The sequence below is a fragment of the Bubalus bubalis genome, chromosome 19 (assembly GCF_019923935.1).
Source record: "Bubalus bubalis isolate 160015118507 breed Murrah chromosome 19, NDDB_SH_1, whole genome shotgun sequence".
Classification (NCBI taxonomy): Eukaryota; Metazoa; Chordata; class Mammalia; order Artiodactyla; family Bovidae; genus Bubalus; species Bubalus bubalis.
The window spans coordinates 31,238,770-31,527,127 of record NC_059175.1 but is presented as its reverse complement, the minus strand read 5'-3'; the positions used below and the strand labels follow the sequence as shown (position 1 = coordinate 31,527,127).

General features: G+C 43.1%; 4 protein-coding genes, 1 long non-coding RNA gene and 2 pseudogenes across 17 annotated transcripts; 4 read left to right on the top strand and 3 right to left on the bottom strand.

Annotated features, from left to right (window-relative positions):
* The first annotated feature begins 6,367 nt into the window (after positions 1-6,367).
* Positions 6,368-7,248, top strand: LOC102416010 (60S ribosomal protein L18a-like). The gene has a single exon (XM_044932476.2). The coding sequence runs from the start codon at positions 6,368-6,370 to the stop codon at positions 6,890-6,892; it is 525 nt and encodes a 174-aa protein (XP_044788411.2). The 3' UTR covers positions 6,893-7,248.
* A 1,691-nt stretch (positions 7,249-8,939) lies between these two features.
* Positions 8,940-12,645, bottom strand: LOC123330575. The gene is made up of 2 exons (XR_006546593.1): positions 11,000-12,645; positions 8,940-9,378 (listed from the first exon to the last, which is right to left on the bottom strand). It is a non-coding gene; the product is annotated as an uncharacterized LOC123330575 (long non-coding RNA).
* A 50,681-nt stretch (positions 12,646-63,326) lies between these two features.
* LOC112580621 lies at positions 63,327-64,993 on the top strand (annotated as a pseudogene).
* A 20,729-nt stretch (positions 64,994-85,722) lies between these two features.
* On the bottom strand, positions 85,723-90,590 carry LOC102402903 (annotated as a pseudogene).
* A 25,904-nt stretch (positions 90,591-116,494) lies between these two features.
* Positions 116,495-144,403, top strand: ZNF131 (zinc finger protein 131). Of its 9 annotated transcripts, none has more exons than XM_025270557.2 (7): positions 116,495-116,775; positions 117,784-117,922; positions 118,892-118,993; positions 125,986-126,130; positions 136,652-137,337; positions 141,761-141,891; positions 142,543-144,403. In XM_025270557.2, exons 2-7 carry the CDS (start codon positions 117,799-117,801, stop codon positions 143,227-143,229), a joined length of 1,875 nt encoding a protein of 624 aa, XP_025126342.1. In that variant the 5' UTR covers positions 116,495-116,775; positions 117,784-117,798; the 3' UTR covers positions 143,230-144,403. The 9 variants fall into 9 exon arrangements, with proteins under 9 accessions (XP_025126342.1, XP_025126338.1, XP_025126344.1 ...); XM_025270553.2 differs by having other exon boundaries at positions 116,496-116,872; XM_025270559.2 differs by lacking the exon at positions 116,495-116,775 and adding an exon at positions 117,000-117,021.
* A 9,738-nt stretch (positions 144,404-154,141) lies between these two features.
* On the top strand, positions 154,142-244,312 carry NIM1K (NIM1 serine/threonine protein kinase). Its single transcript, XM_006079325.4, has 4 exons — positions 154,142-154,347; positions 217,430-218,427; positions 240,109-240,377; positions 243,446-244,312. The coding sequence occupies exons 2-4, from the start codon at positions 218,136-218,138 to the stop codon at positions 244,193-244,195; spliced, it is 1,311 nt and encodes a 436-aa protein (XP_006079387.1). The 5' UTR covers positions 154,142-154,347; positions 217,430-218,135; the 3' UTR covers positions 244,196-244,312.
* On the bottom strand, positions 228,486-279,763 carry HMGCS1 (3-hydroxy-3-methylglutaryl-CoA synthase 1). Of its 5 annotated transcripts, none has more exons than XM_025270551.3 (11): positions 273,249-273,309; positions 264,655-265,112; positions 264,212-264,337; positions 263,533-263,697; positions 261,711-261,876; positions 260,742-260,912; positions 260,158-260,264; positions 258,300-258,425; positions 258,024-258,187; positions 256,947-257,049; positions 228,486-228,729 (listed from the first exon to the last, which is right to left on the bottom strand). In XM_025270551.3, exons 2-10 carry the CDS (start codon positions 265,100-265,102, stop codon positions 256,960-256,962), a joined length of 1,563 nt encoding a protein of 520 aa, XP_025126336.1. In that variant the 5' UTR covers positions 265,103-265,112; positions 273,249-273,309; the 3' UTR covers positions 228,486-228,729; positions 256,947-256,959. The 5 variants fall into 5 exon arrangements, with proteins under 5 accessions (XP_025126336.1, XP_025126335.1, XP_006079384.1 ...); XM_025270550.3 differs by lacking the exon at positions 228,486-228,729 and adding an exon at positions 252,691-254,355; XM_006079322.4 differs by lacking the exon at positions 228,486-228,729 and adding an exon at positions 279,617-279,759 and having other exon boundaries at positions 255,245-257,049.
* Between the last annotated feature and the right edge of the window lie 8,595 nt (positions 279,764-288,358).

Here is a 288,358-nt window from a genome sequence, read left to right as displayed (position 1 = left end):
GAGGACTGGGGGAGAGGCAATAGTCAATAAGAATTTTCCAGAATTAATGAAAGACTTAAATGTTCAGATTTAAGAATCACAATAAATACTAAGCTAAACTAGTAAAAATCCACACTTAGATTCATCCAAGTAAAACTACATAACACCAGTGATAAGAAAATTTTAGTATTCAGAACAATAAAAATAGATGGCTTACAAAGTCAACAATTAGACTAAAGCAGACTTCTCAACAGGAAAAAAACAAAGACCACAAAATAACAGAAAGTGCTGAGGAAAAATATCTGCTAATATCATTGAAGAGGATGGATAAAACAAAGTGTGTGTTTTCCAACAGCCCCTGAAAGAAGTACTAAAGAATGTGCTTTAGAAAATTTAATAGAAAAGAAATGTGTGGAGATCAAAAACCAGTATGGATCAAAGAACTTGGTAAATACTCATTCACTATCTGAAATAAAAGTAATAATAATGACTACTGAAGAGAGGAATGCAAATGAAGTAAAACTAAGATACTTAAAAAATAGGAGAGAGAGAAGGTGATTTAAATTACAGAATTCTAAAGTCATTATTTTGCTCAGAAATAGAGTAGACATACCAATTTTGACTTTTTAGAGTATTTTTTTAAGTGTAAGAGTAATTGCTATAAAATTACAATCTCTAATTTCAAAGGGAGAGGACTTCAAAATCATGATTTGAGAGTACACACAGGAATGGTTGTGACTAAATGTAGGTGTAAGCAATTTCTATAGATAAAAGAAAGGATCTAAAGGAAATATGACAAAATGTTAGGATTTGTTAGTACCTATTATTTTCTATATTTTTTAAATCTTTTGCAATTAATTTTTTAAAAAAGAAGCTTCTGGTGCCGAACACATATCAAGCCACAATCACTGAACCTTCACTAAATGAAGAAGCTGAAGCAGCAAAGCTCATACTTGTCTAGGTAAGACCTCGCCTCCTGCAGAAGCAGAAGTAGACAGAATGTTCCTTTCTGTTTCTATAAGTAGTGTTCCTGTAAGGCATCTGAACTTGGAGCACATGAGTCAGTCTCATAACTGCAGTCATAGCCTATCTCCCCATGTCACAGTGAGCTCCATGTCCTGCTTTGTGATGCTTCTGGAGGAGTGATCTTAGTAGTCGTTCAAAGTCCTTTCCAAGTCTCTGTCTGTCTATGTTCATCACTTTCAGTCTTCATAAACTTATACAGAGTGTGCTCTGCATGATCACAGTCAAGTTTTACGGCTATAGTAAAGATATTATCTGGACTTCCCTGCTGGCTCAGTTGATAAAGAATCCACCTACCAATGCAGGTGACTCGGTTTCAATCCCTGGGTCAGGAAGGTCCCCTGGAGAAGGGAATGGCACCCCACTCCAGTATTCTTGCCTGGAAAATTCCAGGAAGAGAGGAGCCTGGTGGGCTACAGTCCATGGGGTCACAAAGAGTCAGACACGACTGAGTGACTAACACTTTCACTAGCAATCTAATCCCTTCAATTTACAAAAAAGTGAGGTCTAGAGAAATCAGTTTTCTTGCCCTGTAAATTAGAAAACTGAAAATCAGATTTCAGACCTGGCACTATCACCATTCTATAAGATAATGCCTACATTCCTAAGCTAGTACAGAATGAAGTATATTATCTGTGAAGGTCCTGAAAGTATCATGATTTATAGCCACCTGATAACCCCAGGGGAACAGCATAAGTACAGTGCTTCTGACATTCAAGGCCATGCCCCTTGGATATTCATGTCTAGTTTGTGCATATCCAGTGCAGCTGTGTACCTGGGATCTTCAGAGATCAGCTCTCCTGTGTGGCTCCAGGTTGTGAAGAGTTTGAAGAAGACATGTTTGCTGACAATACAACCTTAACCAGAGTCACGACATTGATAAGACGGTTAGACATACCTCACTGGAATGATCAAAACTGCACATGTCATCTGCTGTTGAGTTAAAGAACCACTACCTGGAGAGGACGCTGAGAAGTCACAGAAGGACATCTAGATCTAACTATAGCGCTTCTCAAACTTTAATGTGTACATGAAGCATGCAGGGGTCATATTAAACTACAGATTCTGATTGAGTAGGCTGGGAGGGGGAGGCCTGAAATTCTGTATTTCTAACAAACCTCCAGGTGGTACCCATAGTGCTGGTCTCATGAGTACCCTTCAAGCAGCAAGGCTTCTCTCTGTGCACAAAACTGTCTCAGGGTCTGTGATGAGGAAACTGTGCTTCTCTAAGGCAGGACTTTGGTGGCCAGGGAGGGTATGAGGCAGGTGAATTGTTTGAGCAGAACCACAGAGCTAGTCATGTGCTGCAAGAATTATGGCTTTGCAGTCAACACATAACCATTCATGATTAGTGAACCTGAAAGACACATTTCCTGAAGGCTTCTGGAAGAAAGAATGGTTCCTATTTTTTGAGAGAGAAATTTTAAAGTTACTCTTGATGGTTTAATTCACCTTTCAACCAAGATGGAGTAGCCAAGACCTGTACCTTCCTGCTGGAATTACTGGGGGAGAAAAAGAAAGAAAAAGGGTGAAAACATATAAAACAATTATTTTCAGACACTGGGCATCAAGCTGTGCAGGAGAGTAGTCGCTGAGAAATGGGAAAAACTGAAAAACATAAAACAGTATCAGTGAGCTATGGAACAACTTCAAGCAACTTAATTATATGTTATTGCATTAACTGGGGTGTGATGATAAAAGAAAAGATTGGAAGAGATAATGGTTGAAACTCTCCAAATCTGATTTTTTAAAAAATCAGAAACTCAAGATTTAAAAATCTCCATGGAGACCCAGGTTCGATCCCTGAGTCAGGAAAATCCCCTGGAAAAGGAAATGGCAAGCCACTCCAGTATTCTTGCCTGGAGAATCTCATGGACAGAGGAGACTGGAGGACTACAGTAAGTAGTACATGGGGTGGCAAGAGTCAGACACGACTTAGCGAATAAACTACCACCACTTGTCCCCAAGCACAAGAAAAAAGGAGAAAAGAAAGACCATATCATTATGGTAGAGATGATAATTTAAGTCAGTGGTGGAAATCTGTAAAATTTCCCTTAAAAGAAGTCTGTATGTTAACTAGTTTTGAAGAACCTGTTTTAAATGAATTGCTGTTCTCCTTTAAGTCAGTACTGCAACCATGATAATTTGGTTTCTGTTTCTCAAAACTAGCTTGGATAAATGAATAGATCTCATTGTTCTTATTCATCTTGTTCACATGTTCAGGCCAGACCAAGCTCAAAGGGCAGCTACAAATTCTGTGCCCATTATCTGTTTCACCATAGCTACACACCCTATATTCCTTTAATGCATGTATTTAGGGGCTAGATTGCAATCCCATTCTTAATTTAGACATACTGAAGGCTGGCATGGTCTACATGACCCCTGCAAACTATTGTGAGTGAAAATATGATGATGATTTTTTTTTTTTTACTTAATTGTTCCAAGTTTTGTATACCCTTTCTGTCCTCTCAAGCACTGCCTCCTCCCCCCTCACAGTTTCACAATACACACCCCTTATTGTCCAAGAGCACAAGGAGCATCCAGAAATCAAATGGTGAAAGAGGGAGAGAAAGAACTGGACGCTGTCATCAGCCCATTGGCACCACTGTCCCTCTTGGCCCTGCTCCAGCTAATGATTACTTGCCCCTGCTCTGGGTTATAGTTCCAAGGTTTCATCTCTTCCATTTTGCAGGCACAAGTCCACCCTCTGATGCTCAGCCATTTTTTCCTGTAAAGGCTTGAAATCATGCCAGGGTGAACATGTCATCTAGGAAGTGTTCCTACCTTCAACTGCCTTCCAGTTCAGCCTAAGAGGAGTCTGCATTCAGCAGATCTGGAATATTCCCATTTCTTTCTCATAGGAAGGCCTGATCTCTTCATGCAATTGGTCTCTCCTTCTCTGGAACTCCACATATTAAGTGAAGGGCTCTCTTCATCAAATACAAAACGTTCTGTCCCCTTTCCCAGGATATCAGCTTGTTTGAGTCTCATCCTTGATAATTAAGAGTAGGCAGGGACTTCCCTGGTGGTCCAGTGGTTAAGATTTCACCTTCCAATGCAAGGGGTGCAGGTTCAATCCCTGGCCGGAGAGCTAAGATCCCACCACCAAGAAACCAAAACATAAACAGGAACAATATTGTAACAAATTCAATAAAGACTTTAAAAATGGTCCACATCAAAAAAAAAAAAATGGGTAGGTCGTTCATCCTTCTCTTAAGGAAGACTTTATGCATAAAAGTGAAACAACTATCAACGGTTAGATAATTCTTTTATCTCTTTCTATACATATGGAATTTGCTCGTATTATATTTTAAAATTCTGCTTCAGTTCCTCACCCCATTATTCAGAATGTCCCTCACACTAAGAAGGCTAAAAAAATTCCAAAGGACATATAAATACAGGTGGGAAAAAAACTGCACTGCTTTTTTTGCTTATTTTAATACCAATGATCATTTTTAGACATCGAGACCTTCTAACAGATTCTAATTCCAAGGAACCCCGAGCTCCCCAGAAGTTCTCCAGGCTCCAATCTTGACTGCTTTAACTAACATAAATGAGTAAACAGACCTCTCCTACCCACCAGCTTGGATACATAAGGATTTCCTTTCCTCCCTGCTCTCAGCCCAGGGCCTCTCTGCCAAGGAGTTGTCTCCACTTGCACCACAAAGAGTGGGCCCAGATGCTCATAGTTTAGAACTTTTCCCTTGCCCTTGCTGGGTGTAACTGAGAAACAAAAACTAGGGGGGAAACACCCCAGCAAGTGGATGTTTCTCATTTAGACCTAAAAAAATTCTCCATCCCAATGAACAAACTCTTCACAAACTCCCAATCAGAAAAACTCTCAGTACCTCTAGCATCCAGCCATTGTCTAGCACATAGTAGGTGCCTGTTCAATACTGAATAAATGAATGAACGAATCTACAGTGTTCTATGTGTCTCTGACCACAGCAAATACCATGAACTTCGGTTGCTTGATATATTAATACTTCTATATTCTCACTTTAACAGGAACATCCCCAAATTTTAAGGCAAAAGAGATTTATTATTGCTCTGAAACACCATGGTTACTCTAATAATAGGATTTCAATATTGTTTATTTTTGCTGAGGCAGTACCATCCAGGGTTGTTAACACTGGCTTCTACAACAAATAACCCTAAAATTTCATCAAGCCACAGCTGCTTTTATTTCTAGTCCACTCACATTCTGATATTGACTGGGCAGGATCTAGTCTCCTTCCATCTGCCTCCTGGAAAGGAAAAAGAAGAGAAGATCTAGGAAATATTAGTGGCTGTATCACTTCTACTAATATTCAACTGGCCAGAACTAGCCTCACGGTTCCAACTAGATGCAAGAGCACTGGGAATGTAATTTTCTTGTTTGCCCAGGAACTGAATGTCATAAAGCTTGGTGAATGTATTGCACTGTCTTTGCCATAGAGGCTAAAGGAGCATTTCATATTTCATGTTTCAGTGAGGGGGCAGGGGAAAGGGAGTGCAACATTTTTAATATTTTTAATTATTAATATTGTAACCTTTACCCTATTTCTCCTATGCATTTCTCTTCAGTACAGATTTATCATGCAAACCCCCTCAATCAGTCACTTAGAATATAAAAGTTTTCCCTATGTTCTGAAAAATTACAGTAAACACACTATACAAGTAGGATTGTTCCATGTAAACAGTCTGGTTTCGAAGTCCATGGGTGTTGTTTATGAGATAAAAGTGTCCAGAGTTTCAGCAAACATTTGCTATTGATGGTGAAAATGACAGCAGTGATTACTTCTGCCTGATCTCTGACCTTAACCCTTTCCATCTCAAAACTCTCCCTACAAAGGCCTGCTGCTCTTCCCTGTTCCACTGTGCTTAGTTCCCGGTTCTACTGGGGAAATAACGTCATTTCTACAGCCTCAAGTGCTCAGTCACTCCATCGTGTCTGACTCTTTGCAGTCCCACGGACTAGCCTGCCAACCTCCTTGGTCCGTGGAATTTCCCAGGCAAGAACACTGGAAAGGGTTGCCCTTTCCTACACGAGGGGATTTCCCCCACCCAGGGCCCGAACCCACATCTCCTGCATTGGCAAGCAGGCTCTTTACCCCTAGTGTCACCTGGGAAGCCTCTATGGCCTCAGGTTAAGCCCAAATGAGTCTTCTCAAGTCTTGAGTTTTGGAGCTACTCCTAACCTATAGGTAGTCCCTCACTTTCTACTACTGTTCATTACACGTACTTCTCTCTGCATCAAGGCAGTTTCTTTCTTACATATCATCACCCTCTACAGATCTGTGCGCCTCAGCACTCCCTCTGTATGGCACAATCAACAGCACACACTGGCCTTTTCAAGGGTGACGGCGATCGTGGATAGAGCGCCATGAAGGCCTCAGGGATGCTTCAAGAATATAAGGTGGCGGGGTGCTGCCTGCCGACCCCCAAATGCTGCACACCGCCCCTCTATCACATGAGAATTTTTGCACCTAATCATGTTGTTGCCAAGTCCCACTTCTGGTACTTTGTGTCTCAGTTGAAGAAGATGAAGAAATCCTCAGGGGAAATCGTCTACTGTGGACAGGTGTTCAAGAAATCTTCCCTGCGAGTGAAGAACTTCAGCATCTGGCTACATCAGGACTCCCACAGCGGCACCCACATGTACCAGGGGTACCAGGACCTGACCACCGCTGGTGCCATCACCCAGTGCTACCAAGACATGGGTGCCTGGCACCGAGCCCGGGTCCACTCCATCCAGATCCTGAAGGTGGAGGAGATCGCAGCCAGCAAGTGCCGCCGACCAGCGGTCAAGCAGTTCCACGACCCCAAGATCGAGTTCCCGCTGCCCCACCAGGTCCTCCGTGGCCAGCACAAGCCATGCTTCACCAAGAGGCCCAACACCTTCTTTTAGGTGCAGGCCCTCTGTCCACAGGTCTGCCCAAATAAAACATAGTGGGAAAACCTAAAAAAAAAAAGAAGCGAGGGCCCCTTATCACTGAATCCTCAATGCTTACTACGGTCTCCGGGTCAGCTGTTGTCACTGACCTTCTCACCAACTTCCAGAAGTGAGGAGGACTCTATGGACAAATGCTTCTTCTCCACTTCCCCAGTTAACTGCTTATACCCAGGGCCCACCCTCAGCCTCAAGTCAGGGGTCAAAGGGCCTCAGGGAGATCAGAAGGACTCAGAAGCAGGAGGAGGAGCCCTGATGTCTATCAGCATTTGCCAAGAAACTACTGTTTTCTCCACAATTCTAAGAGCTTCTGATGGACTGTCTCCAGGAATCCTCAGAATGCCTAAAGACTATTATGATTTCCCTTTAACAGAAAGTTACGTAACCTGCCTAAGGCACACACGAGTAGTTGGTGGAGGGGCACTCAATGCAGGATCAAGGAAAGAAACAGGGAGACGAGGAGGGGATTCCTTCTTTGGTATGAAGAAAACTGAGAGCAGGAAGATGCTAGTGCCCCGCTTCTCCCCCTCCTCATCCTGCCGCCTACTCCCACCCCCTTCCTACCTGTCCCACCCAGAGCCAGGGGCTCCCTGCCTCCCTCTCTGACAGGCCCAGCTGCAGTTTCCCTGGCTTATTTTTCAACACTCAGTGGCGAAATGGGTTAACTCCATTCAAAGGGGGAAAAGAGAAGGAAGCTGTGCTTTGGCACTTAACCCCAAAAGCATTCTTCCAGCCAATTTTCCATGAATAAAGTCTCAGACTCAGTCGAGTCTGACTCTTTGCAACCCCATGGACTATAACCCACCAGTCTCCTCTGTCCATAGGATTCTTGAGGCAAGAATACCAGAGTGGGTTGCCATTTCCTTCTCCAGGGGACCTTCCCAACCCACGGACTGAACCCGGGTGTCCTGCATTTCAGGAGGATTCTTTACCATCTGAGCCACCAAGGAAACCTTCCATGAATAAAACTGGCCCTTTAAACCTCCAGTTTTCAAAGAAAAACAAAGTACCATTTACACAGTCACGGAAGAGACAATCAACAAGCCTGACGCTCTCGGCATGCTAACTCGCGTTACTTGCTAAGGAACCTCAGGTTCATGACCTCTTTCCTCGGGAACGTGGAACACCTCGTTCTTGTCAAGTCCCTGGTGACAAGGAGGAGCCACAGCTTTCCTTACAGGGATCAGCCAGGACGGAAGCGACGCAGAGCCCTCATCAGCCCGAGAACCCGGCCGACACCCCTCGTGTCCCCGGTTGTGCTGGTGTGTCTGCTGAACAACGGGTACACTGTTATCACCTCCTGGGGCTCCTCTCCCACCCCTCCCAGCTGGGTCACTTCTCTATTGTCCACATTTAAAAAGCTCAGTCGGGTGGATGGAAATAGCAGCTCCCGAGAACAAAATCAACTAGAACAGCCTGTGTTCCAGACTGAACTTTCTGCTCTTTTGGTCTCAATTGCTGTTCAGAAAGGAACTCACAATTGCCACCTCTGTCAGGTTTAGGCTTTGCAAAAGAGCCCACAAAATTCACTGAAACCTTCCCACCTTCCCAGAGGCTCAGGCGGGCTCAGCCATGGGAGGAATGTTGCCAAAATATGTGTCCCTTTTCCTTTTCCTTAAAGAACTGGTACTCAGCGTCAGCTAACGAAATGACTTAGTTTGAAATTCTTCTAAAAACCACATCAGAATCACGGAATCTCGGAGTCTTTTTTGGATGTTTTGGCCATGTGTTTGCTGGCATTTAGAAACATCAACGAATCTTCTCTGACCAAAACCAATTCTTTTCATCCCTCTGACTGAGAATTTATTTCCATTTTTCCTAACAATCCCAGTGGAACTTCAATTTGAGACTGAGCTATAATATTTAGGATGAAATTTCTTGTCCACTCTTGGTCAGCAGGTGCTCCCTCAGTGTGTTCAGGGAACCAACAAACCCCGGGGCTTTTTGGGATCTGCCTTCAGCCAATCACTGCAGGAGAGGGGTCACCAATGCTTAGGTGACAGGAGTCCTGCCACACCCGTCCCCACTTCTACTCCCTGATGGAGACAAACTGAGATGGGAAAGGAATCATCTAATGCAGGAGCCAGTCCATATAGTTTATCTTCATCTTCAGTGTTCAGAATGATACGCACACAGCAAGTTTGCCAAACCCATAACACTGCAGCTCAGGTTTCACTATTTAAAGAGCAGATGTCATGTTCTATTTTGTTTTGTGGTTTATCATATTTTGCACAATTGCAGCCGTTTTGCCTCCTCTGAGATGACAGAACATCTTGAGCTGGTGTGACACATGGGTGGGGGTGCCGTGGAAGTCTGTCTCTACTCCTTACTACTATGTTATTGACGACACCTCTTAATGCTATTAGTAAAACAGTCTTTACTGACGAGGAGACCAGGTCGCTGAATATCGAAGGACCAAGGGTCTGCATTTCCCTGGCAGGACCCTGTCAGAAAAACAGACAAGAAGGCATCAATTATCAATGTGGGTTTTGGTCCAGAGGCTACTGGTGCATAGAAGTCAAACTATGTGTGAGGATTCCAGCTTCTAGATTGTTTCTGAGCTGTCATTTGATTTTCACCTGGACTCATGACTCTAAGCCAGCACTTGTCTTCGTCACACTCTCCTGGAGTTACCACTGACTTGTGTTCTAGAACAGGGCTGCGGCTCACCCATTTTGTACCTGCAGCACCTTGCAGGGTGCCTGGCACAGCACAGGGCACTGTCAGGGGTGACAGGTCAGCTCCCCACCCATCCCCGCCTTGCTCTGTGCCTGCACCAGGAGGGCTTCCTTGCCTCCGGCTTCTGGATGGATTCCACCCCTGGAGCACACTGGCAGGAAATGGGAGGGAAGAAGGGAAAGGGAGGAGCAGAAATCAGAGTCCCTTCCAGCCCAGCTTTGGTCTGGCAGCAGCTGCGTCCCTCTGCTGAAGCCACGCAAGCAGCTTCTCCTTTGGCTGCAGCTCTCACTAAATCTCAGCAGCTCTCACCAATGACTACTCCCTCCTTTCACTCTGCAGGCCCAGTGTGAAGGCTCCCTCCCCTGCTAGTCTCACCAGCATAAGGTGTCTGGGTGGCCCTGCTGCTGCTGCTGCTGCTGCTGCTAAGTCACTTCAGTCGTGTCCGACTCTGTGCGACCCTATAGATGGCAGCCCACCAGGCTCCCCTGTCCCTGGGATTCTCCAGGCAAGAACACTGGAGTGGGTTGCCATTTCCTTCTTCAATGCATGAAAGTGAAAAGTGAAAATGAAGTCGCTCAGTCGTGTACGACCCTCAACGACCCCATGGACTGCAGCCTACCAGGCTCCTCCGTCCATAGGATTTTCCAGGCAAGAGTACTGGAGTGGGGTGCCTTTGCCTTCTCCGCTGGGTGACCCTCCCCATACACTATTTGCAAAGTCGGGAGTCAGTGAGTTCTCACATGCTGAGTGAATGTGAAGAAATTTCTAGAAGCACTCCAAACAGTACTCCCAAAGTCCACTGGGGAAACTGGGGCTGAAAGAAACAGGCAGAACTTTAATCCCTGATCTTATTTCCTTTCTATGTATTTTACATATTGGATTTCCAGGTAAGATTATAACAAATAACTTAATTTTTAATTTAAAAACAATTGAAAACCATGGATGTATTATGGAATGTAAATGGTTTGACATTAGGGTTCTCGTCTATCTGGTTCACTGAGAACCCCCAAAGTTTGGAGGAGGGTGGGCATGGAGTAGGCTTTTGATAAATATCTGTTGAGAAAAACATAAATGAATAATCTATTAGCCCACTGAATCCTCACAACAGCCGTATATGAAAAACAAGGCGGGTATTTTCTCCCACACTTTCCTAGGAGGAAACCCAGCCTCAGAGACTTGACCAAAGGCAGGTCACCCATGCCCACCAGGAGCTTGGTCTCAGTGGTTTATTAGGAGTAAATGTACCTGCATGTAGGGGCTGCAGTGTGTTCACATCCTTTCTCTTACCCATATTAAAAGGTGCTCAGAAATGAATAGACAGCAAAGATGACTGAGAAAATTCAAGTATTTCATGCAGTGGAAGACTAACAAATCTAAAGTCAGTACCTTGGTATAACATTAAAATCAAAAGTCTTTCAACTGACTTGAAGGCACCATTGTGGGCTGATGTCACCCCCTTCACCAGGTCTGGGACACAGGTCCCCTAACTGCAGTGCTGTGACCTCTTTTTCCAGATCCTATAGCTCTGACGGATGTCTTCTTTTCTTCCACACACTTTCTTCTACCCTCAGATTCCCAAATATTTAAGATCCAGAATCTACCCTCAGAATATCCCCTCCCTACCCCAGTGAGAACTGCAGAGCTTCCAGCTCCTCCAGGGCATCACCCTGCCTTTTCCCATGTCTTCTTTCTCAGTCCACAGAGAAGAAAGAGGAGCCCAGGGGCCAGAGTGAACACAGGAAGTGGAGGGGCACGGATCTCAGTCTGCGACAGAAAGAAACCAGGCGTCCATCCAGGGAAGGCAATCTCAGTGGGCAGACCATCAAGCTGTTACTTTAAGACCCCACCTGCCTCAGGTATAAGCAAAAAGAGAGCTGAGTGGGGGTGGGGAGATGCAAGCATTCCCGGGTCTGTTATCTCCTCCCCACCTGGAGGGCTCTCCTTAAGCCCAGCACTCACTTTACTCAACCTGAAGCAGGAGGAGGCTATCTGATGTGTGATTTCAGAGGAATTGGAAAATCCTCCCAGCCAGAAACCCCACCAACTTGAGGTTTCTTTTGTGTTAATCACCTTCCTTTACAGTCTATTACTAAAGAGGAGAACGAAGTTAACAGGCAATCACACAGTGCTGCACTGGCAAGAGTGCAGACAGAGGTGGGCTTTGAACCTGCTAAAAAACTGGGGCTTTAGGTGCCTTGTTCAAGAGGAAAAGAATGCTTGTCCAATTAGCAATAGCATATGCTAACATTCAGGTTTCCCAGGTGGTGTTAGTGTTAAAGAACCTGCCTGCCAATGCAGGAGACATTAAGAGATGGGGTTCCATCCCTGGGTCAGGAAGATCCCCTGGAGGAGGACACAGCAACCCACTCCTGGAGAATCCCATGGACAGAGGAGCCTGGTGGGGCTACAGTCCATGGGGTTGCAAAGAGTCAGACACGACTGAAGTGACTTAGCTTGCAGGCACATGCTAACATTCCCCTAAAAACAGTGACAGGAAAAACAGGAAATCTCTCAAGCTACTCCTTGATTTGAGGTCCTTCCCTGTTCACCACAGAGTAAAACAACACAACTCGGGCAACACAGCAGCCGGACTGGGATGACTTATTTCATCATGTCCCTTCCTTCCTAGTGGCTGGCTGATACTCATCCTCCAACTTGGGGCTTGTGGGAGATGGAACAAGAGGCAGTTGTGAAATATGGATGCCAACATAGTCCCAGTTCATTTGAGACAATTGTGACCTTAGATGTTCTATTAGAGGAGCCCCACTGCACACTGTATCTGATCAGAAGGCGTGTTTTCAAATGAACCTGTGAAACAGACACACGGAACAGACTGGTGGTTGCCAAGGGAAAGGACACTGGGGAAGGAATGGAGTAGGAGGCTGGGGTCAGCAGATGTAAGGTTTTATATACAGAATGGATAAACAACAAGGTCCTATTGTATAGCACAGGGAACTATATTTAACATCCTATGATAAATCATAATGGAAAAGAATATTAAAAAGAATGTACATATATGTATAATTGAATCACTTTGCTGTACAGCAGAGTCAGACATGACTGAGCGACTTCCCTTTCACTTTTCATTTTCATGCATTGGAGAAGGAAATGGCAATCCACTCCAGCGTTCTTGCCTGGAGAATCCCAGGGATGGGGGAGCCTGGTGGGCTGTCGTCTATGGGGTCGCACAGAGTCGGACACGACTGAAGCGACTTAGCGGCAGTGGCAGCAGCTGTACAACAGAAGTTAACAAAACAGTGTAAATCAAGTATACTTCAATTTTTAAAAAAATATTGATTAAAAAAAGAATGCACACTTTAACTTTTAGTTAAGAAAGCACAGTCATGATAAGTAGCCTTGGGAAAGCAAAGTTTTTCTTTCCATCAGGAAAACGGATAGGACTATGGCCTCTGCCTTTCACTAGCTGGGTAACTGCGCAGCTCAAACTCGCAACAACAATTTTCTCAAAAGCGAATGGGGTAATTCTAACTGACTCACAGGGTGGTGAGGAATAAATCAAGTTGGATAAACTACCTAAGGCTGCTATTAAAATGCCTGGGACATTAACAGACCTTCAACAAATAGTAGCTTTGAAACAGAACGTAATTATCAGCCAGAAATGGATTCTGGTTTAATGGTAAACCTGTAACCTGCCTTCACTGATCAAGCTGGCTTTAATTGCGGCTAGGAAAAACTTGCAAAAAAACAAAACAAAACAAAACTCCTCCAAGTGTCACATAGCCTAATTGTTTGCCAAGTTGTTTTTCAGGAACTTTTTTGAGTCAGTTGTGTCTAGTTTGAGCTTGAGCCAGTCAGGACTGGTTAAGATCACCAACCGTTCAACTGGCTATTTGTGTGTCCATTCCAAAAATGATGACATTTTGACATCAGAGGGTTCAAAATTCACCCTCAGAAGGTACTACCATCAACATTTTCTGAACATGTAGCCCAGGGGAAAGGCTTTGATTAGTATCATCTGTGCAGGACAATGATTGCCTCACCTTTTCTTATTTCCAATCACCTTCCCCCACACTCCCCAGGGCTCAGCTTTATCCCATAGATATCCCGAGCTCCTCGCCTTTGGCAAGGGGTTTTGAGATTTGTTTTCCCATTTTCCCACTTGACTGTCTCGTGAGTAAACCCTTTCTCTGCTGCAAACCTCAGCATCTCAGCGTTTGGCTTGCTGCACATCAGGCAAAGGAATCTGGTTTGGTCACAGCCTTTGCTGTTATTTGGGTGTTCAGAGAGCAGGAAAATGTTCTTCTGGGAGAGTTGTATGGATGGATGCAGGGAACTTAGGTACAGATAGGCCCATGGCACTGCCCTGGAGAAGTTCGGGTGACTTCTGAACTGGGAAGGGTGAGAAGAGGATCTAGTTAGCACAGGAACATGAGGCTCCAGGGACCAGAAGGGTCTGGCTCCCAATGGTGAGGAGAGGAATCCATTTGGGTGGAGCCCAGAGCCCAGCTGTTTGTTTCCTTCCTTCCCCACCTACATCCTGCCCCTGGCATTGCTGACTCCCATGTGAAGGTTACTGAAGTGCGGGGACCTCAGCTCAAGGCCAGGTGGGCCAAAGAGGAGAAGGACATGGTGAGGGAAGACGATGGGGACTCAGAACAGGGCCTCCAGCTTTCACTCCACCAACTAAAGCCCAAAGGACAACTGGAAGGGCAGTCAAACTTGTCCCCAGTCTGCCTCAGGCACATCGTTCATCTACAGGTGCAGTTTATCAGAGTCCAGCCTGCACCCATGCCTCCAAAACTGCAAGAAAACCTGATCAGCTTCCCCCTCCACTACTTAACCTTCCCCTCTCCCGGGAGCTTACAGATGCAATGCCTCCTTCCTCCCTGTGACTAGATTCGGGGGAAACTTGGCACAGCAGGGGGCCGAGATGTGGCTGAAAACTTCACCTTGTAGAGGAGGACACTGGTGTTCTAAAGGTTAGGAGACTTTCCCTGCCACACATCCACGTGATGGCACAGCCTGGATGGAACACAGTTATCTTAGATTCCATATGCCAGGTGTGAGTACTTGTCCTGCAATCCCCGAGGAAGGTGACCATTCTCACAGTGTCCTGCAGGGAACACACTTCAAAGTCTGGAATCAAATCTGGACTCTAATCGATGAATGATCTTAGACAAGCAGCTGAACCTCACAGAACCTCAGCCACTTCACCAGTAAATTAGCATAATAATCTTCATAGGTTTCCCTGAGGAGTAAACAGGAGAGTATCTAATATAGCTTGAGCATGCCCCCAACACTGGAGGTACTTCATGCTACTTACTACCATCATTAATTACTTTGTGGTTCAGTCACCGAACTTCAGATTGCTAGAGAAAGCTGGAGGGTTCAGGAACCGGAGGAAAGAGGACTCTTCTGATGAGAAGGCCAAGGCCGGTTTGCTTCAGGTCTTTGGTAATTCTGAGGCCCACCAAACTTAAGGTCCCATGGGGGAGGTGGATCCAAGCCAGAGGAGAACAGAGAGCTCTGACCTCTAAGTTCCTCTTAGCTGTTTCATCACGTTCTTTCTCAAGCATCTGACCTTGGAACACAGGGGACTCGGGGGCAGTAGGAAGAGCGCCAAAAGTGACAGGCACAGCACAGCAGAGCTGTCCTTGGAATGGAAGCAGAACTCCTGGGACCTCAGCATCCTCACTGGGAATGACAAGGGTCTAATAATGCCCATACAATGACTCAAAACTTTTAAAAAAAAATGAGAGACGAGCAGAAGAAAATTAACCCTGAAAACTATTCAATATCAAATGACAGCAACTGATTCTTTGTCAACAGTCAGAGAGCTAACAAAACTACAGCAGCTGCTGAAAGATGGTCTCTGCCCCACTGACAGGCTTTACACGGGAATTCCAGCTGCTGCCCTATTGGCCAAGATACACTCACACGTTTTTTAAATTAGTGTCCTAAATTTACCCAAAGTGCAAAAGGAACTTTCTTATGGGAATTTTTTAAAGGGAGGATTGGAAGGGGAAAAAAAAAAACCCTCAAATTTTAAGGACCAAAGCCAATTACTTAAAAATCTTGAGTGTTCAATTAGAGAAAGATAATCTGACTTCACTCTAAAAATTGTGAATTCAAAATTTAGCCCTTTCAATAAGAAAAGATTGGAAAGAGAAAGGAGCACGTCTAATATTTAGCTTTTCTCAAGGTATAACCCACACCTGGAAATCATTAAATGTCAAAAATGAGAAAGCATTTCATACATGTGGGCTCAATAAACCATGTCCTTGGGTATATTCCTGCTCCTCTGTACAAAGAGCACAAGTGTGTGTGCGTGCGTGAGTGTGTGTGTGAGAGAGAGAGAGAGAGAGAAGCTGAGGACTGCTTTTGGAGCGCTCCTGATGTCTTACCTCCCTCTACTGGAGGAAGAGCACATACGTGTGTGGTGTGTGCATGGAGTGGCTAAAGGTAGGGGTGGAAGTGTGGGGAGGTGGGGGCGGGCCTGAGGGAAGAAAGAGTGGAAAGCAGAAAGACTAGAATTTCTGTCCCAAGCCTGAAGTAAAGCTTCTGTATGATCTACCCCTAGCTTTTGATCAGGTCCCAGCACAGGCAGGAGCAGCAGACAGGCCAACTCTGACCTCACAAAGGGGAACTTCAATCTAAAAATGCTAATCAAACATTTTCTCTGCAGAATCTGCCAGTAAAGAGTTACCTCTGGTATGGACTTAGCTATGAATTCATCTCCCAGTGGTCAGGGCCCTCTCTCAGGCTACTTTATGATCTTAGGTTACCAGATAGTCAGGCATTGGAAGGGTGATAATTTTGAATTACCAGGGCCCTAGATTCGATTGGCACCAAACAACCCAGAGAGACTTCTAAGCAATAGAAAAGTAATCTAAACCAGTGAGCCTTAATCTGGGGTCTTCAGACACTAAAGGCTCCTTTGAATTCAGTGAAAAAAAAGAAAAGGTCTGAGATATTTAAGACTGTAGTCAAAAAAAAAAAAAAAAAAACCACTGTATCTTCATTTGCCTACTTTAATGCTACAAACACTTACTAGACTCCCAAGGTTTTTTCACTTTTAGCTAAAGTTATATCAATTCATTTTAGTTACATAGGTACTTTGTGACTCACCAGGTAATCCAATATTTTAAAAACACAAACATAAATCAGAGTGGTTCCTTATACAATAGAAGTATTCCTCACTTCACCAAAATATTCAGTGTTTAAAAATTAGCCTTTTCATATGGATCTCACCTTAGCCTTTTAATATACATTGAGTAACAGTACATTTATAGTTGTAGTTGTACCAAATCTCTTGGGAATTGTATATTCAGTTTAGTTCTGACACTAATGTTTTAACCAACGGCTGTTCTGGGAGGCTGGCTAGCATCCTTTCTGAATGTTGAGAATTTTAATGAGGATAAAATCTAAATCTGAAACTATCCTGTCTCTGCATGAGTAAATGTACATCCTCCTCCTCCATTTTTAATAGTGATTTTAAAAAATTGTATACATACAAAAATTTTTGCATAATTAATGTGTACAATTTGAGTTTAGTGATAAGCGTGTGTATGTGTGCTAGGTCGCTTCAGTCATGTCCAACCCTTTGCGACCCCGTGGACTGTAGCCCACCAGGCTCCTCTGTCCATGGGACTGTCCAGGCAAGAATACTGGAGTGGGTTGCTATTTGCTTCCCCAGGAGATCTTCCCCACCCAGGGATCGATTCCACGACTCTTATGTCCCCTGCATTAGCAGGTGGGTTCTTTACCACTAGCGCCACCTGGTGATTTTAAACGGTGATAACATGTTGTTGTCCTCAAATTTTTTTTCACGTAGGTTTCTATTGCATAAAGTCAGGTATAGCCATAGTTTGTAAAAACGTGTACAAAGAGGATGAGGGGCATTGATGGAACCGATGTCATCTATCCCCTCCCCCTATTTCCCTGGGTAGCTGAGATTTGTTTTGAAACCACTTCCCAAGCAATTGGATTCTACATGAAGTGGTAGCAGTTGGTTCATGGTCAGCCCAGAAGACGTCAGATTGTTCTTTGTCCTTTGTTGACACATCAGCAAGCTGAAAATTGTACTGAGTAGTGGCTTTGGCATGTTCTACATCTGGGCCAATGAGGACTGCAGTCAAGGTAAACCCTCCTTGTTTACATAGCAGTGTCTCTTTCGCTAGTGACCCTGCCTGCCAAAGGAGCTATAGGCCTTGATTTCTCAAGAGAAGATGCTACATATGGTAGATCTAAGCTACTTACTTTTCCTTGGAGGAAAAAAAACCCTTGCAAATTTTTTAATATGTAGCTTTAAAAACCTCCTATCTGAAAAGCAAACTTTTCTAATAGCATTTATTAGGCAGCTTGCTGTAATGTGTTTAGTAAAGGAAACAAGGAAGTGATGGTTCTTAATCAAAAAAGCACAGTAAGAGAAAGAATGTACACCGTGTCCCACCTATTTCACAGAATAGCCGAGTTCTTGGCCTTTCCTGGGACTTCACAGTTTAATTCAACAGGATGATTGCTATGTAATTATAAAACCCTGCTGATTTATTTAGTATTCTCTTGAAATCTGGAGAAGGAAATGGCAACCCATTCCAGTATTCTTGCCTGGAGAATCCCAGGGACAGAGGAGCCTGGTGGGCTGCCATCTATGGGGTCGCACAGAGTCAGACACGACTGAAGCGACTTAGCGGCGGCAGCAGCTCTTGAAATCAGACCTTGAGTTAAGCACTGGGCACAAGTAGTCTGTCTCAGAGATTATGCCAGAAGCAGGAGCACGTGATCTGAGAATGAGACAAGGAAAGAGGGAGAGTCTTCCCTGCATTATCTGTCTTTCTCTCCACTTTCCTCTCTCTTTTAGGTCACTCTGTGGCCAATAGCCATGTGACTGAGCTTGGAAAAGGAGCCTCCAGTCAAGTTCTTGAGGGCTGGAGCCGCAGCTCCCAGCTTGCCTGCAGCCTCCCGATAGACCGTGGGCCAGAACTACCCAACTAATCACTCAAGGATTCCTGACATTCAGACACTCCACTGCTGCTGCTGCTTGGTCGCTTCAGTTGTGTCTGACTCTGTGTGACCCCATGGACTGTACCCTGCCAGGCTCCTCTGTCCCTGGGATTCTCCAGGCAAGAATACTGGAGTGGGTTGCCATGCCCTCCTCCAGGGGATCTTCCCAACCCAGGGATCGAACCCAAGTCTCCTGCATTACAGGTAGATTCTTTACCACTGAGCCACCAGGGAAGCCCTCAGACACTTTGTGAGATGACAAGTTTGTTGTTTTAAGCTGCTAAATTCTGGGTTAATTCGTACTGCGGTAATAGATAACTAACACTGCTCATATTAAGTAGAATATTAAGTGGTACTAAGATATCAAATTTTCAAAGAATATTGGATAACATGAAAAAGTGATGAGTACACAATATTAGGTGGAAGCAGCAGGAAGCAGTACCATCTGCGGAGTGTGCTGCATAAGCGTTGCTTTTGTCCTATTAATACATGTCCATCCCTGCTTTCTTCCACTAACAGAATTTCCCTTTCTCGTAGGAAAACAACTCTGTGTGTTTCAAGTGGTGCTGACTCCAACCCATGTAGGCCAAAGAAGTGACTCAGACCGAATTTTAAGTTCCTCATTCACTTGGCGCATCATCAAAGATGGACTAATAAGAACAATTCCTGTACTTTTCCTTCCTTTAGTCATTAAGGGAGAAAAGGGCCTGAACTTTCAAAAAAAGTTAAAGATGGTAAGGGTATCAGATGCCCTGGATTGAGTAGTTCTCCAAGTTAGAACCAACCTTGGAATTTTCGATTATGAAACAATAAACTTGGCTTAATTGGGACTGAGGTTCTGTGGTACAACACAATAGTCTCTCAAATTTTTATAAAAATAAATAAAATTACTTACAAACAGAGAAAATGGTAGAATCTACCAAATGTTAACAGCGGTTCTATCTAGATTTGTGGTTTCAAATTAGTGAACTTGCTGCACCAGAATTTTTAAAACACAGATTCTCAGGCTTCATATTGGGAAACTTTAACCCAGCAGCTCTAGAGACCAGAAATGTGGATTCTTAATACGCTCTCCATAATGATCAATAAACAGCAGTGAAAAGAAGTGAGTCTACAGAAGTAGATTATAAGTGAATTTTTTTTTTCTCTACATGCATTTTCCAATTTTATGATGAACAGGTACTATTTGGGTAATGAGTACATTTCTTCAAAGGACAACTGTTAGTGACTTGATAATGTTTAATATTTATTATTTATTTTTATATATTTGGCCATGCCAGGTCTTAGTTGAGGTGTGTGGGATCTAGTTCCCCAACTAGGGATCAAACCTGGGCTCCTGCATTGTGAGCTCAGAGTCTTAGTCACTTGACCATCAGGGAAGTTCCAGTGTTTAATATTTGACATGAAATTTTTTATTGCGAGGAATCAAAAACCCCATTGGTTAGTAGATCAGCAAAAATAAAATACTTAGACATTATTTACTATGACAGTAAGCATTTTCTTAACTCTGATAAAGAATATGGTCCAGCTATTGGGGCAAAGTATACAGCAGATGGGAGCGAGAACCCAGCTCCCTAGAGCCTTTCTTATCTCTAAAGAATGTGTGAGGGCCACACCACTTCAGAGGAATCTTGAATTTTCTCACCTGCAGGCTTCTATTTCCCACTAATGCAGAAACACATCACTAATATCCTAACTCCAGCCCCTTCCCTATGAGACAAAGAAACTTCCACATGACTATTACACAGACTTATTATCCTTCCTGGTCAGATTTCATCTCTATAACAACCCATAAGAGTTCTGCGGCTACCCAAGGGGTTTCTTGCTAAGGGTTGTCCAACACCATCTCTGCCATGTTTAAAGCTGTGCTTTGTCTACATGTTGATTTTAAAAATTGAAAACAGGGAATTCTCACATGGTCCAGTAGTTAGGACTCCATGCTTTCACTGCCAAGGGCTCAGGTCAGGGAACTAAGATCCCACAAGCTGCACAAAAAAAATATATAAATAAATTAAAAATAAATAAGGAACGTTTATATTGTTAGTCTATATAATACTGATCACTACGGGGCCACACAATGTCCTGAGATTCCATTTCCTTCTCCCATTTCCAAATGATTCCAAAGTTCAGATCTAATGGATCCTCCCTTCTACAGGCTATTCATTCTTCAAGATCATCAGCATTTTTGTCTGTTTATTTGCTTCATATTTGGACCTTGGCTTCAGGGTGTGGCTTTTTTTTTCCCCCAGAGAGTTTCTAAATACTCTTGGTTTTTTCTGAGCTCCATCTCCCAGCTCATAGCCTACATGTTCTGCCTCCATGTATCTCATCTCCATTTCCTTCTAGAACATCTTCAAGCAACTTCTCCAGAAATAGTGCAGGAGAAGAAAAATGTCTGAGCCATTGAACGTCTGAAAAGTCTTCGATTTTGTTGACAATGATTCATATTTTTTTGGCTATAAAAGTACAGCTTCAAAATCATTTTACCACTAGTTTGCTCCTGAACAGAAATTCTGAGTAAAAAGCTCTGTATATATAGCAGAGTTTATCCATTAACAAGATTTTAGAAGGAATGATGCAAAACATAACTGAAAAGCATCAGCACATATGCTAGAGGCCCCCAGTTTTCCTTGCATGTTCAAGTTCTTTAGGGGAAAAATCCTTCCAGCTTTTATTCAGGAGATAAATTCCAGCCACCTGCTCTCAAATGGAGACATAAGAGAGAGAGTAAGAAGACAGTGGGCACAGGCTTTTATAAACAGACTCTTAGTACACACTGTAACTTCAGCACCCCTCTCTACCTGCTAACAAGGGCACAGCCTGGGGGGATTGCCATGGCAGAAGACTCACTGTATCACTGCATTTTCTCACCTTGGGTTGCAAATTCTTCCTCTCTTATTTTCCCAACTTGCAATAGTAATTGACATATCTCATCTGTTGATACCTCCATCCTGTTATCTTCACTTTGATTTGAACTTTTATTATTTGCTATTAGTTTAAGGAAGCAACGAGAAGAGACAAACATGAATCCTCAGTTTGCCATCCTAAATAAGAAGCTGTCTTCTTAGGAAGAGCTTTTAAAGTTGGCAAGAAATGGAGCAGCTACCAAAAAGCTCTTCGCAAGTTCAACACAGTATATTCTCCAAGACAAATCATATATGTTAGGCCACAAAACAAGTATTAAATTTACAACTGAAATCATATCAAGTATCCTTTCTGACCAACATGCTGAGAAACTAGAAAACAATAATAAGAGGAAAAGTGGAAAGTTAACAAATTTGTGAAAATTAAACCACATACTCCTGAACAGCACATGGGTCAAAGAAGACATCAAAAGTCAAAAAATATCTTGAGACAAACAAAACTAGAAGCACAAGACATGAAAACTTATAGGATGCAGCAAAAGCTGTTCTAAAAGACAAGTCTGTAGCAATGAAAAACAGAGTGCAGGTTCCTCAAAAAATTAAAAATAGAACGATTATATGATCCAGCTATTCCACTTCTGGGTATTTATGCAAAAAATAAAAAAATCCAGGTTAGGATCTTGAAGAGACACTTCTGTGTTCTGTGTTCAGTGCATTATTCACAGTAACCAAGATATAGTGAGTGAAAGTCGCTCAGTTGTGTCCAGCTCTTTGTGACTATATAATCTATGGAATTCTCCAGGCCAGAATACTGGACTGGGTAGCCATTCCCTTCTCCAAGTGATCTTCCCAACCAAGATATGGATACAACTTAAATGTCTATCAGCAGATGACTAAAGGAAATGTCATGCATATATACAAGGACTACTATTCAGTTTAAAAAAAAAAAAAAAATGAAATCCTGCCATCTGTGACAACATGAAAGTTAAGTGAAACAAGCCAGACACAGGAAGACAAATACTCTATGATCTCACTTGTGGAATCCAAAAATGGTCAAATCATAGAAGCAGATAGTAGAATGGAGTTTGCCAGGGGGTGGCAGAAGGGGAAATAAGGAGGTGATGGTCAAAGGGTACAAAGTTCTAGTCATGCAAGATAAATAAATTCTCAAGATCTACTACACAGCATAGTAACTAACAACACTACAAGGCATGCTTAAAATTTCCTAAGAATGTACACCTTATAAAATTATTCTCATCCTCCCCAAATAACGATGATGATGATAGTAATAATAAAGAGGGCAAGAGAAAACTTTGGGAAGTGATACATGTTTATGGACTTGATGGTGGGTTTCACAGATTTATACTTAGCCCAAAACCCACCAAGTTGTATATAGTAAATGTGTTTGGATTTTTACATGTCAATCATACCTTAACAAAAAATTTTTAATAAAAAGATCATAAACAAGAATTTTACTGGGGATTCATCTATGATGGCTACTCTAAAACAAAGGGGTAACACTAGCCCTGGGGTAGGAGGGTCTCCCTCCAAGTGCGTTAGGAGCTGCGCAGAGCAGGAGGAGCTGGGGTTGCAGAGAAAACTTGGGAAGAGCCAACGGTCCCGGATCTCCTTTGGCCTTCGGGGCTGCAGATGGAGACTAGCATGGCTCTTTCTATAAAGCAGCAGTCCCCAGCCTTTTTGGCATGAGGGACCAGTTTTGTAGAAGACAACTTTTCCATGGACAGGGGCAGGGGTTTGACAGTTTCAGGATGATTCAAGCATGTTGCACTGATAGTGCAGTTTATTTCTATTATGATTACATCAGCTCCACCTCAGATCAGACAGCAGATTATGGAGGTTGGGGACCCCTGCTGTAAAGGACAGAATGGTTCCTTCTGAGAAAATGGGACACAGGCAAACTGAAACCCAGCTTCAATTTTCCACAAACCCTGATAAGCCCTCATTCCCTCTCCTTAGCGACTAAACAAAAGAGGCTCCCTTCTCCGGTGGGGGCTCTATCTACATTTTTATTCATGCCATTTGGTACACAATTTATATGTAACCAAGCAAGAAAATATCCAGAATTAAGTGGAAAAATCTAAATCCACAGATGACCCAGATATTGATAGAAAAAAGGAAAATGGTAAAATCAATAATATATATGAGATTAAATAAGTCCAGTTTTGGAGAAGGAAATGGCAACCCACTGCAGTGTTCTTGCCTGGAGAATCTCAGGGACGGGGGAGCCTGGTGGGCTGCCGTCTATGGGGTCGCACAGAGTCGGACACGACTGAAGGGATTTAGCAGCGGCAGCAGCCAGAAAGTCCAGTTTGAATGTTTTCATCCCTAGTGTAATCACTAAAAATATATAACGTACATAATAACCAATATACAATTTAATATATAACCAATAATCTGTAATAACCAACATATAATATATTGTAAAAATAACGTATAGCCAATAAGTCATGACTCAATGGACATGAGTTGAGCCAACTCGATCAATGCAAAGAAATAGAGGAAAACAATAGAATGGGAAAGACTAGAGATCGCTTCAAGAAGATTCCCAAGATACCAAGGGAACATTTCATGCAAAGATGGGCTCAATTAAGGACAGAAGTGGTAGGGACCTAACAGAAGCAGAAGATATTAAGAAGAGGTGGCAAGAATACACAGAAGAACTGTACAAAAAAGATCTTCATGACCCAGATAATCACGATGGTGTGATCACTCACCTAGAGCCAGACATTCTGGAATGTGAAGTCAAGTGGGCCTTAGAAAGCATCACTACAAATAAAGCTAGTGGAGGTGATGGAATTCCAGTGGAGCTATTTCAAATCCTGAAAGATGATGATGTGAAAGTGCTACACTCAATATGCCAGCAAATTTGGGAAACTCAGCAGTGGCCACAGGACTGGAAAAGGTCAGTTTTCATTCCAATCCCAAAGAAAGGCAATGCCAAGGAATGCTCAAACTACTGCAAAATTGCACTCATCTCACACGCTAGTTAAGTAATGCTTAAAATTTTCCAAGCCATGCTTCAGCAATACGTCAACTGTGAACTTCCAGATGTTCAAGCTGGTTTTAGAAAAGGCAGAGGAACCAGAGATCAAATTGCCAAAATCCACTGGATCATTGAAAAAGCAAGAGAGTTCCAGAAAAACATCTATTTTCTGCTTTATTGACTATGCCAAAGCCTTTGACTGTGTGGATCACAATAAACTGTGGAAAATTCTTCAAGAGATGGGACTACCAGACCACCTTATCTACCTCTTGAGAAATCTGTACGCAGGTCAGGAAGCAACAGTTAGACCTGGACATGGAGCAACAGACTGGTTCCAAATAGGAAAAGGAGTACGTCAAGGCTGTATATTATCACCCTGCTTATTTAACTTATATGCAGAGTACATCATGAGAAATGCTGGGCTGGATGAAGCACAAGCTGGAATCAAGATTGCCGGGAGAAATATCAATAACCTCAGATATGCAGATGACACCACCCTTATGGCAGAAAGCGAAGAAGAACTAAGAGCCTGTTGATGAAGTGAAAGAGCAGAGTGAAAAGTTTGGCTTAATGCTCAACATTCAGAAAATGAAGATCATGGCATCCAGTCCCATCACTTCATGGCAAATAGATGGGGAAACAGTGAAAACAAGTGGCTGACTTTATTTTTTTGGGCTCCAAAATCACTGCAGATGGTGACAGCGGCCATGAAATTAAAAGACGCTTACTCCTTGGAAGGAAAGTTATGACCAAACATAGTGTATTAAAAAGCAGAGACATTACTTTGTCAACAAAGATTCATCTAGTTAAGGCTATGGTTTTTCCTATAGTCATGTATGGATGTGAGAGTTGGACTGTGAAGAGGGCTGAGCACTGAAGAATTGATGCTTTTGAACTGTGGTGTTGGAGAAGACTCTTGAGAGTCCCTTGGACTGCAAGGAGATCCAACCAGTCCATCCTAAAGGAAATCAGTCCTGGGTGTTCATTGGAAGGACTGATGTTGAAGCTGAAACTCCAATACTTTGGCCACCTGATGCAAAGGGCTGACTCATTTGAAAAGAACCTGATGCTAGGAAAGATTAAGGGCAGGAGAAGAAAGGGACGACAGCAGATGAGATGGTTGGATGACATCACCGACTCAATGGATATGAGTTTAGGTGAACTCCAGGAGGTGGTGATGGACAGGGAGGCCTGGTGTGCTGCGGTTCACGGGGTCGTAAAGAGTCAGACACAACTGAGCAACTGAACTGAACTGCACTGAAAAATATCTCATAGCCAATAAATCACGACTCAATGGACATGAGTTTGAGCAAACTCCAGGAGATGGTAAAGAACAGGGAAGCCTGGCGTGCTGCAGTCCATGAGGTCTTAAAGAGTCAGACAAGACTTAGTGACTGAACAACAAGTCAATAAAGAAAACAATGGAAAATTAAAAGTATCTGAGTATTCCAGAGGAAGATAAGAAATGGAGAGAAATGGAACATAAAACTTACGGGCCAAATAGACAAACAGCAAAATGATAGATATAAACCTGATTATATCAAATTACATCAGTTCATCACCAAGGCCTGAATATTTTATGTGGTATGTACAACTTTGGCTTCTCTCCTCCCCTCACTATTGCCCAAATTCCAATCTGTATAACCAGTCACCTAGACTATTCAATAAGTCTCTAACAACTGTCCATGCTTCTCCTATTGTTTCTTCCAATCCACTCTCCTTAGACATGCCACCGTAATTTTTCTGATGTGAATTTGACCATGTCCCCCTTCTGCTTAAAATATTTCCATGGTTCCCATTAACTTAAAGAAGATATCACATACTGAGGCATCCCTGAATATTCTGCCTTTCTGGAAAACAGTAAAGGGTCCCAAGAACACTTGTGTTACTTCGTGACAACGATTTCCCAAAGCGGTGCGCTTTTAGAGCAGGGGATTTCCACTTTGCTCTTTGCCTCTAGTTCCTGTTTCCTGCCTGGCTCTGGAGCCAAATATCAGTTGCTTTCTCAGCATACAGTATTTCAGGGCCTGTGAATGATGGGAGGAATATTGCTCTGGATTTGTGTCACAAATAAAAGTGGTAAAAGACAGAGAGGGCAGTATGTTTCAAAAACAAATGGGAGAGAGCCTGTTCTTTCAAAGATCCTTCCTACAGATAAGTGTAAAATGTCAGCCTGCTCCGCTCCTTGTAAACATTGTCTGCCTGCCTCTGTGGGCACCGCTGCTTAACACAGCACACAAGGCTCTTAGTGATTGGACTTTTGTCTCAGTCGCCATCTTTGTCCTCCTGCATTCCCAGCCTGTGTCCTTATGCTCCCTAAAATGATGAATTTTTCATAGGAGGTCACCTACCCATCCACATCGCTCTGTTCCTTTGTGCCTTTCCTATGCTGTTCTCCTTAATTATATGATCAATTCAGATGTCATCTGACCTGAGAATCTTCCTGGAGTGTTCTCTCTGAAGCTGGGTCCTTCTCCACCTTCCAGCATCTATTTAAAATCTTTTTCTTTATATTGGGCAGACTATACTGTAATCGCCTTTGCATGTGTTTTCTTCTTGACTGGCTTATGAGTGCTTTGATGTCTTGTTTTTGTAGCTCCAAGGCCTAGCACAGGGAAAGACACATAATCTTCTAAGTGCTATTGACATGATATGAAAAGAAATCATTTAAACTCAATAAAATGTTAATGTATTTTGTTTCTGTCTCATGCCACCACAAACCTAAAAATTCTGAAAGCAGGCACTTTCGTAAAAACACTTTACTAATTAGTATACTTTTAACTGGAAACATTTTACAAAGTTTCCTTATACCAATTATCTCATAACATATTTGGTTATGTATCCACCATCCTTATTCAGGGCGTGAGGAAACCGGCCTGGTCCAATGGCGCCACCTGGTGGCAACATTGAGAAACTGTTTGACAGCCTTGAGATTAGCCATAGAAGTGGGAAATGGTTATCTGTTTTAACTCCTGCCTTCGCAATGGCACCCCACTCCAGTACTCATGCCTGGAAAATCCATGGACAGAGGAGCCTGGTAGGCTGCAGTCCATGGGGTCGCTAAGAGTTGGACACGACTGAGCGACTTCACTTTCACTTTTCTCTTTCATGCATTGGAGAAGGAAATGGCAACCCACTCCAGTATTCTTGCCTGGAGAATCCCAGGGATGGCGGAGCCTGGTGGGCTGCCGTCTATGGGGTCGCACAGAGTCGGACACGACTGAAGGGACTTAGCATTAGTATTCCTCTTCTAGGAGATCATGAAGAATCTATGGCTAATTGAACCTGAACCTCTCCTGAAATAGAAAGAGTGAGGACATTTTTGTTTGTTCCCAAGGAAGAAAAGGAAATCCCCATACTGTGGTTTGAGAGCTGCATATATCAGGAAGGTATGAGTGGAACTACATGGGAAAAGGGATAAACAGTTTTAAGACACAAACTTAAGCATCTTTTTAGATGCCCTCAACTACCTTCCTTTCTCCTTCTTAGTTGCATGCCACTTTGGGTTTTGGGTGAAACACCAGCCCACCAAGTATGGGATCTAACATCCTGAAAAGCCTGAGAGATGGATGAAACAACCCAAGAGCAAAAGTTAGGCTCCTGAAAGGGGAAATTTGACCAGTGAAAAACGGAGACATCAGGGAACCTGGCAAATAAACTTCCTCTTCATTCTTCAGCAGACCTTCCAAGGTGTGGTTTCTCCCCAACTCCAGCTGGAGAACGAGTCGAGTCCCACCGTGCTGGGTCATCTGCTGTGTCTTGCCCACTCATGCGAAGGCGGAGGCAGCACATCCCATCACATTGTGTATCGTCTTCCTTCTCCTGTCTTTTCTTCCCTCCTAATCACCAGAGCTTGCACAACCCACAGGGACTGTTGGCATCTAAACTCCGGCTTTAGCCTTTACTTTCTAGAGAGCCCAGCTTAAGACAGGCAATGTGTTTCTTAACTCTGTCCCCCTCTCTTTACACCTGTAACACCTTTTTTCTTTCTCTGTGACATTTATGGAAGAAATTCCATCATAATTTCCTATGAAACACTCCAACATTCTTGACTTAACTACATACCCAAAATGCCACTTTCTAAATTAGTAGTTAGAAATGAATCTGGATTCAATTCAGGCTTGAGTCTGAGTTTTTTTGGCAAAAATATCTAATAGATAGTGCTGCATATACCTACTATGGATTCTCAGGTGACTCAGGGGTAAAGAATCCTCACCTGCCAATGCAGAAGATGTGAGTTCAATCCCCGGATTGGGAAGATACCCTAGAGAGAAAATGGCAACCCACTCCAGCATTCTTGTCTGGGAAATCCCATGGACAGAGGAGCCTGGCAGGCTACAGTCCATGGGGTCACAAACAATTGGACATGACTGAGCATACATGCACACCTATTGTGTCACTTTAAAAGGTACATTTTGTCCAGTTGTCCCCTTTGGATAAAGTTAAAATTGATTAGCAATTTCAGGCCAACCCATTTATTACAAAATTCTCCATCAGACTTTCACATGATGGCTTTAGGAGCCATTGATTGATATTGTCTAGCTCCATTATTTTATTAAGAATTACAAAATGGCAATATTGTAATTCTAACATTCTACTTTTACTAGTGGGACTTCTTATAAAAGAAGGAACACTTTCTTATCAACTGTTTACCCTGAAAATTGGCTTGAGAAGAGAAATCAGGATAAACATTTATCTACCAGTTTTCTAAGGGGCTTCCCTGGTGGCTCAGACAGTAAAGAATTGGCCTGTAATGTGGGAGACCCAGGTTTGATCCCTGGAGAAGGAAATGGCAACCCACTCCAGTATTCTCACCTGGGAGAGAGGAGCCTGGCGGACTACAGTCTACGGGTTCGCAGAGTCAGACATGACTGAGCAACTAACACTTTCACACTTTCACCAGTTTCCTAATAATTATTTGGTGTGCTAAAAACTTCCAGTTTTTTTAAAATGGGTTCTTTTGTAATATCATTATGATTTTCACATGTTTGATGTATTTCAATCCATTGGCAGTTAGATAATGAGGAATCAGCAGAGGAGATTGAATTCAAGAACCATCAGAAAAGTCAGGGGAAGATGGTACACAAATATTCAGCCAAGTAAAAGTATTTCAAGGAGGAAAAAGTAATCAGCTGAGTCAAATGCTACAGTGAGGCCAAGTAAGATAAGGACTTCAGTTCAGTTCAGTTCCTCAGTAATGTCCGACTCTTTGCAACCCCATGAATTGCACCACGCCAGGCCTCCTTGTCCATCACCAACTCCCAGAGTTCACCCAAACTCATGTCCATCGAGTCAGTGATGCCATCCAGCCATCTCATCTTCTGTCGTCCCCTTCTCCTCCTGCCCCCAATCCCTCCCAGCACCAGAGTCTTTTCCAATGAGTCAACTCTTCGCATGAGATGGCCAAAGTATTGGAGTTTCAGCTTTAGCATCTGTCCTTCCAAAGAACATCCAGGACTGATCTCCTTTAGAATGGGCTGGTTGGATCTCCTTGCAGCCCAAGGGACTCTCAAGAGTCTTCTCCAACACCACAGTTCAAAAGCATCAATTCTTTAGCGCTCAGCTTTCTTCACAGTCCAACTCGCACATCCATACATGACCATTGGAAAAACCATAGCCCTGACTAGATGGACCTTTGTTGGCAAAGTAATGTCTCTGCTTTTTAATATGCTATCTAGGTTGGTCATAACTTTTCTTCCAAGGAGTAAGCGTCTTTTAATTTCATGGCTGCAATCACCATCTGCAGTGATTTTGGAGCCCAGAAAAATAAAGTCTGACACTGATTCCACTGTTTCCCATCTATTTCCCATGAAGTGATGGGACCGGATGCCATGATCTTCGTTTTCTGAATGTTGAGCTTTAAGCCAACTTTTTCACTCTCCTCTTTCACTTTCATCAAGAGGCTTTTTAGTTCCTCTTCACTTTCTGCCATAAGGGTGGTGTCATCTGCATATCTGAGGTTATTGATATGTCTCCCAGCAATCTTGATTCCAGCTTGTGCTTCTTCCAGCCCAGCATTTCTCATGATGTACTCTGCATATAAGTTAAATAAGCAGGGTGACAATATACAGCCTTGACGTACTCCTTTTCCTATTTGGAACCAGTCTGTTGTTCCATGTCCGGTTCTAACTGTTGCTTCCTGACCTGCATATAGGTTTCTCAAGAGGCAGGTCAGGTGGTCTGGTATTCCCATCTCTTGAAGAATTTTCCACAGTTGATTGTCATCCACACAGTCAAATGCTTTGGCATAGTCAATAAAGCAGAAAATAGATGTTTTTCTGGAACTCTCTTGCTTTTTCAATGATCCAGCAGATATTGGCAATTTGATCTCTGGTTCCTCTGCCTTTTCTAAAACCAGCTTGAACATCTGGAAGTTCACATTCATGTATTGCTGAAGCCTGGCTTGGAGAATTTTGAGCATTACTTTACTAGCATCGGAGATGAGTGCGATTGTGCGGTAGTTTGAGCATTCCTTGGCATTGCCTTTCTTTGGGTTTGGAATGAAAACTGACCATTTCCAGTCCTGTGGCCACTGCTGAGTTTTCCAAATTTCCTGGCATATTGAGTGCAGCACTTTCACAGCATCATCTTCCAGGATTTGAAATAGCTCAACTGAAATTCTATCACCTCCACTAGCTTTGTTCGTAGTGATGCTTTCTAAGGCCCACTTGACTTCACATTCCAGGATGTCTGGCTCTAGGTGAGTGATCTCACCATCGTGATTATCTGGGTCATGAAGATCTTTTTTGTACAGTTCTTCTGTGTTTTCTTGTCACCTCTTCTTAATATCTTCTGCTTCTGTTAGGTCCATACCATTTCTGTCCTTTATTGAGCCCATCTTTGCATGAAATGTTCCCTTCGTATCTCTACTTTTCTTGAAGAGATCTCTAGTCTTTCCCATTCTGTTGTTTTCCTCTATTTCTTTGCATTGATCCCTGAGGAAGGCTTTCTTATCTCTTCTTGCTATTCTTTGGAACTCTGCATTCAGATGCTTACATCTTTCCTTTTCTCCTTTGCTTTTTGCTTCTCTTCTTTTTACAGCTATTTGTAAGGCCTCCCCAGACAGCCATTTTGCTTTTTTGCATTTCTTTTCCATGGGGATGGTCTTGATCCCTGTCTCCTGTACAGTGTCATGAACTTCCATCCATAGCTCATCAGGCACTCTATCTATCAGATCTAGTCCCTTAAATCTATTTCTCACTTCCAGTGTATAATCATAAGGAATTTGATTTAGGTCAATGGTCTAGTGGTTTTCCCTACTTTCTTCAATTTAAGTCTGATAAGGACTTAGAGTTGGTAATTATGAATTTAAAAGCAGGTCAGTGAGCATGGTGTTATATTTTTCTTTAGGCTTTTCTGGCTGGCAAGTGCATGCATTAGAGAGATGAACTTAAAGGGGGTTTGGTTTCACCAAGTATAACAAGATGGTAAAGGGGCAAAGATGTGGAAGCCTTATGCAAGAGTGCAGATATGATCATTAAACACAGGACTTCTCTGGTGGCACAATGGATAAGAATGCATCTGTAAATGCAAGGGACATGGGTTCATTCGCTAGTCCAGGAAGATTCCACATGCCTTGGAGCAACTAAGCCTGAGCACACCAACTACAGAGCCTTCGAGCTGCAACCACTGAAACCTGCAAGCCCTAGTGCCTGTGCTCTGCAGCAAGAGAAGCCACCCTGATACACCACAATGAAGAGTACCCCCCACCAAGAAAATCAGGGTTAGGGTTAGGGTTACGGTTAGGGTTGCCTCAACTAGAGAAAGCCCACTTAAAGCCATGAAGACCCAGCACAAAAATAAATTTTTTAAATAATAATTAAACAAGAAATTTAAGTTGGGTAAAGACATGAGACGGAAAAATGAAAAGGTGTAAAATTTAAAAGTTAAGGGCTCTTGTGGGGTCAAAACTGTAGGAATCCAGATATAGTAACTGAGAAAATGAGTTAGAAAAACAGAAGGAGATGGTCAGAGGAGGGGCTGTTAAAAGTGAGAGTATGACAGCGCTGAAGTTACTGACAGATTTAAAAAAGCCAAGGGTATGATTGATACACAACTGTGAGAAAAGAGGACTTCCAGAAGAGACTCGGGCAAATTAGTTTCCAATTGCTTCTATTAACAACATACCACAAACTTCACGGCTTAAAACAACATGAATTTATCATCTTACAGTGCTAGAGGTCAGAAGTCTTAAATCAAGGTGTCAACAGGGCTGCATTTTTCCCGAAGGCTCCAGAGGAGAATCTGTTTATTCCAGTTTCTGAAAGTCACCTGCACTCCTCAGTTCATGGCCAGCAGCAAGCATCAAATTGTGATTACATTGGGCCTACCAGATAATCCAGGGTGATCTTTCATCCTCAAGATCTTTAATATAATCGTATCTATAACATCCCTTTTTGCCATATAAGGTAACATAGTCACAGGCTCTGCAGATCAGGACGTGGGCATCTTTAGAAGCCATTAATCTGTCTACCAAACATGGTGTCACAGCTCCTGACTCACTAATACGGATTAAGGCAGCTACGCTAGTACTTGTGGAGAAAACAGTCCCTACTGCCCTCCTACCGAAAGATACTGCCTGAGTCAAGAATTCTAAATAAGGTTTTTTAATATGGTCTCTGAAACTTCATTTCTGTCAACAGAATTATATTTTAAACTATTGATATAGAAAGAGTTTTTAGACCAGTGAGTGTAACTTTTATGAAACATTTAATTGAGGTATGATTGACATACAGGGCTTCCCTTAGGGTTCCCAGGGTAAAGAATCTGTCTGCAATGCAGGAGATGGGGGTTCAATCCCTGGGTCAGAAAGATTCCCTGGAGAAAAGAATGGCTTCCCACTCCAGTATTCTTGCCTGGAGAATTTCATGGACAGAGAAGCCTGGGGGGACTACAGTCCATGGAGTCGCACTGAGTCGGACCCGACTGAAGTGACTAAGCAGCAACAGCAGCATGCATTGGTAAAACCACAGTCTGTGCCACAAATACATCACCTCCAAGTTTCCCTTCACTCCCTTATTTTTTTGCACAAGACAAAGACACTTTAAGTAAGATCTCACTTAGCAAAATTTCCAGTATGAACATACAGTATTGCTGTATGGCTGAGTCCTTTTGCTGTACACCTGAAACTATCACAACATTGTTAATAAGCTATACTCCAATACACAATAAAAAGTTAAAAAAAAAAAAAAAAACATTGTTAACTGCAAGCACGATAAAGGACCAGAAGCAGGGATGAGAAAGGAAAGCAGGCGACAAACGGGCTTCTGAACTTTGAGTTTTAAGTCTAAAGCCACTCCCTTCCCCGTGAGGGGAAGTTCTAGTTCTCTCCCTTGCCCGTTCTCTTGTTCTCTCTCACTTCTGTTAACAGCAGCATCTTTTGAAATTCTCCTATACACTCTTACCTCCAGTGACTCCAGCCAAAAGGGTATCAAGGTTTTGTGGAACAGGAAGCTTATGCGGGGTGAGGGGCGTCTTTAAGAAAGACGCGGGTGGGGGGGGAGGAATCTTAATTTTGCGAATTTTACTTGAAAGCTCGTCTCACTAGCTTAAAGGTGAACCTTCCCCAGACGCCAACTTATGAATGTTAAATAATCCAAATGTTCTTTTCCCGCGGTATCCTTTTCGACGGAGGATGGAAAACGCCAAGGAGGGCGATCCGAGAAAGGAATACGCTCATTGGAAGAGCATAAAGCAGACGGCGGACAAGGAAGAAGGTGACTATCCCAAGCTCACGCAGAGCTTACTTTCTGCCGAAAACTGCCCCCACGAGGCGCTGCGCGTTTTTATGAAGCCTCTGCACTCCGGCTTCCCCCAGCCACCAGTGCTCCGACGCTCGCTGTCCAGTAGGTGGCCCCTGGTGGCCGCAAATCCCCGGCGACTTTTGGGAAATAGCTCGGACCCCGCCGCACCCAGCACCGTCCCCCCAGCACCCTGAGCCAGCTCAGCGCCCCCAGAGGCCCCAGGCGACGGCAACCCTCCCGCTATTCCTTCGGCGCTGCTGAGGCTTCCGTGGGCCCCTGGACGAGAGATCAGCGGCTCCAGGCATCCGAGTGGGCTGTAAACGGAAACCGAATGGGGGCGTACGAAGAGCTTAAGAAACCCTCGGAAGACGCTGCGCGGGGCCGCTGAGCGCGCGGGGCTCCAGGCGGCTAGGACCAAGACCGCTCCGATGCCCGCGCGCCCGCAGTCCTGAGCGTGGCCCACCCCGCCGCACCCCGCACCCCCGCCCCCACCTCGGGACCCAGCTGCTCTTGGCTAGAGCCCTCTGAGAGGGCGAACTTTTCCTACCCTTATAGACCTCTTAGCGTCGCCCCCCGCCCCCCCCCCCCCCCCCGCTCCCTCACCAACCACCCGGAGGCTTTCTCCTCCGATTCCAGGCTGCCCACCCTGCGCCCCCAACCCCAGCCCTGCGAGCCCCAGCACCCGCGCGCCTTTCCCGCCACCCCGGGAGAGTGAAGGATGCCATCCAGTTCTCAGTTACCAGCTGCGGATCCAGGCCTCCCCGCTGTACCCACCGAGAAGTCGTGGAGCCTGGGGGAGAGACTACAGGTCATCCTTCAGAGGCCGGAGGGGAAAGGCGTCACCCCAACAACAGAGATGCGGAGGCGAAACGAGGCGGAGGTTCAGTCCCGGCAGCTGCAGCCGCCACGAACCCGCCCGGACCCCAGGCCCGCCCTTCTGCAGCGCCCGCGGGAGGCGGGGATTCAACAACACAGCCTTAGATGAAGGGTTGGACTCAGAGCTCGGTTCGCTGGCGAAAGAAACAATCCTTATTGAATGTGCCTGAATTGCATGGAATTAAAAGACGCTTACTCCTTGGAAGGAAAGTTATAACCAACATAGAGAGCGTATTAAAAAGCAGAGACATTACTTTGTCAACAAAGGTCCGTTTAGTCAAGGCTATGGTTTTTCCAGTAGTTGTGTATGGATATGCAAGTTGGACTACAAAGAAAGCTGAGCGCCGAAGAATTGATGCTTTTGAACTGTGGTGTTGGAGAAAACTCTTGAGAGTCCCTTGTACTGCAAGGAGATCCAACCAGTCCATCCTAAAGGAAATCAGTCCTGGGTGTTCATTGGAAGGACTGATGTTGAAGCTGAAACTCCAATACTTTGGCCACCTGATGTGAAGGGCTGACTCATATGAAAAGACCCTGATGCTGGGAAGGATTGAAGGTGGTAGGAGAAGGGAACAACAGAGGATGAGATGGTTGGATGGCATCACTGACTCAATGGACATGAGTTTGGGTGAACTCCAGGAGTTGGTGATGGACAGGGGGGCCTGGTGTGCTGCAGTCCATGGGGTCGCAAAGAGTCGGACATGACAGAGTGACTGACTGAACTGAACCAAACTGAGTTCCTACATGTGGCATCATTCAGTCCTCACAAAGAAGAAATTTACTGTCCACTTGTATGAAGTGAGAAAACCAGCTTGGTTGGAGAGGTTAGATCACTTTAATTTACCCAGTCCTACAGCTGGTGAGGGGCAGAGTTTAAACTTTCAGGTCTATTTCCAAAAGTTACTTGTTATGTTTAATACATATTAATTCCTGTGGTAACCCTTTTCAGTATTACCAAAAAAAAAAAAAATGCACTCACTTTGAAAAAAGTGGAAAATGAAAGTAAATGACCTATAATTTCAACAGGTACTAACACCACTATTCATTGACATTTTCATATATTTGGCTTATATGTATGCTTATTTGTGGAAATGCATGTAATACATACATACTTACAAAATTAAGCTCATTCTCTATATGTTGTATCATTAGCACTCAAAGGGTCAGTTTTGATATTTTTCTAAGAATTTTTTATTTCAAATTTATAGGCAGCAGCAAAAAAAGTTGAGACAGAGAAATCCAACATTCTTTAAAATCTTGATAAGAATAATCAGTGAAAACTGTTCAGTAAACTAGGATTAAAAGAAACATGTAAATATGGTAAATTGGCTTCCAGAAACCTATTTAAAAGATTTATTATCTAGGGATTTGTCTTTCATTAGGCAAATTGATCTAGAAGAAAATAATAACTAAAAGATTGATAATTTTTAAGTGAATATTATCCAGTTATGCACCCCACTCCAGTACTCTTGCCTGGAAAATCCCATGTACGGAGGAGCCTGGTAGGCTGCAGTCCATGGGGTCTCTAAGAGTTAGACACGACTGAAGCGACTTAGCAGCAGCAGCAGCAGCAGCAGCCAGTTATATAAAGATATAATGGGGACAAGGCTTGAACTGTGTAACCAACATTTTGATTTTTAGTTTTCTACTTTTGGTTTTTCCTATGAAAGCAACTCCAGGAATTGCAACTATTGATTGCAATGTTAATAGTAAGAACAATTCCATGATGGAATGGCATAATTTCCCTCCTCAGTTCCATCAATTCTGGCATTTTTAAATCAACGTCACCTAAGATCAATGCCAACACCCCACCAAGCTGCTGCTGCTAAATCGCTTCAGTCATGTCCGACTCTGCGCAACCCCATGGACAACAGCCCACCAGGCTCCTCTGTCCACAGGATTCTCCAGGCAAGAATACTGAAGTTGCCATTTCCTTCTCCAACACCCCACCAAGACAGCCTACAAAAACAGTGGAGTAAGTTCAAGGTGAATTCAGGGCTCTGGCTAAAAGGGATCACCCAACTTGGGGTCCTAAGATAACGCCTACTGCCTAAAGCATTCCTGGAAGAAGGCTGAGGATGCCTGAAGCTCTGCTTCCTCCACCGCAGAATTTCAAGCCTGCTTTCTGTAGGATAAGTGTGGCTGTGACCTAGTTTCATCTCCAGATCTAAAGAAGAAGTGTGTCTGGGCTAAGAGATAAAATGAAGTTTGTTCCAGGCCTCTTAGGGAGGGTGTCAGAAATCCAAAAAGGACAGAAGAGGGGGAAATTGGGCCATCCTACGTATATTTTTCAAAGTTGAGTAGACCATAGTATGGATTGGAACAGAGTTGGGAAAACTTCAGTAGAGGGCCTGGTGAAGAAAGGTCATTTAGGGGAAGTTACTCACAACTTTTACCACCTTGGCAAGTCTGCTCTAGAATGTTTATGGTGTCTACTTCTCTTGGCATCTCTTCCAGGCAGAAATTGTCTGATTTTTTACAGAAAGCTCAGCTCACAGTCTTAGTTAGTTCTGGGGCAGGAATGGAATTCAGGTCTTCCAAGCAGCCTTATGCTGGGAAGAAGGAGCAACCTGGTATTTGGTTCAGGCAGTGAGGAGAGGTAAGACGGGCAGATGGAAAAACACTAATCCCTCTCTCTCTCTCTACTTATCTACCTATTTTAATTTTCTACTCTTGAACATCCCTTTATAAAAGGAAACAGATTTTTTTTAAGTGCAACTGAGCAAAATTACAAGATGCTGAGTTCTGGGAGTCAAACTATCTGGGTGCAAACATGAGTCCCAACACTTACTAAATTGTGTCAATATCATCTCTAAAACCTTAGGGTTTTTTACCTGTAAAGCAAGGGCATTAAGAACACAGATCTTCCTGGACTGATGATGGGGTCACATCCTGATAAACCCATGGTAAGTTGAAAATATTGTAAGTCAAAAATGCATTTAAGGGCCTCCCTGGTGGTCCAGTGGTTAAGAATCCACTTTGCAATGCAGGGGACATGATTTTGATTCCTGGTCCAGGAGGATCCCCCATGCCTCAGAGCAACTAAGCCCCTGTGCCACAATTACTGAAGACTGCATGCCTATAGCCCGTCCTCCTGCAACAAGAGAAAGCACCACCACAAAAAGCCCTGGCACTGCAACTAGAGAGTAGCCCCCCCTCACCTTAAGTAGAGAAAAGCCCACACAGCAATGAAAACCCGGCACAGCTAACAAGAAATTTTTTTAATGCATTTAATATATCTCACCTACCAAATATCATAGCCTAGCCCAGTCTACCTTAAATGTGCTCAAGAACACTGTAGACTTAAAAAATAAATAAATAAATAAGCACAGTGTAAGAGTTGTAAGTGAAGTTTTACCTGGGGCAAAATGAGTACTATGGCTCAGGAGATAGTATTTCAGATAGCTCAGAGAAACTGCTCCAAAGAAGTAGGGGGAAGGTCAGTATATATGTAATTTTGGTGAAGGGGTAGTCCATGCAATCAAGCACATATTTTTTTTTGCAGAAGCTTTCTGTTAGTCACGAGGTGAATTCCTCACCATGAAGAATGTTAGTGCTTTTCTAGATATGAGGAGATACAAGAATTGTGTTTGTATTGGAAATGACTGGGTCATAGGAGGAGGAGAGAACAGGGAGGAAGCTTCTCTCTCTGGTTCAAACTCCTTTCTGTGCTCCCATTTTTCTTTTTGTCTTATTTTTTAAGAAGTACAATATAATGATTTAATATACAATATATGTTGTGAAATGATTCATATAACCAAATTAACACATCCATCACCTCACGTAGTTGTGTGTGTGTGTGTGTGTGTGTGTGTTGAAAACAGTTAAGAGTGTTCCCCATTCTTCTTTAGTGTCAGGCGAGTGTATTCTCCTCGGTTCTGTCTCATCACAACAAAGATTTGGAGTGAAGGACATTAAAGCCCTCGGCGCGTCACAGCTCTAGGGTCTTGGACAAACCATGTTATAGGGCTTAGACAAATCAGTGTTGCAGCTCTGTGTTATAGTTCTATTTTATTCAGAAAATAGCAGGAAAATCCATCCTTGAGGCGTGAGGGTATGTCGACCCTAAGACGCAAAAAGAGTGCCACAGCATGTGGGAGAGAAAGAGAGACAGCCCCGGCCCTTAGGCTCCTCTTTCTATACGTTTTTTCTCCCCCTGGGCCTGCCCTATGTAAATTTGGCTAGCCAGGAGTGTTGTTTGTTCTACCTGAGGTCCTCACTCGGTCCTCGGACCTTCCTTTGTTCTATTTTCATGGGCTTTTTCCTTCCTGTCTTTTAGCCACCACCATTCTGGACTCCTGTTTCCTATTCTTACTACCTAACATTTAGGCTTCAGCTTTTTTGCTTTAATGGCTTCTAACCGCTTGCTCACTTTTAATTTGAATGTCTTCTTAGGGTAGCCTAATCAGATCAGATCAGTCACTCAGTTGTGTCCGACTCTTTGCGAGCCCATGAATCGCAGCATGCCAGGCCTCCCTGTCCATCACCAATTCCCGGAGTTCACTCAGACTCACATCCATCGAGTCAGTGATGCCATCCAGCCATCTCATCCTCTGTCGTCCCCTTCTCCTCCTGCCCCCAATCCCTCCCAGCATCAGAGTCAACTCTTCACATGAGGTGCCCAAAGTACTGGAGTTTCGGCTTTAGCATCATTCCCTCCAAAGAAATCCCAGGGCTGATCTCCTTCAGAATGGACTGGTTGGATCTCCTTGCAGTCCAAGGGACTCTCAAGAGTCTTCTCCAACACCACAGTTCAAAAGCATCAATTCTTCGGTGCTCAGCTTTCTTCACAGTCCAACTCTCACATCCATACATGACCACAGGAAAAACCATAGCCTTGACTAGATGAACCTTTGTTGGCAAAGTAATGTCTCTGCTTTTGAATATGCTATCTAGGTTGGTCATAACTTTCCTTCCAAGGAGTAAGCGTCTTTTAATTTCATGGCTACAGTCACCATCTGTAGTGATTTTGGAGCCCAGAAAAATAAAGTCTGACACTGTTTCCACTGTTTCCCCATCTATTTCCCATGAAGTGGTGGGACCGGATGCCATGATGTTAGTTTTCTGAATGTTGAGCTTTAAGCCAACTTTTGCTGTGCAATTGGGTCACTAGTCTTATTTTAAGCAAACTTAGATTTGAAATGCAAGCTAATACTTTCAAAAACATGTCAGGGCTTAATCTGGAAGGCAAAAGACGAGCACTAAAGACTTGCATTTTCCCAATTAACTGAGTTCTTTGCTCTCCTCCTTAACATCTAAACGAAGAAATCAACGAAATGACTTTAGGGCTGGGAACGTAAATTGTCGTGTAAAACATTTCCTCACAGTCTATAAAACCTGTCAGGACAAATTGTTACGTTATTATTGACCAAATGCGGGTGATACAATTTGGGAAATTTTTTATATGTGTAGAAAATGAAAGGTACGGAAAGGAAACTGCCCCCGCCCGCGCTGAAGCCCTCAATGGCTGTGTATCTCCAGCTCACGACCTCAGTCCACGCTGCGCCCGCCTTCCTGCCTGCTCTGCCCGGTCCCAACGCGCGGAAATCCCACAGCGCCTGCAGAAGCCTGCACCCGCTTCAGGCTGAAGAGAAGTGGGCATTTAGTTGTCTTTCTATTTATAGTGAAGGAGGAAAGAGAACAGGCTCTATCTTGGCCGGACTGTGGACTTTGAGCTATATGCCCAGTATCTATGGAAACGACATACCAACTGGAAAAACCAGGCCCCCTGAAGGGAGAGCCCCAGGGCTCTCCATTGCCTAAAAGAATACCCTAATTATCTGTGTAACAGAATAGAATCATACCTTCTATTATGCTTATTGGGGTATGACCATAGGCCTATTGATAATTGTTCACTATTAACTACCTAGGCTTAAGGCATTTGAATCACCGGTTAACTTTGATTGTCAGGGAATTTGGGGAGGTGGGTTTGTGCACGTACATTTTCCAAAAACTGGTCGGGGTCCTTGGCTAAGAGGAGACTCTACCTTGTGCCTGCCAGTGTAATAAACTGCACCCCACTATCTGCATTGTCCTTCTGAGTGAGTTTGTTTCCCGGAACGCAGGGCTACAATAGTAGCTCTTTTCATAAAACCTGACAAACGCCAGGCTCTCAATAAAGGGTAATTAAATTAATGGCATTATGCAAAGTTTACAACACTGGAGAATAAACTTTGGTCATGAAAGATACTAAACAGAGGATGGCTATTGTTACAGTTTTACTGTGGATCCATATAATGTAAAAATCTACCTAAAGGATATTTTTAAAGGCCATTTGTTCTTCATTGGGAGTATCCTTCTATCATGTTGTTGTTTAGTGACTTAGTTGTCGGACTTTTTGTGACCCCATAGACTGTAGCCCGCCAGGGTCCTCTGTCCATGGGATTTTCCAGGTAAGAAAACTAGAGTGGGTTGCCATTTCCTTCTCCAGGGGATCTTTCCTGCGTCCAACCCGCCTCTCCTAAATTGCAGGTGGATTTTATCTTACCGCTGAACCACCGGAGAAGTCCTCTATCATAATAGTATTGATCAAATAATGATGATTATACCTTTACTAGGGTTATTAAGTATATTATGTCAGAAGTTATCACTATAAATAAATTACTTTTTAAAAAAAAGTACAGAGGAACGAGAGGAGAGGAAGAATATACGCATGAGAAAGTGCGTTTTCTTTCTCTTTAATATTTTGAATTAAAATTTTGATCTGGAGAAAGGCAAAGGGCAGGGGACAAAACTCTGATCTTGAGCTCTCTTGCAGTCTGCTAACAGGTCCTCTCCTGGTCCTGGGCATGGCAGTGGGAGGTGTTCAACCTGGCCAGTGGCAGAGGCATACTGATTGTCAGCCTCACACAAAGCAGGTCTTTAAATCTGGGCAGCTGTGAGAGTGGATATGCAGTGAGGCAGGAATCTGGTTAAGTGGGAGATATTTCCACTTGGAAAATGTTCCTTTCCTGAGAAACATCTTTTAGGTCTTCCATTTCTTGACCCTCTACGCTTGTCACCAGTCCACCACCACCACTCCTAGACCCTAGCCACATTCAGACTCCCGTCTCTGGCCTAGCAGAGCAGCACCCAGCCTGGATCCCATGAGGTCCCAGGAAGCAGCCCTCCTCGCTCCTGTCCTAAGATCCCCATGCTAATGAAAATTATCACATATATACAGGATCAAAATATCTTTTATTTTGATAAGATAATTCATAATATAAGGGCTGATAAGAAAGGGAAAATAAATTTTTAAGATGAAATATTGAGAAAAACTTGGGTTTTTTTCTTTTACATTTCCCTTTTTCTCATCTAAAAGTCATGAATGATATCAAACTAATATTCTCAAAATATCCTGAACACAGAAAAGGAAAAAACCTTGAATACTTGAATGTTTTCTAAAGACAATCTAGTTTAATTTTATCAAGGTTGTTAAAAGACAGAGAAACTGTAATAAACTTTAAGAAGTATAAAGTTGAATGTTTGTCACTGTTGTTTCTTTTTCTGGTGTTTAGCAACAGAAATAGAAGGCACTTAACAGTTGAAGCATAACAGGATTTATTAGGAGATAAAGATCACTTAAAATTCAATTGAAAGATGAATCCAGATTTTAGACTGAACAACAGAGTATCTTTCAGAAGCTCACTGCAAACTAAGCCACAAAGAGAGATTCTGTCAGAAATCAGAAAATACTGCATCTGTGGCTACCACCCCACATCTGCTCTCTGAGAATCATGCAGCCCCTGGCAAATGTTGGGATTTGGGGTCATTGAGAGTGTTTGTGGGAAATGTGTGCATCAAGTGTTAATAAACTTCATGCACTATTGTTAGAGGGTAAAGACTACATTCATTCTGAAGAACCACCTAGCAAAAGTTGGTAGAGTTAGGTTTATACATTTTCTATGACATGATTCTGCTCATGGGTATATATATCCTACAGAAATTTTCTCACAGATCCATAAGGAACTATTATACATGGTGGTGGTGACTAAACAGCCATCTGAGCACCCACTGGGGACAGCAAATATATAAAGTGGCAGACTTATCAGAGGCTAATGTGCCAGATGTGGAAGCAGATCGAAAGTCCATGTAAAGATCTTAGGAATTTACAAATGAGTGAGAAATAATAAATAACATGTTTAGCCTAATATCTTTTACATGAATTGAAAATATAAGCACACAATAAATCACATATTATAAGACTGACACAAGAAGAGACTTTTAAAATAAAATATTCATAGGAAGAAATTGCAGTGGAAGAAGGGAAAGCAAATAATAACTAGTTGTGCCTCCCCCCACATTGGATTTCAGCTGTGACTGGAATTCTGAGTTGGCCTCACTCTCCATCCACAAAGGCAGAGCTCTGCTATCTACTCTGAATATCTTTGTCTGAATCTTCACCTCAGCTGTAAATGTCTTTAAATTACTTCCTAAATTCATCCAGCTGGAGTTTTCAATCATCTGCCATGTTTACTGTCTGTTCTGTTTGATTTTTCAGTTTTGTTACTTTTACCATTTATTATATCTATTGGTCTTCCCCCACTGCAGCTAACAATAAAAAGCTGGCTTTCAAAAACAGAAATATAGATCAATGGAACAGAACAGAAAGCTCAGAAATAAACCCATACACCTATGGTCAATTAATCTATGACAAAGGAGGTAAAAATATACAATAGAGAAAATACAGTCTCTTCAACTGGACAGCTACATTTAAAAGAATTAAATTAGAATATTTTCTCACAGCATACAAAAACATAAACTCAAAATGGACCAAAGACCTAAATGTAAGACCAGATACTATAAAACTCTTAGAGGAAAACATAGGCAGAACACTGACATAAATTGCAGCATTATCTGTTTGGATCCACCTCCTAGAGTAATGAAAATAAAAACAAAAATAAACAGGACCTAATTAAACTTAAAAGCTTTTGCAAAGCAAGGGGAAGCATACACAAAATAAAAAGACAACCCACAGAATGAGAGAAAATATTTGCAAATGAAGTGACCAACAAGAAATTAATCTCCAAGGTATACAAACTCAATATAAGCTCCAAAGTATGCAGCTCAATAACAACAACAAAAAATCCAGTCAAAAAATAGAAGATCCAAACAGACATTTCTTCAAAGATGACATGCTGCTACTGCTGCTGCTAAGTCACTTCAGTCGTGTCCGACTCTGTCCGACCCCATAGACAGCAGCCCACCAGGCTCTCCCGTCCCTGGGATTCTCCAGGCAAGAACACTGGAGTGGGTTGCCATTTCCTTCTCCAATGCATGAAAGTAAAAAGATGACATACAGATGGCCAAAAAGCACATGAAAAGATGCTCATCATCATTAATCAATACAGTAATACAAATCAAAACTACAGCTCACATCATCATGAAGTCTGCAAACAATAAATGCTGGAGAGGGTTTGCAGAAAAGGGAACCTTCCTACACTGTTGGTGGGAATGGAAATTGGCACAGCCACTATGGAAGTTTATTTTAAAAAGTAAAAATAGAGCTACCATGTGACCCAGCAATCCCACTACTTGGCATGTATTTGTATAAAAGCACATTTAGACTAAGATACACCCCGACGTTCATTACAACACTATTTACAATAGCCAAGACATGGAAGCAACCTAAATGTTCATCAACAGACAAATAGATAAAGAAGACAATATAGATAAATAGATACAATGGAATATTGCCTGCGTGCTCAGACTCTGTGACACTATGGACTGTAGCCTACCAGGTTCCTCTGTACATGGGGATTCTCCAGGAGCGGGTCGCCATGCCCTCCTCCAGGGGATCTTCCCAACCCAGGGATTGAACCCGTATGTCTCACATCTCCTTCACTGGCAGGTGGGTTCTTTACCGCTAGCCCACCTGAGAAGCCCTTCTTTACCCCAGTGTTCGCTCAAACATTTTTTCCCCTCCAGTGAACTAGTACATTTACTTTTCAACCCTAATCCAACCTATCTTGAAGAGATTTGATCTGCGTAATTTTATCCGAGATGTATGTTTTTGTACTAATAGTATTAGGTCTTCTGATGCAGTTATCTCCTAGGATTAATGCCGCCACCCAACCTCCTTCTGATAGGGCCGCCAGGAGGCCAGAAAAGCATAAAAACTGCGGACTGAGGACTTCTGAATCTCAGACACTCGGCATCTCCTAGTGTGAGACCCGCGCGTTGGCGCAGCGCTTTCCCAGCTGTGAGCTCAGAGCCTGGGGTCCAGTCGGCGAGGCTCCGGGGCCCTAGAAGCCGCCAGACCAGAGCTCCGCGGACTCCGCGTGGCCGCCGCTCCCCTTCCACACTGCCCTGTGTGAGCTCTCCTGGGACCGTCCGGGTTTCGATGGGGAAATGCTCTCTAGTCCCTGCGGGCTCTGGCGCTGGCACAGTTCACGAAACGGACGCTTTGCTGGAGCCCGGAGCGCCTCGCGGCGGGACGCAAAGCCCCCCTGCCCCGGACAAGACGCCGGAGACCCACCCGGACCCAGAGGCGCCCCGGGGAGAGGCGGCCGCCGCCCCAGCAACCTCCCTCGCCGGGTGGCACCTTTTCCTAGACCAACGAGAGGATCCAGGGAGCGCCGAGAGCGGGGACACTACGGAGCCTCGCGCAGCTCCTGCCTTCAGAAGCCACCACAGGTGCCAAGGCTGGAGGCAGCGGATCCGACGTGCTGGGGCCCGGAAGACCCAAGGATGCCAGGAGTCCGAGGTTTGCGCTGTCTCTCATCTCCGCGGGCAAATGCTACCGTAACAACTCTACCTTTGCTCCACAAGGATGGAAGCCCTTTGCCTTCAGAGTTCTCGGATAATTTTCCTTTAGCTAATCAATAAAGATGACGAAAAACGATGTCACTGTTGTTCCTCCGGTGAGTGAGTCTCTGGTTTGTCTGTTTGGGAAGACGAGGCGCACGGACGGCGGTGGCTGCCTGTTCCCAGCGGAGATCCTTGGTCGCCCGACTTTGCTGGGCGCCGCTGGGACCCCGGGGTCGCCTGTGCATGCAGGGAAGGGTGGGGGACACTGGGGGAAGGGCACGGCCTCCCGTAGACTCCCAGACCCACACTGGGCCTCCAAAGAGAGCAGACAGGCGGTCTGCAGCCCCGAGGACTCCGCTCGCCCGGGAAGGGCCCCGGCTCCGAGGCCGTGGTCCCTTTTGGCTCCGAGTCCAGCTCAGGGCCCTCCAGTACCTGCGCGCGGTTCTGGCTCCGCCTCCACCGCATTCCTCCGCTCCTTCCCTGAACTCACGCAGTTCAAGGTTCCTAAGGCCCAGATGTTTCGGCTTCCTCAGGCGCAATCCAAATCCCAAAAAAGAGTCCCTTAATCCCTCTGACCCTACCCACCGTCCTTGCCCAACGCCCGCCAGCGACCGGCAGAGATGACCTGCTCCGAGACCGCTGGCTTGGAAGCCAAGGGGATAATGACCGTGGACCAGAGGCCGGGAAACCAGCCACCCTGCTGTGCTGGGACGGGCCGATCGCTGCCTTTCCTACTCCAACCGAGTGACTTTGGAAGGTGGGACTCCCATATACAGAGGATTGTACCATTGAACGGAAACGACCAGGAACGAACCACTCTCCAAGAGGACCATCCTCTCCTCCCCTCCCCCTCCTTTAATCCAATCACCATAAACCACTCAGAGCTTCCAGGCCCCTCCCAGAAAGATGTAGTTATCTCCTCAGTCCCCAGGGACCCCGAGGTAATTTGCAAGGCAAATGAGTGTGGATCCCACCTATCAACACCCGCGTTTCCCAAAACCAGGTCAGGCAGGCACTATAAAAGGCACACTCCGCACCCAGCAGAATCATTCGCCCCTGTGCTAGACCCATTGCACTCTCGGCCTGGTGAGGAGGCTGAAGCCATGGAAGCGCAGTGTTGGAGGAGGGCACATCCCGAGCCCGCCTTGCCTCCGGGCCTGAACCGAGAACAGGCCTGGGCCTGGGCTCTGGATAACTTCCCCGCGCTGAGCCGCCCCTCCTGCCTAAGCCCCGAGTTCTGCGGGGACGCGCACTACTGCGCCTGTGGGCTGCCGCGCCACGCTTGCCCCGGACACGCGGATGGTCCCCGCGTCGAGACCGGCCAGAAACGCTGGCGAGACCCGCAAGGCCAGGAGCTGGCTGCTAGTCCGGGATGGAGCGACAGTCCCGTCCAGAAGAGGCCCAAGCCACACAGCGCCGGGCCCAGGAGGGTCTGAACAGCCAGCAGCTGCGGAGGCTGCCAGACCCGCGGCCAGATCGCCTCCAGGAGGCGAGGTTGCCCCCCACCCCACCCCACCCCACACACCTCGAGGCTGTGGAAAACTGAGACTTGAAACCCAGTGGAATCCGGCAAGGGAAAGAATAGTAGCCTCCGGTCTGGCTCATAGCACCCCTTCAACCGCTGCCCTGGACTGGAGCCTGAGTCACTCCAGCGGAGACCTCATTCTGCCGGGTTAGACTTCTCCCCTGGGCCCTGCCTCGCTCAGCTATCTTAAGGAACTTACTTGTAGCTGCACTCAGAATCGTTGTGTTTCTTATGTATTCCAATTATGCACAATGATTAAAGCCGGTTTCCATATTCTCTGCCTGTGGAATCGATTTGGGTGGGTGGAGTCAGGACTGGAAGTGGTATGGGTGAGGGGCAAGGCTATACCTGAAAAGGGAGCTAGGACCCAGGTCAGGGCTCCTTAACATCAATGAACTGAAAAGTGAAACAATGACATAATTTTGACTACCATAGAGGCCTATATTAAACTTTTTCATTTTGTCCACTGTTGGTAACGTAAAAACTCCACAACACAGCTTTTGGGAATTGATTTGAAAGGGTCTTTGGAAAGGCAATATTGTATGGAAAGCACATTAAACATATCAATGTGAACACTATTTTGACCCAGAATTTCACTTCTTACAAGCAAAGAATTATACTTTTTTAAAAAATGTGCTTTCCATTAAAGGCTGGGAAATAAATATGATACATCTCCAGGAGCCCCTCTCCCATTTGAACAACTATTTCCCACTTCCCTATTCATATGTCTGCAGGAGTAGCCAAGTTAATGCTTGTAAGTTGTTTTTTATTTTTATTTTTTTTGGCTACGCTGGGTCTTGGCTGCACCAGGCTTTCTCTAGTTGTGGCGCATGGGGGCTACTCTTCATTGGAGTGTGTGGGCTTTTCACTGCAGTGGCTTCTCCTGTTGAGGAGCAGAGGCTCTAGGCGCTTGGGCTTCAGTAGTTGCCCCACAGGCTCAGCAACTAGCTTGTGGGCTCCAGAATGCTGTCTCAATAGTTGTGGCTCAGGGCCTTAGTTGCTCCACAGCATGAGGAATCTTCCTGGATCAGGGATTGAACCCATGTCCTCTGCATTGGCAGACAGATTCTTAACCACTGAACCACCAAGGAAGCCCTAGAACTTGATCTGAACATGTACTCTAAGTACCAATTTCCTTCCCAATTTCTTGTTATCTATCTCAAGTCTACATGTAAAGGGATGTTCACATGTCTCTTCCTGGATCGTTCACACAACCATTACATCACAGCCCTCACTGTGGCCCACTCTGTTATTCCCAGCTCCTCTATAAGAAAACTTCACATCACTGCTCCTCTCCCACTGGATGAATGGATGCCAGGACATGTGTGCATGCTAAGTCACTAAGTCGCTTCAGTCGTGTCCAACTCTTTGTAATGCTATGGACTGTACCTGCCAGGCTCCTCTGTCCGTGGGATTCTCCAGGCAAGAATATTGGAGTGGGTTGCCATGCCCATCTCCAGAGTTATCTTCCCAACCCAAGAATTGAACCTGGATCACCCACATTGCAGGCAGATTGTTTACTGTATATTCTGCACTATAGTGTCCTGCATTGCAGACAGATTCTTTACTGCTGAGCTACCAGGGAAACCCCCAGATGCCAGGACATGGTCACCCTAACAGCACATAGTTGTCAGTGAGCTGATTCTGAAAAAAGATTACTGTTTCAGGATGCATTTCCTCTTTACTGCCCATTCTTTAATTCCATGAAGTATCATCACACAAGGTTGAACAGCTATATTGATTTTTAGAGAAGGATGGGGTAACTACACATCAAACAGGAGAAAATTAAACTAAATACTTAATTTTTAAAAAGTTATCATTCTTTTTTTTTAATTTTATTTTATTTTTAAACTTTACATAACTGTATTAGATTTGCCAAATATCAAAATGAATCTGCCACAGGTATACATGTGTTCCCCATCCTGAGCCCTCCTCCCTCCTCCCTCCCCATTCCATCCCTCTGGGTCGTCCCAGTGCACCAGCCCCAAGCATCCAGTATCGTGCATCGAACTTGGACTGGCAACTCATTTCATACATGATATTTACATGTTTCAATGCCATTCTCCCAAATCTTCCCACCCTCTCCCTCTCCCACAGAGTCCATAAGACTGTTCTATACATCAGTGTCTCTTTTGCTGTCTCGTACACAGGGTTATTGTTACCATCTTTCTAAATTCCATATATATGCGTTAGTATACTGTATTGGTGTTTTTCTTTCTGGCTTACTTCACTCTAAAAAAAAAAAAAAAAGTTATCATTCTGAGAGTACCCTTGGACCCACTGTAGAAGATGAGCCTCTTTAGAATTAGCCTACTTACATGGCACAATAACGATTCAAAATAGAATCTGAATATGTACCCTGTGCACTAAACAGAGCCAACTGAGTTTCCCAGACTGTCCAGAGTGTACTGCTCCCTTAAATCAAGTGGGCTCACAGCTATCACCTACTTGTGCTAGGAGGGCTGAAAGACAAAGCTGTGGCTCCTCCTTCCGACTGGACCGCAGCCTGAGTCACTCCAGCTTCCTCCTTCTGAATGTTTTGTTCCTCCTTCTGAACATTTTGTTTCAGTTCTTTCTCAAAACATAAAGAACAGCAGCACTAAGAAGGTGGTCAATAAGCAAGGCCTCCTCATCCTCAAACTGGAATCCCAACCCCCAGGAAAAGGAACTCACCTTTCGAAACGTATAGTTAGCATCCCTGAGAATAGAAGGATCCCTGAGGGTCCTGTAGTCCCACACTAAGACTGTCCCTGACTCCCACCAGAAGCCAATCCGTGCTTCACATACCCTTGTTAACTCTTCTCACAGATCTATCTATATTCTATCATGATATTCTTTTTTGTAACAATGGACCAATACTTATTTTTGGTATTGCTAGAAAAAGAAATGGACTTACTTTATTCAGAAGCCTGTCTACATTATTTCACATTCATTTTGAGGATTATTTGTTGAAACTATAAAATACTCATTTTTTCTTCCCTTCTTGAAACTACCTCATTCCTGCCTTGAGACTATAGCTACCTGGAAGATATATTCCTATTTCACATGCCCAGTATTGAAGGATGAGTTTGCTCCATGCTGGCTTACAGGATCAATGGAATTCTCCTATTCTTGATGCTCAGAAAAGTTATTTATGAATGAAATTTAGAAAAAAACAGGTAGGACAGAGTACTTGATTTGCCATTTTCTTTGAAAACTGAAAGAGAAAACGTAGAAGAGAATGGAAACCCTTACAGATTAAAAGAGACTGTTGCTGCTCAGTCACTCAATCGTGGTGTCCAAGTCCTTTGGAACCCCGTGGACCGTAGCTCATAGCTCGCCCAGCTGCTCTGTCCGTGGGCTTTCCCAGGCAAGAATACTGGAGTAGGTTGCGGTTTCTTTCTCCAGGGCATCTTCCCAACCCAGGGACCAAACCCACATCTCCTCATTAGATTCCCCGCCCCCCAACCCTGCCACAAATCAGTTGCAGCCATTCCATGTTATTCTAATGAACCCCTTCAACTTACCGCTATTGGCTTTCTTGACCAGAGCTTCCAACCCTCTACTTCCTCTGTTGTTCATACTTTCATCCACTTACTTTATTTACTTCTCATATTTTTCATTTTGATTGTCTTCCTTCTTTCCTCTGTTTCCTTGCCCCTCATTTTTACACCTACCATTGTCTTTTTTCCTCAGCTCATGCAAAATATTGGCGTTAGTGAGTCTTTCAAACATTAGAGTTTTCTTTCCAGGCAGCAAATCACCTGTCATAGGGAACAAGATTCAGCTGTATCTTCCTGTTCTCTTGTCTGTGTCTTTGCTCTCCCCTTAAAATTCAGCTCTGCCAAAGCAGGACCCAGTTCTATAATTCTGTATGTGCAGCACCATCACGGCACCTTGCTCATGGTAGGTTGTCCAAACATTCTTAGAACTCTTTGAATTAAACTGGCTTTGTTAAGTTGAAGATAAATGACTGATCAAGGAAATTTAGGCTTGGATGCACTGACATGTTTGCCAAGACATTGTCCGAAAGAAATGAGGAAGGATGTAAGGAGATGCAATTTCACTTTAGATCTGACACTAGAAGGGAAAAACAAATCACTCTGATTAAACACACAGAAAAAGACATTTTCAGTTTGCTATTGATTGATGCTATGTTTAATATCCATGATCATATTACTAAGAATGATGATGATAATAACAAGTGTAAGTGAGTAATAGGTTTTTTTAGATAGGAAATATCTAATTATTTGACTTTGTTATTGAATTAGCCATAAAAGCTTCCTGTTAAATTTTTGCTATTATCCAGGTAAAAATATGAAGACAAGAAAGGTTCGGTAACTAGCTGAGTCATATACAAATAATAGACAGAACTTGTACCCAAAACGTCTGCATCTAGAGTCCTAGACCAACTCCCCCTACCAACATGTTGGCTCAAAGTCTGAAGTAGTTTTAGTTTAGAACTGAAGAACTAGAATGAGAGTCTGACCAGCAGTGTGATTTCATACAAAAATGGCCAACTTCTCATTCTAATCAACTGGATAATATTTGATGAAACTTTCCCAGGAGAAGGGCCCTGAGACTCAATGGACATACAGTTACCTAAAAGTGTCAGGCACTTGGGATACTTTTCATAAAAGAGTAACCTTCCAAAGGACTTGTCTTGACAGAGCTCCTGTACCTGTTATTCCTGTAAAAACAAACAACACAAGAACATTAATTCTCTCAAACCACTAAATCAACTCAATTTTGAATAATTCAATCAGATGACTGGATTTTCCTTTAACCTCCTCAGATCCCTCCTAAACCAATTTGCAATAGGAATAAAAAGACAGGTCAGGATCAAAAGCCTTGCTGCTGCAGAGTCACTAAAGTCCCCTCTGACTCTCTTGCTACCCCCAAGAACTGTAGCCCGCCAGGCTCCTCTGTACATGGAATTCTCCAGGCAAGAATATTGGATGGAGTGAGTTCCATTTCATTCTCCAGGATATGGAACCGGGTCTCCTGCATTGCAGGCAGATACCTTACCGCTCCTTACCGCTGAGTCTGAATTTTCCTTTCATCTCCTCAGGTCCTGCCTTCTGAACCAATTTGTAACAGGAGGACAACCACATATCAGGACTATAAGCCCAGAAAAGCATAAATTCGCAAGGAGGGGGTTCCTGGAAACTTCTTCTCCACTGAGGGGAGAAGCGATGGAGCACTTTCCCCGCTGCGTGCACGAGTCCTGGGGTTCCTCAAAGGAGCCCCAGGAAACAGAGGTGCTGCAACTCTTGAGCTTAGCGGACCCTGAGGAATGGCAGCTGCCTTGCTATCCTACTCTGGGCGAACGCTCTTCGAACAAGGAGAACTTCAGTCGGAAACAACTTTCTACCCACTGCGGGCCTCTGCGCCCGTACTGCCCGAAACACGGACCCGGACGCAGAGCAACTGCGGGCCGGGAGCCGGGCCGCCAACTCCGGACACCACGCCCGCACCCGGCTGGGAGCCACCGGCACCCTCAGAAGGGGAAGACGCCGCGCGCCCCCAAAGCTTCCCTGGGCGGATCTTGCCGCAACGGGAGGACCCATCGTTTGAAACCTGAGACCTCTGACCCCGGAGACTGTTTCGGAGCATCGCCCTCCTCCTGACCTGGGGAGACACCACCGCAAGTCCCAAGAATGGTGGCCGCGGACTTATTCTCAGCGGCCGGAAATACCTAGGCTGCCTCTCCCGCAGCCTTTGGCCCCAGGAGCCCTCATCTCCGCTGAGACTCTCCATTGGACGATCCTCTACGACAGACGCTATTACAATAGCCCCTCTCTGTTTAGAAATCGTGGAAGAATTCGTCTTCATAGACATTTGGGAATTTCTCTTTCTCTTAATAAACGGTACCAAATTCCAACGTCTTTCTCTCTCCTGCTTTGACTTTTTGGGGAGGACCGGGCACGGGGGCGTGGTGGCCGGTGCTGTTCTCCCGGGGGACCCTCAGTCCCCTGATTTGCTGAACTGGGGGTGGGGGAATCGGTGGGGTCTCTTGGGCACACCGAGTGGCCAGGGGGCCACACAGCTGTTGTCAAACTGAGTCACACGTGTCAGGATCCAGGAGATCCAGCAAAGCGCAGCCAGCAGCCTTGAGAACTCCGCTTCCCGGAAACGCTCCTGCTCTCTCGCCCGGACTCGTTCCCTTCCAGTCCATTTGCTGGGCGTCCAGTTATTTGCACGTTGCTGTGGCTCAGCTGATAAAGAATCTGCCTGCAATGCAGGAGACCTGGGTTCGATCCCTGGGTTGGGAAGATCCCCTGGAGAAGGGAAAGGCTACCCACTCTAGTATTCTGGCCTAGAGAATTCCACGGACTGTATAGTCCATGGGGTCACAAAGAGTCGGACACGACTGAGTGACTTTCACTTCACCCCGCCCCCCAGCGCCCGTCGCCGCTCCAAACGTTTCCAGAAGCCTGGACTCAGCAGCGCAGAGTTCCTGTCTCCCTCGAACACTTTCCTTGGCGCGTCCCTTCTTCCTCTGAGCAGCCACGAACCAGATTTCCAGCTCGCACGCCCGAGCTGACCTGGAGCCAGATCGCTAGGGCCGCAGACAGAATCCGGGATTGGCTTTGTGGTGAGGGATTTCTCCGGCCAGATTCTGGAGCGGTTAGGCTCGCGTCACATCCTAACTCCCAACTCCACGACTTGCCAAGGCTCCTAACTTCCCATTACCAATCACAGCAGAACTCTATTTCCCCCAAACCTGGGGTTGAAATGGGGCGCTAAGAGAACAATGGCAGGCCAAGTGTAAGAGCTTAATAAATGTTAACACAATCATTCTGAGAATCTCTCAACTGCTGTGATCTGGGGGTAAAATCCTTCACCGGGATTAAGCTCACAAGAGTCTAAACGTGGGGACTCCCTTCCCAGATATGTATTTCTTTTAATTCTTTCACCTCACCTCTCCAGTTTCTGGTATACTGCCCAAACGCACCCTTTCTCTCTTTTCATGCTAGGATTCCATGGACCACCTGTGCAGACTTCATGCTGTGGCTCAACCAGTATGTAACCTTGACCTGTCCCCAGGAAATTGCAAAAAGTATTCTTTTCACCCACCTATTGGGCCCCAGGGTGATATTTTACCTTTTAGACTCAAATAGAATTTTTCCAGTGATACTTCGCATAGGAAATATACAGCACATAATAAGAGGATGTAAAAGCAGCTTCATAAGGGCACACTAGGTTTCTAAATGATGGATCCTGAGAGCAGGAACAGATAACTGGCAAGTGGTTATTGGGAAACTTCAGCAGTGACACCCCAAAAATCTGGCTGCAGCATTGCTGTGCCAAGTAGTAGAAATATGTCTGTCCCAGTATGAACAGTGAATTGACCTTTGCATAGTAGAGACAGAAAATAGATTGAGTGGCTATAGCACACAAGAGGACTGAGGTTTCCCAATGGGGAGCCCCATTAATCAGGCAAAGACCTATTAAGCAGCTTTCCAGCTGACACCCCTCTCCCTCCAAACCATACAAGTCATGTTATTGGTTCCTTACAACCTCCCTATAAAGAAACTGCTGAGAGGGGAGATAGTGTATTAGAGAAACTTCAGTTTACACAATTCAAATTACACTGTTGTTTTAAAATTCTACTGGTCACTAGTGTCTTGGAAAAGCTTCTTGAATCATCACTTACAATATGTGTCTTACACACATTTGTATCTACCATGGAAAAACAGTGTCATAACCTAGAAACTAAATAACTCAGCTGATGTATGGGGTTATATAATCTGACAGAGTAAGGAAAGAAATGTGAGTACATCTTCAAACACCATCAGTTAGATCTCCCTTATCAATCCTTCAGATACATCTATAGTCAATCTCATAATTTATTAGGTCAATATCATACATTTGAGCAGTCTTACAGCCAGTAATTAAATCATCCAATCAAAACTAACTAAAAACTTCAGCCATCATCCGAATGATCTATCAAGTGTACTTTGAGGCTGTCAGGGCCTCTTGAACAGAGAACTTCACAGTTGCTGTGGTCAAGATACATTACACTTAGGACTGGTTCAGAATGGTGGAGTAGAAGGACATGCACTCATTTTCTCCTGCGAAAGCACCACAATCACAACCAGCTGTTGAACAACCATTGACAGGAGGATGCTGGAACCCACCAAAAAAAGATACCGCACACCCAAGGACAAAGGAGAAGCAAGGAGGCAGTAGGAGGGGGGCTATCAGGATAAAATCAAATCCTATACCCATTGGGTGGGCAACCACAAACTGGGAAAACAGTAATACCAAAGAAGTTATCACACTATTGTGAAGGTTCTAGGCCCCACATAAGGCTCCCAAGCCTGGGAATCCAGAAAGGGACAAGGAATCCCCAGCGAATCTGACTTTGAAGGCCAGAAAGATTTGATTACAGGACTTCCACAGCACTGGGGGAAACAGAGACTCCACTCTTGGAGGGCACAACAAAACCTTGTGCACACTAGGACCCAGGGGAAAGGAACAGTGACCCCACTGGAGACTGAGCCAGACCTACCTGTGAGTGTTTGAGGGTCTCCTGCAGAGGCATGTGTTGGCAGTCATGTGCTGTCAGCTGCAAGGATGGGGGCACTGGCAGCAGCAGTCCTGAGAGATGTGTGTTGGCGTAAGTCCTCTTGGAGGTTGCCATTAGCCCTATCATAGAGCCTGTAGACTCCAGGACTGGGTCACATCAAGCCAAACCACTAACAGGGTGGGAGTACTGCCGTACCTGTCAGTAGACAATTGGATCAAAATTTTACTGAGCACAGCCCTGCCCACCAGAGCAAGACCCAGTTTCCCCACAGCCAGTCCCTCCCATCAGAAAGCTTACGCAAGGCCTCTTATCCTCAGCCATCAGAGGGCAGACAGAAGAAACGGGAACTACACTCCCGCAGCCTCCAGAACAAAAACTACAATCACAGAAAGCTAACCAAAATTTAAAAAAAAAAAAAAAGAATTATGACCCAGATGAAGGAATAAGATAAATCTCCAGAAAAACAATTAAATGAAGTGGAGATAGGCAACCTTCCAGAAAAAGAAGTCAGAATAATGATAGCAAAGATGATCCAGGATCTCAGAGAAAGAATGGAGAAGATGCAAGACATGTTTACCAAAGACTTAGAAGCACTAAGGAACAAATGGAGATGAGCAATACACTAAAAAGAATCAATAGCAGAATAACTGAGGCAGAAGAACAGGTAAATGACCTGAAAGACAGAATGGTGAAAATCACTGCAAAACAGACTATAGAAAAAAGAATGAAAAGAAATGAAGGCTCATTATACTTGGGCCATGTGAAGCCAGAATTTGACCTCCTTCTCTCCCTGGCTGCATTAATCTTGTTCTATGGTGAGCCCTTAAATTGATATTCTCTCTTGATGATGACCCCTCCTCTAGATTTTGCATGATTTTCTCACATAACTCAGATCTAAGTTGAAAGGACACTCCCATATCTCTAATAATTCTATCTTGACCCTTGCAAGATAGGAGGAGCACCCTCCCCAAAACATTCTTTCAATTAGTTTATAACCATTCTCGATACACTAAAATAACCTTATAAATTTACTTGTTGACATGTTTACTGTCTGTTCTTCCCATGAAAGTATCTGGCACTTGGTGGCAGATCTCACTGTCTGCTGGGTTTTGTGTTTATACCCAAGACCACGTACATAGGTAGCATAATATTCGTTCTAGTTAAGTCTTGGGAATGAAGAAAGAATGAATACACAGAACATATTCTCCAGCCACAGGCTGAACAGAAGAAGGGCAGATTTCTTTGAAAAGGAGAAAAATACCTTTCTTGGAGGGAATTGTTTGTTTTTCCATGCTATTCTCAGAAGATGCTACTAGACTTACTGTAACTTTCTAATGCTAACACAACCGAACCACTCAAACCTGACCAAACCTTACTCAACTTAGTTTCATTGGGTGGCATTCAAGAAGGGCATATTTAGATATTTCTTCTCACCAGTCCTGGCATCCTGAAGCAATGTGCAATGTAAGCTACCACATCCATGTTTTAGCACCTTGTTTCTGATGCCTTAGAGGCCCTAGGCTTGAGGACTTCTGTTTCCTGCTCTTCTCTCTCTATGTGGGGACATGCTGCTTCATCCTATAGGAGAGTGAAGGTTTGGCACTTCACCTGTCTTGCTGCAAAGGTTGTCTGCAAGCAAGAGGTAGGAACCTGGCTACAGCTCCCTTCACTGAGTAGAAGCCTGTGTCTGGACAACCTCCAGGGGCTGGGCAGAGCCTCAGGGGAGTGCTCTGCTTCTGGGAGCATACTGTGTGGGAGAGAAATAATGAGAGCTCAGATGCTAATTCTGTGCTATGAATAGTTGGGAAGCTTCCAAAAAGGCCTGCCTGGGAGTTGACACTTGGGTTCCTGCCTGGTCCCACTGCAGCCCCAGAGAAGCTGAATACCCAGAAAAGCCACAAAACTCCATTGCAGGAGGTCAGAGGGTGCCCACAGGGTAAGGACCTGGATTTCTGTCTTCTCTGAGCCAGTGACCTCAGTGTTTTTTCCCCTAACTTCGTTAAAACCATCTCCTTGAATTCAAAGTCCTGTTGTTATAGTCACTGCCTGCCCAGTGTTCAGTCCCCTTAGTATACCTTCAGCCTCTGGGACAGCTTTTCAAAATCATACCTTCCATTTATTTCTTCTGTGCTTTCCTGGTGGCTCAGGCGGTAAAGAATCCTCCTGTAATGCGGGAGACCTGGGTTTGAGCCCTGGGTTTGGAAGATCCCCTAGAGGAGGGCATGGCAACCCACTCCAGTGCTTTTGCCTGGAGAATCCCCATGGACAGAAGTCCTCTGGGGAATCTCCAGGCCTGGCAGGCTACAGTCCGTGGCGTCGCAGAGTCGAATACGCGAGACTAAGCACAACCATTTATTTTTAGGGCTGTGTAGTTTTGGATCATGCTGATATAACCACAATTTTTTAAATCATGTAAAAGGATGATCCCGAGGTTGCTCGCTGGCCGGCAGCAGTGTGCAGTCGCTCTTTCTCAGTACTTTTAAGCGTCCCAGGATGTCGTTTTCTGAGTCTGTGATTGGCGCACCAGAAGGGCGGTTTATCCTTGCAACCAAAGTGTTTCCGAACGTGCCCCAAACCTTCTCCACTCTCCCCGCTTTCTCGCCAGCAGCACAGCTACTTGAGCAGCCCGGGGATATTTCCTTTGGTAAAAGCAGTAAGTTGCCCAGAAACCGCCGTGCGACACAGAACTCACCATCCAGTTCGACCGCAGCGCAGGGCGTGGGAAAGCTCTCCACAATCGAACCCCTAATTTCTCCCAGGACACCTTCCCCCACCCCTGTTACCCGTGGCACTTTGTCTGGTTGTACTGAGCCCGAAGCCTTTCTATCACAGAACACGTTTGCATGCAGTCATTTTCTCGGTGGCCTCGGTGCTCCTCCTGCGTCCCTGCGCGGTTCCTTGCTCCCCGGCCGCGTTGCTTGGAGCCAGCGCAAGTTGCGGCGCCGGCGCCAGTATTTTGCGAATCGCGGCTGGAGAAAGAGCTAGTCAGCATCATTTCTTGAGCAAAGCGAGTCGCCATTCAGGACCAGCGCCTGCGATTTCTCAGTCGTAGAAATTCAGGCTTTAACCTTGCCCTCGGGATTTTTTAGTCTGAGCAAGCCGGGCTGGAGGGATTCCTTAGGGTAGCAAGTCGCCTTTCATTGCGGCCTGCGAGTTTTCAGTCGTAAATTCCGGTTTCAGAACAGCAAGTTCTGGCTGGCGGTTCCTGGTTTGCGGTGCCGCCGAAGCTCCAAAGCCAAAGTATGGGCCCGGCGGGCCGATCCCTCCCCTATGTGGTCGCTTTGTGGGACCTCGCAAAGCTAGTGTCTGCCTAATGCCCTTGGACGGTGGTGGAACGATGAGATTAGCCTCGTGCGATTGTAGCCCTTAGTGGCAGTGTGTGTGTGTGTGTGCGCGCGCGCACTCTCAGTCGCTCAGTCCAACAGGACTCTGCGACATCATGGACTGTAGCCTGCCAGGCTTCTCCATCTATGGGATTGTCCAGGCAAGGATACTGGAGTGGGTTGCCATTTCCTACTCCAAGGGATCTTCCCAACCCAAGGATTGAACCTATGTCTCCTCCATTGGCAGGTGGATTCTTTACCACTGAGTCACCTGGGAAACCCTTAGTTTTGTTTAGTGGCCCAAACCCGTTATGTCCCCTAGGGGGATTTTCAAGCCTTATCTATATTTTATTTCCTTTCACCCCACTTCATTCATCTCATTTTATTCCCTGCAACTCTCATCTTTCCTGAGAGTTGCTGCTGCTGCTGCTGCTAAGTCGCTTCACTCGTGTCCAACTCTGTGCCACCCCACAGACGACAGCCCACCAGGCTCCCCCGTCCCTGGGATTCTCCAGGCAAGAATACTGGAGTGGGTTGCCATTGAGTTAGCAGCCCTCATTTCTCAGTGTCCGCTCTTTTTAGTGCCTTGAAAGCTCCCAAATGAATAGTTACCTTTGAACACAATGCCGCTGAACTGTACCGACCTGGCTGGGTCCCTGCACTGGCCCCATTAGAGGCTCTGTGTCAGAGTTTTGGAGGTTGCGGCCCTGGCCAGTACACTGGACCGGAGTTTTCTCAGAACTTGCCATTAGAGCCCAGTCGGCACTTTCTCAGGGTTGCAGCCCCTCGGCCATCCCCATCCTCAGAGCGAGTGGCCAGAAGCAATGTACTTTCTTAGAGCTGGTTTCAATTTGGCAAGTTTCACATTAACCTCTGCTTCCCATTTCACTCTTGTACAAATCACAAGTCTTACAAGTTGTAGTGTGTCCCGCTCAGCGATTTTCAGGGTGGCCAATACTGATTTAGCAAGAGTGACAGTAACCATTTAATGGTAGTGTTACTTATCAGGGTTATTGGCCTTTTTAATCAATAAAAAATGAAGAGAGGCTAGATGAGAAATTCAGGCAAGTCTTTACTGGGGCCCCTGCTGCAGAAAGTGGGAGCTGAGAGCTGGCTTTCTCAAGGAGGTGGGGCAGCTGGTTCCTTATATGGGGTGAGGATAGGGGTGTGCCCAGGGGTTGGTGGATTGGGTGGTTTACCAACCGCTTAGAGGGCGTCGTGGGCAAGGAGCATGCGCAGTACCCTACTCTTGCTCTCCGCTCTGTGTAAGTAGCAGGTGTGATTTTAGGTCTCTTTGTGTCTCCTTGTTCAGAATTTGCCCCAAATGGGCAGGCACGCGGTTCTTTTTAGTCCCTTATAGTTTCTTTGTATCTTGGTGCCTCTGGAGGAGACATTTTTGTCCAGGTGCAAGCATTGCAGGACTGCAGCAAAGGGTCCCAGGTCTCAGGCCATCGCAGTAGACTATACCTATCCACGGTGTCTGCTGTCTGATCTTTGTAGAGTTAGCTTCTCTGAACGGTTGGCTTGCAGACATTCTTTTTCGGTGTGGTTTGCTCTGCAATCAGTGCGATCGTGTTGTTTTGTTTTTACTTGATTCTGCTCCTGAGGACTTATTCTCATTTGTATCGTTATAATGTAAATGTAGTTTTCCACCGACTCGCTGGGTCTGTCTGCGCTCAACGGTAACTCTCTGGGGCACACCCGGATCTTGCGCCGCCAGTGGAGGGTCCGGGAGCCAAGGCTGCAGGCGGTTCCAGCCGCCCAGCCGGGGGTTTCTTAGCCGCACTTCGGACTGCAGCGCCAAGCCGGCGCTTTCTGTTTGGCATCCACCCTCCCGGCACTAAAGGGAACTTCTCTCCCTCGCGTGGGCCCCAGGTCCCCTGTGCTGTCACGTCTCGGCCCTAGCACCGCTCGGTTCGTGCCGCCTGGTCGGCGTCGCGGCGCCGGGATTCGCCCCGACCTGGGGATCTATTAACATTTTTCTCTGGGAGACAGACGGGCTGCCATTTTTCGGACACAAGGAGAGTCTGCTACCCGCTGGGTGTCTTGTTGGCGGCGGCACCGTTCCTTCTTCCAAACCCGATGTTTCTCGGCCGCTGACCGCTAGGATCTCAGAGTTTCTCAGTGACTTTCCCGACGCCAGGCGCCTCACCTCCCTAAAGAAAAGGGGAGTTGACTAGAGTATAGACTCCCTGTCCCGGGCTGGTGTGGGGCGCCGAGTTAGAATCAGGTCCAGCACCGTCTAAACGCTAGGTGAATGTTAACTATAAGTCTTCTTAGAATCGTTCTCCTACTGCAATTTCTCGGGGACCAAAATAGTTCCAGAGGATTGAACTCACTGGTGATTGAAAATCTGTATTCTCTTCCCGGGCGCCGTCTCCTATAATCTCTTGGTCTCCCTTGGCTAGTGTCTGGCATCCCACACTCCTCCTCCCTTCACTGACCGGACTCCGTGTGCGCAGTTGTAGACGTGAGTGCTGTGACTCCGTTGTTACAAAGCTGCGACCCAGAGAAAGGGCCAGCTCGGCTCTGGTGGAAACTACTAAGAAAACACCGGCCCAGTGCACTCGCCCGAGGGCGATCGACAAAACGCTGCCCCAGAGACCTACGGGTGGCGGCACCCAGCAGGCTGGCACAGCGCAGATCACAACGCTGTGTCCAAAGGCACATGTCAGTTTTGGAGCTTTTTGAGGGTACTGTCCACTAGAAACTGAGAACCGAGTTTCAAAAGAGTTTGAAATATTGAAAGATCGGAGGTGCAGGGGATAAATGGCATGAATAAGGTCGGGTAAAAAGAAATAAAGCATAGACCTGCCGTGAAAACTCCCCTGATCGAGAAAACTGAATAAGGCACGTAAGCAAAACTAAATTGAGTTTATTCAAAACACAGGGATAATTTAACTCAGCCTATTTCTTACAAATGTCTTTGAAAGTGATTTTTTTTTAACTGTTGTTATCTTCTTAAAACGAAGTAGGATAATCACTTTAACCAGTCCCCTGCTCCCTGGAAACCCCGAGTGTAATAACCAAGCATTGTAAAGGTCAGTTTCCTCATGTTCACATTAGAAGCTGCCCTGAGACATCAAGCCTCTGAGCTTCATACTAGTTTTGAATTTGAAATCTTCCCTTTTGAGAAGTTTGTTTCTTCTTCAATAAAATATTTATATGCAGTAAAGCTCTCTGAATTTTCTTTTAACAATTCTTGTTGTTAAAATAGGGTAGGAAGTAATCTGAAGCTGGTGAGTAACTGCAAGAGGTACCCATGGAGCCCATTGTGCTCACTGATTTCTGACTGATTTGAGGTCTCAGCTCTTCTCCCTTTGGTTGAGCTCTCCAATTCTGTTGAGGGGCCTTTGTGGAAGCTTCTTGGTAACTCAGTCTACTCTGTTCAAAAAGGGGGTACCTCATGATTCTCTGTTTTTTGAAAAATGGCCTGGCAATGTTGTGGCCTTAGGGAATAAATGCAAAGATGGGTTCCATTGGTACAAAACTAGAAATACAATCTTGTTCCTTTTTGGGAAATGGGTCAACTATTGATGATTTGTGAGGAAATAAAATTTCTATTTCAAGGCAGGACAATAAAATTTAACATAAAACTCTCTTTCCCTTCATGCTCCCCTTTTCAGCCTCCTCTTTGCCTCCTAGTGTGCATCCTGTGATACACACCAGCCAGACCTCCTGAAAGAGGGGCATGCCTGTTCCACAGCAGAGATATTTTCCCCTCTTTTTGTGACCCTAGCAATGCAACTTCTTAAAGATGACCATTCTTTTCCAACTGCATAGTGGGTCATAGTGATATACTGCTTGCTTTGTGTTTACTCGGACAATGTATCTTTGGTGAACTTAATGTAAAGTGTCATTTTGTAAGCTCCTTTGTCTCAAAAATGTATATGACTATGCCTTGGGCTGCTAATAGGAGGAACTGTTCTCACAGCTTCTAAGGGTCTATCTCCTGGGTTACAATCCACAGTTTGACTTGAATCAAATTCTCTTTTGCTTCTTGATTGTTAATTGAATTCCTGTCAATATTTGCTTGGCATAGTTGGCAGGATACAAGAGACACCCAACAGAGGAAATCTGGACTGTACCCTGAACAGGTGCTCGGACACATGCCCTGCCCTTTGAGCTTAACCGGCTTTTCGGTATTCCTTTTCAGTATTTATCTTTTGGGTAAATTCTCCTGATATCCCGGCATCATTGCTTTAAATTTAAAGTTTAAATGACATCCAAAGTTTCACTCAAGCCGTTTTCCTTGGGACTTGGCGTCCCAGGTGAGTACTGACATTCCCTACACTGGGACGGGGAAGGGGGGTTGGAGTGAACAAGCTTAATTGCCTTTTTAATTTTTGACTTATGTTGGAAAGACTGTGTATCTGTGGTCTGAACAAACCGTTGGCTAGTGAGAGACAGCCGGCTCAGCTCCGAAGAAAAGGGACCTTTGTTCCTCCCAGCTACAAGGTGTTCTCCAGCGACTGAGAACCTAGCAGAAGTGTCTGAGGGTTAGTCCTCATGAAGGGAGGCAGGGATCCCGCGATCTAGCCGGCTGGGCTGCCGCGGGCTGTGTCCGCGGCTCAGGGACCCCGGCTGTCCGCGCCTTGCCCGCCCCCCGGGACGACCGCTGACCCCCCGGGCTGGAAGCACCAAGCCGGCCCAGGCCAACTGCGCCTCCCAGCTCTTCCATGTCCAGCCGCCAGGCGGGCTGGCCGCAGCCGCCCTGCTCGCCCTCGCTGCGGACGCAGTCTGCCTGCCTGCCGTGCTGGCGGCCGCGGGTTCGAGGCCGCCTGGATGCTTGAACCAGACCCCAGGATGCAGGGCTTCTCGCTGGAAGGCGGAGCTGGCTCTTCTGCTGCTGGGCCTGCCGGAGCTGCATAGCCATCAAACTGGCCTTGCCCCCTCCTGAGCCCATCTACCACGATGCTGGCAACCTTTCCTGGCCTCGGTCGCCGCCACCGCCCTGGCCCAGCCGCACAGCAGCCGCCAGAGGAGGGCGCGGGGCCTGAAGCATGCAACCTGCGCCAGAGCGAGAGCGCACACTTTGAGGTGCTCCCGGTGCGAGCTGAATGCCGTTCAGGTTTTCTAGCGTACCGCTAGGGACAAGCGGCTAGGCTGCATGTTCCTGTGCTGGGCGCCTTCAGCCGCTGCACGCTGTTCTCTCCCACCGCAATGCCGCGGGCCTGGGCCAGATGCGCAGCTTCTATTGATACATCGGCCTCTGCTCGAGCATCAACTGCAATATCTCCTACCACGACTAGGGCTACGGCATCAGCTTGGGCAAGCCCTCTACACTGATACCGACGCCACCTGGCGGGCGCTGCGCCCAATATGGCGTTAAGTCCTGAGAACATCATCTCGTATGGTCATAGCTTTTGGAAGTTCCTACCCAGTGGTAGACCTGACCTCCAGGTATGAGTGTGCAGCTGTAATTCTCCATTCGCCGCTGATGTGAGGATTGCGTGTGGCTTTTCCCGATACCAGGAAAACATACTGCGTTGATGCTTTCCCTAGCATTGACAGGTATTTAAAGTCACCTCTCCCATACTTCCGCGGTACACAGGACGAAGTCATGGCTATGTACGTACGAGCGCTTTCCCGGGGCCGTGGAGCCCCTCTGGGTCAAAGGGACCGGGATAATGACATACAGTTTTATATATACAATACCTAGGAAGACTACGACAGTTCATATCTCACGAACTTCCTAATTCCTGACTATGACTTGATTTTACTTCATCAACTGTGAACGTGCTTCAACTGGATGGCTGTCATGGGCCTGATAACCACGAGGAAATGTCCAGCGTTTGGGGCGTCCTAATCAAAGAGCTGAGGACATCTTGGTCTTTGGTATATAGAGGTTCTTCTAACTCACACATCAAACCGAACAGTTGTGATTTCCAGCTTTGTTGCCTTGTGGAATGGAAAGGAGAGCTGAGTGGGGGGATGGTTTTCTTGTGCTTTAAGAAGGATGCTCACACCCTTTCTCCACCTTGCCTGTGAGGTGGGAATCCCTTATGTAGGACTTAACCTCTCTCCAAATAGGTGTTGGCGTCTCATTTCCCTGGTGGCTCAGAGGTTAAAGCGTCTTCCCGCAATGCGAGAGACCTGGGTTCTATCCCTGGGTCGGGAAGATCCCCTGGAGAAGGAAATGGCAACCCACTCCAGTAAACTTGCCCATGGACGGAGGAGCCTGGTGGGCTACAGTCCATGGGGTCCCAAAGAGTTGGACACGACTGAGCGAATCCTTAGTTTAGTAGTAGTAACCTCTCTCCACCAGTGTTCTCAGTATTTGACCCTTTCAGCCACTGGATTCATGGCTCTAATCCATTGTGAAGCTGTGGTAGTGTAACTGGAAACCACTGTGATGAAAATTCCTTTGTTAATTTTTGTTAACATGCTGATCTTTACCCCACACAAATCAAATTAAAGGGTAATTTATTGGAACAATTATGAACAGCTTCATCAACTGGAACAATATAAATATAACTGGAGACTTCTTATATAAAAGTAAACAGGATTTTTAAAGCGTGAATTTATTACTAGTCCACAGAGTTTTAATATTTTGATCACCTGATTAGTCTAACAAAGAATCTAGCCCACTGTCCTTGTGTAAAGTCCTCCTTGTAGGCTTCTTTAAAGTGCTGTACATATTTGCAATTACATTGTGCATAGATTGTTAATTTTCTTTTGTCAGGCTTAACAACAAAACAGCAAATTTATTTGTAATGTAAATAACTGAATACATTTTCTTAATATGTTTTACTCCTATATTTTGCTATTAAAAATGTTAGAACATTTCTGAGACAAAAAATTACAAGTTTATGCTTTGAAAAAATTATGTAATTAAAATTTCACTAAATTTTTAGTTTAGGAGTTACTTGGGTTTGACACAGGAGTTGTGCCAATAAGCATCAGAAGTGTAAAAATACTAAAACTGCTACACTACTTGTATTGGTTGGGGTTGGGGTTTGAGGGGGTCTTTGGTTTTATTAAAATTATTTTCTTCCCCCAATTTGAAAGCCTTAAATGTACTGTAAGCCTTAGATTGCTGTCCAGTTGGATTAAGATTGATCACCAGCTTGTATACTGTTGCTTGGATATGGCACAGTAGTTGGTCATCGAATAAAGGATGCATGGATCAGAAAGAAATTTTAAAGGAATTCTGAAAAAAAGAGTTTTATGCATGGTGAACACTCAATAAAAATAGATTGAATTCAATCAGGTGAATGAATTTTAAAAATGAAGTTGTTCAAAACTAGTCTTGTCTTTTCCCTTATTGAGAGGACAAAGTTTTCTTGAAATACTGATCTTTTTTGATAAATAGATTGTAAACTTTCTTTACTAACTCTTATGCAATCTGTTGTAATTTTCTGTATTTGCCTTTGAAATCTTTTATTGTCGCTTTGGTTAAATGGCTAAGTGGTGTTTCACAGTGACTATGATCCTAGTTAGCCAAATGTTAAAAATCCTTCTGATATTTGACAAACTTTTTCAAATCAAATTCTAATAAAGTTCTTTTGATCTATGGTTAATTTTGGAATGCTTGAGTGTGCCCCTGAACATCTCAAAGAGAGATAGTAAGCTAATTAGGCTTATTTGGTATGCTAAATTACCTGGAAAATATTGACAAATAGTGATAAGCCTTCTTAGGTTATAAATATTCTAGAAATTATATGATCTTTCCTAAAATTTGAAATGTTGTGGTATGTTCTCAATCATTTCCAGTTATTATCTCAAAATGTTGTGTGTCACAGAAATAGCCAAATTTCCTTGACAACTGTATTATAACCAGATCTTTAGCTATGTTTTTTGTCTTTTGTCATTTATAGTTATTATCTCACTCTGATGCTTTTACAAAAATCTATGTAGATGACTTGCTTTTATGCTTGTAAACTAAATTTGAGGAACTTGGTGGGGTACAGTCCTTGCAATCACGAAGAGTCCAACAAGACAGCACATTTCTCATTCATAATCTCAGACCTGCCTATAGTCTGATTTTAGATTTTTAATTTTTTTCCTTGAATTTCCTTTTCTTTGTGCTAGCTTGTCCTTGTCCCTAGGATTCCAAAATTTAGCAGTCTTCTGGTTTCTTTATTTGCTATTTCCATCCTTTCCACACCCTATTCTGATGAGCTTTCCCATCCCGTGTGAGCAAAACCAGAGGAATAGTTTCAGCGGAAATCTCAGGGGTCCTAAGATGCTTAGGCTCTGCTTCCAGCATCATTGGAACTGGCAATGGTGGTCCCTGGGGCAGGAGCTGAGCTGTAATGCTTGGAGGTGTCCAGGACACTAGAGTGTCCATGCTCAGTTCGCAGAGTCGGGAAACTCCAGCTGATGATGAGATCCCTCATCAACAGATCTCCTCCACAGCGTCCACCTCTTCTGGGGACTCCTTTTATGGATCCTTATGACTCTCGGGAGTGGGCTCTAGGCTGCTTCTGTACACTGCCACTGGATGCACTGCGTTCTGGGTCTGTGTCACTGACAGTTGCAATGCACAAACTCACAGAGACCAGAAAACAAATCTCACTCGAAGTCCTGGAGGTCCCAAGAGAGTGGACTCACCCTGGGATAGGATCAAAAGGTAACACTTCCTGGCTCCCTCATCCTAGATCATCCTTTAAGTGTCCCCTCCACCCACTAGCTTCCCAGGTGGCGCTGCTCCAGCACAGTGCTCTGTGTCAGCTGGTCTGAGAACTATGCACTGGAACAGAACTTCCAGGCTGTGAGCTGCAGGCCTGGGATTGCACAAAAGAGTGGCAAGCGTAAAGATCAGCAGATTCCAGACCCTGCCCGAGTCACCTCTCTTGGGATCATGCTTGCATGCATGCGTGCTCAGGTTGCTTCAATCATGTCCCACTCTTTGTGACCCCATGGACTATAGCTCACCCCTCCATCCTGGGGTTCTCCAGGCAAGATAATGGAGTGAGTTGCCAGGGGATCTTCCCTGTGTTTCCCCCATTGTAGGGGGATTCTTTACAGCTGAGCCACCAAGGAAGCCCCTATTTGGGGATTACCTGGACTTAAATGGCAAACTCCTTTCCAGTCTTTACGAGTTTCTGAGTTAAGGCTCAGAAACCAGAGTACCTCCAGGTGGGGCACCGAGCCACCAGCTCCAGACCAGATGCCCACAACCTGCCAGAGGTGCCCACAGGAGAGGTGGCCACCAGTGATGAGGAGCCCCATTGCCACCTCCATGGCAGACTCCCTCAACAGGTGACACTGTTTCTTAGGATGAACAAGTGGAACACTGAAACACAGATGGCTTTGCCCTGCTCCTGCTCTGGGAGCCACCACTGCGTGTCCCAGTGCTGCTGGCAGCAGATGCCAAGAGTTGAGGCCTGTAAGAATATGGGATGTCTCCATCTTCTGTGTCCAGAAGTCTGAGATTTCCACCGAGACCTTTCACTGGGTGATCCTTTGCTCTGGATATTATAGCAACATCCCTCTGCTCGCATGATGGGCAATGTTGTGTCTAGAAAAAAATGTGTGCCCATTTTTCCCCACTCTTTTAATAAAGTTGCCCGTAAATGTGAGATTCTTCTTTCTCATGTTGATTTCTACTTTGGCTGTTGGAGATGGAGGAGGTACAGGGGTGGAGGAGTGAGTGTGGGTTGTGGGGCTGGTATTCTCAGGATGCAGGGAGGGTGGTTCTGCCCCTGGGCATACAGAGATGGTCAGAGCTTTTCAAAGTCGCAGACATGCACTGGTCATCTAGAAGATCCCATATACAGGATCTCTGAGAATTTCATTGAGTCCACTGTTATCGTTCAGTCATGCCTGACTCTTTGGGACCGCATGGACTGCAGACTGCCAGGCTTCTCTGTCCAAGGAAGTCTCCAGGCAAGAATACTGGAGTGGTTTGCTATTTCCTTCTTTAGGGATCTTCCTGACCCAGGGATCAAACCTGGCTCTCCTGCACTACAGGCAAATTCTTTATCAACTAAGCTGCCCGGGAAGCTCATTGAGTCCAGGGCCCCAGCTGTCTTCCTGCACCTCCTGGAGTCCCAGCCTTCCTGTGGAGGGGGCTTTTTGAGTTATTCCAGCTGCTCTGGCATCTCTATCTCACTTCTCTGTCTTCTTAATCATTCAGGATCAAATTAGTAGGCTATAAATGAACAGGGGTATGGGCCAGATCTCTGATTCTAACTTTTGTGAGGATAATACTTGCATGGACTTCTAAAAACTCTTTTCTTCTTTTGGTGAGTGGGCTGGTGCCCTTTCTACCTCTGGGCTTGGTGTGTGTGAGAGGAGGGCATCCGAAGTGGCCAGTGGCAAAGGAGATCCAGCTGTTGGTCTCAGAGTCGGCCTACAAATTTGGGACCAGGATAATTTTGGCCTCTTGGATAATTTTCTTTCTGGGTCTAGCTAGGGAGCTGCTCTTCCAGCCAATAGGGACAGAATAAAGGGATAATGCGAGTAATTAAAGAACTAATTCCACTAGAGAATTGCAAGTAAAGAAGTAAGTATGGAAGACCCTTGTAAGTTAATGGTCACTCAAGAAAGCAGGTCTGCTTAACTGCAAAACCAACAGGCTTGCTTAGCAACAAAACCATGTAGCAGAAGTGTAAGATATGCACCCAAACAATAAAATAATGGTAGCTTGAGACCCATATCCTGTGAATTCAGTAGGTTAATGACCCCTAGGACATGCTCTCTGCACACATAAAAAGCAAGAAGTTATGAAAAGGTGACATTTCAAAGTGGAAGACCCTCATTGTACTGAGACCTGAAATAATTTTTCCACAGTGCCATGACAGTATTGGCTTGACCATGTAAGGACAAGAAAATTCCCCTGCCCAACCTGGAGGAGGAGAGAGGATGGAAACATGACATCCACTTAAAGTGAGGAAGAAAGTGGTTTTTTCCCCTTCCCCACTTTTCCTTTGATTATAAAAAATGTAGCTCACTAAGTTTTCAGGGCATGGCTCCTTCTTGCCCACTCACCTATAAGCCTCACAAGCCTCCTATTGTCATAAATACTTTCTTCTCTATCACTTTATCTCTTGCTGAATGCTTTCTGAGTGGAGACATAAAGGACTGAAGGTCCTTGGAGCCCCTAAAACACCGCCTAGTGGTTTCAGTTTCAAGGCCTCTACACCCCCTGTGCCGCCCACCTACCACCAATCCTGGTCCATTACCATATACAGACTCCTGATGCTCTAATCACTGAGCTACTTTACTGACCAGCAAGAATCAGAGGAGCTCCTGGCTTTGTCCTGGGATTCTGTTATTTAAAGTAACACATAGGGATTTCCATGGTGGTCCAATGGCTAAGGCTCTGTGCGCCCAATGCAGGGGCCTGGGTTCTATCCCTGGTCAGGGAACCAGATCCCACGTGTCACAGAGATGAGTTCACATGCTGCAACTAAAGACCCCCCATTCCGCAACTAAGACCTGGTACAGCCAAATAAATAATTTTTAAAAATTAAAAAAATAAAGTAACACATACAAAAGAAATAAAGCATCATTATTTAACTGTTTTATTTATATCTTGATGGAAATACGTGTACAAAGGGAAACTGTAAAAGTTCCAAATGAAAGATTGCAGGGAATTTTTCTTCTTTTCATTTTTTTTCCTCATTGAAAAATCATGATCAGTGGAAAACAAACATCCTGAAAATACCCTGAATGCAGAAAGTAAACTTTAAAAATATTTATACATTTCATTCAGGGCATCTAGATTCATTTTATAAGGTTGGTTAAATAAATAGGATTGAAATAAGTCAGTAAGAATGAAGATAAGTGTCTTTTCACTGCCTTACTTATTTTATACCTTCTAAGAAACAAACACAACACTCAAATAACTTACACAGGAGATTTATTAGAGGAAGGAGATAACTGGAATTTGATGGAAAAGGAAGACAACAGACATCAGACTGAATATCCCTCAGGAAAAGAGTCTGAGAACCACACTGCAAACTGGCCCCTCAAGAGAGACACCGTCAGAGATCCAAAAAGAAAAACAATGAATCAGAAGACTCACTAGCTGCTCTCTTTGGGACCATGCAACTGATGGCACGTGGTAGAATACTAGGTCATTCCAAGTATTAATATGTGGGGTACATATGCATAGAGTAATCTGTAATCCTCATGCACTACTTCCTGATCATTAATGCTGCATTGTTCCCAGAGAATCATCTGGCAGTACTCCCTTAAATTTGGCTGATGCATTTTCCATGACATGCCAGTTCTGCTCCTGGGTACCTATCCTAGAGAAATTGTCTCACTGACCAATAGAGATGATTCCATATGCTAATGGCAATAATTCCGTATGGTAATGACTTAGCAATCTGAGTGTCCCTGGGGTACAGTGCAGGGTTGAAGTATTGCAGAAGCTCACTAGAGGGGAACAGGCAAGAGAAGGCAGCAGCAGATGAAATGTTCATACAGAGATTTTGCAAATTGGCAAACAAGTGAAATGTAATAAATAAAATTAGAATAGAACACATTTCCTTTTACATGAATATAGAGGCATGCAGAAAATTATTATATAATGCAACACTGAAAAATATTAAAAATACACACTAAAAATACAAAAATACACACTAAAAATACAATGCAAAAATACAAGTTATTAATAGAAAAAAATATGCCTAAAGGGGAGCAGACAAATGAGAATCACTTATGATAGAATGGCAATAATTACAAATAAGCAGGATAGGGGCCACACAAACGACACGATTAAAAACACGGTGTTCACTCAATTCAATGTGCTCTGGGAAGTATGAAAATCAGGGCAAACCAGGTTGGTTAAGAACCCACCTACCAGTGCAGCAGATGTGGGTTTGATTTCTGGTGGAGGAACTAAGATCCCACAAGTGGCAGGGCAAATAGAGAGACTTCGCGCTCCAAACCTACACAGCCCTTTCATTCTGGAGCCGACAGAGCCACAAGGAAGACCTGAAAAAGAGTGAAAGTGTTAAGAGCCACGTTCTGTCTCTCTGCAACTTCATTGTCCTGTAAGGAAGACCTGGTGCAGCCATAAATATTTTTTCTTAAAAAAAAAAAATAGAAATATCAGAATTCTAAGTAGGCACCGCGCTCTCCTTTTCCCCACCCCTACATGATCACTCCGTTCCTCTTTTGCCTTTCTGATGTGAAAGCAAGAGGACCTGGAATCTCAGCCCAGCTCCAGCATGAACCAGCTGTGGGTTTTGCAAAGGGGGAACCTGGCTGAGCCTCGTCTCTAACACCAGGCCATCCTCTCTCATCTGCTCAAAGAAGAGAACCTGAAGTGTGATTTGACCAGTTGTGCCTCCCAAGCAAAGAGGCTTCTTCCAGTGAATGGAAACTGCCAGGGACCCACCATCTTCTCCCCTTCCCCTCCTTTAATCCAATCACCATAAACCACTCAGAGCTTCCAGGCCCCTCCCAGAAAGATGTAGTTATCTCCTCAGTCCCCAGGGACCCCGAGGTAATTTGCAAGGCAAATGAGTGTGGATCCCACCTATCAACACCCGCGTTTCCCAAAACCAGGTCAGGCAGGCACTATAAAAGGCACACTCCGCACCCAGCAGAATCATTCGCCCCTGTGCTAGACCCATTGCACTCTCGGCCTGGTGAGGAGGCTGAAGCCATGGAAGCGCAGTCTTGGAGGAGGGCACATCCCGAGCCCGCCTTGCCTCCGGGCCTGAACCGAGAAGAGGCCTGGGCCTGGGCTCTGGATAACTTCCCCGCGCTGAGCCGCCCCTCCTGCCTAAGCCCCGAGTTCTGCGGGGACGCGCACTACTGCGCCTGTGGGCTGCCGCGCCACGCTTGTCCCGGACACGCGGACGGTCCCCGCGTCGAGACCGGCCAGAAACGCTGGCGAGACCCGCAAGGCCAGGAGCCGGCTGCTAGTCCGGGATTGAGCGACAGTCCCGTCCAGAAGAGGCCCAAGCTACACAGCGCCGGGCCCAGGAGGGTCTGAACAGCCAGCAGATGCCAGCAGCTGCGGAGGCTGCCAGACCCGCGGCTAGATCGCCTCCAGGAGGCCAGGAGGCCTCCACCCCACCCCACCCCACACACTTCGAGGCTGCGGAAAACTGAGACTTGAAATCCGGTGGAACCCGGCAAGGGAGGGAATAGCAGCCTCCTGTCTGGCCCACAGCACCCCTTCAATCACCACCCTGGACTGGAGCCTGAGTCACCCCAGCGGAGGCCCAATCTACCGGGCTGGACTTCTCCCCTGGGCTCCGCCTCTCTCTGGGACTAGCCTGGAGTTATCTGTGGGGCAGAACATTCCTTCTTTGTTCTTCTTTTCTTGGATAATTGACAGGCTTTTCAATTAGAAATATCTTCAGCCATAAAAAGGAACGCATTTGAGTCTAGTCAAATGAGGTGGATGAACCTAGAGCTTAGTATTCAGAGTGAAGTCAGTCTGAATGAGAAAGAGAAATCTCCTATACTAACACGCATATATACGGAATCTAGAAAGATGGTACTGATGAATTTATTTGCAGGGCAGCAATGGAGAAACAGACATAGAGAATAGATTTATTGACAGGGCAGGGAAGGAAGGAGAGGGTGAGCTGTATGGAAAAAGTCACAGGGAAACTTACATTAGCATATGTAAAATAGATAGCCAATGGGAATTTACTGTATAACTCCTGGAACTCAAACTGGGGCTCTGTAAGAATCTAGAGGGGTGGGATGGGGAGAGAGATGGGAGGGGGGTTCAGACCAAGGGGAGACATATGTATACCAATGGCTGATTCATGTTGATAGTTGGCAGAAAACAACAAAATTCTGTAAAACAATTACCCTTCAATTAAAAAATAAATTAGAAAAAAAGAAATCTCTCTTCAGGAATCTATGCTATCAAGGAAGTTTCCTGCAATGTACTCAGAATTGTCACACTTCTTATATTAATTCCAATTTGCACAATGATTAATCGGTGGGTGGAATCAGGATTGATTTGGGTGGGTGGAGTCAGGATTGGAAGTGGTATTGGGATGGGGGAGTCTTTGGCTGAAAGAACTGAGACCCAGGTCAGGGCTCCAAAAGATTAAGGAAATACAAAATGAAACCATGACATATAACCTTGAGTACCATGGTGGCCTATATTAATCTTTTTCATTTGTTCAAATATTGGTAAAGTAGCACTCCCCAACATAGCTTTTGAGAAAAATTTGAAAGGATCTTTGGAAAGCCAGTATGACAATACGCATTAAACATTTCAACATGAATACTCTTGAGCCAGAGTACTAATTCTATAAGCAGAAATTGTAGTTAAAACAGACGTGTATGCCAATACAAGATAAAAAATGTAAATAATAGCCATATCTGCACAATTCCAAACTATACTGCTCTTAGAGATAAAATGGAAGGCATGATTTTTAAAAATTTTTAATTTTTGACTGCTATTTCTTCATTGCTATGCTGGCTTTTCTCTAGTTGTGGTGAGTGGGGGCTCCTCTTCAGTTGCAATGTGTGGGCTTCTCATTGCCATGGCTTCTCGTTGCAGAGCATAAGTTCTAGGGCTTGTGAGCTTCAGCAGTTGCAGCACGTGGGCTCTAGAGCACAGACTCAATAGTCGTGGCACCAGGGCTTAACTTCCCAGATTAGAGATTGAATCCATGTCTCCTGCATTGGCAGGAAGACCCGGCAAGACATGGTTTTTAAAAGACACCCAGAGGCTGAATGTACCACAGCAGTACTTGAATCCTAGACAGGTAGTGACTATAGCAACTAAGCTTGAAGAGGGTGTTTCTAAGCAAGTTGGAAGGGAAAGCACGAAGGCACAGCTACCCATAAGGCTGAGAGAGGGCAGTTTCCAGAGCCTTTCCTATGTAACATTCTGCTGCAGTTCCTTCCACAAGTGCCTACATCGGTCTTTCATGGCTTTTCTGGGTCTCACGCAGCCACCTGATCTACAGTATTCAGCTTCCTGGGGGCTGAAGTTAGAGATGATGGGGAACCATCATTCACTACACAATTCTCCTCCTAGCACAAGTGGAGCATTCCCCCAGTCTCTCAGCCTCTGGGGGTTGTTCAGACCCAAGTTCCTGTCCCCTGTGGGACAGGGAGTAACCCAGGCTACCCCTCTGGCTTCCAGACAACAAAACGCTTGAGGGTAGACAGAGGAAGTTCCAAACCTTTGGTCTCCTAGATGCTGAATTAATATATCTGGACCAAGAGGTTGGACCAAGAAAGAGTTTTGTGGAGAACGGGCAATGCCCACGTGACAGTAACACACAGAGCTGAGTAGTTTTCCAATGGAAATTACAGATCCCAACATGTGCTAATCAGCACTTCATGCTGAAATATGACTTCAAATCTGTAACCCTACATTTTCTTACTTATAAATGTAATTTATAATAGCACTTAAAGAAATGGGATAATAAAAATGACTTAGCACAGTGCTTATCATAAGTTCTTAGTGATTATTACCTGTTGTAGCTTTAAAGGTAATGTGAATAGGCATTAGAATCCTTCTATTTCTTGTTGAACTATCTCTAAACATTTTAATATCAAAGTTATACATATTTTAAAGTGAAATAGGACAGTACCTTATAAATTGAAAATATAACTTACACCCTATCCCTTCCCAACTGATGAGTAACTATATTGATATATTTTGAAGAATGTTTTTACGTTTTACAAATGTAAACACACTACTGCAAATTAATTAAACAAATATTACTTCCCTCCAAAGAACCACATTATATGCATGGGTTAATCAGTTGTCAGTCATTACTACTTTGGACACCTTTCTTTCTTTATTCAAAGGTGTGTGTGTGCATGCTAAATTGTTTCAGTTGTGTCAGACTCTTTGTGACCCAATGGACTATAGGCTCCTCAGTCCATGGAATTTTTCAGACAAGAATACTGGATTGGGTTCCCATTTCCTCCGCCAGGGGATCTTCCTGAACCAGAGATCTAATTGGAGTCTTTTGTGGCTCCTGCATTGGTAGGTGGATTCTCTACCACTGAGCCACCTGGGAAGCCCCATAACACAGGCTAGTTGCTGCTAACCTCTGTGGGGGAAGTAGCTGTCATTTGTGTTCAAACAACTTTCTGGGAAGTTTCCTCACCACCAGAGCCTAATAGCATCATGCTGAGCCTTCAAAGAGGACAGTGTTGTTGTCCTTCCCTTAAGCCTGGACCAGCAGAGCTTTCTACCTTGAATATCCTTATTAGATTTCCCCAAGTCCGTTGCTTCCCAGGTGACTCAGTGGTAAAGAATCTATCTGGGACACCAGAGACTTTGGTTCAATCTCTGGGTTGAGAAGATCTCATTAAGAAGGAAGTGGCAACCCACTGCAGTATCCTTGCCTGGGAAAAACCTGGTGGGCTACAGTCCATGGGGTTTCAAAAAGTCAGACTAGATGTAGTAACAACAAGAACAAAGTCAATTGCTCTAATGAACCCCTTTAACTTCCCACTCTTGGCTGCCTTGACCAGAGCTTCCAACTCCCTGTGTCTTGTGTTGTCCATATTTTCCATCCTCTTTATTTCCTTATTTCTCATTTTTGGTTTTAATTCTCTTCCCTCTTTTCTCTATCTCCTTTCTCACTTTTATTCCTACTTTTTTTTTTTTTTTTTCCCCACCTCAGCTCATGCACAACACTGGCTTTAGTGGGGATCATCTTAAACATTAGAGTTTGCTTTCGTGGCAGAGAATCAACTACCATAGGGAAGAAGATTCAGCTGTGTCCTCATGGTCTCTTGTCTATGCTCTTCCCTTAAAATTCAGCTCTGCCAAAGCAGGAGCAGGTTCTACCAGTCGCTGTGCAGTACCCATCACAGCTCCTTGCTCACGGCAGGTTGTAGAAACACGCTTGTTTAAAACGCTTTGAATTAAACTGACTTTGTTAAGTTGAAGATAAATGACTGATCAAGGACATCTAGGCTTGGATGCACTGACATGTTTGCCAAGACAATGTCTGAAACATCTGAGGAAGGATATAAGGAGATGCAATTTCACTATACATCTGACACTAGAAGGGAAAAGCAAACCACTACGATTAAACAGAGAAGGAGACAACATTTTGAGTTTGCTATTGATTGATGTTTTGTTTAATAGCCATGATTATAGCACTAAGAATGATGATGAAAATAACAATAACTGTAATGGAGCAACTTATTATTTTGCCTGGGACTATGTAATTACGTGACCTTTGTTAATGAATTTAATCAAAAAATTTGCCTTTAAAATGTTAAACTTCAGCTACCATCCAGGTAAGAATATGAAGACAAGAGAGGTTAGACAACTGGCTGAGTATCTTCTACGGAAGACTCTGCATCTAAATCTGTAGATCTTGACCCTGACACTTCTACTTGTTGGCTGAAAGTCTGAAGCAGTTTTAAGTTAGAATTGAAGACCAAAGGGAAAGTCTGACCAGCAGTGTGGTTTCATGCAAAGATGGCCACATTTTGATCATCTTGGTAAAATCTAATGATACTCTGTTTCTAGGCAAAAGGCCCTGAGAATCAATGGATATAGTAACCTAAAAGAAACAAGCACTTTGGATACTTTTCATAAGAGAAGCCTCCCAAATAGCTTTTCTTGACAGAGCCCCTGTACCTCTATTTCGTTTAAACAAACAACAAAAGTTTTAATCCTCTCAAATCAACAAAATCAACTTAAATTCTAATAACTCCATCCAAGATGACTGAATTTACCCTTAATCTTCTCAGATCCCACCTTCTGAAGCAATTTGCAACCACCCACCCTAATAGCCTCTGGTTGGACGCCTAAGAGCCCAGAACACTATAAATTCGCAAGGAAGGGGTCCCTGAAGACTTGTTTTCTCACCCGCTTAAGCGATGGAGCACTTTCCCCGCTGTGTGCGCGAGGCCTGGGATTCCGCGCAGGAGCCCCAGGAACCAGAGGTGCGGCAGCTCCTGCGCTCAGTGAACCCTAAGGAATGGCAGCTCCCTTGCTATCCTAGGCTGGGCGAACTCTCTCCGGACGAGGAGGACTTCAATCCGGAAGAACCTTCTCCTCCCTGCAGGCTTCTGCGCCCATATTGCCCAAAACACGGACCCCGAGCACAGAGCCCCTGCAGGCCGCGCGGCGAGTCTCCGGCTCCGAACACCACATCCGCTCCCGGCCAGGAGTCACCGACGCCCTCAGGACGGGAGGACGCCGCGCTCCCAGAAAGTTTCCCTGGGTGGATTTTGCCACTTGAGGAACCCAGTGTCTGAAACCCAAGACCTCTGACGCCGGACACCCTTCCGGAGCATCGCCCTCTTCCTGATCTGGAGAGACACCAACAGACGCCCCACGCACTGGACAGAAAAAGACTCTAGGTTGTCTCTCCGGCCGCCTTTGCCCCCAGGACCCCTCCTCTCCGCTGAGACCCTTCATTGGAGGATTCTCTGCGACAGATGCTATTACAAGAAAACCTCTCCGTTTAGCAATCGTGGAAGAATTCATCATAGGCATTTGGGAATTTTTCTGTTACTTAATAAATTGTATCTTTATTACTTACTTAACCATTACTTACTTGATGGTTAAAGTAAATCTCTTACTTAACCAAATTCCAACGTCTTTCTCTCTGCTGCTTTGGCTTTTGGGGGAGGACCGGGCGCGCGGGCGGGGTGGCCGGTGCTGTTCTCCCGCGGGACCCTCGGTCCCCTGATTTGCTGAACTGGGGGTGGGAGGTCGTGGGATATCTTGGGTACACCGGGCGGCCAGGGGGCCAACACAGCTGTTGTCAAACAGGGTCAAACTTGCCAGGATCCAGGAGATCGCGCAAAGCGTTGCCAGCAGCCCTGAGAACTCCGCTTCGTCCTGGACACGCTCCTGCTCGCTCGACCGGCTCTTTCCCTTCCAGTCCATCTGCGGGGCGTCCAGTCATCTGCATGTGGCTCCCCGGCGCCCAGCGCAGGTCGCCGCTCCAAACGCATCCAGAAGCCTGGACCCCAGCCGCGCAGAGCTCCTGTCTCCCTCGGACACTTTTCTAGGGCGCGTCCCTTCTTTCTCTGAGCCGCACCAACCCGATTTCCAGCTCGCACGTCCGAGCTGACCTGGAACCAGGGTGCTGGGGCAGCGGACAAGAGAAAACTCGAGACTGGCTTCGTGAGGAGGGATTTCTGCGGACAGATTTTGGAGCGGTTGGCTCCCTTTACATCCTAACTTCAACCCGGCGACTTGCCAAGCCTCCTGACTTCTCATTACCAATCGCAGCAGAACTCTTGTTTCCACCAAACCTGGGGTTGAAATGGGGGAGCTTAGAGAACAATGCAGGCCAAGTTTAAGACCTTGTTTAGTTGCTAAATCATGTCCGACTATGCTACTGTGGCCCGCCAGGCTCCTCTGTCCATGGAATTCTCCAGGCAAGAATACTGTAGTGGGTTGCCATTTTCTTCTCCAGGGAATCTCTGAGTCAGAAATCAAGCTTGCACCTCTCACATTGGCAGGCAGGTTCTTTACTATTGAACCAACACGGAAGCTCATGTAAGAGTATAATAAACATTAATAGAGTCATTCTGAGATTTTCTCAACTGCTGTGATTCTCCCGAGGGCAAATCTGTCACTGGGATTAAACTGGCAGGAGCCTGAAAGTGAGGGCTCCCTCCCCGGGGAGCTGTTTCCTATGATTCTTTCCACTCACCTTTCTAGTTTCTGGTATCACACCCACAAGCCACCTGTTTTCTCTTTCCCTGCCAGGATTCCACGGATCTCCTGTGCCCAGTGCATGCTGTGGCTCGACCAGTGTGTAACCCTGATCTGTACCAAGGAATTGCAGAAGTATTCTTTTCACCCCTATTGGAACACAGGATGGTATTTTACTTTTTCAGATTCAATCAAAAATTATCCAGTGAGGCTTGAGCCTGTAAAACATACAGCACATAACCAGAGGACGTAAGGATGGGGCTGTGTGTTGCAGTCACTGCTGTGCCTCTATTAATGTATTTTCATCTTCTACTTTGTCCTTTATTTCTTCAAAAGTGTATGTGAGAAATGAAATCAATAAGAACTGGAAATAAAGAAATTACTTTTACATTTCATCTTCATTTTTCAGTAGGAATTTCAAATTCTTAGATAAATAAATGAAACAGCCCTTGAATTCATGGAAAGACAGGGTTCTTTATAAGCCCATTTGTCAAGAAGCACTAGCAGGATTTGGAATATACAGTTCTAGAGTTCTTTTAGCAATTTGAAAATCCAAAATTTTATGCAACTTAACCTTTTGTGTGTAAATTTTGGTTCAAAGCTCTGTGGAAAGCAAAATATGGCAGAGAGTGATGTGAAGCCATAGGGCCCAAAGTAGCAGGAGTGTTTGTAGGAATGACTGCTTCCTGGGCTGTCTTAGACCTTGCAGATAGGGTTGCACTCTATCAGGTAAGCTCTTATTATCCCTTTATAAGCTTCTTACATTTTAAATTATGATATACATCTAGACCCCAGTATTTTATTAAGTATATTATAATATCTTTAAAATTAAATAGGAAGCTGAGTGCAGCTGTGTTGTGCTAGGGAGCAGAGATATATCTGTCCAGGTGTGAACAGTGTGTGGACATTTGCATTGTAAGAAGGGAAGGTGCCTGGGTGGCTATAACACACAGAGGAATGAGGTTTCCCAATGGGGAGTCCCATTACCCAGGCAGAGACCTACTGAGCAGCCCTCTAGCTGACATTCCTCGCCCTCCAAGCCGTGAAAATCACCATACTGGTTCCTTTCAACTTCCCTAGATGGAAGTTGCTAAGAAGGGAGATGATGTATTAACGGATCTTCAGTTTACACACTCCAGATTACTCTGTTATATTTAAAGCCAATTCTACTGCTCTCTAGTGTCTTGGAAAAGATTTTTGAATTATCACAACATTTTTTCCTTCTGTTTATGTTTATTACTGCAGAAAAAAACAATGTCACAACCTAGAAACTAAACAGCTTAGCTGATATATGGGGTCATATTATCTTACAGAGTGAAGAAGAAAATGTGAACACACCTTCAAATACCATCACTAGTTAGTTCTTCCTTATCAATCTCTTGGCTTGAGAGATCTATGGTCAATCGGATAATTGATTAGGTCAGCAAAGTCAGTAATTCAACTATTCAATCAAATCTAACACAAAATTTAAATCTTTCATCATAATTGTCTATTAGGTATGATTTTATGCTAGTAGGTCCTCTCAGAAAGAAGACTCTGAGATTGTTGAAGGTCCAGATATATCTCACTAGGACCATAGAAAGCCTGCATTTGCCTTCCCTCTGTCCATGACTGTATTCACCTTTTTCTAGGCTGAGTTTGGGAAGTGGATGTCCTCTCTTGATGGTGAGGTTTTCCTTCCTCTAGCATTTCCATGACACTATTGAGATCTAAGTTGAAAGGACACCCTAATGTCTCTAATCATGCTATTTTGACTCTTCAAGGTAAGCATAGCACCCTTCTAGTTACCTTCTTTCAATTCACTTATAAAGCATTCTTGATAGCACTTATATGAAATGAGTTTTATTTGCTTATTTATTGGCATGTTTCCTGCCTGTTCCTTCCATGGAAGTCGAGCACTGTATGACAGATCATGTCTGCTGGTTGATGGCTTTAGCTTCAGGATCACGTACACACGCAGTACAATACTGATGCTTAGTAAGGCTTTTCGAATCAAAGAGTGAACATAGAAAAAAAAAAAATTCTCCTGCCACACACTGAACAGAGGAAGGGCAGATGTCACTGAAAAGGAGAAAATTACCTTTCCTGGGAGGATTTATTTCTTTGTTTTGTCTTGCTGCTTCTTAGAACCGCTGGTAAACATCTGGTGAGCATCAAATGCCAGGATCCCTAATCAATCAGATCGGACCAAAGCCACTCAACTTAGTTTTGTCATTCAGAAGAGGATATTAATTTGCTTCTTCCCCTGGACTTGGCATCTTGAAGGAATGTGTACCGAGGGTTGACACCTATGTCTATTTCTCAGCATCTTGTTTCTGACATCTTAGAGGTCCTAGGCTAGAGGACTTCTGCTTCTTGTTCCTCATTCTTGGCCCAGACATGCTGTTTCATGGTACAGCAGAGTGAAGTTTTGGCACTTCACCTGTCTTGCTGTGAGGGCTGTGTTGTCTGCAAGCAAGAGCAGAAATCTGGCTACTGCCCTCCCTTCACTGAGTAGAATCCTGGGTCTGGACAACCTTCAGGGGCTGAGCAGAGGCTCAGGGGGGTGTTCTACTTCTGGGAGGGTGGGAACTACTGAGCAGGAGAGAAATAATGAAGACTCAGAGGCTTTCTCTGTGTCCTGAGTACTTTGGAAGCTCCCACAAAACCCCACTTGGGTTCCAGCCTGGTCCCACTGCAGCCCCAGAGAAGCCACATGCTGCAGATCAAGTGGCTGAATGGGATTCAGAAAAGCCAGGATACCCCAGGGTAAGTGGTCACAGGGTGTCCCCAGGGGAAGGACCTGGAATTCGGCCCTCTCATAGCCTACATGGGTGGTCCTCTCGCTGCTTTCCTCTGCAGCTTGGTGAGAATCTCCGCCTTGAGTCCAAGCCCTGTTGTTACAGTCACTGCACTGTGTTCCAGGTTATCTTCTCAACCACCCATCCAAATCAATTCCACAGGCAGAGATTAAGAAGTTACATATTAATCATTGGGCACAATTGGAATTAATATAAGAAGAATGACCTAAGTACAGCTACAAATAAGTTTCTTAAGAAAGCATGGGTTCCCAGAAGTTGTTGTTCAGTTCCTCAGTTGTGTCAGACTCTTTAGGACCCCATGGACTGCAGCTCACCAGGCTTCCCTGTCCATCACCATCTCCCCAGAGCTTGCTCAAACTCATGTCCATTGAGTTGGTAATGCCATCCACCCATCTCATCCTCTGTCACCCCCTTTTCCTCCCGCTTTCAATCTTTCCCAGCATCAGGGACTTTTCTAATGAGTCGGCCCTTTGCATCACGTGGCCAAAGTATTGGAGTTTCAGCTTAAGCATTAGTCCTTTCAATGAATATTCAGGGTTGATTCCTTTTAGGATTGACTGATTTGGTCTCCTTGCAGTGCAAGGGACTCTCAAGAGTCTTCTCCAACACCACAGTTCAAAAGCAGAAGAGAGATTTCTAACTGAAAAGCCTGTCAGTAATTCAGGAAAGGAACTATAAAGAAGGAATGCTCTGCCCAAAGAGATCTCCAGGCTTATCCCAGAGCAAGGCAAGGGACCCAGAGGAGAAGTCCAGCCAAGTAGAATGAGGCTTCCGCTGGGGTGACTCAGGCCCCAGTCCAGGGCAGGAGTTGAGGGGGTGCTGTGGGCCAGACAGGAGGCTGCTATTCCCTCCCTTGCCGGGTTCCACCGGATTTCAAGTCTCAGTTTTCCGCAGCCTCGAAGTGTGTGGATTGGGGTGGGGGGCGTCTGGGCCCCTGGAGGGGGCCTCCGCAGCTGCTGGCATCTGCTGGCATCTGCTGGCTGTTCAGACCCTCCTGGGCCCGGCGCTGTGTAGCTTGGGCCTCTTCTGGACGGGACTGTCGCTCCATCCCGGACTAGCAGCCGGCTCCTGGCCTTGCGGGTCTCGCCAACGTTTCTGGCCGGTCTCGACGCGGGGACCGTCCGCGTGTCCGGGGCAAGCGTGGCGCGGCAGCCCACAGGCGCAGTAGTGCGCGTCCCCGCAGAACTCGGGGCTTAGGCAGGAGGGGCGGCTCAGCGCGGGGAAGTTATCCAGAGCCCAGGCCCAGGCCTGTTCTCGGTTCAGGCCCGGAGGCAAGGCGGGCTCGGGATGTGCCCTCCTCCAACACTGCGCTTCCATGGCTTCGGCCTCCTCACCAGGCCGAGAGTGCAATGGGTCTAGCACAGGGGCGAATGATTCTGCTGGGTGCGGAGTGTGCCTTTTATAGTGCCTGCCTGACCTGGTTTTGGGAAACGCGGGTGTTGATAGGTGGGATCCACACTCATTTGCCTTGCAAATTACCTCGGGGTCCCTGGGGACTGAGGAGATAACTACATCTTTCTGGGAGGGGCCTGGAAGCTCTGAGTGGTTTATGGTGATTGGATTAAAGGAGGGGAAGGGGAGAAGATGGTGGGTCCCTGGCAGTTTCCATTCACTGGAAGAAGCCTCTTTGCTTGGGAGGCACAACTGGTCAAATCACACTTCAGGTTCTCTTCTTTGAGCAGATGAGAGAGGATGGCCTGGTGTTAGAGACGAGGCTCAGCCAGGTTCCCCCTTTGCAAAACCCACAGCTGGTTCATGCTGGAGCTGGGCTGAGATTCCAGGTCCTCTTGCTTTCACATCAGAAAGGCAAAAGAGGAACGGAGTGATCATGTAGGGGTGGGGAAAAGGAGAGTCCCATGCCTACTTAGAATTGTAATAGTCCTATTTTTTTCTACAGTAGATGATCTGAATCAAAAGAAGACTTCATATATACTATGGTTTTCATACCTAATTCACAAATGCATAGAGTTAATGCCATATTTTCAAGACTTTTTTCTTTCATTCTTTTTTGTTATTTGCAGAACTCTTATCCCTTCTTATGAAATTATGTTCATTCTATTATTCCAGGCTCCTCTTTCTCTCTGCTCTCCCTACTTCTACTGCAATTCTTCCTATTAAAGAACTATTTTATTTTCTACATGTGGTTTTGTATCAGACTTGTAATATATGACATAGTTTTGTGTACGCATATCTTCAATTCATGTAAGGTTATCAGTTTAAAGCATCTACTTCTGCTTCATTGACCACGAAAGCCTTTGACTTTGGATCATAACACACTCTGGAAAATTCTTAGAGATGGGCCTACTAGACCACCTTACCTGTCTCCTGAGAAACCTGTATGCAGGTCAAGAAGAAACAGAACCAGACGGGGAACAACAGACTGGTTTAAAATTGGGAAAGGAGTATGTCAAGGCTATATGTTGTCACCCTTATATTTAACTTGTATACAGAGTACGTCATGCAAAATGCCAGGCTGGATGAAGCTCAAGGTGGAATCAAGCTTGCCTGGGAGAAATATCAATAACCTCAGATAATGCAGATGACACCATCCTAATAGCAAAAAGCAAAGAGAAACTAAAGAGCCTCTTGATGGAGGTGAAAGAGGAGAGTGAAAAAGCTGGCTTAAAACTCAACATTCAAAAAACTAAGATCATGGCATCTAGTCCCAACACTTCATGGCAAATAGATGGGGAAACAATGGAAACAGTGACAGACTTTATTTTCTGGGGCTCCAAAAGCACTGCAGATGGTGACTGCAGCCATGAAATAAAAAGACACTTGCTCTTTGGAAGAAAAGCTATGACAAACCTAGACAATATATTAAAAAGCAGATACATCACTTTGTTGACAAAAGTCCGTTTAGTCAAAGCTATGGTTCTTCCAGTTATCCTATGGAATGTAAAGACCCTGACACCAGAGGGCCTCACTTTGTATTTAGAGTGGGCTCCTTTTCTGTTCATTTACACCCCTGTGCTGCTATATTGGAGAAGGCAATGGTACCCTACTCCAGTACTCTTGCCTGGAAAATCCCATGGATGGAGGAGCCTGGTAGGCTGCAGTTCATGGGGTCACTAAGAGTCGGATACGACTGAGAGACTTCACTTTCACTTTCATGCATTGGAGAAGGAAATGGCAGCCCACTCCAGTATTCTTGCCTGGAGAGTCCCAGGGACAGGGGAGCCTGGTGGGCTGCCGTCTATGGGGTCGCACAGAGTCAGACACGACTGAAATGACTTAGCAGCAGCAGCAGCTGCTATATTCTCCAAAATTATCTCCTCCCAATGCATTCATACCGCATTAAAACTTAGGATACAGCTTTTCCACTTTGAGAAATCTTCTTAAAGATACGCTCACATAGTATTTCCACTATATATAGGCACTTTCTCTTGGGTCAACACAGGCACCCCTCCACTTTATCACATCAGGACTTCCATTACATTCTGTGACTTTTCACATCTTTGCCCTCTCATTCAAAAGGGACAGAAGACCACATCACAAACTTGTGCAACAATCCTGTTGCCCCACTGGTAAGTAACAAATTCTTTAACTTCTGTCATCTTCAGTGTTGATATATATTTATGTCCTTAAGCTCATCTTCCCTCCCTCTTCCTCAAAAGGGCAGGGGTAAAGAATCAATGTTCTAACTTGATGATGAACACAGTGATTTCTGAAATACGTTCAGAGAATGAAGGAAACAGGCTGGGTCTCTTCTACATCTCTAGAATGTGAATTTACCTCTGAATAAAGAGGCAGAATCTGAAATCTGATTCCTGAGGGAAGGCAAACAAAGGATGGCATGACTCCCCCTCCCAGGGGGTTGAAGGTAAGAAGTGTGTCTAGAGAATTCTTCCTCCCATGCCACATCTTCATAGTTTGGTGGTGTCTCTGGCTGATCTGGCAGAGTCAGTGTCAGCCAGCTCATATGAACCGCCTGGATATTCTGGAGTTCCTAATGGAATCATGCTAATCACTAACAGCAGCTCAAGCATCAACTTGTTTTAGCACCAGGAATGTGAACAGGCACAGCTAAAGAGTAGTCCCCTTTATGCTGCAGCAGTTCAGGATGGTTGGCATCACTGGTGGGATCCTAAGGATCTTCCCTTTCCAGCTGTTGGTGCTCCTGGGGGCGATGTGGTTCCCAGTCACATTGGCCACCTCCAGCCTCACAGTCTTTGTTTTCCTGTTGGCCAGGTATGTCTGCAACTGGAAAACAGCCACTTTGGGATCAATCAGACGAGAGCAACAATTCTCCATTTCTGTGTAGATTGGAATAGATTCTCCATTGCAGGATCCCTTTCCTTCAGTCTTGGCACTCAGTGAAATTGGACCAGAGGTGAAAAACGAACAGGGAGTGGGGGGTGGGAGAATAGGAAGGAGGCTCAAGAGGGAGGGGCTATAGGCATATATATAGCTGGTTCATGCTGTTGTACAGTAGAAACTAACACAACACTGTAAAGCAATTATACTCCAATTAAAAATAAATAAAATGGAAAAAATTAATTAATTAAAAAACCCAAGAGCCAACTATTTTCTCTTGAGCTTTCAATACAGGGGTTCTCACACAGTACTGAATAGTTGCATATTTCCCAATGAATGAGGCTACCAAAGGTTCAGATGGAAGCTGAAAGCTAAATGGAAATGCATGTTTTCCAAGCTGTAGTAACCTGATGCCTTCTCCGACTCAGACGCACAGTCAGGTACTCCACCTGTAGGCAGCGAGGACTCTGGGTTTCCAGGCACAGCATGCACCCTGGCTCTGCAGCATCCAGCTTCCAGCCCCCAGCCGCACACTGAGGCCCTCGCAGCCACTGTGTGGTGCCCTGGGGGGAGACCCCACAAGTTATGTGTTATCCCCTAATAAATTACTTTATGTTTACACGATTGAGCTATCCCATTTCTATTCCTAAAAACCATAAAAAGAAATACAACAGCGGCACCAGTCAACATTATATTTACTTATTACAATCTGTTTAACAATCATAGTGGAATAAATCTAGATTTCCTTAATGTGTAAATATTCAAATTTTTCTTTTTGTTTTCAGGATATTTTGAAAATGTTTGTTTTATATTTATTAGTTTTTTTTTTTTTTTTTTAATGCTTATTTGTTTGCTTTCCTGGGGTCTTAGTTGCCAGACACAGGATCTTCGTTGTGTGTGTGGCCTGAGTAGTTGCCCCAAAGCAGGGATGGAATCCACGTCTACTGCATTGCAAGGCGAATTCTTAACCAGTGGATCACCAAGGAAGTCCCTATATCAGGGTTTTTAGATGAGATCATAAGGATCAAAGATGAAAATTGTCTCTCAACACCTTATCTTGAAATTTTACATCTTTCCTTTCTCACACATCTTTCCACTACAAATTAAATAAACCATTCTAATAAAGATATTTAAATGTCTTTCGTTTGCCTTAATATTTTAAACACAGGGATCCTGGGGCAGGAGCAAGGAGCTGCTCAGACCCCTGGTAGGCTCTGAAGTAGCCCAGAGATTGGGGCATCCGGAGTGCGATATGATGAGGGGCTGAGCCTAGTGGTGGAGTGAATGTGGACAGTTGAAAAGACCCTGCAACTAAAAACCAAAGTGCAGTTCCTTAGCTAGACCAAGAAGGAAAATCATCAGAGAGACAGAGACTTCATGACTAATCTCCTTTCCTCATTTACTCACACCCCTTCCCTGAAAAGGGAAGAAGGAGAAGAAAAGGGAAGAAGGGGAACAGGAGATAGTGCAAGAGGAAGAAAATCAAAAAGTAGTGTTTGATTCTCAGAAAATTCTAGCAGCTTCAGATCATGGAATTCCCGGCCCGCGCCCCCCCCCACCCCCGCCCCCCGCCCAGGTCTCAGGTCAACCCTTCCCTCTTCCCTCTTCTACCTGCCAATGCAGGAAACTCAGGTTCAATCCCTGGGTGGGGAAGATCCCCTGGAGGAGGAAATGGCAACCCAATCCAATACTCTTGTCTGGAAATCCAGACAAGAAGAGGAAGGCTGGCTACAGTCCATAGGATTGCGGACTTTACTTAGTGACTAAACAACATTTATGCCATATCCCTCAAATGCTACAAGGGTCTTGGTTTTAGGCTTAGAAAATATGATGATGGTGCAGAGGCTCAGAGCTATCAGAGCAGGAGAATGCAGGGGAGAAAAGTAAGTTGGAAGAAAGAAAAAGGGAGAGGAAAGGAAACCCAAAAAAGGATCCTTTTTTGGGTTAAAAAATCCTGTAGACTTTAGAGAGTAACCAAACTACGAGGCACACTTTTGTCCACTAGAGTCACCGCCTCTAAAACTGACAGCCAACAAAATTCATTTGCAAAAGTCAAGTAAAACAAAAACAATTTTTGTTTTCCCACAAATTTCCCACACAGTTTAGACTTGGGTTCCTGCCAGAAGATCCACTCTGTCCACCTTCTATGTCGTGTTCGTTTCACATCCATGCAAGTAGGGAGATGGTACTGATTAGGAAAGGGCTCAGATCCGGCACCTCAGTTGAGGGATCCCATCTCAGCCCACCCTCCCGGTGCCGGGCCTGACCCTTCCTCTTGCCTGACTCAATTATTTGGAGAGGGTTGGGGGGAGTAGAAGGGGTGTGACGGATTTCAGTAGTCCAGCCAATTTCAGCCTTTGTTAACCTGCAGGCTGGATGTTTGGGGCTCCCTCCTTCCGGAAGAAAAGCAGAGGGGCCTTTGCCACTCACTCACCACTAGGGGGCAGCGGCAAGCCAGGCTCTACTGTAGTTGAGGCGTCAATACTGTGATTTGCCCCTACTGCTGCTGCCTCTCCGAAGTCGCTTCAGTCGTGGCCAACTCTGTGTGACCCCATAGACGGCAGCCCATTAGGCTGCCCTGTCCCTGGGATTCTCCAGGCAAGAATTCTGGAGTGGGTTGCCATTTCCTTCTCCAATGCATGAAAGTGAAAAGGGAAAGTGAAGTTGTTCAGTCGTGTCGGACTCTTAGCGACCCCATGGACCGCAGCCTACCACCCTTGACACAAGCCCAAACGCTGTGGTTCAGGGGCGAACCTAGAACTTGCAATGGCCTAAAGCTACAGGCTCAATCCTGAGAGGATTAACCAGTTAACCAAATTCAGCCACCAGGGAAGTGGAGTCGCTTTCTCAAAAAGTGAAAGTGAAAACATTTTGTCCTCCCCCCACATTTATTGATATATAATGAACATATATTTTGTAAGTTAAGGTATACAATGTGTTGATTTAATATACTTATATACTGTGAAATAATTGCTATGGGAACATTAGTTAATACCTGCATCACATCGCATAATTACCATTTCTTTTCCTCTGAGAGCATTTAAAATCTACTCTCTGGCACCTCTTAAGCTCACAATGTGCCCTTTGACCTCTCTTCTTCTCCCCCACATCCCAGCCCTGGCAACTATCATTCTACTCTCTGTTTCTATGAGTTCAGCTTTTCTAGATCCCTCATGTAAGTGAGGCCATATAGTATTTGTCTTTCTCTGACATTTCACTTAGCATTATGCCCTGAAGGTCTACCCATGTTGTTGCAAATGGCAGGATTTCTTTCTTTCTCACGCCTGAGTAGTATTCCACTGAGTATATATACGTGGAGTTAGTGGTAAAGAATCTGTCTGCCAATGCAAGAGATGTAAGACACATGGGTTTGATCCCTCGGTTAGAAAGATCCCAACCCAGGAGGGCATGCAACCCACTCCAGTATTTTTGCCTAGAGAATCCCATGGACAGAGGAGCCTGGCAGGATATGGTCCACAGGGTCACAAAGAGTTGGCCATGACTGAAGCAACTTAGCACAGGCATGCATGTACCGTGTCTTCTTTGTCCATTCATCTGTTGACTGACACGAGGGTTGTTTCCATATCTCATCTATTATGAATAATGCTGCAATGAACATGGGAGTGCAGATATCTCATCAGGATCCTGATTTTGTTTCCTTTGGATATACATACCCAGAAAGGGGATGAGTGGATCATATAGTCCTTCCATTTTTAGCTTTTTGAGGAACCTCCATACTACTTTCCCTAGTGACTGCAACAAGTTACTTTCCTATCAGCAGTGCACGTCCACCTCCTCACAAACGCTTGTTACCGCTTCTCTTTTTGGTGACAGCCATTCCAACAGGGGTAAAGTTCTATCCCATTGCGGTTGGGTTTACAGTTCCCTTGCGATTAGTGATGTTGGTATCTTTTCTTGTACCTGTTGGTCGTTTGTACGTCTTCTTTAGGAAAGAATATTTGTTCAGTTCCTCTATTTCTTAATTAGATTTTGTTGCTATTATGTAATGAGTTCTTTATGTATTTCGATATGAGTCCTTTTATAGGATATACAATTTGCAAATATTTTCTCACATTCTATAGGTTACCTTTCCATTTGGGTGACTGTTTCCTTTGTAATACAGAAGCATTATTTTTTATATAACCCCACTTACTAACTTTTACTTTTGTTGCTTGGGTTTTTTGTGTCATATGCCAAATCATCATTGGCAAGACCAGTGTTAAGGAGATGTCCCCTATGATTCCTCGACAAGTTTTAAGGTTTCAGGTTTTCTGTTTAAGTCTTTTTGAAACAATTTATTTGTTTTTGGCTGTACTGGGTCTTCGTTGCTGCACGTGGGCTTTTTCCAGCAGCGGCGAGTGAGGGCTACTCTTCATTTCTACCGTTTACTGCTCCATTCTTATTTCAGCCGCTTCTCGTGCGGCACATCACAGGCTCTAGGCACACGGACCTCCGGAGTTGCAGCACATGAGCTCGGTAGTTGTGGCGCGTGGCCTTAGTTGTCCCACAGCATAGGGGATCCTCCAGGACCAGGAATCAAGTGACGTTTTGAGAGCGGTATAAGATAAGAACCCAATTTCACTTTTCTGAATATGGTTATCTATTTTTCCTAACATCATTTATTGAAGAGACCATCCTTTCCCTGCTAAGTATTTTTGGATCTCTTGTCATAAATTAGCTGACTGTGCATGTCTGAGTTTATTTCTGGGCTGTCAATTCTGTTCCACTGGTCTTCTTTTATGCCAATACCATATTGCTCTGATTACAGAATCTTTGTAGTACAATGTGATGACACCAGCTTTGTTCTTCTCTTTCAGGATTGCTTTGCTATTTGGGTCTTTTATGATTCCATACAAATTTTAGGATTTTTAGGACTTTTTTTCTACTTCTCTGAAAAAGGTCAATGAGGTTTTGTTAGGGGTTGCTCTTAATACATAGAAGGCTTTGTGTAGATGAACATTTTAACTATATCAATTCTTCTGATCCATGAACACTGGCTATTCTTCCATTTATTTGTGTCTTCTTTGATTTTTTTTTATCAGTATTTTATAGTTTTCTATATACAGATCTTTTACAACCATAGTTAAATTTATTCCTAAATATTTTATTGTTTTTGGTGCTATGGTTAATGGGATTATTTCCTTTATTTCTATTTCAGGTCATTTGTTTTTAGTGTATAAAAACATGACTGATTTCAGTATGTTGATTTTTTAATCCTGCAACTTTACTGAATTTGTAGATTAGTTCTAACAATTTTTTGGTGGAGCCTTTAGGATTGTATGTATAAGATCATACCATCTGCAGACAAAGAAAGTTTACTTCAACTTTCCTATTTGGATATTTATTGCTGTTTTTGTTTTGTTTCTTTGTTTTGCCTGATTTCTGTGGCTAGGACTCCTAGCACTATATTTATGAGTGGTGAAAGTTGGCATCTTGTTTTGTTCCTAATCTTACAGAGAAAGCTTCCAAACTTCCACCATTGAATATGATATTAGCATGGCTTGTCATATATGACCTTTATTATGTTGATGTATTTTCCTTCTATGGGCTTCCCAGATGGTGCTAGTGGCAAAGAATTCACCTACTAATGCAGGAGATATAAGAGTTCGATCCCTGAATTGAGAAGATCCTCTGGAGGAGGGCACAGCAATCTACTCCAGTATTCTTGCCTGGAGAATCCCATGGACGGAGGAGCTTGGTGGGCTATAGTTCACAGGTATGCAAAGAGTCGGACATGACCGAAGCAACTTAGAATACACGCATTTCCTTCTATACTAAATTATCTGAGAGTTTTTGTCATAAAAAGATTTTGGGCTTTGTCAAATTATTATATGAACCTATTAAATTATTTAATAATTTTTATCTTATCTTCTATTAATGTGGTGTGTCACATGTTTTGAGTTGTGTATCTTGAAACATCCTTATACCCCAGGGATAAAACCTGTTTGATCATGGTGTAGGATCCTTTTCATGTACTGCTGAATTCAGTTTGTTAGAATTTTGTTGAGAATTTTTGCACTTGAATTCCTCAGAGACATTGGCCTGTAGTTTTCTTTTTTCACAGTGTCCTTATCTTGCTTTGGTATCAGGGTAAAACTGACTTCATAAAATGATTCTATGAGTGTTCCCTTCTCTTCATTTTGGGGGGGAAGAGTTATATAGGATTTGTGTTAATCATTCTTTAAATGATTGGTAGAATTCACCAGCAAAACCATCTGGTCCTTGGTTTTTCTTTTTAGGCAGATCTTGGATTACTGGTTTAATCTTCTTACTCATTATCAGCCTGTTCAGATTTTCTATTTTTTCATGATTCATTCTTGGTAGGTTGTATGTTTCTAGGAATTTTCCAATTCTTCTAGGATATCCAGTTTGTTGGTGTTCATAGTAATTTCCTATGATTCTTTGTATTTCTGAGGTATCAGTTGTAATGTCTCCTCTTTAATTTCTGACTTTTTATTTCTTTTCTCTCTTTTTTTCTTAGTCTAGTTAAAAGTTTGTCAATTTTCTCTATCTTTAATAAAAACAGTTCCTAGTTTCTGTGATCTTTTCTATTTTCTATTGTTTTTCTGGTCTCTATGTCATTCTTTCTGCTCTGTTCTTTATTTCCTTTTGTTGCTAACTTTGGGATTCATTTGTTCTTCTTTTTCTAGCTCCTTAAGTTGTAAAGTTAGATTGCTTATTTGGGATCTTTCTTTTTTCTTACTGAAGGCATTTATCACTATAAACTTTCCTCTTTGAACTGCTTCTGCTGTACCCCATTTGTTTTGGCATGTTGTTTTTCCATTTTGGTTTGTTTTAAGATATTTTTACTTCTCTTTCAATTTCTTCTTTGATCATTGGCTCTTCTGTAGTATGTTGCTTAATTTCCACATATTTATTATTTTTCCAGTTGGCATACTGTTATTCATTTCTAGTTTTATACTATTGTGATAATGAAGTACTTGTCAATCTTCTTAAATTTGTTAACACTTGTTAACACTTGTTCTATGACCTGTGATATGAGTTGTCCTGGAAAATGTCCCAGATAGAAGAATGTGTTGGTTGGTGGCTTCTCTATATGTCTGTGAGCCTCACTTAGGGTAAAGTATAGTTCAAGTTTAATGTCTCTTTGCTGATTTTCTCTCTGGAGGATCCCTGCATTGTTGAAAGTGGGATATTGAAGTCTTCTACTATTACTGAATTGCTGTCCATTACTCCCTTCCGATCTGTTAGTATTTGAATAATATGTTTAGGTAGGTATGTGTTGATTGTTATATTTTCTTGATGAATTGATACTTTTACAGTTACATAACCATTTTTGTCTCTAGTCATTACTTTTGGCTTAAATGGTCTATTTTGTCTGATACAAGTATAGCTCATCTTGCTCTCTTTTGGTTTCCATTTGTATCAAATATATTTCTCCATTCTTCATTTTGAGCTTATATGTGTTATTTAATCTGAAGTGAGCCTGTTATAAGCAGCATATAGTTGGTTCTTTTTTTTTTCCCATCCAGCCACTATGACTTTTGACTGGAGAATTTAATCTATTTACAAATAGAGGATTATTAATAGGTAAGAACTTATTAATGCAATCTTATTCATTGTTTTATGGCTCTTTTGAAGTTCCCTCATTCCTTTCTTCCTCTCTTGTTACCTTCCTTTGTGGACTGGTGATTTTTTTTGTACTTGTATGCTTTGATTTGCTTCTCTTTATCTTTTGTGAATCTACCGTAGGTTTTTGCTTTGTGGCTACCAAGAGGCTTAACATAAAACATCTTATAGACAGAACAGTCTTTTATGATTATAGCCACATAACTACTATTATTGCATACATAAACTACCCATTTACCACCCTTTTAATGTTTTTAACAATTTACCTCTTTTTATACTGTGTATTCATACACATTATTGTAGCTATAGTTATTTTTTAACACTCTTATCCTTTAAACTTTATTAGAGTTAAGTGGTTAACACACCACCAAATTCCAGTGTGAGAGCATTCTGAATTTGACTAGATACTAACTTTACCCAGTGTGTTGTGTGCTCTCAGGTTTTCATGCTCCTCCTAGATTTTTCATGTTCTTTGAAGTTACATCATTGACTTCTCATTTGAAACAGCAATCACCTCCACCAGGCTTTACTTTGTGAAGATAAATGTCTTCCGTCAGCCCCTCTAGAGATTCGGAGGCTCTCTCAGCCAGGCTATGGACACACCTACTCCACTCTTCTTGTTCCCTCTGTGGTTGAATTCTCCAGTTTATATACCTTCTCTGGCTTCTTAAGAGATCGGAATATCAGACCACCTGACCTGCCTCCTAAGAAATCTGTATGCAGGTCAAGAAGCAACAGTTAGAATCAGATATGGAACAATGGACTGGTTCCAAATTGGGAAAGGAGTACATCAAGGCTGTATATTGTTACCCTGCATATTTAACTTGTATGCAGAGTACATCATGCAAAATGCCAGGCTGGATGAAGCACAGGTTGGAATCAAGATTGCTGGGAGAAATATCAATAACCTCAGATATGCAGATGACTCACTATCTTTATGGCAGAAAGTGAAGAAGAGCTAAAGGGCCTCTTGATGAAAGTGAAAGAGGAGACTGAAAAAGTTGGCTTAAAACTCAACATTCAGGAAACTAAGATCATGGCATCTGGTCCCATCACTTAATGGCAAGTAGATGGGGAAACAATGGAAACAGTGACAGACTTTATTTTGGGGGGGCTCCAAAATCACTGCAGATAGTGACTGCAGCCATGAAATTAAAAGACACTCCTTGCAAGAAAAGCTATGACCAACCTAGACAGCATATTAAAAAGCAGAGACATTACTTTGCCAACAAACATCCGTCTTGTCAAAGCTATGGTTTTTCCAGTAGTCATGTATGGATGTGAGAGTCGGACCATAAAGAAAGCTGAGCGCCGAAGAATTGATGCTTTTGAACTGTGGTGTTGGAGAAGACTCTTGGACTGCAAGGAGATCCAATCAGTCTATCCTAAAGGAGATCAGTCCTGAATAGTCTTTGAAAGGACTGATGCTGAAGCTGAAACTGCAATATTTTGGCCACTTGATGCGAAGAACTGACTAATTGGAAAAGACCCTGATGATGGGAAAGATTGAAGGCAGAAGGAGAAGGGGACGACGGAGGTTAAGATGGTTGGTTGACATCACCGACTCAATGGATTTGAATTTGAGCAAGCTCCTGGAGTTAGTGATGGACAGGAAAGCCTGGCGTGCTGCAGTCAATGGGGTCGCAAAGAGTCGGACACGACTGAGTGTCCGAAATGAACTGAACTGGATTCTGCAATGAACCTGGCTTAGGGCTGACTGCCTCTCTTTCCCAAAGGTGGCGCTCAAGCTCAAGTTTAGACACACACGGGCACGCCAAGTTGGGCAGGCGTTCCGCGCATGCTCACTTGTCATCTGCCAAAGCGCCTTCCTTCTGCTACAGCGGGAGAGGGCGTTTTCGTCAGTATCTCAGAGCTGGAGAAGCAGTATTCACTCACAGGCTCTCATTCCCTCAAAAAAGAGCGTAGACCAAGACGACCTCTCTTGGCCTTACTGTGCTACTTTGGGGTATGGGAGATGCAAGTAAAGTCAAGCTGTATTCGTACCCCCTTTGAAACATCTAAACTCATATATGTGTACACACACACACACACATATTTTCCCCATCCAGTAACATGCTGGAACTTCACTGGAAACTTGGACTTCCACAAAAGTCTCTTGTCATCCATTGGTAATTTTCTAAGACAATGCTTTCCAGGGGCTCCTGGGCCGCAACCAAGAGAAGCTGGAGCTAGATCACAGAGCACTGCAGGATCCGTAGCCAGAATCAAGGTCTAAATGCGTATTACCTGATGCACAGTGGGAAAGCCTTCTCCTGAGCCCCTTGGTATATGGTGCTGTATCCCACAGCTCCCACAAAGACACCTTTGTTTGTAAACAGATGCCAAACTAATGATGTTGATGGGGCAGACAAAAACAAGAAACATCTTATTCTACCATGATTGTGATGCCAATTTCTGGAAACTCCTCTGTACCAGTCTTCCTATCAATGTCTGCTGGGAGAAGTGAAAGGAAAGAATAGAAGGCAAGTCTTTGTAAAGTTGAGCATAAAAAGAAAATCAAGAGCTATTTAAGACTTTGTAGGTATGACCACTGCTGACCATTTTAGCCACAGGTGGTCTAAAGGAAGGGATGAATATTATATATAATCCAGAAAGAATAATAAATGGAATTTTGACATATTTATTCTTCATTTTATTTTTTACATTATAAAGATTAATTCAAAAATATTTATTAAGGGCTTCCTGGTAGTTCAGTGGTTAAAAATCTGCCTGCCATTGCAGGGGGACCAAGGGCTTGATCCTTGGTCCAGGAAGATTCCACATGTCTCAGGACAGCTAAGCCCATGTGTCACAACTACTGAGCCCACATGCCTAGGACCTGTGCTCTGCAACAACAGAAGCCACCGCAATGAGAAGCCTAAGCACTGCAATGAAGAGTAGCCCCTGCTTGCCGCAACTAGAGAAAGGCCATGCACAGCAACGAGGACCTAGCATAGCCAAAACTAAATAAATTAATTAAAACTATGTATTACACATCTACTATATACAAAGCACTGTTCTGAGCACTTCAAATACATAAGGGAACAAAAAAATGCATCTGTCTTCATGGAACTTACATTTGATAGTAGCACATACTTGGTGTAAAACATTCAGTTCAGTTCAGTTCAGTCGCTCAGTCGTGTCTGACTCTTCGAGACCCCATGAATCACAGCACGCCAGGCCTCCCTGTCCATCACCAACTCCCGGAGTTCACTCAGACTCACGTTCATCGAGTCAGTGATGCCATCCAGCCACCTCATCCTCTGTCGTCCCCTTCTCCTCTTGCCCCCAATCCCTCCCAGCATCAGAGTCTTTTCCAATGAGTCAACTCTTAGCATGAGGTGGCCAAAGTACTGGAGCCTCAGCTTTAGCATCATTCCTTCCAAAGAAATCCCAGGGCTGATCTCCTTCAGAATGGACTGGTTGGATCTCCTTGCAGTCCAAGGGACTCTCAAGAGTCTTCTCCAAGACCACAGTTCAAAAGCATCAATTCTTCAGCACTCAGCCTTCTTCACAGTCCAACTCTCACATCCATACATGACCACAGGAAATAAACCATAGCCTTGACTAGACAGACCTTTGTTGGCAAAGTAATGTCTCTGCTTTTCAATATGCTATCTAGGTTGGTCATAACTTTCCTTCCAAGGAGTAGGCGTCTTTTAATTTCATGGCTGCAGTCACCATCTGCAGTGATTTTGGAGCCCAGAAAAATAAAGTCTGACACTGTTTCCACTGTTTCCCCATCTATTTGCCATGAAGTGATGGGACGGGATGCCATGATCTTCGTTTTCTGAATGTTGAGCTTTAAGCCAACTTTTTCACTCTCCACTTTCACTTTCATCAAGAGGCTTTTGAGTTCCTCTTCACTTTCTGCCATAAGGGTGGTGTCATCTGCATATCTGAGGTTATTGATATTTCTCCCGGCAATCTTGATTCCAGCTTGTCTTTCTTCCAGTCCAGCGTTTCTCAGGATGTACTCTGCATAGAAGTTAAATAAGCAGGGGGACAATATACAGCCTTGACGTACTCCTTTTCCTATTTGGAACCAGTCTGTTGTTCCATGTCCAGTTCTAACTGTTGCTTCCTGATCTGCATACAGATTTCTCAAGAGGCAGGTCAGGTGGTCTGGTATTCCCATCTCTTTCAGAATTTTCCACAGTTTATTGTGATCCACACAGTCAAAGGCTTTGGCATAGTCAATAAAGCAGAAATAGATGTTTTTCTGGAACTCTCTTGCTTTTTCCATGATCCAGCGGATGTTGGCAATTTGATCTCTGGTTCCTCTGCCTTTTCTAAAACCAGCTTGAACATCTGGAAGTTCACAGTTCACGTATTGCTGAAGCCTGGCTTGGAGAATTTTGAGTATTACTTTACTAGCATGTGAGATGAGTGCAAATGTGCGGTAGTTTGAGCATTCTTTGGCATTGCCTTTCTTTGGGATTGGAATGAAAACTGACCTTTTCCAGTCCTGTGGCCGCTGCTGAGTTTTCCAAATGTGCTGGCATATTGAGTGTAGCACTTTCACAGCATCATCTTTCAGGATTTGGAATAGCTCCACTGGAATTCCATCACCTCCACTAGCTTTGTTCGTAGTGATGCTTTCTAAGGCCCACTTGACTTCACATTCCAGGATGTCTGGCTCTAGGTCAGTGATCACACCATCATGATTATCTGGGTCGTGAAGTTCTTTTTTGTACAGTTCTTCTGTGTATTCTTCCCACCTCTTCTTAATATCTTCTGCTTCTGTTAGGTCCATACCATTTCTGTCCTTTATCGAGCCCATCTTTGCATGAAATGTCCCCTTGGTATCTCTAATTTTCTTGAAGAGATCTCTAGTCTTTCCCATTGTGTTGTTTTCCTCTATTTGTTTGCATTGATCACTGAGGAAGGCTTTCTTATCTCTTTTTGCTATTCTTTGGAACTCTGCATTCAGATGCTTATATCTTTCCTTTTCTCCTTTGCTTTTCGCTTCTCTTCTTTTCACAGCTATTTGTAAGGCCTCCCCAGACAGCCATTTTGCTTTTTTGCATTTCTTTTCCATGGGGATGGTCTTGATCCCTGTCTCCTGTACAATGTCATGAACCTCATTCCATAGTTCATCAGGCACTCTGTCTATCAGATCTAGGCCCTTAAATCTATTTCTCACTTCCACTGTATAATCATCAGATCAGATCAGATTAGTTGCTCAGTCGTGCCTGACTCTTTGCGACCCCATGAATTGCAGCATGCCAGGCCTCCCTGTCCATCACCAACTCCTGAATGGTCTAGTGGTTTTCCCTACTTTCTTCAGTTAAGTCTGAATTTGGTAATAAGGAGTTCATGATCTGAGCCACAGTCAGCTCCTGGTCTTGTTTTTGTTGACTGTATAGAGCTTCTCCATCTTTGGCTACAGAGAACATAATCAATCTGATTTCGGTGTTGACCATCTGGTGATGTCCATGTGTAGAGTCTTCTCTTGTGTTGTTGGAAGAGGGTGTTTGCTATGACCAGTGTGTTCTCTTGGCAGAACTCTATTAGCCTTTGCCCTGCTTCATTCTGTACTCCAAGGCCATTTTTGCCTGTTACTCCAGGTGTTTCTTGACTTTCTACTTTTGCATTCCAGTCCCCTATAATGAAAAGGACATCTTTTTTGGGTGTTAGTTCTAAAAGGTCATGTAGATCTTCATAGAACTGTTAAACTTCAGCTTCTTCAGCATTACTGGTCAGGGGAAGACTTGGATTACTGTGATATTGAATGGTTTGCCTTGGAAATGAACAGAGATCATTCTGTCATTTTTGAGATTGCATCCAAGTACTGCATTTCGGACTCTTTTGTTGACCATGATGGCCACTCCATTTCTTCTGAGGGATTCCTGTCCGCAGTAGTAGATATAATGGTCATCTGAGTTAAATTCACCCATTCCAGTCCATTTCAGTTCGCTGATTCCTAGAATGTCTACATTCACTCTTGCCATCTCTTGTTTGACCACTTCCAATTTGCCTTGATTCATGGACCTGACATTCCAGGTTCCTATGCAATATTGCTCTTTTCAGCATCGGACCTTGCTTCTATCACCAGTCACATCCACAGCTGGGCATTGTTTTTGCTTTGGCTCCATCCCTTCATTCTTTCTGGAGTTATTTCTCCACTGATCTCCAGTAGCATATTGGGCCCCTACTGACCTGGGGAGTTCCTCTTTCAGTATCCTATCATTTTGCCTTTTCATACTGTTCATGGGGTTCTCAAGGCAAGAATACTGAAGTGGTTTGCCATTTCCTTCTCCAGTGGACCACATTCTGTCAGATCTCTCCACCATGACCTGCCCGTCTTGGGTGTAAAACATTAGAAAATACTAAGTCTTGTAAGGAAGAAAAGAAAAAGTGTCTATTACTTTAACAAAAGATAGTGAGTTTTTAACATTTTGATGCATTTTAAGTTCATTTTTTTGCTTTGCCTATTGTTGTTGTTCAGTCGCTAAGTCATGTCCGACTCTTTGTGACCCCATGAACTGCAGCACACTAGGCTTCTCCATCCTCCACTATCTCCCAGACTTTGCTCAGATTCATGTCCTTTGAGCTGGTGATGCTATCTAACAATTTCATCCTCTGTCACTCCCTTCTCCTTTTGCATCCTGGCTTTCCCAGCATCCAGGTCTTTTCCATTGAGTCAGCTCTTAGCATCAGGTGGCCAAAGTATTGGAGTTTCCACTTCAGCATCAGTCCTTCCAATGAATATCCAGGTTGATTTCCTGTAGGATTGACCAGTTTGATCTCCTTGCTGTCCAAGGGACTCTCAAGAGTCTTCTCCAGCACCACAGTTCAAAAGCATCAATTCTACAGCACTCAGCCTTCTCTATGGTCCTACTGTCATATCTGTAAATGACTACTGGAAAAATCATAATTTTGACTATAGGGACATATGTTGGCAAAGTGATGTCTCTGCTTTTTAATATGCTGTCTATGTTTGTCATAGCTTTCCTTCCAAGGAGCAAGTGTCTTTTAATTTCATGGCTGCAATCACCCTCTGCAGGGGTTTTGGAGCCCCAGAAAATAAAATCTGTCACTGCTTCCACTTTTCCCCCTTCTATTTGCATGAAATGATAGGATCAGATGCCACAATCTTAGTTTTTTGAATGTTGAATTTCAAGCCAGTTTTTTCACTTTCCTTTTTCACCCTCAAGAGGCTCTTTAGCCCCTCTTCACTTTCTGCCATTAGAGTGGTATCATCTGCATATCTGAGGTTGTTGATATTTCTCCCTCCATTCTTGATTTCAACTTATGAGTCATTCAGCCCAGCATTTCGCAGCTTTCCTGGTGGTTCAGATGATAAAGAATCTGCCTGCAATGCAGGAGATCTGAGTTCAATCCCTGGGTTGGGAACATCTGCTGGAGAAGAGAATGGCTACCCACTCTAATATTCTTGCCTGAAAAATCACGGACAGAGGAACCTGGTTGGTTACAGTCCATGGTGTCGCAAAGAGTTGGACACAACTAAGGGACAAACACTTTTACTTTCACTCTGCATATAAATTAAACAGAGTGACAATATACAGCCTCGTCAGACTCCTTTCCCAATTTTGAACCAGTCAGTAGTTCCGTGTAAGGAATTGCTTCTTTTTGCCCCACATACAGGTTTTGCAAGAGACAGGTAAAGTAGTCTGTTATTGCCACAGTTTGTTGTGATCCACAGTCAAAGGCTTTAGCGTAGTTAATGAAGCAGAAGTCCATGTTTTTCTGTAATTCCCTTGCTTTCTTTATGATCCAGTGAATGTTTGATCTCTGATCCTCTGTCTTTTCTAAACCCAGCTTGTACATCTGGAAGTTCTCCATTCACATACTACTGAAGCCTAGCATGAAGTATTTTGAGCATTTCCTTACTAGCATGTGAAATGAGTGCAATTGTACAATAGCTTGAACATTCTTTGGCATTGCCCTTCTTTGGGACTGAAAGCTGCTTCCCCATGACAAGGCTGTGATCCATGAAGGGGATGCCTACATTCACACATATATATAGTTTTAAAATTTGGGATTTTATTGTACCCTTTACTTACATAATATTATACAGTTTGTAAAAGGATATGAAACTGTTAATGCCTCTTCATAAAAGTTGCCAAATGGCTTTCTGGGAGTTTTGTTAATCAATGATCTGAGTTGTTAGGGGCTTAATATAAACAGAACTTGGTAATACATTGATTAGATGTATGTGTGTATGAAAGAGAGAGAAAAGTGGGAGAGAAAAGAAAAAGGGATGCTTCTCAGATTTATGACTTGTTCTACTAATGGGCAGATGTGGAGATCAATAAATAAGAATAGAATTCAGTAAAAGGAGTAAATTTCATATGGAAAAAATATGGTTTTGAGGTACCCCATGGGCATCCCAACAGAACCACCAGCCTAGAGCTGAACATTAATGTCTGAGCTGGAGATTTGGGTCTGGATTTTATATTAAGCAAGATGAAGAGTGAGATCACCTAGTTAGAGTGTGTAGAATAAGAGGAAGATAAAAGCTGAGTTTCAGCGAATTTGCACTGTCCCAGAGACTTGGCCTTGGACACTCCAGTCTGGGGGACCCTGGGATGGGTGGGATATTTCTAGGGCAATCTAGAGTTTCCATCTACTCTGACATTCACTTAAGATGGCTCTGGAGTTCCCTGATTGAGTTATCCATTGGGTTTATCCCTAATCAATTGGCTTATGGGGTCAAAATTGAGGTATAGATTTTGTTTACTTCCTCCATTTTCCCTCCACATGCTCATACATTCTTTGAATTTAGCTTAGATTTTTTTCCATCTAAGATTTTTTAATCATGGTAGGAAAGTACAAGGGAAAATTATGCACTAGAAGTCTAGAAATGTTATTGCATTATTGAAAAATTATGTGTAAAATGGAATTTTGGGAGTCCTAACAGTGGAATGTGAAATTCATATTTTGGTACCCAAACTTTTAGAAGTCAAAATGAGTCAGTTTAAAGAAAGAGTTCAGTTTAAAAACAAATTTAATTCTTTTTTATGGTTAACATTCCATTGTATGTATGTGCCACATCTTCTTTAACCATTCTTCCTTTGATGGGCATTTAGGTTGCTTCCATGTCCTGACTATTGTAAATAGTGCTGCAATGAACATTGGGGTGCATGTATCTTTTTGAATTATGATTTTCTCTAGATATATGCCCAGGAGTGGAATTGCTGGATCATGTGGTAGCTCTGTTTTTCTTTTTTTTAAAAATTAATTTATTTGTTTTAATTGGAGGCTAATTACTTTACAACATTGTAGTGGTTTTTGCCATACATTGACATGAATCAGCCATGGGTGTACACGTGTCCCCATCCTGAACCCCTTCCCACCTCCCTCCCCATCCCATCCCTCAGGGTTGTCCCAGTGCACTGGCTTTGAGTGCCCTGTTTCATGCATTGAACTTGGACTGGCGATCTATTTCACATATGGTAATATACATGTTTCAATGTTATTCTCGCAATCATCCCACCCTTGCCTTCTCCCACAGAGTCCAAAAGTCTGTTCTTTATATCTGTGACTCTTTTGCTGTCTTGCATATAGGGTCATTGTTAGCATCTTTCTAAATTCCATATATATGTGTTAATATACTATACTGGTGTTTTTCTTTCTCACTTACTTCACTCTGTATAATAGGCTCCAGTTTCACCCACCTCTTTAGAACTGGTTCAAATGCATTCTATTTAATAGCTGAGTAATATTCCATCATGTGTCTATTTTCTTTTTAAAGAACTTCCACACTGTTCTCCATAGTGGCTTCATAGGGAATTTACATTCCTCCATAGGGAATTTACATTCTCATCAACAGTATAGGAAGGTACTCTATTTTCCACACACTTCCCACCATTTATTGTTTATAGATTTTTTGATGATGGCCATTTTGACCAATGTGAGGTAATAAATCATTGTAGTTTTTAAAACTCTTTATTGAACTTGTTATAATATTTTTTGCTTTATATATATATATTTATTTATTTATTTATTTTTTTGTACCTTGAAGCATAGGGACCCTAGCTCCCCAGCCAGGGATTGAACCCATACCCCCTGCATTGTAAGGCAAACTGTTATCCACTGGACCACACGAATCCAGCGTGGTCAATCCCCTTCACTGTAGTTTTGATTTGCATGCTGCGATTCATGGGGTCTCAAAGAGTCAGACACGACTGAGCGACTGAACTGAATTGAATGATTAGTAATGTTGAGCATCTTTTCATGTGATTGTTTGCTATTTTTATGTCTTCTTTGGAGAAACATCTACTTAGATCTTGGGCCTATTTTTTTTATTGGATTTTTTTTTTTTGAGCTGTTTAAGCTGTATATTTTTGGAGATTAATCCTTTGTTGTTTGCTTCTTTTGCAAATATTTTCTCCTATTCTGAGGGTTCTCTTTTTGTTTTGTTTATGGTTTCCTTTGCTGTGCAAAATCTTTTAAGTTGGTTCTGTATTTTTTTTCATTACTCTAAGAGGTGGATTGAAAAAGGTCTTGCTGTGATTTACGTCAAAGACAGTTTTACCTATGTTTTCCTCTAAGAGTTTCATAGTATCCAGCCTTACATTTAGGTCTGTAATTCATTTTGAGTTTATTTTTGTCTGTGGTATTCGGGAGTGTTCTAACCTTATTCATTTATGCAGCTGTCCAATTTTCCCAGCGCTACCTATTTAACAGACTATCTTTTCTCCATTGTATATTCTTGCCTCCTTTGTCATAGATTAGGTGACCATAGGTGCATGGGTTTATCTCTGGTCTCTATCCTGTTCCATTAATCTACATTTCTGTGTGTGTGTGTGTGTGTGCCAGTACCATACTGTTTTGATTACTGTAACTTTTTAGTTTAGTCTGAAGTCAGGGAGTCTGATTCCTCCAGATCCATTTTTCTTTCTCAAGATTAGTTTGCCTATTCATGGTCTTTCACATTTCCATACACATTGCTGCTGCTGCTGCTAAGTCGCTTCAGTCATGTCCGACTCTGTGCGACCTCATAGACAGCAGCCCACCAGGCTCCCCTGTCCCTGGGATTCTCCAGGCAAGAACACTGGAGTGGGTTGCCATTTCCTTCTCCAATGCATGAAAGTGAAAAGTGAAAGTGAAGTTGCTCAGTTGTGTCCGACTCTAGTGACCTCATGGACTGCAGCCTACTAGGCTCCTCTGTCCATGGGATTTTCTAGGCAAAAGTACTGGAGTAGGGTGCCATTGACTTCTCTGTCCATACACGTTAGGTTACTCAGACATAAAAAAAGAACAAAATAATGCTATTTGCAGCAACATGGATGCACCTAGCAATTGTCATACTAAGTGAAGTCAGACAGAGAAAGAGAAATATAACATGATATTGCTTATATGTGGACTCTTAAAAAAGGGTACAAATGAACTTATCTACAAAACAGAAATAGAGTTGCAGATATAGAAAACAAACTTACGGTTACCAGGGAGTGAGTGGGGAGCAACAAAGTGGGGGAGTGGGGTTGACATATACACGCTGCTATATATGAAATGGCTACCCCAGCAGCTCGATGGCAAAGAATCCACCTGCAGTTCAGGAGCCACAGGAGATGCAGGTTCGGTCTCTGTGTTGGAAAGATTCCCTGGAGGAGGGCATGGCAACCCACTCTGGAGAATCCTACAGACAGAGGATCCTGGCAGGCTAGAGTCCATAGGTTCACAAAGAGTGCTAGGCTCCTGGTATGAAGATGAATATGACCAAGGCCAATGCAAGAGTTGGAGTCAGAGGAAGCAGGAGGTCCATCTGAATTGAGACTTCATATACTTGAAAGGCCTCAGAGACAGAGCTTCAGTGACAAGAATGCAAGATGGTGATTCTACAACTTTAACTTTTTGTCCCTGTTTGGCACTATCAATTATCTTCTTTCTCCTGCCATTTTGGGGGGGAAAGTGTAACTATATTACATTATACTTTAATTTACAAAAATCAGAAATTTGTTAAATCAACACTTTAAAATAGGCTACCATTTTTGGAAACCTGTTTCAGGATTTCTTGATGCTCTAATATGCCAGAAACCTCCAAAAATGAGAGAGGCTGTGTCCTGTTGATACCTGAAAGCCCACAGAGAAGACATAGTCTCAATCCTCAAAAAATTTCCAACCTAAGGGGAGACAGAGACACGTTAACAGGCTATTTCAGTATTAGGTGAACCTGAAGCTTTCTTAAGCACAGCGTGTGCATCTTTCAAAAAAAAAAAAAAAAAAAAAACCAATGGCCACAACAACAATGGTTTGGCCAGTAACAGATACTAAATGAAATACTTTAGTTCTCAGGGGAAAAATGCTAAAATTTTTCCCTCCATTTACTGTTCAGTTTTCAATTAATTCCCATGTCCCATTCTGCTACTCCTATCATTTTATTTCAATAAAAGTTCAAAATGTATTGAAAAAGTTACTTTACCACTTTTCTTCTAGTTGATGTCATCTTATGAAGTGCAATTATCAGTCATGAGTGTTTTGGGGAAAGACAAATTATGTGGGTGGAAGTACCTCCAAATTAAGAGTCTCTATGACCATCCCAGGTCTCCTCCCTACTACAGGTTATAAACAGACTGGCCACACAACACAATCCTCAATGTCTTTCTTTATACCCACTATAATGTTATATATATGTATATGTATATTTTTTGACTGACATCAACTGCTGGACTCTGTTTGCCTGATCCTCAGAGGGAAAAAACCAAAACAGGTGTTTAAAAGATTCAGAAGAAATCAGTGAATATATAAGAAAGTGCTGTCTTTATCAATAAAATAAAGCTCTGGGCTCTAAAGCTTACAAAAGGAAGTACCACATGGTGGCAACTGAGGGAGTCTCACAGTAAACCCATGTGCCCTTACTCTAACTCAGAGGTTTTTCACTTAGACCTAAAAAAAACCTCTCATTTATCACAATCACCATCAGGGTAGCCTGGACATAGGCATTACTTCCCCTTTAACTCTGTCTGGCTCAAGGAAGTACAAAATATTACCAGCATAGAGTGTTATGGAATATTTAAAGAAGTCTTTGGTGATAACTTCCTGATGTTCAAGCTGGTTTTAGAAAAGGCAGAGGAACCAGAGATCAAATTGCCAACATCTGCTGGATCACGGAAAAGCAAGAGAGTTCCAGAAAGGCATCTGTTTCTGCTTTATTGACTATGCCAAAGCCTTTGACTGTGTGGATCACAATAAACTGTGGAAAATTCTGAAAGAGATGGGAATACCAGACCACTTGACCTGCCTCTTGAGAAATCTGTATGCAGGTCAGGAAGCAACAGTTAGAACTGGACATGGAACAACAGACTGGTTCCAAATAGGAAAAGGAGTCCGTCAAGGCTGTATATTGTCCCCCTGCTTATTTAACTTCCATGCAGAGTACATCATGAGAAACGCTGGACTGGAAGAAAGACAAGCTGGAATCAAGATTGCCGGGAGAAATATCAATAACCTCAGATATGCAGATGACACCACCCTTATGGCAGAAAGTGAAGAGGAACTCAAAAGCCTCTTGATGAAAGTGAAAGTGGAGAGTGAAAAAGTTGGCTTAAAGCTCAACATTCAGAAAACGAAGATCATGGCATCCGGTCCCATCACTTCATGGGAAATAGATGGGGAAACAGTGGAAACAGTGTCAGACTTTATTTTTCTGGGCTCCAAAATCACTGCAGATGGTGACTGCAGCCATGAAATTAAAAGACGCTTACTCCTTGGAAGGAAAGTTATGACCAACCTAGATAGCATATTGAAAAGCAGAGACATTACTTTGCCAACAAAGGTCCATCTAGTCAAGGCTATGGTTTTTCCTGTGGTCATGTATGGATGTGAGAGTTGGACTGTGAAGAAGGCTGAGTGCCAAAGAATTGATGCTTTTGAACTGTGGTGTTGGAGAAGACTCTTGAGAGTCCCTTGGACTGCAAGGAGATCCAACCAGTCCATTCTGAAGGAGATCAGCCCTGGGATTTCTTTGGAAGGAATGATGCTAAAGCTGAGGCTCCAGTACTTTGGCCACCTCATGCTAAGAGTTGACTCATTGGAAAAGACTCTGATGCTGGGAGGGATTGGGGGCAAGAGGAGAAGGGGACGACAGAGGATGAGATGGCTGGATGGCATCACTGACTTGATGGACGTGAGTCTCAGTGAACTCCGGGAGTTGATGATGGACAGGGAGGCCTGGCGTGCTGCGATTCATGGGGTTACAAAGAGTCGGACACGACTGAGCGACTGATCTGATCTGATCTGATACGTGGTTTGTGAAACATTCCAGAAATGAGCAATGAGAACAAATCCGCATACTAACAAAGAAGAGGATTTGATGTGAGTTAAGAACCTATGTTCTTAACTCATGGAATCTCATGGATGGAAGAGCCTGGTGGGCTACAGTCCATGGGGTCGCCAAGAGTCAGACAGGACTAAGCGACTTCACTTCACTTCTTCAAGAACCTATGTTGTGCGTAGTCACTCAGTCATTTCTGACTCTTTGTGACCCCATGGACTGTAGCCCGTCTGGCTCCTCTGTCCATGGGATTCTCTAGGCAAGGATACCAGTGGGTTGTTTTGCCCTCCTCCAGGGAATCTTCCCAACTCAGGGATCAAACCCAGGTCTCCTGCATTACAGGCGGATTCTTTACAGTCTGAACCACCACAGAAGCCCCAAAGTTTACCAAAGATACATAATCAGACTGTAGCCCACCAGGCTTCTCTGTCCATGGAATTCTCCAGGCAAGAATACTGCAGTGGGCAGCCAGTCCCTTTTCCAGGAGATCTTACTGCCCCGGGATTGAACCCGGGTCTCCCACATTACAACCAGATTCCTTACCATCTGAGCCACCAGAAGAACCTATACCCTAGAAAAAAGAGAACAGGGAGTAGATTATTTCTCAAAGGGCAAGAAGTCAAAGTTTGAATCATCTCTAACACTGGAAACGCTTATCCCAGTTACCAATGTCCCTAGCTGCCTGCCAAATGCACAAGTAAATCACTTCATGGAGGAAGATAAAGTCATTGTATGCCTCAAATTATGTATAAAAATTTTCACACATAATATCAGCATTCAAGAAAAAATAATTAAGAAATAAGGAAATAAAACAACATGATAAAAAAAATCAAAAGAAGCAACAAAGAAATAGAGTTTCCAGACAATGAGATATAGACTGTAAAGTAACCACTCTTAATGTGTACAAGAAAATTAAAGACAAGAGTAAGAAACTTAGAGAATTTGAAATCGTAACAAAAAGGTAAAAATAACTAAAAATAAATAACAACCAAATTAAGAACTCAATAAATTAAAAGATTAGACACACCTGAGCAATCAGTGCGCTGCAAGATGAGAAGAAAATGTCCATGTGAAAGCAAGGAGAAAAGGCAAGAGATGGAAAATACAGAAGAGGTTAAAAAAAGAAAAAAGAAAAAAACATCGAGAATGCAAATAGAAAGTCTAATATACATGTATTTGGCAACTTGAAAGGAGCCAGCAAATAGAACAGAAGGAATATGAAAAATATTATGCCTCATCCCTCTAACATTCTGATGCCTGATGAGAAATCTATGGTCATCTGAATTGTTTTTCTCTTATAAGTTTTTACTTATTTTCTGGATGCTTTTAAGAATTTGTCTTTAGGCTTCATAAGTTTAATTATGATGTATCTTGATTTTGATTTCTTTGGACTTACCTGATTGGAGTTTGCTCATCATTTTGAATCCGTATGTTTACACCTCTTATCCAGTTTGAGAAGTTTTCAGCCATTAGTTCTTCAAGTATTGATACTTTTTTAGTCTCACTCTTTCTTCTTTCCTTTTGGGTCTCTGCTGACATGAATGTTAAATCTTTTGCTGTAGTCACCATAGATTGCTGAAGCTCTGTTCTCTCTTTCTTTCTTCTTTTTAACTTTTCTTCTCTCTGTTCTTCAAATTGGGTTATTTTTTGATTCTTCCATCTTCCAATTCACTGATTCTTTCCTCTATACTCTTAGTTCTGCTGAACCCATCCATAGAGCTTTCTATTTCAGTTACTGAATTTTTAGTTCTCAAATTTCCATTTGGTTTTTCTTTATATCTTCTATTACTTTGCTGAGGCTTTGTAATTTTCTTCATTTATTTCACCCATGTTCATAATTGCTTCTTGAAACATTTTCATCATGGATAAAATGGTCTACTCATTATTAAATCTCTGTCATCTTTTTGTTGGCACCTATTGATTGAAAACAGTTTGAAATCTATTGGTTCTTGCTTAGTAGAATAAGTGATTTTTTTCCCCCTTAGGATGAATAACTTTCTAAATTGAAACTTGGATATTTTACAAGTTATAAGACTCTGCATTTTATTTAAAACTTCTGTTTTGACTGTTTGTTTGTTTGTTTTTTTAATGACACAGCTCCTGCAAAGGAAAAGGGCACCTTATTACTGCTCAATGGAGGTAGAAGTCCAGGTTCCTCACTTGGCCTCCACAACACCCAAGGAGGAGGTTGATCCTTGTCATTGCTGGGCAGGAACAGATATTCTGGCTCCCTCCATGGTCTTTACTGACAAGGCCATGAGGGTGGCCTCTTACTGCTGAATAATGGTGAGAGTCCTGATGCCCCACAAGGCCTCCTGTAACATCAGCCCAGGGAAAGAGCTAGGGGGACTTTGTTACTGCTGGGTGTGAATAAAAATCTGGGCTCCTGTTTGGCCTTCTCTGACACCACCACATCAGAGAAGAGGAATAGGGGTTCCTCATTATGGCCCTGAGATGGCAAACGTTTAGGCTCCTCACTCAGCTTTGCTGCTGTGGGTACGGATGGGACCATATTCTTTCCTGTGATGTTTTGGCTTCAATAGAGCAGTTTTGGTTTTTTTTTTCCTAAAAGTTTTATGTCTTGTGAAGCTGCCCCTTTCTTGGTGCTTCAACTAGAGACAGCAGGGTTTTGTTGAGCAGGCTTTTTTTCCTTTAGGCTCACTGGCACCTCTGATTTGCTGGGTTCTTTGCCTACAAATCTGGGATATAGAGGCCAAAAGAAAATTCCAGAAACTTACCAGTGTGTTGTTTCTCATATTCTGAGATCCCGACTCAGCCTTCTTTTTTCTGTTTTTCTTTCAGAGTCTTGGTATGTTTGTTTTTTACATAAGGTATAGGGTTTGTTTTGTTGTTGTTGTTGTGCTTAATAAGAGAAATAGTGAAAGGCACATCTACTCTATGGCAGTGGAAGTCTCTCATTCATTATGCTTTCTAAAAACAATGTGTAAGAAAATTATTTACCTTGATTTCTGAGTTTTGATCCCCTCTTAAATTTGGAAATTTAGGCAATCACCTCCTTCACCTCACCCTACTTCCAGTCCTGTTTGGAAGTCATCATAGAGGCTGGAATAAATGAGAAAAACATTAATCCAAAATAATGTAAGAAATGAGACAGAAGTAACACAGAAGAGTAAGACAAATAGAAAACAAATGTTACCATAATAGATTTAATTCCAAATATATTGAAATGACTAAGTAATACACAGGGGTTCTCCAACATTAAGAAGTTAAGGAAAAGAGGAAGATCCACAGTGAGACCAGGGAGGGTTCAGTAAGTTCCTTGTTTGCAAGAAAAATTTAAAAATGAGAGCAGCAACACTTGGATCCTAAAGGACCCTTTGACAATATAAACATTTGGGAGTTTCTCCAACTTCCAGGAGAATAGTAACCACTTCCACATCTGCATGCTAATACATTTCATATTGTTGTTATTCCAAGACAGGACCAGAGTTAAACTTGAACACTCAAGATTTAGTAGCCACTTGGGACAATAATGCTGAAAAGAAATTTCTAGACCTGGTGTGTGATCCCCTGCTTAGCCCGCTATCTTCTGGGATTTTTGCCACCTGAGGCTGTTCTGTCTTCCTTCTCAGCTCCACAGGAATGACTGAGTACGCTCCTAGTTTAAAGTTTCCAAGCCAACATTAGAGTTTACTGCAAGAATCAAGGCCATCATCTACAAGCTGAGAAGCAACTAAGTAACTGTTCTCAAGTACATATTATCATCCTGGTTCCAACACATTGCCTGAAGGAAGAAAAGGAGGAAATAACTCTAGTTATCTGTAGTATATGTAAAGTATTAAAGGCCCCTCTGAAAAATCTGGACTTGTCAGGATCCCTTTTTCAGCTTGCTGTATCTGTGGGCTCATTGGGGATATCCCAGAGTTTTAGTTCATTTCAGTAACCATAAAACAATTTCTCTTTTTTTGGCTGCACCATGCAACTTGTGGGATCTTAGTTCCCAGATCAGATATTGAATCCCAGGGCCAAGCAATGAAAGTGCCAAGACCTAATCACAGGATCACCTGGGAATTTCCAAAGATTTCATTTTTTGACCCATAAGTAATTTAAAAAAAATTTTAGCAGCTAGCAAATAGAATATAAACTTTATACTAGGGCATAATAATGAAGATCATGTAATTAAAGGTTGCTGTGTACAGGTACTAAAGTTAATATAAGTGCTTCCCATGTATTTTCTCATTTGTTTTTCACAACAACACTATTCTAAAGGTGAGGAAATGGAATATTGATGAAGTTAAACAATTTGCCCAAAGTCACCCTGGTTTGATCCCTGGTTGGGAAGATCCCCTGGAGAAGGGAAAGGCTACCCACTCCAGTATTCTGGCTTGGAGAATTCCATTGACTGTATAATCTGTGGGGTCGCAGAGTCGGACATGACTGAGCTACTTTCACCCCACTATTAAGTTGAACTAAGACTTCAGCCCAGGCTATCTTCAAACCAAAGTCTTAAACACAAGACTATCTCCTTCCCAATGTTGGCTTAAAACAGACACAGGGATATGGTAGCCAGAACTACCTTGATTTTGCCAACTCTCCTTAAGTTTGAACAATCCATTTTCACTCCAGAGAACACCTGATAATTATTAACTGACACAAAGCCGGCACCACAGAGAACTGTGTTTTAACACTAACTTCATTCTTAGGTCTTCAATCTTATTATCCTTGTAGGTGCCTGATTACTAAACACTTCTGGAAGAAATCTCAATGTCTGAGAAACTGCCATCATATAAATTCAAGGTCACAAACTTCTACCAGATCCCATGGATGCTACTGTGATATTATGTTCTAGATCCATTTCGAATCTTTCCATTCTGTTCTGTAGTAGGCAGCTTCTAAGATTGCTACCAATGATCACGCCTCCCAGGACAGGCATACCTCATTTTATTGCATTTCAGATAATTAAAAAATAATAATAATAAGCTTAAGATTTGTGATAAACCTGAGATGTCAGATGATGATTGGTATTTTTAAAGCAACAAAGTTATTTTTAATTAAGGTGCCTGTGTGCTAAGTCACTTCAGTCATGTCCACCTCTTTGAAACTCCATGGACTGTAGCCCACCAGGCTCCTCTGTCCATGGGATTTTCCAGGCAAGAATACTGGAGTGGATTGCCATGCCCTCCTCCAGGGGAATCTTCCCGACCTAGGGATCGAACCTGCGTTTCCTGGGGCTCCTGCATCTCAGGAGGGTTTTTCATATATTTTGTCATCTTCCTCTCAGCTGGATTCTTCTCTATCAGCATTTACGTTAAGATTCTCTCATCCCAAAACACAAAAACTAAAACTGGCTTGACATATCACCCTCTGCAAGTAGTCCTTTCTTTCCTCTCTCATTTTTTAATGACAGTTTGATCATTGCCAAATCAATTTATTTTCCTAACTATTCCTTAACCTGCTTATTTATTCCTATACTCCCCTACCCACCATGGAACGTTCCTAATCTTTACTTAGCTTAAGCACTTTGCAGCATTTGGCACTGCTGATCATACCATCTCTTTGAAACATTGACCTCCTTGATGTTATACTCCTCTGCTTTTCCTTTCTCCAGCTGCCATACTGTCTTTTCAGGTTTTTTCTTTACTGCTAAGCCTATAAACATTGATACTTCTTAGGTATAAAGTCCTTCACCCATGTCCATTCTGACCCTGTAGGCCAAAAGTCCAAATTCAAATGCTTTAAGAAAAAGGCAGGTAAAAAGGAATGACATTCACTGGGTCTAAGACTCTAAAAAGTGGTGGGGGCTGTGGTGAACTGGATAGTCCAAATTCCATGGAGAGATGGCAATCTCTGTTTGGCTTAATCTAGTTGTTGTTTTATAGGAAAGCAGCCATATAGATTGGAATTTCTAAAATGCCTATTTCTAGGTGCAATTTCTTCATCTTAAAAACTCTGTAAATAACAATGATGATAATAATATTAAAACACCAGGAGTTCAAGTTAATCTACAAACCGATCACTAGTCCATCATCCCCACAGATTGTCCTAAAACAATCTCATCATTTCCCATGGCTTCAATAGCCATTTTATGCTAAAATTTTCCAGATCTCTAAGGTTAGCTCTCTCCTCCAAGCTCTATACAGATCCAAATGTAAAATGCCTTCCTTGTTTTTTTTTTTTTTTTTGCCTCACCAAGTGGCTCAATTCCCCCACCAGGGATCAGACCCACAGCCCCTTCAGTGAAGAGTGGAGTCCTAACCAATGGATTGAGCGAGTGGAAGTCACTCAGTTGCAATCAACTCTGCGACCCCATGGACTGTAGCCCCATCAGGCTCCTCTGTCCACGGAATCCTCCAGGCAAGAATACTGGAGTGGGTTGCCATTTCCCCTTCCAAGGTATCTTCCCGACCCAGGGATCAAACCCAGATCTCTTATGTCTCCAGCACTGGCAGTCAGGTTATCACTAGCGCAAGCCCCTAACCACTGCACCACCAGGCAATTCCCTCTGTCAATTTTCTAATCTCATTTGCCACCATGGTTTCATCTAGATTACTAACAATCCCCCAACTAATCTCTACTTCTATTTCATCCCATTTATTCTCCATAGAATTCTCTTTACAAAGTAAAATTTACCATGTCACTATCTCGCTCAATCTTCAAGACTTCCCTTTGCCATTATGAGAAACTCTATGCCTTTAACACTGTTTACAAGGCCTTTGTGGGTCTGCCCAGCAACATTCCTTCAGTTCCGGAGAGCTTTAGTCTCTCCCATACCTCAGCATGTTACTGACTAAGAACACTCAGATTTCATATATGTCACTAGTTTTCCCTGACCTCCAGATTATCTTGTTCTGTCTCATAACACTCAGCATTCAGCACCAGGAAGTTCACTGTTCAGTAATGTCTATTTACTCTATCACACTAAGATCAGGAAGGCAGAAACCACATTTGCCTTGTTCACCATTGGAATTCCTAGTCCCTTTAATAGTGCCTAGGCTTCCCTGGTGGCTCTAAACCCCGGTTCATTCCCTGGGTCGGGAAGATCCCCTGGAAAAGGAAATGGCAACCCACTCCAGTATTCTTGCCTGGAGAGAAATCCATGGAGCAGAGGAACCTGGTGGGCTACAGCCCGTGGGGTCACAAAGAGTTGGACATGACTGAGTGACCAACACTAAAGAGTGCCTAAGACAACGTCGGCTCTTAATAAATATCTGCTGAAATAATCATTACATTTACCCTTGAAAGTGTTAGTCGCTCAGCCGTGTCTTACTCTTTGTGACCCCATGGACTGTAGCCCATCAGGCTCCTCTGTCAATGGGATTCTCCAGGCAAGAATACTGGAGTGGGTTGTCATTTCCTTCTCCAGGGGATCTTCCCAACCCTGGAATCTAATTTGTGTTTCCTGCATTGGCAGGAGGGTCCTTTACCGTCTGAGCCATCAGGGAAGCCCAGATCCCTGGTAGGTCAGCTGGTAAAGAATCCCTCTGCAGTATAGCAGACCCCGGTTAGAATCCTGAATCAGGAATGATCCCCTGGAGAAGGGATAGGCTACCCACTCCAGTATTCTTGGGCTTCCCTGGTGGCTCAGCTGGTAAAGAATCCGCCTGCAATGTGGGTGACCTGGGTTGGATGCCTGGTTGGGAAGATCCCCTGGAGAAGGGAACGGCTACCCACTCTTCTGGCCTGGAGAATTCCATGGACTACAGTCCATGGAGTTTCGAAGAGTGGGACACGACTGAACGACATTTACTCCTGCAGACAGCTATTTAAACCCTTCCCTAATCCTTAATCCTAATCTCTCTTTTGAGAGAAAACAATGAGTAAATTTTGACTGTCTCATTCTCAAAATGTCATTCCCCTCCCACCCACCCCCACCCCGCCCCGCCCCGCCACAAGCAATGAATGAATGAATGATCCAGTCACGTGGGGGTCACTGGCCTCTTTAAGCGCGGGACCTGGGGAATGGAGAGCTGCAGTTAACAGCACCACGTGTAATAACCCGAGCAGCCACAGGACCTAAGTCTAGCAAACACGCGCTGCCCGCCGAACACAGAGAGGGCGGGCACCCGGGAGGAAGATCCTAGGCGGCCGGAACGTGCTCGCGCCCGTGGCCGCCGCTGCCCGCGCCGTGGCCGACCGGGTGTCGGAGGGAGCGCACGTGCGCCGGCCGGACCCAAGCAGAGAGAGCGCCCGGACACTGGCGAGGAAATGGCTGGAGAGGCGCTGTTCAGGGGTAGGGAGAAGTGCGGGGCGAGTTTCGCCCCGAGAGGGGAGAGCAGAGAAGGAAAGGCTTTTAGGACTGAGAGCAGAGAGGGAGGATCGTGAGCTAGGTAAGGTGGCCAGACTTAGGCCTCGGGAGGAAGGGGACGGGGCGGGGCGTGGAGGGGGGGCGGGCAGCGGTATAAAACACACCCGGAACCGGTTGCGAGTTTATTCTGAGGTCCGGCTCGGAAGTGTTCACACCTGGAGTGTGGCGCGGGTGGGTAGAAGGTGGAGCCCCACCCCCGACAAAGCCAGGCTGTAAACCGGCGTAACCCCGCCTCAGCTGCACTCCCTCCTCCCTGCCCAAGCGGCCTAAGCTTCGCGAGCGCCAAATCCTCTCGGTTAGCTCCGCCCTGCCATTGGGGGTGGGGGGGCGGGGGCGTGGCCCTCCCGCTCTCTAGTCAGCGCTCAGGCGTCCGCGTCAGCCGGAGTCCGACGCCGTGACGCAGCACGTCGACGTAAGTGACGCGCAGGCCCGGGCCGCTCCTCCTTCCCTGAGTGAGTGCCGGCCCGGTCGGGGCGGGGGAGAAGAGGGAGGGCGGGGGAGGGAGAGGCGACCCGGGAGTCGTTGTGGGCCGCGGGCCGGACCGGGTCCCGGGAAGGCGGGAGCCAGGGACGGGCCGAGGGGCTTGGCAGGCCATTAGCGGGCCGCGGCGGCTGTAGGGTCTCCTCCCCTGCCGGATTTGCGCGCCCCGGCGCTCGGAGCCTCCGGCGCTGTGCCCACCCCGCTCCAGCTCGCGTCTCCCGACTCCAATTAGGTCAGGCTCGGAGTCCCGCGGCCGCGGCTCCGGCCCCCAACGCGCGGCGGCCGTCCGGCTCGCCTTTCTTTCTTCCCTCGCCTTCCTCTCCTCTTGCCTCACCCTCCCCCCTTCTTTCACGTTGCTGGGGTTTTGTTTTTTTTGTTGTTATTTTATGCTTTAGGGGTTTTGTTCCTCAGCCCGAGCTCATGGGTGTACATTATCATGCTCCTCTTTTGTAGAGCAACCGGACGGCCATGGAGGCCGAAGAGACGATGGAATGCCTGCAGGAGTTCCCTGAACATCATAAAATGATCCTGGACCGATTGAATGAACAGCGAGAGCAGGACCGGTTTACTGACATCACCCTGATTGTCGACGGTGAGCAGGGTGGTGGGCTGAGGAGCTAAGTTTGTGCCTTCAGATCTCTTCCCTTCCCCCACCCGCCTTTTTTACTCACCTTCTGTAGACTACCTGTCGAAAGTCTGTGGAGGGTGCGCTCTCGGACCCGAGGACACTTATCAGTATCCCTTAACGGAGACCATGCTGCAGAAGGCTGGTCACGCTTTCGACGTAATCATGGCATTTTAACTTCTTGCAGCCTTTTCAAGTGTTCTCATTGCACACTTTAGTGCAGGATGAGGGCGTGGGTTAGGGAGGATGTCTCTGAATGTTTGGTTAGGAGATTTCTGCTGCTAAGCTGCTTTGAGCAGTCACTCACAGGAATCATTTGTGAAGTGTTGATTCTTTATAGTTTCCCAAATGGTCTTGGAGGTAGAATGTGAGAGACTCCTTTGCAGCACTGGTACCCGCTTTGATAACCCCCAAAATAGAATGGGGTATTTACCAGTCTTGAGAGTTGTCATTACAGTGGAGACAGACACAGCTTAGGTGTCTTTTCTATTTAATGAAAACAGACTTAAGGCAAGCTAATCTTTGTTATAGGTCTGCTATAAGTTGAGTTTCCTAATATTAGGCATCCTAAAGTGTTTTTCATAGCAAACACACCCAGCTTGGTGCTTACTCTGTGCCTTTTTCTTCTCTTTTACAATGATATATAACCTTTTGAGTTATGTTTCTATTTAGCAGTTTCAACTGAATAGGATATGCTTTTGACTTAAAGTGGTACCTCCTGAAATGTTGGACGATGTCCTTTATAAAACTAACTTAATAAGTAAGGCTTCTGAAGTAAAGATCTGGCTTCATGTCTAATTGAGATTCAAATTTGTCAAGATAGCTGCCCAGAATATAGTTTTTAAAATTATATTAAGAAAGATTGTAGTTTAATTTTTTAACTTGTTTTATAATACTTGATTTTTGTGAATATGATGATTTCGTTTTTTTCTCTAGGACACCATTTTAAGGCCCACAAGGCTGTTTTGGCTGCTTGCAGCAAGTTCTTCTATAAATTCTTTCAGGAGTTTACTCAGGAACCTTTGGTGGAGATAGAAGGTAAATGCTTGTTTTAAATACATTATTTAGCAAACATTATAATTTGATGAAGTTTTTTAGACAGTAATTTAGTAAAATACCATGGGAAACAGGTACGAATGGTTCCTGTTAGGTGACTGGATAAATTGTTCTTTTGACACCTGAGAATTCTTACTTTTAGTAATGTGCTTGGTAAAAGGATCTTCCAGGAAAAACTTAGGTTAAATGGTATTTGTTGGTCTCTTAAATGAGTCTTTTTCATTGTTAAACCAGTGGTCACTATCTTTTGAAAATGTATTAAAAGTGAATTTCCATCTTATTTAGTGGCCTTATGTTTTAGACTAATCAAGATGTTGCAGGCCTCTGTATTAGCGTGATATGCACAGTGTGAAATGGGCTGCTATAATATGGAAAAGGCTAGGAAAGATGAAGTGACATTTAAAAGAAGTTCAAGTGGATGTAGAAGGTCTAGAATGGAAGGGGTCATCCACTACATAATGTCCTAAAATAGAAATTGTTATACTGGTTTTTTTTTTTAATGATAGATCACCAAGTGCTAGGTATTATGCTGTGTTGTTTATGTGCATTTTCTGAGTTTCACAGCTATCCTTTGAAGTAAGTTGTTTTATTTCCAATTTACATATAAGGGAACAGGCTCTAAAAGGTTACTTACCTAAGGTTTCCTACTTAGCAAGGGATTCAGTTTATGCTGTTCCCATGCTTTTGTTTTCTGCTATTATAATACCTAGCTCTCTACCCCCAATCCAAAATTGTAGGAAATAAATCAGCTTTCTTACATAAATATGGGGTTCTTGAGTTTTGGTTTTATATCTCTTTCACTATGTATATGTTCTGTTATGAACGGGTTGCCTAGAAACAGTATTCCCTTGGAAAAATTTGGTGCCTAGGGAAGTAAAGAAGAGTTAAAAGATCCTCTTGCTTTGATAATGCCAGCTTATCTAGCATTCTAACTGGTATCCATAGATAGATTATCTTTTGATATCTGTGAGGGAGAGAGCATAGGCATAACAGAAATCCTCAAAACATACTAAAGTGAGGATCCTATATGGTATTTGTTTCTATTACAAAGCAAAGTTGCATCCAGTTATTCACCTGAGGTACGAGACCCCAGGCAGGTTACTTTACCTCAGTTGCATATTTGCTGCTTCATCTGAGAAGTGTAATTGTTAGTAGGCTTGTACTAATGATTAATTGAATTAACATGTGCAGAGTGCCTGGCGTAGTGTTTGGTGCATTGCCAAAGTTTACTAAATTGGGGCTGTTTATCAAATTTAATACCTGTTAATACTGTGCCAGATCCAGGAAATGAGAAATTGATTAATAAGACAGCCCTTAAGAGAATTTCCAAATTTAATCATGGGTAGGCAACAGGTATAAGAGTGCAAAAAAAAAAAAAAAATGTTGCAGGGAATTTTATTGCAGAATGGTGTAAGAAGGGAAGAAGAAAGATGAGTGATTTAGTAGCTTAGAGAGAGGAAGAATTTCACAGAGGAGGCAACTTCTGGGCAGAATCCTAAGTCAAAAAGTAAGTGGTTAGGGCTAGAATAGGTATTGCTGATGCAGTGTGGAATACTGACCTACCTGAAGAAGTAGGGTCTTTTCTTCTCAAGAGTAATCACTTTGGAATGATTTCTTATATTTCTGGTGTGCTATGTCCATTATAGGTACTTCTCTGATGCTTCAGACGGTAAAGAGTCTGCCTGCAGTGCGGGAGACCTGGGTTTGATCTTTGGGTCAGGATCCATTATAGTATAGGGCACACAATCTTCAGTATTTAAACTATAGAAAGTAAGAAGGAAACATATAAAAACATTCTTTGTTTTTATTTGTCAGATCCAGGTTTGAAGAATCAATTTGGCTCAGTGTCTTCTTAAGCCTTTAACTTTGAAATTGCTTTACTACTATCTGGCTAGGTCACCTGGCTGTAGAGAAAGCCCTGGGCATGCACTTAGAAAACCTGGGTTGTCGTCTTAGTTTTACTGTTTGTTAGTTGTGTAACACTGAACATCTTCCTTTTTTTCTCTTTTAATTTGCAAAATATGTCAAGTAAATTTGGATGGTGTCATGGGCATTTTGAATATTACATTTTAACACTCGGCGATCGCTTAGAATCTCTGGAAAATGCTTTGGGTTTTGTTAGTGTTACTGATTTGATTGTGGTTTATTTTGTTTTGGCAGTCAACCTGATTAGGTTCAAACTGCCTTGTGTGGGCTGTGGATCCAATTCCAATTTAGTTCTTAACACCTTTGTTCTGTTCAGGCCCCAGGTGTGCCGACCTGGGTGGTAGTCCACACACAGTCTAATTCTCAGAGCCTTTGCTGTGCTACCTCCCATTATTGTAGCTAGGCAGTATGCTCAAGACTGCATACACAGGCTTAAAGGACCTTTCACCAGCTCCCCCTCCTGATTTTCTCTGTACTTTAGCTCCCCAGAGCTCTCTTTCCTGGTCCTCTGGCTGGAAAACTGGGAATTTAGCCTCTCTGTGGTCTCCTACATTTTCTGTGATAGGATCCATTTCCTGGGTAAAATGGTGAGAGAGGAAAATAACAAGAATTCTCTCCGTCTCTTCAGATGATTGTCTCTTTCCTAGTTCTCAGCCAGAGGAACTTTGTCATAGAGTTTAGGTGCCTGCTTGGTGGCAGCTAGCCACAGTTATGCAGCATTCTAACTGGGGAAGAGCTGAGAGAGGAATAAAAACCAGTTATTTTCCCCACCCCTACACACACTCCATCTCCTTTCCTGGTTCTCTAGTCTGTCTGCACCTACTACCCAGTTATGGGAGTTTTACTGTCCTCACTCTGTGCTATAGAGGAGGAAAAATATAAAACAGGAAACTCACTGCTCTTCTTTGAGTTCTTTTTCTCTCCCCAGGCTCTGTGCTTCTATTTTTCCTTCAAAGTCCTTTTATATTTGCGTTAGATGTTCTGTCCAGGGTCTTTAGTTGTATCAATGGACAAGATAGGATGGAGTATACTTTCTTCATCGTAGCTAAAACTGGAACTCCTATCTGTAAAATAGTGATAGTTCTCATATTTAGCAGCACATTAGAAACACCAGAGGAGCTTTTGCAAGTACTAATAGCCAGGGTTTTTCTCCAGATCAGTTCACTCTTTGAGGGGTGAAGTCCAAGCATCTGTCTTTCAAAGTTCTCTAGGTCCTTGTCATTCAGGGTGTGGTCTGAGGATGCATGGCATCGCCTGGGAGCTTATGAGAGCTGTAAACTCTCAGGCTCTACCCTAGTCCTACTGAATCAGAACAGAATCCTCAGATGACTCCTTTGAACAGCAAAGTTAGGGCAGTGTTGCCCTAGGGTAGGTCCAGTATGCAGCCAGTGTCGAGAACCACTGCCTTTGGGTTTTGTAAAAGCAAGCATATATAAAGGGGATTTAAATTGTAATATGTTCTATGAGTATGAACTGTCATAGATGCAAGCTGGGCCAGCTCTCTCTCTCTGCTTTTTCTGTCTTTGGTGAAATGAGTTATCTTTGATTAGGACTACAGGTTCACCTTTGACTTAAAATTGTTTTTTCAACTGAGAAGCATCCCAGCTAAGCTTTGTGACTTAGATTCATACCATATTACATCTTCAACAGACATTGATTTCCTTGTTTGGAACACAACAGCCGTCTCCTAAACCGAGCTTCCAATTTTCCAAATCCATTCTTTACTTCCCCTGAAACCACAGATCCATAAGCACCTAGTTTCTCTCAAACAGCAACTCTGTCCAAAATTTTAGCTCCTAATATCAAGAATGAAACGCCCAAGGACATGTTCATTCATCCTATTTGAGTGGGAGTTTTCCACTAGTTGGGGAATGCCCTCCACCCCTCAATCCTTTGCCCCTTTGTGAATGGGAAAAATGACCCAGGTTAAGGAAGCTGAAACTCCAGTACTTTGGCCACCTCATGCGAAGAGTTGACTCATTGGAAAAGACTCTGATGCTGGGAGGGATTGGGGGCAGGAGGAGAAGGGGACGACAGAGGATGAGATAGCTGGATGCTATCACTGACTCGATGGACGTGAGTCTGAGTGAACTCCGGGAGTTTGTGATGGACAGGGAGGCCTGGCATGCTGCGATTCATGGGGTTGAAAAGAGTTGGACACGACTGATCGACTGAACTTATCTGAACTGAAGGTGTTTGTATTAACATTTTTCTTAGATACCGTGCTTAAAAAATTGTCTTGTCCTGCACTTATATTATGAAAAGAGTAAGGAATTGAAAAAAGTGGGCTGAAATTTGAAAGTTAGCCTACTAGTCCTGATAGAGTATAAAATATTTTTGCAGGGCTGTGCATTACCTACCAACCTTTCACTTACCTGGGCAGGTGTTACAAAAGTGTTGTAAGTTTGGTTCCTGTTAAGTAATTAGTCAGGTCTGTGGTTTATTCCTAGGACCAGTGTTGGACTGGCCACGTAAGAAGCACCTTGGTGCTTATAAAAAACAGTTCACTACCCCAATTGTGATTCTGGAGATGAGGAACCCATGCTTAAGTCACAGGTGACTCTGATTAACCAAGATTGGGAGCTAAAGCCACAAATCCTTGAAGGTCAAATGTTTCTTGAAATTACTAACTTAGAATTTCCTAAGGTAATCCACTATGTGTATTCCGCAATACTCCCAGTGGGGCCTGGGGCAATATCCTGTAACCAAATAATAATAATCCAGTGTATTATTAATAAGCAACATAGCTTATTAAAATTTACTGTAAGTTGGATAAAGATTATAAATGGCCTCATGTTCAGATCAAATTTTGCTGCCACATTTATTGGAAACTTTTGGTTTTAAGAGATGTGGGGGACTTTGTAAGTATGAGTAAGAGATTGCAGTCCCATAGTGAGTGAGACCATGGATATTCAGACTCTTCCAAGCAGGAATATTCCTTAGCATCATCCTGTTCAAAAATCTTTATCATGGACTTCGGAGCCAGACCATCTGGGTTTGATTCTAGTTTTATCACTTAATAGCTATGTGACTTTGGCAAGTTACTTAGCTTTTCTGTGCCTCAATTTCTTTAAAATGGGGATTATAATAGTACTTCATAGGGTTGTTATGCAGATTAAGTTGATAATTTGTAAAGTATTTAGAGGCCTGCCTGATATGTATATATAGTATATATATATGTATATAGTGTGTGTGTTTAATTAAAAACCAAAATTCCATTCCACTTCAGGAAAAATAATACACATTGTTTTTAGGAAAAATTTTTGATTCACTTTTAAATATTTGATCAAAACATCTTAAAAAAAAAAAAGGAAGCAAAATCTAGTTGTCTGTTCCTCAGGCTGCTGTTGAAGAACATGGTCAAAAGACAACCAGGAGAGAGGGACTTCCTGGGTGGTCTAGTCCCTAACATTCTGTGCTCCCAGTGCAGGAAGCCCAGGTTCAACCTCTGGTTTGGGAACTAGATCCCACATACTGCAATTAAGAGCTTGCGTTCATAATGAAGATTGAAGATCCTGTGTGCCACAATTAAATATTTAAAAAGAAAAAAAGACTAGGAGACCCAAATAAAATTAACCTTCAGTGAATCCAGTTTATTTTTAGTTGCTTATTTGGTAGCATGTAACTTGGTGAAGTTACATTGTATTCTGTAGTGCTTTTCAGTACTCCTATTGTTGTCGGCAATTTGAAGATGAGTTTTCTGAGACTCAGAAGTTCTGACCTCCCACATTGCACAAGTCATGAAGAGCCTAGACTAAAACTTGAAAGTTCTGACTTCCTGAGTGGTATTTTTCCTTACACAGATAGAGGATGGTGGATATTCTACCAGCTTTCTTACTGTTGTCTGGAAGGCTACATTCAGGTGTATAAACTGCATTGAAAGAACATAAAAATATTTTTATATTTTTTTGGCTGTGCCAAGTGGCTTTTGGGATCGTAGTTCCTAGACCAGGGATCTAACAACACATGCCCTTGACGGTGAAATCTGGGGAGTCTTAACCATTGGACTGCCGGAGGACATTCTTGTTTTGTAATTGTGCATATTGTGTGTAGTTTGGTCTTAGGCATTTCTTAGCATAAAAAAAGCCTGTAAAAAGTTTTCTCTTTGTTCCTGTCAGTAGTTTTTCATATCTCGCATTAGCAGACTGAAACAATACTACATAGCATTGAAGAGCTCGGGGAAGTATAGTATCATTTTGGGCCAAAATCTAAACATAGAACTTGTAAAGAAAGCTTGGAATTATGGAAGCTTAATTCTAAAAATGGCTTTGGCCTTTATTTATACCAAATTTGTGTGCTTTCATTTTAGGAATCTTTGTGTTAGATACTGTGAGGTGAGTTTAGACAGAAATTCTCCTCAAGTAACTTGTAGTCAAGAGTTGTCTATGAATTTTAACTATCAGACTAGGTTCGGAGTTGAGCCTGAGGGAAGTATTAAAGAAGGTTCATTAAAGACATGGCATTAAAATTGGGCCCTCAAGGGTCATAGAATTTGTCCAGAAATAAAGTGGTTAAGCATTCAGGAAAGGAGGGTGTTAAAGGCAACGAAGTGCTTAGAAAGTGAAGGGTTTGTTTGAGAATCAATATATAATGTCGGTTTGATACATTTTAAAATTTGGAAGGGAAAAATAGTGGTCAGTAGAAAAGTAATGTAAAGGACCTTGAAATAAAGGCAGAATGGTACTGAACTTTATTTGCTAAGCTGTGGAAAGCTATTGATGATTTTGGAGCTGAGTTGACACAGAGCTCGCTGGCAAGAGGGGAACTTCTGATGTAATAGTTAGCCCATTTGTGTATTTAAGTGATAGATTTTACTGTTCTGTAAGAGCCTTTGGAAATCTTTGGGAAAGATCTTAAAGTAGTTTGCTAGTTAGTGTTGAATTTGGCTATAATATTATGCTGTAAATGAGAATTCTACCCAGAAGTTGTCTTCTAAAATGACAAATGCTAATCAGTTTTCAAACACTGAGCTTCTTTTTATTCCCATTACTAAATGCTATAAGATTTGAATCAATGTGAATACATGTTAATGCACATCCTTTTTACAGGTGTTAGTAAAATGGCCTTTCGTCATTTGATTGAGTTCACATATACAGCAAAGTTAATGATACAAGGAGAAGAAGAAGCCAATGATGTATGGAAAGCAGCAGAATTTCTACAGATGCTAGAAGCTATCAAAGCCCTTGAAGTCAGGTAATTATTTTCTTAATGAGGCGCAAATAGTTACTTTCAGTCATGTTCACCCTGACTCTTAGTCAAGAATTTATTGTGTGTGTCATGTCATAAAGAACTGACAGTTTGAAATCAGGAATATATTTAAGGATCTGTAAAGTTCTTGGAGAAGGAAATGCAACCCACTCCAGTATTCTTGCCTGAGGAATACTATGAACAGAGAAGCCTGGCAGGCTACAGTCCATAGGGTTGCAAAGAGTCTTATATAACTAAAGCGATTTAGCACACTTAAAGTTTTACTGGTTACTGATTGTTCTTTCCCTCACACTTGATTGCTTGTCCTTACAGTAAAAACTGTCCTAATATTAACAAAGGCAGCATCTTTTATTTCTAATTAAATAAGGCATGCTCACGCTCAGTTGTGTTTGACTCTTGTGACCCCATGGACTATAGCCCACCAGGCTTCTTTGTCCATGGAATTTTTCAGGCAAGAATATGGAGTAGGTTGCCATTTCCTCCACCAAGGGATCTTCCTGACCCAGGAATTGAACTCATGTCTCTTGCATCTCCTGCATTGGCAGGCAGATTCTTTACCATTGCACCACCTGGGAAGCCCCAATAAAATAGGGAGGGCTAGGCAATTTTTAAGGAGTTCTCTGGGTTCCTGTACACTGTTCTGTGGAGTCAAGTTGTTAATTATTTGTACCAAGACTTATTCTAAAAAATGCTTGGCTTACAAAGATTAACATGGTATTGTTTAAAAATAAGTGAGAAAGTTGGTGAAGATACAAGAAATAGGCCAGGTGAGGTGTTAATCAGTGAAGTTAGAAATATGGTGGCAAAAATACATGCCATTTGAGTCTGTACTTGCCAGATAGGCTAAATGTAGCTCTGAGTTCTGAAGCACCTTGTATGAAAGAGGCCTTCCTTGGTGGCCCAGCTGGTAAAGAATCTGCCTGCAATGTGGGAGACCTGGGTTCAATCCCTGAGTTGGGAAGATTCCCTTGGAGAAGGGAATGGCTACTCACTTCCAGTATTCTGGCCTGAAGAATTCCATGGACTTGATAGTCCATGGGGTCACAAAGAGTTGGACATGACTGAATCTCGTTACATTATTTATGGTTATAGGATGAGAACAAATCAATTGCTTAGGAGCCATTCTTGGTATTAAAACACACAATTTCTCATAGGAAATTATTAGGAAGACATTAAGTGGTATTATGAATAAATACTTCAACATCTTACATAATGAATAGTGGCACTGTAATGAGTAAGAACAAGAGCTCTGGAGACAGGCTGCCTCGAAAATGTGCCAGCTCTGCCAGAGTGTGTCCTTAATGAGATTACTCCACCTCCTGTCAGCTGCGCAGTTTCCTCATCTGTCAAATGGGGATAATAAAGGACCTTTCTACATAGGATTATTTGTGAGGGCTGAATGAATGAATGTAAAGTGCTTAGCCTGGAGTCTGGCATGTAGTACTCTAAATGTGAATTACTATTGGTGGTAGCTCCTGGCTCTGTTTCGTAGGACCCTCGATATAGGTCATTGGTAAAATATGAAGGTGAAATTTGGTAAAAATCAGTTTCACATGGTACAGAATGATTTAGTCTGACTCCCTGATGTGGTTCAGTTAGATGTAATTTAGAATTTAGAAATAATTGAACTGTAATTATCCAAAAATACTTTTTTTCCTAATAAGCTTTTAATTAGTTTGGTGACAGAGTTCAAGATTAGACTTTTCTGATAGGAGCTTGGTGTGTATATATTCTCTGGTGACTAGCATCTGGCACAGTAAACATTTATGAATGATTAAAACCAGGCCAGCATTCTTCTGCAGAGAGAGCTGAGATCTGGATGGCAAAAATAAAGGTGTGTTGTGGATATGTACCTGATTAGATCATACTGTGTTAAAGTGGAGGTAGATTTGGCAGCATCAGATTTCTGGTTAAATCCTGTTTGAGAACTCTCTGAAAACATGTTCTGTGTGTTGTTTGAGAACTCTCTGAAAACATGTTCTGTGTGGTCCCTTTGCTGCTTGGGGTAGTGAGTAGCATCTCACTATAGGGGAAGTCCTGAGTAGCAGAACATTGGAACATATTCTCTGACAATGGACAAGGTTGGATTTGGGAGGCATTTAACTTAGTTTATGTGTCTAGTCAAAGGATAAGAATAGCTGGGTACAGCCATTTAGAAACTTTTAGAAGATTTATTATAAGACTGAGGTCCTTACAGTAATTACAGCCATCAGCGCTTGCCAAGATAAATATGTTGGCATGTTGAATTGTTGATGAACCAGTTACACATGCAGTATAGTCTGAAGAGTTCTTCAGGAAGATAGCAGTATTACATATTGGCTGTTTTTTGTTATGTGTATGTCAATGTTATACAATTTAGGAATAAAAATTGCATAATTTAGTTGTGTTTAAGTCAACTGGTGAAGGCAACTCTGTTGAGAAGCTTATTGTATAACTATTGCTTATTGTATATCTTATTGCAGATAGAGAAGGTGAATAAATGCTCTTCTAGCATTTGCAGTATGCATGTATTTTTGAAATACAGTGGTAAACTTTTTGAATGGCACTGGAAAAGAATCTCAGACCTTATTTTGCTGAAATTGCATCATTATTTTTATTTAAAATTGTATGAGAAGGTTCCTGTTACTTGTTAGGAAACAGCAGTTGCCTTATAGATGTTTTCTTTCTCAGCCATTTGAAATATAATTCACATAATACGGTTCACTCATTTTAATGTAAAGTTTGAAATTTGTTAATTGTACACCACCACAAACATTCCCATCTCCCTATGTTTTCTTATGACTTTGCAGTCAGCCCTGATCCCCAGCCCCAGGCAACCAATGATCTTGATTTTTATCACTGTGGCTTTATCTTATTTAGAATGTCATATAAATGGCTTCCTATATTGTGTAGTCGTTCATGCTTGACTTTTTTCACTTAGCCTCATGCTTTAGAGATTTGTCCATGTTGTTGTGGGTTCCTTTTTATTGCTGACTGTTCCTCCATTGTATGAATATACCATCTGGGCTTTCCTGATAGCTCACATGGTAAAGAATCTTCCTGCAGTGCAGGAGACCTGGGTTTGATCCCTAGGTTGGGAAGATTCCCCCGGAGAAGGGAATGGCAACCTCCAATCAGTATTCTTGCCTGGAGAATTCCATGGACATAGGAGCCTGGCCAGCTACAGTCCATGGGGTTGCAAAGAGTCAGACATGACTAAGCGACTAACATACACCATCTGTTGATAGACATTTAGGTTTTATTTTCATTTTTTGGCTGTTACAAATGAAATGGCTATGAATATTTGTAGGTCTTTGTATATATGGTTTCATTTCTCTTAAGTAAATACCTAGAAGTGGAATAGCTGGGTTGTATGGTGGATGTGTTGAGTTTTTTTTTTTTTTAAGAAACTACCAAACAGTTTTCCAAAGTGATGAGCCATTTTACATTCCAGCTTGTAGTGTATAAGAGTTCCAACTGCTCCACAGCCTTCCTAATACTTGATATGATCAGACTTTTATTTTAGCCAAGTTGGTAAGTATATAGTGGTTTTAATTTGCATTTCCCTAATGACTAATGATGTTGAGCATTTTTTCATGTGCTCTTTTGCCATCTGTTTATCTTCTTTGGGATATCTTTTGCCCATTTTTAAAGTTGGGATATTGTCAAGAACTGTAACAGGTGTGAGATTTTACCCTATTTGCAAGCTAATAAGTTGGCATGCCACAGTTTTATGGATGCTGGCAGAAGACATGAAACTCATGAGTCAGAAAGGACTTTATTTCTTTCACAGCATACAGAACAGCCTGAAGTTCATGTTCATATCAATTTTTCTTGCCTCCATACCCCGAGTCCCATGCGGAATAATGCAGTTACCTTGGTGTGTACTGTGCTCTCGGTGGTTTACATCACACTTGAGAAACTCTGGGCTTTAGGAAACCAGATCTTTTATAACGAGTTGCAAGCAAACCTGCCCAGGTTTTTCCCCAGAGGGGCCATTATCTTTATTATTCTGGACAATAAATAATTGTCCTCTATTCTGGAGGTAGAAAGGTTCTATTTTGTAAGGTAATTTGCTATATAGACAACTCGGAAGACAGAACAAGACTGGCCGTATGTTTGTGTATAAGATATGCAGAAATCTGAGGGATCCATGGAGAATTTTCTTCCACAGTATGGTTTTTCTGCACTCAGCTTCTGGTGAATTTTCTCATGAGTACGCTACTCCATAACCACTTGGATTAATCTGACCAATAGGGGACTTGGACCAAATCCATTCAGTTTTTCTCACATTGGATTTAATTAAGACAGCTGTTTCAGCAGAACTCCAAGTAGCAGGATATGGCCACCCTGCAGTGCTAAGCTTAACTGTGCACCCACTCCTCTAAGGTCCTGCACTAAGCCAACTGAGTAAATCCCTAGAAAGCCAGGTAGCTTTCTCCTTTAGTTTCTGTATTGGCTTTTCCACTTAGCTGTAAGCATTAATCAGAGTATAACAAGATGTTTTAGCAATTGCACAGTCTCATTATTGGTCCACAGGGAGGACATTTAGGGCAAGTGTAGCCTCCGTAATAACCTTGGCTAGTGATTTGAGGCCAAAATGAATACCTTCCAGAGCCCAAGTGGTATCATTGATCACATTGTGTTGAGTCAGGCACAAATTTTGTACCACCTTTTTATTTGAGTAGCCTCATTTTGGAGAGATACATGGTCATCTGAGAACTAAATTGAAACGCCAGTGGTGTTTCCCTAAACATTGGATGGTATCTTCTTCCCACTGAGAGTTGCAAGGCATTTATAGGGAGGGAAGGAAGTTAGTACCTGACTTCATACAAGAAATACAGTCCTTGGAACACATAGGTGCTTTTGGAATAAAGTGTTGTTTATAATTTGTTTGTGCCCCCAAAGTGGGATGACCTTCTTCAGTTGGCTCACAGGTTGATGTTGTCACCAGCATGGCCTCTCCTTTTCCCAGCTCAGCTTCAATGATGGTGTCTAGGCTTTGTTTTTGGAGAGAATGTCTAAGGGCAGCCAGTTTAATCCGTTCTGTTTATCATGAGCACCTGGATGCCTCATGAACTGAGCCTCAGCTTTGGTAATGGTAGTGGGCAAACATCTGGGGTTTTTGCATGAGACATACAAATCTTGGCCATCCCCTGCTCTTTGCAAAATCCTTCCTGGTAAAGTTGAGGTGGTGATTGAGTTGTCAGAGTCCTTGGCGTGAGACGACAGATTGAGGAGTTGCAAGTTGCAGCACTTGAGGAGACCTGAACGAGAGCCTTTTCCTACCTGAGGAAGACTCAGAGCAGTCCTGAAGGACAGAGATCTCTAATGTCCCTTCCTCCCCTGTACCTCCTGGAGTCTACGAGGTTTTCTCTCCAGGTTCCAGGGTGGTGTGGTTTTCCTTCTACCCCCACAAAACCAGTGTGTGCCATTCTAGTAGCTGTAACTTAACCCCATTTCCAGTTCTCTCCTTCTCTTACCCAGACCTGTCATCCAGAATGGTCAGGGGCAAGGACATTTTATAAAACTTAAGATACCTATTATGTCTTCCACTTTGGGTCATGAGGACCAATCTAAGAACACTTGACAAGCAGTATATTCAACCAAGTAGTCATTATGCTTAGGATCTAAGATGATGTCCATTCCATAAGAGAATCCAGATAGCTGAACTGGAACTAAGTTTAAATCTGCTAGGCCCACTTTTGACCAGGCTGACCCCAGGTTGCCATTAGGCAGAAGGAAGAATATCATGTCTAAGAATGGTAACAGCAGACCCTGAATTTCCACTGAGGTTTATATAACTTCCCACTCCATTTGCCTTGATCATTTACCCAGGAGGCAGCCAAAAACAGATGGTTCTGGGGATAGTGGGATTTGATGACTAAACTGCCTTACTGGATTTTTGGACGAGGCAGAAGTGAGGGAAGTAGAGTCAGAAAGTTTTTTGAGTCATTGTTTGAGAAAGTTGCTGCAGTTCTCTACAACACCAGTATCTGGATGGTAGAAAGCTTGAAGGGTTTAACAATACCTTGACTAACAGCCGATTGAGTAGCATTTGGTGCATCAGTATCAGACTGCACATGGTGCAGCAAGCTAAACACATGACACAACTTAGTTTCAAATGCCCTATGGTGTGGTCAGAACTAGCTGCTCAGACCTGAACAGCAACAGCATACCTTGAAAAAGTGTCAATAGTTGAGAGGCATATAGCCCTGAGATGGGTCAAAAGGTCTAGTGTAGTCAGTCTGCCAGGAACAGTTGGAGACAATGCCCTGTATGATTTAGCCTCATTCACCGTAAGACAGGCCAACTTTTGGCCAGTGTCACAAGCCTGACGTGCTGTAGTGACGTCTCCATCAGAAGCATGGGTCCTTGACTTTCCGCTCAGTCTCTGATGGTGGATGTGTCACCATGTGCATAATAATGTGGGACCTAGGCGACGGTGATGGGAGTCGGGGCAGTGTAGGTAGATAAGCAACTTGATTCCAGTTGGTGTCATTAGAGAACAGGCCTTTACCATGAGTATCTAAACTACTTACTCAGATGCTTGGATCAACAGCTGTTTGTCTCCATAGTTTTGACCCTTAAGATGGGTGTCTTTAATCTGCCAAGATTTCCAGGTCTCCCAGGCAGCTTGGCCATTTGCAATAATCCAGGAGTCAGTAAAAATATCTCAAGGTTCATTGTGGAGAGTGTCGTCCAGAGTGACGAATACAGCCTTGAGTTCTGCCTTCTGAGCAGAGCAACCGTGTCCACTTTTGGTTTTGCAGAGTTGGTGCTGAGACTGAGCATCTGGCAGCCCACTGAATACCATCAGCCTTCAGCTTAGCTAGGCCACCAGTGAATGAGAAACCCCATTGATCTAGTGGCTTTCTTTGGGCAGCAGGGGTGCTACCACTTTTTCATGTAAAGCCAAGAGTTCAACTGCTTTCTTGAATGTAACTATTTCTTTGTGACCAGTGAGACTTGTTGGGCAACTTTTACCTTGATAGTCATTAAGTTTTAGTTAACACTCCCAAATGGCAATATCAGGTTGGAGAGCCTCAAAGCTTCCATGGATCAGGCATCACTTTTAACAAGAATCAAATAGCACCTAACCCTTTCTTGTCAGAGTGAATACACCTCATAGCCATGTCAAGGAATTGGCAAGTCCAAAATCCAATGACTGTCTTTAGGGAGACAGCCTGCCATTAGCTGAAGCTGTAATCTGCAAAAAGTGTCAGTCTCAGAGCTCAGAGAGGTCATTAGACTAGGGGGTCCCTGAAGGTAGGGAATGTGCCACAGTTAGATGGAAACTTCCAGTGCAGCCTATTGGTTGGAGGCCCACTTAAAAGGTGCTGCTTTGCAGATTGACTGATGTACAGAAAAAAGTACTGATAGAGTGCCCAGGTGAGGCACATGGTTTCCTTAGTACCTAAAAATCCAGTGAGATACTGGGCCTCATGTTTGGGGGGAAGAGGGAGGAGGTGGAGAAGCTGTTGTTGTTGTTGTTGTTGTTTTTAACTGCTGGAGGGAATTGAATGTTGTGATCTGCCTATCTAGTCCCAAGAAATTTTACTTGGTGAGCAGTCCTCTGAATTTTCTTGGGCTTTATCAGCAGTCTCTGGACTTCCCTGGTGGCTCAGATGGTAAAGAGTCTGCCTGCAATGCAGGAGACCCAGGTTTAATCCCTGGGTCGGGAAGATCCTCTGGAGAAGGAAGTGGCAACCCACTCCAGTATTCTTGAATGGAGAATCCTATGGACAGAGGAGCCTGGTGGTCTGCAGTCCTTGGGGTCACAAAGAGTTGGACACAACTGAGCGAGTTTCACTTAATCACTTATTAGCAGTCTCTGCTGGTAGAAGTGTCATGACACTATAGTCAGGGCTTTTCAGACTGAGACTTCGGGCTTGCCAGTCAATAGGATATCAGCAATATATACATCAAGAGATAGAGACACTCATGCTAAATCCTGACCCAGCTGCTGGTGGCTAATGTTAGGGGAGTTTCTTCCATTATCTCTTCTCTACATGTGGCTCTTCTCGATTGAGATGGTCCATCTCTGGTACTTAGGGGAAAGTAGTAAATGCCCATGCCATACCAATCCCTGCTGTGCATTCAGATGTCAAAGCAATGACAGTATATATTGTGTTGGCCACAATGTTTATTCGAGCTTTTCTGTAACATCAGCCCCACCCAAAGGACAGCCTCCCTTTCCTTCTGTGACCTTGCCCAAACCCCAACATTTGAATGCAAGCACCTCCTCTCTCTGAGGATGAGAGATGGGATGGTGAGTTGGACATCTGTGGAATATAACAGAGCTGTGGCAATTTGTGTCTTTACCATCCTTGAGTTTTCCTCAGCATGCTTGGATGTGTATAGTGTCTTCACTGTTTGCCCTTGAGAGCAAGGAAACTTTGGCTTCAACCGTAATTCTCTTTCTCCAAGCAGGTTAAGTCAAGTTAGGGGCAAAGGGAAAAGGTAGAAGGGGAAGTGCTGTGGAGAGAGAAAGTGACTGTGCCAGTGAGCAAGGTACAGTTTAGTTTCCAGCAGCACCTGAGCTGTGAGTGGCTCAGCCAGACAAACCTCCAGTGTTTTCACACCCCTCAAAGCCCTGTGTCAGGCAGAAAGGTCTTTGCAGACACCATCAATGTCTGTTTGGGGGTTCTCTTGATTCAACAGCCCCATCCACATTGCTTTCCACTTGGGGCCAGGTGGTTTATGCCTCTGAACTGACTCAGACTTGACTTCTGCAGTGACGGCTTTTTCAAGAGTATACCTTTCCTTATTCATAGGTGTTTTCATTTCCTGGGGCTGCCATAACAAAGTACCACACACTGCGTGTCTTAACACAGTTCTGGAGGCTAGAAGTCCTAAGTCAAGCTGTTGGTAGGGCCACATTCCCTCGGAAGCTTCTAGAGGAGAATCCTTCCTTCCGTGACTTGACTTTCTCCTTTCTCGTAGGCTGGTAGCCCCAGGTTTTCCTTGGTTTGTGACAGCATAACTCCAGTTTCTGCCTCCATCTTCACATTGCCATCTTCCCTCAGTGTTTTCATATGACCTTCTCTTCTTTGGTTCCAATGTCCTTCTTCTTAGGAGGACATAGTGTAGGGCCTGCTCTGATGACCTCAACTTGATTACATCTGCGAAGACATTCTAAATAAGGTCACGTTCATAGTTATTGGGTCAGGACTTCATCATATCTTTTGAGGGTGCACAGTTCAACTCAGAGCAGTAGACAAGTAAGCAGAGAACCATTTATTGCCCAGTTGACCATACAATTTGGTAAACATGTTTGATACCAGCTCCAGTAGACTTCCTCAGATTCCATTTGCTCTGTGAGGTCTCATCCTTCCTGTTCCAGAAAGTCTTGTCTTTTTCAGCATCCTGTTCTTGGTTGCCAATATCTGGCAAGATCTGGGAGGGATCAGAGATGTTACCCTACTTGCAAGCCAGCAAATTATCCTGCCACGATTTCACGGATGCTGATAGAAGATAACAGGACTCGTAGGTCAGAAAAAAGGACTTTATTACTCTATTTGTGCCACTTTTCCCTTCCTCAAGTCCCAGAGGTGACATAAAGTGGCCTGCATGTCGTTGGTTTTCATCACAGGTGAAAAAGCCCCAGCTTGGGAAACCAAAGTCTTTTAGAATGGGCTGCAGATAAACCTGCCTGACCTTTGTCCCATAGCAGGGACATTATTATATGGACAGTAAGTAAAGCTGTCTTCTCCAGAGGAGCCACTCTGTATTCCCAGGCTGTTGGCCTTTCTGCAAACACCTTTGAAAAATAGTCCAGAACCAAAGCTGTCTTCACAAGATATGCAGAAACACGAGGGACTCATGGGGAATTATCTCCCAACAGTTGTCTGAAGAGATTGAGTTTATTGAATTATAAGAATTCTTTTTATATTCTCTATATAAAACCTTTGAAAAATATGTTTACAAATATTTTTCTTCCGGTTTGTGGCTTGCCTTCCTGTTAACTATGTATTTCAAAGGACAAAGTTTTTAATTTTAATGAAAACCGTCTTTCCAATTTTTACTCAGAGTTTTTGCTTTCTGCATTTTATTTAAGAAATCTTTCAATGTTGCAAAGATTTTTATCCAGTTTTCTTCCAGAAGTGTATAGTTCTTACATTTACGTCTATGATCCATTTTTAATTTTTTTGTGTATGTTAAGTGAGTAAGGGACAAGGTTTATTCTTCCTATATAGACAGCAGTTGTTCCAACACTACTGTCGTATGTTTTCTCCATTAAATTATCTTGGAACCTTTTCTCAAAAATCAATTGACTATACATGTGTAGTCTATTTCTGGACTTTATTTTGCTCCATTAATCTCCATGTCTGTCCTTTTGCCAGTCAGATTGTCTAAGTTTTGTAGCTTTATAATAAGTCTTGATATCAGCTAGTATAAGTCTTGCAATCTTGTTTTCTGCCTTTCCATACAAGTTTTATTATCAGCTTATCAATTTCTTCCAAAAAGCCCAGTTGGATTGATTGGTCTTAGAGAATTTTTAAACCGCTGTGTTATGTATTTCAGAAACAAAGAAAACTCAGCTCCACTAGAGGAAAATACCACAGGGAAAAGTGAAGCAAAAAAAAGAAAGATTGCAGAAACTTCAAATGTTATCACTGAGTCGTTGCCATCTGCAGAATCTGAACCTGTTGAAATTGAGGTGGAGATTGCTGAAGGCACAATCGAAGTGGAAGATGAAGGCATCGAAACTTTGGAGGAAGTGGCTTCTGCCAAGCAGTCCATAAAGTACATTCAGGGCACAGGTTCCTCTGATGATTCCGCTCTGGCATTGTTGGCAGATATTACCAGCAAGTACCGCCAAGGCGATAGAAAAGGACAGATTAAAGATGAAGACGGCTGTGCATCTGACCCCACAAGCAAACAGGTAGAAGGTATTGAAATTGTGGAACTTCAGCTGTCACATGTGAAGGACTTGTTCCATTGTGAGAAATGTAACCGTTCATTTAAATTGTTTTACCATTTTAAGGAACACATGAAATCACACTCCACTGAGAGTTTCAAGTGTGAAATATGCAATAAAAGGTATCTTCGGGAGAGCGCGTGGAAACAGCACCTCAGTTGTTACCACCTTGAAGAAGGTGGAGTCAGTAAGAAGCAGAGAACTGGGAAAAAAATACACATATGTCAGTACTGTGAGAAGCAGTTTGACCACTTTGGACATTTTAAAGAGCATCTTCGAAAACATACAGGTAAGGAACAAATATTTTATATTAGAAGTTTATTTTTTTCCACACTCATTTCAAGCTGAGTGTCTAAATTCTTTTTTATTAGCGTTATAGAAACCATTTCGTGTGTTTCCTAATGTGTAGGCTGAGCACAGTGTTTTTATAATTCTAGTTTATTGATATTGATGCTATCAAAGCAAAATCAGTATTAACTTTGAAGTTAACTGTCATTCTTACACCTTGCCAATTTTTGTATTTTTAAAAGATATACATAAACACTGTGATTATTATATTATTAATTATGAAATTTTAATTGTATGAAACTTCACTGTTAACTGTTTTTACTTTATCTGCCTTATGTTAACACATTACATAGATGAATACATTTACAAACAATCCCAAATACGTTTATACCTTTGCAAACATTTGCTTATCTGTTTTGACCTGGCGGATAGGTAGGCAGTATTTGCCCATCTCCCTCATCTCTCCAAGGCAAACATGTCAGGACTGGTGGACAGCCAAGGAGATGAAAAGAGTAAGGTTTCTGTACTTTAGGTCATGGAGAATTAGAGTACCTGCCTTCAAGGAGTTCAAAGTTTTGTGAAGAAAGGCAGGCAGGCACAGTCAGCTAAGTGCTGATAGAGGTAAGCACAGAGTTTTATAGGAATGCCTGCTTATGCTGTTATGGTGGAAGACAAGGATGGCTTCCTAGAGGGTTTATCCTGTGATGATTCTCAAAGGAAAAGGAGTTAGCCAGGAGACGAGCCCTCCAGGCAAAAGAAGCTAAGTGTACAGACATGAGGAGAGAAAAGTCACTCATATGGAGTACTTGTTAGCAGGTTATTATGGCTGGAGAATTGGGTCCAATTAGAGGAATGCCAGGAGATGCAGCTGAAGAGTTTGGGGGCTGACTGTATGATATGCACTTTGGCATCATGGATCATCTGCCAGTGGTTCAAGGACAGGAGAGAGAGAGTGATGGGAGATGAGGCTAAGATCATGTAGTTACCTTAGATAAATGCTCTAAATGAGTTAGATTTTATCTTGGAAGACTGGGTCACTTTTAAGAAATTTAACCCAGGGAGATTTCTGATTAAATTTATGCTTTAGAGACAGAACTGGCAGGATTGGAGTGGGTGGAGCCTACGGGGTCTAGTTAGGAAGTTGTTTGAGTAATCTAAACAAGGATGAGGGGTTGAATAAAGGCAGTAATATGGTAAAGGCTTGAAGGCGTAACATGAAGTAGGCAGAGTCAACAGGGTTTAGTGATTGGTGAAATGTGGAGGTAAAAGAGGGGCTTCCTTGGTGGCTCAGACAGTAAAGAATCTGCCTGCCAATGCAGGAGACTGGGTTCAATCCCTGGGTCGGGAAGATCCCCTGGAGAAGGGAATGGCAATCCGCTCCAGTATTCTTGCCTGGAGAATCCCTTGGACAGATTGGAACCTGGTGGGCTGCAGTTCATGGGATCACAAAGAGTTGGACATGACTGAGCAAGTAAGGGATAAAAGAGAAGGTGACTCCCAGCTTTCTGATTTGGGTGGCTTAGTGATCAAAAGTTTATTAAGTTAGAAAAATAAAGAAGGGTAAAATTTGGGGATGAGGGGAGAGAGCAAGATATACTGACAGCTGTACCTGTGGGACACCCAGTGTGAAAGACAACCTAAAGATGACCTGTAACCATGTTTTCAGATGATTGTTGCCTAGCTTTCCAAGGAGGTAGTATGGAATTGTAGGAAAAAATGTGGGTTTGGAAACCAGAGTCAGATTCAGGCTCCAGGTTTTTTTTTGTTTGTTTTGGCCTGACTGTGCAGCTTGTGGGATCTTAGTTCCCTGACCAGGGATTGAATCTCAGGTCCCACAATGAGAGTGTGGAGTCCTAAGCACTGGACTGCCAGGGAATTCCCAGGCTCCATTTCTGACATTTGTCAGCCTGATGAACTTGACTGGTCTCTTTATCGTTGGATCTCTCTCCTTATCTGTGTAAATAAGAATAATGACACCTACTTTACAGGGTTGTGACAAATAAGAGGAATTGATAAAAGCACTTTGAAGATTGTACTTTTTACACATCTAAAGTATAATTAATCTGTTACTGTTTCTAGACTAAGAAAAAGACAAACAGGAGCACACAGTACGGTGTTACACCATTTAATTTATTTTCAAATTTTTTTAATATGTGAAACATTCGTGAAGGTACTTTTTTTTTTCACTGTGACTGCATGGGATTTCAGTTACAGGCATGCCCTAATTTACTTCATCAATCATGATGATACAATTTTAGGTTGTTGCTAGTCTTTTGCCATTTATTACAAACGGTGCTGCAGTAAATATACCTGTACGTAATTTTTGTGTACATGTTTAAGTAAGTTAATTTTTGACAGAGTTGCCAAGTCAGAGGATATGTGCATTTTAAATCTTGGCAAATATTATCAAATTGCCCTTTAAAGAAGTTAACAACAATTTTTATTTGTAGGCTTCATTTTATAGTGAAAAATTATACACTATTAAAACCATTCTAGTTAGCAATATTCCACCATTTGTGGAGTTGTAAAAGAGTTTCTGTACCAACAGTAATTCTAGGTGATTAGGTCTTTTCTCTCATTAATTTTTTTCATCTTATGAAAATTATATAAAAAATAAGCTATAGTTGTTTTTTCAGGGAAAAAACACAGCTCAGAGTTATTCCTTGACTGTGTCGGGTCCACGTGAGTATGAGGGTCACGTCTGGGACCTGATCACTGAGGCTCCACCTCTGAAATCTTGGTCCTTGTTCTCTCCAGGCATCATCCTTTCTCGACTTCTCTCCTGCTTTCCTTCCTTTGGCTGTGGGCTCTACCTCATTTAACCTCATTTAGCCTCTTGTCCTTCTGTAGCCCTTAAACCTCATTTATCGCCCCATTTCTGACTTCATCTTATCCTCCTTGTATACTTCCTGAGTCACTTTTTCTTGTACTCTAAGCACATTTCTTGGCTTTTGAACCCTACATCCTGGAATTATTGTAGTCATTTACTTCTGCTCCCTGCCGAGCACTTCTTGCAAAAATTCTCATCAGACCTTAAGTTAAGCCTTTTGGTATCTGCTTTATATCTTTCCTTTCCTAATTGCCATTCTAGACCTTCAGTGCAGTACTTGAGCCCCTGTCCACACCCCAATTTAGCTGTGGAGAAACCTGTGTGGTTCCTTCATTGTCTCCTTCTCTTATGACAGAGAAAGATATTTTCCTGTTTTTGAAGGCTAATTCTGAAGCCCACATCTCAGTGTCTCCTCCAAAGCCACGTTTCACCTGTCATTCCTACTACTCTCTCCTGCTCCACTGGTTCCTTCTCCCTTAGCAAATAAGTAATGATTCTTTTCTGGCTGAAAGAACCTCTTACTGACCTGTCCCCATTGAGCCACTTCTCCTCTTTACTTCCAAGCCTTCTTGAAAGAGTTTCTGTACTGACTGTTTTCATTGACTTGCCTCACTCACTCTCCCTTACCCCCACTGTAGTGTGGCTCCAGATTGCCCCATACCACTCAGTGTTCCTGCTAGCGTACCCCAATCCCCTGTTGTCACCCTACCTGTTATTTCTATTCGCTTCAGCACGCTTTACTACCTCATCTTCCTGAAATTTCTTCCTTAATTTTCCTTAGTGTTCTTCTGTCTACCAGGTGTTGCCACTTTGCTCTGAGTACCTCAAACTTACCAGACTCAAAACTGAATTTATAATCTTCCCCAGCATACCCTACTCCACACCTCCTTAAACATCTCTGTTCTTTATTCTGGTTGGTGTTCTAAACCAGCGATCTGGGAGTCAGTATGATACCTCGCGTCTTACTCCTCACCCGCCATACTGTTTTATACCTCTGTGCCGCCTCCTGGAATAAACTTTCTTTCCTGAACTAATCTTTGTCCATTTTAGGCAGAATTCATCACTCCTCTGTGCTGCTACAGTCCATTGCTCATTGCCCTCTTCTCTGTACCAGGCTTTCTATGATAATATTGCATTTGTTTATGTCCATGTATTTCCACCTTCCTGAGATACCCTGGCCTATGATATGAAACTTTTAAAAATAAAGACAATTTATCTTCATTACCTAGCACATGGCTTGGCAATACAATAAGTGCTCAAAATTGCTGTGGAATGGAGAGGGCTGCATGTCCCTGAAAAGGAATTTGACTTTGATTTTTATCTAAGGGAAAATAGACAGTTTAAGAAATGCAAAGGCATGGAACAACATTCAGATCCAAATTTTTATTTCTTTGCCAGAGCACAGTTATAAGAATCATTAAAAACTTGTATTTCCACCTCTTAGAATAGTCTTTTAGATGTGGTGGAAACATCCAAGTTGTAAGTTCTGCTCCTCCATTCAAGACAAGTTCTGTCAGAATTACCAAAAAAGAAAAAGACGTTTTGCATTTTCTGTTTTTCTTGATTTGTCAATATTTTTTTTGTATTCTAACAGGTGAAAAACCTTTTGAATGTCCAAATTGTCATGAACGATTTGCTAGAAATAGTACCCTCAAATGTCACTTGACTGCATGCCAGACTGGAGTGGGAGCAAAAAAGGGGAGAAAGAAGCTTTATGAATGTCAGGTACGTGTGGATGTGGTGTACTCTATTCTGAGCAAAGAAGTCTGTGTTTGAAATTGTTAGAAGTGACAAGTAACAAGCCTAGACCAAAAGTATGGCGCTGACAGTTCAGAAAGAGATTAAAGAACATAATTGTCTTGCTTTTATAAGGGAAACTGTTGTTTTTACCCAATCCTAGATGATACCAATGTTATTAACATTACGTCCTAAGTAACAAGTAGTGTCAAACTATGGTTATTCTTAACCATAGGGCAGTCATTGGGATTCTGGAGTGGGGTGAAAGAGGCAGACCAGCTGTAATGGGCTGTTCTTCCTTGGTTAGTGTTTTTATTCCAAATGGTGAGATTGTTCTTAATGTTGATATTATATAAGAAAGTATAATAGTGTTACTTTTATATTCCTAGAATTTATGACATTTAAACAATGAAGGAAATATTAAAATGTGTCCCAAAAAGGATTTAAGTTTTTAGCTACAACAGCTAAAAGGTCAAATAAACAAAAGATTTATGAAATCCCTTAGATTATATTACAGATGTTATATTTATAACATATTCAGAAAAATCTGCAACTTTTTTCCTTACACAGATTAAATGCATCCTGTATTTCTTTCAGTTTGAATGTAAGTGTTAACACTTAACTATTTGGTTGTTTCAGGTCTGTAATAGTGTGTTTAACAGCTGGGACCAGTTCAAAGATCACCTGGTGATACACACTGGAGATAAACCCAACCATTGTACTCTCTGTGACTTGTGGTTTATGCAAGGAAATGAATTAAGGAGGCATCTCAGTGATACTCATAATATTTCAGAGCGCCTGGTAACTGAAGAAGTTCTTTCAGTAGAAACACGTGTGCAAACTGAACCTGTGACGTCAATGACTATTATAGAACAAGTTGGGAAGGTACATGTGTTACCACTGCTCCAGGTTCAGGTGGATTCAGCACAAGTGACTGTGGAACAGGTCCATCCAGATCTGCTCCAAGACAGCCAAGTGCACGAGTCACACATGAGTGAGCTTCCAGAGCAGGTCCAGGTAAGTTATCTAGAAGTGGGGCGAATTCAGACTGAAGAAGGTACTGAAGTCCATGTAGAGGAGCTGCATGTTGAACGGGTAAATCAGATGCCAGTGGAAGTACAAACTGAGCTCCTAGAAGCAGACTTGGATCAAGTGACCCCTGAAATCATGAATCAAGAGGAGAGCGAGCCTACCCAAGCAGATGCTGCCGAGGCTGCTATAGAAGAACACGAAGATGCTGAGGATTTAGAGACCAAATCAACAGTGGATTCCCAAGCTGAAAAGGCAGGAAATGAGAACAGAACACCTATGCCAGTTTTAGAATGAAATAACAAATGCATATATTTTTAAATTTATGTGTTGGGTTTTTGAACTGATGATGGGCAGTGTGACTGTCCTTATGCTAACAGACATGTGGACCAAAGTTAAACTCTTTTCATGTTGTGCTGAACCGTTTCTATGGAAACAGACTGATTTCCCCCCACTTTGCCACAGAGGAGGGATCTTTCCCATAAGTGAATGGGAAGCTTTGAGAAGTATATTTCTGGAAAACTTAAATGGATTATATTCTTATTATATAGTTGGGTACGAATGTATATTTTCATTGTGGTAAGAGTTCTTACTCTCTTTCCCTGGTCATGTCCTTCCTCAAGTTTTTTTTTCCCCCGCCATGTTGTAAAATCAAACGTAAAATCATTAGAATACAAGTTGATGTATTCTGATGCATGTTAGAAAATTTGAATATATAGGAAACAAGACTGCATGAAGAAAAGTGCATTGTTACTGTGCAGTTAAATTTTGGCTTCTGGCTTCCTTTAGTTCGAACAACATTCTTGTCTGCCCTGATTGATGGTCATAGACATCAGCTCTGCAACAGAAACAGAGTGGTGGTGGCAACTTGCTAGAATGTTTAAAAACACACACACCCATGTGCCTTTTCAAAACCAACTGAACTTCTATAAAGCATCTCTCGTTCTTTTAAAATTTGTGTTGTAGGCAGTGTAGGTGATGCTGTAGTACTTTATATATTTTTTCTTATAATGACAGCTACCAATTCTTTTTCACTTAAGTTGAGAAATTTCATTTAATGGCAGCTGAAGGGCCATTTTCAATTGGGAAAATTCATTTATATCTGTGGTAAACTTTATTTTGATGAAAAGTTGCACTAGTATTTTACCACCAGATGAAAACAAGATGAGCATCATTTAAAAATTAATGTATTTAAAGTACAGAGAAAAACATGTATATAATATATCAGGCTTTGTTTTGAATGAATCTTTTCCCCCAATCCTTAATGTAAAGATCTTGTGCTATAACTTTTAAAGCCATACAAATAAGAGTGCTAAACTGTGGACTTTAAAGTAGGTGTGTAAATATTTTTAATCAGTATTAATTGGAAAATAAAATATAACAACAACAGAAAATAAACCAATATGCTATTTTCTTTACCTGTTAAATATTGGGAGATATTTACATTTTTAAAGTAAACTTTAAAATTATGTGTTTATGACTCTCTTTTTTTCAATTTAACCAGTGTTTAATTTGGTTTGCGATCAGAGGTGTCTTCTCATCTGTTCTAATATGACTGATACATGAATTGAGATATAACATTCGCAGTATATTATCTCCAGTCCTCAAAAGTCAATTCAAAAGAAAGTAAGAAGAGGTTGATATTTGCTATTTTACATGGTGGGACACAGTAACCAGTGGAATTTTAGTAGAGCCTATTTTAAAAAGCCTTTCTCCACTTACTAGTATGTTAAATTTAAAAGGTCAGTTCCACGTAACATTTTGGTAACCCTGATGTTAAATGGTTATCACATTTATGAAGTATATTGAAGAGAATGGCTTTCCATGACTGGATAAGTCATGGATTTAGAGATAAGAGGAATTCGGAGACTGTCTTTATTTTAAATTGAAGTGTATGAACATTTCTAAATCTGTTCTCTTTGATAGTTGGGTATATGCTACAAAGCATATACTTATATCTCTTTGCGACCCCCATGGACTGTAGCCTACCAGGCTCCTCGGTCCATGGGATTTTGCAGGCAATAGTCCTGGAGTGGATTGCCATTTCCTTCTCCAGGGGATCTTCCCAACCCAGGGATAGAACCTGGGTCTCCTGCATTGTAGACAGACGCTTTACTGTCTGAGCCACCAGGGAAGTCTTTATATAGACGTAATTTCTTTCTTTGAAGTTGGAAAATACTGATGATAGAATTAACTGAAATTTTTAGTTTGCCTTAAGATGTCCGTGTTCCTGAGTTAGAGTTTTAAAAATGTTTAAATTCCTGACAGTGGTCTCAAGTATATAAATTACTAGTTAGTATCTAGTGAATTTTGAATGCTGAAAATAACTCATGCTGTGCCCTTAAGCCAAGGTATGAAACAAGGTTTATTTTTAAACATAATTTTTCAAGCGCCCTGACTGCAATGTAGAGATCAGGGACAAAGGCACAGCAAAGCATTAAAATTATCATTTGAATTTTCAGATTTGGCAAGGCCTTTCAAAGCAGGTTTGAGGGACAGATATAGTTCATTTACTTTTCCCAAAAGGTTTGAAGGCTATGTGTGCTCCAAATGCCAGTAAATTAGATTATCAGAAAAGACAAGGAAAGGTACCCGCTAGTAGTAAACCTTGCGGTTCCTAAAGCATTTTTCATGTTATTGTTTAGTCACTAACTCATGTTCTTTTTGCATGACTCTTGCAACCTCATGGACTTCTTTGTCCACCAGGCTTCTTTGTCCGTGGGATTTCCCAGGCAAGAATACTGGAGTGGGTTGGCATTTCCTTCTCCAGGGGAATCTTCCTGACCAGGGATTGAACCCAAGTCTCCTGCATTGGCAGATGGATTCTCTACCATTGAGCCACCAGGAAACAATAATGTATATTAAAGTACTGAACTGGATATTTTGTTCTTGCTTTACTCCTACTGGAGTTTTTAGCTAGGTCTACAGCATGACAGCTGGGTAGTACTGCCAGACGTTGGTCACCCACAGGAATCCCAAAAGCACTGGAAAATGATAGGAGAGCCTCTCCTGTCTACCCCACACTGTTCAACAGCAGTTCTTTGATTCCTAAACAGCAACTGGCTGTCCTTCAATTCTGACAGTACCTGGAATTAACATAGATTCCAGAAAGTGAGAAGGGAGATCAAACTAGTCAATCCTAAAGGAAATCAACCCTGAATATTTATTGGAATGACTGTTGCTGAAGCTGAAGCTCCAATACTTTGGCCACCTGATGAGAAAAGCTGACTCATTGGGAAAGACCTTGATGCTGGGAAAGATTGAAGGCTGAAGGAGAAGGGGATAGCAGAGAATGAGATGGCTAGATAGCATTACCAGCTCAATGAACATGAATTTGAGACTTCAGGAGATAGTGGAGGACAGAGGGGCCTGGCATGCTGCAGTCCATGGGGTCACAGAGTCAGACACAACTTAGCAACTGAACATCCACGATACTGCCCCCACTTCAGACACCAGCCAAAAATAGAGTCCCCAGGGTACCCACACTTCTGCCTGGTTAACTACAAATTAGGTGTTCCCACTCCCTCCCAGGTTAAATAATTCAGTGGAATGATCCGGAACTCAGGAAAGCACTATGGAGTGTAGTTTATTATAAAGGATACAAACCAGGAAGAGACAGATCCATAGGGCAAAGGGGTGAGGTGGGGGGCAGGGGTGCACAGCACATCCCTGTCCTAGCCTGGTGCTCCACCCTCCCAGCATATGGGTGTGTTTACCCAGATGCTCCCTTAACCTTGTTTACTTACTTCCCTTGGGGGTGGGGCTGATAGTTCTAGCCCTCTAATCAATATGGTTGAGGACTAGTGACTGGAGCTAAGAGTCACCACATTATATAAACTCAGGTAGAGGCTTGTCAGGAATAACAAAAGATACCACTCAGGAAATTGCAAGGGTTTTAAGAGCTCTTTGCCAGGAACCAGATACTTATTTTTTTATTATACCACATGTATCATCTGGGATTCAAAGGGAAACTAACTGCACCCCAATGTCAATAAATTTAAAACCTAGAAATCTTTTGAACTGGTACAAAAACAAGGATCTTAACAGTCCTACCATTAAAAATAGGCTGCAATCCTCTTCCTAATATTGAAAGTAGAAATACTTTGATGGAAAGGTAAGTGCTTCTGATCCTACTACATTAAATTTTGAAGTAATATTTCAATATTTAAAAAGTCTATGAGAATCTTCTAGGCTAATTACCCATTTTGTACTTTGAATAAGCGAACAGCATTGACTGTGGCCTGAATGTGATAAATGTCCACTGGTAAATCAAGTGGATTTTAATGCACATCTTCAACATTTGTTACTGTTTTAAACGATCAGATGGTCATGACAGTATTCACGGGGAAACAGTTTTATAACCATCATGTAAAATTACAAGTAAATGACCTTCAAAGTTTAGCCTGATTTTGTTGGAGATAGCAGCTTTGAATTTAACACTGGACTTTGTTACATCAGGAGAGGGAAACCTAAGCTGAATGTTAACTACTCCATGTTCTATAAACATTACTTCCTTAATTCTGTAGACATGATATGTAGGAAGGTAGCATGTGAATTCATAATTGTTTTCTTAACTTTCCCACCTAATATGATACTAAATATGATGTAATTATACAACTGAAGTGATGCCCACCTTGATACTTGTACCAAAGTACAGCCTAGGAGAGGAACCTTGTAACATGATAGCATCATTTATGAATCACTTATGCCAAGCACTTTAATCATCTGAATGACCTCCTGAAGTAATTACATTATTAGCTGTCATTTTGCAAATAGAGGAAACTAAGGCAAGGAGATGAGAAATAGCTGGTGGAAAGTGAAGCCAGTATTTGAAACCAGAGAGCTTGACTTCACAGACTACAGTCACCTCTGTATGAGATCTTTGTGGCTGACAGTGTTGGCTTACACAGAGCATAAGCAAAACAGCCATTTTCCTTCTGGAATTTACATCAGCCCTTGATGAGTTTGGTGTGGGGGGGAACAGGAGATCAGAAAAGATGGCAAGAGATTAACAGCAAATTGCCTTCTGATAGCTCCTTGCTGTCTCCTTGCCTAGAGACGGCACTGCCTAGGCAATGGTTCAACAACAGCATGCAACAGCATTTTGTTAATAATTCAATTGGTCTGGGTTAGTATTGCTGCTGCTGCTGCGTCCTTTCAGTCATGTCCAACTCTGTGCTATCCCATAGACGGCAGCCCACCAGGCTCCGCTGTCCCTGGGATTCTCCAGGCAAGAACACTGGAGTGGGTTGCCATTTCCTTCTCCAATGCATGAAAGTGAAAAGAGAATGTGAAGTTGCTCAGTCGTGTCCAACTCTTCACGACCCCATGGTCGTGATTTTCCAGGGAAGAGTATGGGATTTTCCAGGCAAGAGTACTGGAGTGGGGTGCCATTGCTTTCTCCCTGGGTTAGTATTAGGACCTGAGAATTTGCATTCTGAACATTCCCAGATAATATATTGATACACCTGGAGAATGGCTGACATAGAGTACTTAAGGGAAGCACAGATGGCTAGCCAGTGGTGTGAACATTTTGAGGGTCTCTCTCTCTTTTTTTTTTTAATAGGTAGTAGGTGCTACTTTCAAAATATCTTGTTATTTATTGTCCATGTTGACTATTCATGTAATGCACTGGACAAAGACAATGGTCTTATTTTTTCATATTAATCAAGAGCATTCTACTTATTCTCAGTAATAAATTGCTTTTATGTTTCTGAAATGAAAATGCCACAAAGACATGATCTGTTAGAGAATAATAAAAACTGGGAATTCAGAATAATTGAATACTTTTGCTTCCACTGGGTAACTCAAATACACTTTAGAGACAAAACGATGGCTAATATCTGCTGAGGAGCAAATGTCAGTGTATGAACTCACCAAAGGGAAGAGCTGATCATTAACTCTGTTGCCTGGTAGACCACTTTATTAGAGGTGTATTAGAGCAGTAACTGTGTCCTGTGAAATAATAGTTATCTGTTAGATACAGCTATGAAACATTATGGGGGGAATAACAGATTCAGAACCCTAGTCCAGTTGAAATGGTGCTTATTAAAAACTAAAGATAAAAATCAAACAAAAGTAACTTATTTGATTCTTAAAACTTTTCATGAGATAATTTTGGCAAAGGATCAATGGGCCCAGAGCCTTCATCTGTTCACTGTTCAACTGTAGATCATACCCAAGTGCTGATTATTAAGAAAATATCACACTTATTGCTATACTTGGGCTTCCCCGGTGGCTCAGACAGTAAAGAATCCCCCTGCAATGCAGGAGACCTGAGTTTGATTCCTAGGTTGGGAAGATCCCCTGGAGAAGGTCATGGCAACCGACTCCAATATTCTTGCCTGGAGAATGTCAATGGACAGAGGAGCCTGGAAGGCTGCAGTCCATGGGGTTCCAAAGAGTCGGACATGACTGAGTGACTAAGCACAGCACAGCACATTGCTATACTTAGCTACATATTCAAGAAAAGTTTGGAGTACAGTTGCTATTAATATTATAGTGGGAATCTCAGGTAATAACTCAAATTTAATAATGAAAATTACTTTTGTAATGAAAATGTCTCGAGATTACAATTTGGGTTTTTTTCTCTTTTTACCCCCTCTATTCATTGTACTTTACCTTTAGGAAGAAAGCTAAGTATTGAACACTAATGACTAAATGATGAGGCAGGAATGTCTAAAGCGAATTAAAGTACCCAGAATATCAACAGAATTTAAGCTGACTTGGTAGGGGAAGTAGTGGCACTTCACCAAGTCACTGAAATGTACAATCTTTTTTTCTATTTTGTTGTTTTTGTTGTTAAATTATACTTGCTCAACAAAAAGATTCGTGTATTTTAGAAAAATAAGAAAGTTAAAAGCCACTCCAAGACTCATTTGTTGTTCACTCACTCAGTTGTGTCCAACTCTTTTTGACCCCATGGACTGCAGCATTGCCAGGCTTCCCTGTCCTTCACCATATCCTGGAGCTTGCTCAAACTCATGTCCATTGAGTCAGTGATGCCATCCAACCATCTCATCCTCTGTCATTCCCTTCTCCTCCTGCTTTCAATCTTCCCCAGCATCAGGGTCTTTTCTAATGAGTCAGCTCTTCGCATCAGGTGGCCAAAGTATTGCAGCTTCAGCTTCAGCATTAGTCCTTCCAATGAATATTCAGGATTTGTTTCCTTTAGGGTTGACTGGTTTGATCTTGTAGTCCAAGGGACTCTCAAGAGTCTTCTCCAACACCACAGTTCAAAGCTCATTAATCAGAAATAATTACTGCTAATATTACATAAATCTCTCTCCATACACATACACATGAGAGAAAACTTTTAAAAACAATTACCATACTAGTCTTAGTTCTTTTGGTTTAACATTGCTTGAAATTAATAGAAATAAGAGGAACAGAATACATGGGTAAATCTCAAATAAATGTTTCTTTCCTACTTGTTCTTTAAAAGTGCCTATAAAATTAAGGAAAAAGATTTTAATAAATCCTAATTGTTGTGATTCAATTTGGAGTTCTAATTATACTTGCATTGTCAAGGCTTGTGAAGTTAGTGTGCCGATTAAACGGCTGATTAATTAGAGTACAAGAGAGAATCTGTGAAAAAGATAGATCTGAAGAAACTAACCAGAATGTGAAAAAACGTAAACAGAAGATAAAAATCTGGAAAATACAAGAAAGACATGAGATAAAATGAGAAGGTCTGACACATAATGTTCACCTGGAATTTCTTAAAGATAAACATGGGACAGGGATCATAGTCAAAGAGATATTGTCTGAGAATGTTTCTGAATTGTCTCGAAGACATGAAGTCTCAGATTGAGGTAGCATTTAGAATCTAAACAGCATAAATAAATTTTCCTGGAACAGGATATGCCTCTTGAGTTATAGATTTAGTTCAGTTCAGTTTAGTTGCTCAGTCGTGTCCGACTCTTCGCGACCCCATGAATCGCAGCACTCCAGGCCTCCCTGTCCATCACCAACTCCCGGAGTTCACTCAGACTCACGTCCATCGAGTCAGTGATGCCATCCAGCCATCTCATCCTCTGTCGTCCCCTTCTCCTCCTGTCCCCAATCCCTCCCAGCATCAGAGTCTTTTCCAATGAGTCAACTCTTAGCATGAGGTGGCCAAAGTACTGGAGTTTCAGCTTTAGCATCATTCCTTCCAAAGCAATCCCAGGGCTGACCTCCTTCAGAATGGGCTGGTTGGATCTCCTTGCAGTCCAGGGGACTCTCAAGAGTCTTCTCCAACACCCCAACTCTGCAGCAATACAGTCTTAAAAACTTTTGCTCTGTGTCCTCTCCCTGACATTTGTCAAATATCCCTCCCATATCCCTCCAAATATCCCTCCCAAATATCCCTCCCTTCCACTAGCCAAAAGTCTGAGGAAGAAAAGCAGAGGTAGGAAAACATCATGAATAGCCCAGGTTCACATTCAGTAGGGATGTTCTGTATCAGGTAACTTAAAATTAGAGTAGGATGTGCCTATATTCCCTAGAACAGCACTAAAGGTGGGAAGATATGTCAGAACTTGAAATAATAATGCTACCATTTATTAAGCATTTATTCAGGGGGTTCTGACATTTGGGCCCCAACTACTTAGAGACTGTGATGAAAGGAGTAGACAAATACACTGTTGGTGAGGGAGCTTCCTGCCAATCATCCAAGCCCCTGGGACTCCAGGTTAAGAAAACCTAGTTCATTGTCTACCAGAAACTTTCTCTCATTAATTTTCACAACTCCCTGATTACAGATGAGAGAACAGATGAAGGTACATGAAACCAGAGTGTCATGTAATTAGTAAGGAACAGAGCTAAGAGGCAGGGTGTAGCTTTATGAGTCAAAACTCTAAACTTTTAGCCACTGCTGGTACTTCTTAAAGTATAGAACAATGACCTCCTGTTTTAGAGTCAGTTCTTCTAATAATAATTAGTTGTTTTTAAGAATGTACTTGGCTACTGCTAACCCAAGGGAGCAGGGTTTAATACACTAAATTTTAATGAGCTCTCCAATAACCTGAAACTATACTGTCTTTATAGTTTTTACAGTTTCATCAATTCTTTTGGAAAATAATATTTTTCTGACATTAAAAATTTTTTCTGACATATACTCCCATTGTAGAAAATGCAAACAACACTGGAAAGTATTAACATTGTTTAGATCACCTGAGGTTCCACAAGAATGTCTGGTATATTTCCTTCCAGTTACACATATCACAAATTTGTATCATTCTGTTTTGTAACTTTTGCTTTCACTTAACATGTTGAAAGTATTTCCCCATATTGTTCAAAACAAAAATGTTAACTTTTCTATATACTGTTACATTGTAATTAGCCTATTGTTGAATGACCCTGTCTAGGAGAAAAACATTTTTTTCAAGTGAAGGAAATTCAGTGTGAGGTCAGTCCTGTATGGCTGAGTATCCCAGGACCCCCAAGGGAAAGGAAGGCATGAAGGAAGAGTTTATATTTTGAAACGGAGCAGGCCCCAGCAGTCTGTCTGCAAGAGGAATGCGGGTGACTCCTGGAAAAAAGTCTGGCTACTGGACTTTAGAAGTGGTTTCTGAAGCTGAGTTTTAAGTTTTCCTTTTCTACGGTAGCCTAAAGTTTTCGGTAACCTCTTAATTCTCTAGAATCCAGGATTGGCTTTGCCAAGCATTGCTCTACAGGGGCACCATGGGATGACCTATGTCAGAGTATGTGTCACCTGGGAAGTTGAGGCTCTTGGTTTCTGGGCTGTTTCTTTATGAATTTTTGTTCTGTGGATTTTCATGTTGTAGAATTCAAGGAGTCTTTTGTATTTAAAATATGCAATGACTTATCCTGTATTTCATTGTTTTAGAAAGACTGATGACACGTACTATTTTAAGATTACTCCTTTAAAAAAAAAAGTCCTTTTGTCTTTGAGAAGAAGGCCTCCCTTTAAAGACACACTTTTCTCACAGAGAACCTTTATAACTACTCTTATAAAACAAGAAAGCACTTTTCCCAGGTTCTCTTGGTTTTCCTGCCAGTTCCAGTGGTCAGTGGGTGGAGCTGTCCAAGGTTTTATTTCTTGCCCGTCCTGTTCTGGCCCCTTTAATCATCATACAAAGAGGCAGCGCAGGCTACTGAGGACGAGCACCAGACCTGAGTCAGACCCTTGGGTCTGAGTCCGAGCATCAGTACTGGACAGCTGTGTGACCTTGAGCAAATCAAGTAAATTTCTGGGCCTCAGTTCCCTCATCTGTCAAAACAGGGGTGGTAATCAGAGCACCTAACTCTGATTAGCCTCAAGGCTCTTGTGAGGATTTAATCAGTCATTCTGTGAAAGTATTTATAACAGTTACTGGCAAGTAGCAAAATAAGGAATCTTTGGATTCCCTAATTTCTACCATAAAAGGGCTTTAAACTCAGTTTATTTTTCCCCTTAGCTCTTTCGCTTTTGTAAATACACCCTAGCAATTATGGAGGATCCAGCCACATGAGGAGGTGGAAAGATTGTTCACAGAGCTGTGACTTAGGGCCCCCAGTCACGGCTTTGCCATTAACCAGCCCTGTGGCCCTTGTTAACTGACTTCTCCGACTTCAATTTCTTCCTCTGTAAAATGATGGACGTGAACTTCAATAAATCATCTTTATTTTTTAGTATTCGGTGAATCGCATTCTCTCCTTGCTTGTAAACTGGAAAAACATTTGGCACCCACCATGAGCCGGAGAGTCATAGCTGGGGAGTACACACGACATTGGGGATCCACTGCCCAAGGGGCACCCAAGGAACCAGGCCTAATCCGGGCTGAGCGTGGCGTTAGCACTTCTTTCTGCAAACCCTAAACGCTCCCAGACTCACCTGAAGGAGCTGTCACGGTGGTTTGCTAGAAAACCCCGTTCTGTTAGGAAGATTACCGGGTCTCCCAAGGACACGGAAACCCTTTTTATCAAGAGGCTGGAGCGACTCAGCACGCAGCGGGAGTTGATGGGAGCCGTGTCGCCTCTTGCCATCCATGCTCCAGGAGCGCTCCTCTTTGCGGCAGGGCCAACCCCCTCTGCTCCAGTGTGTACGTTGGGTGTCCCCGCGCCGCGCGCCCCCCGCCCCCCCGCCCACCTCCTTTCAGCCCCTCCTTCCCGGCTGCCATAGAAACCGGCCTACGAGGTCCAGGCCCTTGTCCGGGTGCCCCTCCGGCCTCCCCTTCCCCGCCTCCCCCGGGCCAGCCCCCCGCTCCGGATTGGTCCTTCGGGAAACGCTGCGGGGCGCCTGAGTCCTTTCTGCGGAGCCCGGGCCCGGCCGGTGGGCGGGGTCTGCCACTACCGCCCCTGACAGCTCCCGAGCCTTTGGCGCGGCCACTGCGCTCTGACACCCACGCACCGCCCGCGCCCGAGCCCACCACCCAAAGAGCCCGGCCGGGCGCCGCGAAGCCGAGCCCGCGAGCGGAGCTCGCCACCAAGGTAAGCGAGGGCCGCGGGGCTCGCAGCCGGCACCCCACCCGGCCGCCCCTTCCTCCGCCAGGCTGCCGACTTGGGTGCTGAACAGGGACGCCTCTCCTCCCCGGAACCCCAGGGCAAAGAGAGACCCCAGTCCCGGCGACGGTGGGCGAATTGGGGTCAGGAGAGGATTAGCGCTCTTTAGGGGCGCCCCCTCCGAGGCCCATCGCGCCTGGGATGCGAGAGCGTTGGAGGCAGAGGCCGGGGTGCGCCGGCGCGAGCAGCCTGCCGGTGCCCGAGGGCGTGAGCCCGGGGTGTGCTCGTCTGTGTCCCCGGGTCCCAGCTGGGTGCGGACATCCAGGTCTGTGCGCGCACCCCCAGCCTCACCCCGCGCACCCCAGCTGCGCGCCACCGGTGCCCCCGGGCGCGAGCCCGGAGCCGCAGAGTTTGAATCCAGTGCCGGGGACCTGCGTGACCCCGGCGGGCAGTGGGCAGTGAAGGGCACTGACAGGGAACGGCGGTGGTCGAGAGGAGTGGACCCTCCATCCCACCCCACGCCACGACGCTCCCTAAAGAAAGACGCTCCTTTGGAAAGACTGTACAAGTAAAGAAGAGCCTGTCTCTTCTTCCCTGAGGTCCCTTCAGGAATATTAAGAGCCCGAGGATTCGGCGACACGACTTGGAAAGGATCGCAACAGGGCTTTTAAAATGCCGTTTCCGATCAGCTCTGTGTGCCTGACCCAGTATCTGAGCAAATGGAGAGGTCAAGGCACCCGATAAAGGTGCTCTTAGCCCCAGTAAGGGCAGCGGAGATGTAGCCATCTGCACTTTTTTCTTCCCGGCTCTCCCCCTCCTCCTCCGTCCCTTCCCGGCTCTTCTCCCCACCCCCTCCCGATTTTCGTCCTCCCGACTTTATTAGACAAGAGGGCTCTCTGTTAGACCCACCCTCCCCCACCCCCTTCCTCACCCCTTTTCAAACCCAGAGCGAAGGAACCACATTTTAAGCTCTCACCCGTGCAATTCAGACAAGTTTGGAAGTTAAACAAATCGCCTTTGCACTCGAGGCCGCGGGAATCCAGAAGGGAAACAAACAAAACCAGACCGAAGGATCGATTCCAAGGTTAAGTCAAACGATTGCAAAGGGGACTCTAAAACAAGTATTTGTTTATGGCAATATGATTTTTTTTAATGTTTGTAAATATGTATCACTCAAGCTTGCATCATCAGTATTCAATGTGATTCACAGAAGAGCTTCAAAAGATGGTTTCTGTTAGTGTTGCAAAAGCACTTCTAATTTTGGTTGCCATGGTAACTGGAGAAGTCGCCCGGCACTGTTGAGAGGCTGCCTGGATGGAATCGGGAACCCTTCTTGAGGAGACCTCCCCAAGCCCCCTCATGTTACCATGGTAATAATAATTGAGCCTAGAAGATACTTGTTTCTTTAGGGTAGTGAAGGCCCGAGGCATGTTGTTGTTGTTTAATTTTACCTTTGCAGAGTTTTCAGTTTGTGAAACAGATCTTCCCTCGCAGACAACTGAGAGTAAACAGTGCCCTCAGCCAATTGGTCCTGCGGGCCCAGCTCTCTTCCCACAGTTCAGTGCCCTAAGGAAGGGAGACCGAGAACAGTGTTTGATGCGAAAGGAATCCTGGCCTGTGACCAGATCTCTCTCCCCATTTAGCATGAAATTTGGACTCCTAATTAGCTTTCTAATTAGGAGGTGGAGGAATGCGAGAGGAAAGGCCAGAAAGAGGCTAATAGGGAAAAAGTCCAACTCTCCACGGACTAGTGCTTTGTATGCTGTTGAATTTGCCTAGTAAAGCCCTCATAGGTTTATTTTTGGCTTGACCACTGTTAAGTGGTAAGCCTGGAAAAACCTTCAGAGAGGTCTCCTTCTGTGCTAGGGGAAAACGTGGATTGATATTTAGTTTGAGGTGTGTGCTCTTTTCTAATAACAACTGCATTTAGAATAAAGGCAGTTTTGTATAAAACCTAAATTTTCCAGTAATAACTACAGATAGGCCATAGAGCCCTTTATGCTGTTGGTTTGGCCTTAGATTTTCAGTTTAAAAGGTTTAATTTGGACAGAGTAATGGTCCCATTCAAATACTTTTATTAGTACATGTTGATGTCTTTAAAGGACCCTAATTCTTTACACATTCACAAGTCCTAAGCATTGAAACCTATAAATTAAATTTACATATTTATAGCATATGATTGAAAATTTTGAAAGCCAGTCCTTAGACTTACAGTTTTTTTAAAAAAAAGAACATGGAGCTTCCCTGGTGGTCCAGTGGCTAAGACTCTGTAAAGTAGGGATCTGGGGTTTGATCCCTGGTCAGGGAACTAGATCCCACATGTCCCAACTAAGAGCCCATGCAGCCAAATAAATATTAAAATTTTTTTTTAATTAAAAAAAAAAACTTGTTTTAATAGGTTAATGTTTTCAGCCAAATATCTAGTTCCATTTTGAGAAACTTAAAAATTAAAATATAATGTGAAAATCCAACTGCATTCTTTGAATCTCATTATAGTATTACTCTAAGGACTAAAGACTCTTAATTCATTTGCTAATTTTCTTTCAGTTGTTGAAATGACAACTAAAATTAGTTTATAAAATGAGTCTCATTCTATGTTTTCACTTTCCATGGTCATTGTATAAAAAGTTCTCTAGAATTGAAGTTATAAATTTCAAGAAAAGAAGAAAATAGTCAAAGTTATTAGGATGACAGTGTCTACAACTTGAATTAAGCAGATCACAGTTCTTAAATTACTTTTTCTCAAGAACTTCAAAGATAGCTCAACCATTGTCATATAGCATCCTGAGGAATATTAACCAGTTTTATGGATAGGCAGGTTGTGTTCAAAAGACTCAAGTCATTTCAGGTAACTACTTTGAAAATTAAGAAATGAAACCTAAAACCACCTGGCATGTCTAGGAATATGAGTATCAGGTAGGACTCAGAGAAAATCTAGATGAGAAGAGAGACAAGGTACAGAGGCAGGAAGAATTTGGGATTAAGAGAAAAATAAAACAGTAGGCGAAGAAGAGTCTTAAATGAGAAGAAAACTCACAGATTAAAGGGAAGGGAGTAAAAAGAAAAAAAAAAAACATAGTGTAATGGGAGCTATACAGAAAAACAAAAAAACACAAGTTGGGGAACAGGAAGCTAAAACAAACTCTATTCTTTGCCTTTTACGGAGAACAGAGAAACTGATGCTTTTCAAGAAAGCTCTGGCTGTCCTATTGAGCCAAATTCTCCAATTTAGAGGCTGTCTGGTAGGACTGAAAGGGGACCAAAATTCACTTCCAGTGGTATGGACTTTCCATCTTCTGGCTAGACCTGCTTCTTCTCAACCCTTCAGCCACTAAGAAAGCTTTCTACTCTGCGTTGGTTGGATCATTTAGTTGAGTCATTCTTAACTTTAAGTTGCACGCTTCACTTTTAAAAACTGCTCCAGTTGTTATCAGCCGAGTGCATTCATCTATAATTTTAGGGATTAGAGCATGTTAAAAGATTCTAACAAAAAACAGTCCCTCTCTTGGGTTACGATTGCTCTGCTCTTTCTTAGCTGTTTGATCACATCCTTCCCTAATTGGAAATAATTCTCTTATGTGGCTGGTCCTTGAGTTATCAATTTTAGACAGAATCTGTACACTTTCTTTTATTACAGGGCAGGATATAGCTCTCTTACTCCTCCCCTCCAACTTCCCCTTCCTCCATTTTTGCAACACAGTTGGTGGGAAAAAATCAGCCAGAGCACCCTTAGTATAATCCTTGATTTGCAAATGCCAGGCAGGGGAATGCTCCAGAGAGGGAAGGAGGATTGGGTATTTCCTAGGACTCCAGCCAGAGCAGCCAAAGTTCAGTTAATTTCAGAAATAGTTAGGGAGTTTGGGATCGACATGTACACACTGCTATATTTGAAGTGGGTAACCAACAAGGACCTACTGTATAGCGCAGGGAACTCTGCTCAGTGTTATGTGGCAGCCTGGATGGGAGGTGAGTTTAGGGGAGAATGAATAGATGTATGTGTATGGCTGAGTCCCTTTGCTCTTCACCTGAAACTATCACTGTTAACTGGCTGTACTCCAATATAAAATAAAAAAGTTAAAAAAAAAAAAAAGAAAAGGAAATAGTTGGTCAAGGATAGAAAATGGAGGAATTGCTCTTTCAAATTGGTAGCCATTATTTGAGTAAAATGGATTTTCTGCAGTGGAGTGGGAAGGAAGAGTCGGGGCCTAATATCTTGTGCTGGGATGGTGAGAAGGGAGGGTGCAGGAGGAAAGACCTTGCACACATCTCCGTGCAAAGTTCTGCCTTATTAGTGCTTCTCACAAGAGACATCACAATGTTAATTATATCAACATTGCATCTGCATGATAATGACTGTGTAATTATTTTTCCCTGGAGCCGAGTTGTGGACTGTGGATATATTTCTTTTTCTGTACAACTCTTGGGGAAAATAGTTTTTCATTTGCTTTTTAGAGTCTATCACCATTTATTCTAGTGGCTCTTTAAAATGCCTCTCCTTGATTTTTTTTCACACAATGAAATGCTCTGCCAATCCTCTTCCTTCTGGGCCCCACCCCAGCCCTCTGAACGGACCCCCCAGTTCTCCAGTCTGAACAGTTTTCTGATGCCCGGGACATATAGGGCCTTCTGAGACTTCTCTTCACCCCACTTCTATGTTGAGTCCCTGTTCTCTTGTCTTCTCCTTTCTTGGTTTATGCTTTTCATTTTATAAAGCATCTGTTTTGCTATAAATAGCTTCTTAAAGGGGAGTATAGGAAGTAAATTTGGGGGACTTTGCATGTCTAGAAAAGTCCGTTTCACTCTCACACTTAATTGATGGTTTGCCTGTGTATAGGATTCTCGGCTGGAAATTCATTCCTGCAAATTTCCGAAGGCATTGATTTATTCTTTTCCAGCTTCTAGTGTTTCTTTTTTTTTTTTTTTTTTTTTTAAACTTTACATAATTGCATTAGTTTTGCCAAATATCAAAATGAATCCGCCACAGGTATACATGTGTTCCCCATCCTGAACCCTCCTCCCTCCTCCCTCCCCATTCCATCCCTCTGAGTCATCCCAGTGCACCAGCCCCAAGCATCCAGTATCATGCATCGAACCTGGACTGGCAACTCGTTTCATACATGATATTTTACATGTTTCAATGCCATTCTCCCAAATCTTCCCACCCTCTCCCTCTCTCACAGAGTCCATAAGACTGTTCTATACATCAGTGTCTCTTTTGCTGTCTCGTACACAGGGTTATTGTTACCATCTTTCTAAATTCCATATATATGCGTTAGTATACTGTATTGGTGTTTTTCTTTTTTTTTTTAATTTAATTTAATTTTATTTTTAAACTTTACATAATTGTATTAGTTTTGCCAAATATCAAAATGAATCCACCACAGGTATACATGTGTTCCCCATCCTGAACCCTCCTCCCTCCTCCCTCCCCATTCCATCCCTCTGGGTTGTCCCAGTGCACCAGCCCCAAGCATCCAGTATCGTGCATCGAACCTGGACTGGCAACTCGTTTCATACATGATATTTTACATGTTTGAATGCCATTCTCCCAAATCTTCCCACCCTCTCCCTCTCCCACAGAGTCCATAAGACTGTTCTATACATCAGTGTCTCTTTTGCTGTCTCGTACACAGGGTTATTGTTACCATCTTTCTAAATTCCATATATATGCGTTAGTATACTGTATTGGTGTTTTTCTTTCTGGCTTACTTCACTCTGTATAATAGGCTCCAGTTTCATCCAACTCATTAGAACTGATTCAAATGTATTCTTTTTAATGGCTGAGTAATACTCCATTGTGTATATGTACCACTGCTTTCTTATCCATTCATCTGCTGATGGACATCTAGGTTGCTTCCATGTCCTGGCTATTATAAACAGTGCTGCGATGAACATTGGGGTACATGTGTCTCTTTCCCTTCTGGTTTCCTCAGTGTGTATGCCCAGCAGTGGGATTGCTGGGTCATAAGGCAGTTCTATTTCCAGTTTTTTAAGGAATCTCCACACTGTTCTCCATAGTGGCTGTACTAGTTTGCATTCCCACCAACAGTGGAAGAGGGTTCCCTTTTCTCCACACCCTCTCCAGCATTTATTACTTGTAGACTTTGGGATCGCAGCCATTCTGACTGGTGTGAAATGGTACCTCATAGTGGTTTTGATTTGCATTTCTCTGATAAGGAGTGATGTTGAGCATCTTTTCATGTGTTTGTGAACCATCTGTATGTCTTCTTTGGAGAAATGTCTATTTAGTTCTTTGGCCCATTTTTTGATTGGGTCATTTATTTTTCTGGAGTTGAGCTGTAGGAGTTGCTTGTATATTCTCGAGATTAGTTGTTTGTCAGTTGCTTCATTTGCTGTTATCTTCTCCCATTCTGAAGGCTGTCTTTTCACCTTGCTAATAGTTTCCTTTGATGTGCAGAAGCTTTTAAGGTTAATTAGGTCCCATTTGTTTATTTTTGCTTTTATTTCCAATATTCTGGGAGGTGGGTCATAGAGGATCCTGCTGTGATGTATGTCAGAGAGTGTTTTGCCTATGTTCTCCTCTAGGAGTTTTATAGTTTCTGGTCTTATGTTGAGATCTTTAATCCATTTTGAGTTTATTTTTGTGTATGGTGTTAGAAAGTGTTCTAGTTTCATTCTTTTACAAGTGGTTGACCAGATTTCCCAGCACCACTTGTTAAAGAGATTGTCTTTAATCCATTGTATATTCTTGCCTCCTTTGTCAAAGATAAGGTGTCCATATGTGCGTGGATTTATCTCTGGGCTTTCTGTTTTGTTCCATTGGTCTATATTTCTGTCTTTGTGCCAGTACCATACTGTCTTGATAACTGTGGCTTTGTAGTAGAGCCTGAAGTCAGGTAGGTTGATTCCTCCAGTTCCCTTCTTCTTTCTCAAGATCACTTTGGCTATTTGAGGTTTTTTGTATTTCCATACAAATTGTGAAATTATTTGTTCTAGCTCTGTGAAGAATGCTGTTGGTAGCTTGATAGGGATTGCATTAAATCTATAGATTGCTTTGGGTAGTATACTCATTTTCACTACATTGATTCTTCCAATCCATGAACATGGTATATTTCTCCATCTGTTAGTGTCCTCTTTGATTTCTTTCACCAGTGTTTTATAGTTTTCTATATATAGGTCTTTAGTTTCTTTAGGTAGATATATTCCTAAGTATTTTATTCTTTCCGTTGCAATGGTGAATGGAATTGTTTCCTTAATTTCTCTTTCTGTTTTCTCATTATTAGTGTATAGGAATGCAAGGGATTTCTGTGTGTTGATTTTATATCCTGCAACTTTACTATAGTCATTGATTAGTCCTAGTAATTTTCTGGTGGAGTCTTTAGGGTTTTCTATGTAGAGGATCATGTCATCTGCAAACAGTGAGAGCTTTACTTCTTCTTTTCCAATTTGGATTCCTTTTATTTCTTTTTCTGCTCTGATTGCTGTGGCCAAAACTTCTAAAACTATGTTGAATAGTAATGGTGAAAGTGGGCACCCTTGTCTTGTTCCTGACTTTAGAGGAAATGCTTTCAATTTTTCACCATTGAGGATAATGTTTGCTGTGGGTTTGTCATATATAGCTTTGATTATGTTGCGGTATATTCCTTCTATTCCTGCTTTCTGGGGAGTTTTGATCATAAATGGATGTTGAATTTTGTCAAAGGCTTTCTCTGCATCTATTGAGATAATCATATGGTTTTTATTTTTCAATTTGTTAATGTGGTGTATTACATTGATTGATTTGCGGATATTGAAGAATCCTTGCATCCCTGGGATAAAGCCCACCTGGTCATGGTGTATGATCTTTTTAATGTGTTGTTGGATTCTGATTGCTAGAATTTTGTTAAGGATTTTTGCATCTATGTTCATCAGTGATATTGGCCTGTAGTTTTCTTTTTTTGTGGGATCTTTGTCAGGTTTTGGTATTAGGGTGATGGTGGCCTCATAGAATGAGTTTGTAAGTTTACCATCCTCTGCAATTTTCTGGAAGAGTTTGGGCAGGATAGGTGTTAGCTCTTCTCTAAATTTTTGGTAGAATTCAGCTGTGAAGCCGTCTGGACCTGGGCTTTTGTTTGCTGGAAGATTTTTGATTACAGTTTCAATTTCCGTGCTTGTGATGGGTCTGTTAAGATTTTCTATTTCTTCCTGATCGAGTTTTGGAAAGTTGTACTTTTCTAAGAATTTGTCCATTTCTTCCACGTTGTCCATTTTATTGGCATATAATTGTTGATAGTACTCTCTTATGATCCTTTGTATTTCTGTGTTGTCTGTTGTGATCTCTCCATTTTCATTTCTAATTTTATTGATTTGATTTTTCTCCCTTTGTTTCTTGATGAGTCTGGCTAATGGTTTGTCAATTTTATTTATCCTTTCAAAAAACCAGCTTTTGGTTTTGTTGATTTTTGCTATGATCTCTTTTGTTTCTTTTGCATTTATTTCTGCTCTAAGTTTTAAGATTTCTTTCCTTCTACTAACCCTGGGGTTCTTCATTTCTTCCTTTTCTAGTTGCTTTAGGTGTAGAGTTAGGTTATTTATTTGACTTTTTTCTTGTTTCTTGAGGTGTGCCTGTATTGCTATGAACTTTCCCCTTAGGACTGCTTTTACCGTGTCCCACAGGTTTTGGGTTGTTGTGTTTTCATTTTCATTCGTTTCTATGGAAATTTTGATTTCTTTTTTGATTTCTTCTGTGATTTGTTGGTTATTCAGCAGCGTGTTGTTCAGCCTCCATATGTTGGAATTTTTAATAGTTTTTCTCCTGTAATTGAGATCTAATCTTACTGCATTGTGGTCAGAAAAGATGCTTGGAATGATTTCTATTTTTTTGAATTTACCAAGGCTAGCTTTATGGCCCAGGATGTGATCTATCCTGGAGAAGGTTCCATGTGCGCTTGAGAAAAAGGTGAAATTCATTGTTTTGGGGTGAAATGTCCTATAGATATCAATTAGGTCTAACTGGTCTATTGTATCGTTTAAAGTTTGTGTTTCCTTGTTAATTTTCTGTTTAGTTGATCTATCCATAGGTGTGAGTGGGGTATTAAAGTCTCCTACTATTATTGTGTTATTGTTAATTTCTCTTTTCATACTTGTTAGCATTTGTCTTACATACTGCAGTGCTCCCGTGTTGGGTGCATATATATTTATAATTGTTATATCTTCTTCTTGGATTGATCCTTTGATCATTATGTAGTGACCATCTTTGTCTCTTTTCACAGTCTTTGTTTTAAAGTCTATTTTATCTGATATGAGTATTGCTACTCCTGCTTTCTTTTGGTCCCTATTTGCATGGAAAATCTTTTTCCAGCCCTTCACTTTCAGTCTGTATGTGTCCCCTGTTTTGAGGCGGGTCTCTTGTAGACAACATATGTAGGGGTCTTGTTTTTGTATCCATTCAGCCAGTCTTTGTATTTTGGTTGGGGCATTCAACCCATTTACGTTTAAGGTAATTACTGATAAGTATGATCCCGTTGCCATTTACTTTATTGTTTTGGGTTCGAATTTATACACCGTTTTTGTGTTTCCTGTCTAGAGAATATCCTTTAGTATTTGTTGGAGAGCTGGTTTGGTGGTGCAGAATTCTCTCAGCTTTTGCTTGTCTGAAAAGCTTTTGATTTCTCCTTCATACTTGAATGAGATCCTTGCTGGGTACAATAATCTGGGCTGTAGGTTATTTTCTTTCATCATTTTAAGTATGTCTTGCCATTCCCTCCTGGCTTGAAGAGTTTCTATTGAAAGATCAGCTGTTATCCTTATGGGTATTCCCTTGTGTGTTATTTGTTGTTTTTCCCTTGCTGCTTTTAATATTTGTTCTTTGTGTTTGATCTTTGTTAATTTGATTAATATGTGTCTTGGGGTGTTTCGCCTTGGGTTTATCCTGTTTGGGACTCTCTGGGTTTCTTGGACTTGGGTGATTATTTCCTTCCCCATTTTAAGGAAGTTTTCAACTATTATCTCCTCAAGTATTTTCTCATGGTCTTTCTTTTTGTCTTCTTCTTCTGGGACCCCTATGATTCGAATGTTGTAGCATTTAATATTGTCCTGGAGGTCTTTGAGATTGTCCTCATTTCTTTTAATTCATTTTTCTTTTATCCTCTCTGATTCATTTATTTCTACCATTCTATCTTCTAATTCACTAATCCTATCTTCTGCCTCTGTTATTCTACTATTTGTTGCCTCCAGAGTGTTTTTAATTTCACTTATTGCATTATTCATTATATATTGACTCTTTTTTATTTCTTCTAAGTCCTTGTTAAACCTTTCTTGCATCTTCTCAATCCTTGCCTCCAGGCTATTTATCTGTGATTCCATTTTAATTTCAAGATTTTGGATCAATTTCACTATCATTATTCGGAATTCTTTATCAGGTAGATTCCCTATCTCTTCCTCTTTTGTTTGGTTTGGTGGGCATTTATCCTGTTCCTTTATCTGCTGGCTATTCCTCTGTCTCTTCGTCTTGTTTAAATTGCTGAGTTTGGGGTGTCCTTTCTGTATTCTGGCAGTTTGTGGAGTTCTCTTTATTGTGGCGTTTCCTCACTGTGTGTGGGTTTGTACATGTGGCTTGTCACGGTTTCCTGGTTAGGGAAGCTTGTGTCGATGTTCTGGTGGATGGAGCTGTATTTCTTCTCTCTGGAGTGTAATAAAATGTCCAGTAATGAGTTATGAGATGTCTATGGCTTTGGGGTGACTTTGGGCAGCCTGTATCTTGAAGCATAGGGCTGTGTTCCTTTGTTGCTGGAGAATTTGCTTGGTATGTCTTGCCCTGGAACTTGTTGGCCGTTGCATGGTGCTTGGTTTCAGTGTCGGTATGGAGGCGTTTGATGAGCTCCTGTCAATTAATGTTCCTTGGAGTCAGGAGTTCCCTGGAGTCAGGGTTTGGACTTAAGCCTCCTACTTCCAGTTATCGGTCTTATTTTTACAGTAGTTTCAAAACTTCTCCTTCTATACAGCACCATTGATAAAACATCTACGTTAAAGATGAAAAGTTTCTCTACTGTGAGGGTCACTCAGAGAGGTTCACAGCGTTACATGGAGAAGAGAAGAGGGAGGAGGGAGTTAGAGGTGACCCAAATGAGATGAGGTGGAATCAATAGTGGAGAGAGTGGGCTAGCCAGTAGTCACTTCCTTATGTGCACTCCACAACTGGACCGCTCAGAGATGTTCACGGAGTTATACAGAGAAGAGAAGAAGGAGGCAGGAGACAGAGGTGGCCAGAAGGATAAAAGGGGGAAATGAAAAGGAGGGAGACAGACAGCCAGTAATCAGTTCCCTAAGTGTTCTCCACCGTCTGGAACACACAGAAATTCACAGAGTTGGGTAGAGTAGAGAGGGGTTAGGGAGGAGATACAGGCGACCTGGTGGAGAAAACGGAGAGTCCAAAGGGAGAGAGAGCAGTCAAGCCAGTAATCTCGTTCCCTAGTGAAAAATGGGTCCTGAAGATTGGGTTCTTAAAGGTACAAAATTGGTAACAAATACATAAAAGCAAAAATTAAAAATCTAGAGTAGTGTTTGGAATTTCAAAAATGCGATGTTAATGAAAAGAAGAAGGAAAAGAAAGAGAGAAAAAACGAACAAAGAAAAACAAACAAGGTCGCGAAAATTATAAAGAAACTACAGGTACAAAATTGATAACTAATACCAAAAAGCAAAAATTAAAAATCTAGAGTAGAGTTTGGAATGTCACAAATACAATCTTAAAAAAAAAAGAAGAAGAAAAATAAAGAGAGAAAACAAACAAACCAACAAAAACAATGTTGCAAAAATTATAAAGAAAATACAGGTACAAAATTGATATCAAATACCAAAAAGCATAAATTAAAAATCTTGAGTAGAGTTTGGAATTGCAGATACACGATGTTATGTAAAAGAAGAAGAGAAAGAAACAGAGGGAAAAAAAAGTCACAGAAATTATAAAAAAAACCTATAGGTAAAAAATTCATAACATATACCAAAAGGCTAAAATTAAAAATCGAGTAGAGTTTGGAATTTCAAAAATACGATGTTAAAGACAAGAAGAATGAAAAGAAAGAGAGAAAAAACGAACAAAGAAAAACAAACAAGGTCGCGAAAATTATAAAGAAACTACAGGTACAAAATTGATAACTAATACCAAAAAGCAAAAGTTAAAAATCTAGAGTAGAGTTTGGAATTTCAAAAATACAATGTTAAAAAAAAGAAGAAGAAAAATAAAGAGAGAAAACAAACAAACCAACAAAAACAATGTTGCAAAAATTATAAAGAAAATACAGGTACAAATTTGATATCAAATACCAAAAAGCATAAATTAAAAATCTTGAGTAGAGTTTGGAATTGCAGATATACAATGTTATACAAAAGAAGAAGAGAAAGAAACAGAGGAAAAGAAAAGAAAGTCACAGAAATTATGAAAAAAACTATAGGTACAAAATTGATAACATATACCAAAAGGCTAAAATTAAAAATCTAGAGTAGAGTTTGGAATTTCAAAAATACAATGTTAAAGAAAAGAAGAAAAAGAAAAAGAAAAAAAAAACACGGTCAAAAAATTATAAAATATATATATGAAGTTTGCTGAAGAAGAAAAAAAATAAGGTCTTTTTTTTTTTTGCAAAGTAATAGTTATAAAAGTGAGAATTAAAGGACAAAAGAGGACTTAAAATTTAAAAAAAAAAATAAAAAAAGAAAGAAAGATTGATCGTAAAAATAGTAAAAATATATCTAGGTCTTTCTCTGGTTTTGTTGTGAGTATTGTGGGTTCAGTTAATTTTTGGCTAGTTCCTTGGTCCGACTTATATTTCTCAAGATCTATAGGCCCCTTCCTATGTAATCCGTAGTAACCACAGGGTTTTAATCTATGGCCTGTAGCTTCCAAGGCGTTTCCCTCTGTTATAGCTTCTTCTGTTTGCTGGTCTCTTCAGTGTCTGGTTCCTGCCCTGACACAAAGGGGACGGTGGAGGACACTATTTTTTTTATTTTATTTAGGCTCACTTGTTCAGCCGCGCTGTGGGGAGGGAGGGAGGGATGCTGCAAACAGATAACACTGGCGTGCGCTCGCAGTGCCTCAGCCACACTGGGTCTGCCCCCGCTCACGGCGCGTGTAGCCTCCCTGCCCACACTGCTTGGGCTCTAGGTTGTTCCGCCGGGAACAATCAGAGGCCGGCCCTGGGCTGAGCTCCCAGGTCCAAGCCGCTCAGGTTCAGGCACTCGGGTAGTCCTCAGAGGCGCAGACTCGGTGGGGCCTGCGTTTTGTGCTCTTCCCAGATCCGAGCAGCTCAGGTGATGAGGTGTTTGGCGAGCGCCAATGCTGCGACTTATCGCCTCCCCGCCACTCGGTTATCTGGGTGTAAAACCGGCGCACCTTCTCAGGCAGATGTTGACCGTCCAGACCCCCAAGAAGTTTTAGTTAGCAAAGAAGCCTGCTTACAGTTTTATAGATAGTGTCTCTCTGGGGCTGCGATTGCCCCCTTCCGGCTCTGGCTGCCTGTCACAGGAGGGGGAAGGTCTGCAGCCGGCTATCTCTGTTCAGTCCTTTGTTCTGTGTGCGGGCCTGGCGGTGTCTTAGGTTAGGGCTGGCTTTTCGCGTGGTAGATATCCCACAGTCTGGTTTGCTAGCCCAAATTATTTCGCTCAGATAGCGCTCAGGACATTTGGGCCAATTCTTACTCTAAGGGACACAGCCCGCGCCGCACTTCCCTGCCCAGCCCCCGCTTGCTAATGCCGTGTGCAGGCGTCTGCGTTGCTTCTCCGCTGGGGGAGTTACCGTAGGGCTCACAATCTGCGATTTTTAATTGTTTATTTTTTTTCTCCCTTTTATGTTGCCCTCTGTGCTTCCAAAGCTCGGCACAGATTCAGCAGAGAGAAGGTTTCCTGGTGTTTGGAAACTTCTCTCTTTTTAAGACTCCCTTCCCAGGACGGAACTCCGTCCCTCCCTCTTTTGTCTCTTTTTTTTGTCTTTTATATTTTTTCCTACCTCCTTTCAAAGAGTTGGGTTGCTTTTCTGGGTGCCTGATGTCCTCTGCTGGCATTCAGAAGTTGTTTTGTGGAATTTACTCGACGTTTAGATGCTCTTTTGATGAATTTGTGGGGGAGAAAGTGTTCTCCCCGTCCTACTCCTCCGCCATCTTGGCTCCTCCCCTGTACTCCAGCTTCTAGTGTTTCTTAAAGTTCAGTGCCATCATGGTGCTAGATTCTTGGCATGAGATCTATTTTTTCTGTCTGGAACCTTGAGGGATTCTCTCATTTTTTAAGTGAAATTTCATTGAGCACAGATTCACTTTCTCTGGGTTATGTTCATCTACCTGGTGGAGCCAGGAAACACATCCTGCAATTTCAGGGAAGTAATGATGTAGACATACTTGGAAATTACTCCATTTTATTGGTTTCTTTTCCTCATCATGTGTTGACTATTGTTAATTGTATCAACTCAGGATTTTTAGCTTTATATACATTGGTTGCTGTCCTTTGGAATCATGCATGCTGCCAGACCAGCTTCTCTGTTCTCACCACTTTTTGTCTTTCAGAAACTGATCTCTAGTGTCAATCTCATAGAATCATATCCTTAACTTTACTAATAATTTTGATGCTTTTTGGGCATTTGCTTTGTGTACATATTGGTTTAAAGATGTTAATCTAAGCACAAAGACAGCAAATTTGTTATAGGGTGTGAAGGCCAAGTCTAAAATGCTGGTACAGCTTTCAAACGTTTCATCAATAACGTCAATTATTGGTAATTTGCAGAGTAGGTATCTCTCTCGAATGTAGACTTGCACACCTTCACATTGTACAGTGGAGGAAACCAATCCAGAGATGTTTAGCGTGGAGTCATTTCTCCTGACTCATTACTTATTCTTTCACCCTGTCTCATCTGTCTCCTTGGTTACTTTGTCTTATATTTCTTTTTGTTTTCATTTCTTAATCTTTTAGGGAGGAGCCAAGATGGCGGAGGAGTAGGACGGGGAGAACACTTTCTCCCCCACAAATTCATCGTTTCTTAATCTTTTAAAAAAATAATAATTAATTGATTTTTGGCTGTGCTGGGTCTTTGTTGCTGCATGGGCTTTTCTCTAGTTGTGGCAAGTGGGGGCTCACTTCCCTAGTTCTCTAGTTGCAGCTGTCTAGTTGCTGTGTGGGGCTTCTCATTGTGGTGGTTTGTCTTGTTGAGCATGGGCTCCAGGTGTGTGGGCTTTAGTAGTTGCAGCACATGGGCTCAACAGTTGCAGCTCCCCAGCTCTAGAGCACAGGCTCGATAGTTGTGGCAGTCAGGCTTGGTTACTCCATAGCGTGTGGGGTCGTCCCAGACCAGGGATTGAACCCATATCTCCTGCATTGGCAGGTGGATCCTTTACTGCTGAGCCACCAGGGAGGTCCTCCATTTCTTAATATTGTTTTCTTTAGCTTTAAAGAAACATAATTCCTTACTATAAGGCATTATAAAATACGCATTCAAAAGCAGCACATATTACAGAAGCAGCAAGTAATAGTGGTTAAGTCTAATTCTGGAACCAGCCTACTGGGTTTGAATCCTGTTTCTGTACTTGCTGTGTGACCTTGTGTACATTATTTGACTACTTTGTGCCTCAGTTTGGGGGCCTATAGTAATGCACCGACCTTCTCACGTAGTTGTGAGAATTAAATGAGTTGATTCATGTGAAGTTCTTAGAATGGTGCCTGGCATACAATAAATATCCATGTCATTAGTATTATTGTCAAGAGTACAGAAATAAATGTTAAAAGAAATAATCTATTATTCTGTCTCTACTACCATCAATAATTCCAACTAGAGAGATGACTGTGGTTAACATTTCAGAGGGTTGGTTGCTTTTTGGTAGTTAAAGCAAAAAAAAAAAAAAAAAAAGAATGTTGTATGTACAATTTTATTGTTTATTTTTCCACTTTATAGTTTGAGCTTTTTTCCCATATCATTGATCATTCGGTATTCTTCTGGGTGGTATTGATATATTGGCTTCCTGTATTCATCCTAACACAGAGCCTTACAAATTACGTTCTTCATAAGAACCACCTGACTAGGAAGCCAATTCTTCCTTCTGGACCCCTTCGGGTTTAGAACAGGTGTAGAGAGGGGTCCTCCCATCATGAATTTGAGAAGACCCTGTTATAATGAAGACAGGCCTTCTCTTTCTCTACACAATGAAAGTATTCTGGAGATGGCACCTGAAGAGTGTGCATAAGAACAGAGTGATGGTGGGATTCGTATGAAAAGATTATGGGGGAGGAGGGGGAGGACTGGGGGAGAACCAGATGGCAGTGGTGGGTGACACTCAGTGGGGCCATCACCCGTGGACGTGTGGGTCTCCCCACCCACACAGCAGAGACCACATGGAATGTGGATCTGATATTTTGAATTTTCCTTGGAACCTCAGCAATTCCATGAGGCTGGGAAGCCAATGAAAAGGCTTCCATGTGCAGACACATCCTGAAAGCTGGAGCTGCTTTGATCTCCTGGGAGAGCTGACGTGACTTGGCCTCTCCCCAGGACATGATAGTCACCAGCCCGCTGCAGCCACACAGGACCTGTATGGCCAGAAACAGCCAATCTAGCAATGTCTCCAGAATTTTGGAATTGAGCCTTGAGCATCCCAGTGAAGATCCATGCCTCTTGAGAGCACTCCATTAAACCCTGAGACAAATGGATGTTAGTGGGTTTATGTTCTGTCATGTCACAGGTACTAGAGAGTTACTATCTTCCCAGGAGGAGGCAGAGAGGTTCTTCAGAGGATTGTGGGCTGGGTATCCGGCTTTGGGTGGAGAGAGATAGAAGGTGATACAGAAGGTGAGGAGGGAAGCTTCTGTCTTGCCTAAACTCAAGCTTCCTTAAGAGTCACCCTCTCTGTTTAGCACATCATATCCATGTGAGAACCAGCCTGTGTGCTTTGGTGACTACTCTTTGCCAAGAAAAGTAAAAAAGATTTACCAAAACCACAAAATGAGTGACATGGTTAATATCTGTAGGAAACGGGATGCAACGAGTTTTAAAGGTTAGTATATTGCGGTGCAAAGTCAGTAGACTCTTGGTGTAAAGCTGTTTGTCTCGTTGCTGAAATGTTCAGTGAGAGTGGAAAATGGGTGACTTTTGGTTCAATGCTAGATTGTTTGGTTGAAACTTGTCCATCAGAATAGAGACTAAAATTCAAATACAGACTATTACTCCCATTCTTGGGTAGTAAGATATGCTTTGATCATATTTAATTATGGAAAAAATTTAAAAACCTTTTAAAGTTCTCTGAACTTTTAGTTCAGACAAACATGTCTTGGACACAAGCAAACACCAGTTCTTGTAGCAGACCATGAGGTACAGATTTTCCCATCTTTCACATTGCCTCAAGTCCATTTACAAACAACAAAACATATTCACTTTCTACTTCCCTGACCTACATTTCCTTATTTTAGCACTTGCTGAATCACAGGGGCAGGTTCTTTCAGGCCAAATCTCCTTCAGGTTTTCCCTGAACATGGCCCATACCGCCTGTGCTCTCTGGATCCCATCCTTCCTGTACAAATGTCTAGCCCAGTGCTTTGAACGTTGTATTTAGTTATCTATTTATGTATTCACCTTGCCCCCTAGCTGATGATTTAATCACATGACTCTTGGGGAGGGACCTCGTACCACTGGTTTAAAGTAGGCAGGCCCTTAAAAACAGTCTGCTGAACTGGACACTTCAGTTCAATAACAGGATTGTTATTGGGGGAATATTCCCCAGTGGAGGAAGAGTGTAGCAACCTCACATTGCTTAGGTGAGAGCAAGAAAAGGGTTTCCCAGGTGGTGCTAGTGGTGAAGAACCCGCCTGCCAATGCAGGAAACATGGGTTGGATCCCTGGGTTGGGAAGGAAACGGAAACCCACTCCAGTATTCTTGCCTGGGAAATGCCCATGGACAGAGGAGCCTGGTGGGCTGCAGTCCATGGGATCGAAAAGAGTCAGACAGGACTGAGCACGAGTGAGAGTGTAAGGAAGTGGGGGAGAATGATCTCTTCTTCAACCTCATCCTTTCCTGCAGCATCTGTTCTGTGAGGGCACCCTGTGACGCACACAGCTCCTGCTCACAAGACCGGGGAAGCCGGAGCACCTGTGGTTTGCACAGCTGAAGCACGGGCTCTGAGGTCAGAAAAGCCTGGACTCGGATGCTTATTGCCGGTATGACTTTAGAAAAGTTACCAAGTTCTTTTGAAGTTCCTGAAAAATGAGGAAAACTGCAGGCACCTTTCAGGGCTGCTGTAAGGATGGAAGAAAGTATATACAGACTGCTTCTGACTTAGGATTTTTCGACTTTACGATGGTGTGAAAGTGACACACGTTCAGTAGAAACCAGACCTCCAGTTTTGAATTTTAATCTTTTTACAGGCCAGTGAAAAGATACACATACTCTCCCATGATGCCAGGCAGGAGCAGCAAGCTGCAGCTCCCAGTCAGGCACACAATCACAAGGGCAAACCATTGAAATCCTTATAGCCATTCTCTGCACAGTCCACCTTCTGTTTTTCACTTTTGGTACAGTGATCAATCAGTTACATCGGATATTCAACGCTTTATTATAAAATAGTCTTCGTATTAAGTGATCTTGCTGACTGCAGGTCCCCAGTGGTGCTAGTAGTAAGGAACCTGCCTGCCAGTGCAGGAGATGTAAGAGACAACAGTTCGATCCCTGGGTCAGGAAGATCCCCTGGAGGAGGGTATGGCAACCCACTCCAATATTCTTGCCTGGAGAATCCCATGGATAATGGAGCCTGGCAGGCGACAATCCATAGAGTTGCAGAGTTGGACACGACTAAAGCAACTGAGCAGGTATGCACACAGGTTAATGTAAGTGATTAAAACATGTTTAAGGTAGGTGAGGCTAAGCTATTATTTCAGGTAAAATAAGTTTATTTTTCTCGCAGAAGGGCAGTTCTAGATGGACGTATGTGTCTATTCAGGCTGTCATAACAAAATGCCACAGATGTGGGGACTTAAGTGCCAGAAATGAATTTTCTCACGGTTCTGGAGCCTGGAAGTCTGAGATCAAGGTGGCAGGCTGGTTGGCTTCTGCTGAAAGTGCCCTTCTTGGCTTCTTGCTGTGCCATCACATGGGAGGGAGGGAGAGAAAAAGGCAACACTCTCTGATCTCTTTCTATTAGGACATTATACCCATCATGAGGGCCCCACCCTTATGACCTCATCTAAACCTAATTGTGGGCTTCCCAGGTGGCTCAGTGGTAAAGAATCTGCCTGTAGTGCAGGAGATGTGGGTTTGATCCCCGGGTGGGGAAGATCCCTGGAGAAGAGAATGGCAACCCACTCCAGTATTCTTGCCTGGAGAATCCCATAGATGGAGAACCCCGGTGGGCTACGGTCCATGGGGCTACAGAAGAGTTGGACACAACTTAGAGACTAAACAACAACAGATGGTTGGATGGTATCACTGACTCAAGGGACACGAGTTTGAGCAAGCTCCCAGAGATGGCAAAGGACAGGGAACCTGACGTGCTGCAGTACATGGGGACACAGAGTCAGACACAACTTAGCAACTGAAAAACAACAACTCCAGGGGATTTTCCCAGCCCAGGGATCGAACCCGCATCTCTTGCATCTCCCGCATTGGCAGGTGGACTCTTTACCGCTGAGCCAGCGGGGGAGCCCTTGTCTCTGACTGACAGGACAACCGTATGTCCCAGTTGGTCACGGGAAGCCCTGATTTGCACCTCTTGTCCCAGAGTGGTTATTACTATCACCCCCTGCAACTCTCAAAAGTGTCTTGATTTGAATGACAAATTCTATGTCTCCCTACTTATTGAGCACTTGTTATTTATTATAGATTCTCATTAAACAGTAGTTATTAATAAGGGGGATAGACTACAACTATAGATATATAACACGCCAAGATTTCACATAATGTTCTAACTGCAATTCACTGGTCTTATTGCTTTGACAGTCTGTGGCTGGCTGTTCTTCAACTCCACCCCTCCACTCCCATGTTTGTATGACTTCCTTTCTAAAAGGCATCCCTTATGTTTTGCAACTATACTTGACTATCACTTTGAATTTTGAAAGGAAAGACATAGAATCGAGATAATTTGCATGTTCAAACATCCCAACTAGTTTTTGATTAAATTTTCCCTTGGGAAATATTATGTTACCAAGTAGATGAATATATTAGTATCCCAATATCACACTGCTACTTTAAGGAGTAACCATGTCATCAGATCAGATCAGTCGCTCAGTCGTGTCCGACTCTTTGCGACCCCATGAATCGCAGCACTCCAGGCCTCCCTGTCCATCACCAACTCCCGGAGTTCACTCAGACTCACGTCCATCGAGTCAGTGATGCCATCCAGCCATCTCATCCTCTGTCGTCCCCTTCTCCTCTTGCCCCCAATCCCTCCCAGCATCAGAGTCTTTTCCAATGAGTCAACTCTTCGCATGAGGTGGCCAAAGTACTGGAGTTTCAGCTTTAGCATCATTCCTTCCAAAGAAATCCCAGGGTTGATCTCCTTCAGAATGGGCTGGTTGGATCTCCTTGCAGTCCAAGGGACTCTCATGAGTCTTCTCCAACACCACAGTTCAAAAGCATCAATTCTTTGGCACTCAGTCTTCTTCACAGTCCAACTCTCACATCCATACATGACCATAAGAAAAACCATAGCCTTGACTAGACGGACCTTTGTTGGCAAAGTAATGTCTCTGCTTTTCAATATGCTATCATAACTTTCCTTCCAAGGAGTAAGCATCTTTTAATTTCATGGCTGCAGTCACCATCTGCAGTGATTCTGGAGCCCAGAAAAATAAAGTCTGACACTGTTTCCACTGTTTCCCCATCTATTTACCATGAAGTGATGGGACGGGATGCCATGATCTTCGTTTTCTGAATGTTGAGCTTTAAGCCAACTTTTTCACTCTCCACTTTCACTTTCATCAAGAGGCTTTTGAGTTCCTCTTCACTTTCTGCCATAAGGGTGGTGTCATCTGCATATCTGAGGTTATTGATATTTCTCCCGGCAATCTTGATTCCAGCTTGTCTTTCTTCCAGTCCAGCATTTCTCATGATGTACTCTGCATAGAAGTTAAATAAGCAGGGTGACAATATACAGCCTTGACGAACTCCTTTTCCTATTTGGAACCAGTCTGTTGTTCCATGTCCAGTTCTAACTGTTGCTTCCTGACCTGCGTACAGATTTCTCAAGAGGCAGATCAGGTGGTCTGGTATTCCCATCTCTTTCAGAATTTTCCACAGTTTATTGTGATCCACACAGTCAAAGGCTTTGGCATAGTCAATAAAGCAGCAATAGACGCCTTTCTGTAACTCTCTTGCTTTTTCCATGATCCAGCAGATGTTGGCCATTTGATCTCTGGTTCCTCTGCCTTTTCTAAAACCAGCTTGAACATCAGGAAGTTCACGGTTCACATATTGCTGAAGCCTGGCTTGGAGAATTTTGAGCATTACTTTACTAGCATGTGAGATGAGTTCAATTGTGCAGTAGTTTGAGCATTCTTTGGCATTGCCTTTCTTTGGGATTGGGATGAAAACTGACTTTTTCCAGTCCTGTGGCCACTGCTGAGTTTTCCAAATTTGCTGGCATATTGAGTGTAGCACTTTCACAGCATCATCTTTCAGGATTTGGAATAGCTCCACTGGAATTCCATCACCTCCACTAGCTTTGTTTGTAGTGATGCTTTCTAAGGCCCACTTAACTTCACATTCCAGGATATCTGGCTCTAGGTCAGTTAAGTTACTTATTGAAATGGTAATGCTGGACTGATGTCTTCAAGGTACCAAGGACTCCTATTCCTGACCCATTCCATGCTCCCATCCCTGACCACCCTTAATGTGGTTTGGAATTATTTTTAGGAATTTTTCTTCCCTGGAGAAGATAACTCCCTAGAGAGTTAACATCTCTACCTTCTCTGCTAACTTCTCTTCCCCATTCATGAAAACTCATTTATTTTTATGAAATCTTCCTCAGGTAAGATTTTTGTTTCCTCAGCTTTTTACTTATCAGAAGATAGTATCATCTGCTGAGTACTTCCTAATTGAGCAAACTGATGGAAATACTGAGAAAGATTCCTCCCCATTTCATGCTCAACACAACTCATTGCCTTTTTGGAAAGTTGCATAAACTCTGCACTTCTGTGGCTGTTCTGAATGACTCATATGTAACAGTTTTACAGATACCTCTTTTAGAAGGTACAAAAGATGTTTGCTCACCTGAAATTTGGAAATGAGAGCAAATGTACCAATTTACAGGGTGAAAATGAAACAAGTGTGTTTGTATGTATGTGTTACCGAATACGATTCAATATACCATTTTAAGCATACTCATACAGAAAACCAAAAAATTGAACTTTGCTAAGGAAATTTATGACCAACCTAGATAGCATATTCAAAAGCAGAGACATTACTTTGCCAACAAAGGTCTGTCTAGTCAAGGCTCTGCGGTCATGTATGGATGTGAGAGTTGGACTATAAAGAAAGCTGAGTGCCGAAGAATTGATGCTTTTGTACTGTGGTGTTGGAGAAGACTCTTGAGAGTCCCTTGGACTGCAAGGACATCCAACCAGTCCATTCTAAAGGAGATCAGTCTTGGGTGTTCTTTGGAAGGAATGATGCTAAAGCTGAAACTCCAATACTTTGGCCACCTCATGCGAAGAGTTGACTCATTGGAAAAGACCCTGATGATGGGAGGGATTGGGGGCAGGAGAAGAGGGGGATGACAGAGGATGAGATGGCTGGATGGCATCACCAACTCGATGGACATGAGTTTGGGTGAACTCCGGGAGTTGGTGATGGACAGGGAGGCCTAGCATGCTGCAATTCATGGGGTTGCAAAGAGTCAGACACGACTGAGCGACTGAACTGAATTGAAATTTATAGAGTCATTTGGGGATGAGTTTACATGTTTTTGATAGTGAGTATTCTCTTATTCATGTGGTATTTTTTTCTCATTTGTTAGGTATTTTTAATATTCTCCAATAAATTTCCATAATTTTCTTAATTTATGTCTCTCTAACCTCCTTTGTTAGATTGATTCTTAGGTATCTCACAAATTTTACTGCTACTCATATGAATGGAACATGTTTTATTATACTTCCTTGTTATTACAAGATCATTATTGGTGAATTCAAATGTTATTGAATTTGCAGCAATATTGTCTCCTGCAATGCTGTTAAACTTACTTATTAGTTTTAATAGTTTATGAATAGAGTCTCTAGGATTTTCAGTGTTTAAAATCTTTGTATAGAGAACAGGCTTGTGGACACAGTGGGGGAAGGAGAGGGTGGGACAAGTTGAGAGAGTAGCATGGAAAAAATTACATTACCGTATGTAAAGTAGATAGCCAGTGGAAATTTGCTGTAATATGCGGGGAACTCAAACTAACACTGTGACAACCTAGAAGGGTGGGATGGGGTGAGAAGTGGGAGGAGGGAGGTTCAAGAGGGAGGAGACATGTATGCCTATGGCTGATTCAAGTTGATGTATGTCAGAAACCAACACGATATTGTAAAGCAATTATCCTCCAATTAAAAATAAATAAAAATTTTTAAAAAGAACAGCAAGAGAGAAGGTCTAAAAAGAAAAACCTTTGCAAATCAGAAGTTTTTTTTTATTTTCAGTATTTAGTTCTTGTCTTCTTTCATTGGCTAGATGCTTCAATAAATATTGAATAGAAGCAGTTCGGAGAAGGCAATGGCACCCCACTCCAGTACTCTTGCCTGGAAAATCCCATGGACGGAGGAGCCTGGTAGGCTGCAGTCCATGGGGTCGTAAAGAGTCGGACACGATTGAGCGACTTCACTTTCACTTTTCACTTTCCTGCATTGGAGAAGGAAATGGCAACCCACTCCAGTGTTCTTGCCTGGGGAATCCCAGGGACGGGGGAGCCTGGTGGCTGCTGTCTATGGGGTCACACAGAGTCGGACACGACTGAAGTGACTTAGCAGCAGCAGCAGCAGCAGAAGCAGTGTTAGGTGGTTCAGATGGTAAAGTGTCTGTCTACAATGCAGGAGACCTGGGTTCGATCCCTGAGTTGGGAAGATTCCCTGGAGAAGGAAATGGCAACCCACTCCAGTACTCTTGCCCAGAAAATCCCATGGACAGAGGAGCCTGGTGCAAGCTACTGCCCATGGGGTCGCAAAGAGTTGGACAGGACTGAGCGACTTCACTTTCACTTTCAGTGTTAGCAGGCAGTTTTGTCTTCTTTATGATTTTGTAGGGAATGCTTCTAATATTTCTTCATTTAAAAAGATGTTTGCTATAGGGTTTTGGTAGATAGCCTTAACTTGGTTGAGCAAGTTCCCCTCCGTACCTAGTTTGCTAACAATTTTATTGATAATGAGTGTACATTTTTATAGAATGCTTTTTCTGCACCTGCTGAGATTTTTTTTCCTCCTTTAATTGCTTCATGTGTTAAATATACACATCTATAATTAAGCCATGCTCACATTCTTGGGGGAAGTTTTAGTCAATCACATTTTTATAAATACACTGCCAGATTTGATTTAGTACTGTGTGTTTTACAGTTTTGATATTTATGTTAGGGAGTGAAACTGGCTTGTAATTTTGCTTTTTTGTTCAGTCTGCTAAGCTTACAACAGATATTCTATTCCAAGATGGCCTGAGCTATGATCTAACTTAAAGTATAGCTTGTTTCTTCTCTGGTGTATACATATACAGCAAATATTGCTGTGCATTCTTATTTATTTATAGCTTTCTTTGAGGCACTTCACTTGGACTTGTTCAGCAATAATAATAATCATTATGAATTATTGTTTACTTTTTTTCTGGGTAGGTTGTCATCCAATAGCATAGGGCTATCTAGAGTTTCATCAGGTCAGTTTAGATCCTTATGTCGTTGGGAACAAAGGATACTTTCATTTGTGTTTGTACTGTCACTGATATTCATCAGGGTCAATGGTTTATTAAAAAGGAAAGCACTTTGAAGACTCTTCCTTAGGGAGGGAAGCTCAAGAGGGAGGAGATACGTGTATATAATTATGACTGATTTGCTTTGATATAGGGCAGAGACCACCACAACATTGTAAAGCAATCACCCTCCAATAAAAAGAAAGACTCTTCCTTTTTGATTCTCCTGCCTGCTTTTGCTGCTGTCTCTGGCCCACACCCAAGCTTGGACCTCAGGGTAGTGGCCTGTTCCTCTGCATGGAGGAATGGAATCAGGAGGGCCTGGGGCCCAGGCTGACCCTGACACTCACTTGCTTTCTGAGTTTGGACAAATTGCACAACCTGTGTGCGTGTGTGCTCAGTCGCTCAGTCATGTCCAACTCTTTTCGACCCCTTGGACTAGACTGCAGACTGCCAGGCTCCTCTGTCAGTAGAATTTTCCAGGCAAGAATACTGTAGTGGATTGCTATTTCCTCTTCCAGGGGATCTTCCTGACCCAGTGATCAAACCTGCTTCTATGTCTCCTGCATCAGCAGGTGGATTCTTTACCACTGAGCCACCTGGTAAGTTCCACCCAACCTCTGTAAACCTTAATTATTTCATCAGTGCAATGAGAATTTTAGTATCTGTCTTATGGTGTTAGTCATAATGACTAATCAATAATATAAGCAACACAGTGTTGGTATATAATAAATGCTTAATAAAAGTAGCATTTAGTATACCTTCTCTGTTGTAGCAAACAAAATGCTAGTAAGACTGTGCTAACACCAACTAAAAGTATGACCGCTTCCAAACAACCTTCCAAAAGTACCATTAGTTTATGGTTTATGCTGCTGCGCTGCTAAGTTGCTTCAGTCGTGTCCAACTCTGTGCGACCCCATAGACGGCAGTCCACCAGGCTCCCCCGTCCCTGGGATTCTCCAGGCAAGAATTTTGGAGTGGATTGCCATTTCCTTCTCCAATGCATGAAAGTGAAAGGTGAAAGTGAAGTTGCTCAGTCATATCCGATTCTTCCCGACCCCATGGACTGCAGCCTACCAGGCTCCTCTGTCCATGGGATTTCCCAGGCAAGAGTACTGGAGTGGGTTGCCATTGGTTTATAGGTTTATATTAAATACATCACCTTTTATATATATTATGTTTTAAGTCTTTATTTTTAAAGCAAATATTTATTTGGTACCTACCACATCCTAGGACTGGATGCTGGGGAATATTGAGGATACAAGGTAAACAAGCAGCAGAGGTCAGTCTAGAAAGGCCAAACATAATTAGAATATGAGCTGATAAGGGATCAGATATGAGATATCAAGATAGACTATCAGGATGAGATCTGAAAGTATCAAGAAATGAATTTCAGGGACTTCCCTGGTGGTCCAGTGGTTAAGAATCCACCTTCCAATGCAGGGGACCCAGGTTCAATCGCTGGTTGGGGAACTAAGATCCCATGTGCCAATTGACAACTAAGCCCACATGCCACAGCTACCGAGCCAGCGCTTGCTCTTGAGTAACTAGGAACCAACACACAGGGACACAGGTGCACCCATGGCGGCTTCATGTCGATGTACGGCAGAAACCACCACGATATTGTAAAGTAGTTAGCCTCCAATTAAAATAAATTAATTAATTTTAAGAAAAGAACCAACACAACCAAATAAGTAAATATTAGCATAATTATTTGGGCCTCCCTGGTGGTTCAGTTGGTAAAGAATCTGTCTGCAATGCAGGAGGCCACCCGCAATATAGTAGACCTGGGTTTGATCCCTGGGTGGGAAAGATCCTTTTGAGAAGGAAAATTTGTAATAATATTAAATGAATTTTTTTTTTTTTAATAAATGAATTTCAGAGGGCAGAACACCTAGTTCTGTCTGGTCTAATACTGAGAAGGTGGTATTTCAGCAGGGTCCTGAAGACTGAGTGAGACAAGGAGCAAGTGTGCTCCAGTCAGGGCAGCTGGGTTCGTCAGGCTTCCTGGGCATGAAAGGATGTTTTCCCATAGGAAAGGTAAAGATGTAGGAATAAAGTGCATGATCGATTCAGATCTCAGAACTCCCTTCCGGGCTGCATAGTTAACTGTGAGTCTTCGGGCTTAGGGCGAGGGAGGAGGACTGCCTTGGAATGCTGGGAAAACACTGACCCTCTCGTGTCCCAGCGGTGGGATTTAATTCACTGCTAATTAGTGTTGGTGTTGGCTTCCCCAGGGAAGAGTAAACACAGAGAAGGCAAGGAACAGGGAGAAGGGCAGAAGCAAGTGCATGGGTGTGTGTGTTTGCAGGGCCATTTTGGAGGAACTGAGGAATGCAGAGAAGGTCTTGAAAATAGAGCGGGGATTAGTCCTCATGCTTTAAAAGACAACAAAATCTGCTGGAGGCTACTAACGAGTCACACTCTTAAAATAAAAATGAAGGGAGGTGGAGCCTTCTTGTTCTGTGATACTTTTTAACCTCGGTAGCCTTCCAAAGGGAAGCCATAATCAGGCTGTTTTTATTGTCTGTGGGCAAGAGCAAGCCTTGGTCTGTAAACATTGGATTCTTCCAACTCAAATAGCCTTCTATGGAATGTCTACCCACATTCGAGGTGTACTTCACTGGGAACCTTAGAACGCTCTGCAGAAGCAATGAGGCATCTCGTCAAACCCACAAGGTTTCAGAAATTTTCCAGCCAGAGGTGCTCGGGTTGGGGCACTTGTAACAAACCTGCTCTTGTTTTAGGAGACAGCCTTGAGAGAGTTTTGGGTTTTTGGTTTGGTTGTCTTTTTGAATTTTTACCATATTTTTCTTCATGATACAACAGTTGTTTGTGGTGAGGTTTTTGTTTTTTAGCCAGAGAAGGATGTCTATGAGATAAATATCTATTTTTGTATCTTCCAGGGTCCACACTACCTTTTAAAGTATCTGTATGATTCAAGTCAATTCAGCTAGCATTTATGGACTCCTCCTGGGTACTGGGTGCCCAGAACCTTGAAATTAATAAGAATGAGGACCTACTCCATAGAAACCCAGATTCTGGTTGGGAGGACAAATGTGTACCCAAGTAACTCAAACATCAGACAGGATTTGAAGATGTTGAGAATGTTGGAGTTCATGGGGAAAACCAGAGAAGGAGCTAAGCTCTTGCTTGGAGTATGAGAAGGAGAAGAGAAGGAAAAGAATGGGAAGACAATGGAATTTAATCTAGATTTGAATGTGTAGAATTTCAACTATTAGGTGACTGAAATAAGACAAGCAGTGAAATTAATCTCTTGTAAAATGAGAATTTAAAATAATTTTCTGCTTATCAAGAGAAGAAACCTGTTTTAATTCATTTACTCATGTTTACTCCACAAACATGCATTGAGTACCTATGATGTGCCAGGCATTCTTTAGAGATAGAGATGAGATAGACCATCTGTGCTCTCAGCTCCTTCATAGTCTAAAGGTGGACAGAGATGTGTGCACAGTGACATCACAGATGTACACAGAGGAATGCATGAAATACTCTGAGAGCTCTGTGGACATAAGGGATTCGAGGATGGGCTTTCCTGTGGGTACAGTGGTTAAGACTCCATGCTCCCAATACAGCGGGCCTGGGTTCAATCCCTGGTCAGGGAACTAGGTCCCACACGTTGTAACTAAGAGTTCACATGCTGCAACTAAGACCCATGCAGCCAAAATAAGTAAATTATTTTTAAAAAGAAACTCAAGGAAGACTTCAAGGAAGGATAGTGTTTTGCAGGTTTGATGGTGAGTGGGTCATGGAAACAGTTCATGTGAAGGGCATGTCATATGCAAAGGCAGAGGAGCATGAAGCAGCCTGGGATGTTTATGGGATCTTGGGTATTTTGGTATGTCTCAGGCTTCGGGCTTCCCTGGGGGCACAGGTGGTAAAGAATCTGCCTGCAATGCAGGAGACCCAGGTTCAATCTCTGAGCTGGAAAGATCCCCTGGAGGAGGAAATGGCAACCCATTCTAGTATTCTTGTCTGGAAAATCCCATGGATGGAGAAGCCTGGCAGGCTACGGTCCATGGGGTCATAAAGAGTCAGATATGACTGAGCGACTAACACACACAGAGGAGGAAGAGTTTAGCTGGATCTGGAAATTAAATGATAAAAACAGATTAACAGGAAAAACGATACACATTTATTTACTATATACTTTATGTGACATGGGAGCCTTGATAAGGAAATGAAGACCCAAAGAAACAGATCTAAATGTTTTATGCTGGATTTGATGACATGGACAGTCATGGAGGAATGTGATAGGCTGAGGAGTAGAGTTGAGTGTAGTCAACTTAGCAAGACCTGTTTGTTAGGATTCTTCTTTAAATCCCTTTGTCTTCAGAGATAAGGCTGCTCCTTTCCTCCAGATATAGGGAGGGCTGTCTCACCTGAGGGTTGTCTCACATGTTTCAGGGAAGAAAGCTAGAGTGACCCTCCTGCTGAAAATACTAGGGTGCCATATTTTGGGGTAGCTTGTCCTGAACCCCATCAGGGTATATGGAGGGGGACAAATGAGAGGGAGCCTGGGAGATGAGAAATGAGGCTGGAAATAAAATCAAGACCCAGACCTTGCAGAGTTTTCTGTACCGTGCAATGGAGATTGAATTTTGTCCTATAGTCATTTTAATAAAGGACTTTAAATGGGAAAGTAATATTTGCATTTTAGAAAGATCCTGCCGGTGGTTTGCTGCAGAATAAAGTTGAACTGGGCAAGATGGGAAGTAGAAAAGCCTGCTAGGAGACTGTTTCAACCAAGTAGCTACTAGGGGGATTAAGACCTGTAAAGGCCATCACCCTCATTATCTCCTACATGCAATTCAAAATTTAAGCAGAGACTCAGCAGTAAAGAGTCTGTCTGCAGTGCAGGAGACCCAAGTTCAATCCCTGAATCAGGAAGATCCCCTGGAGAAGGGCATGGCAACCCATTCCAATATTCTAGCCTGGAGAATCCCATGGAAAGAGGAGCCTGGCGGTCTACAGTCCATGGGGTCACAAAGAGTTGGACATGACTGAGTGACTAACACTCTCACTTTCAACCGTAAAATAAGAAAACCCAAGTTCTGATTTTTCTTATGATGATTGTTTAGATGCATTGAAAAAAATATATCAAATATAAAAATATGTTAAGACTTCTATTGCATCTTCAGTGCCCTGGTCTGCTGATGCCCTAAAGCATGTGCATCTCTATGAACTGTGAGATCCAGCCCTGCCCTGAAGAAATGGTGGTCAGGATGATAGGTTGATGAAAGGATTGGGGTGGTTTAAAGTGGGAGGATGAACAGGATTGTGTGACTGGGTTCAGGGAAGAAAGAAGCCAGGGATGGCTCTGAGATTTCTTTTATACACACACACACACACACTCACATATGTAATTTTATTTATTAGTTGATATTTTTGGCTGTGCTGGGTCTTTGTTGCTGCACAGGCTTTTCTCTAATTTCTCTACACAGGCTGCTTATTGCAGTGACTTCTCTTGTTGTGGAGCATGGGCTCTAGGTGCGTGGTCTTCAGTATTTGCAGCACCAGGCTCAGTAGTTGCCGCTCCTCGTATCCAGAGCACAGGTTCAGCAGTTGTGGCACACGGGTTTAGTTGGTCCATGGCAAGTGGGATCTTCCCGAATTAGGGATGGAACCTGTGTCTCCTGCACTGGCAGGTGGATTCTGGATTCTTTACCACTGAGCCACCAGGGAAGCCTGGCGCTGAGATGTCTGACTTGGTTGGCGGAGTGGTGACCATGGATATCTACCATTCATCACTCCTGACATTTGGCAGAGGACCCTCCCAGCAGGCACGCCTCCAGCATCTGTTCCCTCTGCAGAGTTCCTCCATCCTTTGCGCTTAGTCCAGACTCCCATGGGTATTTTAAAATGCCCTCTTCTGAGGGCCCCCAATAAATTCTTCGCAAACTTTAAAATCCTCAGGGTCAGATTTAGCCTCTGACATAACTTCTGTCTCAGCACAGCTGTCATGAGGCTCCTGACTCAACCTTGGCTCAGACAGGAGGGCGCAGCAGGGACCCCCATTTCTTTCTCCCATCTCTTGTCCTCTCCTTGTAGGTGGCTCCTCTGAGCACAGGTAACCCTGTTTCCTTGGTCACTCTGGGACTGTGGCCCAGTGACAAAAGAAGATGTAGCCTGATGGAGATATAGTCACGCATAACGAATCCACCACCGGCCCCCAATTTGTCTGGGACCAAGGTCCCAGACAGCAGCTTAATATATCTCTGGGATTGTTCTTGAATATTCTGAAATATCAAGAACTCAGTTGAGAAGAGGATTCCCCCCATGATCCTGGGCCTTACTGTTCATTGCTCTGTTTTCTTAGGGATTCCCTAAGCCATAACTTCTAGCGAAACAAACAAAAACAAGCGCACACCAGCACATATTCTCCATGAGAGCTTCAACTCCCTCTCCAGGCCCCATGTCCAGATGCTGGCCCCATAGAGCCATGTATTGTTTTCCATCGCCAATATTGGAGCACCCTGTTCTGCCTGGGGGGTGTATTCTACAGTCAGTTGGTAATTATGTCACCGTTTCACCATGCCAGGTGGGTGGGCCAATTTACTGTATCAGAGATGAGTTACTTTTATATACACAGTCACCAGAGAGAGGCCACAGTCCCAGGACATCAGTGGAGATGAATGTATATTTTTAGTTCTTAAGAAAATCACTATCACAATCAATCATAAATAGTCCAAATAGCAACAACCACAGAAGTAAGCAGGATAAAATGTGGAAGAGCTTCTTTATTTTCCATATCTACCCCTATTTCATTGCCCTCCTCCCTGGCAACAGTTGGGTACTGCACATCCAGAGCTTTTCCTGGACTTTGTAGATATCTTTCCTTATATGTGCAATCTATGCACACATAGATTGCATAGATTGTACATATAAGGAAATGAATAGTGACTCTTATCATGAAGCTCCCAAAGATGTGCCCATTTCCTGGGCCTCACGGCTGTTCCCCAGTACACCCCTTATCTTTACAATGATAAATAATTCATAAAACTCCAACTAGAAGGTCGTACAGGGCAGGGAGGAGGGGGAGTGTGAGCTGAGAATCACAGCAGAAAACTTCCTGATGCATAATGCAGAATCTTTCCCTGTTCAATCTGTGATCTTTTCACAGTTTTATACATTTGAATAATACCTGGGTCTCTAGAGTTGACACTCTACTCATGGGCTGCCCTGTGAGATGAGAGATCTTTGTTATATACTTTCAGTCACCTCCTTGGGGAACTTTTTTTTCCAGCCAGAAATACCAGGTCAATTAGCTGAAGCACCGTGGAATGGTATGTAATTCTCAGAACTGGCTCTGAAAGCCTCCTGCTCCCTGGTGGGCACCACTTAAACTGCCTCCCAACACTGAGTAATCACTCCTTCTTCAATCAGCCCCAGATGGGTCCTGCTCTGGGAAAGGCAGCATCTCTAATTACATTTGTCTTTCTCCTCCTCAGTCACCGTGGTCCTCTGTGCAGACACCGGTGCCCAGCAGTTCCTAGAGCAGCAAAGGCACAGCCGGATACGATAAGGCCCTTCCTCTCCTTTTAGAGAGCAGTGAATTTTGCTTTTCTAAGCCAAGTAGCCTACATGGTCTTTGACTTCTTGACTCATGTTCTTTAATGGGTTTGCCTTATTATTTACTACATTACTCCCTTCATCTGGAAGGCCAGTTTGGTTTTAATGTATTTTCTCTTCATATAAAGTCCAGAATAACTGCTTGTACCTACATGATTGATGAATTTCTTGCCTTTCTAGACAGCCTGCAAGACCAGAGGCTGGGGTTTGATCCCTGGGTCGGGAAGATCCCCTGGAGAAGGGCATGGCAACCCACTCCAGTATTCTTGCCTAAAGAATCCCCATGGACAGAGGAGCCTGGTGGGCTACAGTCCATGGGGTCACAAAGAGTAGGGCACAACTGAGTGACTAACACTTTAGAAGATTTTCTGTTTCTCATCAAGATAAATATTTATTTGATTTTAAAAAAGCAACTTAATCTTTGATCCTGGTATACCTATGGGTATCAACCTATAAGGACATGTAAATACCCTTTGTTACCATGTTCTTTCCCAAGGCATTTAATAATGTGGAGATCCTGTATTTTATATGGACTAAATTGCTCTTTACTAAAGACCTCAGGAATGGTTTTCTGTGAAGTGAGTTGAGGGAACGTCCTTTATGGAAACCAGGTAAGGAGTTTGTCCCTGAATTTGCTCCTGGCTGGTCCAAGGCCAGCTTCCTGTGAAATTTGAATTGTTCATGACAACTGAAGAAGGAAAAGCTACAGCAGCAGAGACGTCAGATATAGTGGCCATGGAGATAAAAGGGCTGCTTTTTTCTCTCTGGGCTGCAAACTTTGACTTTAAATGTGAATGATGTCTTAAGATCAATGCGTTTAATACTGTTCAGTAGTGCAATAAAGAATGGTGTCACAGATTGGGTAGAAAGATAAGGAAGTGTTCACTTAATGAATGAAGGCTTTTTGGAAGAGGTGAGCCAAAGAAAAAGTATTGAGTTAGCCAACAAGTTTGTTTGGGGTTTTCTGCAAGGTTTAATGGAAAAACCTCTATGAACTTGTTGGCCAACTCAATATTTTGGGAACCAGGGATACGTCATGTAACCTCTCTGGGCCCTTGTCTCCTAAGCCCTAAAGTGAAGGGTTGGGAGGGAAGGAGCACTGAGGGGGTCTTATGTTTCTAAAGAAATGGAATATAAATATATTCCAGGATCGAGTAATTCTTTGTTCCAGCCATTTTGGACAGTGTGGGTAAAGGACCGTAGGCAGGACCTAAATAAAAGTGTGAAAGGGGAGATAGCTATTAAGACTGTGAGCTGGAATGGAAGATGTGGGCAAGATGTGACTGGCAAAAAGAGATCATGAATGGTTTGGAATCAGAAGATTGTATTTAATACAAATATATGGTCAAGGTAGGGAAAAGATTTGAAGGCAGCTGGCTGGGTAGTTTGCATTAAATTAAAACTTTGTAGTATAAGATTTTAATTCCCTTAATTGTTTCAAATGTGGTTTAATAGTTTTGTCAAGATGTAATTCAAATAGTATACAATTCACTCATTTGAAGTATACGATTCAATGACTTTTAATATATTCACAGAGAAATCTATATTTACGTCATCACCATCACCACAATCAACCATAGAGTATTTTCATTACTCTAAAAAGAAATGCTGCTCTGCTTAGCCACATTCCCCACAAGCCCTAACCAATCATTAATCTACTTTCTGTTTCTATAGATTTGCCTATTCTCTCATCATTTCATGTAAATGGAATCATACAATATTTAGTCCTTTGTTTCTTTCACCTAGAAGAATGATTTCAAGATTTATCCTTGTCACAGCTTATATCAGTACCTCATTTCTTTTTATTGATGACTAATATTCAGTTGTATGGATATACCACATTTGATTTATTTATTCATCAGGTGATGGATGTTTAGGTTGTTTCTACTTTTTTAGCTTTTATGAATTATCATATGTGAAATTTGTGTCTAAGGTTTGGTGTGAACATGTTTTCATTTCTCTGAGGTATATATACCTAGGAGTGGAAGTGCTGGGTTATGAAGTAACTATATTCAACTGTTTTAAAAACTGACAGTTTGTCTTTTTAAGGTGCTGCACCATTTTACATTCCCACCAGCAGTGCATGAAGCTTCCAGTTCCTCCACATCCTCTCTAATACTTGTTATCACCTACTTTTTTTTATTCTATCATTCTCATGGGTGTGAAGTGGTGTATCATTCTAGTTTTGCATTCCCTGATGGTGCAGGATGTTGAGCATCTTTATATGTGCTTCCTGGCTTCCTGTACATCTTCTTTGGAGAAATGTCTATTTAGATCCATTTTTAATTGGGTTATATTACTTTTTATTCAGTTATTTTTGAGTTACCTTTTATTTTTGAGTTATTTTGTATTTGTTTTATTTCTAGATACAAATCCCTTATCAAAAACGTGACTTGCAAAAAAGTCTTTCTTATCCTGAAGGTTGTCTTTTCAATTTCTCAATGGTGTCCTTTGAAGCATAAAAGTTTTTACTTGATGATATCCAGTCTATCTACCTTTTCTTTGTTTCTCATTTTTTTGGTGTCACATCTAAGAAATTGTTGCCTACTCCAAGATTGTGAAGATGCATGCCTATATTTTCTTTTAAGAGCTTTATAGTTTTAGCTCTTACATTTGGATCTTTGACGTATGTTGAGTTAACTTTGGTTTATGGTGTGAGGTAGGGGCCTAACATCATTCTTCTGCATGTGGATAGCCCTTTAATTATTTTTTGACTATATATTTCTACTTATTTTCCAAGTCATTGCTGTAGGGCTTAAAATACACATTTTAATTGATCAGAGCCTAGTTTATTTATTTATTTATGACTGCACAGTGAGGCTTGTAGGACCTCAGTTCCTACCAGGGATTGAACCCAGGCCATGGCAGTGAAAGCACTGGATCCTAACCAATAGACCACTGGGGAACTCCCAGAACCTACTTTAAATTTATATGAACTCAATTTTAGTGAAACCAAAAAACTTTATTCCTTTATAGCTCCATTCCCACCTCCCCTTTGCTGTACTATTATTGTTATAATTATGGTATCTCTGTTAAATATAAAACAACATATTGTTATAATTATTAGTTTATATAATTTAATGTCTTTTAGAGAAGCTGAGAAAAGAAAGGAAAACAAGTGTAAATAGAGTTGGGGGTTATTAAAAATCCCTCCAATGAAGAAATGCTCTCTACTTTGCTTCTCTATCATATCCCCTGCACCTGGAACAGTGTTTGTCACATAGTAGATGCTCATGAAATATATAAATGAATGAATAATGATCTCCATGCAGATAAAAAATGAACTCCCAGAGAAAGAGAGTCCCAATAAGATGTAGCGATGAATAACAAAGACATTAAAGGGAGCAAGGTTGTGTGAGTTATGCTTATTGGGGAGAGGTAATAATCATCCTGAGAAGAAAGAAGAGAATGTCTTTCTCATTCAGTTTCATATGTAACTGAGGCTTAGCAGTGTTGGCACTTAGCAGATGCTCAATAAATGTTGAATGAATGAGTGAAGCATCCTATGGCTGGTGCGCATCTTGGAGAATGAGGCAAGAGAACATCAGTCTTGTAAATCCTTGTGTTCCCCAAATGGATGCAATCTCTGTCTCAGTGCCTGTGGGTCTAAACTGGTGCTTCTTCTGAGCTGGTCTCGCCTTGTGTCCCATGTCCCCACTGGACTACCTGCTCCCTTAGTGTGTCCTAAGCAGGATGTCCAATTATTGAAGGATGAGGCACACAAGCCTGTTGGTTAGGTCTGAGCAGAGGGAAGACAAAATAAATTTATCATTAACCAAGTTGGTAGAGTGAGGGGTGGGCAGTGAGAAGGGGAAGAAGAAAGCTATTGGTGATAGATGGAAGCAGCCAAGAGAAAACCTGTGATCTACATCTGGTACTCACTCATTCACTCACAACATTTTGTTGAAAGCTTGCTTTGTACCAGGTTAGAGATGCATAGAACAAAGTGTCAGCTTTCCCTATGCCAAATATTAAATCCTAGACATAAAAAACTACTGTATTATAAGAACATTTTGGAAATAACTATATAGTCCACTATAGTGGTTAAAATGAGTCCTGAGACTGGAGCTTCCCTGCCTAGGCTTGAATCCTGGATGGATAGAATCGCCTGACCTCCCTTTTCTGTAAAATTGAGATGCATGGAAGGATTAAAATGGTTAATACATATAAAGCTCCTAGAATAGTGCCTACCACATAGTATGTAATATGTAAGAGCTAGCTATTATTACTGATGTAATAACAGATATTAAACAAAGACTGAAATAGTTGAGATTATCAGTAAATTTCAACACAATTTTAGACTTCTCGTTTTCATACTACCTAGCTACCTAGGCAGCTTCTTGTGTGTGTGTGTGTTGGTTGCTCAGTTGTGTCCAATTCTTTGTGACCCCATGGACTGTAGCCCACCAGGCTCCTCTGTCCATGGGATTCTTCAGGCAAGAATACTGCAGTGGGTGACCATGCCCTTCTCCAGGGGATCTTCTCAACTCAGGGATCGAACCCAGGTCTCCCACATTGCAGGCAGATTATTTATTGTCTAGCCACCAGTAAAGCCAGGCATCTTCTTAGTGGCAGTCAATCATGTAAATATGGATTTATCATGTTACAGCTTGAGTCGTTATGAAGCAACTCTCTTCTTAACATTCGCTTATTTCGTGTTGTTAAGCAATCACTATGACAAGAGCTGTTTTCTCCCTTTGAAAAACCAGCTCTACTCTTAAGATTACCAGAACAGAGAGGAGCCCCCTGGATAGATGATTCAGAGGGCTAGAAAGCAGTTGTTTTTCTTTCAAATTAGGTTGCTTTTAATGAATTCCTGCCAGAGATTTCAAAGCTGTGTCAGATCAATGAACTCAGGAATCAAAGGCTCCACAGGTGATGTTCTTAATGTAAATGTATGAGCCATTCGCAACACTAATTAATGACTGTTCCTAGCTGGTTTTATCTTGGAAGACAGCAGCACCATGAAAGTTTCTTTTTTTAAGGCTTAAAAAAATTCTTTAGAAAGATACAGTAGAAAGGTTGGATATTTATTTCCATTACTGAATACAAGAACCCTCCCCTCCCCCTTCTCCAACACTCCCCATCAGTGTTCTATAATCCACTTGTATTGCTTGGACCTTTAAAGTACCATTCACTTGTACAATCAAGATTTGTCTTACTGTAGAACTGCAGGGTCCCTTCCACTCAATTTTCTCTGTAGAAACACAGAACATACTTCAAACTCCAAACATTGGTACCCAGTGTGATGGGTACCCATCTGTGATGGGTACCCACTGTACTGCAGATTGCCTATTTTAAGCCATGCATGCTCAGTGAGTATCCAGGTCATTGGATCCTTAGTAAACGCATCATGTGGAAAGGGGATTTTTGACACATAACAGGTGTTTAATAAATGTTTGTTAAATGAATGAATGATGGTGGTGATGGTGAGCTGACAATAAATTTATTATAAATGGGACTCTCATGTAGATTTTTACCCTGAATGATCCCAGACAAGTCATTTAACCAGATCATTCTCTGCCTCAGTTTACATGTCTTTAAAAGAAAGTATTGATTAGAATATAATTAGTGGTTTTAGGAGTAGAATAGAACTATGTTCATTCAAAATTGATTACACTGAAGACTTCTACGGCTCAATTTCACCTGATAACCTTATCTTTGACAAAGGAGGCAAGAATATACAATGGATTAAAGACAATCTCTTTAACAAGTGGTGCTGGGAAATCTGGTCAACCACTAGTAAAAGAATGAAACTAGAGCACTTTCTAACACCATACACAAAAATAAACTCAAAATGGATTAAAGATCTAAACATAAGACCAGAAACTATAAAACTCCTAGAGGAGAACATAGGCAAAACACTCTCTGACATACATCACAGCAGGATCCTCTATGACCCACCTCCCAGAATATTGGAAATAAAGGCAAAAATAAACAAATGGGACCTTATTAAACTTAAAAGCTTCTGCACAACAAAGGAAACTATAAGCAAGGTGAAAAGACAGCCTTCAGAATGGGAGAAGATAATAGCAAATGAAGCAACTGACAAACAACTAATCTCAAAAATATACAAGCAACTCCTACAGCTCAACTCCAGAAAAATAAATGACCCAATCAAAAAATGGGCCAAAGAACTAAACAGACATTTCTCCGAAGAAGACATACAGATGGCTAACAAACACATGAAAAGATGCTCAACATCACTCCTTATCAGAGAAATGCAAATCAAAACCACTATGAGGTACCATTTCACGCCAGTCAGAACGGCTGCGATCCAAAAGTCTACAAGCAATAAATGCTGGAGAGGGTGTGGAGAAAAGGGAACCCTCTTACACTGTTGGTGGAAATGCAAACTAGTACAGCCACAATGGAGAACAGTGTGGAGATTCCTTAAAAAACTGGAAATAGAACGGCCTTATGACCCAGCAATCCCTCTGTTGGGCATACACACTGAGGAAACCAGTGTTTCCTCAGTTTTGAGGAGATTGAATTTGAGGAATTGAAAGAGACATGTGTACCCCAATGTTCATCGAAGCACTGTTTATAATAGCCAGGACATGGAAGTAACCTAGATGTCCATCAGCAGATGAATGGATAAGAAAGCTGTGGTACATATATACAATGGAGTATTACTCAGCCATTAAAAAGAATACATTTGAACCAGTTCTAATGAGGTGGATGAAACTGGAGCCTATTATACAGAGTGAAGTAAGCCAGAAGGAAAAACACCAATACAGTATACTAACACATATATATGGAATTTAGAAAGATGGTAACAATATCCCTGTATACGAGACAGCAAAAGAGACACTGATGTATAGAACAGTCTTTTGGACTCTGTGGGAGAGGGAGAGGGTGGGATGATTTGGGAGAATGGCATTCAAATACGTATAATATCATATATGGAACGAGTCGCCAGTCCAGGTTCAATGCACCATACTGGATGCTTGGGGCTGGTGCACTGGGACGACCCAGAGGGATGGAATGGGGAGGGAGGAGGGAGGAGGGTTCAGGATGGGGAACACATGTATACCTGTGGCGGATTCATTTTGATATTTGGCAAAACCAATACAATATTGTAAAGTTTAAAAATAAAATAAAATTAAAAAATAAAAGAAAGTATTGATTAGAATATAATTAGTGGTTTTAGGAGTAGAATACAACTATGTTCATTCAAAATTGATTACACTGAAGACTTCTATGGCTCAATTCACCTGATTACAGCAAGGAGCAGGGAAGCAATCTAAACACTGATGTATAGAACAGTCTTATGGACTCTGTGGGAGAGGGAGAGGGTGGGAAGATTGGGGAGAATGGCATTGAAACATGTAAAATATCATGTATGAAATGAGTTGCCAGTCCAGGTTCGATGCACGATACTGGATGCTTGGGGCTGGTGCACTGGGATGACCCAGAGGGATGGAATGGGGAGGGAGGAGGGAGGAGGGTTCAGGATGGGGAACACATGTATACCTGTGGGGATTCATTTTGATATTTGGCAAATCTAATACAGTTATGTAAAGTTTAAAAATAAAATAAAATTAAAAAAAAAAAAAATAAACACCAGGTTATACACTTGTCGGGAGTCTTACACTGGTCATTAGGACAGTGAGCACTCGCTCTTATTTGGCCTGGAAGGGACCTCTCCTTCCAGGAATGGATGCTAATAGGTAGGAGTAGTGCAGTGAATACTCAACTACATCAGAAGCCTCCAATATTTTGGTAGCAGGGACTGTGGAAGACAATTTTTCCATGGGTTGGGTGCGGGGTGAGGGATGGTTCAAGCGAATGGGAGCCACAGATGAAGCTTCACTCGCTCACCTGCCACGCCCCTCCTGATGTGTGGCCTGATTCCTAACAGGCCATGGACCAGTACCAGTCTGTGGCTCAGGTACTGGGGATGCCTGAGCTACATGATTATCTATCCTCACTGAGTATTCAAACTAAGAGAAATAACACATATAAGTAAAATAATCACAATATATATCATCCAAACAAGGACACTTTAGCAAATAAAGAGCTGATAATTAATCGCATTGGGAAACACTTGGACATCTTAAGCAAACCAGAATGTACAGTCAGCCTGGGTCTATGCCATCCACAGAAGCAGTCTCAAGTGTACAGGATCAGTTTTGCCCTTTTTCACCTAACTGGAGATTTTCCCTTCCTGACTCCACCCTTTGCCTGTGATAGAACTCTCAAGATCTCAGATCTAATACTCTTAACATCTGAGGTAGATCTCGTGTGCGTGTGTGCTCAGTCGCTTAGTCATGTCCAACTCTTTGAGACTCTGTGGACTATAGCCTGCCACGTCCCTCTGTACATGGGATTTACCAGGCAAGAATACTGGAGTGGGTTGCCATTTCTTCTTCCAGGGGATCTTTCTGACCCAGGGATTGAACCCACGCCTCCTACATCTTCCTGCATTGGCAAGTGGATTCTTTATCACCAAGCCACCTGGGAAACTCCAGATCTCTTGTAGCTTGACCTTTATTGGCTAGTTGCGGCACCTGTGTTTCTCATTATAAAATCATTAGCATTACTGAGGCAACTATAAGTGAGGCGTGTGCCTTCTGCTCCACTTGGTGAAATTCTTCCTGTGTTTTTAGCTAATTTCCTGAAGTGAGCGTTCTACTGTTACTCAAGCCTCATTTTGTCTGGTTTTCTACAGGTCTTGGTGACCTGCTCACATTTTCCTGAATTTATTCACAACCCATTGCATTTCTACTAGTGAATCATGCTCACTTTCCTTCCTCCAGTATGGTAGATTATCCCCTCTAGCACTGCCCACTCAATAGTCATAGGATATTGACACTTTAGCTGTCTGTGAAAATGAAAGTGTTAGTCTCTAAGTCATGTCCGACTCTTTGGGACCACATGGACTATAGCCTACCAGGCTCCTCTGTCAATGGGATTCTCCAGGCAAGAATGCTGGAGTGGGTTGCCATTCTCTTCTCCAGAGACTCTTCCCAACCCAAGGATTGAAACTGGGTCTCCTGCACTGCAGGCAGATTCTTTACCGCCTGAGCCACCAGGGAAGCCCTGTACTGCTAGAATATCCATGTATTTTGGAGGAAAAGAGTCAGGTGTTTTGTACATTAGCTCAACAAATATTTAATTGAGCTCTTACTGTGAGCCAGATACTGTTTAAAGTCTTGGATATATAATCTAGCCTCTGATTTGTCTGTTGGTTTTCTTTCTCTCTTTTTTAATGCTTTTTAAAAGTGTGTTTTCTTCTAAAGACCTAAGCAGTTTTTAACTATTTATTTATTTATGGCTAAGCAGGTCTTTGTTTCTGCTCGAGGGTTTTCTCTAGTTGCCACCAGTGGAGGCTACTCTCTAGTTGCCATGTGCGGGCTTCTCATTTCAGTGGCTTCTCCTGTTGCGGAGCACGGGCTCTAGGGTACATAGGCCTCAGTACTTGGGGCACATGGATTAGTTGTGGGACACAGGCTTAGTTGCCCCATGGCATGTGGGATCTTCTCGGATCAGGGGTCAAACCTGTACCCTCTATTGCTGGCAGGTGGATTCTCAACCACTGCACCTCGAGGGAAACCCCTATTGGTTTTCTTCATGGTATCTTTTGATATCCAGAAATGTTAAATGCCAGTGAAGTTAAACTTAATTTTTTTCCCTTTTAAGGTTTATGCTTTTTGTATCCCATCCAAAAATCTTGTCCTACTTCAGTTCAGTTCAGTTCAGTCACTCAGTCATATCTGACTCTTTGCGACCCCATGGACTGCAGCATGCCACACTTTCCTGTCCATCACCAACTCCCGGAGTCTGCTCAAACTCATGTCCATCGAGTCAGTGATGCCATCCAACCATCCCATCCTCTGTCGTCCCTTCTCCTCCTGCCTTCACTCTTTCCTAGCATCAAGGTCTTTTCCAATGAGTCAGTTCTTCTCATCAGGTGGCCAAAGTATTGGAGCTTCAGTTTTAGCACCCATCTCTCCCATGGATATTCAGGATTGATTTCCTTTAGGATTGACTGGTCTAATCTCCTTGTAGTTCAAGGGACTCTCAAGAGTCTTCTCCAACACCACAGTTCAAAAGCATCAGTTCTTTGGCACTCAACTTTCTCTATGGTCTGACTCTCAAATACATACATGACTACTGGAAAAACCCTAGCTTTGACTAGATGGACCTTTGTTGGCAAAGTAATGTCTCTGCTTTTTAATATGCTGTCTAAGTGGGACATAGCTTTTCTTCCAAGGAGCAAGTGTCTTTTAATTTCATGGCTGCAGTCACCATCTGCAGTGATTTTGGATCACAAGAAAATAAAGTCTGTCACTGTTTTCATTGTTTCCCCATCTATTTGTCATGAAGTGATGATGGATGCCATGTTTTAGTTTTTTGAATGTTGAGTTTTTAAAGTTGAGTGAAAAGGCCAATTTTTTCACTCTCTTCTTTCACCTTCATCAAGAGACTCTTTAGTTCTTCACTTTCTGCTATAAGGGTGGTGTCATCTGCATATCTGAGGTTATTGATATTTCTCCTGGCAATCTGGATTCCAGATTGTGCTTCATCCAGTCCAGCATTTCTCATGATGTACTCTGCATAGAAGTTAAATAGGCAGGGTGACAATATACAGCCTTGATGTACTCCTTTCTCAGTTTGGAATCAGTCCATTGTTCCATGTCTGGTTCTAACTGTTGTTTCTTGACCTGCATACAGATTTCTCAAGAGGCAGATAAGGTGGTCTGGCATTCCCATCTCTTTAAGAATTTTCCAGGTCCTGGAGATATTCTCCTATGTATACTTCTAGAAGCTTTATGGTGCTAGGTTTTATGTTTAAGTCAATGATCTATCTCAGATTAATTTTTATGTATGGTGTAGTATAAGGTTAAGGTTCAACTTTTATTTACACAGACATCCAGTATATCCAGCACCATTTGTTAAAAAAAGACTTTTCTTTCCCCACCGAATTGGCTTGGTGCCCTGGTGGAAAATCAATAATGGACCATATGTGTGGGTCAGTTCCTAGACTCTTTTTGATCTTTTGGTCTATCCTTCCACACTGTCCCAATTACTGTAGCTTTTATAGAAATAGTCCAAATAAAAGAGTATGATCACCACCCTGAAGGAGCTTACAATCTGATTTATGAGAGAGACAGACAACATAGAAGTCATAATTGTACAAAGAGATGGAGAAATTCACCATGCTAGCTACAGATGTTGGAAGTACAAAAGAGAACCCTGCCTGGTTTAAGTGGGTGGGTGCGCAGGCATCCTGAATGAGGTAACACCTAAAGCAATCCTGAAGGAGGCTGTGGGGGCCTGGGCCTGGTACCCTCAAGGGAGAGAGGAAGCCAGTGTGGCTGGGGTGGCGCGAGTGAAGTGGAGATTGGAAGAGATGACATCAAAGGGGAACCGGACTGTACTGGGAACAGCCTTGAAGGTAATTTTAAGGGCCTCGGCTTTTACTCCAAATGAGAACAGACGGCATCCAAGGGTTCTGAATAGAGAAGTGACATGATCTGATATCTTTCAGAAGGATCCTCCTGGATGCTCTGTTTGAAAGAGACCATGTCTGAGCTGGTTTCAGAGCTTCTGATTTACCTGGCCGGTGGGTGCCAAATAAAACAGAAGCTCTGAGACCACCTAAAGAGACTAACTATAATCCAAAAAAAATCTGATGGTGGGACTTCCCTGGTGATCCACTGGTTAATAATCCACCTGCCAATGTGGGGGACACGGGTTCAAACCATGGTCTGGGAAGATTCCACATGGCAACAAAGCCCACTCGGTCACAACTGTTCAGCCAGCACTCTAGAACCTGTGAGCTGCAACTGCTGAGCCCATGTGCCGCAACTACCAAAGCCTACTCACCTAGAGCCTGCGAACGACAACTAGAGTAGCCCTTGCTGTCCTCAACTAGAGAAAGCCTGTGCGCAACTATGAAGACCCAGTGCAGCCAAAAATAAATAAATGTTAATTAAATAATTTAAAAAAATCTGACGGTGTCTTGGACTCTGATAATAATTAGATGATTTGGGTGTGAATAATATTGGGGTGAGGGCTTCCTAGGTGGCGCTAGTGGTAAAGAACCTGCCTGCCAATGCAGGAGACCTAAGAGACATGGGTTCAATCCCCAGAATGGAAAGATCCCCTGGAGGAGGGCATGGCAACCCACTCCAGTATTTTTGCTTGGAGAATCCCATGGATAGAGGACCCTGGCTGGCTACAGTCCATAGTGTTGCAAAGAGTTAGACATGACTGAGCACAGCACATAGTTGCTGCTGCTGCTAAGTTGCTTCTGTTGTGTCCGACTCCATGCAACCCCATGGACTGCAGCCCACCAGGCTCCCCCGTCCCTGGGATTCTCCAGGCAAGAACACTGGAGTGGGTTGCCATTTCCTTCTCCAATGCATGAAAATAAAAAATTAAAGTGAAGTCACTCAGTTGTGTCTGACTCTTAGCGACCCCATGCACTGCAGCCTACCAGGCTCCTCTGTCCATTGGATTTTCCAGGAAAGAGGACCGGAGTGGGTTGCCATTGCCTTCTCTAATAGCACATAGTAGACACCTGAGAAACGATAGCCGGTAGTAGGTGTTCTATGGGGGGAATAATGACAAAATCGTGAGTCAGACTCTCTTGATTCCACCCCACTCCCATGTCAACACTTACTCCTTCGGTGGCCTTTGCCCTTTCTTCTTTCCTGGGTTGTCTTCTAATACTTCTATAAGAAACCTTCAAATCTGGCTTTCTAAATTGTTTATGAGTGGAAAAGGGACTCTCCTATTTCAGCATGTCCATGCAGGCTTCTGGATTTTTTTATCATCTCACTCATGTGAAGACTACAAAGGTCCAGAAGGGGGCGATGTGACACTTGGACTTCAGGAGGGCCTTTTTTTCCCATAAATACTTTGGAATTCATCCTCCATTGTTAAAATCATCAATATCAGGTCAGGGCTGGAATGATCTATCGCTGTCATGGGGTCCAATATTCTCACTTGCCAGTAAAGATGCTAAAGCTCAGAGACGGGAAGGGACTTGCTTAAGGCCCCACAGACGTTAGTGGGAGTTGAGACTTGAACCTCATTCTGACCCGAGTCCGTGCTAATTCCACAACCCCATCTGGTCCTTTGATTTGGGAGAATCACTGACAAAAGCCAAGTTTCTCAAACTTGTGTCATGTAAAAATTACTTTTAAAGGAATACAATTCTCACAACTCCTTGGACTTAAATTATTTAGATAACTATAAGCAAAAATTCTACTTTAAAGACACCAAAAAAGTATGAATACGAAACTCCATTTATATTCTCTTTCCTTGTAGCTTATAAACAGCTATAAAGCAAAACAAAGTTTACTAAATTAAATTTAAACAGAAATTCAATGAAATTTAGATTAACAATGTTACCTGAAAATTATGGATGAAATTCTTTTGACAAAGTTGGTTTGTTCCTCGTAAATTAAGTAAATATGGTACTTTTTTAAAAAACAATGACATACTTTTTCATATCACCTTATTTTCTTTCATATGACCAGTCCTCAATAAGTATTTGTGACTTTGTATACATGATTTGAAATCTTTTGAGATGCAAGAAAACCAAAATCTGAAGTCTCTGCAGTTGCTATTTCTATCAATGACCCACATACTTTCTATCTATCTAGATAGATAGAAACTTCTAATTTTGGAAATAATTATATGTTTTATAAATGATTCAAACAATACAGAAATACATGAAGAAATGAAACAAGTTCATTCTGTAAATATCATAAAAGTTGTATAACATTAGGTCAGACTGATAGTTAAATAGTAATGTGTCCAGATTAAAAAAAAAATTTTTTTTTTTGGCCATGAGATGCAGCATAAATAATAAAATAGAAATATTTAGTCCCCTCATCAGGGATGGAGCCCATGCCCCCTGCACTGGCAGCACAGAATCCTAACCACTGGACTACCAGGGAAGTCCCCAGATAAAACTTTAATGTGGTAGAATAGTAGTTTTCAAATCTGGCTACACAACACAATCACTTGGGAAACTGAAAAACAGATAAAAAAGCATGCCTTCCTTCAAGACCAATTAAACCAGAACCTTTGGGACAGGGCCTGGGCTTCTGCATTTTTACAAAGCTCTGAGGTAATTTTGATGCAGTCAAGGCTGAAAGCCACTGTAAGGGAAGAAAGAAAGAACAGGCCGCAGGGGCGTAACTAGCCTCCTCCGCCACACTCCTTGTCACTACCCCACTTCTGTACCACCCACTTCCCTGCCCCTTCCCAGTTGTCATCCACGAGTTCAAGATTTTTCTTCCAGACCTTTTTTCTATGAATACCCAGATGTACATATGCATGTGGTTTGTCCCAGCACCGAATAGTGACTTCTGAATTTGTGTGTAGTTGGGTTTTGGGTTAGTAATATTACTGGAAGAGGTGTGTTTGCATGGCCCTTTACATTCATTTAAGAAAATATGAATAATCTATATCAAAGAATGGGGGAATTTGATGGAGAATTTAGGTGGTAGGAGAGCTAAAGTCTACACAAGTTGCCTCTCGGTTCTGTCCCTATGAGCATCATAAACTGAATCATCTTTTGCCAATGGTTTGAAATGTCATCTCTAGTACCCATTAAGTTTCCATATCTATGAAGATTTTTAAAAATTCTCTATTCTACTAGTGCAAATCACTACTGCATGCTGAGATTTGTTCAGTTTTTTATATTTAGTAACTTCTCTCTTGTCCCTTGCTACCAACACCCTTTGCTCGCTTACCTCCACTGCTGGGTAAATATTTAAGAATGCTCAGATGTGTTGCTTATACTGTGTAAAGGGATCATTTATGAGAAATGTGAGGATCTTAATAAAGACTTCAAATCCACCTGAAATTTTTATGATGATGAAAGTGAAAGCTTTGTTCTCCTGTATGACTGTAGCCTTCCAGCCCCTCCTGCCATGTTAGACTTTCTGGAGTTCTGCTCCAATAGAAAAAAAACGTTTTCTCTAACATCCCCTATGGCCATCCCTCAAAGTTTATTCCTGCTTCTTTGTGAACACATTACATTAGAGCTGAAGAAAGTTATAAGGCAGGAAAAGAGCAGTTTCTGCTTTGACTTGCAAATATTTTTAATCCCCTAAAAATAAGCCATGAGCTACAAATAGGCATGAATGTTCCTGTACTGCATTTCCTAAATTAGTTATTTCTGAGGAGATGTAGAATTCATTTTGTTTTTCTGCTCAGGGCCACCTGCTTGTGATTCAACCGATGATTTCATTCTGTATCTTAATGCCTTTCCTTATTTGTTTGGAGGCAGGCATGCTCTCTCAGAAAAGCTGGGAAGACCTGTGTTTTGGAAATGAATTATAACTGAGGTTTATATCTTTATGGGGAAGAGCTTGAGTCGCTCTGGACATGTCGCTACTGGAACATGTCCCCATTCTCTTGCTCATGTGTTTAAAATTCCTGGTTTCACGTGTTGTAAGGGTAACTTAAATATGCAGTCTTCACTCTCTTTGAGTAAACTGTCAAGACATCAAGGACAACTTTCTTAATTTCAGATAGCCTTGGTTTTGTTTATTGTTTTAATCGGTGCAAAGGAAGCGACAGTACCTCACCTCACAGGGTTGTCAGGTCATTCATCTATTCATTCACTCAGTCATCTGCTGCACTGTTGCCTGTTGTAAAATACCATAAATATTATATTTTTTGATCTAGTAGATTTTAGCAATTTTTAAAACTGCATTATACAAAAATTTAATATAGATAGAAAAATGATGTATTTTTTGTATAGATACAAATGCGTTTGTATCTATACAAAATGTACAGATACAAAATGGATTTGTATCTATACAAAATGTACAAATACAAAATATGTTTAAATACAGATACAAAAATTTTTTTTGTACAGATACAAAAGTGGTATATTTCCAAGGTTAAAAGATACTTAATCACTAAGAAGGCAGGCATGGCACCCTACTCCAGTACTCTTGCCTGGAAAATCCCATGGATGGAGGAGCCTGGTAGGCTGCAGTCCATGGGGTCACTAAGAGTCGGACACGACTGAGTGACTTCACTTTCACTTTTCACTTTCATGCATTGGAGAAGGAAATGGCAACTCACTCCAGTGTTCTTGCCTGGAGAATCCTAGGGACGGGGGAGCCTGGTGGGCTGCCGTCTATGGGGTCGCAGAGTCGGATATGACTGAAGTGATTTAGCAGCAGCAGCAGCAATCACTAAGAAACTATGTCATCCTACGCCTCACAGAGGTGGGCCGCTTCCACCCAGTTAGCTACATTTGTGGATTAAACTAGGCTAATCTATTTTCTGTTTCATTTTATAGTGAATTGTTTTCATAATCTTCCTCTTGGGACCCAAATTCTTACAGCTGTCTTACTGACAGTTAATTGAGGATTTTATAACTTTGTCTAACTCTGAAATCAGAGTTGTAAGAAAATGCCAATGAGATAAAGGTATTCTGTAAGAATGAATTCCACAGTCAAATAAACCTGGAGAACACTGAATTAAACAAACAAACAAAAAACAGATTTTATTTGTGTATGTGTTTTAAATACCGCAAGATAGTGAGGTACTAACGCAGAAATCTAAGAAGGGTGAACATGCACCATTCCCAGGTGTATTTGACTATGGACTTATTGACTGCCCTTGCCTTTTTCTCTGATGATGTTTCTATAAAACCTAGAGCAGAATTGGTAAATTAGCAACCTGACAGTCAAATCTGGCTGGAGGGGTCTGTTTCACATGGCCACATAGTGTTTTTAAAATATTTGAACCACCATTTAAAGATTGAGAGAGTTGACTAAAAATGTATTGATTTCCAGTTGCCTTTAAAGGATTAAAAGGCTTAGGAAAAGCAAGCTTGCCTTCCAGCGTGGCCGCCCATGTTGTTGCTGGGCCTGGCTGCCTTATCATGCTGGGGTTGGGGGCTGCACTATGCCCCGGTGAACACCTGCAGAGCCCTCCTGGGCACTGGAATCTGTGACCATGATGGTCAAGAGCGCCTCAACAGTGGCAGAGCTTAGTGTGGAAAAAGTCAATTGATGTAAGCCCATCAGCCCAGGTGGACGGCCATGGTCACGAGTGTAAGGGTAATGCAGAGACCCAGCCTGGAGGCTGGGAAAGTAGCCTGTGAATGTGTCAAGGAGCCACGTTGCTGTTCATCTCTAGGGCAGAGTCAATACGTTCATTTTCCATTCACTTTAGTTTCCCAACGGCTGACATCCCTGCTCGCCACCTCCCATGGGGATCTTGATGGGTGTGTTGGGGAATACAAAGCTGGGGCCAAAAGCTAATAAGGTGCAAATAATTTTTAAATGTTAAAATCGATTTTTAAATGGAGCGTGTTTGCTAATGATCTCCCCCGAGGGTCCACTGCATCTGAGGAGGATTACAGGAGCTTTGGCTGTCCTCCCATCCTGTCGCCACACGGAGAGAAAACCCAGCTTTTTTTTCTAAGCAAACCCGTGCCTGGCCTTGCCAACCAAGGAAGAAGTTGTCTGTGAGCCTTGCCTAGAAGTTTTATAATTTAAACTCAGACAAAGAGAACAAAGATGAAATGGTTTTCTTTGATATTATTTTCACAGTGGGTTGCAAGTCAAGAAAATAAATGATCGAGTAAGCTCCGTTTTCTTTAATCTTATTTAATACATTGCTATGCAGCCACAGCAAGCTAATAATTAAGAACCATTCTGCCTCCTCCAGAGGCTTTGATCTACAGTGACGCGACTCTTGTATTTTTGGCTGGTTGGGTTTCTAAGCTCTCATTAATGTCCATAAAAACTGGTCAAAATCAAAAGGGCAGAGAGTAAAACAACAACAAACCATGCTAGCATCTAAGAAAAGGGAGGATTTTGTCTGCAATTATGTATGTCATAATTTCCATTCTTTGCTTATTTTCAGCATGATATAGCTTGATATTTTAGGACACGACTAGAAAACAGTCCAAATATAAGCTATTTATAGTAATCTCACAACCTCTAATCAGTATTTCTGCTTCCAGATATCTAAGAGAAGTCTTCAGGAAGAAAAAAAAAATCCTGCAAAATAAAAATGAATATTCATCACCAAATAGGATGTATCTTTCTAGTTAGATATTTTCTTCTATTTTTATACTCTGTTGGAATTTGTGAGAATCTGGAGTTTTCCCCCATTCATCACTAATTTTGAAATTTCTGAGATTTGTAGGCAGTTCAAGTACAATAGAAACCGTGTGTCTTTATTGGGAGCACAATAGTGTGAGTCTGGGAATTCTGATAATTAGATGTTGGACTTCGTGAATGGATGGTCCTCCGTTTTTCGGTCTCTTTAAACAGCTCTTCAATTGAATTCCTAAATTTCAGTTTCCCAGAGCTCTCTTTCTTGTTCTTTGAGGGTTTTTGTTTTGGTTTGGTTTTAGCACTTTGTTCTGCTTTTATGGATGCAGTATTTTATCTTTTGTCCCATGTTGCTTTCTGTTTTCTTCAAGTTCCTTTCAGTCACTCCTATTTGGGTTGGGTTTGCTTTCTTTCTTTCATTTGGGAGCCTTTCCTCAGGTGTCTGGTGCCTCTTGACTGGACATTCATTCTAAGAAGAAGGCACTCAGATCTGATTGGAAGTTCCTTGCCTGCAAGTGAAACTGGCACCTGGAGGACTGCACGGTTGGTGGTCAGGCGGGTTGGAGAACTTCCAAGTATGGGTTTCAGGAGGTCTTTTCTCTTTAACCAAAAGAGAAATCCCCTGCCTGGCAGCTTTTGTACCTGTTTCCCTTTATTCTGGAAACTCAGAGCATAGGACTGCAGAGAGAAGAGGGGAACAGGAGATTCCATATCCGAGTCTGAGCTAAGGGACCGTCCTGTGCCTTGTGTGCCTGAGCTGCTCTGTGTGAGCAGAGAGAGCAGCACCGCTCTGAGAAGAGAGAGGGTTGGGCTCCTACTGCTCTGCGTTCAGACAACCCCCATGGTTTTGGTCTTTTTCAGTCCTCCAGACCCTGAGGTAGTTGGTCTCTTACAGTTTGAATTCTCTCGAGTGTTCAGAAAGGTGCATCTCATTGGCATGTCCTGATGTGGAATTCCAACCAGTTCATTGTAAGGAAATCTGCTGCTGCTGCTAAGTTGCTTTAGTCATGTCCGACTCTGTGCAACCCCATAGACGGCAGCCCACCAGGCTCCCCCGTCCCTGGGAATCTCCAGGCAAGAACACTGGAGTGGGTTGCCATTTCCTTCTCCAATGCATGAAAGTGAAAAGTGAAAGTGAACTCGCTTAGTTGTGTCTGACTCTTAGAGACCCCATGGACTGCAGCCTACCAGGCTCCTCTGTCCATGGGATTTTCCAGGCAAGAGTACTGGAGTGGGGTGCCATTGCCTTCTCTGAAAGAAATCTAGTCCTGAATATTCATTGGAAGGACTGATGCTGAAGCTGAAACTCCAATTTTTTTGCCACCTGATGTGAAGAACTGACTCGTTGGAAAAAGGCAGGAGAAGAGGGGGACAACAGGATGAGATGGTTGGATGGCATCACTGACTCAATGGACATGAGTTTGAGTAAGCTCTGGGTGTTAGTGATGGACAGGGAGGCCTGGCATGCTGCAGTCCATGGGGTCGCAAAGAGTTGGACACGACTGAGTGACTGAACTGAACTGATATAGAATTTTAGGTTGCAGTTTTCTCTACCTTCTTTACAGTCATTAACCACTCTTCAATTTGCTTTCCATCTCCCCAAAACATGTGGACACCTTGCATCTGCTATTACTTCTCTTACACTGTTTATCCTTATGGGTTTATGCCTTTTCCCCTTCCGATTCCTATTGCGGAGTTTTGGAAGGAACTAGAGATAAATGAAGGACTTCCCTGGTAGCTCAGATGGTAAAAAAGTCTGCCTACAATACAGGAAGCCCAGGTTTGATCCCTGGGTCCGGAAGATCCCCTGGAGAATAGAATGCAACCCACTTCAGTATTCTTGCCTGGAGAATTCCATGGAGAGAGGAGCCTAGTGGGTTACAGTTCATGAGATCACAAAGAGTCAGACATGACTGAGCAACTAACACACACACAAAGATAAATGAAAGTCTAAAATTCTGTATTTAACTGGATAAGTTCAAGTTCAGTCACTCAGTCATGTCTGATTCTTTGCAACACTATGGACTGCAGCATGCCACATTTTTCTTGTCCATCATCAGCTCCCGGAGCTTGCTCATCTCATGTCCATTGAGTCAGTGTTGCCATCCAACCATCTCATTCTCTGTTGTCCCCCTCTCCTCCTGCCTTCAGTCTTTCCCAGAATCAGGGTCTTTTCCAATGAATCAGTTCTTCGAATCAGGTGGCCAAAATATTGGAGCTTCAGCATCAGTCCTTCCAATAAATATTCAGGACTGATTTCCTTTAGGATTGATAGGTTTGATCTCCTTGCAGTCCAAGGGACTCTCAAGAGTCTTCTCCAACACCACAGTTCAAAAGCATCAATTCTTCAGTGCTCAACTTTCTTTACAGTAAAACTCACATCCATACATGTCTACTGGAAAAACCCTAGCTTTGACTAGATGGACCTTTGTCGGCAAAGTAATGTCTCTGTTTTTTAATATGCTGTCTAGGTTGGACATAGCTTTTCTTCCAAGGAGCAAGAGTCTTTTAATTTCATGGCTGCAATCACCGTCTGCAATGATTTTAGAGCCTAAGAAAATAAAGTCTGTCACTCTTTCCATTGTTTCCCCATCTATTTGCCATGAAGTGATGGGACTGGATGCCATGATCTTTGTTTTTTGAATGTTGAGTTTCAAGCCAGCTTTTTCACTCTCCTCTTTCACTTTCATCAAGAGGCTCTTTAGTTCTTCTTCGCTTTCTGCCATAAGGGTAGTGTCATCTGCATATCTGAGGTTATTGATATTTATCCCAGCAATCTTGATTCCAGCTTGTGCTTCATCCAGTTCAGCATTTTGCATGATGTACTCTACATTTGAGTTAAATAAGCAGGGTGATAATATACAGCCTTGATGTAGTCCTTTCTCAATTTGGAACCAGTCTGTTGTTCCATGTCCAGTTCTAACTGTTGCTTCATGACCTGCATACAGATTTCTCAGGAGGCAGGTCAGGTTGTCTGGTATTTCCATCTCTTTAAGAATTTTCCACAGTTTATTCTGACCCACACAGTCAAAGGCTTTAGTGTAGTCAATGAAGCAGAAGTAGATATTTTATTGGAATTCTCTTGCTTTTTCTATGATCTAGCAGATGTTGACAGTTTGATCTCTGGTTCCTCTGCCTTTTCTAAATCCAGCTTGAACATCTGGGAGTTCTCAGTTCATGTACTGTTGAAGCCTCACTTGGAGAATTTTGAGCATTACTTTGCTAGCCTGTGAAATGAGTCCAATTGTGTGGTAGTTTGAACATTCTTTGGCATTGCCTTTCTTTGGGATTGGAATAAAAACTGATCTTTTCCAGTCCTGTGGCCACTGCTGAGTTTTCCATATTTGTTGGCATATTGAATGCAGCACTTTCACAGTATCATCTTTTAGGATTTAAAGTAGCTCAACTGGAATTCCATCACCTCCACTAGCTTTGTTTGTAGTGATGCTTCCTAAGGCCCACTTGACTTCCCATATTCCAGGATGTCTGGCTCTAGGTGAGTGATCACACCATCATGGTTATCTGGATCGTGAAGATCTTTTTTGTATAGTTCTGTATATTCTTGCCACCTCTTAATATCTTCTGCTTCTGTTAGGTCCATACCGTTTCTGTCGTTTATTGTGCCCATCTTGCATGAAATGTTCCCTTGGTATCTCTAATTTTCCTGAAGAGATCTCTAGTCTTTCCCATTTGATTATTTTCCTGTATTTCTTTGCATTGATCACTGAGGAAGGCTTTCTTCTCTTTCCTTACATTCTTTGGAACTCTGCTTTCAGATGGGTGTATCTTTCTTTTTCTCCTTTGCCTTTATCTTCTCTTCTTTTCTCAGCTATTTGTAAGGCCTCCTCAGACAACCATTTTGCCTTTTTGCATTTCTTTTTCTTGGGGATGGTCTTGATTACTGCCTCCTGTACAATGTCACAAACCTCCGTCCATAGTTCTTCAGGCACTCTGTCTATCAGATTGAATCCCTTTAATCTATTTGTCACTTCCCATATATAATCAAAAGGGATTTGATTTAGGTCATACCTGAATGGTCTAGTGGTTTTCCCTACTTTCTTCAATTTAAGTCTGAATTTGGCAATAAGGAGTTCGTGATCTGAGCCACAGTCAGCTCCTGGTCTTGTTTCTGTTGACTGTGTAGAGTTTCTCCATCTTTGGCTGCAAGGCATAGAATCAGTCTGATTTTGGCACTGGCCATCTGGTGTGTCCACGGGTAGAGTTGTCGCCTCTTGTATTGTTGTAAGAAGGTGTTTGCTGTGACCAGTGCATTCTCTTGGCAAAACCCTGCTAGCCTTTGTCTTACTTCATTTTGTACTCCAAGGCCAAACTTGCCTGTTATTCCAGGTATCTCTTGACTTTCTACTTTTGCATTCCAGTCCCCTATTATGAAAAGGACATCTTTTTTTCGGTGTTAGTTCTAGAAGGTCTTGAAGGTCATCATAGAACTGTTCAGCTTCTTCGGCATTAGTGGTTGGGGCACAAACTTGGATTACTGTAATATTGAATGGTTTGCCTTGGAAATGAACAGAGATCATTCTGTCATTCTGAAATTGCACCCAAATACTGTAATTCAGACTCTTTTGTTGACTATGAGAGCTACTTCTCATTTAACAGGAAGCTCCTTATTTTCTTTTGATTTTAAAAACAATCCATTAGTATTAGAGAATCAAGTGTGCCAGTGCAGGAGACATAAGAGAGGCAGGTTTAATCCCTCTGTAAGGAAGATCCCCTGGAGGAGGGCATGGCAGCCCACTCCAGTATTCTTGCCTGGAGAATCCCATGGACAGAGGAGCCTGGTGGGCTACAGCCCATAGGGTCACAAAGAGTCAGACACAACTGAAGTGACTTAGCATGCATGCACGGTTGGCAGTTTCCCTATATAACCAAAAGTAAAGCAAAATTTTTGTACACCAATTGTTTAAGATGGCAACACATTACGTATTTTTCTTTTTTTAAATTATTTATCTTTGGCTGCACTGGGTCTTTGCTTCGAGGAGGATTTTTCTAGTTGCAGCACATGGGCTTCTCATTGCTATGGCTTCTCTTGTTGCCAAGCGTAGGCTCTAGGGCCCACAGAATTCAGTAGCTGTGCTTCCAGCCTCTAGAGCACAGGTTAGCAGTTGTGGCACAAGAGCTTACTTGCCCGTGGCATGTGGAATCTTCCTGGACCAGGAATTGGACCAGGAATTACACCCGTGTCCCCTGTGTTGGCAGGCGGATTCTTAACTACTGGACCACGAGGGAAGTCCTAATTTTCTTTTGTAAAGGTAAATACATGCACATGAAAAAAAATTAAGTAAACCATATAAAAGAGTAGTGACAAACACACACCTTTTCCTCATTTCAATTCCCAGTCCAGCAACTTCCCTCCCAGGTGCAATAGCTATTGCTAGTTTCTCAGGTATACCCTCCTGTTTCTCATTTTTTTTTTTTTAATATTTTTATTTATTTATTTGCTGCTCTGGGTCTTTGATGCTGCAGGTGGGATCTTTAATTGTAGCATGGAGGGTCTAGTTCCCTGACCAGTGATCAAACCTGGGCCCCCTGCCTTGGGAGCAAGGAGTCTTATCCACCACTCAACTACCAGGGAAGTCCCCTTATACTTCTGATATCACATTATGTATACTCTGCTGACCTCTTAACAGTATTTCTTGGATATCATAGCTCATTCTTTTTTTTACAAAAGCACAGTAATCCATTATTTTTGTATATGTATGTATTTTATCTTATTCAACGTATCCCTTCTGATGGGCATTTACGCAGTGTCCTTACTATTTACTATACTATATACAATTACTATAAAACAATGCAGCAGTGAATATGTATCTTTATATTCGAAATATGTATGTCTTTGTGAATGTGTGTATAGGATAAATTCTAGAAGTAAAATGCTGAGGCAAGGATTACATACCCTTGTACTTTAATAGCTATAGCCAAGTTGTCCTCCAAGGAATTGTACCAATTTATATCCTCAGTAGCAATGAATGCAAGCTCCTGTTTCACTCTCTAACCAGTGCATTATAACTTTTTTTAGTAGTTTCTAAATATAATTTGTACAAAATCTAATTTCAGAGACTTCCTTGGTGATCCAGTGGTCAAGGCCCTGCCCTTCCACTGCAGGGGACATGGGTTCGATCTCTGTCTGGGAACTAAGATCCTGCATACCATGCAGCATGGCAAAAAACCCCACATAATTTCAGCATAGTTTTATGTCTATTTCTTTGGTTGTGAGATCGGGCATCTCTTTGTATGTTATAAACCCATTTGTATTTTCTGTGAAATGTCTGCTCAGGCTCTCTGTCACTTTCTTTTGGAATATTGTTTTCTTTCTTATTAATTTGTAAAAAATAGCTCCTTATTTAGAAATTAGCTCTTTGTCTTTCATATGCATTGGAAAAATTTCCCTACCATTTATCATTCAATTTGTTTTGTTTGTTTACGATACACTTTTAGCAAATGGAAAGTTATAGTTTTTAAAAATTATTTTATTGAAGTATAGTTGATTTACAATGTTGTGTTAACAGAAAGTTATAATTTTATTTAGTCAGACATTATTTTATTTTATGGTCTTCTCTGAGATTTTTTAAAAGTTTCTGATTTTTTTCTAGTATTTTATGGTTTCATTTATTTTGCATTTATTTGGTGATCTATTTTGGAATTTATTTGAGAGTAGGTGCAAGATAGGGGTTCAGTTTTTTCTAGTTGGTTTGCTAGCTCTCCCAACAAGTTGAGATTCATACTCAATACAATCCCACAGCACCATTTGCAAAACTGTAACAACTTTATTATCTGATCTAAACAGATAATTAAATCTCTGGACTTGAAGGCAAGACAATTGATTCAAGCCCACTGTGTGGATATAGGGGATGTGATCCAAAATAGAGCCTGACTACACTTGGCATTTGTGTCAGATCCCTCCTCCCTCTACGCGGAATTAGGAGGGCAGAAGGGAGAAATTCCTGGGGGCACCTGAAGTCAATCAGGGTAGCAAGTCTAAAACTCCATTGTAAATCCCAGGCCAAAATGAAGCTCAAGATATAGATCTCAAATTGAGAGAGTTGGGGAACCAGGAAAGCAGAGAAGCGCTGGCCAAGCAGTGCCCCAGGGAGTCCGAGAGCAATCCCAGGAGGCATGAGGCCTGGGTGCTTGGGGAGACTTGATCCTCTGAATGGGGCAAGGAGAAGGAAGATTTTGAATTTCTTTTTTTTTTTCTCTCTTTTTAAAAAATTTTTTTAATTTTAATTGGAGGCTAATTACTTTACAATATTGTGGGTTTTGCCATACGTTCACATGAATCAGCCATGGGTGTACATGTGTTCCCTGTCCTGACCCTCCCTCCCACCTCCCTCCCCATCCCATCTCTCAGGGTCATCCCAGTGCACCAGCCCTGAGCACCCTGTCTCATGCATCGAACCTGGACTGGTGATCTATTTCACATATGATAACATACATGTTTCAATGCTATTCTCGCAAATCATCCCACCCTCGCCTTCTCCCACAGAGTCCAAAAGTCTGTTCTTTATATCTGTGTCTCTTTTGCTGTCTTGCATATAGGATCATTGTTACCATCTTTCTAAATTCCATATATATGCATTAATATACTGTATTGGTGTTTTTCTTTCTGACTTACTTCGCTCTGTATAATAGACTCCAGTTTCATCCACCTCATTAGAACTGATTCAAATGCATTCTTTTTAATATGTACCTCAGCTTTCTTGTCCTTTCGTCTGCTGATGGACATCTAGGTTGCTTCCATGTCCTGGCTATTATAAACAGTGCTGCGATGAACATTGGGGTACACGTGTCTCTTTCAATCCTGGTTTCCTTGGTGTGTATGCCCAGCAGTGGGATTGCTGGGTCGTATGGCAGTTCTATTTCCAGCTTTTTAAGGAATCTCCACACTGTTCTCCATAGTGGCTGTACTAGTTTGCATTCCCACCAACAGTGTAAGAGGGTTCCCTTTTCTCTGCACTCTCTCCAGCATTTATTGTTTGTAGACTTCTTGACAGCAGCCATTCTGACCGGCATGAGGTGGTAACTCATTGTGGTTTTGACTTGCATTTCTCTGATAATGAGTGATGTTGAGCATCTTTTCATGTGTTTGTTAGCCATCTGTATGTCTTCTTTGGAGGAATGTCTGTTTAGTTCTTTGGCCCATTTTTTGATTGGGTCGCTTATTTTTCTGGAATTGAGCTGCAGGAGTTGCTTATATATTTTTGAGATTAGTTGTTTGTCAGTTGCTTCATTTGCTATTATTTTCTCCCATTCCGAAGGCTGTCTTTTCACCTTGCTTATAGTTTCCTTCATTGTGCAAAAGCTTTTAAGTTTAATTAGGTCTCATTTCTTTATTTTTGCTTTTATTTCCATTACTCTGGGAGGTGGGTCATAGAGGATCCTGCTCTGATTTGCATCAGAGAGTGTTTTGCCTCTGTTTTCCTCTAGGAGTTTTATAGTTTCTGGTCTTACATTTAGACCTTTAATCCATTTTGAGTTTATTTTTGTGTATGGTGTAATAAAGTGTTCTAGTTTCAGTCTTTTACAAGTGGTTGACCAAAGATTTTGAATTTCTGAACAGTCCTGCAGCAATTCTCAGTCGTATGGGGGAATTCAAAGTAAGCTTTTCCCTACAAAAGAAGGCGGGAGCAGAAATCCTATTACGCACTAGTAGGTAGCTCGGGTCTTGAAAATGTGGAGTGAAAGAAGCTTTCTGGATAACTCAAGCACCTGTTGCAATAGTGGTGTGTGTGCTAAGTCGCTTCACTTGTGTCCAACTCTTTGCAACCCTCTGGTCTGTAACTGGCCAGGCTCCTCTGTCCATGGGATTCTCCAGGCAAGAATACTGGAGTGGGTTGCCATGCTCTCCTCCAGGGGATCTTCCTGATGTAGGAATCGAACCTGTGTCTCTTGCATCTCCTACACTGGCAGGTGGGTTATTTACCTCTAGCACCACCTGGGAAGCCCCATTATCTGTCTATAAATAAAAATATTTACCTGTACTAGATAGATCATACTTGAATATAATGATCGATGACTGGGTAAGTTAATTCATTCCTTCTTCACCAAATGTGTGTCAAACAAATGCCAAGCACTGGACTGAGCCCTGGGAGCTGGAAGAATAAGGTGCAGGTTCCTGCCTCCAGGTGCTTATCCAGTTGGGGTACAAGTAGGTCGGCAGCAGTGACCACACCGAGGTGAAGTGCTCGCAGAGAGGCAGGCCTGGAGTCCTGCAGAAGGCCCAGGGAGGGATAGCGCCAACCTGCAGGGACACCAGGTGAGCAAGCACTGCATCTTGTAGGAAGGCCATACTCTCTTTGTGAAGGCGAAATTAAAGTTTCTTCCAGAATTACTGGGTTGACCAAAAAGTTCATTTGGGTTGACCAAATGTTCATTCCATAACATCTTATGGAAAAGCCAGAATGAACCTTTTGGCTAACCCAATACAACTGTTACCCCACTTCTCGTCTGTGTGGTCTCGCTCTGCCAGGAATCTGAGGAGATCTTCATAGAACTTCTTAATCTGAAGTACAGGGATGTTCTCAGAGGGTCTGTGAACCCTTACAGCTGGATGCAGACTTTGTGTGGGTGGTTCTTCCTGGAGGTAGGGTCACAGACTTTGTTAGAATCTCCAAGGAGTGTGCAACTTCAGAAGCCTTAAGAACAAGTGACTTAGATTTTCCTCAAGCTGATCAAGGCTCTTTTTATCTTAAAAAATATCTTTAAAAAAAAACCCTAATCAGACTCTTGGACCTTCCCAGGTGGTGATAGTGGTAAAGAACCCTCCTGCCGATGCAGAACACATAAGAGATTCGGGTTCAATCCCTGAGTGGAAAGATCCCCTGGAGGAAGGCATGGCACCCCACTCCAGTATCCTTGCCTGGAGAATCCCATGGACAGATGAGCTGGGCGGGCTACAGTCCACGGGGTCACAAAGAGTCAGACATGACTGAAGTGACTTAGCATACAAGCAACCAGACTCTAGCCTAGAGATGTGTGTGGTTATTGATACCTGGCCCCTTTATCCTTTGGCCAGCTTCTCCTGCCCCATGTAGGAACAGGACAGTGCTGGCAGCAACCTCCTCTTTCCTGTCCTTGTTTCTCTTTATTCAGCAACCCCATACTTAAACACAATAGCAATGCAAACCATTCTGTACCTAATTGTAATAACTAGATATCATCAAACAGAATTGGGAATTCCCATTTCCAAAGCAGTTTCTCATGTTTTTGCTCAGGTTTTGGATCAGAATGCTTAAGTCCAAAAATCAAGTTCAACACACATTTAGTGAACACTTTCTTTATATAGGACATCATGCTCCATGCTGAGAGAGACAGAAGAGGAGCAGGATACACAGGGGAAGTAAACCCCATTCCCACCTTCGGGGAAAGGAGACCTGTTGGAAACTGTAAAGTCCTGTGGGGATCCAGAGAGGAAGCGATTGTTTCTTGCTGGAGGCTACATAGAAGAAAGCATGAAGACACCCGAGCTGGGCAATATTGCTCATCATGGAGGATGCCATAGACAATTGCCCTCCAGCGACATTACCCTGTTTCTGAGCCTTTAAAATAAGCTCCTGGGCCTGGAGACTCACAGCTGATAGAAATACCTAGAAAATAAGCCTCAGAGAAAAATTGACCTGCGTTATGGAATACATTCAGAAAACTAAGATCATGGCATCTGGTCCCATCACTTCATGGGAAATAGTGGAAATTGTCCAACGTTATTTTTTGGGGCTCCAAAATCACTGCAGATGGTGATTGCAGCCATGAAATTAAAAGACGCTTACTCCTTAGATGGAGAAGGCAATGGCACCCCACTCCAGTACTCTTGTCTGGAAAATCCCATGGACGGAGGAACCTGGTGGGCTGCAGTCCATGGGGTCGCTGGGAGTTGGACACGACTGAGCGACTTCACTTTCACTTTTCACTTTCATGCATTGGAGAAGGAAATGGCAGCCCACTCCAGTATTCTTGCCTGGAGAATCCCAGGGACGGGAGAGCCTGGTGGGCTGCCGTCTATGGGGTCGCACAGAGTCGCACACGACTGAAGCGACTTAGCATAGCATAGCATAGCATACTCTTTAGAAGGAAAGTTATGACCAAGTTATGACCAACCTAGATAGCATATTCAAAAGCAGAGACATTACTTTGCCAACAAAGATCCATCTAGTCAAGGCTATGGTTTTTCCAGCAGTCATGTATGGATGTGAAAGTTGGACTGTGAAGAAAGCTGAGTGTCAAAGAATTGATGCTTTTGAACTGTGGTGTTGGAGAAGACTCTTGAGAGTCCCTTGGACTGCAAGGAGATCCAACCAGTCCATCCTAAAGGAGATCAGTCCTGGGTGTTCTTTGGAGGGACTGATGCTAAAGCTGAAATTCCAATACTTTGGCCACCTCATGCAAAGAGTTGACTCATTGGAAAAGACTCTGATGCTGGGAGGGATTGGGGGCAAGAGGAGAAGGGGACAACAGAGGATGAGATGGCTGGATGGCATCACCCACTCGATGGACGTGAGTCTGAGTGAACTCCGGGAGTTGGTGATGGACAGGGAGGCCTGGCGTGCTGCAGTTCATGGGGTCGCAAAGAGTTGAACACAACTGAGCGACTGAACTGAACCAAACTGAACTGACAGAATACCTGTCTTCCAGGATGGTCCAGTGGTAAAGAACCTGCCTGCCAAGGCAGGAGGCACAAGAGACTCAAGCCCCATCCCTGGGCCAGGAACATCCCCTGGAGCAGGAAACAGCAACATACTCCAGTATTCTTGCCTAGAGAATCCCGTGGACAGAGGAGCCTGGTGGGCCACAGTCCATGGGATTGCAAAGAGTCAGACACAACTGAGCGACTAAGCATGCACATGCATGCACAAAGAATACTACAGAAAGAAGAGCAGGAGCAGCCCCTATAGGAAAAGTCCTATGAGGACATACAGGATAAAGGAAATATTTGTTGTTATTCAGTTGCTAAGTCATGTCCGACTCTTTGCGACCCCATGGACTGCAGCACGCCAGGCTTCCCTGTCCTTCACTGTCTCCCGGAGTTTCCTCAAACTCATGTCCATTGAGTTGATGATGCTATCCAACTAGCGCATCCTCTGTTGCCTGCCTCTCCTCCTGCCCTCAAACTTTCCCAGCATCAGGGTCTTTTCCAGTGAGTTGGCTCTTCGCATCAGGAAATACACTGTTATTTGAATCAATGTAAGAACTTTTGAAAACTAATATTAATAGGAAACCTTTATCATCATGACTATCGTATAATTTTAAAAGTCTCGCTTTAAAGCAAGCCAAGGCAACCTGCTTATTTCCCTAAACATCAATAAAAAGAAAAATTGTTTCACTAGAAACAAAAATAGAGATGTCATTTTGCTAGAAATATTACAGCCCGTGAGGGATTTTCTGAAGTGTTGACAGGTGTGTTTGTGTGCATGTACATTTTCTTCTGACTAAATCATGTGTGATCAAGCGTTTACTATGATATGAGTCAGAACCAAATGTGTAGATGCTTTTCGATTGTTGCTTCCCCAGCAGTTCTGCATTCATTATCAATGCTGTCCAGTGTGTTAACATGGGCTAATGTATTTTCTTATTCTCTATTCTTAGGATGAATCAGCACCCACCAAATTTTTGAGACTGCTCACGGCTTAGAGGCAAGCTCGTCTAAATTAAGGCCGGCTAAGGTGGCATTGCAGGGATTTAATCCTCCTCTAGCTGCCCGTGTGACCGGAAGGCTGATTTGCAAGTTTCTTCTTTCCTGGGGTCTGGATTGTCAGGTCTCCAGGGACCTGCGACTTGACAGCAAAATGAAGATCAGAGATAAGCACCAGCAGCGGGGACCTGGGGGCCTCCTGGGGGCTTTTACACACCAGGGCAGAAGATTTTCTGACCATCAAAGGAAATAGCAAACTGGAGCCTTTGTTTCGGGACAGAGCCACCTACCACAGAGCATCAGCACAGCCAGCCAGAAAGTTCTTGGAGCCTGATCAAGGCTAGGGTACCTGGATGCATGCCTGATGGTCCAGTAAGAGAGGGAAAGTTCACTGTGAAGGAGGGTGTGAAATATCTCAAGTGAGGCGGGCAGCTTTGGGCTTGGCTGGGTAGGCAGTGCTGGGGTTAGTCTCTGCCTTCGGCTGACTGAAGCCCAGAAAGGGGTTTGTGCATCCAGGAGTCTTTGCACAGCTCGCAAGGACGCAGGGCCCTTACAGCCTTTAAGTCCCATCTCCCATCCCCCTTGGGCCCCTTCCGCTCCTCCCCATCCTGCCTTGCTCGGTGCCTCTGCTGAGATGGAGAGGTGAGCCTGCCGTGGACGATGACTGCTGTGTATGTGAATGGAGGCGGCCTGGTGAATCCCCACTGTGCCAGGTGGGGTCGGCGGGAGAGCGAGGAGAGTGGCTGTCAGACGGAGTGTGCCAAGGAGGATGAGGAGGGAGAGCCTCGCCAGCTGACACCCTTTGAGAAGCTGACCCAGGACATGTCCCAGGATGAGAAGGTGGTGAGGGAGATCACTCTGGGCAAGCGGATCGGCTTCTATCGCATCCGAGGGGAGATCGGAAGTGGGAACTTCTCCCAAGTCAAGCTGGGGATTCACTCCCTAACCAAAGGTAGGAACTGACCTCTGAGGGTGATGTCCAGGATGTGGGGACCTGATTTGAGGGGCGGGTTAGGAGTCTGGGGCCAGGGAAGCCGGTGAGGCAACTTCACTGAGTCCCTGCTAAGGGCAGGCATTAGGGCAGCTGCTGTCCGTTGTTATCGCAGTTCATTTTCACAGCGATGGTGTGAGCTCAGTGTTTTTATTTTCACTTTATAGATAAGGAAACTAAGATCCAAAGAAGTCCAGTGTGGCTTTAGCTGTTTCATCTTAGGTGATTTTGACTCCAAAAACTCTTCTGCTATACCGTGCAGGTGAACTCAAACACTGAGGGTGTTCTCTCCAGTTATGCCTTGGAGAAGCCGAGTGGAGTGTGGCTTGATCCCAAGGCCACTCACGTTCCAAGTCCTTCTTTGTAACTTCTGTCTATATTTGTGTGTCAATACCAATGGCACAGGGACCCTCCCGGATGGTCAGTGGATAGCGGGGTCCAGCCTCTCCTCCTTACCTGAGGCTGCTGCATCTGTGAGGTTTGGGGAAAAGGGACTTGATCTCAGGATCTTCTCTGCTTCGTCTGCCCTGCACCAATTCTCACTGTTGTTAGCTCCTTGCTTCTAACACAGACCCGTGCTTGCTTGACTGCTGGCCCCTCTGGACTCTAGACCGCAGTGCCCACTTCCCTGGCCTCAGGAGCTGTGAGGAGAACCCACGTGGGCACTTCTCCAAGTTACCTGGAATTTAGCTAAGCTTGGAGATCGACATAATGGAGTTACAAGACAGAAAAAGAACACCTGCAATTCAGTATCGTCTATTGACTTTTTTTAAATTAAATTTATTTTATTTTATTTTTTAACTTTACAATATTGTATTGGTTTTGCCATATATCAAAATGAATCCACCACAGGTATACATGTGTTCCCCATCCTGAACCCTCCTCCCTCCTCCCTCCCCGTACCATCCCTCTGGGTCGTCCCAGTGTGCCAGCCCCAAGCATCCAGTATCGTGCATCGAACCTGGACTGGCGATTCGTTTCATATATGATATTATACATGTTTAAATGCCATTCTCCCAAATCATCCCACCCTCTCCCTCTCCTACAGAGTCCAAAAGACTGTTCTATACATCAGTGTCTCTTTTGCTGTCTCATATACAGGGTTATTGTTACCATCTTTCTAAATTCCATACATATGCATTAGTATACTGTATTGGTGTTTTTCTTTCTATTGACTTTCTAAAGCCCATGGGCTCTGCTCTCTCCCTGCGAGTCCCATACTGACATTTATTCTCCTTGGATCTAGGCTGCCACCACGTCTTCAAGGGTGTTCTTTCTTATGTCAGAATTTTCTTTTCTCTTCTTCTCTAACCTCCAATCCCATTCCACTCTCATCCTTGTTGGATCCCTATAGAGAAAGCAGCACACACACACCCTCCCCCCAACAATCCACCCCCACACGCAAGTCACTGCAGCGTCCCCTTCTGTCTTGCTCCAGCCCGAGTGTCTGGGTCCATGCCTTCACATCTCGGCTACTCATCTCACCTACCTGGGTGCATGACAGCACTGCTGTGAGCCTTGGGTTCTTCGCTGACAGATGCAGCCAGGGCCACTGATTACGTAAAACTAAATCTAGTGTGTGTGTGTGCGTGTGCGTGTTAGTTGCTCAGTCATGTCTGACTCTTTGCAACCCCATGGACTGTAGCCGTCCAGGTTCCTCTGTCCACGGAATTCTCCAGATCTAGTGTGTGTGTGTGTGTGTGCGTGTTTGTTGCTTAGTCGTGTCCGACTCTTTGCAACCCCATGGATTGTAGCTGTCCAGGCTTCTCTGTCCATGGAATTCTCTAGGCAAGAATACTGGAGGGGGTTGCCATTTCCTTCTCCAGGGCATCTGATCTTCCCGACCCAGGGATCAAACTTAGGTCTCCCACATTCAGGCAGATTCTTTACCGTCTGAACCACCAGGGAAGCCTATAGGATTTAAATCTAAATTAGGACAAATGTTGCTTTTCAATGGTCTAGGGGAGAAGTGAAGGGCAAAAGAATTTTTCAGTGGTCTAGAGCAAGAGTGAGGGGCAAAAGATAAAACACATAGGGAGAGCTGAGGGGCTGGAGATTGAGACAGCAGTTGGAAGACTTGACAAACCAGGAGAGGAGTTCAGAAAGGAAAGAGTACCCAAAGTGGCAGAGAGGACACAGGGGCTGATGTCTGAGCAAAGCTTACTGGATGTGGCCAACTTGGAACTCTTTCCTGAATGTGGGTTCAGATATTTGATTCTAAGGGAGAGGAAGCAAGAGAGAGTGGAAAGAATGTGGACTTCAGAAACAGACAAATCTGAAAACATGCGCTTCAGAGCATGGGTTTCAAATCCTTGTTCATTCACTTGCTAGGTATCTGACTTTGTGCACATTATACTCTTTATTTTGGTCCTCAGTTGCCTTAACTGCAAAACAGAGATAATTATTCTTAGAATTGTAGGGGGGAAAAAAAAGAATTGTAGGGGAAATTAGGAATAACATAAACTCCATGGCACACAGTAGCCACTCAATAAATGGTAGCTATCACTGTGCACGTCTATTTTTTACTTAAACTTATTTCAGATGGAAATTTGGTATTAATGTCTTGAAAACCTGTGAATAGAAGATAGTGGTAAAAGTAATACAAGGCAAACAAATTTAAAAGTTGTATTTATTTTTCCAGCTTTATTGAGATGTAACTGATGTACAACATTAAGGCTACCATGTTCTGATTTTATATATGTATGTCCTGCAAACTGATACCTGGATAAGGTTATTTAACTCATTCATCCCCTCACATACTTACAATTGTGTGTGTGTATAGTGAGAACTTTAAAAATCTATTTTCTTAACAACTTTCAAAAAATTTTAATGGGGGGATTCTCTGGCATTCCAGTCGTTAAGACTCCACACTTCCACTGCAGGGGGCATGAGTTCTATCCCTGCTGAGGGAACTGAGATCCCACAAGTCACCCAGGGCAGCCAAATTTTTAAAAAAATTTTAACAACATTTTATTTAATGTCCTGCTGCTGCTGCTGCTAAGTCGCTTCAGTCGTGTCCGACTCTGTGTGACCCCATAGACGGCAGCCCACCAGGCTCCCCGTCCCTGGGATTCTCCAGGCAAGAACACTGGAGTGGGTTGCCATTTCCTTCTCCAATGCATGAAAGTGAAAAGTGAAAGTGAAGTCGCTCAGTCATGTCCGACTCTTAGCGACCCCATGGACTGCAGCCCACCAGGCTCCTCCGTCCATGGGATTTTCCAGGCAAGAGTACTGGAGTGGGGTGCCATTGCCTTCTCCATATTTAATGTCCATACTATGTCAAATTATTGTCCAAACTTTGTCATTTCAACGTATATCCAATATAAGAAATTACTAATGCAATATCTTACATTAAAAAAATTTTTTTAAAAGAAACTTAACAAGTGACTGAAAGTAATTTAAAACATGCCAAAAACCCATCTGAGTTTCTCTTTACCTTCCCTAGGAGAGTTAAGGAAGAACTGTTAACTGATACTCTTAACTCCTAAATGATATGAAAATAACATTTTTATGCTGTGGTTCGGTGCTATTTAAGGCTGTTTCCTTGCACTAAAATCAATGCATGCCCCACGAGTGTTCCAGGTTCCGCTTTGGGAAACACTGACCTCATCTCATCCTCCTGTGTTTTACAAGTGGGAGTAACAGAGGTTCCGGAGTGGCTGTCCTGAGGTCACAGGCAGAGGCAGGGTTAGAACTCAGCTTCCTTTTTGCTGCACCCAAGCTGCCTCGGGATTTTGGTGCAGGGGAACTTTGTGGCCCCACATGGGGGTGGTGGAACCAGGTTTCAGGGATGGAGGTTACCCTCTCCACCTCCCCTTTCTCTGGGGCCACATGATTTCTCATTCTACTTCATACTTCTTTCTGCAGAGTGGTCTTCTGTGCTTAATTATCCAAAAGCACATCACCAACAATGACTGTTGCCCATATCTATGTAATCTCGCAGCTTTATTGCCTGTCTCCATCTGACCAGTTTCATCCTATTGCAGCTCAGATTTTAAAAAGAGAGAATATAAGTGCTCACTGGCCAGCCGGTGATGGGCCGCCGCTGAGTCAAGGGCCTGCCTGCGTCAAGTCAGTGGCAGCCCCTTGGGTCACACGGCCCACCTCACTGTCAGAAAAGCCCGAGGTCCAAAGAAGCATCTCTGAGAAGGGAGAGTGGAGAGCACAGTGAAATGATGACATATCATCACAGAGACTGTAACCAGCTAAGCAGGGAACTGCCACTAGCCAACGGCAGCAGAGCATCTGGTTCTGTAGACACCGTTATGTGAGGAGGACAGAAGAAAGAGGATCAACAATTGGCATTTACATAGTGACTGTCATCTCAAATGCCGAAGGCTACTTGCCTGTTGTGTTACAGAATTAACTTAACTCTAGCCCCTTGGGTTCAGAGAGCGTGGCTTTTCCTGCTTGTGCAGATGGTGCCTCCGTGGCCTCACTGTCATGCTCTCCTCACTCATAACCCTCCACAGAGGAGCCTTGTTATCAAAGGTCCACTGTCACCCTCTGCTTATGGAATGGTATGGGGGCAAAGGAGGGAAAGACGGCTAAAAGCACAGGACGAGGAAAAATCAGTTCAACAATTATACATATAAACAAAAGCCAGAAATTGTAATGGCAGGTCCTTGCACATGCTGTACTGATGCAACAGGAAAATGAATCCTGGACTTCACCTCCTAATTATGGACTTTTCCCCTGATGGCCTCATCCTGGTCCCATGCTCATCTCTCCTCTGGTTCTCCTGGAAGTGAGCCCAGGAAAGAATAGGAAGGTGAGAACAAAAGGGACTGAGAGCATGAAGAAGGGGGACCCAGATGCAAATTGATGTGAGGATGAAGAAAGAGCCAGGCAGTTCATGTATTGCTGCCGCTACTGCAGCTAAGTCGCTTCAGTCGTGTCCGACTCTGTGCGACCCCATAGACGGCAGCCCACCAGGCTCCCCCATCCCTGGGATTCTCCAGGCAAGAACACTGGAGTGGGTTGCCATTTCCTTCTCCAATGCATGAAAGTGAAAAGTGAAAGTGAAGTCGCTCAGTCATGTCCGACTCGTAGCGACCACATGGACTGCAGCCCACCAGGCCCTTCCATCCATGGGATTCTCGAGGCAAGAGTACTGGAGTGGGGTGCCATTGCTTTCTCGGAGTTCATGTATTAGGAAGCAAGAACTCAGGGAAGATGCAGAGTGAAGACCAGAATACTGTGGGACTTCCCTGGTGGTCCAGTGGCTAAAACACCCCACTCTCCTGGTCAGGAAACTTAAGTTCTAAATGCTGAAACTAAGAGTTCATATGGAGCAGCTAAAGATTCTGCAAGATTGAGGGCAGGAGAAGAAGGGGGTGACAGAGGATGAGATGGTTGAATGGCATCATCAACTCAATGGACATGAGTTTGAGCAAACTCCAGGAGATAATGAAGGACAGAGAAGCCTGGATTTCTGCAGTCCATAAGGTGGCAACAAGTAGGACATGACTGAGTGACTGAACAACAATGCTGCAGTTAAGACCTGGTGCAGAGACAAATATATATATATATATATATATTTTTTTTTTTTTTAAAGGACTGTGACTTGTGACAAGAAGGAGGACATTAGCCTACCTGGAGGGGACTGGGATAGAAAGACAGAGGGACATACCTCTGAAATCTTCACCTCTGCAATGGGGGAAGATTTATCAGGGAGTGGTTTAACCTTGCTGAGAATTCCAAATACCCTATCCTGTTACCAAGCCGTGTCAGATGACATCGTCTGAAGAGCGATTTGTTTAAATATGGTTCCCATACAAAGCCAGCTGGCCCAGAATTGTCATCAGGTTTTCTAGGAAACATGGACAATCTGGATAAGATCACGGAGGAGATTCCCAGGGAAATGGAAGGTTTCAGTGCCAGGGGTAGCTCCTAAGACAGTAGTTTATAAAAAGGTGCCCGCTGCTCATGATCCCTCGGGAGAAGGCTCCATACAGGCCCCCCGCTGGCTGGAGTTTATTTTTATAGCTAACGGCTCAGATTCCCTTGGGCCTTGCAAGCAAATAGAGCAGGCTGAAACCACCATGAATCCCATTTTAGCTGATGAGAAATTTCTCAAAAGAGATGACACACTCAGCTTCTGAATATTTTATGTCCCATCTGTTGCCTCAATCAAAAGTAAAAGCGGCCACAGCGCCTGGCCCTTTCTCTGATGCTGCCCTTCCTGACCCCTTCTTCCCTGTCTTCTTCTCTTTCACTCGAGTCTCGTGTTTCTAGAACCCTTTCTCCTTCTCTCTTGATTTATTTATTCATCGGTTCATTCATTCTTTTTTTTTAAAAGTATAATTAACTCTCCTGTGCCTTGCAGAGGTGAATAAGATACGGTTCTTGCTTGACAGGAACTCTCAGTAAGTAATGGAGACAGACAGGACACATTTGATAAGTGCTGTCACAGGGTGAGGGACCAAGGCTGTGCTCGACTGAACCTGAGATTAGGAAAAGGTCAGTTGATCAGGAAAGGCTTGTGTTATGTCTTGAGGTTTGCGGAGAAATGCTACAAGGGAAAGGGGGATGGCAGGCAGAGAGAGATGTTAAGTAAATGGAGGTATGAGCCAGGGTGAGGAGTGTTTGGAGATTTAAAAGTAATTCAGTGAGGGGGACTTCCTTGGGGGTCCCATGGCTAAGATTCTGCACTCTCAGTGCAGGGGCCCAGGTTCAATCCTTGGTCAGGGAACTAGATCCCACCCCCTGCAACTAAAGATCCTGCTTACTCACAAAAATCAAAGATCGAGGGCGCCACAACTGAGACCCAACACAGCCAAATAAAGGAATGAAAAGTGAAAGTGTTAGTTGCTCAGTCATGTCTGACTGTTTGCAACCTCATGGACTGTAGCCCACCAGGCTGCTCTGTCCATGGAATTCCCCAGGCAAGAATACTGGAATGGGTTGCCATTCCCTTCTCCAGGGGCTCTTCCTGACCTAGGGATCGAACCCGCATCACTTGTATCTTCTGCATTGGCAGGTGGATTCTCTTACCACTGTGCCCCCTGGGAAGCCTCAAAAGTGATTAATTATTATTTTAGTGAGGAAAATGAACTGAAGTTGAGGCCTGCCAAGAGTCAGGGATGTCAGAATCAAATACTAGTCTAATGGTCCAGACAAATGACGATGTCCATCTCAACTAAGGAAGTGACAGTGGGGATGGAGAGAAGAGGATGCAATTGAAGACTATTCCAGAATATTGGAAAACCTGTGGTCGACTGCATGGGGGAGAGCAGGAGGGGACAGGGAGGGGAAGAATTAAAAATGTCTCCCAGGTTTCTGGCCTCAATGATTTATACTAAATAGTGACTACTGTAGAAGAAATGGATTTGAGAGTGCATATTTTGAAGCCCTGGCTTGGAGATACACAGAGGTCATGAAGTAGAGGAGCTAAATGACCATCTTGGAGCCCAAGAGAAAGTATGAATGAATAATAAAAGTTTGGAGCCTAACAAATCCAGATAGAGTGAAAGTCTTGTGTGTCCTGGTCACAGGCTCCTTGGTGTCAGACACTGTGTCTTACAGATCCTCAGACTTCCCCCACATTCAGTATAAGTAATAAGCATTCAAACAATACTTGGTGAATTAAGTCAGTATAATAACGTCCTCTGAAAATCCAGTGGTAGTGAGAAGAGATGTGGGAGGGAGCCATGCATGGCAGTACTCTCTGGTGGGTTCCTCATGTTGTGATCTCCCAGGAGAACAGAGCTGGAACACTCACACAGGCTCCAGTAAAGCTTAATCAATAAGGCCTACTGGTGTTTATTTTTTTTTATTGTATTTTAAAATATTTATTTTTATTTATCCGGCTGCATTGAGTCTTAGTTGCTGCACTCGGAATCTTTAGTTGCAGCACGTGGGATCTAGTTCCCCAACCAGGGCTTGAACCCGGGCCCCCTGCAGTGGTGGTACAGAATCTTAGCCACTGGACCACCAAGGAAGTCCCCCCACTTGTTTTTACAAGCAATCTCTCCTCTTGGGTACATTCATTAAAACAGCGATTTAAAATGATGTTTGCTGGATGCAACTAGAGATTATTGTACTAACTGAAGTAAGTCAGAAAAAAGGAAGACAAATAATGTATGATATCACTTTTATGTGGAATCTAAAATATGGTGCAAACGAACCTATCTACGAAGCAGAAACAGACTCATAGACGTAGAGAATCTACTTGTGGTTACCAAAGGGGTGGGGGAGGGGAGGGATGGACTGGGAGTTTGGGATTACACATAGAGTGGATAAACAAGGTCCTACTGTAGAGCACAGGGGACTACATTTAGTATCCTAGGATAAACCATAATGGAAAAGAATGTTAAAAATAATGAAAATATGTGTATAAGTCATTCTGCTGTACAACAAAAATTAACACGATATTGTAAATCAAGTGTGCTTCAATTAAAAAATAAATTAAACGGACTTCTCTGGTGGTCCAGTGGTTAAGACTCTGCCTGCCAATGCAGGCGATATGCCTTGTAGCAACTAAACCCCAGCGCCACAGCTACTGAGCCGGTGCACTCGAGAACTCTCGAGCTGCAACACGAGAAGCCACTGCCATGAGAAGCTCACGCACCAAATCGAAGACCAGCACCCACTCCCCGCAACTAGAGAAAGCCGGAGCGCAGCAACGAAGATCCAGTGCAGCCAAAAAAATAAAGTAAAAAAAGATTAAATTATGTTTTCTTGCTTTAAGAATAGTTAGTGGCTTTGGTGAATCCATCCTAAAAAAAGTCCAGAATTACTATAATAAAAGAATGTTCTATATTTATAATGCAAAAGACTAAAAATAATTTATATGATCCAATGATACAGGCATGCTCAAGGACATTAAAGCATATATACTGGATGGAAGTCACACAACTATTAAAAAATCTTGATTTTGGGGAGTCTGTAGTAACATAGAGGATGGTTGGGACACGATAGTAAATAAAAAGCAAAACTGAGTTTATACTTCAATGGGGATACTTATCCTGGGCTCTTGTGAGCATTGCTGCTAAGTCACTTCAGTCGTGTCCAACTCTGTGCGAGCTCATAGACGGCAGTCCACCAGGCTCCCCCGTCCCTAGGATTCTCCAGGCAAGAACACTGGAGTGGGTTGCCATTCCCTTCTCCAATGCATGAAAGTGAAAAGTGAAAGTGAAGTCGCTCAGTCGTGTCCAACTCTTAGCGACCCCATGGACTGCAGCCTACCAGGCTCCTCCATCCATGGGATTTTCCAGGCAAGAGTACTGGAGTGGGGTGCCATTGAATGAGATCATTTATTCAACAAATATTTGTTGATCACCTCCCACATAGCAGGCACTTTTCTAGGGACTAGAAATATAGCAGTGAACAAAATAGACGACAGTCTGTCCTGTGGAACTTATGCTCCAGTGGAGAGAGACAGACAAACGTAAGCCAGGAAAATATTCATTATGTTATGTAGTGATAAGAGACAAGAAGGAAAATAGAGCAGAGGGAAGGAGGTGGAGCCTTGGGGACTGCAGTTTTAGACAAGATGCCCAGGGACAGCCTTCCTGAGGAGGTGATCACTGGACTGAAGAGAATGAGGAAACTGGCCACGGGGTCCATGGGGGAACGTGGTCAGGCAGAGGGGACAGTCCTCAGAAGAGCATCAAGGTGGGAGAGTGCCTGTAAATGGCCAAGGCGCGTCACAGCGGAGAGCAGCAGGGACCAGATTATGGAGGGCTAATACGCAATACCGCACTGTCAGGATTTTGGCTTTTTCCTACAAGGGAAACCAGAGCCCTTGAAGGGAGCAGAGAAATGATGCGACCTGGCTTATGCTTAATAGGATCACCCTGGCTGCTCTGTTGAAAATAGGCTACAAGGGGTCAGAAGCAGAGATCAGCTGGCAGCCTATTATAATCCAGGCAAGAGAGAATGGTGGCTTGGGCCAGGAAGGGGGCAGTGAGAGGCTGAGAAGGGGCTGGCTTTTGGCTATATTTAGAAGTAGAGATAATAGGATTTGCTGACAGATTGAAAGTGGAGTGTAAAAGAGAAGAGTCAAGTACTCCAGGTTTTTGACTGCAAGAATAGTTTCCATTTACCAAAACTGGGAAGACTGTAGGAGGAACGGGTTTGGGGTGGAAGAGATCAGCATTGAATGTACACGTTGGACGTGCCTGTTACAGAAGCACAGCAGAGGCTGTTGGTGCCTCACTGGTGCCTCTTTGGGTCTTACCATCTCAGGGCATGCAAGCCGGGCCTTCGTCTCTCATCTCTTTGCCTCTGGGCTTTCTCTAGCTGCTGGAGCTGCTTCTCCTGCATGCATGGGAGGCCAAAAATACAGGGGAATTAACATCTGTCAAGAGCATCCAACAACCAGTTACTGGCAGTAACTGATGTACCCCCGCTCTCTCACACTTCTCATCAGTCAGTCAGTTCAGTTCAGTCCCTCAATCGTGTCCGACTCTTTGAGACCCCATGAATCGCAGCACTCCAGGCCTCCCTGTCCATCACCAACTCCCGGAGTTCACTCAGACTCACGTCCATCGAGTCAGTGATGCCATCCAGCCATCTCATCCTCTGTCGTCCCCTTCTCCTCCTGCCCCCAATCCCTCCCAGCATCAGAGTCTTTTCCAATGAGTCAACTCTTCGCATGAGGTGGCCAGAGTACTGGAGTTTCAGCTTTAGCATCATTCCTTCCAAAGAACACCCAGGACTGATCTCCTTTAGAATGGACTGGTTGGATCTCCTTGCAGTCCAAGGGACTCTCAAGAGTCTTCTCCAACACCACAGTTCAAAAGCATCAATTCTTTGGCTGCTGCTGCTGCTAAGTCACTTCAGTCGTATCCGACTCTGGGCGACCCCGTAGACGGCAGCCCACCAGGCTCCCCTGTCCCTGGGATTCTCCAGGCAAGAACACTGGGGTGGGTTGCCATTTCCTTCTCCAATGAATGAAAGTGAAAAGTGAGAGTGAAGTTGCTCAGTTGTGTCCGACCCTCAGCGACCCCATGGACTGCAGCCTTCCAGGCTTCTCCATCCATGGGATTTTCCAGGCAAGAGTACTGGAGTGGGGTGCCATTGCCGTCTCCGAATTCTTTGGCTAGTAAAACTCAAATGATAACTCACAGCAGGATTTTTGGAGGATGGAGGGAACAACAACAAAAAAATCCTCACTGAAAAATGAAGCAGTCAGCGCCATAAACCTCATGGATTAGTTTATTAAAGGGTAACTTATTCACAAGGTGGGATCAGGATTGGACAGACAATGATCTGGAAGCATTTGTAGGATGTACTCTGCACTGCCAACTGGCCACTGGGACAATTTTAGAGCTAACCTAGGATATGGGGGTATGTATGTGCTTAAAACAGGAAGTGTATTCCTGAATCAAGATGATTGAAAGGGTAACGAGTCTTGTCGGTACCAGGAATATGTCAGCAAAAGTCTTCATCATTATTTGGGAACTAACAGAGCATAGAGGTCACCTGGACTTAACAATCCTTAAATAATATCTATGCGGTAAAAAATCCACCTGCCAATGCAGGATACCTGGGTTTGATCCCTGGGTTGGGAAGATCCCCTAGAGAAGGCAATGGCAACCCACTCTAGTATTCTTGCCTGGAAAATCCCATAGACAGAGTAGCCTGGTAGGCTACATACAGTCCATGGGACACAAAGAGCCAGACACAACTTAGCGACTAAACAACAATATTAACTACAAAGCTCTTGACAACAGAAAAGTGATTTACTGCATGGTGCAGTCCTGGATAGGGTCCGTGGAAGGACAGGAGGAATTGTATGGGCCCAGGATGGTGTCAGTTATGCTAGGAGTCATACAGAATTAACTGGTAACTTGCTTAATAACACATCCTTAATTGGCTGTGTTTCCTTTCCTCTCTCACTTTCTCATTCTTCTACCACTGTTTGCTGGGTACAGCTGTACCATTCCTCATCAACTGTTTGCAGTTGACTCATTACCTCATGATCTTCTTCAGAACCCAAACTGAGACAACCACATGGAGAGGTCTTGTAGGCAGGTGTATATATGAACCTGGGATCACCAAGGAAATGATTGTAGAGATGGCTAAGGACTAAGCCTTCAGGTGTCCAACATTTAGAGGCTGGGCAGATGAAAAGAACACAGCAAAGGAAGCTTAGAAGAAGTGGCAAGAGGTAGGAGGAAAACCAAGAGTGTGTTTCGTCAGAAACTCAGTGCAAAGATGTTTCTAGGAGGAAGGACGAAGCCTGAGAACTGGCCATTGTTTTTAGCAACTTGGAGATCATCGGTGACCCTGAGAAGAGCATTTTTAGTAGCATTATATCTTAGGCTCAAGGTATAATGAGGGTGGGACTTCCCTGGTGGTCCAGGGGTTAAGAATCTGCCTTGTAATACAGTGACAGAGTTTGATCCCTGGTTGGGGAACTACGACCCCACGTGCTGAGGGGCACCTAAGGCAGCAGCCACAACTACGGGAGCACGTGCACCGCAAAGGAGAGCCCGAGTGCCGCAACTAAGATTTATTTGGCAACTCGGCCAAATAAATAGATAAATTAAAAAATATATATAGTGGGAGAACCGGGACAGTGACATAGAACCAACTCTTTAAGGGAGCTTTTCTATACAGAGAATGAGAAAAAGAGGCCTGATGCTGAAGGGGGAAGTGAGGTTTTTCTGTGACTTCTCAAAAACTTTTAAAAGATGTTCAGTGTACATAAATACACAAACTAAGTTTTTAAATCCGAAATATTCAGTTAAATGAATTTTCCAAACTAAAAAAGACCTATATAACCACCACCAAGCTCAAGAGAAAACATCCCCAGTACTTCAGAGGCTCCCCATCCCCGCTTCTATTTACTACATCCCCACATATAACTGGGCTTTCCTGGTGGCTCAGGGGTAAGGAATCCACCTGCCAATGCAGGAGACCTGGGTTCAATCCCTGGGTCGGGAAGATCCCCTGGGGAAGGAAATGGCAACCCACTCCAGTATGCTTGCCTGGGAAATCCTATGGACAGAAGAACCTGGTGGTCTATAGTCCATGGAGTCTCAAAAGAGTAGGACATGACGTAGCGACTAAACAAGTGTAACCACTATCCTGACTTTTAACATCACAGATTACCTGTAAAACTTTATGTAAATGACCTCATACAGCGTGTCTTCTTTTTTGTCTTAGTTCATGTGCTCAATATTAAATTTGTGAAAACCAGGGACTTCCCTGCTGGTCCAGTGGTTAGGACCCAGCACCCTCACTGCCAGGGCCCCTAGTTCAATCCATGGTGCAAATCACACAGCACAGCCAAAAAAAAAAAAAAAAATGTGTTTTTGGAAAACCATTCGTATTATTTTGTGTAGTTTAGATGCTTCATTCTTATGCTATACAGCAGCTCATTGTATGAATATATTATAATTTATGCAGTCTATTGTTGATGAACATGAGGATAGTTTCCAATTTGGGGCTACTATGAATAATGTTACTATGAATATTTTAGTACAGTCTTTTGCTAGCATGTATGTATTTTTGTTGGGAAGATTTTTCATTTTTCTTAGATGGGTAAATAGCATGAATGTATGCAGATGGAAAAGATTAAGTAGAAAGGTTAAAATTGATGATGCAGGAGAGAAGAAAGAAATTTTGGCTGCCCATTCTTGAGTAGATGAGAGTAGATGGAAATCTATTCAACAGGTAGAGGCGTCTTAGCCAGGCCTTAGGAGCAGGGACCATTTATCCAGAAGAACAAAAAGGAAGACAGAGTTTATGAGCACAGATTCAGGTAGGTTGGAAGACTTGAGGAAATTCTCTTCTATTGCTTTCTTTACTCAGTACAATAGAAAGCAAAGTCATTCAGCTATGAGCAAGGAGAGAAAGTATTAAAGAACTGATGGGAGAAAAGAAGCCATGAAAGTATCATCTAAAAGTGTAGGAGTGTTATTGGACCAGACAAATAAGGTGTTTGCCAGGAGCATTAAAGACGCACCCGAGGGTATAAATCATGAATTCAAAGTGAGACAAGCCATCATGTCACTGCCCGGGTACAGGCAGAGGGTAGGTGAGAGGCTGGGTGTAACCAGGTATGTTTTAGCTGAGTGAACAGGATGAGAGAGAGAGCAGAGATGCTGAGGGAGCACACAAACCCATGCCAACAACAATAAAGATGCTTCTCCAACACATGCCATCATCCTCCCAGTTCCTCAACCCATAAACCTTGACCTCTTCTTCAACCCTAAACCTTAGCTGAACCCCGAGTCCTACTGACTCCGCCTTCTAAATATCTCACCCTTTCCTAGGTGATTAAGCTGTTGTAATCTGTCTCCCTCATCCATGTTTATCCACACGGCAGCCAGAAGTGATCTTTTAGAAAATGCAAGCCTGGTCATGTAAGCTAGCTCTCTGCTTGAAACTTTCTAGTGGTTTCTTTTGGTTACCAGAGGGGAAGGGTAGGGGGCGGAGGGGATAGTTAGGGAGTCTGGGATTGACACTGCTATATTTAAACTGGGTAAGTAACAAGGCCTTACTGTGTAGCACAGGGAACTCTGCTCAATATTATGTAACAACCTAAATGGGAAAATAATTTGAAAAAGAATGGATATATGTATAACTGAAATCACTTTGCTGTTCAGCTGAAACTAACACAACATTGTTGTTGTTTATCAACTATGTGCTGTGCTGTGCTTAGTTGCTCAGTTGTGTCTGAATCTTTGCAATCCCATGGACTGTAGCCCACCAGGCTCCTCTGTCCATGGGGATTCTCCAGGCAAGAATACTGGAGTGGGTTCCCATGCTCTTCCCCAGGGGATCTTCCCAACCCAGGGATCGAACCCAGGTCTCCCCAGATTCTTTATCATCTGATCAACTATACCCCAATATAAAATAAAATAAAGAAAAAAAAAGAAAAGGAACTTTCCTATGGTTTCTCTATGTCCTTAATCTGAGGTCCAGAATATGACTCAGGGACTTTGGTCCTGACTGACTCTCTGGCTTCATCTTGGTTTAGCTTTTCCTTCGTTCCCCATGTGCCAGCTCCACAATCTTCTTTCAGTTCCTCAAAGGCAGTGGTCTCCAAAGTAGGGTTCATGTACCCCTGGAGGTGCCTAAGTGGGGGTGCCAACTGGGATGAGGGAGGAAAATATTAAAGCCTTTTTTTATATTTGTAATTGCATGGTTTTTAATATCAATGATTACATATATTAACAGTGTGTAGATTTATAGTTACAGTTCAGTTACAGTTTAGTCATAGTCATGTCCAGTTCTTTGCAACCCCATGGACTGCAGCACGCCAGGCCTCCCTGTCCATCACCAACTCCCGGAGTTTACTCAAACTCATGTCCATTGAGTCAGTGATGCCATCCAACCATCTCATCCTCTGTCATCCCCTTCTCCTCTGACAACACATGGTCCGCTGGAGAAGGGAATGGGAAACCACTTCAGTATTCTTGTCTTGAGAACCCCATGAACAGTATGAAAAGGCAAAAAGATATTAATAGTGCATGCATCTAATTTGTAAATATACATATATTAGAGCAGTGCTTAAAAATGTTTTATTAGTAAGGGAAGCTAATCAAAAAAGTGAATAGACTAGTCCCCTAAGGTGTCAGGGGCTTTCCTGTCTCAAGGTCTTTTCTCCTATACATCCCTATACACCCCTATGTATATATCCACCTCCATATATATATATATATCTCCTTATTGCTTCTCCCCTACTTTCCTCTAATTAACACTTAGACTCCAGGGAAGGTGTTAAAAAATCTTCCCTGACTCCATGACTCGGGGTACATCCCCTTGTTTTTCACTCTACTGCATCCTGCTCTCTCACCCTCCAAGCCTGCTGTGCTGGACATCTCCCATCTGCTTCCCCAGGCCCATTTTCCACCCTTCATTTTCTGCTCTGTCCCAGACTATAGTCCTCTAGGTTCCAGCTGGGTTTGGTTTGTAGGGAGATCTTGCAGGGGATCAAAGGAAGGAGAGCAAGAGTCTGAGCTCTGTCCCCCCAGCCTGACTGTGAGGTTGATTCGGGCCAGCTGTACTCTAGAAGAATGGTCGTGGCTCCTCTCAAGGCAGCTGCCTCTACATAGCACTCTCTAGGTTCTAGTATCTTTTCCTTCCCCTTATCTCCTTGGTCCTAAAGACAGATTTTTGGTTGATCCTCTCTAGGTGTGAAAAATTTGAATTAGTTGTTGACACTTAATGATTAGAATGATTACATTACAATTCCGATGTCTCTTGAAACACATTAGATTTGACAACACTGAGTCTACATTCCCAATAGTAACAATTGTCTGAAGTCGAGTAGCAGCTGCCCCTTTGCTCTGAGGCATGTATTCCTCAGGACACCACAGTCCCCACTATTCCCTGTTGCCTTACAGTAAGCCTGCCACCTTATTTCCCTAACCTCTAGAGACATTTGAGTTTGCAAGTCCTGGTTTAAAGAATGTGTCAGTCTTTTCACTAAATTTGGAGAAAGGGAGGTTTACCTTTCAAATTTCTCTGCTTTCTTTCTCCTCTCTGCCACTACCCAGAGAAGCCTCTCTCTGCCATTGCTACCATCACCTCCCAAAACACTGCCCTTAGGCATCCTCTGCTCCTATCCATTCCCCACACTGCAGCCTGAGTACCCATTCTAAAATGGGAATCAGGGACTTCCCTGATGGTCTAATGAATAAGAATCCACCTTGCAATTCAGGGGACATGGGTTCGATTTCTGGTCAGGGAACCAAGATCCCACACGCCTCGGAGCAGCTAAGCGCTCACACCACAAACTAGAGAGCCTGCACATTCTAGAGCTTGTGCTCCACAACAAGAGAAGCCTTCAACCTGCAACTAGAGAAATCCCACTCACTGTAAGGAAGACCCACTCCAGCCAAAAAAATTTTTTTTAAAAAGAATAAAATGGAAATCAGATTATAACAATCCCTTAAAACCTTAAAATGTCTTCCCACATTTTAAGAATAAATGTTAATTTATGTTTTATTCTTCTCTAAAAATAAAGGCAATTTAAAAAAAATTTGAAGTACAATATTATAATGGCCTTACAATATTATAATGGGCTTCCCTGATAAAAAGAAATTATATTACTTTCAGGTATACAACATAGTGATCCAATATTTTTATGCAATACAAAATGATCACCATAAGTCATCTGTCACCATATAGAGTTATTCTATTATTGACTATATTCCCTAAACTATATATTACATCCCTGTGACTTTTCTTTTATAACTGGAAGTTTGTACCTCGTAATCTATCCTTGTCAATTGAAAATGAAAAGCACAGCCTAAAAGTTGAGAATAATCTTTTATTCAGCAGACAAAACTGAGGACTGAAGTGGGGGACACAGTCTCTCAGATATCTCTGAGAGATTGCTCTGAAGAGGTAGAGGAGGAGCCAGAATATATAGGAGTTCTTGCAACAAAGACCAGGTAGTCAGAAGTCCAAAAGATTACTGTTAAAGAAAACCAGATATCCCAAGTTCAGTGCTTTTCTATGTCTGGGAAGATGCAAGAGTCTGGACTCATTGAAACCATTCCTCGGGTATGCACCTCAGCTAATGGAGCCATTATCCTGTGCTTTCTCCTCCTTAGTCTCCTCGGGTGCAGGGGGCTGGGGTTGCGGATAGGGGTGACTGCCGGGGTGACTGCTTGATGGCTGGCATTCCATTTCCATCCCCAGTTCCCTCAGGGCTCACCTTCAGCGGCTGTAATGTGAAGGCTTGATGGCTGCAACATTCTTTGTTTACTGATAGGTCAGGCAACATTTTTTTTTCACACATAACCTATTTCTTCATTTCCTTCCTCCAAAGCTATATTTCTTTCTTTTTAAAAAATATTTCTTTATTTGGCTGCATCAGGTTTTAGTTGCAGCATGTGGGATCTTTTGCTGAAGTGCACAGGCTTCTCTCTAGTAGTCGTGGCGGGGCGGGCTGGCTTAGTTGCCCTGAGGCACATGGGGGTCTTAGTTCCCCAACCAGGACTCGAATTTCCCCTGCATTGGAAGGCAGATTCTTAACCAGGGGACCACCAGGGAAGACCCAAGGCTACATTTCTTGAAATAACTTCGAAGGCTCTGGGTCATGTGACACCTGCCTACTGCTCCGGGCTGGTTAGTGACTCCTTCCCCTCCACCGCCCACCCCCCTCCCCCTTCAATTCCCAGTGTCCAACATAGTGGGATCTTCAAACACAAACACGACATCTTGCCCAGACCTGGCACACTGTCCCCGTCCCATGGCCAGGTATTGGGCCTCCTTCCTCACCTCCTGGTCACAGGGTGTGTCACTTCTTAATGGGGAGCTGTCTGTTCTCCCATCTGCACCCCTTCCTAACACATGCCACAGTGTAATAAGGTTTTTCTCAAACCCTCTGTCTCACATGTCTGTCTTCTTCACCATCTGGAACACAGTAGGTACTGCCTGAACATTTGTTGAAGGGGTGGACTTAGAGACCTAGTTCTTCATGGAACTGCGATTTCTACCACTTAGTGGCAATCCAGAACACCAGGGATTTTTAAATGTTTTCTATGATTATACATTAGTGTTAGAGGAGGCATGGTGGAGGAAGCAGGTTGGGACTAGAGTGAGCAGGCATACTGCTGCTGCTGCTAAGTCGCTTCAGTCGTGTCCGACTCTGTGCGACCCCACAGACGGCAGCCCACCAGGCTCCGCCATCCCTGGGATTCTCCAGGCAAGAACACTGGAGTGGGTTGCCATTTCATAGGGTGTAGAATTTCAGGAAGGGCTTCCCCTCACAGCTCCTCTCTAGCCTGACTCTGACCCCGGCCCTGGGAGGGCAGCCTCTGCTCACAACCACTCAGGTATACAACTGAAAAACCCAAACTAGGATGGTGTTAAAGGGCGGTTTGAGACAGCGCCTGACCTGCACGCAGTGCGAGGAGCGAGCATGCCGCTCCCGGGCGGGAGGGGGCGGCCGAGGAGGACCCGCACCTGAACTGAAGCCGGGCGGGCGCTGGGAGGACCGGGCGGAGAGGCGGCCTCTCCTACCCGCAAGCTGCCAGACTGAAGGACGGAATTCACTGTTCTCGCCCTTAAAAACAACAGCTCGCGCCCTACCTCCAGGTGATCTGCCCGACCCAGGGATTAAACCCAGGTCTCCTGCATTGTGGGGATGGCTTTACAATTCCAAGTGTACTAAAAAACCATGGAACTGCACACTATGGGTGGATTGTGTGCTGTGCGAATTATAAAAAATAAATAAATAAAATAACAGCTCGCCTAACGAGCTACGCAAAACCAAAGTTTCTGTTTCAGGTGAACAGCTGCCCGGATTCTTAATCCCAAAGACTGAAGAGTAGGAAAGCCACGACGAGAGGGGGACCCCTACCCCACCTTATCCCACCCCCTCTAACCCGGGGGGATAGCCGGGGCTGTCCGTCCCTCTGCCTTGGAGCATGGCCTGCGGAGGGAGGGCGCGGAAGCCCCCAGGGTTCAGCTCGGTAGAGCCTCCCCCACGATTTTGCGATATTGCGGACACCCTGAGCCAGCGTGGGCACATCAGGCCACCGGGAAATCCTGCCGCTGTCTTCTGGGAGACCTATGACCTACTTTAACAAAACCACTGACGCTCTTACTTTAAACTAGCTGCTTCTATTTTCATGCCTGTAAGATAGAAGCTCAGCTGGTAGCTCAGCTGGTAAAGAATCCTCCTGCAAAGCAGGAGACCCCGATTTGATTCCTGGGTTGGGAAGATCCCCCGGAGAAGGGATAAGTTACCCACACCAGTATTCTTGGGCTTCCCTAGTGGCTCAGAGTCCACCTGCAATGCAGGAGACCTGGGTTCGATCTCTGGGTTGGGAAGATCCACTGGAGAAGGAAATAGCAACCCACACCAGTATTTTTGCCTGGAGAATTCCATGGACAGAGGAGCCTGGCAGGCTACAGTCCATGGGGGTCACAAAGAGCTGGACACGACTAAGGGACTGAGGACACGCACTGTGCCAAAGTTCTTTAAAGCAGTTGTTTTTCAAGTAGGTCAAATAGGAGCCTTGCCATCCTGTGTTCTCAGAAGTTTTCTTGCCTGGAAAATTATCCAAGTCTGGTCCAGTTTGAGCGAAAACATGAAGTGTCAGTTTTTAGTAGAGATTCATTCATTTTCAAACATTAACCATTTTTAATATGTAATTCATTGATGTTAATTGTATAATTAATTGTAGGAAAATTAAAAAAGGAAAACCATCCGTGATCCCCCTATTAATAATATAACTATTCTAAGCATTTGGTGTATTATCTTGCCAGATTTTTTTCCTATGCAAATGCATATTTGTGTTTTTCCTCATGTTCTTTGTTTTTAATGTTTATTTATTTATTGGTTGCGCGGAGTCTTTGTTGCTTCATGCAGGCTTTCTGTAGCTGCACTGCACGGGCGTCTCATTGCAGCAGCTTCTCCTGCTGCAGAGCACAGGCTCTAGAGTGTGGGGTTCAGTAGTTTGGCTCATAGGTCTAGTTGTCCTGCAGCATGTGGGATCTTCCAGGACCAGGGATCGTACCCATGTACCCTGCATTGGCAGGCGGATTTTTAACCACTGAACCACCAAGGAAGTCCCCTCACATGTTCTATATTGAATATCTTTCCGTGTCTATCAATAAAGATCAACATCATTATTTTAATCACTGCACATACCATTTTGATAGCTCTGTGCCATTGTGGAGATAGGTAAACCACATTTTATTTTAACTATATCTCTCGCTAGACTCCTAAGCTGTTCTCTGTATCACCAAAGTCTTCTTACACAAGCAATCTTGTATATGCATCAGATTATTTAAGATTAACTGCCAAAATGGAAAAAGTCTGGGTAAAGTGTTCGACCATTTTTAAGGCTCTCAAGATGTAAAACCAAACTACAATCCAGAACCATCTTACCAACTAGTCCTCCCACCAGTGGTACCTTGCAGTGCCCATCTCCTCATGGCTCTCTAACACTTCACCCACACTGAGCACTGATGTTTTCCATGCTGGTACATGGTGTGCCAGGCACTGACAAAGTCAAATCAGAACGCAGCCCAGGCAGGAAGAGGGTAGGAGGAAGAAACGAGTAAGGAGTCGTCATTTTCAGGGCAGGGTGCTGAGATTATTGTACAGAGAATACACAGAAATTGGATGTCATCTTCCGGGGACAGGTGTCATAGAAGGCTTCCTGGAAGAGGTTGTTTCTGAGGCTGGCCGTGAAGAATCATCTGTCATTAACCAAGTAAAGATAGGGAAGGAGTGATGAGCCAGATAGAGAAATAGTCCTGGTAGACGCAGGTAGAGAACAGATCTCAGGTGTGAATGTAAAAGACCTTTTCAGTGAACTCCAAAGCATCCTGTAACGAACTGAAGGGTACATGGGGAGGTGGGGACCATGGACAGGAATGATGGACAATGAGGCTGAAGGGGTGGCTTGGACCTGATCAAGAGTGTCTCTGTTGGCTACGTAGAAGTGCTTTATCCAGAAAACTGGATAAACCTCACCAAACTGAAACCTCCTGGGGAGGCAGAAGTTGGCATTAAAACCTATACATGGTAGAGTCATACTGATCCCAGGGACCAGCACTGATGTTGAACTCAAAAATTGCTAGGAGCTTTCTGAGCTAGAAACAGCCACTTAACCTCTTGGTCTATTAAAATAAAAATAAAGGGACTAGGTTCCTTCCAGTTCTAAGCAGCTATGAACTCAGGCACATCCTTTGACTTTTTTTCTTTTTTTCCAGAAAAAGTGGCTATTAAGATCCTGGATAAGACCAAGTTAGACCAGAAAACCCAAAGGCTGCTATCCCGTGAAATCTCCAGCATGGAAAAACTGCACCATCCCAACATCATCCGCCTTTATGAGGTCGTGGAGACTCTATCCAAGCTCCACCTGGTGATGGAGTATGCAGGGGGAGGGGAGCTCTTTGGGAAGATCAGCACAGAAGGGAAGTTCTCAGAACCAGAAAGCAAGCTCATCTTCTCCCAGATTGTGTCTGCCGTGAAGCACATGGTGAGCAGGGTGAGGAGGGAGGATCTAGCTCCCATTCCCCCCACGATGGAGCTTTAGTTTACCGTTGTCTAAGCCAGCAGTCTTCAAACTTTTGGGCACTGGGGACTAGTTTTGTGCAAGACAAGTTTTCCATGGACCAGGGCAGGGGGTGGTTTCAGGATGATTCTCATAAGGAGCTTGCAACCTAGATCGCTCCCATGCACGGATCACAGTAGGTTTCGAACTCTTTTGAGTATCTAATACCCTTGGCAGAGCTCAGGCAGTAACGCGAGTGACAGGGAGCAGCTGTAAACACAGGTGAAGCTTCACTTTCTTACCCGCCACTCACTTCCTGCTGTGCAGCCTGGTTCCTAACAGGTCATGGGCCAATACTGGGAGTCGGGGCCCCCTGATCTAAGCATCCCTGAGGGCTTCAGTCCTTTGTAAGGGCAGATAGCAGTCCCTTCCGTGAGAGTCAGACGTCTGGCTGGGATTGTGCTCCTGACCTCCAAAGCCACGCCCAGGGGTCTCAGTTACATTGTAGCCTCCTGGCTTCTGCGGAAGTTGGAGGAGTCACTCTGAGCAGCCAGATGACCGACACCCATTCCCTGGCCACACCCATTCCTCCAACCCCGTCTTCTGGTACTCAGAGAGCTGGCTTCTCGCTGCTTCTTGGCCTTGCCTTCCTTCTGTGTCTAGGATGCCCTCTCCCCTCTTATCACGCTTCACATTCCCGATCTCATCCACACTTCGTGACCCAGCTCAGCTTGTCTCTGTGACGCTTTCTTCAGTCTGGGCTCAGCCCGCACTGATCTTCATGCCTTTGGTGAACTCTTCTAGTTCTTCTGCCTCTGTGCTCAGCACACTAACACTTGCTTGTGTCTTTCTGATTTTAGTTCTCTGATTATTTCTTTAAATAAATCTGGACTCCATAAGCACACTCCCCCTGATTCTCCTGTGTCCTCTCTATCAACAGCCATATTACTGGGCACACAGGAGGAATCAGACTTGAGGTCCTGACCACCACTTGTACCGCTCTGTTAGTGCAGAAGTTTTGGCCACCCTCTTTGCCCAGCCCTCAAGGTAACTGGCAGGAAGAGACACTTTTCTGGGATCTGTATTAGCTGAGAAGCTGTATCTTTTGCTCCTCTTCTTGGATGTCATGAGATAAGAACTGGAATCAGTGCGCTCCTGGCCAAATTATTAGCAGGGTATTAGTGCCCTAGGGACCCCAAGATCACATTTGGGAGGGAGAGGGGGAAGAAAAAGAAGGGAGCAAGGGAGAACCTAAGCCTGATGGTGGCTGTGGTGCCACCGACTGTCACCTAAGTGACTCTGTGCTGGGGTGGACTTTCCCCAGGCCGAGAGCTAAGCCAGACCTATACCACGCACAGTGCTGAAGCTCCAATACTTTGGCCACCTGATGCGAATAGCCAACTCTTTGGAAAACACCTTGATGCTGGGAAAGTTTGAGGGCAGGAGAACGGGACAACAGAGGACGAAATGGTTGGATGACATCACCAACTCAGCGGACATGAGTTTGAACAAACTCTGGGAGATAGTGAAGGACGGGGAAACCTGGACTGCTGCAGTCCATGGAGTCACGAAGAGTCGAATATAACTGAGCGACTGAACAACAAATACCAAGCAGTGGAGCAGATGGTCAGAGTCTTCCACATTCTACTCAGAAAAGAGATCTGGCAGGAGAGCAGAGAGGATCCAGCAGTCGAGAATGCAGACTGAGTCCTCTGAGGCTCTATACCATGACTTTCTCCAGCTCTCGGGTCTCCAAAAAGAGAGGATAACAGGCATAGATCTGGATTTTATGGGGTTTGCTTGCTGTATGCCGGGACCATGCTGAACACTGCAGACGCAGCATCACGTTCAGTTCTCACAAGAGCTTTGTGGGTGTGTTAGTTGCTCAGTCTTGTACGACTCTTTGCCACCCCATGGGGTGTAACCCACCAGGCTCCTCAGTCCATGCGATTTTCCAGACAAGAATACTGGAGTGGGTTACCATTTTCTTCTCCAGGGGATCTTCCTGACTCAGGGATCGAACCGGGGTCTCTTGCATTGCTGGCAGACTCTACCATTTGAGCTACCAGGGAAGCCCAAACAAGAGCCTTAGGAGGTGGTTCTCAGTGTTCTGTTTTACAAAGAAGGAAGCTGACATTCACATACACGACTGGCATAGTTGAACCTAGAACTAATAAAAATGTCAGGCTCTGAAGCTTGGATTCTTACCCCGGAAGGTCCATCTGGAAAAGTAGCATTAAACCATTTCCCAAGTGCCCTTGGCATTAAACTGGTCAAGAGTCTTCAAGGTTGTCTGGATCCAGAATGCAAGTGTGGGATGGGATCTGCTGCCAGAAACTTGTCCACTATAAATTGCTCCCTTCTACTGAATTGTATAAAGTTAGAGGAGCCCATCCAAAGGAGCAGGGGTAGGGGGTCGGAGGAGGGCTCTTTTTCTTCTTGAGGTTGGCCCTAGTCGAGAAATTGCTCAGCCAGGAAAACCTGCATATGGTCTCAGAGGTGAAGGATTAATTGTCTCATTGTGTTTCACAAGATCTAGGTCTTTCTCGTTCTCTCTCTCTTTAGTCACTAAATCTTGTCCAACTCTTGTGACCCCATGGACTGTAGCCTGCTAGACTCCTCTGTCCATGGGACTCTTCAGGCAAGAATACTAAAGTGGGTTGCCTTTTCCTTCTCCGGGGGATCTTCCTGACCCAGGAATTGAACCCAGATCTCCTGCATTGCGGGCAGATTCTTTACCAACTGAGTTAGGAGGGAAGCCCATCTAGGCCTTACTTTTGGCACTAATTCCTAAGTCCACGTGGGGGACAGACTCCAGCCTTGACTCCACAGAACAGAACCTTTGGTCTGCTTGGAGGGTACAGGTGTTACATTTGGCTAAAGGTTATGCCAGGGCAGCTTGCAAGGTCTGAGATCTGATATGACTTAAGTTGATTTCCATTGAATTTCTGTTGTTACGCCAACATTACCTCACTGTTTCAGAGCAAGTGCTGCATCTTTAATGTTGGTTTTTACTTTGAGAATGACTTTCCCTCCTTTGTCTTTTTCCACAGCATGAAAACCAAATTATTCACAGAGATCTGAAAGCAGAAAATGTGTTCTATACCAATAATACTTGTGTGAAGGTGGGTGACTTTGGATTCAGTACAGTCAGTAAAAAAGGTGAAATGCTGAACACTTTCTGTGGGTCTCCACCCTACGCGGCGCCTGAACTTTTTCGAGATGAGCACTACGTCGGCGTTTATGTGGACATCTGGGCCTTGGGGGTGCTTCTCTACTTCATGGTGACTGGCACCATGCCATTTCGGGCAGAGACCGTGGCCAAACTGAAGAAGAGCATACTGGAAGGCACTTACAGCGTGCCTCCACACGTGTCGGAGCCCTGCCTCCGCCTCATCCGGGGAGTCCTCCAGCCAGTACCCGCCGAGAGGTACGGAATCGACTCCATCATGAACAATGAGTGGATGCAAGGGGTGCCATATCCCACCCCTTTGGAGCCTTTCCAGCTAGATCCCAAACATTTGTCAGAGACCAGCAGCCTCAAAGAAGAAGAAAATGAGGTCAAAAGCACTTTAGAACACTTGGGCATTACGGAAGAGCACATTCGCAATAACCAAGGGAGAGATGCCCGAAGCTCCATCACAGGGGTCTATCGAATTATTCTGCATAGAGTCCAAAAGAAAAAGGCTTTGGAAAGTGTTCCAATAATGATACTACCAGACCCTAAAGACAAGGACCTAAAGAAAGGATCCCGTGTCTATAGAGGCATAAGACACACATCCAAATTTTGTTCAATTTTATAAATTGCATTAGATTGCTGGTAATTAACTAAGATCATTGTTGCTGCTTTTAAATTTTTTTCACCGACTTGAGTGGAGACTTTTTGTAATTTTTAAATAAATTTAAATTTAAGATACGCATTTCCCCCTGCCCCTCCCAAACGTTTGTTAGCTCAGATTCTAGCTTGGTTTGCAATCTTGTCTTATTCTCAAACTCTAGCCTTCATTCAGTTAATCGAGGAATATTTACAGTGCCAACCACGTGCTATCCACGATTTAAGGTGCTGCAAAATAGGATGGCCAAGCAGTCCAGGGTACTGTGTTCAGATAGCAGTATCCCCTAGAGGCGTGGGTTTGAATCCCACTGCTGAATGAATTTCCCAGCTAGCTAAATGGTAAAGAAGCTGTCTGTCAATGCAGGAGACACAAGAGACATGGGCTCAATCCCAACGATCCCCTGGAGGAGTAAATGGGCAACCCGTTCCAGTATTCTTGCCCGGAGGATCCCCACGGACAGAGGAGCCTGGGGGGCTGCAGTCCATGGGATCGCAAAGAGTCAGACAGGACTGAGCAGACACATTGCGTTACATTACCATATACCAAGCACTGTTTAAGATCCTGCAAAATCAAAAATAGGCCAAGTCCTTCCTCTCCTGTGTGGGATAGTCTTGTGCTGAACAAAGGTACTAACAACAGCAACAACATTTTCTAAAATATCAGATAGTAATAGATGCTATGCAGATAATTCAAATACAGTAATCTGATATTAGAGGCTTGCCACTTTGTATTTTGGGGAAGGCCGGTTTGTGTAGCCGACGATCTGAGATCTAAATGAGAGCAGGAGTGCACTGGAAAGCCAGCTGTGAGCATTCCAAGCAACAAAGGGTTTGAGACAGGGTTCTTTCCTAACAGAGCCTAGGACAGAGGCTCCATGTAGAGTGATTGTTTTGGGAAGTGATCCTAGAGAGTAGGAAGGAGGGTAGAGGCGAGAAGCAGGGATGATCATTACAGGGTGGCCTGTGCTCCAGGTGACTGTCACCCAGTCTTGTAGGATGCTCTGAGGAGCCTTATGAAACACATCTGAGGAGTCTGCCCAGGGTATTAAAAGGGAAAGTGTCTATCCAGCAGCTCCTGGGGCCCTACGATGCCACCTGCACCTCCAGATTGTAAGGAGTGAGGGCCACGGGGGTTCCCCATGCTTCTCATGCCTTAGAGCCAGGGCAACCCCAGGGCAGGAAGTAAGAGGTACACACAGTTGGCCCCGGGACAAGATGCGGTCAAGTAGGGCCCGCGTGAAGCCACCAGCTTGCCCCAATGGTTGCTGCATCAGTGGCTGGAGAAGGAAGTGTGGCTGAAAGGATCTGAAATCTGTGGTTGGACACAGCCCACCCCCACCCTCCTCATTTTCTTCTTCCATTGAAGTCTGATCCGTTGCTGTCAGTCTCCTTCATGGGGTGAGAGCTGGAAGGACTTAATGTAGTAGGATTAGTCAAATAAGTCCCAGGGGTGATTCTCAAGTTCCAGGTCACCAGAATCACCCAGAAGGAGTGTTAAAACAGACTATTAGGCCCTGCCCCCAGTTTTGGAGTCAGAAGTGAAAGTGTTAGTTGCTTAGTCAGTTCATGTCAGTCACTCAATCGTGTCTGACTCTTTGTGACCCCATGGACTGCAGAACGCCAGTCTTCCATGTCCATCACCAACTCCCAGAGGTTGCTCAAACTCATGTCCATCGAGTCGGTGATGCCATCCAACCATCTCATCCTCTGTCTTCCCCTTCTCCTCTTGCCTTCAATCTTTCCCAGCATCAGGGTCTTTTCCAATGAGTCAGTTCTTCACATCAGGTGGCCAAAGTATGGAAATACAAATTCTTCAAGAGGGTCCTTGACTGTCATGGTGAATGAGTGAGTGAAAGTCAGTCATTTCCGACTCTTTGCGACCTCATGGACCATACAGTCCCTGGAATTCTCCAGGCCAGAATACTGGAGTGGGTAGCCTTTCCCTTCTTCAGGGGATCTTCCCAACCCAGGGATTGAACCCAGTTCTCCAACATTGCAGGGGGATTCTTTACCGGCTGAGTCACAAGGGAAACCCAAGAATACTGGAGTGGGTAGCCTATCCCTTCTCCAGGGGATCTTCCTGACCCAGGAATCTAACCAGGGTCTCCTGCATTGCAGGCGGATTCTTTACCAACTGAGCTATCAGAGACTGTCATGGTAAGAAAAATCAATTCTGCTTCCATCTATTGGTGCCCAGACTTGTATATGTTAACAGCAAGGAACATATATTTATGAGCCAGTGTTAAAGCATGTATACTGAATCCTGGGGGTCAGCACCCCAACCCTGCAGGATGCTGTCCTATGGCCGGTGTCTTAATTGAGCTGCTCCATCGCTCTGTCTCTGCTGACTGCTTCTGCTGCTGAGGTACTTAATAAGAGAAGTACATCCCATGGTCATGTGCCCGTTGCCCCCACTGCTTTTACCAAAGATGTGGTATTTAAGGCAATGGTATGTAATATACATGACAATGGATCAGGTATTCTCTAGGACCTCGCATGATGGTCTTGGAGGATTCACTGAAGACAGGAAAGGTGAACCTATATCCTGTGTAGATATCAGCTCTGTGAGGATGAATCATTGCTTTGTCTGTCTGAATGTATGACTCTGTGGATCTGATAATGCTCAGCTCACGAGGAGATCTGCTTGGTCCCTTGGTGACCCATAATCAGGTGCTCAGTCTCTCCTAGGGCCCAGAAACATGCCGAGAGCCTGAGGAGATCTCTGTTGCAGAAAGCGTGGCTCACTCCCGGATCCTGCAGGGCTGTGCTATAACTTTCTGCAGGGGTGGCCAAAGAACACACTGTGTTCTTAAGCACCACTTAGACGGTCAGAGTAGCAATGCAGTTTGCAGTGAAGCCTGAAACTACTGTAGGTCTTTTTTCTGTAGCATCCACTTGAAACCAGCAGCCCTGATAAATGGGCTGGAGGAATATACCCGGTGCAACATGTGTGTTTCCAAAACCCAGAGAGGCCTACTAAACCCCGTGTCTCTATCTCAGTGATAAAGGGTACAAGGTGCAACATACAGAGATGTGCCTCAAGTCACTGGTCCTCTACATGCTTCATCAGTGTGGCCTGGCCCCTGCATTTTCATAGGACTTATCACCCATACTCTGACACACACGTCTTAGTACGGCCTCTGGAGAACTCGCTACTTTCTGATGCCACATCCACCTAGAATGCTGTCGTATGGACCAGCATAAAGTGCTGCAGAGCGTCCAGATGATGAAGGTCCTTTTAGACTATCTTGTGACGTAGAGCAGGAGATTTCACATTGCCTCAGGACAATAGAATAAGTGAGAATTTCTGTCTATCCCAGAAAAGTGTGAACTGCTTTTTGTTTTAATTTTAAATTTATTTATTTTTTAATTGAAGGTTAATTGCTTTACAGAATTGTGTTGGTTTCTGCCAAACATCAACATAAATCAGCCTTAGGAATACACATGTCCCTTCCTCCTGAACCTCCCTCCCACCCTCCTCTCCATCCCACCCCTCTAGGTTGTTACAGGCTCTGGTTTGAGTTCCCTGAGTCATACAGCAAATTCCCATTGGCTGTCTATTTTATATATGGTAATGTAAGTTTCCATGTTACTGTCTCCATATGTCCTAACCTCTCCTTCTCCCCAACCCCTGCCCCCGGTGTCCATAAGTCTGTTCTGTATGCCTGTGAACTGCTTTTAATCCTCCCTTTTGATGTAAAATGAAAATGAAAAATTCCCCCCAAATAGCTGCATATCAATGCTAGAGTCTTTGTGTAAAATTCACACCCAATATGGTGGTGAAAACTGAGACTAACAGCGGTCCACCGTCATCCTTCATTAGCCATCTGCTTTCTTTCGGAGTCTGATGAGTAAATTAAAGTAAGTTAATGAGGTTATGATGGAACCCATTACCTTTGGGTCCTTTATTCTCCCATGGTGACACTGATGGACGCATTTCCTCATGTGGTTACTTACGAGTTATTAACATGGCTGGGGAGATGACATACTTTCAGAGGTCTCCATGTGGTGCCTCCTCTCAAAATGGTTCTTACTCCACAGGTCAGGGGTCTAAATGGGTTTATCCCAAGTAGGTACTTGGAGACGAAGGAAAGGACCCCAAGATGAGACCCCCAGTGTGGGATAGACTTTGGCCAGAGCTCCAGCCACCACCTGGTCTCCACAGGTCTCCATCCCCTCTGCCTACACGTAGGGCTGTAGTGGTACTTGGGGGTTCTCTGGTGTCCACTTCAGTTCACACCTTTTATCCAACAGGCCTTAAACATCCTGGGTGCGCGTATCATCGGCACCTGTAGCAGGGCCTTTCTTCTCGGAATCCTGGCTCCCCCTCACTGTGCCCTGGGACTGTAAATTAACTCAGATCTGGAATCATAATTGTTTCATCGTGACAGGCTACACCAGCCTGCTGCTCACAGCTTGCCTCTCTGCTTTCCTTTTTGGTTATACAAGTCAAGTAACCCTCTACAAATTGTCACTCAGAACTCTGATCTGTTAGCCATTGTCCCAAAGCCCTGCAAACCGAGCTCCCGGACTCCCCCTCTAGCCTCACTGCCCATTTTACTATGCCAACCTCGCCTCTGACATTTAAGTAATGATACATGGCCTCTGCCATTCTGGAATCCCATGCATGCCCTGTTTCATGACAGCGCTTTCTACTGTCATCCCTGCCTGCAGGGGGCGGTCGTCACTGAGCTTGTGGGAATTGGGGTGCCCCCCTCCCCACTGCAGTCTTTGTTCCTGTGTGAAGGCAGTGTCCTGGGAACTTAGGTGGTTCTTCAGTCTCACATAATGAATCCATTCTAACAGTAACACCTCTTGGAACTTTCTGAGCCTTTCCTTAATCGTGTAGCACAGCAGTTCTACTATCTCCACCTCGCTGGTATGCCAGACTCACATCCAAACCTCAGTAGCCATCCCAGCAGTGATATCAGGACCAGCTTCAGGTGACCTTCACCTCATGGGGACAGGCTCCCATGATAATAAACTCTCCGTCATCCTGCCTCAACCTCCATCCCCAGCTCCCTATCCTCAGGGTCCACTCGCACACATTCCCCTCTGGTTCCTGACAGTAGCATATTAGCCAGCTTCTTTAATCCCCTCAGTGTCTAGGTGCTTTCTCCCTGACAGAGGTTGTATTTCTCTGCTCAGACTATGTTGAGACAGGACCAGTTCCTTGTTTGGAGAATAATGGTATTGGAAGAACATCTTGAGGTCAAGCATCCTCGGTGTCGGTCTCACCAGTGGTCTTGGCAGGCTCTTCAGGAAAGGAAGTACGAGCTACTCCTACCAGCCCCACACTCGAGGGATCCTGGTCTTCAGCATTTGCAGGCTCTTCTACCCTGTTTGCCCTGCCTTGTCCTGCTCTTGCTATCGAGGCTGCGACTTTGATACGGAATGGTCAAGACTGAGTATTTCATTTCCTTTGCAGCTCAGCCTACCTTACAGTAGACCTGGTGCCTGTTTTATGTAGTGTTCTCTCTGCTGTAGGAGAGAAGTTCTCCTTAACTCTCACTTCAAAGGCTTTCAGTATACCTTGAGCTGATTGTTGTCACTGTTCAGTCTCAGTCATGTCTGACTCCTTGTGACCCCACGGACTGCAGCACGCCAGTCTTTCCTGTCCTTCATCATCTCCTGGAGCTTGCTCAAACTCGAGTCCATGGAGTCAATGATGCCATCCAACCATCTCATCCTGCCCCCTCATTTCCTCCTGCCCTCAACCTTGAACTGACAGTTGACTTAAACCTATCATTGCCCCCCACAAACCCCAACAGGTTTTCGAAACAGTTAACAAAAGCTAGCCAACCAGCCCATCCAATGATGTGGGGCGTACCCAGGAGTGGACTGGCAGATGGACTTCGCCCAGATGCCAGTTTCTCAAGGGTATAAATACCTATCAGTTATGATAGATACATTCACAGGATGAATTGAAGGCTTTCCCACCTGGACTGAGAAGGCTGAGGAGGTGGTAAAAAAACCTGCTCCATGAAATCAGTCCAAGATTTGGTCTGCCCAGGTCATTACAAAGTAACAATGGGACATCATTTACTTCTAAGGTCACCCAAGGAGTCTCGAAAGCATTGGGCATTACTTATTATCTCCATTGTGCCTGGAGGCCTCAATCTTCAGGAAAAGTAGAAAGAGCCGATCAATTCTTAAAATCAGCGGTAAAAAAGATAACCCAAGGAGACCTCCCTGGGATGGAAGGAGGCTTTACCAATAGCTCTCCTCTGCACCCGCATTGCCCCTAAGGAACAGGTTGGTCTTAGTCCTTATGAGATGCTATATGGGAGACCTTTTGTTTATGTTAATGACCTTTTCCTATATCCAGAGGTTCAGACCCTCCAGTCTTATACCATGGCCATTGGGAAACTCCAACAGGATATACGCTTGTGGGGTATGAACCAGGACCCAAAAGATTCTAAAGAGTCACCACTATATGCTCCAAGAACTCAAGTCCTTATTAAAGTCCAGCCCACATGGAAGGGCCCCTATCCTGTAATACTTTCTACCCCCACAGCAGTCAAGGTACCAAGACATGACTTCTGGATTCACTACTCACGAGTCAAGCCATGGAAGAAAACAGAAGAGGACACTCAATACACCTGTGAGCCCCTGGGAGATCTCAGATACCTATTAAGAACTACAAATGACTGCCATTCTAATGAACACCCCCAAAATCTGGTTTCTGGGGATAACATTTCTCAGGATAACTCTAAGGAGCCAACACAGCTTGACAGAGATTGTACTCCAAGACAGATACGAGATAGATCTTCTGATCCCTGAACAAGGAGGGACTTGAGCTATCCTGGCGATGTGAATTTAAAATTGACCAATGTCCCTACTAGTCCTTGTTATGCTATATTGATGATGATTATGATTATTCCATGTACTGTCAATTGTCTAACCTGTTTTGTCTCTGCCCAGGTCAACCAGCTACAACATGCAGTGCCAGTTCAACAAAGATATAAAACTACAGCTAACCATGGAATATATCACACACCCTTGGACACTGCTATAAGGGCTCTGAGGATTGAGACTAGCAAGAGGGGGAGGCCCAATACACCTCACCGCCCCAGTTCAGCAGGAAGTAGCCAGAAAGACCTCGACGCCCCTATTCCCAAAGAATTGGGCCTCCCATATCTTGAGGGGGGAATGTTAGGAAGGTAGAATAGGGGAAAGGAGTCCAAAATGGCGGTGGCTAAGACAAGGAAGGTCCGAGGACCAGAGTGAAGACTTCAGGCAGAACAAACAGAACAAACAGCACTCCTGGCTAAGCCCAATTTGCATAGGGCAGGCCCAGGTGGAGGAAAAAACATATAAAAGGAGGGGCCAAAGCGCTTTCTCTCAGACTCTCTCTCCCACGTGCGTGCACTCTTTTCTTTCTCTCTCTCTCTCTCTCACTCTCCTGCTATCTTCTAAATAAAATAGAGCTGTAACACTGGGAAAAAAAAAAAAAAAGCTAGCCAAATCCAGAGGCTTTATCATTGCCCCATTCCATCAGGTGCCACAGGTGCCACATGATCCAGTATTTCACCTTCTATCTGTACCTACAGACCACAGGCTCAGCAGGAGTTGTGCTGCTCCTGCAAGCCAGGGTTGTCAGCACCCTGCTTACCAACAGCACATCAGCTTTCTATTGACAGTGCTGTGAGACAAAAGTCCACCATGTGTCTCTTGGGGCTAAGATCCAAGTGGCATCAGGCCTGATTCCTCATCAGGGGAGCACCCACTGCCTTGCTTTTACCTGCTCCTAGAGGTGGCCCATCGGAGAAGGCAATGGCACCCCACTCCAGTACTCTTGCCTGGAAGAACCCCATGGACGGAGGAGCCTGGTGGGCTGCAGTCCTTGGCGTCGCTACGAGTTGGACACGACTGAGCAACTTCACTTTCACTTTTCCCTTTCATGCATTGGAGAAGGAAATGGCAACCCACTCCAGTGTTCTTGCCTGGAGAATCCCAGGGATGGGGGAGCCTGGTGGGCTGCCGTCTATGGGGTTGCATAAAGTCGGACACGACTGAAGCGACTTAGCGGCAGGAGCAGCAGCAGAGGTGGCCCATATGCCTTTCCTTTCCCCATCTTCAAAGTTAGCAATGGGCCATCTCTTTGGTCATCCTTTTATAGTCACATCTCATTCAGACTACAGCCCAGAAAGGTTCTCTGCTTTTAAGGGACCCTGTAATTATGATGGGCCAATCTGGACAATCTAGCATATCTCCCCGTTACAAGGTCCTCAAGCTTGATCACTTGTGGTTTTACCATGTAAGATCACATATTCATAGGTTCCCAGAGGCAGACCTTTGGCTGGGGCGTGGGAACCATTCTGCCTACTGCAAATAGCAGTGGGGTTTTTGCCATGACTGTCAATAAACCAGCTCCAACCATCTATCCTGAGAGTCGGGCTGTTCTGGGTACCAACTGTATTAGCCTGGCTTCTCCAAAAGAACAGAGCCTGAGACAGAGGCTTCCATGTAAGTCATTTATTTGGGAAATGTTCCTACAATGCAGGAATGAAATATAAAAGAGGCAAGCCAATAAAAGGATGTATTGCCAAATTGGCTGAAGTGAAGTGAAGTGAGTCGCTCGGTCATGTCTGACTCTTTGCAACCCCATGGAATTCTCTAGGACAGAATACTGGAGTGGGTAGCCTTTCCCTCTCCAGGGGATCTTTCTGACCCAGGGTTGAACGAGGGTCTCATGCACTGCAAGCGGATTCTTTACCAACTGAGCTGCCAGGCGCCTGGTGGTTCAGCAGAGGAACTGCCAGCCTGGAAGGCTTCCCTGCCCAGGCGAGGGAAGGGAGGAAGCATTTATCGACCAGCAAGTAAGGGTCCACTGTTGTCAAGAGTGGTCCTGTGGGAACTTAACTTCTCTATACTTCTGGGCCATGAAATTATGAGTTCCAATGACCTCTGTGTGGACTTCGTATCACAGTGAGACCAAAATGAGGGGTGTGCAGCAGGAATCCCAAGAGAGGTACTATCATATTCTCTGAGATCCCACTCAGAGACCGCATGGACATAGCTGTCACAAATGCGACTGCTGTAGAAGGCAGGGCAAAGGAGGCCTGCAGTGGGGCCCACAGACCGAAGGCGCTAAGGCTGGAGTAAGTGAAGTGCAAGTGTTAGTCGCTCAGTCATATCCAACTCTTTGCAACCCCATGGACTGTAGCCTGCCAGGCTCCTCTGTCCACGGAATTCTCCAGGCAAGAATACTGAAGTGGGTAGCCCTTCCCTTCTCCAGGGGATCTTCCTGACCCAGGGATCAAACCTGGGTCTCCTGCACTGCAGCTGGATTCTTTACCATCTGAGCCATCAGGGACACCCAGGGTGGAATAAACTTGGCATATTTGAGGAGCAGAGAAGGCAGGGGCAATGAAAACACAGGAGGCCTTAGTGGTACTGAGTAGGCAGTGGCCAGATGCCTCAGGACTTGGCAAGTTTGAAAAAGGAAATCTGATATGTAGGGTGAGAAGTGCTTACTACTCAGGTAGTCCAGGCAGCCTTCAGGGAGGAAGCAGATCTTGAGCAGAGATCCCCAAAGGTCAACAAGGCTTTGCTAAGATGAAGTGGAGGTGCTAGTTTAATAGCATGCAGAAACAGCTGGAGGCAAAAGGAAGCTTTAGTTCAAAACTTTCATTATTTTTTACTCTAGATGCCTGCACAGTAATGAAATAAGACAAAGAAAAGGTGAATTCTTTGCTTTGCACTTCTAAACATTTAAAATGAAAAGTACATTTTTTGTTATAAGCTAGACCCCTGATAATATATAAACTTTCTGAGGCTTGGTATTCATAATCTTCAGCACCACAGTATTGACTTTGTACTAGTTTGAGGGGGGAAAAACTAAAAAATCACAGGTCAATTATTTCTTTCTCCCACTAACTAGGAAAAAAATAGGAACTTCTAATTAAGAGTGGTTGCTAGAAATTTTAAAGGAAGTGTTTGCTTTTATATGAAGATTACATAGCTCTAATTATTTAAAGATCCTGTTACATCCCTTGGTCTCTCCACTTCTACTTTAGTGTGTCAGGACATTTCAAACAGCAAACAAGAGATGAAGGGTTTCAACCGAGTCCCAGGAGGATCAGAAGTAGCTGTCTGCATCTGTGAGTTCTGTCTAGCGTTCATCTTCAACGTAGTCATCACGGTTCATGAAATAAACAAAATCCAGAAAGTAAAAAAATAAAAAGTTAACTGCAAAAACTCCAAAAAGGAGAAGGGGAAGGATAGAATTCTCAAAGTCATATTAATTAGGATCTTAGACTTTGCAGAATTAGGATCTAGAATTCCTAGAACTGCAGGATTAGAGAACACAGGCCTTATCTTCTATCACCCAGAGAAATTGGGAGATGGGCCCCAAAAATAAAATCATTACTAAGTATTGAGTCTAGACATGACAATATGATAAAATAACTGATCAGTACTAGAAATATTCTGATTTAATTCCCGATTCACATAATCCTAAAAATTGATAGCGATTGAGATTATCTTATCCAATATTACTGCCAATGTAAAAATTCTCTCTATAAAACATCTGGGAGAACACCAGCAACCTGAGACACTCAGGCTGGAGGCTCTAGTTGGTAGTAGGCAGTTCTATATTGGCTATAAAATCTGCTTTTAATGTTTAATTGCCAACCCTTAATCTTAGGTTGTTGTTAGGAAAACACAGTAACTCTCTTCACAACTATTTATGGCAAAATTTATACATGTTAATTTGGGAGTTAATTTCTTTGTTTGAAGTATAAGAATAATAAACTATCAGTATATGTTCCTCCATACTAGACAAATAGCTCCTTGAAGGCAAAATCATAGCTCTTGTAAGTCTTTATTTCTGACTTAAGTGCTATAAGTAGGGTGCCCTGCTTATATCAGGTTTACAAATTTTGGTGAAAGAGTTAGTGAATCAGTGAACTGAAATGAAATGGATGCCTGCACTTAAAAATAGCATATTAGCTGCTTTCTTGCCTTAACTGTTAGTTCAGGAGGGGGAAAAAAAAAAGAATATTCAAGTATCTAAAATATTTCTCTAAAACTTTATTCAAAGTTACCCACCTCACTGTTAATAAGGTGTACAATTGATGCTCTGTGCCAGTTTCACTAGGCCTGCCCATTGCCGGCAATGGACTTTGAGAAAACCCGTTTCCTGACACCCCCAAAGTTAAATTACTCTTTTCAAAACGTACTGAACTCCTGATACTTGCAAAAAGTATTACATGCACCATGTTCCCATCAATCTTTAAATCTGAACTTACATTATTAATCTACATCAGTGTATGTTAAAATGAAGTCATTTCAACAAATCATAACTGTACAAATCAAAACACCACTAGTTAATATTAAGAGTATTTTACAAACACTACATTACATATTACCTTGCAATCTGAAACATTACATTTCATATTTGTGTAAGTTTATTTTAGATAACTGAAACTTCACAGAATTCAACGGCAAATAAAGTTTAAAAAATTTAGTTCTGTACATTAGTTCCAACTATCTCTATTTTACAATCTATAAGGCTCATGTCATAGTTCAGCACCAGAAAGATCTAAGAAACTGTCGAACCAGTCTTCTTATTCATTCCATGTGATCGTTTGTTACTGTTGCTATTTTTAAGGTGAAAATCTGAGAAAATGCTTTATATATCCTACTTCTAGACCTTGAGAAGTGGAATACTTTTTGGCTGGTCATACTATGTAAAAAACTTGAGTTGTATCTTTTCATTTAACAGATACAAAAACAAAAAAAGGAAAGGAATACTTACAACATGAGTTGAGGCTGTCAGTCTTTAAGTTGAATTTATAATACTGAAGCATCAGAAATAACTTCACAATGCCCTGTCCCTGTCCTTCCTTTTTGTTTTAAAATTTTGAAAGGCAGCCAGAAAAATGTTTTATTTATTCCTCAAAATAAGGGACAAGGGAAGGATCACAGACACAAGCTTTCTCATACACAGCTTCAATAACATCAAGGCTCTTCCGCAAAATACACTTTGAACTGAGTCAGGAGCAGACCTAGGGAGCAGACCCATAGCCCCCAAAGGTACCATGTTTTCCATACCACAGTCTGCTCAGTGCTGGCATCCCTCTGTTCACAGAGGTCATGACAGTAACTCATCACTGCCAGCCTGGATTTAAAGTAACAGTTTCCAGAACCAGTGTCACCGTTCCCAATTCTTCTCTCTCTCTCTCAAGGATTCACAAATTCTAGAAAAAGAGTGTGTTTGTCTTGTCATTTTCAAACCGGGTTTGTGCATATTACATTAAAACCACACATTCCCTAAAAACTTTTTTTTTTTTTTTTTTTTTCAAAAACCACAGGAACCTTCAGTAATCTTGTTTGTTCAAAGTATAAAATTCTTACATGTTTAAAAAAATTAAAATTGGAGACTAGTACCACTGCTTTCCTCACCAGAAGTGCACGATTTCAGGCTACATTTAAAAACTAAGCTTCATGCATACACATGGCCAGAGAGGTATGAAGTCTTACAGAGCCCTTAACATCCATCATTCGAGTACAGTCAGCATCGGCTAGATCACAACAGGAAGCATGTTAGCAAACTGAGCAAAGAGACTTTCTCAAGGACACGATAGTTTTCCAGGCTCCATGTCAGTCACGTAAAAATTTAAGCAATACGTAATCTTTTAAAATTGACCCCAGATGTCCCGTTCCCCCAACCGTTCCCATACACTGCCCCGACGCCCCCTGCAGTCCCCCACCTCACAGAAGTCTCTAATGCTGCCCGTTACTGACGACAGCTGCTGCCACTTCTGCCGCTGTTGCAGGGAGTCTTGGCACCTTCTTAGCAGGGCTTGGAATATGCTAAAAAGAAAAAAATATATACGGTCACCTCTTAAGAGTTTTTTTCCCCAGGAAAAATCATGTTGCTAACCAAAGTTCTAATAGGAAAAGGGCAGCTCTGGAGAGAAATATATATATATATATATATATATATATATTTATACATATATAAATATATATTCTGTAGAACTTTTCATGGAGGGAGCAAAAATGTCCATTCTTTACCTTATGGTGAACGTATCATATGATTACCCCGTAGCAAGGGAGAGGAGGGCCACGGAGATCTATCTACCATACCCAGCATTTCCCTTGTTATAGCTTGCCTTTGATTTCAAACACGCGTGGCTTGATTTGCTACCTCAAAGAGCAAGACTACGCATTCAGCACATTTGTACTGAATGGATAAAATAAATAACTTCCAAGTTTTTAAAGTCCTCAGTTTGAAGCCTGGCTCTGATCTTGGTCAAGTCTCATTTAACTTCTTTCAGCTTCATCTCTAAAATGGGCACAGTAGCATTTACCTCAACGGGGTTTTTATAAGGGCTTATGTAGAAAACCTAAAAAGTGATTAGCATGCAATACGAATTCCAGGTATAACAATTACTATTCCTTCTTGACATCTGGAGATAGATTAGACAATGGCCTGAGAGAAGGGATGTGAGGGGCTCAACACCCAGCCCCTGCTTCATCTCTCACCAAGACACAAACCATAGGTGAGCCTTCTCAGTTTTGCTTTAAACTTTGGTATTGCTAAAAAAAAACAACCTAGTATTTACTGCGCACTGAAAAACACTAATAACTGCAAAGCGCTGCATACAACTGGAAAATGGCACAGCTGGAACCCACTCCCAGAGCCCTGGTTCTCAATCACCCTGCTTTATTGACATTTCTTTAAGTGGACAGATTTCAGTGAGGTCACCCTAGTCAGGAGATCTGGGGATGGAGATTTTCTTATCCCATCAAAGCCCAAGACTAACACAATAAGCTTTACTTACCTCGGCTGTAGTGCTTGGGTGCACAAGGCCTACTCCCTCATCCAAAGTGTCGTCGTTTAGAGAGGGGCGCCGAGCGTAAGTTCTTCTGTGTTTTTCGTCTACTCGAACTAGGTACCATGTTCCTTCAAAGAGGGAATCTATGGAACTCTGGGGAATGTAGTTGGCTAAAGGAAAGGCAGAGGATATGAAAAATGAGTTATAACGTATAACTCATCTGGTACTAAAACAGCCCTCCAGTAGGCTTCTGGGTGTATATTAACAATTTAATGTTTTTACCCAAGTGATGAGTATCCTCTCGGAGCTTCATGTTTTCAGCAAAAATATCTGGTGCCACGCAAGTTCTTGAGTCAAGCCTTGACTTAAGATCACATATGCTTGCTACTATTTTATCAAGAGCGGACCCTAAAATAGCAAACAATTGCAACATTAATACAGTAAAAATAGTATACATATCCCAAAGCCTGAACAAAATGCTGCCAAAAGGAAAAAACAACTTTTCATTTCTTTCAGAACTACAGGCTATTGTTTAGTTAAAAGATAAGATGTTATTTATTTGATGTAGCTTCCTATGAACCTTGACTAGACATTTGTCCAGCCTTGGCCAGCAGACAACTGAGGAAATAGGTGGGATGTGAAACTATAAATAACTTGTCTAGAGTCAACGAACAGTTTCAGAATAATGCCAAGTCTTCCAACCGTTTTTCTCTGTATTTTTGCTCCTTCCTGCTTAGGGAGGGCACAAAAGTATCCTTAAATACAGCTAAGATCACATCCCTATAAACATTAAGATAACTTAATAAACCACCAAGCCTACAAGAAATGGCCTGGTATTATTCACTCCTATGATCAGTCTCTGGAGAAGGCAATGGCACCCCACTCCAGCACTCTTGCCTGGAAAATCCCATGGACGGAGGAACCTGGTGGACCGCTGTCCATGGGGTCACTAAGAGTCGGACAAGACTCAGCGACTTCACTTTCACTTTTCACTTTCATGCATTGGAGAAGGAAATGGCAACCCACTCCAGTGTTCTTGCCTGGAGAATCTCAGGGATGGGGGAGCCTCGTGGGCTGCCGTCTATGGGGTCACACAGAGTTGGACACGACTGAAGCGACTTGGCAGCAGCAGCACGATCAGTCTCAATCATTAGTGTGGAGACTCAAAAGCTGCCCGCCTTAAATAAAGACACTTCCTTTTCTATCTATGCTTTAAAAATGCCATAAAAGGGACTTCCTGGGTGGTCCAGTGATTAAGAAACTGCCTTGCCATTGAAACATGTAAAATATCATGTATGAAACGAGTTGCCAGTCCAGGTTCGATGCATGATACTGGATGCTTGGGGCTGGTGCACTGGGACGACCCAGAGGGATGGAATGGGGAGGGAGGAGGGAGGAGGGTTCAGGATGGGGAACACATGTATACCTGTGGTGGATTCATTTTGATATCTGGCAAAACTAATACAATTATGTAAAGTTTAAAAATAAAATAAAATTAAAAAAAAAAAAAGGCGAGAGGTGGTGATGGGGTGGCAGCGGCTATGAATTTTATATGTGAATTATATCTCAATAAAGCTCTTATTTTTAGAAAACTTAAAAAAAAAAAAAAGAAACTGCCTTGCGATGCAGAGGAAGTGTTTGATCACTAGCTGGGGAACTAAGATGCCACATGACTCAGAGCAACTAGGCGGGCATGCTGCAACTGCAAAGCCCAGGCACTTGAGAGCCCGTGCACAACTACTGAGCCTGCACACCACAACTAGAGCGTCTAAGCACTGCAACTAAGACTCCACGTGGCCCAGAAATAAAGATTTTTAAAAATGAGATAATAGATTAAAATAAAATTACTTGCCAAAGAAGGAAAAGTCAAACACTATATCATTAAAAAAAAAATGTTTAAGCTCATTATACAGTTTTTTTCCTGACTTGGAAAGAAGGAAAGATATTCTGACTCAGACATAATCCTGCCATTTACCCAGTTAAAGCAGAATTTTTGGGCAGAGTGTTGAAAGAAGTAATAAAGATTAAAATGTCATAAAGATCTATGGAAGAGAGTTAAACGTTTACTTGAGAAGCCTGATAAGTCAGCCTTACCACAGTAGGTTCTCAATACATTGTTGTTAAAAGACTCAGCGTTTACCTGGTGTAGCATCTTGTGTAACTTTGAGGGAGTACAGAGTGGCAGCCAAACCAGAACCGTAAGAAAACACGCCGATCCTCTTTCCTGCCAGCTGCTGAGGTGAGTACCTATGTAGGAGGGAAAAAAGCTCTTAAATTAAAGTTTAACTCATCCTACTACAGCGGATAGAGAACCACAGCTGGAATAAACTTCATCCTAAGCCTAGGGATCTGACCTAAAATTTTACTGTTTACAGTAAGCAGATTGAAAACAAGAGTTCTCATCTCTTTAGGAATGATGGAGTTGAGAAAAGTTATGCCCTAAAATAAACTACTTTGTCAACTGGGGATTTATGGTTCAACTGTAGGTCAAGAATAATAAGACCATGAGAACAACAGCAGGGAAAGCTCGTGTGAAATTTAGTACTCTGGGATAAATAACTATAGCCTCATTCCATATCTCCCTCAAGTCAACAAAGAGGCTAGAGAGCCTGAAAGGAAAAGACCATTCTGTGACCTGCCACCAACGTGCCTGGTACCAGATCTGGTCTTAGAAATGTAACATCCCCAAACAAGCGGACTGAAGCAATGGAAATCCATACTTACTGTGCGAGAACAGAAGCCAGGGAGCCATACACTGAAGATGTGTACATATTTCCATTTTGATTTGACACAAGCAAAGATGCCTTTGTTTTCTGATTGAAGAGTTCTGAACTAGCTTTCATAAATGCCTTTTCCACATCTCTGTCAAAGTAGGTATCTTCTAATTTAACATCCCTGAAAAGTTTAGAAAAAAGATAATCTTATAGTGTCCAAAGACTACATTTTTATTATATTACTTACTAGACCTAACTACTATTCTAATAGAAGTATATGATGCTGATTTCTATTTATTAAAAACCAAGTAGCAGTATGCTAATTGCTAGATAAGATATAACAGTTGTACAAATGTGGTCCTTTTTCTGAAAAGTTTTTTTTTCTTTAATAATCAAGACAACATAATTCTAATGGGTTAATAACCCCCTACAGCTCTGTCATCACCAAACAGAATATACTACTATTTCAAGTCCATAATATTGTCTATTTAGTTAGAAGAGTCACATTTATAGGAGCCAAGTGTTAAAAAATATTTTATCAGATGGAGAAGGGACACAGGAGAAACAGCAAGAGTTTAACAGGCATAGCATGCCAGGAGGCCCCAAAAGTGGGGAAAACGGAAGCAGTATGAGAGCAGATATCAGGAGTGGCCAAGGGCAGAACGGATGTAGGCAGAGGAGAGGCAGGGGGAAGAGTGAAGATGCTGCTGTATAAATACAGGCACTTGAGGGGCAATATTACCAAGGTGACAACAGGAACAGATCTAAAAGGAGTTAATAAGAAAACCTGAATAGAAAAGACTAAAGAATTCATATAGGTGAGCGACCACCTCTCTGAACTTGGTTTCTTCACTGATTAAATAGGTTAGACAAGATGACTTTTTGACTCTAAAATTTTCATGTCTGTATAAATAGCGGTTTAACCAATATAAAAAAAATACTCTCACATAGAAGGGAGAAAAACCATAATTCCTCTTACCCAAAGGCTTCTAGGCCGCTGTAGATACTATTTTTATCTCTGTTCTGGTCATTAAGGAAGTCATTCAGCAACATTCGAGCTAGAGATTTCTGAACCAGTTTACAATAGGGTGAGTGGAATATCATGAAACCAAAATCATTCAAGGTGAAATCTCTATCATTTCCCTCTGAAAGAGAAATCCAAAGAAATTATGAAATCCATTTAAGCCACTAACTTTTGAAGTCTGATTTTAGAACATGGTTGGGATGTCTTTATATCTTTAAGTAGCAATAAAAAATATATACTATATAATGAAATATCTCCATGGTTTAAAATTTGTGTCAAAAAGACATCCAGAAATCAAACAACATACACTATTATTGGTTTTCAAACTAAACTATCACAATCCATTAGAGGGCTGTGTAATCAATTTAATGGATCAAGGCCAGTTTTTGTTTTTTTTTTTAATCTTAATAAATTAAGAGGTTGTTTTTTTGTCTGAATGAAAAAGAGTAGAAAAGAGTAAACTGTATAACTTGCAGCATGGGCAAAAAAATTTGATGACATTAGTTTCCATTTAACTGCACATAACAATGCAAAGTCTATTTCGTACTGCAGATTCTAATAAATGTTAGAAAATCACTGTACTGTTAAATACTGGTAAACAGTATATATTACATACTTCAAGAATGCTTCTTATCTAAAGCCACTATGTTTTCTAATATCGGTTATTGAATCTTATTTTTAACCCTGTCTCACAAACCCTATAAAGCAAAGCTGGACTATGGAAAAAGCATACTTTATATAATACTGTGTGCTTTCATGGTTTTAATTCAAATACTGTCCTTCTCAGTATCTCAAGCACTTTCTCAGGGTTAAAGACAGAGATTGATGATGACACTAAAAGAGCAAATATGAATTCACAGAAGTGAAGTGAAAGTTGCCCAGTCGTGTCCAACTCTTTGCGACCCCATGGACTATACATACAGTCCATAGAATTCTCCAGGCCAGAATACTGGAGTAGGTAGCCTTTCCCTTCTCCAAGGGATCTTCCCAACCCAGGGATCGAACCCAAGTCTCCTGCATTGCAGGCAGATTCTGTATAAGCTGAGCCACAAGGGAAGCCCATGAAATCACAGCTCAAGTACAAAAAGACTATGTGGGGAGGTGGGGGTCACTTTGGTAATTTATTTTCATTAGGTTTCTTCGGATCACAGTTGCAAACTAAAATTTGTTTGCAACTGTCTACCTCTTTTAGAATATGTACCAAATTCAAGTTACTTTCTTTTTTTACCTTACTTTTGATATTCTTACTGGGTTGCTGCTGCTGCTGCTAAGTCGCTTCAGTCGTGTCCGACTCTGTGCGACCCCAGAGACAGCAGCCCACCAGGCTCCCCCGTCCCTGGGATTCTCCAGGCAAGAACACTGGAGTGAGTTGCCATTTCCTTCTCCAATGCATGAAAGTGAAAAGTGAAAGTGAAGTCGCTCAGTCGTGTCCGACTCTTCGCGACCCCATGGTCTGCAGCCTACCAGGCTCCTCCGTCCATGGGATTTTCCAGGCAAGAGTACTGGAGTGGGGTGCCATTGCCTTCTCTGCTTACTGGGTTAAGTCATCCTAAGTATTTTTATAGAAATAAACTTCATTTGCAAAGTTTACCTGTTCTCTTAAATTATACATTACCAGAAACTGCGGGAAAACTATGCTATTTGGTGGGTGAGGAAGCAATGGTTAAAGGAAAACACTAATGAAGGATGCCCACGAAGCAGTTTCTCACTAAAGACACTGAGTACATTACACTGCCCTCGACAGATAGTAAAACCAAGGAAAACTGATAAAACCCACCTTTCTGCCACCGGGCACGGATCTTCTTGCGGTAGACAGAATAGCAGCGGTCTAATGCACTGAGGTAGCACTGTATGGACAGTTTTCCATCTACTATAGGATATTCAGAAAGCATATCAGGCTTGTAAAAGTCATAGGCATGTTGCATATGTGTCCCACGAAGTCCTATTAGAACAAAAAAGCAAGAGGTCCATGTAACTCTGCTTCCTGATGTTATGTCAGTAAGCAAATTGCATTATCTGGGAACTTTTCTTAAATCTAGTCAACTCATCACTTGCAGAATAGAAATCACAAGGTGAAATGAGTATGTGATTGAAGTGAAACCTAACAATAGCCATGGACAGGCCTAAGTCTCTTGATATGCAACATTTTATGCAAGTTTCATACACCTAACTGGGAGATCACAATTGCTCTGAATTGAAAACAAATTACTACATGACTATGGGCAAGTTACTTCTCCCAGTTGTTAGCAACCCAACTTAAACCCATTTTACTCCTTTGTAAAATGGGGATGACATCACTTATGTCATAGGATTGCTATGAAGACTAAATATGATAATACACATAAAGCTCTTAGCAGGTAGTGCCTGCATTTAATGAACACCAAGTACAAGCTTCTAATTTTTAAATTTCTCAGCATATTGTGCAAGTTAAAAAAAAATACTTCCCAAACACTCACCTCGTTCAAAAATTAAAGGTGCATTAGGCCCAATTAGCATAGCAACGGCTCCAACTCCACCTGTAGGTCTGGCATTTCCTGTGGCGTATACAGCAATATCCCCTGCAACTACCAGGGCATACCGTCCTGAAAAATATTATTTGTTGGTATACAAGAAGGTGATCGACACCCTAACTATCATACATACAAACTGAAAGTATTGTATTTTCCCAGAATGTATCATATTTTCCCATCTTTGGTAAAGAAAAAAAAATTCTGACTAAATTTTGATAGATAATTTTATCCTACATGATAAAGAGAACTAATTTCTAAAGCAAATATGTTGAAAGTCATAGCTATCTTTCTGAACACATTCAAACAAGCATAACTGGCAAAAGTCTGCAAATGGTATTTAGGCCTATTACTCCTCAAGGATAGTTTCTTTGGGAAAATATGCAACATACCATCCCAAGAGCTGGACTCAATCCAGTTAACAGCATTAAAGACAGCGGCTGTGCCTCCATAGCATGCATTAGTTGTGTCTATTCCTTCTATATCCGTATTCCCAGACTCCTCAAAGAGCTGCATCAAATTCGTCTTCACTGACTTTGATTTGTCGATGATTGTCTCCGTCCCAACTTCTAGCCGCCCAATGCAGTCATAAGAAAGGCTATTTCTCTCCATAAGATTCTGGACCACAGTCATGCACAGAGAGTTGATATCTTCTCTATCTGTGCAGAAGCCCATCTTGGCTTGGCCCAAGCCAATAGTATACTTTCCAGCATCTACACCATCGTATTTTTCCAACTCTGCTTGATCAACATATTGAGAAGGAAAATAGATCTCAAGGGCAACAATTCCCACATCTTTGGGCCAGCAGGCTTCTGCATTCAAAGGAAGCGACCCAGGCATGGTGAAAGAACTTTAGAAAGAAAAATAGAAAAAACAAAACAAAACATTGTTTTAGATTATAGGTTGTAGACTGTCAAGTTCAAACTTGAGAAATCAACATTGATATTAATTTCTAAATTTAGTATATTCTTAGGACAGTCAATTTTAATATGTGGAGGTAGCAATGATAGTATGAGCAAAGTTATTGACTCCAATATTATTTAAAGTTATCTTTTAGAAAGACTTACAAGTTATTCAAAACTAGGTATCTTTAAAGTATGATTATTAGAGGTAAAGAAAACTCAAATAAGACTCATCTATGTTATAAAGAACTATAAGATAAAATGAGAATTTAGTAACATGGCCCACAGATCAGAACTCAAGTATATGATCTATTCCTGGCCACTCAAAAAGTTTAAATCATTCATTCATTTTCATATATGGATTATTCACAGCTATTGACTTTATGGGACTTTACATACTAACAGTTTTAGTAAAACTAAGATACTAAACTAAACCTGTTACGTACTAACAGTTTTAATTAGGTCAAACAGTATTGCATTCTTTATTGATCTAAACAATCCCAATACCTAGAAAGGCCACACTGTCAAGTCTACCATGGCACTCTATTCAAGGCCCCTGCTATTAAAATCTCAGCCTTCCAAAGTAACCTCCACCCCCACCCCACCATCTAGAACCCAGATGATTACAATTTTAAGCAAAGACAAGTCCCAGACCCATAACAGGACAAAAGTCAATATTCTGTACATTCCACAGCTAGTGTACAGGTGATAAATGATCATGAGATCACAAGATTATCATTTCGCTTCTACATCAGGCAAAAGAAAACAACCGATTCAAATCTGAAAACTGGTACCATAATCCACATATTATTTGCGTGGCATCTTAGACAACACCTCTTAAAATAATCCCTTTTTTAAAAAAAGGGCCTTTAAAAGTTGCACTGTTGCCACACCAACGTTCAGTAGTGTTTAGATTCATTTACCAATAGTGAAAAGAAAATGTGCTAGCCACTCAAGGGTGTTGCTATGACCTATGGGCAAGTCACATAACCTATCAGAGCCTCAATTTCTTTAGAGGTTATTTCAATCAGAAAAAGAGAAATTACTCAAGATGTTTCTAACAAGGAGGAGGATTTTAACATAGAGCAATGGTTACCACTCCGTTGGCCAGGCTACAGGAGCAAAAGTGGGGAAGATGGTTACTATTCAGACCCCATGAGCACACACTCCTACTGAGGCTGCACCTTGGCTGCTGAGTGAGAGCCAAAGCCCCACACTCTCGCCGCTGCTGCCACTTGCAAAAGGCAGATCCTGTATTTATGTCATTTTTCTTCTGCCAGTCTGCCAACACAGGTGGAGTATTGGCGATAATGAAATCACAGCTATACCATAGTGAGTTGTTAATTATTGAAATCTTGAGAAAATATCTCAAGCAGAGAAGCTGTCCTTAAATCATGAGATCTACCCTTAGCCTGTAGGTTATCAAGATATGAGTGTATTAAAAGCTGAAAACTAAGCACCTGGAAATACAGTCACAAAATTTTAAGTTAAAGGCCTTAAGGGACACCAGTTGAATCTTCCTTCTAAATAAAAGAATCTTATTTACATTTTTTCACCCATCCAAACAATGACAACATGTTAAATGCCAAACATTCGGGATAAGTTTAATAGGAGGTAACCCTTGCCCTTTCTAATATTCACTGTCTTGTGTGATAGTAACCTACAAATATAACAATAAACAGGTGAAACGATAGAGACAGTCCATCTCATTCTGTTAGGAGAACTATCTAACCCAACTGGGGAAGGAACGAGAAGAAAGGCTTCTTGGTCGAGTCTTAGGAATGAGTTGGAATAATTAGTAAAGCTCTGCAGAAGCAGATGGTAGTAGTTTTCACAGGATGGACAACATAAACAAAGGCACACCACAAGGAACCACGGAAAGTTACACTAATTTACTGAAGTGCAATGTGAGCCCAATGAGTAGATCAGGCAAGTAGTGGGTCAGGAGAGCTAGCTAAGGGTTGAGTCATAAAGGTTCTGGCATGCGATGTTAGCGCACTTCAGTATCATCATGAAGGCAGAGAGAAGCCATCAAAAGAGTTTTAAACAATATGGTTACATTAGGGTCCAGATCAATCTTTTTCCAATTCTGGAATCAATTTAGTGAGCGTCAAACGACATCTTTTTAAAACAAAATAGAAAAGAACAAAATATCAGATTGCATGGCACATAGTAAATGCCAAGAATTTTTCATGAAAATTTTGTTTTAATTATTAACACGTATTCTGGGTTGCAATACAACGTGGATTGCTTACTGAGGGTCACAGCCAGAAAAGTGTGAGTCCCCATTTTACACAGTCACTGGTGCTATGTGGAGAATGGATCTGAGTTAGGAAGTTGATATGGAAGCCCAATGAGATATAGCTCATGAAACAGAGCAATTACTGCATGAAGAGAAAAGGAGCAGCTTCAGAAAATTTTGGAAACAAAAAACTGGCAGAAATTGTGATTGACTAGATGGTAGGAAAAGGATGAAATATTTAGGGTAGATAACTCCCAGATTTCTAGCCTCCACTGTTGTATTTCTTGACAGAATCACTCACTGGCAGATACACTAAAGTGAGCAGAGAAGCACCTCTCCACTTTGTCCCATCTCTTCCCTCTTATAGGCAAACCCATTGATTTTATGATAATCTAAACTCGGCTACACTGAGGTTTAAATGAAGACCTAAAGGGACTATCTAATGTGTCACAAGGCATATTCTAAGTTTATAATAAAATATGTTTAAGTCATCTGCATAGTCCACAGAAAAGAACTCTAAAACTAGTGTTAAAAACAAAAAGCAGCCCATATACTTATAAAAAGAACCCCTCCTATATGCTACCCTTTAAAGCACCAAAACAGAGGCAGTAGGATTAACCACTTTTCCAGCCTTTCCCCAAGGTACCCTTCACATTCTTTTCAGCGCTTCAAACTGCTCTAAACATGATGAGGACAATATAATTTTCCCTGCCTGGTCCAATACCTTGCAGTGCTGTTGGAAATAAAGTGGAAAAATACATATAATCTGAAGATATGAACCAGTTTACGCCATAAAGCAAAGCTCTAATTCCAGAATTAATCTATGTTTATCATAATCAAATCAGCTCTGATTAGTTCTTATTATATGGTACTTACTAAATAAGGTTTAACTCTATTATTAAGCCTAATACTTCAGTATTCTTGCCTTGAGAACCCCATGAACAGTATGAAAAGGCAAAATGATAGGATACTGAAAGAGGAACTCCCCAGATCGGTAGATGCCCAATATGCTACTGGAGATCAGTGGAGAAATAACTCCAAAAAGAATGAAGGGATGGAGCCAAAGTAAAAACAATACCTAGTTGTGGATGTGACTGGTGATAGAAGCAAGGTCCAATGCTATAAAGAGCAATATTGCATAGGAACCTGGAATGTTAGGTCCATGAATCAAGGCAAATTGGAAGTGGTCAACAGGAGATGGCAAGAGTGAACATGGACATTCCGGGAATCAGCGAACTAAAATGGACTGGAATGGGTGAATTTAACTCAGATGACCATTATATCTACTACTGTGGGCAGGAATCCCTTAGAAGAAATGGAGTAGCCATTACGGTCAACAAAAGAGTCTGAAATGCAGTACTTGGATGCAATCTCAAAAATGACAGAATGATCTCTGTTCATTTCCAAGGCAAACCATTCAATATCACGGTAATCCAAGCCTATACCCCAACCAGTAACCCTGAAGAAGCTGAAGTTGAATGGTTCTATGAAGACCTACAAGACCTTTTAGAAGTAACACCCAAAAAAGATGTCCTTTTCATTACAGAGGACTGGAATGCAAAAGTAGGAAGTCAAGAAACACCTGGAGTAACAGGCAAATTTGGCCTTGGAGTACAGAATGAAGCAGGGCAAAGGCTAATAGAGTTTTGCCAAGAGAACACACTGGTCATAGCAAACACCCTCTTCCAACAACACAAGAGAAGACTCTACACATGGACATCACCAGATGGTCAACACCAAAATCAGACTGATTATACTCTTTGCAGCCAAAGATGGGGAGAAGCTCTATACAGTCAGCAAAAACAAGACCAGGAGCTGACTGTGGCTCAGATCATGAACTCCTTATTGCCAAATTCAGACTTAAATTGAAGAAACTAGGGAAAACCACTAGACCATTCAGCTATGACCTAAATCAAACCCCTTCTGATTATACAGTAGAAGCGAGAAATAGATTTAAGGGACTAGATCTGATAGACAGAGTGCCTGATGAACTATGGACTAAGGTTCCTGACATTGTCCAGGAGACAGGGATCAAGACCATCCCCATGGAAAAGAAATGCAAAAAAGCAAGATGGCTGTCTGGGGAGGCCTTACAAATAGCTGTGAAAAGAAGAGAAGTGAAAAGCAAAGGAGAAAAGGAAAGATATAAGCATCTGAATGCAGAGTTCCAAAGCAGAGCAAAGAAAGATAAGAAAGCCTTCCTCAGCGATCAATGCAAAGAAATAGAGGAAAACAACAGAATGGGAAAGACTAGAGATCTCTTCACGAAAATTAGAGATACCAAGGGAACATTTCATGCAAAGATAGGCTCAATAAAGGACAGAAATGGTATGGACCTAACAGAAGCAGACGAGATTAAGAAGAGGTGGCAAGAATACACAGAAGAACTGTACAAAAAAGATCTTCATGACCCAGATAATCACAATGGTGTGATCACTCACCTAGAGCCAGACATCCTGGAATGTGAAGTCAAGTGGGCCTTAGAAAGCATCACTACAAACAAAGCTAGTGGAGGTGATGGAATTCCAGTGGAGCTACTTTAAATCCTGAAAGATGATGCTGTGAAAGTGCTGCACTCAATATGCCAGCAAATTTGGAAAACTCAGCAGTGGCCACAGGACTGGAAAAGGTCAGTTTTCATTCCAATCCCAAAGAAAGGCAATGCCAAAGAATGCTCAACCTACCGCACAATTGCACTCATCTCACACGCTAGTAAAGTAATGCTCAAAATTCTCCAAGCCAGGCTTCAGCAATACGTGAACCATGAACTTCCAGATGTTCAAGCTAGTTTTAGAAAAGGCAGAGGAACCAGAGATCAAATTGCCAACATCCGCTGGATCATTGAAAAAGCAAGAGAGTTCCAGAAAAAACATCTATATCTGCTTTATTGACTATGCCAAAGCCTTTGACTGTGTGGATTACAATAAACTGTAGAAAATTCTCAAAGAGATGGGAATACCAGACCACCTGACCTGCCTCTTGAGAAACCTCTATGCAGGTCAGGAAGCAACAGTTAGAACTGGACATGGAACAACAGACTGGTTCCAAATAGGAAAAGGAGTACGTCAAGGCTGTATATTGTCACCCTGCTTATTTCACTTCTATGCAGAGTACATCATGAGAAACGCTGGGCTGGAAGAAGCACAAGCTGGAATCAAGATTGCCAGGAGACATATCAATAACCTCAGATATGCAGATGACACCACCTTTATGGCAGAAAGTGAAGAGGAACTAAAAAGCCTCTTGATGAAAGTGAAAGAGGAGAATGAAAAAGTTGGTTTAAAGCTCAACATTCAGAAAACGAAGATCATGGCATCCGGTCCCATCACTTCATGGCAAATAGATAGGGAAACAGTGGAAACAGTGTCAGACTTTATTTTGGGGGGATCTAAAATCGCTACAGATGGTGACTGCAGCCATGAAATTAAAAGATGCATATTCCTTGGAAGGAAAGTTATGACCAACCTAGATAGCATATTGAAAAGCAGAGACATTACTTTGCCAACAAAGGTCCATCTAGTCAAGGCTATGGTTTTTCCAGTGGTCATGTATGGATGTTGAGAGTTGGACTGCGAAGAAAGTTGAGCGCCTAAGAATTGATGCTTTTGAACTGTGGTGTTGAGAAGACTCTTGAGAGTCCCTTGGACTGCAAGGAGATCCAACCAGTCCCTCCTAAAGAAGATCAGTCCTGGGTGTTCTTTGGAAAGACTGATGCTAAAGCTGAAACTCCAGTACTTTGGCCACCTTATGTGAAGAGTTGACTCATTGGAAAAGACCTTGATGCTGGGAGGGATTGGGGGCAGGAGGAGAAGGGGATGACAGAGGATGAGATGGCTGGATGGCATCACCAACTTGATGGACATGAGTTTGAGTAAACTCCGGGAGTTGATGAGGTACAGGGAGGCCTGATGTGCTGCGATTCATGGGATCGCAAAGAGTCAGACATGACTGAGCGACTGAACTGAACTGAGAGTTAAACAAGTGACTTGTTTCACTTCGGGGGGAAAAAATGTAGCTAAACTAAATTAATCCATACCAGTCAAAGTGAATCATGAAGTGAATCATGACTCAGACTTTGGTGTGGAAAATTTTTTACATTGTCTACTTCAGTCAACATTGCTCATTCTCTGAGGATTTTGGATAGCCAAAGTATTTTCATTACATTCTTGGTAAGTTAGTGACGTCTAAGTTGCTCAGTTGTGTCTGACTCTTTGCAACCCCATGGACTATACAGTCCATGGAATTCTCCAGGCCAGAATACTGGAGTGGGTAGCCTTTCCCTTCTCCAGGGGATCTTCCCAACCCAGGGATCAAACCCGGCTCTCCCACATTGCAGGCAGATTCTTAACCAGCTGAGCCACAATGGAAGTCTTGGTAAAACACCATCTAATTTGAAAATATTTACCTTTTGGTTGAAACTGAGGGAGAGTGAGAAAAGTAGAAAAAGAGAGGAATATTAATTCAGAAAGTAATTGGCTTCATGGCATTTAAAACAACAAAAAGATTGATATAGTTTCTGGTCTAAAATCTTTACTTTATTCTATTAAGTTGTGCTCTTATGTCGTCCTCTCAGATGTCCTCTGATATAGGCCAGACATAAACTAGAGAAAAAAAAAAGGCCAGCTAAAGATTTGAGATTTTAAATAAAAAGATGTAAATTTTCATTTAAAATTTCTTCTTTACAAAGAAGGAGAAAAATACACTTTTACCACAGAACTCTGTGAACCTTGCAAAGCTATCTTCCAACAAAGACCAGAAGACGACTCATTCTGTCCTAAAGTGAAAGCTCACCCCCTCTGGTGGACAGGAGGAGCTCCAGGTTCCACTTACTTGTGAACAATTTCTGAAAGCTTCCTGCCTAGCAGGACACAAGATGGACCAATATGATCCGCTGAGAATCTTTTAAGTTTGTGAATGACAGACAGATGGGAAAAGCAAAAGGAAAAAAAAAAAAGGCAAAAAAGCAGGCAAATCAGCTAAGGATGCTGATATAAGGGCAGACCTAGCTCCTCAGGGCTCATCAGGGAGGGACTTCGGCATCAGTTCCCAGGACCATGATGCCAGCCTCCTGAGCTCTCTGCCTCCATCCTTCCCCTGTCCTAGGATCACCTTTCTAAAATGCACATCTGACCTTTGATAAGATGCTATTTAAAACTATTCCAAGCCTCTTCCTTGCATTGCACAAGGAGCTTCCGGAAATCAAGAAGTGTTACCTTGTTCATCTTTGTGTTCCTAGTCTCCAGCCCAACGCTTGGCATAGGCTAGAAGCTGGATGTTGAATAAATGAAATCCTACTAGCCTTCTAATCTAAAATTAGTAACAATCATAAGAAATCATAAAGCCAAAGCATAAAAAAGCAGAATCATAAGAGGAGCTCCATCATTACAGAAGAAAGCAATAGCTGCAAATAATTAGATTATTGGTTCAAACACATTTATAACTACTGTCCAGTCTCACGTAATTGTAAGCATTCATCCGTAGCCCAGATGGTTATCTTTTGAGGCTGTAATTCAACATGCACTATTGGTACACGTGCATACCTGTGACTGTTTCTGATTAAGCAGTTTATAGGATTACATTTTATTATCTACATTTATGTCCTCTTATGAGCGAACACTAATTTTGAAAATTAGTTTCTAGATTTTAAACATTAGTCTAATAAACACAAAATTAGTCTTCTGAAGCATTATGGCATTAATCAATATTTAAAAGATAAAATTCTATAATGGGTTTTAAGAATGTATAGTGCACACAATGGTTATTTGTCCTAGCATAAAAATTAAAATTCCCCCTTCCATTAGAGAGGAAAACTCTCCTTTAGCAGCATGACAGGATGCCATACCTGTGTGAGGGATAAAGAACTGCAGTCTCCAGGTCTGTCACTCTGTCTCCTCCTTCAGGCACTAGGAATTTCAAATAAGAACCTTTTTTAAAGTCATATATCAAATAATGACTGCAATTCAAAGTAAGTTAAAATAAACATTTCCTGATCCAATTACATTATATAGAACAGAATTTGACTTTGCTTAAGGAAAAAAAAACAATCCCAAAGAAAGGCAATGCCAAAGAATGCTCAAACTACCGCACAATTGTACTCATCTCACACGCTAGTAAAGTAATGCTCAAAATTCTCCAAGCCAGGCTTCAGCAATACATGAACTGTGAACTTCCAGATGTTCAAGCTGGTTTTAGAAAAGGCAGAGGAACCAGAGATCAAATTGCCAACATCCAATGGATCATCGAAAAAGCAAGCAAGTTCCAGAAAAACATCTATTTCTGCTTTATTGACTATGCCAAAGCCTTTGACTGTGTGGATTACAATAAACTGTAGAAAATTCTCAAAGAGATGGGAATACCAGACCACCTGACCTGCCTCTTGAGAAACCTCTATGCAGGTCAGGAAGCAACAGTTAGAACTGGACATGGAACAACAGACTGGTTCCAAATAGGAAAAGGAGTATGTCAAGGCTGTATATTGTCACCCTGCTTATTTCACTTCTATGCAGAGTACATCATGAGAAACGCTGGACTGGAAGAAACACAAGCTGGAATCAGGATTGCCGGGAGAAATATCAATAACCTCAGATATGCAGATGACACCACCCTTATGGCAGAAAGTGAAGAGGAACTCAAAAGCCTCTTGATGAAAGTGAAAGAGGAGAGTGAAAAAGTTGGCTTAAAGCTCAACATTCAGAAAACGAAGATCATGGCATCCGGTCCCATCACTTCATGGCAAATAGATAGGGAAATAGTGTCAGACTTTATTTTTTGGGGCTCTAAAATCACTGCAGATGGTGACTGCAGCCATGAAATTAAAAGACGCTTACTCCTTGGAAGAAAAGTTATGACCAACCTAGATAGCATATTCAAAAGCAGAGACATTACTTTGCCAACAAAGGTCCATCTAGTCAAGGCTATAGTTTTTCCTGTGGTCATGTATGGATGTGAGAGTTGGACTGTGAAGAAAGCTGAGTGCTGAAGAATTGATGATTCTGAACTGTGGTGTTGGAGAAGACTCCTGAGAGTCCCTTGGACTGCAAGGAGATCCAACCAGTCCATTCTGAAGGAGATCAGCCCTGGGTGTTCTTTGGAAGGAATGATGCTAAAGCTGAAACTCCAGTACTTTGGCCACCTCACGCGAAGAGCTGACTCACTGGAAAAGACCCTGATGCTGGGAGGGATTGGGGGCAGGAGGAGAAGGGGACGACAGAGGATGGGATGGCTGGATGGCATCACTGACTTGATGGACGTGAGTTTGGGTGAACTCTGGGAGTTGGTGATGGACAGAGAGGCCTGGTGTGCTGCAATGAGCGACTGAACTGAACTAAACTGAAAGATTATAAAACTTTTTCTCCTTATTTTATTATCTCTTACAGTGGTAGTTTCAGTCCTGGTAATGAGTTGATATCTCCTAGAGTAAAGAGACTTACACGTTCAAGAGCTTGCTCTGCACTTAGGAGCTTGTGACTTTAATGACAGTCTGTGCCTTTCTGAGCTTCAATTTCCTCATCTGTAAAATGGAGCTAATACCTGCCCTCCAGGTTCATTGTAAAGGATGCTTGAGAAAATAAAATATGTAAAAAATATAAAGCACCAATACACTGATTATTATCTTAGTTCTTAGTATTTTTCAAACAAAAACAAATCTTTCTAGCAGGAGCTAATTACCTTCATTTATTTAATCTTATGCTCCTGGTTTTCAACATGGTCACTTTCACCTACCCCAACCTTTTAGAAAGTGATTTTCCTCTTAGAGCTTGGGTTAAAAAGGTAGATATTTGATATCAAGACCAAGGATCATTAAGCTTTATCATCATCTAAATTATGTGGAAACAAAATGGAAAGTGACCTTGGAGCATTTTCCTCTGTCCATTTACTTTGAAGGGTTGTTACTTGGAACAGTTCCTGCTGGACGCAAACACAATTACCTTTGTGCTCTATTTAATTGTTGGCAAATACAGCATCTGCCCTTGCCTGATTAACTGGAGAGTACTCTCAGATGCTATTCAGTAAAGCTTTACTGCTTTCACATAATTAGATCATTTAAGAGCTTATAGACTTAGTTCCTTTTACTTCATTAATCTCCCCCCACCTTAAATAGATTCTGAGTTTTATCGGAAAAGATAAGACTGCTGCTGCTGCTGCTAAGTCGCTTCAGTAGTGTCCGACTCTGTGCGACCCCAGAGACGGCAGCCCACCAGGCTCCGCCGTCCCCAGGATTCTCCAGGCAAGAACACTGGAGTGGGTTCCCATTTCCTTCTCCAGTGCATGAACGTGAAAAGTGAAAGATAAGACTACTGTATTCCAAAAACCTGATGACAGGATACTATATACAATGAGAAAAGAACTAATTTTGTGTTCTTGATTACCTCAAATTATGCTTTTGTAATCTGCAAATTGAGCTTTCCATGGAGACTAGTGGGGGGGAGCATGATCCCACTTCTCTGAAAAATGTTGAAACTATTTAAATAACTTAATATTTCTTCTTGAAACCACGTATGTATATGCATTTGACACTATTTTAATCAAGGGAATTTCTCCTGAACTGCCAATATTTCTTCTTTCAATTTTGATTATTTTCATCAGGGAGGGAGCTTAGGTGGGAAGGCATAGAGCAAGCAGCAGGGAGAAGGGAGGGAGTGAACTCAGTGCACAAGAGAAAGCGAGGAAAGACACAGAAGATAAAAGAACCGCACAGGACTGCCCAGCTACTCAAGTTCTCAGGAGAAGTAGAGGCCTGGAGTAGACAGGAAATGGAGGCCGCAAATACGGCTTTGGGAAAGAATCAATCCGAAAGGGACCTCCCCTCAACCCCGAAGCTTTCCATTCTCCTCTGCAGCTGCTAGGAGGCTTCTCTACCTGGACAAAAACAGCAGTGCCAAAGGCTCAAGCAGGTTATCAGCTTATTTCTAACAGGTCTCTTCAGAGCAAGCGATAGAGGCAAGCGGTATGGCTCAGGAGGCAGTTAATAAATCATAGGCATTTTGAGTTTGGCAGAGATTAAACCTGAAGATGGAAAAGGAAATGGCAACCCACTCCAGTATTCTTGCCTGGGGAATCCCATGGAAAGAGGGCCTGGAGGCCTGGATTCTATGGGTTCACAAAAAGTTGGACACGACTTGAGTGACTAGCACACACACACCTGGAGAATGATGAGACTGCCTAGGGCTAACCAACTTTCTCCTGGGGTTTATTCAGTGTTCTGAGTTCCTCCTCTGGCTCCCTTGTTAGCACAGATTCAAAGAGGTGGTCAGAGAAGTTCACCCCGTACATATTCTGGTACACAATAAACCACACGCAGTTACCTGCTGATCCTTTTCACCATTACAGGAAAGATATCCAGGAATCCTTCTTAACTGAGAATGAGCTGGCAACCTTTCCTCCTTAGGAGGGCCAGCAAGCAAAACTACTGTTAGGAAAGCCTCGCTCACATCTGTACAACTCTGGTCTAGTTCCCTAAGAAAAAAATACAGACACCCTGCCTCCCCCCAGAGGTACTGGTCTGCTTATCAGTTACTCTACTCGTATTTCAAGGTCCTGTTCTAGGCTCCCTCTTCCAGGAAGGTTTCCTCTAGCTTTCTAATCAGGCCCTGCATTCACAATGACACTGAAGCCTTCAGAGTCTACTGTCAGCGGAAAGCTAGTTTCTGGCAGTTTTCTTAAGCATTTGGAATACTTAGACTCCTGTTGGGAGAAGGGCTATAATTTGATTCTTTTAAAATCCCTTTGAGATGCTGGAGTAAAGGGCACACAATTGCATTTTTGAGTGACTGAATTTGGAGTTATAATAACTAGAGGAAAAATCTTTTAAATTCAAGTAGTTACAGCAGGAACCCTCATCAGTGAATTCTTTTCACTATCCTTTTAAGATGAGCTGCAGCCCCAAATGGAGTCCAGAAGTTAAAAAAAAAAAAAAAAAGGCTTTTCTCTGCTGCTCTTCAAAGCAAATGGTAAGTTTCAATTATTCCCTGAAAAATGTAAGGAATTCATATGGAATCAGAAGAGAACACTTGTTGGCCTTATGTCATTCCCAAATGCACACCCCTCCAGGTCCATGCCTTCCAAAGATGAAGCCTGTAAGCTCTGAAAGACTAGCTCCTCTACTGCTCTCACTACACTCGGTTAACAAGCAGCAAGCGGGCACTACCACAAGCCAAGCATTAGGATGACTACATTACTAAGAACTGAGTCCTATCGCCTTCCCATTAGATTGGATAATGTTTTTAATCTATACAACTGTCTTGAGAAACATAATATCACATCCTATGATGCTTGATTTTAATAAACCCAACATAAAATTAGGACTATTTTCTTTTTCAAACGAAACTAAAGATTCTCATATATAGCCCATTAAACTCCTCCATCCACAGCCCCAATGCATCTCCTGCATTCAGTTCTACTGGATTGCTGTTTTAAATAATGCTAGGGTCCCCAGGAAACACATATTACACCAAAATCAGGGTTTTGCATTTCCCGTGAGAATAGCTATCTAAAACATCAATCAAAAAAAAAAAAATAAGCAAATCTCAAAATCAATCCCTCAGTTAAGAGAAACAAGATATAAAAGCACTCTGGAGAAATATTAAAAAAAAAAAAAAAGAAAAGAAAAAACAAAGGCCCAGGATTAGTTCAACAAATGACGTGGACTTCTATGGCCCCAAACATAATATCCGTATAACTCACCCCATCTGAAACACCTTCCGAGAACTGGGGTTACTTACTAAACTAGAATTGAACTGAACTACACTGGAACTGATTTACGTGCAAATTTACAAACTTAGGAGAGAGACCTGCAAAGTTTAGACACACAGAAAATAAAGTCTTTCTCCTTTTCCATAAGATCTGCTATCCCTGCCCTCCTCATCCGCACAAAAAAATAACTCAAATTTTAAAAATAAAAACCACAAACTGCTTGGATATCTCAAGCTGCAAAGAACCATTTGGCCCAGATACAGGATAAGGACTTTCAGTTAGCCTTCTAACAGAAATCTGTGCAAAGAAGTCTAAACTCCACCTCAGAAGGAAAAATCTGCTTACTAGCCCTTCCTGTGTCTTAATCTTCTCATTTATCGTTCCATTGTTTTTCATAATTCATCCCTGAAATAGAGCAAATCTTACTCAGCGGCGGCTAGAACATCTCAGGTGCAGCAGGTTGGCAAGAGCATCAGTCTGAGGGAAGAGTTGATGCAGAGGTGAGCGAAGAGGCCTGTGATGCCCTAAACCAAGGCCGTCGGGCAAGTGTAACCAACAGGGACAGCCTCACATTACCTGTTGTCCAAAACCCTCCCCCAGGGTGGGTCAGCATAATGCCTTCTCTACCACTGGTCAAGGCAGTTCACACGTTTTTCAGACTCCATATATCGAGTTTTGAAAAGCCCTTGGTTCAACCCAAAGCCTACTGTGTGTGAAGCCCTGTGCGTGCCTGCCCATTACATCATCATAACAAGTCAGGCTGGTTCTGAAGCTATTAATATTAGCAGGAGATACGGACTTTCAGAACACGGAGGAGACATATATATATGGGTTTAAAAAATATGGAGGCAGGAAGGTGGGAGGCAGGAACCTGTGATATTGGAAGCAAGCACAGACCGAAGCAGTCTAGAGTCTGAAGTACTCAGCCAGGTTAAACCGCGGTTGTGATGCTTTCTCGCACCTAAGCTAGGGAAGAAGAGCAACGCTGCCCACCTCCCTTCCTCCCACTCACTCTCTTTAAGTGGCAAGACGACACACCCCCTGCCAACCTGCAAGGCTCCAAGTGTGATCCTCCGCATCCTTCGGCGTCCACCCTCAAGCCAAGGCTCCAGGAACACCCTAGCAGGCCAGCTCCTTTCTCGTCCCCCTCATGTACCCACCCCCATCCCCTCAAGGTGGTCACAGCCACTCCCCTGGCACCTCCAGCTCCTGACCATGTCATCAGAAGCCTACCCTCAATACCCTCTCTCCTTCTCCCCTCTGCGACTCGCCTGCCCACATTAATGCCCCCGTCCTCCAGGACCCACCGCGGTCGGCCTCAGGTCCCTGGCAGGGGAAGCCCATGCACGGCCCCCGCTCCCGACGCCCTATCCTCCAAGTCCAGGTCCAAACCTTAGCCCTGACCCGGACGGAGCCGGAGCTCCTTCGGGCCTAATCAAGGACACCAATCCGTCGTGCCCTCACCCTGCCCGCGAGGCCTCAGCAGCCCGGGTTGCCTCCTCCACTCGGGACACTCACCCAAATATGACCGGGCGGTGGCCGTAGAAAGTGAACGACCAACGAAGGGGTAGTGCGAGCCACCTCCCCTCCGCCACTAGCTTTATAGCCGCGGACCCACCAGACTCCGGCAAGGCCGGGAGTCGGGGAGAGGCGGGACAGTGGCCCCAGCAGCCAATCGTGGCCGGCAGAGGAAAGCCGGAGTGCCCGCCCCCTAGTCGGGCTTCAACCAATCCGAAGGAAACTAGAGGAAGCACTAGCTGGAGGTTTTCCCTCGTGGCTGGAAGGACGGGGGAAGGGGCGGGGACAAAGCCGGAGGGCAGAGAAAATGGGGTGAGAGAGTGACGTATGGTGGCCCGAGAGCCGGCCTACCAATGACAGAGCGGCGAGACACGGCGAGAGCCAACGGGAGCGGAGTGAGAGGTTCTCCGGCCAATTGAAGCTCAGCGAGAGGAGATGAGAACCAATGAGGCCTCCGCGTCCCACCACTGGGGAGAGGTGGTCTAGTGTGGGAGGCAAGTTGGTCCCTGCTGGAGAGTCCGTCAGGTTGCCTAGCAACCAGAGCTAGGCTTCACCTGTAAGATTTCTAAAATACTTGATTTAAATTCAATCTTAACGTTTTCTAGTTTCCTAGAGCAGCCAGGCGTGCCCACATACAAGCTGGAGCATAATACATCACCAAGAATTTGTAAACTTATTCTAAATACCAGATTTGTAAATAATATTGTAACCTCTATACAAACGAACTAAACCTAAAAGCATGTTGGTTTGGGATTAGACACCAGTGAGGAGGGTAAGGGGCCTTGCCTAAGCAGGGAGTTTGTCCTAATTCTTGGATTTTTGCTAGCCCATATCATAAACTCTGAGGAAAGTGGCTCCACCTGGCCCATTCTCCACTATATCTGCTGAGCTTGATATGTGGTAGTTGCTGAATAAAAGGTTGTTGAAAGAAGGAAGGGGTCTCATAATTCTCAGTATAGCAAACCCACAGGATAAGCACCATCTAGTTCCCCCAGGAAAGAGAGAGGAGCAATTCAAGCTGGAGGAAAACACTGAAACACTGGGAGAATCCAAAGGAGGATAATTATGGCCTTAAGTAAGACTCTGCCTCATCTCCTCAGATAGAGAAACTGTAGTACTTTGGTGGGAAACCATGAGAGTTTCTGAGTTGTTTGTGTCTCCCCTTCAGTTTCATTATGACACAGGAATGCTGTTGATAAGGGGTCACTGATGATTCGATACATCACACAACTACTGTTATGTGAAATTTCTTATCCACTATAGATAATAACGTAGTAAGAGACATTCTCAGCAGGAAAGTGGCAATGGAACCACTGTGGAGTGGTGGCGGCATAAGTTACTTGGGGGAGAGGACCACTCAATAATGGTTATACTCCATAATGTTGTTCATGACATTCGTTCTGTTCCAGAACCAATGTCACTGATACCTTCATAAAGTAACTAGGTGATAGAGACACCACTTGATTGTGACCAATAGCAATTTGAGGATGGGATTTAAACATTTTGTACATGCTAAAATTCACTGAAAGACATAAGGACAGACACTAGAAAGAAGACAGCTTTGTCCTTAGAAAAACATTTTTAGCAGTAGAGCAAATGTTTCCAACTCCAGGAGTACACAATAGGAAATAATTAGCTAGATAGTCTTGAAGATTATTTTGCACAACAAGAAATTCCCACAAAGCCCAGACTGCCTTTTTGATTGACTTAATCTCCAATTAAGCAAAGTGAGCATGGTTGTTGATTATTGGGAAGTCAAGCAATAGACAATGAAACAGGTTAATAATTAAATATAGAACTTGTCAATTGAATTTTAAAACACAAGTCTCTGTGATTCTGTGAAATATAATGGTAGATTATACCAGGCTACATATACATTAGCTATCCGTGCAACTGAGGACAAAATATACATACATTTATTTTGGTTGCAAGTATAAGGATTTTTGAGCTACAATTTGACATAAGCATGTCATACTTGAATGTGCATTTTTAAGCTTGTTAATATATATTTAATTATATTGTTTCTAAATTTAATGCCAAGTAGTGTTGGTAAATCACTGTAGATGATATATAGCAAAGGGAAAGTATACTTTATTGTTCTGCCCTCCCTACTTTGAAAGGAACAAACTTTAAGAAGCAAGAAAAGAAATATTGCCTGCCATATCAGTAAACAAAGGATGTGGCAGTAATCACTGATTGGAGCCAACTGCCATACATGAGCTGGTGAGCCCTGAAGGAACTCAGGAAGGAAAGAATACCTGCCAACTGTAGCCATGTGACTGCAGCCACTCCCCATGGTGAGCCCTGAGAAAACTCAGAATTTAAAAATACAGAATACTGAGATTGCTGAGCTTGCATATCAGAGGAATAATTTCAGTGAGTCCAGACTCTTGCATCTTCCCATACACAAAAAAGCCCTAACTTCCTTAACTTGGGATATCTGTTTTTCTTAACAGTAAACTTTGGAAGTTCTAACTACATGGTCTTTGTTGCAAAACTTCTGTATAACCTGGCTCCCCCATTGATGCCTCAGAGCAGTTTTCTCAGGGTTTCTTAAGATGCTGCCTCCCAGGATTAAAGTCCTAAAAATTCCTACCAAATAAAATATAACTCTCAACTTTTATGGTGTTCCCAGGTAGTGCTAGCAGTAAAGAACCTGCCTACCAATCCAGGAGACATAAGAGGTGGGGGTTCAATCCCTGAGTCGGGAAGATTCCCTGGAGGAGGGCATGGCAACCCACTGCAGTATTCTTGCCTGGAGAATCCCATGGACAGAGGAGCCTGGAGAGCTACTGTCCACTGGGTTGCAAAGAGCTGGACACAACTGAAGCAACTCAGACTCTGCATGCTCAAGTTTTAGGTTCTGAATTTTTCTTTTAGTCAACAATGTAATGATAACATTTAGTATTATAAATTCATCTCTTGAGCAAGCATTTACTTTTTACTCTGTGTCACGAATTGTGCTAGACCTATGCTGTCCGATAAGGCAAGTGCTACCTATACATAGCTTGTGAGCACTTGAAGAGTGCTAGTCCAAAGTGAGCTGAGCTGTACTGTAAGTGTGAAATAAACACCAAGTTTTAAAAACTTAGTACAAAAAAGGAACTCTCACTAATAATTTTTATATTGATTACTTGTTGTAATGATACTTTAGTTATATTGTGTTAAATAAAAATTATTATTAAATTAACTTCACCTGTTTACTCTTAGTTTTTTGCTTGGCTGCTAGAAAATGAAAAACTACATATGCAACTCCATTTATGACCCCCAATGAGCTACAGTAGAAAGATACAATTGAAAGACAGATTCTGTCATTAAACTGTTTATAGTCTAAAGAGTGAAGGAGAGAAAAATAAAGGGCTAGGTTTCCAGCCACTGTCTCACTAGATAAAGGTCAGGAGAGGATGGAATAGAAGGAATCTTTGGATTTTTCAGTTAAAGGTATCTCTGTCTCTTCAGCTTTAAGCAGCTTTATCTCACTTAAATATTTTGTCAGTTCAAAAGTCAGTTCCCTATCAGGGCTCTATCTCTTGAAGCCCTTTTGCTTGGCAAGATGGCAATTGCCAGGGCTCACCAGGTTGTTCTACATCAGAAGAGGGCTCAGTCCTAGCTGTGCGTTCTTGTACTGGCCTCCCTTAGATGAATAGGACTTGGCCTTGGTATTGTCTCGTGCTGCAAAATCCCAGAGCTCACTTTCATTTATACCCTACCCAGTAGTATGCACTCAGCAGCCCACTACTAGGCTCATTCAGCCCCTTTTGCAGCAAAACTCCTCAACAGTGCCAGCCAGAGTTTCAGCTGTCTTCTTTCCTCTGCATGGCATGAGGCACCTGTAGAGATAATCCTTCTACATGACTTAAGAAGCTGAGGGAGGCTTAGGGCCTAGTCCCTACCTGACTGTAGACTCACAGTCTGACAGACTGACAACAGCAATTCTGCTGCTACAGCCAGAGATTCTCCTCTCACCAGAACCATCTGACCACCCCTCATGAGAACTTGATTGAGAACCCTACTGATTTAGCACTCCCACCCACAAAAGCCATTCCTGTTTCCAACACTACTCCCCTCCAGGGTTTTACTTCTTACTCTTCTCACCTCTGAAAGGGTTAGTACCATTTGAGAATCCTGAAAAATATTTTTAAAATAGCATAATTAATAATTATAATACTACAGTTCAAGTGCTACATAAAGAAGCATGCCCAAGGACTTTCCTGGCAGTCTGCAGGGGACGTGGGTTTGATCCCTGATTGGGGAACTAAGATCCTGCATGCTGTGCAGCACGGCAAAAAAAAAAGCATGCCCAAACAACAATGGAGGTCCACAGAAATATCTAGTCAATCCCGGTGGTTAAGGCAGGCTTTCCAGAGCAGGTGATGTTCATTCATTTATCACATTCAGGAGTCTTTACTGAGCACAACTGTGTGCCAGGTTCTGTTCTAGGCTCAGGGGATTCTGTGTGCTAAACAAGACAGACACAATATCTAACGCAGTCAAGTTTGGTTTGTGGAGACTAAACATTATGTGAGAAAATAAGTTGCAGTATCATCAGGTAATGATAATACTATGAAGAAAATAATGCAGAGTAATGAGACAGACACTGGCTGTCGGATGGGGAAGCACTCAAAGTGGTTAGGAAAGATCTCTCTCTGAAACAGTGACACCTGGAGGATAAGAAGGAGATAACATATGAAGCTCTGGAGGTAGAGTGATGCACAGGGAGGAACTGGCCTCAAAATAGGAAACAAAAGGCCCATGTGTCCAAGCTGAGTTTTGAAGAACTAAGAGGCTATCTAGGTTGCAGACCAGAGGGCAGGAAGGAGAGGAGTGGGGAGGAAATTTCAGGAAAAGGGATCCATCGGCTATATATGCAGGAGCTGCAGCTTTAATCAAGAATGATAAAAATAAGTGGAAATTATGATAACAGTGAGATCTCCCTTGAGCTAGATTTTTCAGGTAAAAGGAGTGTTAATGGATCAGGGTTAAACATTTTTCTCTGTGTTATTGGGAAGAAAAGGAGTAAGTTCAATGGAACTTCCTTCCCACACTGTGATCTTGAGGGCAGTCTGTAGCACCCTTGTCAACATCTGTAAAGAGAATTTACTGAGCATCTACTACTCTCCCTTCATTTAACCCCACTGAATAACCCCCAAATTACAAATTTGGAGATTGAGGCACTGAGTGGTTAGGTAGCTTGTTGCAAGTTTATTACAAAGTAACAAGCTGGGATTAAAACCTAGGTCTAGCGACTTCCCTGGTGGCCCAGTGGTTAAGAATCCACCCTGCAATTCAGGGGATGCAGGTTCAATCCTTGGTTTGGGAACTAAGATCCCACATGGCTCGGAATAACTAAGCACGTGCACCTCAACTAGAGAGCCTGTGCACCACAGTGAAAGATCCTGAGTGCTGTAACTAAGATGCAACAAAGTCAAATAAACAAATACTAAAAAAAAAAAAAAAAACAAAAAACCAGCAACAAAAAACTCGGGTCTTAGGATGCAAAACCCATACTCCTTCCACCATTCTATGTACAAAAACATAATTGTACTCAAAGTTAGAGTGAAGTGGTAGATATCAAATAAGGAAAGGTAGGTAACTTCTCCTAGGACAGCACTTATTACGCTTGGGGTATCTTACCGTAGTACAGGTTTGGTGCTTGGTTCATGAGCTCAGCAGACCTCTTATCAGCTTGCTAGAAGTAAGTCCTCTGAGGAGTGTACCACATTAACCAAGTTGATAATGCATAAAATCAGAATGCCAGCCTATTAGTTATAGTACAAAAGGGACCACAACCTTCAAAGTCTACATGCCTCACCCTCTAGATTACACACAGGAAGTCAAGTCATCCTCAGACGATTGATTGGTAAACGGAATTGGGAAGATGTTAGAAAGAAAGCTCTTTCATGCTATTGGGTTAAGATAACATGAATTATCCATTTCTCAATAGAATGGTCTTCCCTGTAGGAGGGGACATATGCCAAGGCCATAAACCATCAATCGCCTTCACCCAGGCCCCTTTAAGACCTGCTTTGCTGATGAGACTAGAATACTTGAAATTTACTCCTAAACTCTCTTCTTCTGTGGACTGTGCTTAATCCAACACTGTTTGCCTTCGAACCTATGGCTTTCCTTTTTACAAGTCCATGGCAGATCATCTCCTTCCAGAGTTCAGTTCTCTAAACAAGTCAGTATAATCAATCAAGTTAAAGTCAAGTCTTAATTGCCTTAATTCTTTCAACTAACTTTTTCTATCTCTGCTCTGGTATGTGTCAACTTTCTAAGGCTTATTCCACTGCAGATATTCTTAGGGGGCACCTCACGGCAGACTCACCTACCTGGCCCACACACTGCCCTCATTCTTCCTCATGGTGGGGTATGGAAGGTACATATTAACAGCATCCAGCCCACAAACAGCCTGAAGTATGCAATGCAGTTACCAGTAAGTAACCAGTGGCTTCTAAACTGGTGAAAGAAAACCTTTCTAAAATCAACCACCACCTGCTTTACCTTCACAATCTAAAAAAAGACGGGGTGCTGAGGGTAGAGATAGAGGGAGGTCAGAGTCATCAGCCCTGGGAGGAGGCCAGTGTTTTGGGAAGAAGACAATTTCTTCCTGCCCTGTGGAGGAAGGGAGGGTAGGTCTTCTTTTATCCATTCTGCCCCCCACCCCCAGGTTAAATCCAGGTTTGGGGTTGTTGACAAGAATCAAGCATTATGGGGGAATGCAATGATCATAATTAGCTTTAGCCTCCCCTAAAAATTGGATTCTGTTCATCAGGAGGATGGAGCAAAGGACTGAAGATAGGCACGAAGGGTATCTGCCAATGTGGGGGAGTCTCCAGCTGGAAGCTGTTCCATTCGAGCACCCACACTTCCTACGTGTGGATGTAGGTCCCTGGGGCTACACAGAGGCCCAGCAATCACAGGATTCTGCCAGCCAGGCTTGCAGCTTTATGGCAGTTCATTCCTTTTAAACCGTAATTGGAGGCTGGTTGATCTGATATGGAGACTCCATTTATTAGTGTATGAGTCACTGTTCTGGTTGCAAAGAATAGAAACCAACAGGAACTAGCCTAATCAAATTGATTCACATGAAAAATCCAGGAGGTTGGTTTTGTTTCAAGGATAATTTGATCCAAGAAGTCAGTCGATGTCTTTTATTATTTTTGTGGTCTCCATCTTTCAAGAATGCTTTCCTTGGAGCTGGCATTTTTCTCTGAAAGTCTCCTTTCTTGCTCGAGATTTCCATCCTTATAAGGTTAGCAGTTGGAAACAAGACAGAACAAGTCCTTGTTCCCAGCTATTTTCTAGTGGAGTGGGCTAAAGCAAATGCATGGGCTTCCCAGGTGGCTCAGTGGTAAAGAATCCACCTTCCAGTGAGAGAGACGCAGGAGACTCCGTTTTGATCCCTGGGTCGGGAAGACCTCCTGGAGAAGGAAATGGACGGAGGAGCCTAGCGCGATACAGTCCAGGAGGTCGAGAAAGAATCAGACACAACTGAGCCACTGAGTATGCACTAAAGAAAACACAGTCTTGTGTGTTTCCTCCACTCTCAACACTCTGCTATAACACAGCTTCACTTCTGAAATCAGACCTGGGTTTTCTACACATTAAGCTAGTCTTCAACACCAGCTGGGTGCCCCACAGTTTAACTCAGTTCTACAGGTTAAGGGTCTAGTCCCACAAGACTGCCCCCCAGCCCAAACCACTTCAGACACCAATCACATGTTTAGGTGGTTAGCTGTGTTTCTGACTTGCCAGCTATGAATCAGAAATTCCCATTCTGCATCCTCAGGTTCAGTTAATTTGCTTGAGTGTCTCATGGAACTCAGGAGAATATTTTATTTACTGGATTACTAGCTTATTACAAAGGTTAGTAAAGGATACTCACCAATAGCCAGATGAAGAGATGCACAGGGTGAGGTCCAGAAGGGTCCCACATACAGAAGCATCTGTATCCATGGAGTTTGGAGTGGGCCAGCCTCCTAGCATGTGACTATGTTCCTGTTCACCAATCTAGAAGTCCTCCAAATCTTATCCTTCGGGAGCTTTCTGGAGACTTCATTTTTTAGGCATTGTTGATTAAATCATTGGCTGCTATTAACTGAATTCATTACCCAGCCCCTCTTCCTTCCCCAGAGGTATTGGGGGTAAGTTCTGAAAGTTCCAACCTTCTAATCACCTGGTTGGTTCCCTTGGCAACCAGTCACAGCCTTAGATGCTTTTTAAAAATTCACTTTATTAATATAAACTCAGGTATGGGTTGAAAGAGGTTTGTGATTGAGTAGCAAGATACCTTTATCACTCTTATGACATAGGAAATTCCAAGGGTTTTAGGAACTCTGTGCCAGAAACAGGATGAAGATCAAAAATATATTTCTAATTATGAATCACTATCTCAAACATTCAGAGGCACCAGGTAAATATATATAAATAAATCCATAATAGGATGGAATATTTCCACATTGCATATTATTAAGAAAATAAACCAGGACAATAAGATAGAAGCTGATTGGCTGGGAGGAGGATGGTGATACCTGAGGAAGTTAGAAAAAAAATTCATTTCTAGGACAGCTGATCCAGGAAATCAATGATGAGAAGAAGCCAGCCATACGAAGCTCTGGATATTGCAAGAACAACAGCCAGTACAAAGGTTCTGAGATAAAAATAAACTCTGCCTGTTTGGAGAATGGACAAAAGGCAAGTCTGACTGAGGTGAGTTTTGAAGAACTAAAAAGAATTAGC

Excerpts from the sequence above, each read along its gene's own strand:
- LOC102416010 (XM_044932476.2), top strand. The coding sequence starts at position 6,368 with ATGAAGGCCTCAGGGATGCTTCAAGAATATAAGGTGGCGGGGTGCTGC.
- ZNF131 (XM_025270557.2), top strand. The coding sequence starts at position 117,799 with ATGGAGGCCGAAGAGACGATGGAATGCCTGCAGGAGTTCCCTGAACAT. Across the intron at positions 126,131-136,651 it reads ATCAAAGCCCTTGAAGTCAG|AAACAAAGAAAACTCAGCTC; the intron begins GTAATTATTTTC and ends TATGTATTTCAG. Across the intron at positions 137,338-141,760 it reads GCATCTTCGAAAACATACAG|GTGAAAAACCTTTTGAATGT; the intron begins GTAAGGAACAAA and ends GTATTCTAACAG.
- NIM1K (XM_006079325.4), top strand. The coding sequence starts at position 218,136 with ATGACTGCTGTGTATGTGAATGGAGGCGGCCTGGTGAATCCCCACTGT. Across the intron at positions 218,428-240,108 it reads GATTCACTCCCTAACCAAAG|AAAAAGTGGCTATTAAGATC; the intron begins GTAGGAACTGAC and ends CTTTTTTTCCAG. Across the intron at positions 240,378-243,445 it reads TGTCTGCCGTGAAGCACATG|CATGAAAACCAAATTATTCA; the intron begins GTGAGCAGGGTG and ends CTTTTTCCACAG.
- HMGCS1 (XM_006079323.4), bottom strand. The coding sequence starts at position 265,102 with ATGCCTGGGTCGCTTCCTTTGAATGCAGAAGCCTGCTGGCCCAAAGAT. Across the intron at positions 264,338-264,654 it reads TGAGTCCAGCTCTTGGGATG|GACGGTATGCCCTGGTAGTT; the intron begins GTATGTTGCATA and ends AATATTTTTCAG. Across the intron at positions 257,050-258,023 it reads ACCCAAGCACTACAGCCGAG|CATATTCCAAGCCCTGCTAA; the intron begins GTAAGTAAAGCT and ends TTTTCTTTTTAG.